This window comes from Polypterus senegalus, chromosome 10 (assembly GCF_016835505.1).
Source record: "Polypterus senegalus isolate Bchr_013 chromosome 10, ASM1683550v1, whole genome shotgun sequence".
Classification (NCBI taxonomy): domain Eukaryota; kingdom Metazoa; phylum Chordata; class Cladistia; order Polypteriformes; family Polypteridae; genus Polypterus; species Polypterus senegalus.
In genome coordinates this window covers 68536094-68779247 of record NC_053163.1, presented here as the reverse complement: position 1 = coordinate 68779247, position 243154 = coordinate 68536094, and the positions used below count along the sequence as shown (strand labels likewise).

The window sequence follows — 243154 nt, the reverse complement described above, 5'->3', positions numbered from 1 at the left end:
TTTCATGCAGAATAAAGAGAAAGAACTTTATGGCAGAGCTAAATCTAATAGTGGCCAGGGCTGTAAAAGGACAAACAATGTGAAAAATATCAGTGGAAAAAAGAAAACAAAAGTTACTAATGTTGCATAATCCACATGTCTATTATCCAGTTGCTTGCTTAAAACAGCTGTTCCCAAACTTTGGTACCAGTGGTACGCGGAGCCTTTTCAGGTGGTATGCATCACGATCCCTGAAATTAAATTTATCTGCTTCAGGTGGTATACATCGCGGTCCCTGAAATTTAATTTATCTGTGCAAAACCCTTTATGACAAGCCTGTTGTGAGCAAAAACCAATGAAACTGTTTAAATACAATAATACGTGGATTCCCAAATTTAGTGTGGTGTGAAATTTCGTCATCTTAATAAATAAAACCTATTATTCGAATCAGTATTTAGTTCGTTTAACGCTACCATAATTCTGTTTCGCGGAAGTCAACTTCTACTTCTTCACTGTTTGAGCTTTTGGTCACTAGATGAAAGCACAACGCCAACACTGTTTAGTCTTCGGTAACTCTGCCTCACAGAAACCGCTCGCGTTTGTTGTTATACATGCACTGCCGCTGTATCGCATCGTAGTCACTAGATCTAAGCACAAAGCCGATACCATTTCGTCTTCGGTAACTGCGTCGCATACAGGCCGAAGGCAGGATTTAGTTTCGGGGCGGAATTTATCAATTTATGTACATGCACAAATTTTTTCATGAATTTTATGCATAATGTCTTCCAATTCTTTAACTTTTATTCAGATTTTGGGGCGGTTTAGACCCGAACTCCCCCCTTACAGCTCTCCCTCCCTTTCAATAAAGTGCGGGTGGTACACAACGCAACTCACTTAACCTCAGGTGGTACTTGACGTCCAAAAGTTTGGGAACCCCTGGCTTAAAACATGCAAAGCAAAAGCTTTTTTGCTATTTCTTTTTAAATAGTTACTTCCAGAATTACCAGCATGCACATAAATGGAGAACCTAAGGACTTTCTGAACTGAAGAAGGACTTTTGATCAGCGAATAATGGGGGAGAGGTGGGTTTTGTGACACAAGTTACTGTATGTGAAGTTTTGTTTTTTTTTTACCATGGGTGTTTTTCTTTGTTTGTTTGAGGTTTACAGCACTGGCCACTATTGACTTTTCTTGTAACAAAAACTTCTTTCTCTCCATTCTGCATGAAAACATCATTACAAAGTTGATGGGGTAAGTGACCATTGGTCCCATACCTTCAATAAGCAGTGAGCCACTGGAGTGCATGCTGAATTAATGAGACGGTTTTTGAAAATGATTTCCTTTCCATGGCTAACCAAGCAATAGTGGTTTTGTGGAGTTCTGCCAGTTTCCTGCATTAGTTAGGTGTTTGAAAGCCACCTTCATCTTTAGATCGCTGTAGTGTTTGGATTTTCATACATGGTTGTTTTGAATTTCAGATAAATGAGGTTACAATTTTCAAAGAAGGATTTTTAATCAGGGTTGCTCTGAAAAAAAAAACATTAACCTTTGAAGACGTCCATTTCTTCTCGTTTAAATAAGGTTGACAGAGGACCATCTAGTAACAGCTCTTTTTGGACTGATTGCCATACTGAATTTGTTTATATTACACTTTAGGTGATATTAAATTTACAATAAAACTTGCCTGTTTTTGAGAAAAAATATTGATATACTTGATATTAAGAAAGCAGTAGAGTGTTCTGTAATGCATTGTATATACTGTATTTGAATTAAATCTCTCATACTATAATAAGCATGTTTTTCTAATTTAAAAATGAACATCAAATCATAAAATATTTATTCGCCTCTGCTAAAGTTGAAAAAAATAAGAGCCATTTTATAGAACAAAATCGGTGAAAGAACAATTCATATCATTCACGGATTCCATATGTCACTGATCTTTAAGTCAATATTTACTGAGTTTGCCTTGGAACCATAATATGCTATTAGTACAGTGTTGAATTATTATGTGCCTGTCTACTTATTCTCTCAACATTTTTATATGTACAACCAAAAAAAAAATAAAAACAAAGCATCCGATGTGTGCACTTTTATATTGTAGCAAGTAATGTGTGTTTTTGTGTTCTGCAAGAAAATAATTTTCTTTATATCCAGGCCACAGAATTTAATTTAAATTAGATTAACTGACACCTCTGAAGGGGTCCTGTAGATATGTCCCTAAGTGGCATCTTTGAAAAACTGGGAGTCCATTCTACTGCTGGGAAGTCCTGTAGCCCCCCACCACTGTAAAATTTGACATAAAATGGATCAAGGGAAACTGCTGATTTATGTGATTGAATTTTTATCATCATTAAGATATCAAGTGAAAAATTTAGATGAGCTACAATTACCAATTACAAGGTGTAAAACCTAACGAAGATAAGAACACCAACCCAATGGATTCCAATTCTTCTCAACCCGGCCCAATAAGCAAACAGAAAAATTTGGAGATTATCTAAACAACCCATAGAAAGGGAAGCCACACATGTAGAGCCTGCTTAGGAGAGAAATAAAGCAATAAGTAAAGAGAGCATCAAGTACCTACCTTCTGAGCCTAGACTCTCCTCCATCCTTAGATACTGACGTCAGATGACCGCTTGGTCTGTGCTACAGAAAGTGAAGAGGAAAAAATTTAAAAATATTTCCATAAAGTACAAGAACAAGAGGCTGGGAATTTACAGCCAAAAACTAGTGCAGATTTTGCAGCACATACTGTAAGTTCCACTGGATAACACTTAAGAAGGAGACGAGAAAGGTCTAAGAGAAGGAATGTTTGATGCCCTAGACTTATATTAGAAAGCATAGAGGATGTAGTAAATGTAGAGACAGCAAACCCATCAACATAAGCCTTTGCAAAAATGTTCCTGGAGCATTCATCTTACACAGATGGTAGTTGGAATCCATTGCCAGGCCCATGACATAACTTTTATGGGGACTAAGTTATAGACACTATGGAAACTGCCATGTTGATAGCATGTTGATGTTGCTCTTATGGAAAAATGTAATATCGTTAAAAAATGCCTTCGCTGAATTTGAGTTGAACTCCCAGAAGATTGTAAGACATCCTATTCAACATTCTCACTCTGGCAGCTCAGAGTTGCATACAGAACTGACACTGGCTTCAAATTACAGGGAATGAGAACAAAAGAAGATGAGAAGGTAGAAGGTAGTGGTACACAATTCACATAAAGAGCAGACGCAACTTTTAAGTTGAGGGGGAGAATTGTAACTGGATCTTAATGACTGAAAAGACTGGGAGCTCAGAATCATCCTAAACATCCTTGAGAATCAGGAAACCCTGACATATCTGAGGTGGGAATGAAGTGGGCTTGCCACTTATACTTAAGTCAAGTTGTGAAAACTGAACAAGGAGCTTCTCAGGTCCCACAGTGTATGAAATATTGGGTAAAAATTTCAATTTTGACTTTAGTTTATGGACAGAGAAAAGAGGAACAGAAAGGGATCTAAAGCTGCTATATTAGATTCAAAGGAAAGCCAAGGATAAGGATTGACAGGAGGGTATAAGTCAGAGCTACACTGGTCAAAGTATAAATGTCCAATGCTACAGATCCTAATCCTATGCTTAATGGATTGTCTTTTATAATTCTATAGGAAAACTGAATATTAAAGATCTAACCCTCAGTCCAGTATCTGGTGGGTGGGTAAAGATGCAACATTGAACTGAAAAAAGAGAGAAAAGCATTCATTGCAATCACTACTACTCTGTAGTAAAATGGAAAAGGGAGAGAGGACCAGGAGACAAGCAATCTATAATTTGTGATCATGAATCTGTGTAGTAAGGGATCAATGTCAATACTGTCCTGCTAAGAACACCAGACAGGTAATTTATTTACTGAGCTGCACTGGGAGAACGGCATAAAAATGAAACCAAAACAAATAACAATAAACCTAGCTAACAAGTCTTAACAAAAGACAAGATTTCTAAGTAGAAAAAACAGTCATAGACTCACATAATTAATTTTACTATGAGTGTGAAAGGTTTTTTTTTGTTAAGAAATTGATTGATATGAAATTGGAGTTAGCTGTTCATCTGTTGGCTCACATTGCTTCCCTAATTTTGAAACAGTTACGGGCTCTGAATCTTAACATGCAAGTCTGTTACAATGAAGGCAAAATCCCTCTGATGAGTTAGCAGCAGTAATTGGTTACTGATAAACAAAACAGATGGACTGAAAAACACTCCAGTTTTACACATGCAGAAAAATGCCAGGGTCAAAACCAGAAGCTCAGATCTTTAAACAGCTTGTCTTCCTTTTCAACCAACTTGAACTTTTAAAGTAACTCATATGAAACGAATTAATAAAATTTGTCAACTACACTCACAAATATCTTGGAAGCAACTGTAAAAAGAGAACTGTGTCACCTCAAGTTTGCACACAGCAAGCAATACAACCAGCATACCAACAGTTAAACTGCTGTGTGTCTGATGACATTTTGAACTCCGGCTAGATAGCCCAGAATCCAAATGTTTAATTTGCCCTGGAGGAGCTGACGGGACTTTATTTTTGGTCTGTATATTTATCAATACACCCTCTCTTGTACTTATTTCCTTCTGTGTTGTTTTTTTAAGTTGTTAAAACGCTAATTTAGTAGCCCTTTGATCAACTTGACCTTCATTCTGGGTTTTGGGATGGCCTGAGGGTGCCCTCTTCTGGCCATATTCTTCATTTCTGGTTTACAGCTGATAAGGATGAATGCATTAATGGTGGTCATGACATTCTCCCAAGAAGCCTTTACTATTTGACCTTGTGCAGTCAGCAAATAATTTACAAATGATGATAAGCACAGAAAAATGGCAAACAAATTGCCAACATGGTGACACATCTAACAACACAAATGATAATCAACATGAATAAAACTAATTGAAATTCGTACAAAACAGCAGATTGCTGATTTTAATAAATTTAGGACATTTTATATAAATCTATATTATATTAATTTTTATATAAATCTATGCATGGGAGATGGTTTACAGGCTCAAACAGTGTTATTCCAAGGGTTGGCAATTCCTTTCTCCTCTTGTCCCTGTGTAAACCAGCGAAAGACTGTGCCTCTCAGTGACATCACCACTGGTCCATCCACTGATGACGTCGCTTCCAGCACCCTTTGATGATGTCACTTCTGATACCCAGAACCCATCTACCTGCCGCATCAGTTCCTGTTCCAGCCACCCTGACCACCTCCTCCTTTAATCCGCCATATTTATGCACCAGTTAGTCATCCTGCTAGTCAGTTCTGTCTTGAACTTGCATCTGTGAAGACACTTTTTTTTTGCCTGGCTTTTTTTAAGTAAACAGGGTGGCCTTCCCCAAACCTTTTTCTATTTGCTGCCTATTTTACTATCCTTGTGTATTCTTTTAAATTGTTTTCTTAGTGTCAATAATTTAATATCCACCAAGTCATCTATTTTAGGTGTCTCCCTTTTCTAGGCCAACATGTCGGAGGCTAACTCAGTAAGCAAAGCACTTAGCAGACCAAAATTCACAGTCATCAGTCAACATTGCTCCTTAAAGTTCCATTAATAAAAAAAAAACTGGATTTCTTTAAAGATAAATATATAGATATAGACAAAATCAATTGAAAAAAAATTCAAAAAGCCAACACCCCAGCGCAGATCTAAACTGACATTCCTGTCATGGTTCAACCAGTATAGTTTATTCTTTTTTTTTTTTGCTTAACAGTTTGTTCTTTCCAAATATTATATAGTTGATGTTGATATTCTGTTTTTGGTTTGGTCTAGTCTTTTTTTTAATTAATGTCATTATATCATTTTTGGTTATATTGTGCAGTTTAAACATTATTGTATGTTTACATACCTTTTAAACACCCTTTGTTTTATACCTTGGGTTCTTCGGGAGTAGCTTTAGGAAGCATCGCCTCTCCACATGCTAAACTCACTACTGAAGGACCACCCACAACCTATTGCGGTAGATAGGGGGCGCTCTCGCTCCCTTGAACCCCTGTCCACGACTCCTGACACCAGGTAAAAGTCCAATTGTTGGTTTTATTTTGTTGCCACAGTGCACAAAGCACACTCTTATCCACAATACTCATATACTACACAATAATCACTAACAAACCAATCCTCCAGCTCCCAGACGCGTTGCCACCCTTCCACCCAGCTCAGCTCACCGTCTGGGAGCTCCCACAGTCCTTTTATAATCCCTGACCCGGAAGTGTTCCCAATCCTCAGTCCATGTGATCCTTATTCCTTCCGGGTCAGGGCAAGCAGTCTTTTTCTTCAACCCGGGAGCACGTCGTTCCTTCCCGTCACGTGACTGTGACACAAAAGAGCCCATAAGCCCCCCCACAGTGACTCCTGTTGGCCCCCAAGGTATCCAGCAGGGCTGTGTATAAATACTACAAAGTCCATGAGGCCCTGCTGGACCTCGGGGCACTATCCTGCTGTCGGGAGGGCTCCTCCTGGCGGCCTGGGGGTGAGGACCGGCATGAAAAGCCGGCAGTCCTCCACACTATATATTCTGGTTAAGGGTCAAAGTCCTTTAGAGTGACATTGTGTAGTTCAGATTATCATGAATTGAGTTTAAAAGTTTCTTTTTAAGTCCAGAACTAATTTAAATTAGTCAGTCCTCAACAGTTGAGATTTGTGTTTTTGTAATCTCTTTTTTACTTTCACACTAGCAACCTCACACTTTCACAGGGGTTCATGGGTATGCACAGTAAAGTGGCTAGTATCCTACTAGATCCTGTACTGGTTATGTTTACCCTACCGTGTTAAAGATCTCCTCATGCATTTGTTATATATTTTCATTGTTTTGCTAAGAATGTCATGTTTTGCATTGCAATTAAGTGCCCAAAGATGGTGCAAGTCCTTCAGATATTATCCCAAGCGTGCAAAGTCATTATGTGGTGTGATATAAGCACAGACCAGACATCATAAAAAGATTTGGGGCAGCCACCCGTATAATATCCCTAGCAGCAAAAGGTTTGTAGAATTTGAGTTCTGAGTCCAAAACAGAACTGATTACATGGTGGTAAAATGGCGGCTTTAAAGGCCTATACCAGAAGTGATGTCATCAAAGGGGTGGACTCGGAAGTGACGTCATCGACGAGGCGGGACCCGGAAATGACATCGCCTGTACCTGAAAGTGACATCATCGAGGAGGCGGGGCCCGGAAGTGACATCTTCTAAGGTACCGGAACCTGGTAGGACTTCTTGGGAAAGGTCTCAAGGGAACTGAGAAAGACAGTCAGTACACCCCGCCCTCCCCTGGTCGGATGTGGTATTAACATTACTTAAGCCTTTCAGCTGTCTCCTACTCGCATGTGTGTGACAGTGGCTTAGTAGGAAAGTAAAGGTGTAAGATAAACTTCATGTTGGAATGACGGCTGCGAGTTTGATGTTAAAAATTATAATTCTTTACATTTATATAGTACTTTTCTCACTACTCAAATTACTTTATATCATGAGTGGGGAGCCACTTCAACCATTGCTAATATGCAGCATCCATCTGGATGATGCAATGACAGTCATTTTGTGCCAATATGCTCACCACACATTAGCTGTTAGGTGCTGACAGGTTGAGAGAGAGTTAGCCATCTAAAGATAGGGAATGACTAAGGGTCTGAATGACTAGGCTGAGGTGAGCATTTCAGCCAGGACTTTAGGGTACACCCTACTCTTTATAAAGGTTGCCCAGGGATATTTTATGACCACTGACAGTCAGGACCTCGGTTTTACACCCTTTTTACAGCACAGTGTCCCCATCACTACACTGAGGCAGTGGGATCCACATTCAGATCACAGGATAAGTGTTCCCTGCTGGCCTCACCAATACATCTTCCAGCAGCAACACAAGCTTTTCCTGGTTGATCTACCATCCAGGTACTAGCTGGACCCGAATATGCTTAGCTTTAGGTGGATGACCTGTTGTGACGTTCATGTGGTGTGACTGCTGGCTTAATGGATCAACCAGCTGGCTAGAGACTTTGTGGCTGCCATTTCCATTATCGATCGCAGCCTCAAGATGTTTAACCTCGCCTCTACTATGGCCAAGATCTTTAAGGATTTCTAGAAACATCGTTGATAGATTTTTGAGCCGTTGAGTTCTTCACAATCTCCAACACCAGTTGTGAAGGACAGAGTTTTGGAAGTGATGTTGAGACCTTGCCATTCTCTGTGTCTTCTGACAGCAGTTTGTTTTTTTTTAAATCAAGACGTTAGTATAAAAAGTCACAGAATTCTAGTGAGTGTGACGATGTGGGATCTGGCTCCACGCTCCCTTCACTGTTTGGAAGCCCTTGAATCCAACACCGTCGATAATGTTACCGAGTGAGCTAGTCAGTGAAGGCAACAACATAGCAACATAGCAAGGGGATTGTATAAAAAGGTGCATAATGCTTTTATTTAAAATCAAATCAACAAAAACAAAGTGTTCAATAAATAGTGCAGTTCAAAATTCTTCAATAAATAAATAATCCATTCAAACACGTGGAGGTTAAAAATAGCAAACAAAAAAAAAACAATCCTTTAAAAAAACCGAGGTTAAAACGTTCCTTAGGAAGCAGTTTTTGAAAACAACAATAATGCCAAGCTCATTGCTTCTTTTAACTGGTGACTCCCCTGCTTCTCCCTGTCCAGGCTTCGTAACAGGGGAGCCACTCTCTCTGCAGCGGCCCTTCTCTCCACTATCGATCTGGAGTCATCCCGATCCCTGGCTTCGGTTCCACTCCCTCCTGACCACGACTTGGGAATTCCTCACACGGCCAAGGCTCTCACGTGGAGGACACCACATCCCAAAACCTGACTCCCGCTGCCATCCGCGGCCCCATGCGGAGTCACCCGTCTCCTTCTTCGGTCACTCCCGCTACATGCTTGCTCAGTGGGAGCGACAACAACTACTACGCCCTGGGTGTCGGCGTAACACCCAGGCCCTCGCAGCTGCCCACGAGCGCTCGTTCGTTCGCTCGCTCACCCATACACTCTTTGTGGCTCTCTCTCTTTTGCTCCGACCTGCTTCCCAATAACCTCCGTCTCCTTCTCTTTTCTTTTTCTGATCTCCCTCCCAACCGACTTGCGCTTTTTAAACAGCGAGGGGCCATTGCAGCTGCAGCACATTAGCCACGGGAACAATCACAGATGTGGGTAGTTCCTCACCTGTGCACTTGGTGAGAAACGCCCACACAGCAGATTGCCCCGCGGCTTGCTACAACCTCTACGCCCCCTCACGAAACCGCAAGCGCGGTGATCATTTATTTAAAACTGAAATGTTCTTTGTTAAATGAGCTGTGGACCCATAACACCACAGCGAGTAATTAGTGAGAAAAATGTGTTTTTCATGTTACCTGTTGTATTTTGTGTATTCCATTGTTTGGATTTTATGTGTACTCTGTTATGAGAAGTGTATATTATCAAAAATAGTGTTTTATGTTAAACAATTAAATCCAGAAAAGTGTATTTTGACTTATCTCTAGCAGAAGATTACATTTTTGGAGGTCACAGAAACCTATTTCCCTGTTTCCCATACTTCAATATATTAACTTTCACATTTTCGACTTTTGTGTCATTTCCTAGGAATGTAATCCCCACCAAAGTTCAAGATTGACTGTATGTTCATAATAAACAAATAAAATAAATAAATCCATCCAACCCCAAGCAACTCTCTTGTACTTTGCCTATGCTTAATACAAAGCCGAACATTTTGTACAACTTCACTTATGGATTACTTTACTGTTTCAAATTTAACTTGCAAAATTAACTTAACTTTTATATGTCAGATAGTCACTTCTGCCAAGAAAAAGACCCTCAGCAGTCAGTCCAATCTATTAAAATAGCTACAGAGTTGTGTGCCCATGCTTGCAGTTTATGATTGAGCATGCCAAACAGTGGTGATGCATTCAGAGCAAAACTCTATCGTGCCATACACACCACCATGACAAAATATTTCTTAAACAAGAAACCTCCCTTTGATAAAGTAAATAAAAAATTTAAAAAATGCCCCAATTATCAAAAAAGTTAAAACAACCCCAAATGTTATGCCATTTGCATATTTTCTAACCTGTTTATAAAATAAAAAGTAGTTATTTTTCACAATTACAAAAACTATGCACACAATGTAATTTTTGGCCATTTAAAAATCATAAGCAGTACTTTCTCAGAATTTCAAAGTTTTAAACTTGTTAGCGTGAGATTTAGTTTATATTATAACTTTATATTACAAACAACCTATGATATTTGAGTCCTCAGCTGCTGCCATTGTTTTTTTCCACCATTAGATCTGCTTCCAGCATTGCTAGGGGTGTGGCCTCTGAGGTGCGTAATCGATAGGATGAGATAAAAGGACGGCTGTGAGTTCAAATCTATACCTGATCTGCGGATACTGAATCTCTAAAGAATTCAAAGTTTATCATTGTTCTCTTTTCTTACATGTAGTTTCGGTTTGACCTCCTGTTCTCTCGATTATGATTATTGTTTCGTATTAGGCTTCAGTTTCCTTTTGCTTTCTACCTTTTTTGTTTTATTTTCCTTTTCACATGCATATCTTGGTTTTTGCTCAAAAAGTTAACCTTCCAATATTTGATTTGGGATTTTGATATAAATATGCAGCAGTATGGCCGTGACTCTAAAAAATAATAAATTAAATAATAAATTATTTACTGTGATGAGCTGGTTTGTTTCCTGACTTGCGCCCTGTGTTGGCTGGGATTGGCTCCAGTAGGTCCCCGTGACCCTGTAGTTAGGATATAGCGAGTTGGATAATGGATCGATAATAAATTATTTAATTATATATATATATATATGTGTGTGTGTGTGTGTGTATTTTAATTTTGTTCATCTGAACTCCCTGGGCCTAACTGTCAAAATATGCCCTTGCAGAGCATCTTTGAGTGTACTGCTTGGATTTTTTCTGTTTTGGTGTATTTGTCAGGTTTTTGCTTGTTAATGTTTAGTAGCCAAATAGTCACAAGCTTACTAACTTCATATGGGGATGCTTGAGTTGCTCATTTTATTAGTATCTTTCTCAGTAAAGATCACATTAAAGTACACTATGAACACTACAACACACTGTTTAAAAAGGCCCTAACAATAATTACAAAAGAGGGTTGAAAGATATACAAATGAGGACAATATAATATGAAAACATCTAAACTCTTGTGGGGCTGGATAACAAGAGATATTTGGAATCCCAGTTATGCCATTTACTAATTTTAGATTTATTTATTTTTCCTTCTTAAATTAGGAATTCTCAACTAAAGGCCATAACTGGTTCTCATTTTTAGTCAAGCAATAAACTGTACCTCCACAATTCTCATTTCAATTCTGAGGCATTATTGCTTGAGTTGGTCCATAAAGAAAGACAAGACAGCACTTGAAGGTGTGCAGAGGGGAGCAAATAAGTGCATCCCAGGATTTAAGGACCTTGTTTTACTCTGAGTCTCGAGCAAAGGATACTGTGTGGGGGCTTAATCCAGGTATTTAAAATCCTAAAAGACATTGACCCAACAGAAGGCTTTTAACTAAACACATGCACTTGGGGACAATAGTGGAAATTAAGGGGAAACAGGTTTAGTGGTGAAATGAGGAAACACATCAAAAAGTTGTGGAGCTCTGGAAAAAACTATCAAGGCATGCTGTTGAAGTAGAAACCTTGACAAACTTTAAGAAGTATCTGGATGAGATATTGGGACAGCTTAGCTATTAGCTAAACAAACAGGCTCAATGAACTGAATGGTTTCCTCTTGTTTGTCAAATTTAAGTTGTTATATTTATATGCATGTCATCTCTCCCTTCCTGGATGCTATGAAGCTCCATGGACATCCAGTGTCCCCACAAAGGCATGCCCTGATATTTAGATGTCTGGTTCTTTTTTAAGGAGAGAGTAGGACAGGCTCTGAGCCATGAGAAGTTCTCAGCCCCATGCCCATCACCAGTGGCTCCACTGTTTCTGAGATTTTAGCAACAATAGATGGACCCTACTGTAATAGCACTTACAAAAACCTCTTGTAAGATTAGGCTTAGATGCAGTAAAGTAAGTACGTAACTGTTAACACTCCTTTAGAATCATATTTGTTTGACTTAGAATTTTTGGTACAAAATCATTTCAATAGGTAATTTATTTTTATTGTCATTTTAACAATATCAATGCATTGCCATTTTGTGCCATTGTTTTTTCAATAGGCCCTACAATTTAATGTGGCTGTTTTTATGGGTGACATGGTTTTATATTTCTGGAGAGTGACATTCTATTGCAGAGCATGCTTACTCGTCCACCCATTCTCAGCAATACCAAGTCATTTATGGATGTCTAATAACATTGTTGAATAAACAAGTGAAAACAGATGATATGTGGTAGACATTCTAGTTTTGTTATTGATATTTTTGTCAACAAACACATTATCAACAGCAGCATTAATCACAGTGCAAGATCCAAAAGCCATTTTCTAACAGAATGAAAGTATGCTTAATGTGCTATGAACACTTGCACTGCTGCACGTCTACAGCCTTGTAAGCTTCATTAACAAAGGACACAACGTCCGACATGTTTTGAGAAATTGCTGTTTTGCAATAACATAAATTGCTGCCTTGCTTTTACTCGTTTACTCTCTGATGTTTCTATTTGGACATTCTGCATCAATGAAAAGTTGCTGTTTTCTTATGCATGTTAAAAATGTTTGAAGTAGATCAGAGTACTGCCATTTCTCAGTTTTCAGTAGTTGCATACCAGCAGTGAATTCAAGTGTATCAGCATGCTTCGTGCAAATTCAAGCTACTCAATAACCCCCTGAGCGATGATGTACTGTTAGTGTATCGCAGTGCATAAAACTCCACGGGAGACATCTGGTCACCAACCTGTCGAGTACTCACACTAAGTTGCCTTCAAGCACTGCCTGTTAGCACTGATACCTGATTCATTATAGAAGTTCAACTAACCCATGGAGAAGAGACAATGGCGTAAATCAGACATATTGATCTGGAGTTGCAAGGTTAAATGATGGTAAGTATTTTCTTTTGTGCACCGTGCAGTTTCATGAGCTGCACTGTAGTCAAAATATAGTTTTCTAAGCAAGTCAAATTTACTTGCAATTACCTTAATTATGAGATAAACAGAAATGCCCCCAAAAAATATTTCTTATAGAAGATAAAACCCTGAAGAATTTATTTGGATTTATTTATGTAACTGTGGCAAAAATGTAGAATACTTGATTATATGTCCAGTTGACTTCAAAAATCTAAAAGTGGGAGTTTTCTCTTTTTGATGTGAAGTGTTGTGAAGTGTCATGTTATTATGTTATGAAATACTAGCTGTATAAGTCTGTGCTGTAAAAAGCCGGGGGGTCCTAGAAACTATTGAAATCATCAGAAAATAAAATTGAAATGTAGAGATGTAAGGTAATTGAAAGGAACTACTCTGGGTGTCTCTCTCCTAGGAGGATTTGTTTTGTTGATGTGCTCGTCTCGCTTCTGTATTAGCGGCTAAGCAAGTGACTCTTTCTTCGGAGGTTTTGTTTTGCCGACGTGCTGGCCTTGCTTGTATATCCTTGGAGGTGGAGCCCTTACCCTGACTCCACCTCTCACTTCTGGGCCGGATAGACACACACACTTCCATGCATAGACGATTATATATAAGATTCCCAGAGCTACAACAATATTATCAGGATGAGACTCTCTTAATGTATTACTATATGACTCAATACACATCATGTAAAGGAATTAGTAACAAAGAGCATAATTAAAGCATAATTTAGGCATTACAAACACAACAAAGGAAAATTAATCTTTACAAAAAATATTATTGTTGCTAGGTTGATTAACAAAGAAAATAACAGCAAAATAAAATACTGCTTCTACCACGTAATGTACTTACTCATTCACCTCTTACGTTAGTAAAATTGAAAACAAGATCACAAATATTGTTAATACTAACATACTAATAAAGTTAATTTGGTACACATTTATAGACAAATTATTTATTTGACTAAAGTTTCTGCAATGTGAATTTTTGCTTTGTAAATTGCCTCTTCAAGAAGTGTTTCACAAACCACACTTTAAATTAATAAACTAAAGATGTCTTATTGACTGATTGATTGATCTTATCATGAAGTTATGGCTGCACATGCTGTTCCCTGATAGATAGATAGATAGATAGATAGATAGATAGATAGATAGATAGATAGATAGATAGATAGATAGATAGATAGATAGATAGATAGATAGGGCACTATATCATAGACAGACATTTGTCTTTGGACAATATACCTTAACTTAATAAAGCATTAGCATATTGTTAGCTGACCCTTTAATTAACAAATCGACAAAATTAAGTTAAACAAGAAAAGACACAAATTCGTACAACAAAAAGGATTTATGTAAATGTTTGGACTAGAGTAGAACGTTGGACTGAACACTGGAGGTGTGAGAGAAAAAATTTCAGAAGTTACCAACTTTTTAATACACCTTGTAACAAAAATATCATAGTGAACGTATTTCTAAACTAATAAAGGATTTCAATTAATCCTCATTGTGTAACCATCAAGCAAGCAAGCAGACAGTGAATCTAAAAGGACCAGATCGAGGATGCAGTTTCAGATCCAGCTAAGTATCACTATACATATCTGAATTAAACAACTTGTGGTTTAACAGTATGTATCTGTATTATAATTTTTAAACACAGATGATTATGTTCTGGAAGAAAGGTATCATAAAATGAGAAATTACATAGTCTGAAATTAAAAAATCTATGAATTAGATTTAAAGATATAGTTTAATGTATAGGTTTTCTGGTTGGTACTGGTGCCTTTAGGGTAACTGTCTGTGTGGAGTGTATCTGCTCTTCCCAGGCCCAGTATCTGTGTGTATTTCTTCCGGGGATTCTGTTTTTCTTTCTACATCCCCAAGATGAGTAGGTTGGCCTGGGGTAAGTAGGTAGATGGGAATGCACCTTGTAAGATTATTTTGTATTATCCACAGTTGGTTCATTTCCCACAACTCTGTACAGGGAAAAATTGTCTTCATAAAATGAAGGTATGGAAAATTTAAATACAAAACTATATTAAACAGAAAAGGAAACCCTTTTAAATTTTACCTATCAGTAATAATTTTTTGATTAGATGAAGTCTTACTTGTCCTTTTTCATATGCACACATATTAACATTCATTCATCAAATTTAAACCTCACGTAAAGAGCCTTCTCAGGATAATAGCCACAAAGCAAGATCTGATATTGATGTGGACATTCAGAGGGCAGTTATTCAAATTTAAGCTAACAGACCTTCAAGTTGCTGTGACTGTTCAAGACTGTTCATGCACTTAAAAAAATTGAACCAAAGGAATAAGATGATATTTGCATGTGTTTTTACACCATCTAGTGGACATTGACAATAAAGCTCAAGAACAAGCCTGTTTTCTTGCAAACTTGATATTTTTTGGTATTTGGTACACTTTATTAATCCCCAAAGGGAAATGAAATATACCTGTCCATGTGGTTTTCTGATATATTGTAACAAGAAAACCTTTTATAGTGATTAAGAAAAATATTGTATCTATTTTATGAATCTACTGTTTCCATCCCAGGGTCATATAGAGCTTGGTTTTATCCAAGCACTGAAAGGCCAAAAGTAATGTCAGAGTTTCACCAGTCCATGACAGGATATATTCAGTGTTACTGAGCCAAAATAAAATGGTAACATCTTTGGGAACTGAAAGGAAACCTGGATACTGCAACTGGCTTATAAAAAAGGAAGGAGTCCAAATCCTAATCAAAAGGTGATGGAAATGATAATTGAAAATAAATTGAGTAATGCTCACAGTAATTAGTTGACAGCATTTGGGCTTCATGGTGCCCGCTGCCTGGCAACATTGACTTCTTACTGAAATTAGACTCCTGTTACAAGATCTTAGTCTTGACACTAGCAAACATTCTTAAATGTAAAGTTTGATCATCACCTCTCAACTGCAATCTAGATTTTCAACCACCTACAAGATTTTAAAAGTTCAACGCTATCAGTCTTTTAGCAACGCAAAAAAAAAACAAAAAACTCTGTTACCCCTTTTTATATCTTATAGCTTGAATGCTGCTATTTTTTCTTCAGTATTCATCTTAATTGAAAAACTGACAAATTACACTTGGTTCAAATTGCCCCACGAAGCCTTGTGCGGGATTCATTTAATTGTGATTGATGCTCATAACTGGATTGTGTTCATTTTTTTGCTTTGAATTGTGTTCCTGTAATGGTATGATACAGTGTGGTATTTTCTTTTCTGTTTTTTGCAGAATTTTGACATTGCCAAGAAAATGGAGTTCCAAGAGGAAATTCAAGCCAATACAGAGATGAACTTTCAAGATCCATACAAGCATACCAGTCAGGAATCGAACAAGGGCCCAAGTGTTTAGTGACAGACATGTTATCCACTGTGGCACCACACATCATTAACTGAGCTCATTTCAATAAAATTTAGGAACGGCAGTCAGGAGATCTTATTTGTTCTGTCTGCTGCATAATTGATGGTGAGACCACATTTACCTGATCTACTGTAGATGAACAAAGTGACATTCTTTCCTATGAAATAAAGTGCACTTTCATTATAGAACAATATATCAAGGTTATGCACATACTGTTTAGATGCATTAAATATTTCATACAATGAACACATTTTGAACAGTGAAAATGCAAAATATAACTATTTGGACCAAATGTTCCTAACCATATTGAAAAACAGCAAACTCATGCATGAAAACAATTACCAAACATAACGTTGAACTACAATATCAATAGGGGTATGTGTAGTGGCATCTATACAGTGGCACAGAAGCCTTATGAAATCTTAATTTTTATACCTGCAATGCCCATTATCTCCAAATATCTGTTAATCGAGTCTCCATTCTGCTTCATACTGTCTGATTATTGTTTGTCCTCTGTCAAGATGTGCCAAGAATGTTTCAAGTTAGTTGCTCCCAAGTTGATGAATACACTTTTGATGACCATCCAAACCATTCCCACTCTGGTGTTCAGGAGCTTCTTGTTCCCCTCCTGTATGTCTGCATGTTTACTAACCCAATCAACAGATAAGCACCCTCAGTTTGAGTTTTTCATTTGCCCATGGTAGTACCTCAGATATTATGCTTCTTGTGCTCTACTTCAAATGTGTTTTTTTTTGTTTTGTTTCAATCAAATACATTGTTTGCATCACAATTTGATTTCATAACATGCATTGGATAAACGTTTCTACTACATAATGAATAATTAGATGATGAATAGGGAAATATTAGAAATTTTATAGAATAATTCTCTTCATCCATAGATCATACCCACATAGTTCAGGTTACAATACTACACAGCTGCTTTACAGTCATCAATTAACATGTGTCAAGTAGAAGTGTACAGGGCAGTGATCCCCAACCTTTTTGACAACAAGGACCGCTTTACTAGAAGGAAATTTTTCCAGGGACCGGTGGGAGGTGGGGGGTGGGGGTGTTGAATGTTGGAGTTTGTGGGGTGATTATGAGTGGGTTCGTAGGTCAGTTTTATACACAATTTACATTGCATTTCTATTATCATTAAGTTATTAGTAATAGAAATTATACAGCTTACCATAATGCAGAATCTGTGAGAGCCCTGAGCTTGTTTTCCTGCATCCAAATGATCCAATCTGGGGACGATGAAAGACAGTGACACGTGAGGTGTGTTGCTTATGTTCAGTCTACTCCGTAATCTCGTTTTGGTTGCTGTCACTGCAGAAAACGCTGCCTCACAAAGATAGGATGTTGGAAATGGAAGCAGTTTCAATGGCTTCTTCCATGTTATTTTATTCTTGTCCTGCCTACAAGTTATGCTGTCCAAAATTGTTCTCAGCATTTCCTTGCGATAATACACTTTCAGGGTGCAAATGATGCCCAAATCCAATGACTGAAGCACTGGCGTGCAATTGGGTGGGAGGAATTCAACGCGAACATTATCTAAATGCGGAAGCATGTTATGGGCAGCACAGTTATCAATCAGAAGCCAAATCATCCTTTTCTTCTTCTTACCTTATATTGTGAGGTTTCTGAACTTTTTTGGGATCTCCCCCACCCAACGTGAATGACATGCTGAAGTGCATCCCGAAGCACTATTGCCACGCCTGTGTGAGATTATTTGCCCGGGTCCCAAGAGAGTTTAAAAACCTCATATTTTCTTGAATGAGTGCTGCATTAATAGGACTGTGTCTTGAACGAGCATCACTGAACCACATAAAAATGTCTTTTTTCAGCGTTTTCAAATGCAGTAGTTCACATATGTTTGCAACCTGAGATTTTTCTTCTTTTTTGAATATAACAAAGGCATATGCATTGCATTTGTCATTCCAACAGATTGCACATCACAAACATTAACACTGTTATTGTTTTTTCATGTCTGCCATTTCTATAGGAGGGTGGCAATAAGTTAAATTCCAATGAATGTTTTTCAAATGTTGACGAGCAATAAGCAAAAGGAATTACTGAAAACCACAGAAAACAAAAACAGCAAAAAAAAAACAATACAAGGAAAGTTTGAGGAAAGAACATTTTTTTTACAATGTTTCAGTTTGGGGATCGTTGTGCAAATGTTCACAACTGAGCTGCGACCACAGAACTAACTGCTCTGTGGATGATTCATTCAAACATTTCAAGGTCACTTCGTTGTAATGAAAGTATCTGCTGCTGAATGTACTTTGTAGTAACGAGATTTCTATAGATTCGTGTCATATGGGGAAACTGTCGGAAACATAAAAATACTTTGTTGTAATATTCTCTCACCTCGGTCTCTCTCATCTCTCGGCGCCACTGCAAAGCCCCACCCGCCTAATGTTCTGAAAAGTGTTCTCAGTGAAGGGGGCTGCCTTTTTGCTGTAGCCCTTCAGTGAGTGAGTCTCCGTTGCCGGCAGTTTTCTCGCAGCCCCGCTGTCAGACGGCCGCAGCCCACTACGGGTTGAGAACCCCTGGTATAGGGGACATCTTCTGGGCGCTCAACAAGTAATAGATACTGTGAAACCCAGGGCGCGTACAGCCGCCCTAACCCCAACACAGACAGGCAGGACACTGGTTTACCACACAACACATGGTTTATTGATCCAGATCATCTTCCACAGCAAACAAGACACAGAGCCCAACACAGTCTCTTTTTACTGCCAGTCCTTCCGTGTTCACTCCTCCTCAGACTTTATTCTCTTCCTCCAAATCTTCCATACCTTACTTTGGACCAGGTTGTCAAGACCGGTGCTCCACTGTGGCCACACACAAGCTGTTGTTTTATGGTCTCTTCACCACTTCCACGGTCACCAATGTCAAGGCTGTATCCTCTTACTAGTCACATGTTGCTTCTTTGCTCCAGCTTTACCAAAATTCTCCTTGCATCATCATCATAAATTGTGCTTCCCCTGTATGGTTTCTAATTATGTCCGTCTCTATGATTTGAACTAGCCCAAACAAGTTCACTCTGCCTCTGCAGCTGTCAGCTTTTCAGGTTCTCTGTCCTTCTTTAGATCTTCATCTCCTCCCATATCCGTCACAACCTAAACTTTTTGATGATTGTGCAGTGCCTACGTAGTCTGAGTTATAACTGTTTAAATCCCTCTGTTTCCTTATTTCCATTTTATACACAGACACAATACTCTTTCCATTTTCATTTAAAGATATTTGAGTTAGTGAACAAATAAAAAATAACCAAAGATACAAAAGTCCACCTCAATTATCTACAATTCCACCTTGAGCTACAAATACTCATTTTCTTTCCTGAATTAGGCTTTTATGATAGCACTAGCAAAATACCCACGCTTCGCAGCAGGGAAGTAGTGTGTTAAAGAAATAATGAAAAAGAAAAGTAAACATTTTAATAATAACGTAACATGATTGACAATGTAATTGTTTTGTCATTGTCATGAGTGTTGCTGGCATATATATATATATATATATATATACATATACAGATATACAGACACACATTTACATACACTTATATATATCTATCTATATATCTATCTATATCTATCTATATCTATCTATATATCTATCTATATCTATATATCCATATATCCATATATCTATATCTATATCTATATATATCTATATATATCTATATCTATAAATATATATATATTTATATATATATATCTATATCGATATATATATCATCCTCTTTAATAAAACCCTTGTGTGCGTCCAGGTGTCCGTGTGTGTCTTCTGGTGAAGTGCGCATGCGCGGGGCCACACAGCACGTGTTCAGTCTCTTCCTGTGCATTCCCTGTGCAGAGAGGAGACAGATACACACACAGGCGTGCGCGAGTCACGCACACACACACAGGCGCGCGCGAGACACACACACACACAAACGCACGTGCGCTCGCATCACACACACACACACAGGCGTGCGTGCGTCTCACACACACACTCACAGGCACGCGCGCGTTACACACACGAGTCACACACACACACACGCACACACGAGACACACACACACAGGCACACGCGACAGACAGACAGACACACACACACAGGCGAGGACAGACAGACACACACACAGACATAAAGGCGCACGCACTTAAGAGATACACACGCGAGAGACACACACGCAAGCCCGCGAGAGAGACACACACACACACAGGTGCGCGTGTGCATTGTTGCAATGTTACTTTTCTTGGCTGTTTATTAAATTACAGATTTTTCAAATGTTAATTTTTTCCCCTGTGCTTAAAACTCATTAAAAAAAGAGTTTTTAGCGAGCGGGTCATAAGGCTATAGTGCAAATTCTTGCAGTGTTAATTTTCTCTGTTGTTCAAGGTTTTCTTAGTGTTATGCAATGTTTTTACATTTAGTTTACTATTACGATGTGCTTTCTATGGTATAGTTAACTATATTTGTGCTTAAAATAATATATATTTACATACAATTCATATGGTCTGGAACGGATTAATTGTATTTACATACAATCCTATGGGGGAAATTACTTCGGTTCACGACCAAATCGGGTTACAACCAGAGTTTTGGAACGAATTATGGTCGTGAACCGAGGTTCCACTGTATTACTGTCAGACAAAATTACAGGCATTTTACGGAAATACAAACCAGTATTACTGAGAGAAAATTAAAGGCACACAATACAGTGACACATATTACAGCCACATACAAGGTCCCTTGCCATTTAATATAGACTGTTCATACAAATGTTTATGCACTACTGTTCTAGCAGCCGTTATTTTAACAACAACAACAACAACAACATTTATTTATATAGCACATTTTCATACAAACAGTAGCTCAAAGTGCTTTACATATTAAAGAATAGAATAATGAAAGACATAATTATAAAAAATAAATCAACATTAACATCGAATAAGAGTAAGGTTCAATGGCCAGGGGACAGAAAAACAAAAACTCCAGACGGCTGGAGAAAAATAAAATCTGTAGGGATTCCAGACCATGAGACCACCCAGTCCCTCTGGGCATTCTACCTAACATAAATGAAACAGTCCTCTTTGGATTTAGGATTCTCACGGAAGGGCTTGATGATGATGATGGTCACGTAGACTTCTTCCTTTTAATCCGTCCATCATTGTTGGAGCATCATGAAGCTTTGAGTAGGTGGAGGTGGCGCAGGCCACCACCACAAAGAAACCGGAAAAAGAAACAGAAAAGAGAGTAGGGGTCAGTACCGATTTTAGAGCCACCATGAATAGTTGTTATGATGAATTGAACATACAGAGTATCAGGATTAAGTTAAATTACGATTAAAATGAAGTTATAAAAAGGCCATGTTAAAGTAATGTGTTTTCAGCAGTGTTTTAAACTGCTCTACTGTATCAGCCTGGCGAATTCCTATTGGCAGGCTATTCCAGATTTTAGGTGCATAACAGCAGAAGGCCGCCTCACCACTTCTTTTAAGTTTTGTTCTTGGAATTCTAAGGAGACACTCATTTGAGGATCTGAGGTTACGATTTGGAATATAAGGTGTCAGACATTCCGATATATAAGATGGGGCGAGATTATTTAAGGCTTTATAAACCATAAGCAGAATTTTAAAGTCAATTCTGAATGACACAGGTAACCAGTGTAGTGACATCAAAACTGGAGTAATGTGTTCTGATTTTCTTTTCCTAGTTAGGATTCTAGCAGCTGCATTCTGCACTAGTTGCAAACGATTTATATCTTTTTTGGGTAGTCCTGAGAGGAGTGCGTTACAGTAATTTAGTCGACTGAAAACAAACGCGTGAACTAATTTCTCAGCATCTTTCAGTGATAAAAGAGGTCTAACTTTACTTATGTTTCTTAAGTGAAAAATGCTGTCCTAGTGATCTGATTAATATGTGATTTAAAATTCAGATTACAGTCAACAATCACCCCTAAGCTTTTTACCTCCGTCTTGACTTTTAATCCTAATGTATCCAGTTTATTTCTAATAGCCTCATTGTATCCATTATTGCTGATCACTAAAATTTCAGTTTTCTCTTTATTTAACTTGAGAAAATTACTATTCATCCATTCTGAGATACTAGTCAGACATTGTGTTAGTGAATCAATAGAATCGGGGTCATCAGGTGCTATTGATAAGTACAGCTGTGTGTCATCAGCATAGCTGTGGTAGCTCACGTTGTGCCCTGAGATAATCTGACCTAACGGAAGCATGTAGATTGAGAATAACAGCGGACCCAGGATAGAGCCTTGTGGAACACCATATTGGATATCATGTGTCTTCGAGTTGTAATTCCCACAACTAACAAAATATTTTCTCCCTGTCAGGTAGGATTCAAACCAATTTAAGACACTGCCAGAGAGGCCCACCCATTGACTAAGGCGGGCTTAATGTCTAGTATATATATATATATCTCCTTTGGGGTGCGAGCAGCTGTTGCTGGGGGTGCCAGAATCCATTGAGGAAGAAAAATTAAAAACATTATTTGTACAAAATCTTAATTTATCTATCCATTCCTAAATAATTAAATGGGCAGGCTATTTCGTATCAGTGCAATACACTGCTTGTTAAAACGGATGACTCCTAATCTTACGTGCACTTAGTGCTGCGTGGGTATTATGAACTATCGTATTTGTTCAAATTCTATTTAAATTTTAAATACTGCATAAGTCATTTTTATTTGGTCGACTGAAACATGTTTAGTAGGAATGAAAGTTAAATTTAATCATCACTGCATAAATTTTTCTTTACCATAGAAATTTAAAGACTAAATCCAACTGCCTGATGGGCTCATCAGGCAGTACACACTCACTGCACCCACTCTCGCGAATGGAACCTCAGACGTCAGCGCTAAAGGCGAAGCCTCTCATGTTGCGCTAGGGTGTGTGGTTCGTTTATTTAACAGTACTGTATGTAGATCGGGGTGTGTATATATTTATATATATATATAAATCAATGGCAACCTTTTGTAGGGTGTGTCTCTGAGACTTATTAATTGTCATCGCGAAGCAGAGCCTTACTGGAAATTTGAGGCATTTCAACTGAAATGGGAGATCAGGGGGTATAACGGTGATGCCAGGAATATATTCTGTGGCGCTCTGCTGTTTTTTTGTGTACCTGCCTTCACACAGCCTCTCCGCTGCTTTATAAACTAACGCCATATAAAGCCATCACCTTGTCAATTGTGTAATGCATTTTTTGAACAGGTTTGATGCATGGAAGTGATCACTTGTACTGTGTTCAGTAAGTTCACGTGAGCTGCTCTCTTGTGTGATGTTGCGATGTCCACGGCTTAATTTAATGTTAAGCAAGACTTAAAAGTTTTTGGCTGCACTCCGGTTGTAATATGACGAAGCTGCGCGAGGTCACTTTTGAGAATGCAAGTATAGTTGTCCAAGAGAAAAGCAATCTTGGCTGAAATCAATGGCATCGTTTTGTAGAGTCTTCTCCTGAGACTTATTACTTGTCATTGCGCAGCAGAGCCTTACTGGAAATTGGAGGCATCTGAATTGAAATGGGAGATCAGAGGGTATAAAAGGTACGCGAGGAATACATTGAGTGTGGAGAAACTCTAGAGACAGGGTTTGTATTAACTTGTGGATTTTACTGTGAGTATTTGGTGGCAGTGTGACGAAGTTGCTTCGGAAGACGGCATTAGCCATGGAGCTCAGCTCAGAGCGAAATGAGGTGAATAGGAGGGGAGATGATGACGTGACTCCCCCACCTGCCTTAACTGTCAATCCCCCACAAACACAGTCTCTCGGAATTTGCATAAGCACAGCCCTTCACCTGCAATTTTAACTTAGTTACAAAGTGATCGAAACTCTCGTTTATATCTTGCGTCCTCTCATTAAACTTGTATCCCGCATTACCCGTGGGCATGACAAACACCAGCGGCAGCCTGTCTATGAACTTAATTTAAACTTTAAGTTTACACCGTGCTTTGTTTCCGAAGTAGCAGCACTCATGAATATGGTTGTAAATGTCAGTCGCTCGCTTCTTATTGTTTCGCTGCCATCTCAATTATATAATGCGTTGATAGTCAGTTCACGTGATTACGTGGGAGGCGTGATGATGTCACACGAAACTCCGCCCCCCCCACGGCCATCCAGCTCAACTCCATTACAGTATATGGAGAAAAATAGCTTCCAGTTATGACCATTACACACAGAATTTTGAAATGAAACCTGCCCAACTTTTGTAAGGAAGCTGTAAGGAATGAGCCTGCCAAATTTCAGCCTTCTACCTACACGGGAAGTTGGAGAATTAGTGATGAGTCAGTGAGTCAGTCAGTGAGGGCTTTGCCTTTTATTAGTATAAATTCATTATAAGAATGTCCTTACTTGGTGATCTGGAGTCAGGTAGAAGCCCTGCCAAAGGTCTTACAATGAATCGGCTGGATAATTGGCAGTGGTAGCCAAGGTTTTGCTACAGTGGATGGAGTAAGCTTGTAAGATTGTGAATGCTTGTGTCGTTTAACATTAGTTGTAAGCATGCACCTTTCCTTTATCTCAATTAAGTAAGTCACTTGTATTTCAAGGAACTATAACTAAAACCTAGAACTTCAGTTTTGCTTGGGAATGTAAGATGTGTTGTATAACGATTGTCAATATTAAAAGAGTGTGAGTCTTCTTCACAAAATATGTAATTAATAAATCACCTGACTGAAAGGCACTGATCCATGATGTGTTTTATGGAAAGAAAATTATAATAAAACAATTTTTGGAGAATTGTTCTTTTAAAAGAAAAGAGAAGGCATGATCTAGGTGTTCAAAGTGCTCAAAAAGAACTGAGCAATTACAGCAAACCGTGTTCAGCTGAGCAATGAAAGATGCAATAAAAGATAACAATGGGGACTGAGAGGATGTACATTCAAAGAGGAAAGCAGGAAGTAATTCTTATTGCCAAAGGAAAAAGGAGTCCAAAATAAAACAGCCCAGTCATATTGTTAAAATAGATATATTGAGACACATGCTAACTGACATAATGAATTTGAGGACTGAATGATGTTGTTATTTCTGACCCTTTGTATTTTCTAAAATAAGTTATAAAATTAACACATAGAGTACATGTATATAAAGTAAAATTAAATTATGGACTATAAGGAAAGCACTGTATGTCTTAAATCTATATTCTCCTGTGATACAAGGATTTAAAAATTCAAATATATTAACTCTTTAAGCATGAACATTCCAGTTTTAGGTTTACGGGGGGAAAAATAAACCCTGATAGCAGTTGACACAAACCAGAAAACAACTCTAGATAGGGCTGCTTTACATTAAACTGGCAACCTTGACATCTGAGAAGAAAACCAGAGTACCCAGGAACAAACCCACCCAGGCAACTGGACAATGTGCCCAAGATTTGAAGCCAGTATCCTGGATCTGTGATTCAAAAATCCTCACCAATATGTCTATTGCCACCATGAACTAAATGTAAAACAATATCTATGGCTAGTGATTGTCAGTGTGATTTTCTATGCTGTGTGTCAGCATGCAAGTCCAGTAACATCACTTCAAGAGAGGCCCACCAAATGAACAAACTGATTAAGAAGGAAGGCTCAGTTATTGGATTCACTGTACTTGTGCTGGAAGTAGCAGAGAAGAAGAGATGAAGACAAAACCGATGCCCTTTATGAGCAATGGTTCACATCCTCTCTATGACACACTATCACTGACAACTTTGAGCCAATGAATTATTCAACAAAAATGTGTCAAGAAATGCTATTAAACTCCTTTATACCGACAGCAATAAGCTTTTATACTGCCTCACTGTGACTCTTCATTAACCAAATCAAATATTCTTTTCTGTTTTGTAATTTCTGTGTTTACTTGAGGGGTGTTGTGTTTGCTGTTATTTATTATAATATTTCTTGAAGTTCTGTAGTAGGCTAAATGTCCCTGTTGGGACAAATAAAGTACTATCTATCTATCTATCTATCTATCTATCTATCTATCTATCTATCTATCTATCTAATGTAAAATTCCACTCTTATGATAAGAAAGTAATATGGCTTTACAAAGAATTAGACATTATTCATACTAACTAGATGAACTGGTTATCTATTCTCTAACCTTTCCCAGTATCTCAATTACTCAGCTTTTGATGACAGGGTAACCAACTTAGGTGATGCATGACTGAATAGGAAAACTGTCTCAGTAAAAATGTCCTCTCCAACAGCCCTATTTGCATTAAAAGCTGAATTGCCTTTTGTGACTTGTACATTTCCTTTTTGTCATTGTAAGATTCTGTTGGTAACATGATTTCCGTCCAACAGTTTAAAGACATGGCGTTAGGCAAACTGGAAATTATAACATGGGGAGGTGTGCATGAGCAAACCGATGTATGTTTGAGCATGCCCTCTGCTGAGCTGGCATTGTGAACAGAGCTGTTTTTTTGACTCTGGCCTGTGATACACAGGAAAGTTCCCTAGGTTCCATGATTTGGGTAAAGATAACTCTGAAAAAATAGGAATGATTTGCATGAATTGTCTTCTAAAATGAGCTGGAGAGCCAAATAAGTAGAAAAATCAGTAGGCATGAAGATATATTAATGTTAAATGCATTTAACTAGCACACTAATACAATAAAAACTATTGTCAGCAATGGGCCTGTGTTAAAAATTGTTAGGGAAATGGAAACATGATATTTACAGACTTCAGCCTTAGTGTGTTCAGAAATGTTAGGTTTTGAACAGAATAAAACCGAATTATTCCATTTGTCAAAAAACAGGTTGATGCTACTTTTGCCTTACTTTCAAAAAGACACTATTCAAAGTCAAAGAGTTATTATGCAGAAATACATCATGAACTTGTTATATTTAAATTGATATCTTTCAGTTTCTTGGCATTTGTTCAGAAAAAATATTTCTAAATCAGATTTTCTTACAAGTGTTACTCATATTGCTCAGTTACAAGAAACACTGAAGGCATTATAAAACTAAATAAGAATCAAATGGAGATGTCCTTGTCTGTTTTAATAAGATAGATAGATAGATAGATAGATAGATAGATAGATAGATAGATAGATAGATAGATAGATAGATAGATAGATAGATAGATAGATAGATAGACATCCAAGACGGCCCACAGAGGGCAGTATCTAACCATTGTTCGCACTTGTCGAAAATTTGACTTCTGCAAAATACTTGCAGGCAAACCTTAAACAAAAGTATTCATATACTCGCTACTTCTTTATTATGCACTACTATAGTGAATAAATTATATTCATTTAAATACTACTTTACTAAAACAAATTCTTTCTCACATTTTTTACGAAACGTTTTGTTTTAATGTGTTTAGACGTGTTTCGATTCCTTTAGCCAGAGTTTTAATAAATGCTTCAAAATAAAAGAAAATACTGATACTAAACCGTTATTGAATTGATCGTAATGTGCTATATTTTAATACTTTAAAATGTTAATCTAAACTTTAAAGTAATGATTATTCTCATACCCGATATTTTCTGCTAATGTCTTCGGTGTAGACGGCGTGGGATAAATAAGTCAGTCCCCTGGGAAGGAGCGTACAAATTTCTGTTTAATTATAGTACTTGATCCATGCATCCTTAATAGACCAGTGTCGTAGTTTTAACGGCCGGAACACTGGGAGCAGCTCTGAAGGAGGTTTCAGTCCATTGCAGGACACGTTCATGCACACTCCAGGTGTAAGTCGCAAATAACCTATGTGCATCTGTATAGATGGACCATTCTACAATGTGAATTTAATATTGAAGTTATCGTTTAATAAGCGATAATGCTAACTTCCTTCAGTCAGAGACGAACTTCTGTGCCGTTTCAGCAGCTGGATGTTAAACACATTTCTAAACTCGCCTATTCCTTTACAAGGCTTTAAAAAACGCTAGGAAATAGAGAGGCATTGAACATATTGATCCGTCTGTTCAACGTACAGACACACAATGACCCATTACCGCACTGATTCAATACTATACTATGCAATACAATACTATATACTGTATATAATACAGCACTATAGAATGTATAATAGTATAAACTTCTATACCTGTATATACTATGTGTTTGTTAAAGATTTATAATTTTATGCAGTTAACTAAATCTTCCAATAGTTGACAGAAGTAAAACAAACCATATGAAACTGTATAAATTTTAAAGTTCAGAAAATGTTTTCCAAACATTAAACCATGACGCTAGTTGAAATATATATTTTTCAATGTAAATAGACCAGTGGCGGTTTACAGAACAGCTTTTAATTATTTACCCTGACCGTGTTCTGAACTCCAATTACCACCGATTTATACGCAAATAAATCATTGCTGTGAGAAAAAGGTGTGAAGAATGCGCACCGCTGTCCACAGCCCAGCTTAGAAGAGCACAGCACACGAGACACCCATAGGTCCACAGGTAGAACATAGCCGTGCGCACCCAGCCGGCCAACCCACAGCAACCAGGAGCTCCTGGCCTCTAGCGCTCTCGCGACACGGCGCATGCCCAGCCCCCTCATTCCGTTATGGCGGCGTGGTCTGGTTGGAGCGGAGCTGCCTGACATTCATTGCAGACAAGGCAGCGGGTGATGACCGAAGGGGGAAAGAGAACGGACAAAAGGACATTGGGAGCTGTTTTCAGTTCAAACTAAAAAAAAAAATCAAAACAAACGCACAATAAATAAAAGCAAAGAGGAAAGCGAGAGTCGTACACGAAGGCAAGCACGAAATCACATGAAAGTTGCTTTTGGCAGAAGTTCGGTCATCTCTTCTAGCACTCCGGCGTAAAACATTGCGGTAATTTGGCTTTGATTTTTTTTTGTTTCGGATGGGATGAATGATTGGGCGGGGGATATGGGGGTGAAAATATTTGTCGGGCGTTTCTTTTCCAGGAATCTGGTTGGAACTGATTGTTCTCTGTTACCTTATCGGGTTTAATGTGCAGACATTTAAAAATGTGTATATTTTAACAGTTTGCATGTTGCAGCCTACTTGATGATCAGTGAATAGGCATTGCATTTTTTAGTATTTCATGTTTGTTGTGCTTGATGTTGGTTGTGCCTTTTCTTATCTTCGGAGGCATCGTTGCCTGAATATACTGTTGGGATAGTGGCTAACAGGATGGTACTTCTCTCTTACGTCCCCCACACATTAAACTTTTGTTATTATTTATTTATATTTGACTAAAAAGTATTTTGTCAAGAATTGTTGATTTAATTTCATGCAGGGTATTGGTTGAAAAGAAAGTGGATCTAAATGTAGTATTTTGTTTTTCTTATTTATATTCAATACATATATTTATTGTGTTTTCGTGTTTTAACGTATACTTGATGTGTGCTTGTGTACATGATATACTATTTGGTATTTGAAGACTATTTGGTATTATACGTCACCATTTAACTAGATCAGCCTGTTGTCTAAACATTGTAGCCGACTAGTTAATGCCACGTAAGCTTAACATGTGGAAATAAATTTCTTCTGTTCGGGGCTAGAAGAAAACAGCAAGTCAATATAGTAAATAGACAAAAGTAAGTACAGTAATTGTTTCTGTGAAATTTGTGTGTGAGACCATAAAGTAAAAAATAATTATCTTCAGATCCTGCGGTGGTTATTATGCTTGTACATCAGTGACGTCACTCTGTATATTACATCATCAGGAAAGTTGGGAAGTCGGCAAATCTTTGATGTGACTGTAGGCGCCCCTTCCCTCTAACCACAACACAGTTTTATTGTTTTAATGGATGTAATTACTATGTATTTATCTGCATAGTTGCAATGCCGGACACTTTGTATCAGAAGGGGAAAAAAAATCTCTGGAACAGTAAATACAGATGCGGTACAGTGAGTTCTTTGTGAACTGCAGTGATCTGCAGCATACCCATGAGGCATACGGGCATGCAGATATACTGGGTTAAAAGTTTTTTTTTCCTCCAAGTTTCACTATATTTTGATTATTTCTATTTTTCATTTTTCTCAGTCCCCGTAGCAAAGGACATCAAGGTCTGTGTAAGACATCAATTCATTGCATGGCAAATTTGTGCTGTGTAGTAATTCACGCCGGACTAATCTAGCATTGCGGATAAGAAGACTTTCATACCTGAGAGAAAAGTAGGGTCACTGGAAGAATCCTGAACGTGCTGTACATGGAAGAAAATGCACATGTCACACTGTAGGCTGCAGGGAGCTGAGCTGTGGTACCAGTAAACCAACCAGTCTGTCGAGTATGGATTTGTTAGAAATAAAACCTCAAATTATTTAGAGAGAGAGACATAAAATTTTAAAGTAATAGACCACTGATTTCCAAACCTTGTGCAATTTTTGGTAATTGTTTTTATTCTAGTGCCTTCTTAATCAGTGCTGCATGCGTTTTAGTTAGTTTATTTTTAACAAATGTCTCAGCAGTTTGAGTTACTTTTATAAGACATTTGGTTGATTTTTAAGGAATACCTTGCAATTTAGAACATTTTTTCCATAATTTTTTAGGGCAGTGGACATGATGGATGCGAAAACAGCAAATTACAATGACATTTGACATTTAAATTAATAAATGCCTAATAAGGAGACTACTTTCACAGAATATACTACATTTATAATCTAACCTGCTTCATAAAAAATATTTTAGTGTTTTTAATGCAGTGTACAAAATAATAATGCCTTTTGCTGAATACTTTGAAAGATTACACCACACTGTCTGATTTAATATGTAATCTGCCGATTATATGCAGAAATAATATTTTCTATATATTTGTTTTCTTCTGTCACAGGAAAATTGTAATTAAGGTAAAACATTTAATATTAAATTAAAAAAAAAAAAAGTTACTCTTCACTTAAATTTCAAATAATCCGATTAAGATTTAAATGAATCCGGAGCTGGTGGATTCCTTAGTACTGGAGATGAAAGTTAATTAGAATATTGGATTTTTTTTGTATCATGAGTAAAATCGGAATGCCATTCTGAGGCAACTTGTCGAGGTCCCCAATCACAACAAGGGCCATACCCTCGATTTAGTCATTACTGACTCAGTCCTCATCTCTGACCTCCAAGTATTTGATCTGGGTGTTTCTGATCACAAAATTGTCTCAATTGATTTACCCACATATTCACTATACTCTAAACCACAGCACTGTATCCACTTCAGGAACTTGGAAAAAAATGAATTTGACTAATTTAAATGCTGGCATTAAGAGAGGGAAGTCTAGGCTTCTCTGCCTAAGCTGCTGCCCCCGCGACCCGACCTCGGATAAGCGGAAGAGGATGGATGGATGGACATTAAGAACTTTTCTATTGCTCCACACCTTTCTTACGTCAATGAATTAGTCAATTATTACAACAATGGGCCCCAGAACATCCTTGAGACCCATATGCCAGTTAAATAACAAGTGGTCTCTTTTGTAAAATCTGCCCCGTGGTTTACAAGTGAGCTTCGACAGATGAAAGCAGCTGGGCGAGCCCTTGAGTGGCGTTTTGTTGCAACCTGTTTAAAGGTCCACAAATGAACTTATCAGGAACACCAAAAAAACTACTCCAGAGCACTGACCACCACCAGATCTCAATACTACTCAAATTTAATCAACAACAGCCCTGGAAATTCCAAACAACTTTTTTCGGTGATAAATCATTTACTCAATCCTTGTACCTATGCCTGTAATTTCACAAATGAGCAGTGCAATAATTTTATTGAATATTTCACCTCTAAGGTAGACATCATCCGCTCCTCATTGTCTGTCTCCAGCCCTCCATCGCTGGATGTTTCTACATCAAAGCCAATGGGCTGCCTTTCCCAGTTCCTCTGTACCACAGTTAAAGAAGGTGAGGACATTATACGGAGGATTAGGGCTTTGTGTTCATTGGACCCTTTTCCTACTGGATTATTGTAAGGCACTCCTTCAGGGTCCTCAGCAAGAGCGTTCAAAAGCTCCAACAAATACGAAATAGTGCTGCAAGAAACCTGATGAGGGGGCAAAAATACGAACATATTTCACCAATCCTTCGGTCACTTCATTGGCTCCCTATCCACCTCTGTATCAAATACAAACTCTGTTTGTTTACTCACCAGTTCATCCATGGAAATGCTCCACAATACCTGAAGGAACTCCTTAAACTACAAACCACTGCAAGAAACCACTGTTTTGCAAATACCTACCGCCTTCGGTCCCCTATGACCAAACTTCATACATTGGGTGACCGAGCCTTTGCAGCCCCTGCTCCACGGCTCTGGAATGCCCTACCAGAAAGCATAAGAACACAGCAGGCTGTGGGCTGTTTTAAAAAAACAGCTAAAAGACTTTTCTATTTAGGAAAAGCTTATTAACAAAAATGCTATAATTGTTGTTTTATCTCTATTTTTATCTTGCTTTGCTTTTGTTTAAACTTTTTTGAGATTTACTGAAAGTGCCCTATAAATAAAATTCATTATTATTATTTTTGCATTTTATGTCAGTTTTGCAGTTTGCTTTAATTTTATGCCTGAAATGTTGTACAAAAAATGGTGAACTTGCTTGTTCTTATGCAGTAATAATCAGATATGCATGTGTAATTTTGTATGATTGGTTGTGACAGATAGGACTCCTGAGCAGACTCCAAACTCAGAATAATATTTATATCTCAAAATCTAGTAAAAGGGGGTTTACTGAAGGCAAAAAAAAAAGATTTAAAAAAAAGTGCAAAGCCATACACACAAGGAAAACGGCAAACACTAAGTCATTCAGAGACCTTAATATACACTATAAGTCTGCATCTACATACCTTTTTCCCTCCTGCTTCTCCTCTCATCTATAACACCGGCATATCCTCCTCCATTTTCCTGCTGAGTGAGCCCTTGCATCTTCTCTGCTTTCAACTTCTAGCATGTTTAGAAATGTGACATCTTCTTGGTTTGTGTAGTACAGGATACCACCAATCTGTAACTTTTACACATGATCTATACAACACATTAAATTTATTTAGAGTAATGAACTAAAGAACTAACTGTCAAGTTAGCTAAATTATTAACACTGTGTGTGCATAATATATTTGCATGTTTTATGTACATTTTAGCTATATTTTGTGTGTCTGTGCTTAAATTGTCTCATTCATAAATCTAATGCACACCTGTGCTTTTCTTCTTTTAACATGTTAAAGATAGTGTGGCAGTAGGGGGCGCTAGTGCTCCCTTGAACCCTCAGGTACAACTCCAGACACCAGGTAAAAGTCCAAGGCTTTTTATTTTCTTTTTCCACACTATTCATTAATTATAAACCAATATAGCACACTATTCACTCCTCCTCGCCCAGACACTTTGCTCCTCTCCCTCCCAGCACAGCTCAGTGTCTGGACTGGCCCATAGTCCTTTTATAGCCCCTGACCCGGTGGCGTTCATGTCCAATCAGACCACAGATCCTTATTCCTTCCGGGTCAGGGCAAACAGTCCTGTTCTTCACCCCGGGAGCACGTCGTTCCTTTCCGTCACGTGACCGAGACGTACTCCCGGGTTATAGGGCACACAAGAGCACATGAGCCCCCCTACAGCGACTCCCGGTGGTCCCCAAGATATCCAGAAGGGCTGTGTAAAAACACTACATAGTCCATGAGGCCCTGCTGGAACTCGGGGCACGATCCTGCTGTCGGGAGAGCTCCTCCTGGCGGCCTGGGGGTGAGGGCCGGAGCACAAAGCCGGCAGTCCTCCACAATAGACAAAAAGCTGTTGTAAGTTTACAAGCTTATGTAATAAGATATTGTTGTCTTTAGTGCTTCATTAGTGATTGTTGTGAAAGTGACCCAAAGCTTCGCTGTCTTAATATGCCATACATATTTAGAGCACTATTTAGTACATTTGATGTAATAGTGATTATTCTTTTAATACATTCTTTTATATGCAGTTAAGATGTTTTCCATCACAATTTTGTGTTAATTCATTTAATTAAAAATGGTGTATTAGTTTAAGGATAAATTTTTGCTTCTTTTGTATTATGAAGCACTAACATTTACATGAGTGACTGTCATGAATCTCATTGAAGAGCATGTATGTCTAATTCAGGCACAAGTTCCCTGTATAAAAAGCTTTTTTTTACTTTTCCCTTTTGAACAAAATATTTTTGACAGGGTCATCTGCACTCACATAACAGGAAGTGGTGAAGTTTACCAAATTTTCGCTCCATGAAGCCATCTGTGAGGCAGTATGTTCAGATTGTTGCAAATTTATGCTCTAATACAATGAAAAGAGAGACATCCAAATTATCCTTCTTAGAGTGGATTAGTTGAGCATTCTTTTCTGAAATCCTGAAAGATTAATTTACCTCTCTCACACTGTAAAGTGCTATGTTACACGTTTAAAGTTTTATGACCACAGTCTATAAAAATGTTTGTCATTTTTTGAAGATCAGCACTTGGTAGCACTGATATACAGGACCTAGAGTATTTTAGCACATTTTTCTTGACAAGATAGGTAATATGATCACCTGTAGCTATCGGGAGTGTTGTTTACTTTGTAAAAACCCCATAAATCTCCCTTCTTCCCGTGTGTAAGTACAGTAATCTGATATTGATGTTTAAAACAAACGTGACTCACAACCTCCAGTTTCATGGTACAAATGAAGGCTGTAGTCCCAACATCACTGGTCTTGCTCAAATCAATGACTCTTCTAAACCTTTTCTTTTCATTGTAATACAAATACCTTGACTCATTTAATAATATTACCCACTGAAAATGTTTACAATTTATTTAGGGAGTTATATGTCAGTTAAGAGTATATTCTCTTCTTTGTTGAGCAATAGTAGTGTATGATACAAGTCTTTTTGTGGGAGCAGGTTTGATTGCTTTTGTAGTATATCATTCTGTCACTCTGGGAATCATGCTCATCTGCAAAGACACATATCAGAGCACATATTCTTTATGTTTATGGCCCTTTAAGCTTTTGTTGTTACTTTAAAACGGTGTTTTTCAACCACTGGGTTGCCGCTGGTGGGTCGTAGTGTGCCGTCATCAATTCACGAATGGGTTACATTTGTTCATCTTGATGATTGACAGTGGAGTGTGACAGGTTTCTTAATTTCTAAGTGAGCTTGTTTTAACCCAGTCTCCCAGTTGTGCTTGTTTCACCAAGGGGGACCAACATCCCCCCCGATGCTTGTTTCAACAAGCTGCAAGTGGGTCTTCAAAGAATTTAAAAAAGCAAAACTAGGTTAAGAAACATATTTTCTTAAGTTTTTAATTAATTTGCAAATATCTTTTATAAATTTAATTCAGGTCAGTTTTTATAGTTATATTTAACATTTTCAGTTTAAAATAAATTTTATTTATATTTCATATTTTCTTTTTTTAACAATATTTGCTTAAAAAGCCAATTGTAAATATGACAATTAAATTGGTAACCTTAACACTGAAGCCAGACTGGCTCACTGAAGTGTATTCTGTGGCCATTGAGGAACATGTTTGCCTACTCCTAATATAAAGTGACCTACATACAGTACATAGTGGCTCTATAGATGCAGTGCATATTATATACAGCTGCTCTTCATTTATTTACCATTGTTCTTCAACATGTTGCTGTTTAGATTGCACTTTTGTAAACAGTGTACAGGTATTTTTTATTTCATGTCTTTTGACATCTGGCTTATTTGAAAAAGTGAAGATGACTAATACATTGCAAATAATATCCTCTATTTAGGGACTCCTTAATTATTGTTTTATTGTAATAGGTGAAGATGTATGTGTACCATCTCATAATGTTTTTACAATGTTAATAGTATTAATGTTCTGTAGCGATGTTTTTGTTTGCTGCTTTAATTTCTAGTGCCTGTCTCAGGAGCATGGAGTGCATAACCTTAGATGAAAGCATTAAAAGTGCGTTTCACTCTGTATCCCTATGTGTATATGTAATAATACAATCTAAATTTCTAAAACAAATCAATCAGAGGGCCCAGTCATGTGCAAATCCTTACTCACACTAAGCCAACTTGGTTGCTTAAAATAAAATCGCAGGACTAAAACAGCTGTTAAATGGTGAAGACTATCTTATTTAATTAACTGAACAGCTCCAGATTCCATACCGTTTTTGTAGTTTAACTCTCAGTGATCCAAAGGGGTGTTCTTCTTTTCCCCTTAGATATAACTGAACTAAAGCTCTAAATACCAAGGGATGGTCACCCAGTTACACATAAAAAATATGTAATGTGTAGTTTCAATCTAAATTCCTTCAATATGATATACTGGGCTTTATTTATACTTTCTGTTGTATTATATTTATGAAAAGCTGTGGTCTTTGACTTTGTATTTTTCCATTATCTATTTGAGAAGTATCTGTAGTGTTGCGTTGGATGCGTCTCGGTCATCCTCTGCATGGTTACAGTCTGCATACATTTTTCTATAAATATTTCTTACTCTTTCTAAAAAATCTTCCTTGCTCTTAAAGAAAAAAATGGCTTGCACATCTCCAAGGGAGGGTACCTTGGTCACAGTTATTTGGGCGTGTGTGTGACAGAAAGCTGACTTGCTGTCTCTGATGCTTTTTAAAAATGAGAGGCTCAAATAGTTCTTATTTGTGAATCAAAGCATTTTTCACTAGCAATTCAAGTGCTGCTATTAATCTAGTTTGAAGGAAGCTGGACACACTACGAGGTACACTTAATTCAGTTGAAAGCTGGCTAGAAAGAACACTATGCAAAAATTATTCTTTTTATACCTTACTTACTCCATATAATTTGTCATGATAGCGAGGAAAAGTTTTTAATCTAATGAAATGGACATAAGGTTTTTGATTGAACTGATCTGTATTCATTAAGAGAAGAGGCACTTCACCTGCCTTATTTGAACAGGAACAATGCAGAATGTTTTCCACAGCAGTGGCACTTTCTGAAGCCTTAGGGACAGACTGAACAGGTGACAGAGGTCAGCACAGGCCTTAAGAACTCAAAGGCTTACTCTTTCTGGTCCTGCAGTTTTTCCTGTGTGTAGCTTACTCAGTTGTCTCCTCATTTGGTCTTCAGTTATGGATAGTCTACACTGATGGTCAGAGATAGACTTGTAACTGGCCATTACAATAGACATGGTAGGAGTTATCAATGTAATAGGGATGATGTGGGGACTCTGGTCATTGGAAGAAGGTGGCAGTGAGAGGGAAAATCTATTAAAAAATTTGTTCAGGATGTAAATTTTGTACATATCCCCTTATAGCACCTAAACTCTGGACTGCTTGAGTCCAGTAATTATGCCCAGTCCATTCCAGACATCCTTTATGGCAGGGGTTGCCAACTCCAGTCCTGGAGGACCACCGTGGCTGCAGGTTTTCATTCTAAACCTTCTCTTAATCAGTGACCTGCTTTTGCTGCTAATTAACTAATTTTAATTGATTTGCTCTTGAAGACTCAGACCCCTTAATTTTCTTTTTCCTTAATTAGCAGCCAAACAATAATGAGATACAAAATGAGCTAAAACAACTGGTATCCATCATACAATATCTGAAAACAAAGAACAATGAAGTTCTCAGGAATGTTGGTCTGCTCAGGCCCCCAAAACATTTTAACAGTTGCTCTTAGAAAGAGAAAATTGACAATTTCAGAAATGTCTGCTAATGCACCACAAGAGCAGCAACAAACCACGGAATTTAAGAACGGGTTTAATTAATGACAAGAATTGGCACCTCATTAAGCAGCTGGTTGGAATGAAACTGGTTGGAGTTTGAGGCCCTGACTTAGGTGGCCTTTTGTTAGCTCCCTCACTTCACCTTTCATTTCTGTTTGGGTGCCATTTAAGGAAAGAAATGAAGCAATTCAGACGAACAAGTCTTAAGAAAGTAATTCAATTAAAGTTAATTCACAAGAAGTTTATTAGCAGCTTTAACAGGGCACTCATTAAAAAAAGGGTTAGAATGAAAACCTGCAGACATGGTGGTCCTCCAGGACCGGAGTTGGCGACCCCTGCTTTGTTATTCTGAGGGAGTTTGTTTTCTCTTTTGGCTTTGCAAGTTTCCTTTCCTTCACTCATCTTATTCTTTATCACACGCTGTACATCCGTCCTTTAGAGCCTCTTTGTCACTGAATTTGAATATTCCTTTTCTCATTAAAGAGACCTTTTAGCTCCTTACTAATCCAGGGCTTCTTGTACTGTCTTTGTGGGTACTACTGTGTCGAGACAGAAGCTAATACAGTCTGTAATGCAGTGACAGAGTCCCTCGATATTGTCCGCATGTGACTCACACATGTTTGTCCAATCTATCATTTGGAAGCAGTCATTTCAGCCTCCAGGCTCCACTTCCTCACTGTTCTGGTGGTAACAGGTTTCTGTCTAATAACAGGCTTATAGCTGGGAATATGGTGAATCAGGTTGTGATCAGATTTGTCTAACAGAGGCCAGTAGATTTCACTTAAAGGCATCTTTAACATATGAATACAGCAGGTCCAGATTGATATTTCCTTGAGTGGAACCAGTCACAACCTGATAGAAATTTGTCATCTCTTGTTTCAAAGTCACATGGTTGAAGTCTCCACATATTATAACTGTAGGGTTGCTGCTGTCAGAATGAATCATTTTTGTTGCTGAGTCCCAATTTGCGGAGGAATGAATATAAACATTGATAAGAAGGTGTTATTTATCTTCATGGGCAAATAATATTTACAAATTCTGAAAGTTAGAATTACAAACTGCATTTTTAACTGTAATATGCTCCTTTTTACACTGTTCCTCATTCACATAGATGACCTGTCCCCCTCCTATCTTTTTTTTCTATACCGCACTGGGTCTCTGTTGGCTTGAATAAGAAAAAATTCTTCTAGCATCAATAGAGTGTCAAGTATATCAGGTTTAATCCAGCTCTCCGTAAAGAACAAAATAGCACTGTACATGTGTGCTCCATGGCCCATTGTAAGCACAGGCAGTTTATCCATCTTTGATCAAACATTGCACATTACAGTAGATGGCAGACCAGTTCATTGTTTTTCAGTTTGATTTAGTTCAGGCCTGCATGCTGCCCTGTCTGTTTGTTTGTCCAACAGCTCCTGTGCTAAAGTGCAACTGAGCTTTTTCGGTGATCGTAGTGCAACTGGTTTATTTCGGGAGTATTTAATACACTTTGCTTTCATTTTCTCAGTATCTCTTACAATTGCAGGTGTTGCAAACATAAGGTAGCCTTCGGGTTCTCTTCAAGACTCCATCCAAGTTTGCATGCCCATTTGAAGTGCAGTCATGACAAGCTGGCACCTGGATTTGCGTGCCTTGCAGTTTTTAGGTAAATTTAAAATCCATTTATCTGATTTCTGGTAGCTACTATCAGTGACAAGCTAGATCAGTTTTAATTTTAAATAAGACTACTAACTAGTAAATAAGTTAAAAAAAAAAATGGCTGTGAGAAATACAGAGCTTCTGCAAAATGGCTGCTGCTTGCACAGCACTCTGAAGTAATATGACTATACATTAAGAGTAAGTTACTTATGTTAACCTGTTAAAAACTCAAACATTCAAAGCTATCAGAAAATTGAAGCTACTGGGCAATGTTCCTCAGCATGTTCTTTTTTTGATGACCTGATCATGATATTTCTCAGAAGGAATTTCATAAAGTTGAAGTTTTTTTTTTTCTTTCTAAAACTCTCCAGTCTATCCCCCCTGCTGTGTATCCACAAACATTTCTCAGCTATGTTTGCTAATACATACACACTGAGTCACTTCCTAACATGTAGAGTTGATTCGTTGGACCTCTCACACCTGACGAACTCTAACTCACGTTTCCTGAATTTTGTTTTTGATGTGTCAAAATCCACAAAGCAACTTGGATGATGCTGCAACATATATCATATAATGCCAAGTAGCAATGTTGCTGTCTTGATTGACTTTCACCTGATTATGTGCTGATATGAAAAACTATATGGAAGCTCGTACTTAAAGCTAAAATTGCATGGTTTGTACACTGGTCCATGCTCATGAAGATTATATATTTATAATCACTACCTAAAATATTACAGCATAAATGTTGTTTCACCTCATCTTGAAATCATCCAGTGTTGTTGTCCTCTAAGAGCACAAAATATGGTTACAGCCACAGATATTATTTAAAAGAAATATACATTCATACTGTATGTCTTAAAAACTGAAATATGTTGCCTTTGCAATTTTTCTTTTAGTTCTAGGGAGTGAAAAAAGTTTGTCTGTTACTGTCTTTGAATTACGCATTTAAGGTTTCTTCCTTGAATAAAGGTTAATATGATGCAGACAGTAATTGTCAGGTGGGTGTGGTGGCAGACAAGCAAAAATTTACATTTCTTTTAACATTCTTTTAACAATGGCAGAGCCAACATCAGTTAGTGTTGTTTCAAATCGTCACTTATTCTGTTCAAGATCTTGCCTAAGGCAAATTTCTCCACAATACATAAAGTTGTGTCATCCCACAACCAACTCTGTATAAGATTCAAACGATCTTTTGTCTTAAAGGACACTGGTAAACAATCTGCCACCCTCAGCCAAAAAAATTATGAGCCAGAATCAGCTACTTAAAAAAATCATATTGGTCTGTTTTATTGAAAGGGAAATAACATTCAGCATGCTGTGTTTCTCCAGTCAACAATGTAATTAGGATGGCAGCCCAATCACTTCACTTCCAGTGCATCATTCTGGTAGTGCTGTCAAAGGTAAAGTAAGAAACTCCAAGATTCATATGTAGGGTTAATTTTCTGTAGCATGTTTCTAGAATGAATTTAATACCTTGGCATCTATGATTTTTTGTGATGATGGATGGCAACAGCTTTTCATGCATATTATTGTTGCTGCTGATGCTGTGTTTGTGCATCCCTCATTACTTTTATAAGAAAACGATAATTTTTGACAGTGTATGTGGCTTAATAGAAGCGATACTTTCACTGTTGCCAGCTTTATGGCTGCTCTTGAGCAGACCTCGAACCCTCTAACTGCAAAAATCAGCAACAGACTCTGGGAAAAATTTTTCAGCGAAATACGTAGCACAGGATTACACAGTAAAGGGAAAACAACAAACTCTCCGTGACTCAGGACTGACTATGTAACATACAATAATGTGGAATCTACCTACCTTCTCCTTCAAATTCCTGCCTACAAGATTTGCAAATCCATCTACAACTCTTTGTCAGGGAAGCCTATGCCTCCATTGGACTTCCAACTGCAAACTCCCCCATCTAAAAGATCAGTGGTCATTTTAACGTTAGACATTATATGAGTTCCAGACTGTTTGATGGCTGCCATAACTTTGAGGTACTGTGGCTCCAACTACTGCGAAGAACGGCCCTATGGCTTAGTAACTTCCTTTTGCAGCTTTCAACATTCTCACCAGGCTGTTGGCCCCTCCAACAGGTAATTGGCTTGCGTCCCAGGGGAGGTAGTGCCTTGCAGATGCTCTCTCCCCTGGTCCTTGCATTCATGTGGCGTCCTGGCTGGTTAATGGCCGAGTCTGCCTGTCATAATGTATCGCTGTGTGTGGCACATATTCAGATGTAGCAGTTCTTGAAGAACAATAAATGTATCATGCTGTTTATGTAGCATTCATATGATGTTCTAAAACTTAATTTAAACTTTTTGCATTCCTTTTAATGCTTGTGCCTCCCAGCATTGCTTGTATCCTTTAGCACTTTATGAATCTTTTGAAAGAAAAAGCTGGAATAAGTAAGAGAAAGAAATGCCTAAGGCTTTCTTACCTCCTGCCATGCTTTCTTGCTCCATGAAATGGTCTGATGAGTTTAAATAAATAGCCTGCTTGGATGCCTGCTGTACTCTAGTCATATAAGAGGAACACATCCTTAATCTTGTTGGATCTGTAAAATGAGGTGTACAGCTCAAGGTTACAAATAAGAGTAAATTGCAAATCACTGTTATGATATTTATCCCTTTGATTACTTACCGTTATACCTTCAAAATTTAAAAAGATTTTAATGTAGCTATAGTGAAATTTTTAAATACATCTAATAAAAGTTCTCTTTTATGTTGTTCTACTAAAGCTAGAAATAATTGAACTGTCTGCAGAATAGTAAGAATATATATCTTTTCAGAATTAGATTGATGAAATTCCCATTTGTCTTATATCTGATTGTGTCACATTGAGTAAGACTAGTGATAGATGATACAGCCAAGTTTTATTTTACATAGAGGTTTGTGAAATTGACACATTTGTTTTGTGTACAATTTATTTTTTTTTGGGTGAAAAGCAAGGATTACTACTCCCTCAGGCCTTGTTAGCTGCCTAATGCAGGTTAATCTGCAGTACACAAGTAAAATCAATTATATTCTAGCTCTTGTTCGCGTCTGTGTAGAGAAGCCCAGTTGGTGTGCTTTTTTTTTTTTTTTTCTTCGATAATATTTTGTACACTGGAATCCCACCCCTTAATGCTACTTAGCAACCATCCTTTCCTGTATCTGGATTCCTGCAGATGCGGCTGTGGCTATACAAGCTATCGGCATAGTAAAGGAATGTGTGGAGTGTTATTTTTGTCTCTCATGCATCTTTAGGATTGCGATCATCAAGATTTTTTTAAAAATATAAAAGGTTGGACACTTTACTATGGGAACAACCAAAACACACTTTTCACAGCTCAATTAATCTTAGTTGCTAGGAGTCCAGTACTTTTTTTAACAAAGAAACAAACATGTGGAGTTAGTCCATGAAAATGTTAGGAACTAAATACCTTTATTCCTGTGTCACGCTGAATTACACTGGTTGTGAGACAAAGGTTATACTGCAGATTCATTTTTCACCAATTACTACCTCATCGATAAACCAATAAATGCCCCATTTTTGATTGTCCAAGAATGTCATTGTTGTTTAGCTAGACTGTTTTTTTTCTTGAGAGAAATTTAGCCTTGGTTTCTTATCTGCCACGTATGGTATTAGGGAAACACATTTAGAAGTACTATCAGTTCCAAAAAAAAGTTAAATACTGCTTAAAATAATTTTGGGTGAAGTGCTGCAGTGGTTTTTTTTTTGCTGCTGCATAATGAAAAAGCTGTTGTCTTTCAAGTTTCCTTTCACATCCCAAGGATCTACAGGTCAAGTCAACTGTTGACTTTAAACTGGGCCTTTGTCAGGGAGCATACCATGTGATGCACTGTATACCCTGTTCAGGTTTCATTCCTGCCTTGGGCTTGATCGTACTGCCATAGAATTTTTCCCCATGTGAGCTTGTATTACAATTTGATGATTGAAAAAATGAGTCATATCATTAGATGCTGTATATGGATAAACCTCGTATCTTGCCATATAATAAATCCTGGAAAGCATTTTTTCACGTGCCTGTTCAAATGCTTTCCAGGCATAATGAGATTGGCTGCACTCTTTGCCCCTTTTCTTTATTCTTTTTTCATTTATGTTGTGGACAGACATAAATGAAACATCAGACAGATAAGCCTCTCATCTGTTTAAACGGTCCAAAACATCTGTGTTCGTTGTTCATTTTGGCTGCATTCTGTATTGTAGTTTTTTTGGACTGATGGACTGAAAGCCAGAAGTCTACATGACCATCATCATCAAGTCCTTCCATGAGAACCCTAAATACAAAGAGGACTGTTTCATTTATGTTAGGTAGATTGCCCAGAGGTGACTGGGCAGTCTAATGGTCTGGAATCCCTGCAGATTTTGTTTTTTTTTTGTTTTTTGTTTTTTCTGTCCACCCTGGCCATCAGACCTTACTTATTCTTTGTTAATTATGTTGACTTATTTTTATTTTTTTATTGTGTCTATTTTTCTATTCTTCATTTTGTAAAGCACTTTGAGCTACATTTTGTTGTATGAAAATGTGCTATATAAATAAATGTTGTTGTTGTAGTTTGGGTGAACACTCATTGGTTATCGGCTCGCTCTCTTTCTCTCTCTCATATATATATATATATATATATATATATATATATATATATATATATATATACACACACACACACACACACACACACACACACACACACACACACACACACACTCACTCAAATATAATTGAAAATTACTGAAAAAATTATATAGTATGATGGATAGCAGTAACAGTGAAATTTCACAATATTTGATACCTAGTTGATACCCTTCAAAAACAGAAATCCCTTGAACAGATTTTTATTTAAACTACCTTAAATTTTTTATTTTGAATAATATTGTGCCTTTTTAGTAATAGACTATTAAATGTATAAATACCTGCGTTGCACCCTGTGTTGGCTCGGATTGGCTCTAGCAAACCCCCGTGACCCTGTGTTAGGATATAGCAGGTTGGACAATGACCGATTGACTGACTAATATTAACAGTATCTTTAAAATAGTAGTATATCCATCAAGTAGTTACCCATTTAACATTTAATTAATCTATGATTGGCATTCATAAATTTCAAAATACAATGCAGGGCTTGAATTTTAATGTTTGAAGGACATAGGGATTTCCACATTGTAACAATTTTATAATTTTTGGGAGATTTCAGCATAGGATTTATATCATCATGGGCTTCCTGATTTATCTTACCATGTACACTTTTCCAAATTTATTCTCTACACGTTCTCTCCAGCAATTTAAAAATGCTGCCTGAGATCAATAATAAAAATAAGAATCAAACATTATGTCTACACTGTTGATTAGTGGGGAATTCTACTAATTAGAAATTTAAATGATAATTGAATTTTTTTAGCTTTTTTGTAACAATATTCTTAAAAAGTCTATTTTGTTAGATTTGTAGCATTTGCTGTTTAAAGTGCATATTTGCATCATTAGCTAATTAAAAAAACTTACTAAAAAAGTAATATTTAATGATGAGTCAAATTTGAGGTTTTTTTTTTTCTATACCTTTGTCTCAGTCTTTAAGGCTTCTTGTGTGAAATCAAATTTAACAGTTTTTCATGAATCCACTGTTTCAGAACTCCTGTAAAACACTTTCTTGGGCTATTTTCTGACTTTTAAGACTTTATTACTGCTTAGCCTGTGTACTGATCCTGAATTTGAATATTAACTGGATTAATGTCACCTGTACTGTATCTGGTAGACTTCATTACATTTGCCAGTGTACCTTTCATTATATGACATATGTGCTTTCGCTGCTTTCGGCACATTTTAGATGTTACACCAATGACCGTTATTTGGGCTTCAAAAAACAAATGAATGATACAAATTTACCATTTGCATATTCATATTTAGTATACTGTTTTGCCCATCCTGCATAATCACATTGCTCTGAACCACTACATAAATTTTATTTTGGTATTCGCAAACAGGGCAGCTTATTTAATTCACTTTGTTGTGCAAGTGTGCAGTATTCTCTGACATTCCACAGTCCTTTATGAGTAACAGTGAAAGAATGGTCCCCTCCCCCCACAGCCCTGAAATGTTTAAACCAGTTAGAAAATGGATGGATGTTTGTACAGACATCGGTAGACACGTTTGATGCAGTCGGAGAATGAATGTGAAGCCTCCTTCACATTTTAGGGACTGTGTAGGGCACAGCATTAAAAAGAAAATAATCTTATGATAATTTCATTTCCTCTTACAAGTTTGTAGCACAAGTTAAATGTGATCCATGATATAAGCATATGCAAATGTATTTCTGAACTAACTCCATAATGGAATAAAAGTGACAATCACAAAAGCCAGCGTCTGTGATTTGCCATTTTTTCTTTTTAAATAATAATGAGGATGATTCCTGCAATTATGCGCTGACATTTTTTTGTCTTGAACACAACGCATTTCCAGACATGTTTTCTGCTGTTTTTCCTTTTGTCATGTTAATAAGATGCTGTGTTATCACCACTGTTTTTCCACTTGCATATTATTGTGCTTTTCAAAGTAATCTGTTTACTTTTAGTAACACATGAGTTATATTTTTGGAATTTTGGTATTGACTTGGTACTGAAGTGTTGTTCTTATGATATGCTTATATTGTATGCATAAATCAACATATGGTACATCCTGATAATCAAGTACCACCTCAGTATTTTACTTAAACATTTCATGCATACTTAAAATCAAACCATTTCCCCAACTTTTGTCATAAAATGTTCTGCTGAGCTGCTGGATCCAATTCAGGCAATTAGTTTAAGTCGTTCAATAAGATGCAAGTTCATCATAGTTCAATGACTGGCACACATGCATATGCTGGAACTATCTGGAAAGAACAATCCAAATAACCATGCTTTTAGATCAAACCTACCAGGCAAGTGCTTTGTCTTGTCTTGTAATGAGTAGCTAATTAATTGATAATTTAATCAGAGAGAGAACAGTTCGAATAGTGACAATCCAGTTTCAAGTTTTCAAGGAAAATTTTGCAGTTACAGACATGGAATTTGTAATTGACCTTCTCAACATGCTGTTACTGTTGCTGCTGTGGTTACCATCACTAGGAAGTTTGTGTTCATGAAACTAGATGGATAATATTTTTGGAGCATGTTTTTGATACAAACCTACACTGTGGTCCTGTCCACACTAGTACATTTTTATTTTAAAATGCACACTTTTCTCTGTTTTTGCTTTTCATGCACAGTACCCCAGTGCTTTCAACCAACAAATTTTTCTGAAAATGCTATCCAGAGCTGGAGACTTTTGAAAACACTGGTACCCTGTTTCGTTGTGGAGAGGTGAAGATGGAGATTTCTGAAAATATAGACTCTGTCATGCTGTGGCTCTTTCATTCTTATTGTGACTAATCCCTGATTGGACCTTGCTCATTACCACGTCCAATTCCATGACTGGTCACCTTTCACAGAAAAAAATGTCTTCTAACCTAGCTGGCATAGAAGAGTTGCTTTCCATGGTGCTTGCTGTGTTGCTTACCTGTATGCATCTGCAGTCAGGCCCATAAGTATTGATAGGACTACCTCCCAGAGAATGATCTTGGTTTGGCCAAATGTTGTGAAGCTGTTCATGTTCATCAAGTACAGAAGTCTGCAATCATCCAGAACAGTTGTCTTATGAGGGTTTCCAGGCCTTTTGGTGTGTTCCTTCTTTTTAGAATGTACCAAATTGTTCATATATGACCACTCCTTATGTTTCTGCTCTCTTTATAAATGGTTTGTTTTGTTTTCTTAGACTAACTTGCATGGGCATTTCATTGGACCTCATATTGAGAGTTCACAGTGACAGCTTCCAAATTCAAATTCCACACTTGGAATCAATTCCAGACCTTTTATACCTACCTACTTAATAGTTGTGGGAACTGCTACCACCTGGCCACGGAGCAGCCTTTTGGTCAAATGGGGGGCTATGCAGAAAAATGTCTGTCTTTTCTAAACAGCTCATATAATATTTTTGTTAAACCCCTTGAATTAAAGTTGAAAGTCTATACTTCAGTTACACCTTGATTGCTTTGTTTCAAATCCATTGTGGTTGTGTACAGAGACAAGATTATGAAAATTGTGTTACTGTACAAATGCTTATGGACCAGACTGTAAATTGTGTTTTGTATGATTTTTAAAAATTGTGGTGAAGGATCTACTCACATGTACGATAGAGTCACCAGTTGTATTTGTGCTGAAACTGCACAAGCATGAAGTTTTAATTTAATTGTGCAACAGCATGGTCACAAGAGGCAATTGGCCTTCTTAACCACTCTCATACTGCACATGAAATGACTGATGAAGAAGCTGAAATTTGGGTTGTCTTTGAAAACCAGGTATCAATTTCAAAACTGGTTTTAAATAACAGTATATGTTTGTTTTAAGACATTAGTGCTGTGCACATGCCCACTGTAGTCAGATGAATATGTCATGTGCAGTTTTGGTCATTTTAGTATGGATGAAAATACTTTTGTAAATGATGTGAAAATGCTAGTATGGATAGAGATTGTTTTCATTTAAAAATTTAGTAGTGTGTATGTAGCCTTAGGGGCGGCACGGTGGCGCAGTGGTAGCGCTGCTGCCTCGCAGTTAGGGGACCAGGGTTCGCTTCCCGGGTCCTCCCTGCGTGGAGTTTGCATGTTCTCCCCGTGTCTGCGTGGGTTTCCTCCGGGTGCTCCGGTTTCCTCCCACGATCCAAAGACATGCAGGTTAGGTGGATTGGCGATTCTAAATTGGCCCTAGTGTATGCTTGGTGTGTGGGTGTGTTTGTGTGTGTCCTGCGGTGGGTTGGCACCCTGCCCAGGATTGGTTCCTGCCTTGTGCCCTGTGTTGGCTGGGATTGGCTCCAGCAGACCCCCGTGACCCTGTATTCGGATTCAGCGGGTTAGAAAATGGATGGATGGATGGATGTAGCCTTAGTTTGTGTTATGTACGTAGAGAATGGCAATATTTCCTCAACAATTAAATTTAGGTGTTGATTTGCCCAGTAATCCACAGACTGTGTGGGAGTGGGAGTTTAAAGAATTTACGGCATTCAATATTTTAGCAAATTGTATTGATTTATTAGAACACTGTGAATGTTTTGAAGTGGGTACAATGCAGCCAAGTTGTCTGAGGTGTTTGCTTACTTTTGCGTACTTTTCCTTTTCTTATTCCAGCATTCTTTACGTCGACTGGCTGTCAGAATGACATTCGCTTTGCACTGCCTGTATGGCACAGTACTTGATTTGGGATCAGTGAGAAAACTCGGAAACATCCATGTAATTAGTTATATACTGCAGTTCGCTTAAGGTGACAAATTCATTTGACTGAGGAGTGGTGAGATTTGAGCAGAATTCTCATCCCTTTCAAAAATGTAAAATAATTCAAGGCAAACAAAGCTTTTCTCACCCTGTTCTTATTATATCAGGTTAGAAAATGTGATTTAATGTAAGATTTGTGGGTATGCTTTTTTCCAGCCCAATGAAAAATGTATTTATTTTAATACAATATTATTTGTATTATTTATTTATTGCTACTATTACTTATTTATTTATCATTGCCATTTACTTACCCCCAGTTAGTTTAACAAACAAATCCACACATTAATATGAAATTTCTAGGGGAAACACTGCATAAGTGTATGTTGTCAGTCACTTCAGTAATTGAAGTGTCATAAAGTCTAATGAATCTTTGCAGTTTGACTGTTGATTAAAAGCGATTATGATAGAAAGTCTTATTTAATACAGTGCAATAACTGAGAAACAAATATAAAAGAAGTATTCTGTTATTAAGATAGTCTGTGCCAGACAAGTACTGTATTTTACCCTTTTTACCCCTAGAATTATGTCTGATTAATGCAGATGTGGAAAAACTACCAAGCCGTTTACCTATTTATAAAGTTGCCAGATGTTTTTCATGAAAACACTGCTTCTATTTGGATCTAACATGTTAAAGAATTGTAACTAGCTTCTGACTTTCAAAACGGTGTTCTCTACATATTATGCCACTATGCAGTTTATTAAATCACATTACATTGTTTTCTTTATGTGCAAATATTTTTTGCAAACACTTAAAATGTAATCCTTTATCATTAACAAATTACTAAGGGTTTTGGTTTTTTTCCTGTATGCTTACAGTACACATACTCAGTTTTATTTATAGGATACAAGAATTTAATCTGATATAATACTTAATAGTTTTAGTGTAATGTGCTGGAACAGAAGTGTCCAATACTTTCCCCCTCTTCCTGTACTTGGCATAAGTTCATGCTTTATTCAAGCTGTGTCTAAAAATGCAGTAAATCTGAATATAACCTATTCTGAGACTGATTTTATTGTTTGAACTCCTGTGTTCACAACAGTTCCATTAGTTAAATTAACTGTTTTTGACAAGATTATAAGTAAAAGTTTTAATTACATGTTTTAATTTTGCCTGCTGTAATTGTACACAATTCAATATACCTGGTTTCTATAGAAGTTAGTTTCCTAAATTTCTGTTGTACTTCTGCCAATATGTCACTTCAGAATTTCTTGGCTTACTGTATCAGTTAAGTTAGCTAAATTATCATTTGCAGAAGGGACTTCAAAAATTAAATGCTATACGTACTCTAAGAGTTTTTTTTTTTTAAATCACTGGTTAATTAGAACTTCAGTTGGTTTCTGTACCCAAAATTAAACACATTATGATAAAACTGAAATTATGTACTGTATGTCTGGGTATTGCACTCTGTTGAAAGAAACTGAATGATAATTTTGAATAACTATGGAAAATAAAGGAAAATTCAACACAAGGAAAAAAGGATGGTTGCATTATGTTCAGCTTTTCATGTGGAGAATATATTTTTAACAGTTGTCATTTATTGAAAACCACTAGTTTTCCAGGTTTTTTTGTGGTATTTACTGTCTGAGATGAAGGAAATTCATTGAAAGATAATCAATCAGGAGCACTATCTTTTGAGCTAGAACATTTTAAGTGGTGTTAATAAGTGTTTTACTTTCGCATTTGGATATCAAGTTCTGAGAAAGTAACACATATTGGTCAAATAGCATAGCCCATGTCCAAATAATACATCCCAAACTAATTAATGTTAATGTTTGACACCATGATGTAGCATCACAAAATATCTTCTGCATCATAATTATTTTTTAATGAAATATATAGTAGTAATAAATGCATACTGTATATAATATTGCTAAACATGGTAATCGACATTAGAATTTTTTAGAACCACTGGTGTAGAAAGATAGTTGATTAAGAATCTTATGACCTGTTGAAATCATATTATGCAAAAACACGGCACATCTTGCTGTCCAGCTTGTTAAAATGTCTACTTTGGTTTTATAATAAATGGCACTGACCGTTTCTCATGTACGAATTATTCTATATACTTTAGTGCCTCCCAACATGACACTGTACACCAGGGGTCCTCAATCACAGTCCTGGAGGGCCGCAGTGGCTGCAGGTTTTTGTTCAAACCCAGTTGCTTAATTAGAAAGCAATTCTTGCCAATAATTTAATTTTATTGCTTGTTACTGCTTCAACTCTGCCATGTCAGGTCATGCTCATATCCTCGATTTTCTTCCCCTTTCTATGGATATCATCCAAATGATTTAAAGGCTAAAATGGATGAGCAATTCTCAGTCCTTCACTTTCCTTCCAAGTATTTAATTAAACCCAATAGTGCATGATAAATACACACAGGTGTAAATGGTAACAAGCTAAGTGGAGAAATGCTGGTCTCTTTTGTCATTTGCATGTTATTGCTAATTAGGAGCAATTAAAAACCAAGAATGCAGCTGTTTAAAAATAAAATCCACAATAACGGTTCAAAATCTTAATGAGCGATACAACTGAAGTAAAGCTGAAGTGTTACCTGAGCAATAAGAGTTTCTTATTAAGCAACTGGGTTGGAGCAAAAACCCTGCAGCCACTGCGGCCCTCCAGGACCGTGATTGAGGACCCCTGCTGTACACCATTGACAGCATTATCTGAATGTGTTATTACTCATATTCATTCATATTTAATCAGCATTGCACATGTAAGCCTTAGGATTTGTCAGCTTTTATGAAGTGCTGTTTAGAATACTGAAACTCTTACATTATATAGTGAAAAACATGCACTACATACTGAGAATTTGTCTCGTTTTGCTGCAGTATATGCATACATTTAATATTGAGGTTTATTTAATTAATTATAAAAAAAAGTCTTTTTCTTTATTAATTTATTTTAGGTATTAACAATTAAGAAACTGCTTAAAAATTAAGGAAGGTGTGCATTTGTATGTATCCTGCTATAAATTTTTGCAGAGCAATATCTGCCTTTATAGAGTGTCCGGTCTGCACTGTGAATATTCATTTATGCTATGAACATCAGCTCATGAGCTTATTCTGATCTTCTCGTGGAACTGTTTGATGCTGTGTTTTGTGACCTTCTTTGCTGTTTGTTTCTAAAGGTATTTTTGCTCTTACTTGTGACTTTTGCTTTGCTTTGTGATTGGCTTACATTTTGTTTTGAATCATATCCTTCATAGTCTTTTTAATAATGTACTTTAGTTTGTTTTATCTTATTTAATTTATTTTAATGTTCTTTATATTAATTTTAAATGTATAATCTGTGTTCATTGCTTATGTGGATATGTAGAATTTTACCCAAAAAACGTACACACCATTTTTTACATTTTTACTTATAAACAAATAACATTTATTGATTAATTTTGAATGTTTAAAAACATTAGAGATTTATAAGATTCCTAAATCTAATGACTAAATTCATTATTCTTTATTGCATTTGATCTAACAAAAAATGAAAATTTCTCCTTTTTCTTCATAAAATAGTGTGTTTGTATACTGTATGTATAAATTAGTGGTGCACAGTTACCGATAGAAATTTTCATTTATCATTTTTAACATGATGCAACTCATCATGAAGTTTCCTTTCTTACTAGTTGCAAAAGTGACCATGTGTGGTCCTCCCCCTCATCCATTTTCCTCAAACACGCTTTACAGTCAGGTCTTCGGACTTCGAAGAGGAGCCCCAAAGTCCCCTTTCACTCTCCAAAATTATTTTTAAATTTGATTGCATCTTCAGACTTTGAAGAGATCCACTTCTTCACCCCCTTCTTAGTTGATGAAGCTGATAGAACAGAGTACAGTTGTTTGTTCCACTTCAAACAGTGATGGTAATGATAATAAAATAGACCTAGATTAACCATTAAGCAAAATAAGAACATATTTGGGGCACAAAGGGAAACGGAGAGCTTTAAAAAAAGAAAAAAAAAAAGTACTACAAAACTTCAAATATAAATAAAATTTAAGCAGGCAAAAATAATCATTATTTTGTTACTTCTTTTGATCCTTTTATGTTAAAATGCTGTATATCTTTAAAGTTAGAAAGCAATAAAATGGGAGATGTTTTATTTCATACAAATAATTTTTTGCATTTATTACCGCTTTTCTCACAACTCAAAGTGCTTTACATAAAGTGTTGGGAGCCACGTCAAACACCACTAATGTACAGTAACCATCTGGATGATGTGACAGCATTTGGTACCGGTATGGTCGCCACATATTAGCTGTTAGGTGGTGAAGGGATGAGACTTGGTTAGCCAATTAGAGACAGGGGATAATTAGAGGCCAGTATGCCTAGGCCGTGGTGGGCAATTTAGCCAGGACATCGGGATACATCCTACTCTTTTGAAAGATGCCTAGGAATTTTTTATGACCACAGAGAGTCAGATCCTTGGTTTTACATCTCATCCAAAGGACAATGCCATTTTTGCAGCACTGTGTCCATGTCGCTACACTGGGGCATTGGGATCCACATTCAGACCTCAGGGTAAGCACCACCTGTTGACCTTGCCAACACCTCTTTCAGCAGTAATAATTATATTTCTTCATTAATATCTTAAAATATTTTTTAAAAATTGTCCATCAACATCAATTTCTATACAAAAAGGATTTTAAAAATCTGTTGTGTTATAAGTGAGAGTCTTTAGTAGGCTGTATTGTAGGACTTAAATTGATAGCCAATGCTGTGGCAATATTCAGTCAATGGAGACTTTTTTCATCATGCTCCTAAATATGTTCTTAAGGGCAATATTAAAGTCTAGTTAGACTTGCTCGGTTTTGTTCAATTGGGAAGATAGCTCATTCATATACAGGTAGTCCCCAGGTTACGGACATCCGGCCTATGACATACAAATGGGGCCGCAGCTGCGACACATTCACCTCAGTAACTGCTGCTCCATCATCTTTGGCCTGGGGACGCTGCAAGCAGTGGCGGGGGTCCGGGTCGGGGGGTGAGTTAGCTGCCCACGCAGAGTAGTGTCCCTCGGGCGGCTCCCAGTGGAAATCGGTTTCACTGCCCGACCACCACACACGGCTGTCCTGTTCGTTCTCGGTGGGCTGTCGGTAATGCTGCAAGTGAAGTCTGGACGGAGGCTGGAGTGGGGGGCGATTTCGCTGCTGGTGCAGTGTAGTGTCCATCGGGCGGCTCCCGGCGGCAAGCGGTTTCACTGCCTGCCCACCACACACGGCTACACCCATTTGTTCTCGGTGGGCATCTGGTAATGCTGCAAGCAGTGGCTGGAGGGGGGCGATTTCGCTGCTTGCGCAGTGCAGTGTCCCTTGGTGGCTCCCAGCGGCAAGCGGTTTCACTGCCTGCCCACCACACCACTTTCTCGTTGGGTAGCTGGTAATGCTGCAATCGGTGACCCAGTTGTGGCTAAACAGAGGCCATTGAGGGTGAACGGGGCAGCGGGGGGTAGCATTGTAGTGTGCATCGGATGGCTGCCTATTGAATGTGGGTAATTCACTACCCGCCTGTTTGTTCACGGTGGGCGGACGCTGCAGGCAGCCTACTGTAATGGAGGTGACTGTGAGCTGGGCTGGTGATGAACCGCCCGTCGATGCCCCCATTCATTCTCAATAGTAAGCCTGCTTGTACTGTTACGCACATAGCAGGAAGTTTTCTGTTGTCAGTGCATCAGACGTGTTGACGACGGGTGCCTTCCTGCTGTGATAGCTGTACAGTGCTGTGCAGAAGAGCTCATCTTAATCTTTTATCTTCACCCTTCAACAATGTCTCTGAAACACAAATCTGATGCAAGTGCTGGTGATACAGTAAAGAAGAGAAAAACCATCACCATTGAAAATAAAGTAGACATAATAAAAAGGTGAGAAAGAGGTGACACTCCATCATTCATTAGCAGAGCACTTGGTTACAGTCAGTCAACGATAGCATTTATTAAATTCATGTACCTGTTCCAACTTACATAAAAATTCAACTTAAGTACAAACCTACAGTCCCTATCTCATACGTAACCCGGGGACTGCCTGTATGTTATAAAAACATCTCTTATCTTTGAACTACTAAATACTTAAATACACCAGTAGGCTTCCAGAGGGTTGTGCAGCCTATTGAACAAATTATTCATGGTGACGTTCCTAGCCAACAAAATATATAAATATACAGTAGTGTTTAAGGAGAGCCAGGAAAACCAATGACCCCAGTCATCTGAGTCATGAACTGGTCATATTATTACTATCTGGTACAATATAATGTAGCATCAGGTCCTGGGCTAGCAGGCTCCAAAGCAGCAGCTTCTATCAAGTTTTTAAATTGCAGAACACTGCATAGTGACTGGTACTAACCCTTAAAACACCTACTTTCCTCCCCTTCATTCCTGCTGCTGTTCCTTCATCCCTCCATACCTTTGCATCAGAACTATTTTTTTTATTGGTATGCATTACATAGCATATGAATTGTCTGTAAGTCTGTGTATATTTAGGTGATGAGTATATTTTGCATAATATGTGGCTGTTGAGTTCATATTTAAACATAGTTATGTGTATACTCTATTGTGAAAATCTGCACTCCATTTAATATGGTTCTACTGCTACAAAACTTGCGCAGACTTTTTCACTCACCTCTACATTCATGTGAAGTGATGTGACAATAAAGTGACTTTCCTTGACATTTAAATTAATATTCCTGTATTTTGTGAGAGAATGATGAAGTTAGAAGCTATCACAGTGATGGTGCAAATCGAGACACACAAGGAGCAGCTGCCGAATGTTTGTTTGATTTTTTTTGTCACGTGAACTGTACATTATCTTGCACATCTTACTATTCAATAGCAAAATAATATTAACATTAATATTAATGATATTAGTTAAATTAGTTAAGTGTTAACGTTAGATATGTCTGCAAACATGTCATTTAAGTTCATAAAGAATAATGATGGGGTAGATCTCCGAAAGATGCAGAACACTGACTAAAATAAGAAATTAAGCTATTGGAAAGACAAAAAAAAAAATACCACACAATACTGTACTTACAGTACTTATGTAAATTCATATTAGATAAATTGCAAAATCCATTCTATACTTAAAATTCTCTTTGGCAGAGAAAGCAAATAAATCCTGGACAAAACAGATAGAAAAATACTACCTTAAAGACCTCTATACTTAAAAAATAAGGGCAAGCTGCAATAGAATTTAAGACAAGTTTTCATTTTACTTTTAACTAATGGCATTTTTTAGAGATACAGTAGGTAGGCACTATTCATACTTCATATGCTCTAGTTTCACCACAAAAAAGCTGCTTCTCAGAGATGTTTGCTTACATGAGTTTTTTTTTTTTTTTTTTGGGTGGATTTCCTGTGTGGATCAAGTTTCCACATTAAGTAAAGATGACTCTCCAGGATACAGGATGTTTGTCATAATAACAGAAAAATCCAGTCAATGACTAACTTGTAACACTGATGTTATTTTCCTTTAAGCAGTTTGCAACAAACAGTTAACAAGCTTGTTTCAATTAAAAATATTAAACCACCTCTAGAAAACAAAATATCAAGTGCTGAATTAATCACTAAATACAGTATTTCAAATAACATTAAGCCACTGCCTGAAGTTACCCTGGGTGAACCTTGAAAGTTTAATAGTGCCTTGTTGGCAATACTGTAATTCGGTTTAAAAATTATAAAATATTTTACATAGCCATTCCAGATCTGTCACAGTAGACTTGATTTATTCAGGGCAAGCTATTCAGACTTTAAAATCCCACATACTGGTAAATTTCTTCTGCCTTGCACAGAGCGAGAACCATTATTTCTTTATTATTAATATTTCAGAAAACAAGTAGAGTTTAATCTCAAATACCGAACTCCTATTTTACCTCTAAAATGTCTGAGAACTTTGTGCTCAGTATAAATGTGAGTTTTCCTTAATACAATTTTTAAAACAAAAATGAGGAAACAGTGTGTGTATTGACTTCTTTTAGAAGCTGTACACTCTGAAAATTCTATTCCTTTAAATGATAAAAGATGGTTATGCTGATGTTTTAGCTATACTTAAAAGCATAAAGGTGAATTTTAAACTTTTAAAATAAGTTATACCTATTAAAATTACACTACCATTTTTAAAAAGTAGTCATGTATAAGACTTGTTTTATTTTGTATGAGCATATTCAAATTCACTGTTACACACAACTAAATATTCCTATTTCTTGACACAGTAGTCATGATTAAATCCTATATTACAGGGACATACAATATGTAGTAGGTTAATTGGCAATTCTGAATTGTCTGGGTAAGTATAAGTATAGATGCCTGTATGGTTCCGGCTCAGAGTTAATATAGAAAATAACTTCACAGTTCAAATAATTCAGTAAAACCAATAAAAAGTCTCAGCTTGCTTTTATGTGGACAGATGTACTGTAATAGCTAAAAAATCAGTTACTGGGTATCAATACAAAACTTGGTCCATTATTTTCTAGACATACTGAAATGAAATTTTGTACTGCACACATTTACTTATTTTATCAAATGTTATGAAAGAAAAAGCTGCTTCAGGAGTTCTCAGCCAAGTAGTATAACTACTATCTAACCAAGAAGTTCATTTTTTGCAACATAACATTCAGAATAATGTTACTTAATAACAGCAATTAAATATTCAGTATTGTGCGGAAAATAATGATTAGAAATTAATTTGCTTGTCCCTGGATCCCTGTATTCAAAATCAAATTTGGTCGCTGTCTCTGAGGTGTTCCTGTGATGCATACAGGCATGCATATGGTAATTTTAGACTTGCCTTGTGACAACTAGAGCTTAATTTACAGATGATAGATGTGAGATATTAGGTTATTCTCACTAAACAAGGTACATATGTACCTGAATGTAAAAAGTAAAGAGTAAAAATAGTCAATATTTTTCTGCTAAATAAAGAAAAGCCGCCAAAAACAACTAAAAAAAAAAAAAACAAAACATTGTGGTCAAAGAGGCTGACACATGCAGGCGAACACAGGCAGATTCCTCTGTTTAAAATGCAATTAATGACTAAAGTGATTGACTTATAAGCAAAGGCTTATATGTAAAATGTTCTTTTACTTGGAACTGTGAAAGAAGTCACTGCAGATCTTCTACCAAAGGAAGCTTTGAGTCACCTTTTAAATTTTGAGAATGAAAATCACTAATATCACTATATTAAATATCATAAAACCCTAATGAAAAAGGCAAAAAAGGCAGAAATGTTTGCATAAGTGTTCACACCAGCAGCTTGCAATCTTGAGAAGCTTGTTGATTTTCTGATTCTGAAACTCCTCCGATTTTCTTTTTTGTAAAAATAATTCAAAAAAGTTGCATGGGTAGCTCAGCAACATCTATGAGCAATACTGTTAGTGTCAGCCTTATACGAGTACCATTTAAAGGCAAGAAGTATCATTAGATTTAATAAGATGCTACCTGTTAATGTTTTTTATTAGCATTTGAATGGCATAATGTTGTTACTTTTTGGAGTCACCAAACATTTAACATCCATCTTTCCACGGTTTAATGATTTAAATTGAGGCTAACTTAATGATAGCATAGGCTCTGCCTTGCAATCCAAACAATGTGTTACATTATTTGCATTAAGCTTCTGTGTAATATAAAATGATGCTCACTTTCTCTTCCATTGTCATGTCATGCAATTTTCCAACCCACTTAATCCAGACCAGGAACATGTGGATGCTGGAGCCTATCCCAGCTAGCACAGGGTGCAAGGCAGAAACAAATCTTGGACAGGGCGCCAGTCCATCATAAGGCAAACGCACAATACAGCCAATTTAGCATCGCCAATTTGCCTAGCATGTATGTTTCCCATTGTCTATTCTATTAACAAAGTTCTGTGATTCAATTATTAACATTGAAAATTGACACAAAATAAATATCTACAACACCTCTTTCTTCTCTTTATCATTGGTGTTTGGCTTCTCATATAGTTGATATGACAAGCAGATTACCAATTCGATTTCCCTAAAAAAAAGATTTCTAGCATTAGGTGTTTGATTTAAAATAAACTTTTATTGTATGTTGTTTTGATTTGTACATGGAAATACATGCTGCTTCTAGATATTTCATATGCTGTCATTTTGCTGTGTATTTGAATTTCAATGAGGCACTGAAAATGCATCTACTTTAAAGAGTAAAGATTTGCCACTTAAAATGTTTTATCTAATCAAATTAAACAATACGGTGGAGGATTTCTGGAAGGTTGTTATCTTTCACTTTGTACACATACATTACTGAGATATATTATCTACTTCTACCATAAATAGGAGCTTTCATAATAAAAAATGTAATTTTCTGCTTCACCTGAAAGGACATTTTATGAATGACTTCATTTAAATTATTAGAAATGATATTTAGAATATATATATAGATTTTTTTTAAATAAAAACACACTACATAGCACTATAAAGTGAGCAGAGTCCTAACTCTATTTTTTTTAATCTAATGGATGCATGCATGTCAAGCTGTTCATTCATCTTCTAGGACGTTTTTCCAGTTTGGGGTCATACGGTGTCATTTCCTATTCCATTTACACTGGGTATGAGGTGAGAACTAACTCTAGACAGGTAACCATAGCTTGCATGCCTATATAAAATGTGAGGGGTAAACTGGAATACTTTGTGGGGAAAACCTATACAACTATAGCAATTAAAGAAAATCAAGACAAGTTACAGACCACACAGTTATCTCCGTGCATGAGGCAAGTTTAAAATGAGGACTTCATGATCCACTCGGTATTTTCATTCAGATATTTGAAACTATTATATATGCTACAGAATCAGATGCGTTTAGTCTGAATAGATTTTATATGCTTCAGAATAAAATGTATTTAGTCAATGTTAAGAAACCTCCTTATTGGCCAGACATCTGTGTGAGTCAGTTAATAATAAAAGTTAAAGGTACTTCTTTGCAGCTACTTACATAGATGGCTCCTTACTTGCAGCTATTACTCATGCACAGCAAGCTACTTATTGTCCTAGCTTGAGAGAGCCAGTTTCTTTTACATGTTAGCAGGAAAATACAACATTTTAAAAAGTAAACAATTATTTGAGTCATTAAATGTAATCAATAATGTAAAAAACAAATATTATACATTTTTTGACTTTGTGTGGTTTCATTAAAAAGGTAATGTGGGTCTGGGGCCTATTCCAGCAGCAACTTGCACAAGGCAGCACACAGTCCTAGACAGAGTGCCAATACTGTACATCACAGGACACATTAACATACACAATTTGGGATTACTAATTAATTTGCATATGTTTGAGAATGTGGGAGGAAAATCCGTGCAGATGTAGGAAAAAACACGGAACAATGACCAAGCAAGAAGTGGAGTTCAGGATTCTGGATCTGTGAGAGCAGTACTAACCACTACACAAATATGCTGCCTCATCAATAGAGGAGATTAAAACTGTTTCTAACACTGTGGCATTAAAAAAACTCACAGGGATTGAAAATTAATTGGAATCATGGCAGATGTGCTAATGCAACTAGATGGCTTTGTTACATCAGAACCTATGAAGTTTTATCAGAAAAATATTTCTTTTAATTTTTTTTCTCTATAACCAATAAATACTTTTATTTTGACATTGTAACTCAACAAATCTGTTTGCAGAGAAGATTAAATTAAGATTATTGAAGAATATTTTTATTTTAATTGAACTTGGACACACCTCAATTTATTTATAAAACTACCAATGAAGCATACAGTTTGCATCTGATTAAAATACTACACTTTCTATGTGTTGCAGTCTCCATTTGGTATGTACAGCCTTGCTCCTCTCACAGATGCGAAAGAGAGTCTTACAGGAAACGATTGTTAAGGCAATTTAGAGATGGTGAGAAAATCCCTAATTTGGATGGCCAAATTAGGACACTGAAGCCTTTAGTGCAAAATCAAAATCAGACTGACTAGATTGTTTATCCACTTGTGATTTAATGTCAGTCCTTCCAAACCACCTCTGTAACAGTGTGTGGCCAAACACATAAGCAGTACCAATTTGATCACATAGCCTACATGTTGTTGTCATCTGGGACCCTTTGACCTGAAAAATGAAATCAGTGAGATTCAGGTCATCAATTTAAACTCGGAATATGCTTCTGGCATTCAGCAAACTCATTGGTTAATACTGATAAACCCCATAAATTTGGTCATTTGATACAAAAACGTATCTGCTTTGTTTATCAGGAATTTCAACATTGAAAATAAATTGACTAAACTTGCTGATGATAAAGTTGCTACATTAATATTGGCACTAGACCGTTGTTTTCAGAAATCAGATGTGCTGATAAGGCAATTCACATCTACACTCTAAAAAGTTATTCTTGGGGTATGCTGTTATTACAAATCTAATGTAAAGGGTAAGTCTAGTTTTTTATGTTTAAAATTATTTATTCACACTTGTGGTATATCATAAAGTTGTGTTCTAAAGTGAAGCATTTTGATACTGCTAAATTTATTCTTGCAACTTACAATGAGACTGAAGAGTAAATGGGCCCATACCTGATAGAAAAAGCCTTAAGACTTACCAAATACATTTACTTTAAAACAGCAAAGGTTTCAATTTACGAAAACATGCCTTCTCTATTTATGAAGCAACTATGTGATAAAAGGAAACTAGAAATAATTATTTTAATCACAGATTCTTAGTATTATTTTTCTTGAGGTAAGAATATATTTCCTGTCCGCTCATCTGCTCCTATCTGCCACCGTCGTGGGTGGAGTTTAACATACATAAGACAGCTGAGCAGCATGAAAACAAACGTGTCTCAAGTGGTTTAGAGCAATTTTACCTTCCAAGAAAATGGTCTGAAAATGGGCATATCCAGGTTATAAACATACAATTAGAAAATAACTTGTTTACTGTTTCCTTTCCTTATGGCAATCACAATACCTTAAAGGTATGGTTGTAGCACTTAGTTTGGATGTGAAGATTCAAATGAAAGACCTACTAAAAGAGGTCATGCGAGTCTGTAGTGCTCAATTCTCTATGGACGACTACTAACAGCTGAAGAGGAAAGGAAAATATTTGCCCATTATTGAGGCCAAATGCTGTTCTAAACATATTTCAGGTAAGTAATTTCGCTGCAACTGAAATGGACTTAAAAGTACAGTCGTAGAATAATAACAATGGCAATGTCTTTCACTAGAAAAATTAATACTGTATAGATGAGTAGCTCTTGTGTAGAGTGGCAAGGTAGAACAATCCCAAGTAGTGCTGCTTCACGGAGCTAGCATCATTGGTGTGCATCGTGTGCCTGGTCACTAACAATAATCTCCATACGGTCACTTTGACTACTTATGCATCAACAAGAAGCAAGAATTTAACACTGTGAAAAATAAGATCAATATGCAAACTTACTCTAATGAAAGCTACCCATTTAGTGGTTCAGATTATGAACATTTCTTCTGGTTTAATTTTGGAAAGTGGAAAAACGTCCCCAAAACTGTGTGACTTATAACAGGCGAACATCTGTCATCATCAGTGACACTTAGCACAGCCTTACATAAAACATCTGTTTTAAGCAGCACATCCCACTCCCTGCAACAGAGCCACTCTTTCCTTGTGGCCATTTCTTCATATTTTCCACAATTGCCACTTGTTCCTTACATCGCAGTACTCTCCAATTGCAAAATCTTGCTCTTTTTGTCTCTCCGGTTCTGCTCTCCTGTCTGTTCTTTCCTCTTCTGGCTCATACAAATACAATTTAAAAAGTATGCTTCTTGATAGTTTCTAGTTCTTGATAGTTAGACATATTGCCAATTAAAAATGATAGTTTGTCTAAATCCAGAAAGGAAACGTTCCAGCAAGGAGTCAATTCTCAAAATGAAAATGGCGTGTCCAACTTTCACAAAACGGCTAGGGCAGGGGTCTCCAACCTTTTTTCTTCTGAGAGCTTCTTTTACAAAATGAAAATTGCCAAGAGCTACTCATGTTTCTAACATTTATTCTCATAGCTTATTTCAACCCAAACAAACTGCATAAATGGCCTGTATTTGATATAGCGCCTACTAGAGTTCAAGAACCCCCCTAGGCGCTTTACAACACAACAGTCATTCACCCATTCACACACACATTCATACGCTGGTGATGATAAGCTACTTTGTAGCCACAGCTGCCCTGGGGCACACTGACAGAGGGGAGGCTGCCGAACAGTGGCACCACCAGCAGGCAAGGTAGGTTAAGTGTCTTGCCCAAGGACACAACAGCTGCATTCTTATGCCGGGAGCCAGGATCGAACCTGCGACCCTCCGATTGCTGGACAACCCGCTCTACCGACTGATCTACTGCTGCCCTAGCTTGCATAAGCTTGTTTTGCCTGAACATTTACAAAATGTTGGTGTCCACAACTTACATTTTGCATTAAAATATAAAAAATATTTAGTTCATCAGCAAGTGCATTTTGCATGTCTTTATGCATTTTCTAGTGTATCTCACACTATTGAATTAAAACATGAATGCTGTCAAAACAAAACAATGCAATTACAAATACACAGATATTCCTTATTCATTTGTCATTTTGTTACATGTCACTGTTTCACTTCACAAGAGTATTCACATGTCCAGTTGCATGTGTGATGTGTTTTTTAGTCAGATAACTGGCACTGCATGGAGTCAACAAGAGAGGTGTATGGTGGAGTGTAGCCACTTAGGGTCACTCTTATGGAGTCATTTAAATGTTCATTTGTCAGTCTTGTTCTGAACTTAGATTTCATGACATTCATGTCAGAAAAGGTAGTCTCGCAGAGATATGTAGACCCAAACAAAGCAGACATTTTCAGTGCTGCTTGGTGAAGATTCTTACAGTTATCTGGCTGTGCTATGCTCCAGAAATTCTAAGAATGCTGTTGAGACGTTAACTGCACATTATTTTGAAGGTTTACTAATCTATACTAATAAAAGGCAAAGCCCTCACTGACTCACTCATCACTAATTCTCCTACTTCCCATGTAGGTAGAAGGCTGAAATTTGGCAGGCTCATTCCTTACAGGTTACTTACAAAAGTTAAGCAGGTTTCATTTCGAAATTTTACGCGTAACAGTCATAACTGAATCCTACTTACGTACATATATATGTCCATAGCCAGCAGCTCGGTCGCCGTGTGAGGCGGAGTTGCGCCCCCCATCCCCACGCCTCCCACGTAGTTGGCTGCCTGCCTATATTGCATCCCCCAACCCCACGACTCCCATGTAATTGGCTGCCTGCCCATATAAGGCCATCCATCGCCCTGTCTCTTCATTCCTTTCCTAGCTTCGCCACGGTATTCATGTCTCCTTGCTGATAACTGCAGCCTTCTTATTTAATCCACAGCTTCTCCGCTGTTTTATTGTTCGTTTATTATGCTTATAGTCATTGTGTAGGTATTTTAGACTTAGTTTACATTGTTCAGGTACCTATTTCTTTTACCGTTCCAACCGTACCCCCATTAACATGTCTTTGATCAATGTTGATCACCTCGATAGAACTGTCACTTACTTAGTGGTTTCCATGCCCGGAGATGCTGCCTGCCTTTTACATTCTCTGTGTTACATATTGCATGGCCATATCAGGCTCAATCTTGATATCCGGAGGAACATTGTGTCTTATGTATTGAATGACTGGGACAGGTTCAAGGTGTGGACTGATGACGGTACAGGATATAATTATACTACACAGGAGCACTATAAGAATGAAATGCTTAAGCCCTTCACCTATGCTTCTGCATGTGAGTTGATGGCTGCAGTTGAATTGTTTGGTTGTCGCTTTCAAGTGTACCGAAATGGCCAAATATTTTACACCTTTGGAGACCCCCAATGCCTCATAAACATCTTAGATTCACAAGTGATGATTTGAGTAGTGGACACTTTGATGTTTATGAATGTTTAAACTCTCAAAAGCTGGATGTGAAGTTATCAATGAAGCCGGTTGTATGCTTACAACGCTTGACAGATGCCAAATGTCACTTCAACACAAGTCCTGCAAATACTAACTTAATTGAAACAAACCATGAAACTCAAACTGATTATGACAGCAGCAATCCAAGCTGTGAGAAAACAGTAAAAAGGAGGCATGTCAGACGTCATGTTACATTTTCAAATGCAGCTCGCTGCCGCCAAATACTTGCAGAAAAATCCACAAGTTAATAGACACGCTGTCGCTAAATACTCGCAGGCAAATCCACAAGTTAATAGAGACGCTGCCGCCAAATACTTGCAGTTAATTCCACAAGTTCATAGACGCGCTGCCACTAAATATTCGCAAACAAATCCTTAGATTCACAAGTAGCGATTTGGGTAGTGAACACTTCGATGAATGAAACCTGTTGACAAACACAGAATGTAACTTGAACACAACACATCCTCCAAATACGAACCTGGTTGAAAGAAATAATGATAATCAAATCCTTGATGACAGCAACACTCATAACAGTGACAACACAATTACATTGACAATCATGTTACATTATTTTTAAAATGTTTCTTTTTCTTTTTCATAACTTCTTTAACACACTACTTCTCCGCTGCGAAGCGCGGGTATTTTGCTAGTATATTATATATAAAGTCCAATGTCTGTCTGCCTGTATGTCTGTCAGCTTTTTACGAGCGAACTACTTAATGGATTTAGATCGGGTTTCTTTCTATAATTTGCTTGAAAATTCCGGTTGATTTTGCGACTTCTCATTTCACTGTGTATCATAGTTCACTTGCAGTACCGATTTATATGCGCAAATCCGAAATCCATGCAACGAGCCAGGGGAAGGGGCCTTCCTCACTCACTCGCCAGCTTCGGGGCATGTTTCTTAACTCCGCTTAACTAGCGAACGAGAAAACAATTGAATTCAAATTTGTTTGATATTTAAAATAGTGTTACTTGGCTCTTGATGAGTTTGAGTCCAGATATTCTCTTAAGTGTATGCCACATTGAAAAGGTAGATTGCAATTCAGATTATGGATAGTGATTTTGAGTTAAGAGGATCGTGATATGATTTTTTGGAAAGATCGCCCAACCCTAATTTGACTAATCAAGTTTTCAAATTTATGTAGAATTCATTAACCTTTTGGTGAACTATTTAGAAAGGGGTTCCGAGCTACCGGTAGCTCGCGCGTGACGTGTTGGAGACCCCTGGGCTAGAGGAAGCCATTCTCCTAGTTAGTGAAAGATTGTCACAGAAGGCGAGACAAGATGAGGTGCAAAACCTATTTTCTTTTAAAATGGCCAAATCTCATAAATTATTTACTTATTAAAGCAACATGGATACAGTGGTCTACAATATTTGTGCAATCACTATGGAAAACCATTTGTGCTGAAGTGAAATAAAAGACGGCAATTATGAAATAAATGATCACATACAAAAGTACAGATTTTATATGTATAAAATATATATTATATATAAAAATGCCTAATTTGCATAAATGTAGTTAATTTGCACTTCTCAAACACATTTGAACATAACCTGTTTTATATGCCATTGTACAAAATATGAACAATATGAATTAAACAAAGCAAAGTGATCTTTCCCATAAATGTATAATACCCTGTACTCCTTACAAGCTACAGATATTTAATGTCTTCATCATATATGTTTTTGTTCTCTAATGCATTTCTTCTTAATCTTCTGAAATATTTAAAAGCTAATAATCACTATGAATTGATATTAATCCCCCTTCATTACTCTATCCACCTATACATTTTTTGAATCTGCATGCTTTATCAAGTTTAGGGATTAGAGGAGAAGGAGGTGTGTAGCTCATGAAAAGTGTTATTAATGGATGCAAAACATGCAGCATGCAAAAATATTAAACAATTACAGATGGACATGGTGTTGCCCACCCAAGTTATTCCACATCATTTATAAGCCTGGCTTTAGCCAAATCAACTTAAAACAAGCACTATACAAATTTGACTTTACAGATAAAATATATATAAGATATAATACAGCTTTGAGTGCTGTTATAGAAGAGGGGCTATTAGCACAATTTGTACAATTTTTTATCATATATTTATAAGAAATAATATAGTTTTCAAACCAAAAAAAGCAACTGAATTTGCACAAATATATTTATGTGCACATACGCACCTACACCATAGTATATAAAGCAATTCCATACATTCCACCCATATAATTTTTTTATCTTGTATAAGCTTTATAATTTTTTTCTCAGTCTTCACTTGGATAGAAACTGAAAAGTTGTAAATCTCCCTTATTCATTTGTCTAAAATCCGGTATTCAATTCAAATACACAGTTTTCTTTGAATTGCGTCGCTCCTCCTGATATTCAACACAGAGTTTTGAGGAAGTAATTGTTAAAATTAGCAGAAAATGCACACTTGTTGCAATTTAGGATCACCAATGCACCTAACCTGCATGTCTTTGGACTGTGGGAGGAAACCAGAGTTCGGGGAGGAAACCCTCGCAGACACGGGGAGAACATGCAAACTCCACGCCGGGTGGACCCGGGAAGTGAACCCGGGTCTCCTAACTGTGAGGCAGCAGTGCTACCCACTGTGCTGTCGTTCCGCCATGCTTAAACATACCTTAGCCAAAAATTCAAATTACATTCTGTCAATTTCAAGGGGCTGCTTTGACCATGCAGGGCAATCTGGACCAAATGTTTCAATTTCATCACCTACTATACTAACTTATGTACCAGCGTGCAAAGTCTGAGTCTGTTCGGTGTTTTAGTCCTTGTGTTATAGACTTGTGAAATTTTATGAAAAATGAGGCTGAATAAAATCAACACCCACCCCACCCCACCTCGGTAAACCGGCTGTATCTTGGAAACTACACCTGGTAATTTTTTTGAGATTTTTTTGAGTCCAAACTGCATGGGCCATTGATTGATTTTACATTGATTGGCCCTAAACTAAATGTATAAAAAGAAGAGCGTTTATTCTCCCTTTCTTATTATCACAGTAGCAGACCTTGTGCGCTTCGCTGCAGTTGCTGTAGTTGGAATAATTATGTATCTACATGCGACTTATAGAGATTCTTTGTATACAAAATATATAAATTTTCTCTGTGACTAATTCGTGAACATGCTACATATAAAATAGAAACGGGAAAAATGGCAACACCTCCGGGAACAACAGTGAAAAACAACAGTAAATGAGATAAAGTAAAAGTCTACTAAACACTAAAGTACAAAAACGAAGTAGAAAGTAACAGTAAACTGGAACACCGGCACACCGCGTCTACTAAACACTAAGAAACACTAAGTAGAAACACTAAAGGAAAAAATACTATTCAGTAAGTACTGCGTCTAGTAAACAGTAAATCGGTAAAGGAGAGAGGACTAAACACCAAGGAAAAAGAACGGCAAGACTGCGTCAGCTGCGGAGCTCAGCTCGGAGCGAAATGAGGTGAATAAAATGACGTGAATGGGAGGGGAGATGATCACGTGACTTCCCCACCCACCTTAACTCTCCATCCCTCCACAAACACAGTCTCTCGGATCCCAACTCTCCTTTATATATCTGCCTGTATATCCATCCATTTGTTTTTAAGCAACTTATCTAATTCAGTGTGGTGGGGAGCTTGTGCCCATTCCAAAGAATTGGGTGCAAGGCAGGAACCAATGCTGGAAAAGTCAATTACAGGATAAATGAACACCTTTAAAAACCCTCACTTGAACTAGAGTTTAGATTCACCAGTTAGCCTTATACACATGTCTTTGGACGCTCTTAAGAAAAACAGGGGTACCCAGAAGAACAAAGCAACCCTTCACAGACATAAGGGGGAACAAATAAACTCGCCAGAAGGAGAAGTGCTCAGTTCCACCATTTGAAACCAAGACTTTGGATTATTATTTCAGACGTGAGTGCACTACTGAGGGACTGGGACTTCGCTTTTCAAGCAGGTGATAAGGCAACCCTGAGAACAGGGAGGGCCAAACTATCCCGGGCTATCACAGTAGCAAAGTGCACCAATGCCCAGAGAATTCCCAAAGCCACTTCCAAGACACTGGTGATGCATGGCGCATGTGGCAGGGCATCCAGGTTATCACTAACTACAGTATAATACCACTGCCCTATGATGGTGCTGCCTCCCTTCCAGATGTGCTGAACAACTTCTATGCACAGTTTGAGGCACAGAAAATTCTGGTGGCGAGGAAAATCACCTGTTCTCCCAAAGATCAAGTACTTCACTTGACCATGGCTGACATGAGGAAAACTTTATGCAGAATCAGTTCAGCATTCAATACATTTATTCCTCAGCACCTGATTGGAAACCTAAGCATGCTGGGTCTGAACACATTCCTCTGTAATTGGATCCTAGACTTCCTGATTTAGAGACCTCAGTCAGTCAGGACTGGAAACAGCACCTCCAGCACCACCACACTGGGTATTGGTGTTCCACAGGGCTGTGTGCTTAGTCCATTGCTATTCACTTTACTGACTCACAACTGTGCAGCTATGCACTACAGCTGCAGCTACTGCATCATCAAGTTCACTGAAGACATAACTGTGGTGGGCATCATCAGCAAGAACAACGAGTCAGCATATGGAGAGGAGGTGCTGTGGTTAAGAGACTGGTGCAAAGCCAACAACCTGTCTCTGAACATAGACTAAACAAAGGAGATGGTTTTTGACTTCAGAAATTCTAGAAGCAACCACTCTCCGCTATTCGTCAAAAGCTCATGCTTGGAGATCGTCAACAGCATCAAATTTCTTGGTGCTCACCTTGTCCCTCAAAACCAGCTCCATAGCCGAGAAAGCCCAGCAGCGTCTTTACTTCCTGCGAAGGCCCAGGAAAGCCCATCTCCCATCACCCATGCTCACAACCTTCTACAGATGGACTATTGAGAACCTATAAATATCATAAATGTGTACTGGTCGGCACTGCGCTTTCTTCATTTGTACCACTGTATCTGCACTGTCCTGCAATGTTTGCACATGCTTGCACACATGCACTTTATGTTAAAATATGTAGTTTTTCTACAGTCCTATGTTCTATGTATCACCGTGGTCCTGAATAAATATTGTTTTGTTTCACTGTGTAGTGCACTAACTATATATGGTTGAAATGACAATAAAAGCTACTACTTCTATTACTATCTGTGAAGAAGCAGCACTAACCACTGTATCAGCCTGCAGCCATTATCCCATATACTAGATGTCACATCTCTTTAAAATTGCATTATTTTAGGTTGCATTTAAAATAAATAAATGGAGTTACAAAAGAATACCACCTTTCTATAACTAAACAGTATGCTAGTATGTGTAAGGTCATGTAGTTCATTAAATGATATTCCAGATATTCTTTTCATTACTGGCAATTGGTTTTAAGTACAAAAGATACGAATATTCTCTGAAAGCAGTAAATGTTTCAAATTTATTTCAGTTTGCTGAAATTACTTGTACCATTTTTGACATGGTTGTTATTACTAGTAGGATTTAAAATATTTAACCCAGAATAATAATGGTACACTGTGTTGTTTTTGAAGCTTCTTCTGTAAATATCTCTCAACATCTTGAACAAACAAAGCATATGTGCAAGGCTTCTATTTAAATCCGATGTTGTTTTAACACCACTTTAGTCTTGTTAACATAATTCTATGGAATGAAAGAGAATAAGCTAGCTGGAATCCCTCCAAACAAATACTGCTAATTTCTTAATGTAGACCTTTACTGACAGTCCATTCAAGTATGTACTTGTTTACAGACTTGATCAACTTGTGCACCCCTGAAATACAGTACAAATCTAGACACAACTGTCTGAATTGTGCCCTGCTAACAAAATCCAACGACTGAACAAAAGGCACCAGAAATGAAGCCTGCGGGTCTAAACATTAAAAATGATTTCAGCAGTGGCTAAGTCATTCATGACCCCCTATCAAGACTGTTGTGTCTGGTGATATGCAAAAAGAGAGGCTCATTAACATTAGAATTACCCGAGCCTACGAAAAAACTTGTAGATTCATCCCACCTTAAAACGCTTCACACCTCTCCGTCATGTCTTTTGTCTTCTAAATTTTTGGATAAGCAGCAAACAGCAAGCAGCCTATTATCACATCCCCCACCGGCGCACTGTTTTCTCAGCTCAAGTCTGTTTACCTGTGTGTCAGTTGCTTGGAGTGAGAAGTCAAGCAAAATGACACCTTTTATAAATACTATAACGTTATTTGGAACACTTGCATTTCATGTGTGTTCTGTGTCTACATAGATCTATGTACACACATCGTTAAAAAAGAAACGTTTTTCATGTTTTGGTCATAATTGACACAATGTAGACATGAAGTTTATAATGTGTGAAGCCTGGAGTCCAAATATCAAAGAAACAGTTTCACAAAAAGTACAAATATAATAGAACAAGTGTGCTTTTATTCAAAAATATAACTACAGAAAAACAACCTGCGTTAGAGTGCGATATTGACACACATTTGCAAAGAGCACTGTGGTGGCGCAATGGTATCAGCTCTTGACTGATAGTCTGAACTTCACAGGTTCGATTCCAGATGAGTCCACTTTGAAAAGTGAGCTGCACGTATTCTTACTATTTTAAAATAAAAACATACATTTGATTCCAGCCTGTAACACCCGGTGTAATTTATGATACCTGTAAAGGTTAGCATTTTTTTTTTTTTATTCTGTTATTCTCTCAGCCGCGTTCATGATCCAAACTCAAACACCCCCCACCCAGCATTTGACACTGCTGTTTTCTCAAACGTGCTATAACAGAGGCAGACTCAAATCATGATGACTGTTCTACATCGGATCAAGAATGCACTTTTGCCATTGCTGTACTTTGTATATGTACATGGGAAGCTCTGCACTCGTGACTTTACGCTTTACTTTAGGAAGTAAGTAAATAAATAATATCTATATAGTAATAACAGTAATTTCATTATTATATAGCAGCTTCCCTGTCTGCCTATCATATGGTGCCTTTTCTTCCTTCCTATCTATCTATCTATCTATATATATATATATATATATATATATATATATATATATATATATATATATATATATATATATATATATATATATATATATATATATATATATATATATATATATATATATATATCCCCTTAGCTGTTTTTATATATCTATTATACAGTGCCCTATGGGGTGCCAAACAGGCAATTACAATGATTTTCGGAATATATAAAGTCATTCCTGAATATATAAAGTCATCATCAGAATATATAAAGTCATTTCTGAATTTATAAAGTCAGAGTTAGAATATATAAAGTCACTCCCGAATATGTAAAGTTAAAGCCTGATTATATAAAGTCAGCGTCAGAATATATAAAATCATTACCAAATACATAAAGTCAGAGTCGGAATATATAACCTCATTCCTGAATATATAAATTTAAAGTCAGATTATATTGATATCGATTGAAACGACTCTGGCATATTTTAATAAACTCAATGAGTTCCTACTACAACGTAATGAACTAAGTTAACAAAAACATCTTCAGAAAAATATTAAAAAAAAAACACTGTTCAGTTAATTCATTCAAAATTATGTATGTGCCCAGCATTTAGATTCAGGAATGACTTTATATATTCCGAAAATCATTGTAATTGCTGGTTTGGCACCCCATAGGGCACTGTATAATAGATATATACAAAACAGCTAAGGGGGTAGATAGGAAGGAAAGGCACTATATCAGGGGTACCCGCACTTTTTTGGCTTGTGAGCTACTTTTAAAATGACCAGGTCATTTCGCGCTATTTTGTGCTCATCAGGTGTACACACTCACTGAACCCCTCATCGGGGATTGAATGTTGGACGTCAGACAAACGCACTTCGATTGTGACACTGTGAGAAAAAAAATCCTCTTCCAATTCCACATTCAGCCCATACCCTCCCCAGAATTTTTTTTTTAATCCCTTCTTTAGTCGATATAAATTGGATGGCTAACTAGATTACAGCCAGAGTTTTGCAGTAGCTCGCGCGTTTGATCATGCGTGCGGGATGACCAGTGTGTTTGAAGAAAGGAGAGCTCAGACTGGCCGCCCTGTATGTCAATCAAGTGGCAGATGCCATAGGGAGATTATATGATAGACTAACGTTTTAAAACAAAAAAAAATTTTTAATGCAATGCGATCTACCTGCACTACCTTTGCGATCTACCGGTCGATCGCGATCGACTCATTGATCACTCCTGCACTATATGATAGACAGACAGGGAAGCTGCTATATAATAATAAAATTACTGTTATTACTATATAGATAGACAGGGAGTTCAGGCAGGCAGAACGGCGAAAAAAATATATATAATATATACACACACACTCACACAGGCAGTCCCCGGGTTATGTACAAGATAGGGGCTGTAGGTTTGTACTTAATTAATAAATGCTATTGTTGACCGACTGTAACCAAATGCTCTGCCAATGAATGATGGAGTGTCACCTCTCTCTCACCTTTTTATTATTTCTACTTTATTTTCAATGGTGATGGTTTTTCTCTTCTTTACCGTATCACCAGCACTTGCATTAGATTAGTGTTTCAGAGACATTGTTGAAGGGTGAAGACAAAAGATTAAGATGAACTCTTCTGCACAGCACTGTACACGCTATCACAGCAGGAAGGCACCAGTCGTCAACACATCTGATGTACTGACAAGAGACAACTTCCTGCTATGTGCGTAACATTTCAAGCAAGCTTGATATTGAGAATGAATGGGAGCATCGACGGGCGGTTCATTACCAGCCCACCTCACAGTCATCTCCACTACAGTATGCTGCCTGCAGCGTCCGCCCACCGAGAACGAACACGGTGCAGCCAAAGGCGGGTAGTGAATCATTCAATAGGCAGCCATCTGATGCACACTACAATGCTACCCCCTGCCGCCCCGTTCACCCTCAATGGCCTCCGTTCAGCCACAACCGGGTCGCCGCTTGCAGCATTACCAGCTGCCCACCGAGAACGAACGGGGCAGCCGTTTGTGGTGGGCGGGCAGTGAAACCGCTTGCCTCCCGGAGCCTCCCCAGGGCACAACACTGCGTGAGCAGCGAAATCGGCCCCCTCCAGCCTCTGTCCCACCGCCGCTTGCAGAATTACCAGCCACCCACCGACAACGAACGGGACAGCCATGTGTGGTGGGCGGGCAGTGAAACCGCTTGCCGCCGGGAGTTGCCTAAAGGGACACTACACTGCGCGAGGAGCGAAATCACTTCCATCCAGCCACCACTTGCAGCGTCCCCAGGCCAAAGATGACGGAGCGGCAGTTACTGAGGCTCATTTGTGGCAGCTGTGGCCCTGTTCGTATGTCTTAGGTCGGATGTCCGTAACCTGGGGACTACCTGTACTTCAAAAAGAAGCACCTATTTATGCATGTTCTAGCTTTGCAGTTTAAATAATAAACGTTCAGTCACTCCCATCCATAATAAATCTCTCTTGTGCAGTGCTAGAGCAGATTGATCACTCCTGATTTTTCACCGCCCCTGTTGAAATGCACTCAGTCTCTTTGTTATGTTGCAATTTGCTGATTCTTGCTATGCATTTGTAGTTTATGAAACCGAGGGCAAAAGGGAAAAAATAACAGATTCTTTAAAAAAAAATGGTGATGCATTTTAACCTATTTTTTATTTATTATTTCTGTTTCTAGGTGTGGTGCTCTCAATGAATGAACATTCCAAACATGATGGCTGACCAGCTTCCTTCACTGGAAGCTACAACTTTGCTCAGTGAAGTACCAATTCTACCTCACATGCTTAATCCGGACAGCGCACAACAGGTATATCTCTTTTTTTTTTTTTTTTTTGTAATTTAATAATCTTAATATTATATCAACATATGCTTACATCCTTTTCATTCACTTTTCAGGAACATGGCATCTTTTTTTTTTCTTTTGGTTTACTATGTTAGCTTTTTGAAATCCTAGGCATTTATACATAAAGTGTCTCAGGATATATTTGTTTTCCAAATGTGACAACAATTGGGTCATATATTTAGGAATAAAAATAACTATGCTGAAAGCCTACTTACTTGAGTGTTAAGGAGCTTTAGCATTTCTTCTTACTAATTAGGAGTTGTGACCAACTCACTGAAATTACATCCCTGAGCAAGAAAGCATGCTAACAAAAAATCAGCATCACCAGATCCTGGGCTTCCTTTGGGGCAAGACCCATATTTTTCATGTCATTCGACACCATCTCACAACTACATCTTCTCCTGCCTCCTTCTGGGCTTCATCTCCTCCTCCTCCTCTATCTCGATGTGCTATCTTCACTCAGTAATCCTCTGCATTTCACTGAACATGCTCAAACCACCTTAGTTTTTTTCTTCACAGCACAATGCCTTTCACCTTCGCACCAATGCTTAATTCAGCGTTCACCTTTCTCCCACTCTGTGACACTTTACAGTTTCATCCACCTTACCATTTTTATATTTGATATTTTCAGGTTTGCTTCATCAAGGCCTTCATCAGCCTAGTTCTGCTCCCACAGAGCATACTAACCGTCAACACATTTTTTCCTAAACATTTCCCTTCAATGTCAGAAAGGCTAATTTAGAAGTCAGAATGGAGGACATATCCCAGAATTTCTTCAATACTGTATACCACTCGCCCTCACTATCACTATTGTGCCTGCATCTCTGCACTTAACATTATCAACTAAATAGCAGAACCTTCCTACTTTCTTCCAAAACAACTTCATTATCAATATCTATATTTACACTTACTTCTTCATCAGTATCCTGCATTTGCTAAGCATGATATACTTTATACAAACAAAGTTCATATTCTTTACCTGCAGATTACCATTCATCCCACTACAGTATGTAATTTATATGCTTCTGACAATGTGTGCATTGGATGAAAATTTTCCTAATGCCTTTAGCAAACAAAAAGCCGGGTAATACAGTAATCCCTCCTCGATCGCGGGGGGTTGCATTCCAGAACCACCCGCGATAGGTGAAAATCCGCGAGGTAGAAACCATATGGTTGTATGGTTATTTTTATATATTTTAAGCCCTTATAAACTCTCCCACATTGTTAACATTATTAGAGCCCTCTAGACATGAAATAACATCCTTTAGTCAAAAGTTTAAACTGTGCTCCATGACAAGACAGAGATGACAGTTCTTTCTCACAATTAAAAGAATGCAAACATATCTTCTCTTCAAATGAGCGCCGTCAGGAGCAGAGAATGTCAGAGAGAAAGCATGACAGAAAAGCAAACAATCAAAAAATCAATACGTTGGGCTTTTAAGTATGAGCACTGCGATAAAGCAGCCGCAAAGAAGGGAGCAATGTGAAGGTAGTCTTTCAGCATTTTTTAGAGTAGCCTCCATATCCTCTAGGCAAACAGCCTCTGTGCAAACAGCCCCTATGCTCACACCCCCTCCCTCAGGCGCAGAGAACGCCAGAGAAAGACCGAGAAAAGCAAACAATCCGCTCAAAAGCAAACAATCCGCTCGGGAAGCACATCGTATATCATTGAGGAGTTTTAGTTAATATGTAATACATGCTCTGATTGGGTAGCTTCTAAGCCATCCGCCAATAGTGTCCCTTGTATGAAATCAACTGGGCAAACAAACTGAGAAAGCATGTACTTTAAATTAAAAGACCCATTGTCCGCAGAAATCCGTGATATATATTTAGATATGCTTACATTTAAAATCCGCGATGGAGTGAAGCCACAAAAGTTGAAGCGCGATATAGCGAGGGATCACTGTACACACAACTCTTCAAAGGCTTCTGCTTCTCTACCTCCAAACATCACCTTGGTGTTTTCTACATTTACCTTAAGACCTTTTACTTCCAAATTAAATCTTATTTTACTACCTTCTCCTTAAATTCCAAGATTACAAGATTGTCGGCATTCAAGAACCCCCATCAATCCTTCATGCACTTCTCTGCTCACCACTTCAATTATTATCACAAAAAGCGACAGGCTCAAAACAGATCCCTTATGCATCCCCACCTTCACTGCAAAGCTTTCACTGTGACCCTTCTATTGTCATGATCATTGTTCATGCTTCTTCATACTTTGACATTAACCATTTGTCCAAACCTATCTTTTTTATTGACCATTTCTCACTGTACCCTGTCCAAAGCTACATCCAAATCAAAAAATGCATAATAAAGCTTACTCCCCTTTTCCTGCATTTTCTCAATATACTTGATGACAAGGATCACATCTGTTGTTCCTTTCCTAGGCATGTTCATTTTCAGCCAATCTCCAGTTCTTGTTTTTAACATTCTCTCAATCGTTTTCATTTACTCCTCCAAAAAAAAAAGCAAAAAAAAAGGCACAGAAAAAAATGGAAAAGACAACTAAAGCTTCATCCAACCCTAAACAGGCCTCAAGTTCAAGGTATGGCCTTCCAGAGACTGACCTGGACATTAAGCAAATGTCCTGTGACCTGACACTGCACCATCACCTCCAGCCAAGATCCGAAGTGGGAGTGATAGTGCAGGAGATCTCATTGATTTCAGAAGGTTCATCCATCCATTATCCAACCCACTATATCCTAACTACACGGTCATGGGGGTCTGCTGGAGCCAATCCTAGCCAACACAGTGCACAAGGCAGGAAACAAACCCCAGGCAGGGCACCAGCCCACCTCAGTCAGAAGGTTCATTGAAACTGAAAATGGCCTTACTTTCTGTGCTGTCAACTACCCACCGCGAATCTGCAGCACAGACTCTGACTGGGCTTGCTACTACACCCACGGAGCACAGAGAAGGCCGAAATGACCAGTCAGAGCAACAACTGTTGCACTCACATAAATTAGATAAAGAGTAATATAAAGAAGGTTGCAAAGAATATAAGGAAAGATATAAAGGACATAAACATGACAAATGAGAAGCTGCTTCAGGATATTAAAGATCTGGAGAAACGTTTAAGTAATTCCTTTGAGGCAACCTTTAAAGGCATGCTAGAAAAAATTGAGGAAAAAAATACAAGAAAATGTAAGTCTGAAAATAAATTTAGAACACTTGCTCTGCTTGAAGACATTACACAAATGTTCATGACTCGTATTAAAATAGTTGAACAATTGGCTTCCGCCGCTGAAGGAAAAGCAACAGCTACAAAATCAGAATGCAAAGTGCTTGGAGACAGATTAGCTGCACTTGAAGATGAATGTAGAATAAATAATATCAGAATTGAAGGTCTCCCTGAAAACCAAGAAAGCTCAGATCCAGTGAAATTCATGACTGAACTATTCTCTCAGGTAACTGGAGGGGACTTTAAATCAGGCACTGAGATATCAGCTTTTTACCACATACGTTGATCGAACGCCTCAAAACCAAAGAAGCCTTATTGTATGTTTCAACAAATTACAATTTAAAGTAACCCTGATGTCACTTCTCAGACTGAAATTAGATTATTTTTTAAAAATAACCGCATTCGCATTTTCCCTGATTTCTCACCTTCAACAGCTGGAAAACTTTAGGTCAGTCCTTCCATTTTATTACAATTATCTTATTCTTATTCATATTATGTTCTACCACTGCTTTTGTAGAATTATTATTGCTTTCTTTTAAATTACCAACTCAATTTCTGTCTCTTTTCTTCCATATTAACAGAAAGATGTAACAAAAATCAACAGCAGTAAATTGATTGGAAAATACAGAAAAAGCAAATTATTTTGTCTCTTGTCCAAATGTTATTTGTGGCTATATAGAACAGTGATCATTAGCAGAGACAAGTGATGCCATTATAGTCCTTGTATTAATTGTCCATCCATTTACTGAATGTACTTAATCTGGTCTAAGGGTCATAGAGGGCCAAAGACTGTTCGTGAGCAGATGGGAGAAACCAACCCTTCATATATTTTAACAATCATTCACACATATAATGCATAGTCTACAGGATATTTTTAAGTTGTTTGATATACGGCGATACAGACAAGAAACTAAGAAGCAGACTGTATACTTTAAAAGGCGTAATAAAATTTTATGGGAGTATAAACACTAATTCTGCATTAGTTAGTGTATAGTCAAGTACAGAGCATGTGTAGAGAGCAAGGTCTCTGGTGGCTAACTTTGTATATTTTATTTTGCAAACTTACTCATTCCTAATATATTTTATATGAATTATATTATGCCAAACTATTACTAAATTATAATACAAATCATGCACCTTGGTAAATATTAATAAATTATTCAAAATAGTTAATGTTTTCATGACTGACACAGGCTTTTGAGCCAGCAACCTCCAAATAAATCTGCTGTTAAATTTCAGGTAAAGTTAACAATTTAGATTTTATGGCATGTCTGGAAAAGTACTTGGAATATTTTATAAACCTATTTAATTTCAAACAGCATAGATCATACATATGATTGTACTGTAACAAAGCAAAGACAAATGTACATTTTTTTTGTGTTGTTACATCATGTAAGCTTATCCTCTGTAGTGTACTGCACTTATTATATATTCACAGATGTACTTTTGTTTGTTAAATTATATTTTACTAATACTATAGACCAACAATGAACCCAGCTCAATAATAATCTGTAATATTAATAAACTAAAATTGTCCAGCTACTGTTTAGTAAATCTTCACATATTGCAACCTGTACACATTGTTCTTTGTGTTTCTTAAATGTTGATTTTAATTCTAATTTTTTTTTTTTTTTTGCTACAAAATTCCCTTTTTTAATAAAAAGCCAGTTTTCTAGAAAAGAAATGTTTATACTCACAAATTCTATGAAGGGAATAGAAAAATAACTTTTATTAAATGGAATTTTTATATACTAAAGTAAATGAATTGCAAAGTTAATTTTCTCAATCATGTAAATATAACAAGAGAAATACCATTTCTTTATTTTGTGACGTTTATGTACCACTATATTGTTAAACTGAGTACTCCTTAAAAACTGGAAGAATACACCTTTAGATACTTTTTGTCATAAAAGGCCTAAATAGCCTGCAGTTGTCTCTACAAAATTAATTATAATTCTAAAGACTTGAATCACACATATATATGGTTCAGTGGTTGATTAATATTTTGTCAGTAGTGTACATTTGTGTCTAGACTAAGAGCAAAGTTACCAAAAGACGTACACTTGTTTTTGTCTCTGAAAGATTAATAATCAAATACATCAACTTACATGTAAAATTGAACCTGTTTTCAACAGGAAACAGTCTAGAAGTTCTTTAACTTTGCAGGAATGCATACTTGAGAGTGGCAGTTTGAAGCATCACCTGCAAGAAAAAGTACTGCTTTCCTATACAAATAAAGTAATAAACGTTTGGACTCAGTTTGACATTTTCATAATATTGAAATAAGAAAAGACTTACTTTTAGGTCTTTATACTGAGTTTTTCTGTTGTTGTTGTCTTGTATTGCAATCGCAGCATTTGTTCAGAAGCAATTTCTGAAGTTAACATGTATAGTAATATAATATGAGGCGATATAAGAACACAGCATTCATAAAGGAATATAGTATACTTATGATGGACTTGTGCATATGATTTAAAACATTGTGGTTTTCTTTCAACATCTGTGAAAAGAGAAAAAGAATAGCAGACTTTGTTCACAACTTATCACCTATACACTCATTTTACCTAGATAGAAGCTCTTCTATACCCATCTCTTAACCTAGTGGATTAGTCTTTGTATCAATAAACACAAAAGAATCATGAATTTTTACCTGATGTTCGCATTCTGTGCAGTTGTGTCATTTTCACAGAATACATACAGTATAATGAAAGCAGTTCCTTTAAGTAAAGAGTAACCGGGAAAGAACAAGTTTGCAAACCTTTAAAGTAAAGCAGCACATTTTGATTATTGCTGGCATGTCTTCAATATTAGGCCTTTAAGCTCAAAACTGCTTTATGTTGAGTCTCACTCATGACTGTGGCTAAATATGTAAAATGGAAAAGAATAAAAGATAAAAGGACAATTATTTTCAGGCAAAACATACACACATGGCTACTTAAGATATTTTTAATGGTTCATTCATGCAGTGTAGTGTCCTGTAATTTTTACGTTTTTTTCTCACTTTTTATGCCTCCCACACTTTCTGAATTATACCATTTAAATACCCTTTTTAAAGTGAGTAACAGAATTCAAAAAAATGTTGATAAACTGGCTTGTTCTTTTTGGTGCTGCAATTATCCTTTAAACTTATGGGCTTGATAAACTTCAGTAGAATGTCTGTAAAGCACCATTATCTTTTGAGTATTTTTGTCATTCACAGATGGTTTTACTAGGCAATAATGAATATGTGCTATGACATCAATAATTCATCCATCCTAAATTAGAAACTTTATATAATGATACAGAAAGTCAGTGTTTGTCTAGTAAGAGTCTGACAGAGATTTCACTTACTATTCCTACACTCCCCCACCCCTTTTCTTCAAGTGATCGCAGCATGACTGTGTATGGTACGAAAATATATCCCATCATTGTAGACAGATATTTGGCTTATTCAGTGACACACTCTTCTCAAAAATTGCCATGTGGTATCATTTAGCATCATGATTTTATACATAATAAGCAACAGATTGATGAGAAATGTGCTCAAAGTTGAGACTGAAATGTGCTTTGGAAGATTAAATATTTTTGAAAATCAAAATCCATGTATTGAAACGGGATTGCATTAAACATGGAAATCGGTTGAAATTGTAAAGTGGACATAGAAGTGAAAGTCCAGTCCTAATCAAGCCAGTGCCACATAACCTTTCAACTGCCAGGTCTCCATTAACAAAACAAAACACCTTTTTTTTTTTTTGTACTACTATTTTTAAGAAAGTGTTTTCTAAGACATATTTTGCAAGACAAAATAAAAAGATATATTTCGCTTTAGCCGTGAATATAAAGTCTGACTTAAACAGAACCAGATTTGTTTTATTACCTCTTTTCTGTATTTTTAAAGGTTTCACAAGGAATATAACTTATAGTAAGGTTATATAAAATAAAAGTAGAAAAGAAATAACATTATAATTGTGTGTTAAATTAAAGTGTGTAGTGCAACATTACTTAATTACTGTTTATTTTTAACATTCTGGAAAACTAAAATGTAGTTATAATAAATTACTTTTATTCTGCATGATTCCAGTCAATTAAATCAACAGTAACACTTAATGTACCTTATCTTTAAACATTCAAGACCAAACTGAGAAGTAGAAATAAAAACTATTTCAACTGCTGAAAAAATTGTGGTTTACTAAGGTAACCCTAATTCTTAAAAGTGAATAAATCTGGCCATTCCTTTTTTATTCCCCCTCCAGTTTATGCATCACTTTTATGATCCTGATACAATCACCCATACAGGACTAATTTATGGTTTACCAAATAACTAAACATGCACCTCTTAGCCATGTGTGAGGACACTAAAATATCTACAGGAGAAAAAAAGCTCACAGATCTAAGGAAATTGTGTGAATTTATTGCATAAAATGACTTTGAAAGCAAGACACTAGAGCTATTAAATAGGTTAAACACTGCTTCAATGTTTGCCTCAAATGGGTAAATAATAAAGAGAAATAAACTAAAGTGATAATATTGCACACAATGAACACAAATATATGCTTTTTTGATTTTATCTTGTATAAAGGAACAAGATCTTTGAATCCACTTGGTAAACAACTGCTGCCTCAGTTTGTTTAAACCTTCCATTTGGATAGTAGCTTAGACTGATTTGAAACTGCATTAACCAACCCAATCCCATAACACCATCCCCAATCTTGTACTGGTTCATTTCTTGTTTGTGTTCATTGTCTGCATTCCTGACAACTTTCCAGACTTCCAACCTTACAATACTTCCAGTTTAAAAAAAAAAATAGTGTTAAGCGCTGAGTGAGCATGTAAACTTCCGGAACAGGAAAAGAGAGCACTGGGGCACATTAACAGTTGAAATGACCTATTAAACTTGCTGGCCTTGCTCTTGGTACCACATTTCTGAGGAATGGTTAACAAGTCCCTGCCTGTGCTGCTGCTGCTGCCTGCACAATCAAAACACCCAGACACTCCTCTCTACCTCCCCCAAACCCCCACCCGTGATGTTTTCCCAGACCCTGTAAGCCAATTATACTTACTTTTAAACTGCCTTGAGGATAAGCCTTTTGAAATGCAGGAGAGGTTGTAAATAACTGACTTTAAACATTTAGAGCCCTAATTTAAAGAAATGAATACTTTCCTCTAAATAACAGTCCTTTTCAAAAGAATACACTGTTACATTGCAGGTTTCAATTGAGTAGGTCTCTCAGACCTTTTCCTATCCAATCTGGAAAGCACAGAATTTTTTTCCTTTCCTTTCTCGGTAGATGGCACAATGGTTTAGTGATTAACACTACCGTTTCAGGACCCCAGGGATCTAGGTCCACTTGCTAGTCTAGTCCCTAAATATTTTTTTTTGGTAAAATAAATTTTCATTTTGCTTTTAGAGTTCTTCAAGTAACAGGTTTACTTTTTTTAGTCCTTGAAAGGTTCTTGTCCTTTAAATTCATTTTATTTAACAGTCTTCATTTCTGATTCCTGAGTGAATCTTATAGATCGAGTGCTAAATGTAAATAGTGATCTTTCAGCTAGGTACTGGTGGGAATTTAAGGTTTTGTTTTAGGTAAGGGCCTGTTTCATTATTAACAGAAATAAAACATGTTATTGCCAGAATTACATTTTTAAAGGGATGAGACATTTAATTTTCTTGAGTAAAATCTTTGCCCAGATGACAAAAAGACAATTATGGTTTGAGCTTTCCTAAAACTCTATAAAGAATATTTTTTTTTACTTCTTGTAAAAGGCTGTGAAAATATTTATTATTCCACTCCACTGGAAGAGAAAACATCTGTAGTTGAGGAGCATTATTGAGCAACTGCTGATTGTTCAATAAAAAGCTACAGCAGCTGGTTCCAACTGTACTAAAAATGTTTGCTATTTTCTAACTTGTTCTTGAGACCAATGCAAAATGTGCCAAATTGGAAATAAAGAAAATATTCTTGTATGACAATTTGAGTGAAGGAAAAATGTTAACATTTTCTTAATTGTACGTTTCTATTGAGTATTATTTTGTAAATACCTACTCATACTTTTTGCCATTACTGATAGTAAAAGTTTTTGATTCCCCTTCCCCCTTTCACTCTGAAACACTTTCCATAGGAATTCAACACATTCCAGCATCCCTTGCCACACAAGATCTCAATGCCTTTTTTGCAAAAAAAACAGGGACCCCTTCAGTCAATCCTTGAATGGGCTTCTTATGCTTAAAAGGCTCATCTTGTGTAAAGACTGCCATCATTCCCAGTGGAAGTGGTTGATCTCACACGCATGGCATTTAACTCTTTACTGGAAAAGCTCAATTTTTATCGAGCTTGCCAAAGTGATTTAAAGGTTTTGATAGGGTTTTTGGAAAAAAACATTTCTCTTGTATTTTAACAAAATACAAAATGTCTTTGCTCATTTTTTTTTTCTGCCCACTTTAAGTGGAGTAATGGAGCACACCATAGACAATCTCTCTTTCTGCCACTGGTACCAATGTAATTCTTAAGGTATATTCTAATGATCAGTGATATCAACTTTTCTACTGAATAATTTAATTTTGCATAATTACATGCACAAAATGAAAAAATTTGGTTGTATAATCATTTTATGAATCACACATGATGTATCCTCTTTGCAGGTAAATACAATTAGCTATGAAATCTATTTATTTTCCTAAATGTTGATGATGCTTACTAATATATTTTATTAATAATCTCTGTCATCTCTAGATTTTTTAATCTCATTTACTGTTTCACTACATATGCATAATGTGTTGTTTTTTCCCCCCTATACTTAACTGTAATAATTGGTAATGTTTGAAATGCTTTGAAAAACTCCCTTTTAACATGTTCACTAGAGAAGAATCACTTAAGAAGTGATGTATGTTTATAGCCACTTAATTTAGTTTTTTGATTTATTGTAATTTATATTCTAATTGTATAATCCTACATCTGCCATCTTGCACACAAAATTAAACTTGTAGCTCCTGTATTTCTTCTCTCAGATTGGTTAGTCAGGTCACGATCTTGTGGTCACATGGTTTTGTGTGTTTGCTGTGTTTCCTGGGTGACAGTGCATATATGCAGACAAGGTACATGCCAATTAAATTAGATGGGAAGTGGTAAGCTGTAGTCCTACACAGAAACTTAAAAAAGTGAATTCTTTTAAGTATATTCCAGAACCACTTAACAGCCATTTTGAGACAACTACGAGCTTTGTTTTGTTCAGTTGCATGCAGTCCCATTTATTCATTTTTTTTAATATCAGTGGATTGGCGATTCTGAATTGGCCCTAGTGTGTGCTTGGTGTGTGGGTGTGTTTGTGTGTGTCCTGCGGTGGGTTGGCACCCTGCCCAGGATTGGTTCCTGCCTTGTGCCCTGTGTTGGCTGGGATTGGCTCCAGCAGACCCCCGTGACCCTGTATTCGGATTCAGCGGGCTAGGAAATGGATGGATGGATGGATGTTTTACACTGTCAGTTGTCAATATTTTAATTTACTATGAATGAAAGGAATACATATTCATGACTCACCTCTCATCATAATAAATATTTCTTGCATAACAAAGATTCATCATTTTGTACATTGACTAATGAAAAAAATAGCATAAAATCGAGCTTATTATTTTATTTCTTAAAATGTTTTTAGTAAGATGTGTGCTACAACTGAACTACATTTACTTACACTGTATTTACTTATTTTTTTCCTTCACTCTTATGTTAGTCAGATCATATTTTCTGTGAACTTTGCAAATTAACAGTCAACCTTATTTTGACTTTGAGCAGTACAATGTATTTTCTTGGAAAGAGAACAAAATTCAACAGTGGAAGCACAATGCCAGAGTTATCCAGTGGATTTGTATAATGAAAACTAAAAATGTGAATTGTACATCTTGTGGGAAAACCTTTTTACAATGATTGTCTGGTCTCTACTCACCATAAAACCTTTTCTCAAAACTTAGCTTGTTTACTTGCATGCTTTGTATTTAATGCCAGGTGGGTCTGATGATTGTTCTTATTGAGCAGTGGTTTCTTTATTGATACTTTCTCAATTAGGTAAGTGTTATACAGAACTTTTTGTATACTGCGGTTAACTGATGCACGTTTACTCCACATTCATCCACTCAACTCAATAGAGATCTCCAAGTATTTTTCTGTCCTCTCAGTGCTTTTCCTAACAAGCTTTCTTGTACAAATAGTGAGCTTTAACATATGACATCCCCTTTACTGAGCAGTGTCAGATGATGTCATATACTGTAGTCTTTTGATTATTGAGCCAACTGTGTTGCCAAAAGTGTTCAGGGAAAGATTTGAATCACTTCAATAATCTGTTATTTCAAAAAGCGGATGTAATGGGATCTCATATGCTATTTGAAAACTTGTAAATTTATAATAAGTCAATTACACCCTTCTTTTCCACATTATCACCATATTTCATTGGACCTTTGATCCACCATTATTATTATTATTAATAATATTGTAAACTGATTAAGAAGGGGTTACACTGTCATCCTGTTGAAGGTAGTAGTGCTGAATTAGAGTGAACACAAATCTGATGGCTATTATGAACAATGTGTTACTGAGGCTGCTGTCTTTTCTTTAGCCAAGTTAAACAATTTTCTTGTCTTGTCATTTTTCATGTGTATTTGAGGGGCTTGTTTTTATTGTTTGTTATAATATTTCTTAACCTTCTGTAAACAGTTTTCTCCTTGGAACAAATAAAGAACAGAGAGAGAAAGAGAGATTGTACACGTACATTATCTATAGTATCTGTCTATCTAAGCATCCATCTCTACCCAGAAGAAGTCTATGTCAAGGCTCTGCTAACAGAAATCTATGTACATCATTATTAGTTAAAATCATTTACCACCCAAGTTGTTTTTCAGAAGACTAAGTAGTATAAGTCACTTGTTGCAAGGTCTGAGGAGTGACACAGATAGTTGAGCCTCTTCTGTGCGACGTGTATAATGCTTTTTATTTAAACCAAATTAAAATTGTTTTGGTTTTTCTCTTAACTTGGGATTGGATTAGGTCATTCAAACCTCCTAATGCTAGTAATATTTTACCTATGTAACTGACAAATCTCATGTTGGTTTTTCATGTGTTTGGCTAAGACTAAAAGGAATTCACCACTTGTTTTGAATATAGTAACTTCTAGATGCTGTCATCCAAGGTGGACTTAAACATTTAGACCTCCCTGTAGGAAGACTTTGTTAACCTCTTGGTGACCTGTGCAAAGCAAACTCGCTTCCCCCTCTCCTCATTCACTCCATTTCTCAAGGATGTTTGTGGCTTTTAGTCCTGGATCTCACATTCCACACATTTCTCTCACCCTTTCCTAATTCCCCCTCTCTCTCTCTCTCTCTCTACATACCACACATACCACCATCTATCTTTCTCACAAACTTCAACTGAATGCAGCTTTGCATAGTCCCCCAGTTTCTCATTTACTGTGATTTTTAGAGGATTGTATGAAAATTATAGTAAGTAAAACTGCTTGTATTGTAGTCTTTTATTTAACTGATCCATCCATCTGCTTTGTTATAACTGTTTTTCTTGTGCAGCGTCCAGGCTGGCATTCTATAGTAATTCATCAAAGAAACAACAAATTAAATGTTTGAGGAGTTGCTTCATTTTGTTAACAAACACAATTATGCACAATTAGGGCTTTGTTCATTCATATTGCTGTAAATTTAATTTGCATTTGTTACAAAGGCTAAATATTTCATCCTGTTAAGTGTTTCAGTGTAGTAATTACATGTCATCATCAGAGACAATGTTTTCTTTTTGTTATAGCTTTTATTAAGGCAGATAAGATCATCATGACCAGCACAACAGCTATTTTCATTATTCCACTCGTAAAAGCACAGTGTGCTAGGCATAGATCTGCTGATATTTACAAATGAATAAACTGAAGATGACCATTAGATTAAACTAGCTACATTACTGGGCATTTTCACTATGCCTTGTAGTATTGCATTAAGATTTATCTTAATGCAATACTACAATGGACCCTTGGCATGGTTGTATTACATATACAATAATACAAGAAATCGTGTAATTGAGTTTGTTCAAGTAACTGGCAACTGAATAGAAATGCCAGAATAAACCCAAATTATACACTGTATGTACTAATTTTTGAATAAGTAGCAGTTCCATATGTTGGGTATCTAGAGATTTGATTTGATTTGATTTTAGTGATAAAATTTGTAGCTTTGACCTACTTGTAATTGGTTCAGAATCAAGTAGGTTTGCTTACATGTAAAATAAATCGATCTTTAATATCAGAATGGGAAAAGCAAAGCCTTCTTCAGAGCTAAAAGGTAGATGACATTTAAAGTAAAGCAAGGCAGAAAGGTTGATTTAATTTTTGATATTGCCCATAGTGGTTCACTAATGCAGCAATCAGAAAAAAAAATCAATTAAAGTATCTGTATTGCTGTATTGAAATTCCTGCAAACAATACCATAAACAATTTATCAGGGAAGCATTTGTTTTGTTCTTCAGAAATGAACATTTCATACATTTTAAAACAAACTAAGCAGTTTTCAATTCTAAAAGAGTTCAGTGTTGAACAATTGAAGAGTTCTAGTTGATCCAGGAATAGGTCAGGATTCTTTATTTGCTGCCCTTGTGATTAAAATAATTCTTTAAATTTATGTAGCTCTTTTCTCACTATTCAGAGCCCTTTTTCATAATGAGTGGGGAGTTTTTTCAATCATCACTAATGTGTAGCATTTATCTGGATGATGAAGTGGCAGCCATTTTTGCATCAGAATGCACAGTACACAAGAACTGTTAGGTGGTGAAGGGGTGAGAGAGTGAGATAATTGGAGACAGGGGATGATTAGCTGTCCAGAATAAGTAGGCCATGGAAGGCAATTTAGCCAGAACCTCAGGCTATACCCTACTCTTTATGAAGGATGCCCAGGGATTCTTTTTGACCACAGAGGGTCAGGACCTCAATTTTATATTTCATCTAAATGATGGCACCATTTTTATACCATGTTGTCCCCATTACACCACTTGGGCAATGGGATTAACATTCATTCTATAGGGTAAGCATGCCCTGCTGGCTTCACCAACACCCCTTCCAAACAGCAACCCAAGGTTTTCCTTGATGGTCTCCCATCCAAGTATTTGCCAGACCCAAACATGCTTAGCTTCAGGTGGAGGACCTCTTCTGAAGTGCATGTAGTATGTAGGATCCTATAATACAGCAAAGCCTTTTGATAATAATGATGTAGTTCAAGACCAGAGAGCTTAATTTCAAATGACCCACACTATACCGTAGCTGACATGTGTACTATAGGCTGCAGTCTATAAATACTATATAGTATACTTGTTTCTCTTTCAGTTTAGAGTACAGGCCTATGTAGATTATAGAATGATTTATATTCTAAATACACCATGGATTCTATCAGCTTTCTAGATTGTGTGCAGTTTGCTTTGCCTCTTTGCACATATCAGTCAACTATAATCCACCACAGAAAATGTTTCATTTGACATTTCTTACAAAGTGGAAAATGGTGAATGGCATCAGTTTTTTCATGGCTCTTTTTAAGGTGTATTTTACTGAATCCATGTTAAAAACAAATTCCAGATCATGGTGCTACTTTCAGATGTGTGTATTGTGATATAGCGGGTCTGCGGCTCAGAATAAAAGGCCAGTTTTAAATACTGTAAATAATCACCGCACTTCCGGCTTATAGAGTGGTTGTGGTAGTGTGGCCAGAGTGGTTCTTGGACGCGATGTAATGCGGGCATTTCCTCGCTTATGTGCACAGGTGAGGATGCATTGTCATTGTCTGCATCTGTAATTGATGCCGGGAGCTGCTAATCGCCATACCTGTGCCACGTCCCCAATATATATAGTAGGAGCACGAGTGCGGAGGTGAGATAAAAGATCAAGTGAATGAAGGTTAGATGAGAAAGAAGGTGAAGCTGGAAGCCAAGAGCCAATGTCAGTGTGAGCGAGTGAGCAGAAACAGCAGAGGAGAAGCAGGGGAGCATCCAGTAGAAGAAGGAACCGGGTTTTGTTTTTATAAAGACTGCTTCCCGCCAGTATTTTAACCTTGTTTTTATTGGAACTTTTCATTGGATTTTAACCCCCACTGTTTCACCCTGATTTTAATTTATTTATTTAATGACGTTTTGGAGCACTGCACTTTATTTGAACACTTTGTTTTGGTTTTGTTTTGCTTTGCTTTGGTGTCTTCATTGTCCAGCTTTTCTGGTTACATTACCGACGCTGTTGGGTTCAAGATATATTCACATACACAATGTATTTCCTACCATTTTCGCACAGCCATGACATTTAATACAAATGACCAATCATAGACAACTATTCATCGTAGTTGGTAAGGTGTGAATCTGAGCTATCCAATGATAATGTGGCTTGACGTAGGTAGAATCTTAGCATTAAAAGAGACATCCAGAAATGTGCCTTTCAGAAAAGTCCCATTGTTAAATAAAACAGTCTTTAAAAATAAGATAATTTTGAAAGAGAACCTACAATAATTAAATGTAAGGTAACTGCATTGTGAAACCAAAATAAATTGATACACTACTTGTCAAAAGTTTTGAAACACCTATGATTTTCCAGTGTTTCTTCAAATTTAATCAGTTGAAATGCAACAAATGGCCTAAAATTGTGAAAAGTTGAGTAGTAAACTACCAGAGGTTTAAATTTAAAGTTTAGGTTACCAAAACTGAAAAAAGGAAACATCAGAATATTTGAAATGGGCCTTTTTCAGGTAACAACTAATAGGTTAAAGCTTACAGGTATTCTGCAGCAATTAAAGTAAATTAAGCTTTGCAAGTTGAAGCAACCAATTTGCACGGGTTTCTCAACTTCTGTTGATTACTTAAAATACCTGTCTGTCTTAAACCAGAGTTGGAATAGACTGTGTTACTACACCCTCTGAAGTACTGTTTAGACAGTATTCCAGTAATAATGGCATGAAGGTGGCAATTAACAAATGAAATGAGAGAGAACATTATTACCATGTCACACACGTACGAGTAGGAGGCAGCTAAAGGGCCTGAGTAATTGTAATAAAACATCCAAGCAGGGGGCGGCAGAGTGCGCTGACTGTCTTTCTCAGTTCCCTACAGACCTTTCCCGGGAAATCCTGCAAGGTTCCGGCGCCGCAGACGTCACTTCCGAAGCTGCCCCTTTGATGACGTCACTTCTGGTTCCGACACCCTTTGCTGACATCAGTCCCTCTCCAGACCTTTAAAGCCTCCATCTTGGGCTACTATAGCCAGTTCTGTTTTGGACTCTGTGATATGCACATTGTGCTTTTGATTCAAAAAACCCTTTTGCAGCTGGGAAAAACAATATGCAGGTGGCTGCCCCAAACCTTTATAATGTCTTAGACTTGTAATTATGACAACCCTTAGATGTATATGCCTTATATTGAGAGAAATTGCAAAAAAATAAATAAATAAAACTGTCTGTGAGAAGGTGTCCTACACAATCCAAAGGCAATTGGAAACTGGAAGAAACTCTGATAGGAAGAGATTTGGCAGACCCAAAGTCACAACCTAATCTGAAGACCAGTTTTTGAGGGCTATTCCTTAAAAGATAAAATATGCCCTTGAAATACTGGCTGTGGACTAATGTAGACTGGAAGAAAGTCTTATGTTATGTAACCCAGGTGTTCTAAAACTTTTGACTGGTAATGTGTATATAAATAAAATAAATAATGCAAGTTTTCATGTGACTATTTTATAATTGCCATTTTTTATTTCATTTTGCTACACATGGTATTAGATGGATACTATGGAAAGGTATTTCACATGAATATATGCAACAATATTAATTTGATGATGAAATAAAATGGGTGCCTTTTTCAAACTTTAAGGATGTAAGCCTTTTTTCTTTTCCTCTCATGGTTTTTTTTTTTTTTTTTTTGATACATACAATTAAGTCAACTTAAGCTAAACAGTACAGGAGCACAGCACCTGCAGCAAAATGCGAAAGTGATTTTTGGAAGGTTTCTAACTTTTCTTGTTTGTGTGCAGTTATATTGGTTTGATTGATTTCTAAATTCCTTATGGTAACCTGCTAGCTGGAGAAAGTCCTAGTTCGTAATGTGGCTGAGTACTTGATTTTTATGATAATGCTTGCAAATTATGTTTAATTTTAAACTCTTTCCTCATTAAAACATTATTTACACCTAAATGGACCAAAATGCTCAGGTATTTGGTGTAGGAATCTATACATGCAGCAGACTGTGTTTTAGGATTGCAGAAGAAGTATATTGTATTTTATTTATTTACATTCCCACAGATAGTGTACCTCATATGTTAGCTTTCCTGCATAATATTACAAAACATGCATAAGAAAACTAAAATAATAAGTTAGCTTATCCTTAGTGTAATGTATCCTATCAAGAACAACCAGTATTATATTGTAATATGTTTTCTGTTAGCCATTATCCAAATTAAAAAAAAAAAAGGTAGAACACTTTTAAATTAAGAACTGATGTTTAACAAATTAAACTGATATAACTTTATTCATTGTTTTTTTCAGTTGGAGATAAAAAAAATGCTTTTTTATTTATTGCCTTTTGGAATAATCCCCATTTATGCTTCTCCATGAGAATAGCATGGATGCCGTAAGCTATTCTCACTTTGTTTAGCTATAGTCCTTAGTCATCCTTATAGCAAAGTTTAATGTAATTGGTAATTGCTTCCTTTTTAGTCTAAATGGAATGCTTGCTAGCAACTAGAGACAATGAACAGACCATGCCATATACCATATTATCAGTGGATTTAAAATTGGTTGAAATTTAAGTTGGAAAAATAAAGTAAATCAATATAAGGTGAACATATCCTCTTAGATGTTTTAGTGTATCTAACTCATTATAAATAAATATATATGTTATGGTAAATAAATATAATAAAGACTGGCCATTGACCTTAGATAAATTACATTACCTTACATCTGCTTAATTTTTCACTAAGATCTCACATACACTTAAATGCAGAAGCACTAAAATAAAGAAATATCTATTCAACACGCATCTCTTGGATTGTGTGTCTCTTGTATATGCTAGAATGTTTTTTCACAACAGATACTGTAGTTGTGGATGCAGCTGCAAGGCTGCAACTGCCACTGTGGGTGTTTGCTTTTTTTTCCAAGGCTAGTGTACATTTCACAGGAAGCAGGGGTGTTTACTGTGCCAAACTCCATACCATTGTTTATTTGAGGACGCTGTTGGCAGGGATGATGTATTCCCATCTGGCTTTTTCAGTCAGACAGGGCAGCGTTTGTGTTCAAGATGCTACTCCCACAAAAACAAATGTTTCAAAACTTCAGAAGAATGACATAATTTGTGGGAATGTATAACTGGAATGGGTGTAATATTAAAGTAATTTTAACAGATATCTCAATTTGTTTGTTCAGGTAATCCTGGTACAGGTGAATCCTGGTGAAACATTTACTATTCGAACAGATGATGGGCATATCCAGTGCATACCAGGTAATTTGCAAATGGTTTCCACAATCCTCCACTGCAGTTTTCTTTTCTAACTTTTGTATTTCCAGAATAAATAAATCCTCTATTAAATGCATGTCAAGAAATAGAAGAAAAAGAAACATGAGCCATCTTTGTTGTGTTTAATGTGACAATAAATGTATACATTTTAAAATGTTAAAATACAGCTCTTTGAAGGTGAAATTATTTGTGTTATTTTTAAAGTACAATGGTGAATGCAGCATTGCAAAGGATATAAGAGTACCATAATCACCTACAGTATATTATTAAAGAAATGATGTGTGTATGAGACATGGATCATAAATAAGTACAATATATTGTATCATTATGTAAAAATATTAAACATTTGACGCTTAAGCATTGCTATAGACTATATATAATGTTTTTCTGTCGCAGATGGCAGTGTGTCCTTAATTAAAAAATTCTTTTAATGGTATTTTTTTTTTTTCCTCACTATCTTTTTATATAAGCGAACACTCCATCACCATATGCATTTCTCTTGATTTGTCTCATTTGTTAATGCACTAATCATGGTAACTGCACTGGTAATCTCACAAATAAAATTTTCATATTGGAAAAATGTTTGTAATAGTGGTAGAGGTGTAGGATGCCTAAGCAAATTTGATTTTATCATTTTAGGTACATGTTTATGATACTAAGCAGGGACAGTTGAAGTCCTGCCCATTGTTAAATTGTAATCTAGCTGAAGATTAGTTTTTTTTTTGTTTTTTTTTTGGACACTATGTGGTACTCCTTCAGTGGATATAATTGAAAGAGCACTAATATGTATGGCAGTTCAGATAAAATGCAATTTAGCCCAAAGTTCACCAGTACTATCCAGCTTGTTTGTTCAGAATAACCTCAATTCAAGTACAGAAGGTAATCAAAGTACTGCTGTCTATCACACTACATTGTACATGGTAACATATTTCATGTGTCTGTGGTTCTCTGTGTAAAGAAACATTTTCAAACATTTACACAAAATTTACCTTTAACCATTTACATCTGTTTCTCATGTTTTTGTTAAAAGAACTTCTGAAGTGTGAACTTTTCTGGGGAAATAAGGAAGTTAGGCAGATTTTTTATAAACAAAGGTTCTGAGTGAATTCCATATTTACAACACAGGTGATCAAAAGGGGCAAATACATTGTCAATATAAAGGTTAAGATGCTTAATGATTTACATAAACTGAATACTGTATAATTAAAGGTGGTCTGGAGCTCAAAATTGTCTTTTGATGAAGCAGCAGAGAACAGTATTTCTGGGTAGTCACCTTTATTTTGATAAAATAGAACAAAATTACTAACTCCCATTGTTTAGGTGTGTCCCCACTCTACAGTGAATTTTGAAAAATACACAGCTAGGTTTATATGTGTACTCACAAAGCACTCTAGGATAAAAATTTTCTGGCCCTGGTGACTTGTTTGAATTCAGTCTTTTTTCTTTTGGAATCAGCTTGCTAATGCACTGTTGCATATGCTCAAAGCTGCCATTGATTTGGACTCTATGAACTTAATAATTAAAATGGCATTAAATACTCCTCTTCCCAAACAGGGTAAAGGTACCTCTGATTGCTCAAGTTACCATCCAGTCTGACTGACGAATTGAGAAGCTAATTTATTAGGAAAACTTAAAGAGCTCAGTTTGCAGAAGTTGATTCATAAAATAACTCACCTTTGATGCTGCTGCTTAGGGTACTTTTCTGTTTCTCTATTGTATCTTTTTATATTTCTTCAAACAAGTAAATTTTGTATTGTTTTTCATTTATCAGCAAAAATGACAATAATAGGAAAATTAGGTAAGAAAGAAAGTTAGATATAGATATACAGTAGACCCCCGCAAAGTCATGGTTCAGGGACTCAGTCGTTCACGGATTTTTTCTTAGAACCTAACTATTAATTCTTAATGGAAAGCGCAAATATCCTCCTCAATTTTTTATGGCTTTTTTCGTGGCAATACTGTGCTGTAGAGAGAACAGAAGGCAGCCGCTGAGGGAAACGTGGTTTGAGATGGTGAAAGTAGCCAATCCGAGAGCATTATTCATTTCTCTTTGCTGATGATTGACTTCTGCTTTGTGCCAAACACTATTCTATCCCTGACCATCTCATCTTCGTTTGCATAAGCCCAGTCCTTCACCAGCAATTTTAACTCCGTTACAAAGTGATCAAAAGTCTCGTTTATACCCTGCGTCTTCTCATTAAACTTGTATCTCGCGAGTATCGTATTCGTCGTAGGCATGACAAACGCCAGGGACAGTCAGTCCATGAACTTGATTTAAACTTAAGGTTTACACCGTGCTTTGTTTCCGCAGTAGCTGCACTTATGAATATGCTTGTATGTGTCACTCGCTTCATATTCTTTTGCTGCCTTCTCAATTGTGTAATGCGTTTTTTGTTCAGCGCTCTTTGGAGCTCTTCCTTATTCTCTGCGTACTGCGTTCACAGTCAGTTCACTTAAGCCGCTCAGAGTACATGCTTCGAAGGTTCTCAGCTGTGCTTGTGCTATCTCGTGCAATCTTGCCATGTCCACGGCTTTATTTAATGTTAGCTAAGACCCGGCACTTAAAAGTTTCTCTCGCACTTTCACTGAGTTTATGCCAAACACTAGTCTATCCCTAACTATCTCATCTTCATTTGCATAATCACAGTCCTTCACCCGCGAATATTTAGCGGCAGCGTGTCTATTGGATTGCTGCTGACGGTCGGCCTTATATGGGCAGGCACTCAATTACGTGGGAGGCATGACGATGAGGGACGCAACTCCGCCTCACGCGGCTACCAAGCTGCAGGCTATGGCCGTATATATATGTACATAAGTAGGTTCCAGTTATGACCGTTACACGTAGAATTTCGAAATGAAACCTGCCTAACTTTTGTAAGTAAGCTGTAAGGAATGAGCCTGCCAAATTTCAGCCTTCTACCTACATGGGAAGTTGGAGAATTAGTGATGAGTCAGTGAGTCAGGCTTTGCCTTTTATTAGTATAGATATATATGAAGAGAGAGATATAGCCTGACCACAGACAGACACGACACCAGATGTCCACAACACACTGTATATTTACAGTTTATAGTGCACAATCCAGTCCCCACTAATCCACACAACTACTCAGTCCTTTCCTCTATCGCAAGTTCCATCTTCCTCTTTCTGACTCCGGCTCCTTGATTTTTAAAGTTTGTCCTGTTTCAATACTACACTGGCAGAGCCGCAGGGGAGAGCTAGTATTAAATAAATAACATGTTAATAATAATTTTTTTCTTATATTCAATAGGAGTATTTTAGGTTACTACATAATTATCTTTTTCTGATTTTGGATGTACATTCAGACATTCACTGCACTAATTTGCTGCCATATTCAATTACTGTGTTAAAAAATTCTCATAAGCAAGTTATTTTTTTGAAAGTCCACTAACCAAAACTGTCACAGCACTTACCGTATTCATTGATTAAGACACACCTGATAAGTTTTTCATTCTTTTAAAGACTACAAGTCAAATAATTTAAGGACAAAAGCAAAATGTGATGGTGTTAAAGTGTAAGGGGTAGGGTGCAGGGGCTTTGAATTTCTATAACTTATTTCCTGCTATAGTTTTCATACAATGGAAAAAAGCAAAAAAAGTTAATCACATTGCTGCACACTGCTGAGATGCGCTGTAATTACCATTCTTCTTAAATTGGAGATCTAGAGCTGAAGGATGTGGGAGGAATGCATGCTTTCAAAGAGGAAAGACCTCTTTTATGAAGGGAAAGTCCACAACTTGCAAATGGCTTGCTTTTTTATAATAGCCCATTATTGTGGCCAAGAAAATTTTGAAGACCAGTGCTATTTTTGTTACAATGTAAGAATATTTATTCACTTTTCATAGTCAAGTTTGAAAGACTAAACTTTGTCTTTTCCATGGAAGAGTTTTTTTTTTTAAGGTTTCTAATTATGCTCACTTAGAAATGTGCTTCTATATATCAATTAATGTGGTCTGTTTGAATTAGTAATTTAACACATGGTGGATAAACCACATTCTGATTTTTAACTGGTTAAACCAGCATTTTATCAGGAAATCTGAGCTATTTTTATGTTTACCATATGCTGTTAGTGAAACAGAGAGCATCTAATGAAGAAGACAATTTTAAACAAACATTAAGCCTGCATTTTTTGAAGACTGAGGGGTAAATTGGCATTTAGATGCTTACATTGCATTTCTATAAAGAGTAAGTTTTATTAATTGATTGTCAAACTAACCCAAAGAAAAATGCCCTACTATATAGAGTGAAGGAAGTTTTGTCTAAATCATTGTTCTTGGCAAAGCAGCCGCATTTGTAATATACAACAAATATTTTTTTGTATTTATGTTGGAGAACTTTACTGATGGTGTCATTTTAGTATTTTAGGCTGTAGAAAACATTTTGGTAATCTTAAGCTGCTTTTGGGTATTTTATACTAGTTCAAGTAAACAAATTATCAGTTTCTTTCTTTTACTAAAGTCTGCCACTTACAGAAGAGACCATTTTCTCTGAGGTTGGGAGCCTGTACTGATAGCGTGTTGCCGCAACCACCACACAAGAAGATACAGGGAAAAATCGGAGTACAGCAATTTTTACTTCATAATCACAATTTTTCTCAATTTCAGATTATTTTGTCATAATTATGAAATGCTGTCTTATTGTTATAGCTTAGTATCTCATTTTGTTTTGCTGCTTCAACATTATGACTAACAGAATTCTGACTTAATGTATTATAATTATGAGAAACTATCTTATAATTTTGATTTACTTTCTTATAGTTTTGACTATTTACTATTACTGAATATTCATTGGATATTATAACCCAGTTCCATTCCTGTTTGGAAGAAAGTGTAAGGTGTTCTCAGTGGCAGGTTCTAGGGATTCATGCTGTGCCACTTACCTATGTGCCATCTGTGTGAGTACTCACAGCACTTGTTCATTGTCTGTGTCAGAACAAGTTATTTGAATGCATTAGCTGTCAGAATAGCTAATAGCCTGCTGTGTTTGGGAAAGTTGTTTTCACAAAAGCTGTCTCACACCAATGAAATAATAAAAATGTCTAAATTCTGTCAACATTGGAATGTTAACAGTTTCTAATCTGAAGTTTTTAGAGTTAGAATCACCTTTTTTTCTTTCTGTTTCTGTTGTGCTGACATCTTTATAAGAAGTGTAAAGAGAATGTTTAATAAACTACCAGGCAAATAAATGCCAAAACAAACGCTATTAATTAGATGAAGGATTAATACCCACCTTGCATCTAGTGTGGTGGGCACAGGTTCCAACTCTTGGGACAATGAAGTTGGTATGTAGAAATTTATTAGATAAGTAGTTAGAAAAATTGATTTGTATACTTCAACTAACATAACTTTGTATGTTAACTTGGTAAAAAATAAATCTTTAGAGAAAAGCAGTCCTAAAAATACATAAAAACCTAATATAATGTTACTACATAGTTGATAACATTGCTGGCCCATTACAGACCTCATACCTTTACTCTCATTGGGATACATAGTTTTGTTAACTTGACAGGTTGAAAAAAATGAAATAAATGTTTACAAACTAAATTAAGAACTTTGTATTTATGATACCACATCTGACACTCTTTAAAATGAATTTTTAACAATTTGTCAATCACAGAGCATTTCCTCTATTTCAAATCCTACTCTCTTTAGTATCTGTTCATATGGCCACAATTTAATGTATAATTATGGGAAATTTTCTTTAAAATGTTTAATTTTAGGAAACTTGCAATATGTATTAAACAAAATACGAGTTCTTAAAGACATGTTAGTAATTTGGGATGTCACAGTGGCAAAGTGGTGCTGCCTTGCAGTATGGAGTCTAGCATTCACAATCTAGCTGCACCCTGCATGATGTCTGCATTTTCTCCCTGTGTCCTTTGAGGTTTCCTCTGTTGGCTGGGGTTTCTTCCTACAGTCTAAAGACATGCATGTTAGGTTAATTTGTGTTGATAAATTGTTAAATCACTGTGTATATTTTTGTGGGTCCACCCTGTGATGGACTGACGCATTATCCAGGGTTTGTCCCTGCCTTGTATTTGATGGTAGCTATTAGGCTCCATCTGCCTTGCGACCGTTCAATGGTTTGGCGGGTATAGAATAGTGTTTAGCACAAACTCGGCAAAAGTGTGAGAGAAACTTTTAAGTGCCTGGTCTGAGCTAACATTAAATAATTGCCGGTGAAGGACTGTGCTCATGCAAACGAATAGAAAGCAACTGTTACGTTATTTTTAAAATGTTTCCTTTTCTTTTTAGGAAGAAATTAATTCTGAAAAATAGTGTCTCTCTTGTGTATTTTTTCTAAGGTCCTGCACATGTCCCTATGATGTCACCAAATGGTTCCATGCCACCAATTTTTGTTCCTCCAGGATACATGTCTCAGGTAGACTTTTTGTGTTTTTCTTATTAGCAATAAGCTCAAATATTTGGTATAACTTCAGTGGCAAGATTATACATGTAGATATGGTTGTTATACTCTTCATGGTGCCAGAGAGTAACAGAGTTTTCATTTCGATTAGTATATGCAAGTGAGAATTTTATTTTTCTCTGTTCCTGTGATAGTAAGGATCCTATAACCTATAAACCCTGTGTACTATATCAAGAGTTGGTGACTAGAACTAGAATTGTTTTGGTGATCACTTGCATCTAAGCAAACCATGCATTTACTTCAAAATAAAAGAGTTTAGCTTCTAAAGGTAATAGTTAAGAGCATGTAGAAGCACACTGTTAATATACAGAGTCTGTTCATACTGTTACACATATTGTGTCCCTACAATGGAGTAAAGTCCTGACTTGCTTGATGCTGCTATAAAGGGCTCTGTCACCCTGCAACCAGGAATTGGATTAAGCAAATTTGAGAATGTTATATAAATGTTACGTAATGAATGTTATATATAGTGTTTCCAAAGAAAGTTTTCTAAAAGAAATATCTTACTGAAACTGTTTTGTCCTTCCCAGGTTGTGGAAGAAAATGGTGTGCGCAAAGTAATAGTGTTACCCCACACGGCTGAGTTCCACCACTCTGTAACACCTGCGCCACCACATCTTACACACTATCTGCAGCCTCATCCCACCATGTTACACCATTATCATGTTTATCCTGCAATACCAGGCAATGGCGAACTGCCCTATCATTTTATGCACCAGCCTGCTTTGCAACATATCTACACAGAGCAAGGTAAGATATCTTTAATGCTAGTTCTAGAAATTGTCTCATTGGCATACATACTAAATATTATAAATACAGTGGATTCTGAACATATTCAGACCCCTTCATTTTCTGCACACTTTACAATAAATCTACAACACAATAAATGGAAAAACTTGCCATTTTTTCCCGTCAGTCTACACTCAATAACCCACAATGACAATGTGAAAATATTTTTTCTGAAATCTTTGCAAATGTATAAAAAATCAAAAAAAGAATTCCCTCGTGTACATATGTAAGTATTCCGACCAATTACTGAGCCACTCAATATTGTGGTCAGGGAGTGTCCTGTTTGCTTTAGTTGATTAGAAATTGATTAGAGTCCACCAGGGGCAAATTGAATTGATTGGACATAGTTTAGAATGGCACACAATGTATACAAGTAAAAAGTCCCTCAATTCACATTACATGCCAGGGATAAAGCCAAGCAATGAAGTACAAGGAACTCTCTCTAGACCTCTGTGATCAAATTTGTAAAGCTTTGGGAGTTCCCAGTAGCACAGTGGCCTCAATAATTGTGAAATGAAGAAAGTTCGGAACCACCGGCACCCTTCCTAGAGTTGGCTATCCAGTAAAAATGAGTAACCGGGGGCAATGAAGACGTTGGTCAGAGAGGTGACCAAGACCCCAATTACAGTTTCAGATTTCCTCTGTTGAGATGGGAGAACCTGTTGGAAGGGTGACTATCTCAGAAGCATTTAATCAAGCAGACATTCATAGTAGAGTGGCATACTCCTGCTTGGTGTTTGCCAAATGGCATTGTAAAGACTCTTGAGAGCATGAAGATAAAGCTTCTTTGGTCTGATGAGACAATAATTGAACTCTTTGTTTAGAACTCTAATTACTATGTCTTGCAACAGTGAGACATTGCTCATCATGTACCTAATACCATCCTTACAGTGAACCATGGTGTTGGTAGAATCGGGCAGTGGTGTTTTTAAGCAACATGGAGAGGGAGATTGGTCAGAATTGAGGGAAGGATGAGTGCAGCTAAATATAGAGAAGCCTTAGGAAGTACTTCTATACAAACGAAGTAAAAATGTTAGGTTTGAATACACAATGGGCGGTCAGAAAATCGAGAGTACACCTTATAAGAAGGATTTAGGAGTCATAGTGGACTCTAAGCTATCAACTTCCCAACAGTATTCAAAAGCCATTAAGAAGGCTAACAGAATGTTAGGATATATAGCACGATGTGTGGAGTACAAGTCCAAGGAGGTGCTCAACCTTTATAATGCACTGGTGAGGCCTCATCTTGTGTACTGTGTGCAGTTTTGGTCTCCAGGCTACAAAAAAGGACATAGCAGCATTAGAAAAGGTCCAGAGAAGAGCGACTAGGCTGATTCCAGGGCTACAGATGTTGAATTATGAGGAAAGATTAAAAGAGCTGAGCCTGTAAAGTTTAAGCAAAAGAAGATTAAGAAGTGACATGATTGAAGTTTTTAAAATTATGAAAGGAATTAGTACAGTGGATAGAAACTGTTATTTAAAAATGAGTTCATCAAGAACACGGGGACACAGTTGGAAACTTGTTAAGGGTAAATTTCGCAAAAACATTAGAAAGTTTTTCTTTAGACATAGAACGATAGACACTTGGAATAAGCTACCAAGTAGTGTGGTAGACAGTAAGACTTTAGGGACTTTCAAAACTCGACTTGATGTTTTCTTGGAAGAAATAAGTGGATAGGACTGGCGAGCTTTGTTGGGCTGAATGGCCTGTTCTCGTCTAGAGTGTTCTAATGTACTTAGGAGGTAACTTGCTCCAGATTGCACACAACTAGTGCAATGTTTTACGTTTCAGCACGACAGTGACCCGAAGCAGCCAAGATAGCCCTGGACTGCTTCAGAACAAGTCTGACTAATCTTGAGTCGCCCAGCCAAAGCCAAGGCTTAAGCCTATAGAACATCTGTGTAAAGACCTGAATATGGCAGCTTACAAAAGCTTCCGATTCAATTTAATGGAACTTGAGAGAATGTGCCAGGATGGTTGTTATAAGCTGCCCAATCCAGGACTTAACGAAGAAGAAAATTCAAAGCTGTAATTGCTGCTAAAGGGGCTCCTCCAAAGTACTGTATTAAGGGGCTATATGCTTATGTGAATGAAATTTCAGTTTGTCATTTGTAATAAATTTGTAACCCTTTTTAAAACATGTTTTCAATTTGTGTTTATGAATTATCAAGTGTAGTTTGATGGGCAAAAATTGCAAATATATCCATTTAAAATCTACAACACAAAGTGTGCAGAAAGAGAAGGATCTGAGTACTGAATTGGTTGACCACCAAAATTTCAAAAATATTTAAAGTGCCTTATTGTAGCATGTGGTATGGAATTTGAACAGTTTTCTGCATGTACATTTTTCTGAGCAGTGTATAATACATTAATCTACTGTATACTGCCTTTCTTTCCTTGGTCCATTTACTAAATGTGTAGATTTAAACACTTGTCACATTTAACACTGCATACATAACAAGCTCTTTCCTAAATAAATAGTTAACATGACAAAACATGACGTTAAGGGGATCAGGAATAGGAAGACATTAATGGCAGACAGGGGAAGTGCTAAGTACTTATGGAAGGATTACATAGGCTAGTTTATTTGTGATTTTTTTTCTCACTTCATACTTGCACATCTTGTTTCATGTCAAATTTCAGACCTTCCTCCTATTTTTTTCAATGAAGTACAAATTAAAGACAGCAAAAGAATAAAATGTAGCATACTGAATATAGCAGTAATAATGGGGACAGGCACCTACTATAATTGTTCTCTGTTAAAAAAAAAAAAAAGGGAAACCGTGAATCATTTCGTCTGTGTATTCAAGCAGTATTTTCAGATTTTCTCTGCACAGTATAATTTAATAAAGAAGCATAGCGAATGTATTAGCATTCTACAGCCAAAAATAATGAATATTAAATATGTGTTAAAATAGTAAAGCTTTAATATTAAAACAAAAAGTTAAACAAAAGTTTTCTTTCTTTCATACAATGCAAGAAATAAAGATTTCTTATACTTGCTGCAACTCATTACTGCAATTTACCATTCAAAGCTCTTTAAAGTTTCCATGAGTTGAAGGAAGATTAGTTGTAGAAAAAGTAGTCTTGGGAGTCATACATGTTGTGCTTTTATGAAAGTAAGCATGAAACAGTGTATTGAAGGATTACCTTGACTCGTAGATCTGATGCACAGAATATATACTTTAGAAAAGCATATCTATACTAATAAAAGGCAAAGCCCTCACTCACTCACTCACTCACTCATCACTAATTCTCCAACTTCCCGTGTGGGTGGAAGGCTGAAATTTGGCAGGTTCATTTCTTACAGCTTCCTTACAAAAGTTGGGCAGGTTTCATTTCGAAATTCTACGCGTAATGGTCATAACTGGAAGCTGTTTTTCTCCATTTACTGTAATGGAGATGAGCTTGAACGCCGTGGGGGCGGAGTTTCGTGTGACATCCTCACGCCCCCCACGTAATCACGCAGTACATAGAAAATCAGGAAGACCTCCAAAAAGCGCTGAAGAAAACATGCATTATATAATTGAGAAGGCAGCGAAACAATAAGAAGCGAGCGAGTGACATATACAACCATATTGATGAGTTCTGCTACTTGAAACAAAGCACATGTAAACCTACACTTTAAATTAAGTTCATAGACAGGCTGCCGCTGGCGTTTGTAATTTAGTGCCTGCCCATATAAGGCCGTCTGTCAGCGGCAATCCAATAGCAAACTCCCACTAAATATTCACGGGTTAAGGACTGTGCTTATGCAGAGGAAGATGAGATGGTCAGCGTGGTGTTTGGCACAAACTCAGCGAAACTGCGAGAGAAAGTTTTAAGTGCCAGGACTAAGGTAACATTAAATACAGCCATGGACATAGCACGAGATGGCACCAGCACAACTGGGGAACTTCGATGCATGTACACCGAGCGGCTCACGTGAACTGACGCAGTGCACAGATAAAAAGCAACAGTTCCAAAGAGCGCTGAACAAAACCAATTACACAATTGAAAAGGCAGCAAAAAATATGAAGCGTCTGATACATACAAGCATATTCATAAATGCAGCTACTGTGGAAACAAAGCACACGTTGGAAAAAGTCAATGTCCCGCTAAAGGAAGACAGTGTAAAAAAAAAACCCGTGCATGCAGCGTGTCAGGTCTCGGATAAAGAAGACGAGCTGTTTATTGATGCAGTAAGAAACGAATCGATGAATGAAACCTGTCATCTTTACAACGATTGACAAACACGGAATGTAACTTGAACACAACACATCCTACAAATACGAACCTGATTGAAAGAAATAATGATAATCAAATCATTGATGACAGCAACACTCAGTAACACTCACAAAACAAATACTGTATATTGACAGTCATGTTACGTTATTTTTAAAATGTTCCCTTTTCTTTTTCTAGCTTTTTAACACACTACTTCTCCGCTGCGATACGCGGGTATATATATATGTATATATATATCCCGATCTACATACTCGAATAATGGATACTTTATTCGCCATCAATGATTGTTTTGGTAAAGCCATACTCAGTGTATTCATTAGATGAACGGTAAAAAAGTAAGAGCGAGGGGAGGATGACTTATTGAGGCATGCAGGCTGTAGTGCGCGTCAAATCTATCTGAATTGCGCAATCACATTTGAAAAAATATATCTGTTGCCAAGTAATGTTAAACCAAGTCGTCACTACGGTGTTCCCAAATACGCAATTTGCTGATAAACCTAGCGCACTGAGTTTGCACGGCACTTTGGTGACTTTGAAGAACAAAAAAAGTCCGTCTACATGCGGCTCGAACCTTGTGCATGTTTGGTAGCACATATCTGTGTGAGAAGCTCTTCTCAGTGATAAAAAATAACAAAACAGCACACAGGAGTCGCCTCATTGATGAGCACCTGCAATCCATCCTGAGAATCTCCACAACACAGAACCTCACACCAAACATAAACGAACCTATTGCCAAAAATAGATGCCAGGCGTCCAGCTCTGAAATGACATATGAGCAAAGACAACTTAATGATTTGATTTGTTATTGCTGAAAGGAACACATTTTATTTATATTTCCAGGTTTTGTTATGCAGCATGTTCATATTTGAATTTGTATAATTTTGAAAGGATATATTTTTATGGAGAGCAAAATCTTTTGGGATATTTAAAATCTAAGTTTATTTTTTATATAAATTTACATAAGAGTAAAGAAATTTGAATGTTTGTTCTTTTAAGTTATTTAAGGTTTGAGTTGATTTATTCACGAATAATATTCCTGTCTGTTTTTACCATTCCTACCAAAGATATTTCTGTCGATGAAATAAAAATTCCTTCTATTTAAAATTTAAATAGAACTTGAACAAATACGATAGTTCATAATATCCACGCAGACTTGCACGTAAGAGCGGGAGTTATCCGTTTTAACAAGCAGCGTATTGCACTGATACGAAATAGCTGTGTGTGTATATATGTAGATATGTATGTATATGTATATATATGTTTATGTATGTATGTGTGTATATATATATATATATATATATATATATATATATATATATATATATATATATATATATATATATATATATATATATATATATATATATATATATATTTATTTATATATATATATATATATATATATTTATATATATATATATATATTTATATATTTATATATATATATATATATATATATTTATATATTTATATATATTTATATATATATATATATATATATATATATATATATTTATATATATATATATATGACAGCAACACTCATCACTCACAACAGTGACAAAACAATTACATTGACAATCATGTTACGTTATTTTCAAAATGTTTCCTTTTCTTTTTCATTGCTTCTTCAACACACTACTTCTCCGCTGCGAAGCTCGGGTATTTTGCTAGTTAGACATAAATTAATAAAGCCTGATCATGTTGTCCATAGCCTATGAATCAGTAGCTGTCATTTAATAAATCTTTAAGGGCATAAATGACTCCTCATAACTGATAAGTTTGAATGGCATACTTTCCGTAGACCAGATACCTACTAACAAGGTCTGAGTTTTTCAAAAATGGTGCATCTTCGTGCATAGTGCAGAAACTGACTTAAAAGTAGGTAAAGTACTTGCTACTTTTGTGACTGTTTCCCAAAAGTTTTTATTATCTAATCTATACTAATAAAAGGTAAAGCCCTTACTGACCGACTGACTCACTGACTGACTGACTCATCACTAATTCTCCAACTTCCCGTGTAGGTAGAAGGCTGAAATTTGGCAGGCTCTTTCCATACAGCTTGCTTACAAAAGTTGGGCAGGTTTCATTTCAAAATTCTACACGCAACAGTCATAACTGTCATACGGAACCTTCTTTCGTACATATATACGGCCATAGCCTGCAGCTTAGTCGCCGTGTGAGGCGGAGTTGTGTCCCACATCATCACGCCTCCCACGTAATTGAGTGCCTGCCCATATAAGGCCGACCGTCGGCAGCAATCCAATAGACATGCTGCTGCTAAATATTCGCAGGTGAAGGACTGTACTTATGCAAACAAAGATGAGATAGTCATGGATGGACTAGTGTTTAGCACAAACTCAGCGAAAGTGCGAGAGAAACTTTTAAGTGCCGGGTCTTAGCTAACATTAAATAAAGCCGTGGACATGGCAAGGTTGCACGAGATAGCACAAGCACAGCTGAGAACCTTCGATGCATGTACTCTGAGCGGCTCACGTGAACTGACTGTGAACGCAGTACTCAGAGAACAAGGAAGAGCTCCAAAGAGCGCTGAACAAAAAACGCATTACACAATTGAGAAGGCAGCAAAAGAATATGAAGCGAGTGACGCATACAATCATATTCATAAGTGCAGCTACTGCGGAAACAAAGCATGGTGTAAACCATAAGCTTAAATTAAGTTTATAGACACGCTGCCACTGGCGTTTGTCATGCCTACGACGAATACGATATTCGCGAGATATAAGTTTAATGAGAAGATGCAGGGTATAAACAAGACTTTTGATCACTTTGTAACTGAGTTAAAATTGCTGGTGAAGGACTGTGCTTATGCAAACGAAGATGAGATGGTCAGAGAGAGAATATTGTTTGGCACAAACTCAGCAAAAGTGCGAGAGAAACTTTTGTGCCTGGTCTGAGCTAACATTAAATAATTGCTGGTGAAGGACTGTGCTTATGCAAACGAATAGAAAGCAAATGTTACTTTATTTTTAAAATGTTTCCTTTTTCTTTTTCATAACTTCTTTAACACACTTCTTCTCCGCTTCGAAGCGGGGGTATTTTGCTAGTGTATACTAATAAAAGGCAAAGCTATCACTGACTCAGTGACTGACTCACTCACTCACTCACTCATCACTAATTCTCCAACTTACCGTATAGGTAGAAGGCTGAAATTTGGCAAGCTCATTCCTTACAGGTTACTTACAAAAGTTAAGCAGGTTTCATTTTGAAATTCTACGCGTAATGGTCATAACGGTCGACAACGTCCGCCATGTTAAACTTTCTTATTTATGGCCCCATCTTCACGTAATTTGGTAGGCGGCTTACCTGCATTAACCGAAACCGATGTACGTACTTATTTCAGTGGTATGACGCCAATGTCGGCCGCCATATTGAACTTTCCAACGTCACTAATTGTCCAACTTCCCATGTAGGTAGAAGGCTGAAATTTGGCAGGCTCATTCCTTACAGCTTACTTACAAAAGTTAAGCAGGTTTCATTTAGAAATTCTACACATAAATGGTCATAACGGTGGACAACGTCCGCCATGTTAAATTTTATTTATGGCCCCATCTTCACGAAATTTGGTAGGCAGCTTCCCTGTGCTAACCGAAACCGATGTGCGTACTTATTTTGGTGATTTGACACCACTGTCAGCCGCCATATTGAACTTTCCAACGGTCTTTCTTACCTATGGGCCCATCTTCAAGAAATTTGGTACGCAAGTTCCCAACGCTAACTGAATCCTACTTACTTACATATATACGTCCATAGCCTGCAGCTCAGTTGCCGTGTGAAGGGGCGTTGGGTCCCCCATCCCCACGACTCCCACGTTGTTGGCAGCCTTCCTATATAAGGCCGTCCGTCGCTCCGGTCTCTTCATTCCCTTCCTTGCTTCGCCACGGTATTCTCGTCTCCCTGCTGATAACTGCAACCTTTTTATTTAATCCACGGCTTCTGCGCTGTTTTATTGTTCGTTTATTACGATTATAGTTATTGTATAGGTATTTTAGACTTAGTTTACATTGTTCAGGTACCCATTTCCTTTATCGTTCCAACCGTACCCCCATTAACATGTCTGTCGAGCTGATCACCATCGATCAAAGAACTGTCACTTACCGAGTGGTTTTCATGCCTGTCGATGGCGCCTGCCTTTTCCATTCTTTGTGTTACATATTGCACGGCCATATCAGGCTCACTCTTGATATCCGGAGGAACATTGTGTCTTATGTATTGAAAGACTGGGACAGGTTCAAGGTGTGGACTGATGATGGTACGGAGATAATTATACTACAAAGGAGCACTATTAGAGTGAAATGCTTAAGCCCTTCACCTATGCTTCTGCATGTGAGTTGATGGCTGCTTCTGAATTGTCCGGTTGTCGCTTTCAAGTGTACTGAAATGGCCAAATATTTTACACCTTTGGACAACCGCCAATGCCTCTTAAACTTCTTAGATTCACAGGTGACGATTTGAGTAGTGGACACTTTGATGTTTATGAATGTTTAAACTCTCGAAAGCTGAATGTGAAGTTATCGATGAAACCGGTTGTATGCTTACAACGCTTGACAGATGTCGAATGTCACTTCAACACAACAAGTCCTGCAAATACTAACGTAATGGAACAAACCATGAAACTCAAACCGATTATGACAGCAGCAATCCAAGCTGTGAGATTTGAGGCAAGATTGCTGTAACTGTACTTTGCATGCTCAAGAGTAAGCTCAGCGCATAGCTTGGTCATATTACAAACGGAGGGCCAAACTGACAACGTGGCATACGAAGAGATCCTTAACAAATAATTATTGGTATATTTTCCCTAATTTTAAAAAGGTTTACTTTTCTTCTTAATAAAAATCTTAAGGCAGTACTTTGCCACTGCGAAGCGCAGGTATTTTGCAAGTATATAATAAAGCAGTATAAAGTGCTTTTTCTTTTGACTCCCTCCCTGATTGCATCACTATTGGCAAAGTATCATCAGTCAAAAACTGAATGATTCATCAAATTTATTTGTAACTAGCTGATTACCCAGTGGTTTCGCTCACTGAGTGCAAGGGAAAAAAATAAAGTGTAGTATATAAATTACTAGCAGAATACCCGCGCTTCGCAGCGGACAAGTAGTGTGTTAAAGAAGGTACGAAAAAGAAAAGGAAACATTTTAAAAATAATATAACATGATTGTCAAAGTAATTGTTTTGTGTATTTGGCAGCGCCACAGTTTTTCGTCTAGCTGCATCAGAAAATGTACCACGACGTCTGACACGCCTCCTTTTTACTGTTTTCTCACAGCTTGGATTGCTGCTGTCATATATATATACGCACACACACACATATACATATATATATATATATATATATATATATATATATATATATATATATATATATATATATATATATATATATATATATATATATATATATATATACACACACACACACACACATATATACACACACATATCTTCATATCTATATACATATCTACATATACACGCATATATATATAAATATATATATATATATATACATACCTATCTACATCATATATACACACATACATACATACACACACACAAATTATATATATGTGTGTATGTATGTATGTATGTATGTAGCATGTGTGTGTGTGTGTGTGTATATATATATATATATATATATATATATATATATATATATATATATATATATATATATATATACACATACATATACTTGTGTGTATAGCTTTTATATATGTGTGTGTATAGCTTTGGTCACTGAGTGCAAGGGAGAAATAATAAAATATAGTCTATAAGTTATTAAACAGTAAAACATTAACGCTTTTAAGAAGTACAGGTACATTGAGCACTACTGGAGTGGTTTGGGTAAACTACATTTTAAAGACTGTGTAACACAACAGGTAAGTAACTAACAGCAGCTAAAATGTATATGGATCATCTCTCGGTAGTAGATCCCTTTTGAAAGGCGCTACACGACGGCTGTGGTATAGAAATTACATTTTCTATGTGAACGCTCAAATTTGTGCCTCTGGTAATGTGCCTTACCGCATTTAAAGAAAATTAGTTTTGTGTCCTCTGCAGTGTTAAGAGAAAGGCTTTGGTTTGGGATAAAAGGAAAAAGGTGTAAAGAAAGGAAAGTTGCCTTTTTCTTTTATATAGTATAGAGAGATGTGTTCGCTGACGCTATGATCGCCTTTTGGGACAGTCGCGTGGGTCTTGTGTAGACTGGTGAGACGCCCTCGCCATTAATCGGCTGTGATGGCACTGTCAGTCCTCCACTCGTGCGTGTCTTCATAATCCGGTGAGAACCTCATAATCGTATACGTGCAAAAGAAAGTGTGAATCGCCTTAATATTATTTTGCCGTGGTGTAGAAAAGGGGTCCCGTGTTTGCACTTGTGTGGGCTATAGCGCAGGGGGAGGATGAAAAAAATTAAAAGTGCTCACTTTGACTTAAGGCAGAAGCGCAGTCAGCGTCTCAAAGGCCGGCACAGCTATGCACGCGCTGGCTGCTCGACTTTTGCTGGGCAGGAGACCACAGTTTTTGCAGACAGGGTCATGATATCAAAAGTCTCAGCGCTCTTTGGAGGTCATTCATATATATATATATATATATATATATATATATCAAAATACCCCCTACGCAGTGGAGAAGTAGTGTGTTAAAGAAGTAATGAAAAAGAAAAGGAAACATTTTAATAATAACGTAACATGATTGACATTGTCATGAGTGTTGCTGTCATATATATGCCTGCCTAAATAAGTCACCCTCGCTTTGCTCTTACTTTTTTACCGTTCATTTAATCATGGCTAGTGGCGGAAAAATTATAAAATGGAAGGAGGATGGCTTTACCAAAACAATTATTGATGGCTTAATCGATTATTCATAAAGCTTGAATTGGTGATCTGTTTTTCTGTGTTAACCTCATATTTTTTCATACTTCTTCTCAAACTAAGGTGGTGCGAGGGTAAAATGAATCGGGATGCGCTGATCAATGTAATCCGTGTACCAGGAAATCATGCATTGAAAAGCTCCCTTTGCTTGTAATGCAAAGTGTGATTAAATGCATTATTTTTAACGCGTTATGGAGCACATGCATCGAAGCTTCTCAGCTGTGCTTGTGCTAAGAAAAGGAAAGATTTTAAAAATAACGTAACACGATTGTCAATGTAACCTTTTGTAAGTAGTGCCTGGAGGATTCAGTGTGGAGAAACTCTATAGAGACAGCGTGTGTATTAACTTGTGGATTTTTCTGTGAGTATTTGGTGGCAGTCTGACGTGTTGCTTCGGAAGACGGCGTTAGCTGCAGAGCTCAGCTCAGAGCCAAATGAGATGAATGGGAGGGGAGATGATGACGTGACTCCCCCACCCGCCTTTAACTGTCAATCCCCACAAACACAGTCTCGGAATTTGCATAAGCACACCCCTTCACCTACAATTTTAACTTAGTTACAAAGTGATCAAAACTCTCGCTTATATCCCGCGCCCTCTCATTAAACTTGTATCCCGCATTACCTGTGGGCATGTGAAACGCCAGCGGTAGCCTGTCTATGAACTTAATTTAAAGTTTAGGTTTACACCTTGCTTTCTTTCCGAGGTAGCAGCAGTCATGAATATGGTAGTATATGTCACTCGCTCGCTTCTTATTGTTTCGCTGCCTTCTCAATTATATAATGGATGTTTTCTTAAGCGCTTATTGGAGGTCTTCCTGGTTTTCTACGCACTGCTGACAGTCAGTTCACGGATTACGTGGAGGCGTGATGATGTCACACGAAACTCCGCCCCACGTCATTCCAGCTCAACTCCATTACAGTTAATGGAGGAAAATACCTTCCAGTTATGACCATTAGGCGTAGAATTTCGAAATGAAACCTGCCCAACTTTTGTAAGTAAGCTGTAAGGAATGAGCCTGCCAAATTTCAGCCTTCTACCTACATGGGAAGTTGGAGAATTAGTAGTGAGTGAGTGAGTGAGTGAGTGAGTGAGTGAGTGAGTGAGTGAGGGCTTTGCCTTTTATTAGTATAGATTAAACAGTAAAACGTTAACATGTAAGAAGTAAAGATACATTGAGCAGTACTGGAGTGCTTTCGGGTAAAGTACATTTTAAAGGCGCTATAACACAACAGGCAAGCAGCACTAACAGCTGCTTAAATGTATTTGGATCATCTCTCGGTAGCAGATTCCTTGTGAAAGACGCTACACGACCGCTGTGGTATAGAAATTACATTTTCTGTGTAATCCTGCAAATTTCTGCCTGACAACCATTATGTGCCTGTGATTTAAGAGAAAAATTATTCTGAGAATTGTGGACAGTGCCCTTCCGTGCTTAACGGGCAGAAGGTCCAAACAATTCCCAAGTCCAAAACTTAACATGAAGAGGTTGGTACATCTTCTTAGATGTAAACCCTCCATCTTCATCATTCTGAGTCATTTTTGCTAAATCGCTTGTAATTCGACCTCTCCAAATTAGAATCATTGCTGTTATTGAACTATCTGGAGTATAAAGACATGTTTGGTCTCTTTGTAAAGGTAACATTCTCTAGTTTCACCCTTAGTAGTCAGAATCACTGTAGGTGTGACTGATCAAAAGTTATGCACATTAGAACTCACAAAAAAAACGAATTTTTTTGTTCTCGCCTAAGTTTTTTTATGAAAATAAAGGAAAATAAAGCTGCAGTAGGTAGGTGGGGACAGAAACACACTATGTACCAACAGAATAACTTGTTGACTACTCAAATTTCAAATTTGAAAAGAATACCTGTAAAAATGACATTTTTACACCAGTTTTATGTGGGCATGCCCAGGGGCTTTTTAGAGGGACCATTATCCACATTTTGGAACATATGGAAAAGTGTAATAACTTTTGAATGCTTCAACCCACATATATCAATAAGGGCTCTACTGAAAGCTTACACCTAAAGGAATCTATATCTACACACAGTGTCACTCTATTAGTTATAGAAATTCATGTTCCATAATAAAAACAATAAAAAATACACATTTCTATGTAAAAATAGTCAATATAAGTTATGGGCCAAAAATATATTTATATTTTTATTTTTTACTTTTTTTTTTTATAAAATGCACACAAACTATATATATTTCTTTTACAAACTGTTACAACACAGCTCAGCGTTTTCCATGTGCCACTTGATGGCAGCAATCACTAGCAAGCAGAAAGCACAAGGGCGTGGCACGTCGCTCTCTGCCATTAGACGTTTCCTGGGCAGGTTGAATACTTTCAACGCTGCATATGCATCTATTATTTAATCGAGCGTTTATTTACGTTTAAACTTCTACTTTTATTCATTTTTAAAATGCGAAAAAACTTGGAGAAATCACAATAAACAACCACGCACCAACTCTGCAGACTGGCACAAATGCCACCTTCACGCAGCTCCGATCGTTTTGTTTACAAGTTAGTATGGCAAGTTACATATCCAAATATTCGGCTGCTAATTGGCTGTAAGTTTTGAGTGTCAGTCACAGTGTCCAATCAAACTGGTAGATTCTACCAGAGTTTGAAGCAGACGTCATCATCTAAGCTTTCTGTGACACTGGTTGGCTATACGAGGTGCCAGTCAACCCCAGACCCGTCGTAATTGGCCAACTTAGGTGTCTTTCGAAAGCTAACACTTCCGTGTTTCATGCGGTAGCATGGTTATCGCCGACAGAAACAAATTACGTCTAATATGAGCAATATAAATGAAACAAAATTACGTAGGTGGTCTCAAGTTATGAAACGTTTTCTGGAGTTTTTGTCCCTTTGAGAATATATTGTGTGTTTTGGACCTAAATCGTTTTACTGGATTATATTCGCTGGAGCCTTACGGACAGAATGGGATCAATACTGCTCGGAAATATTGATGTTTGACTTGCAGGGGGTCTTCAAAGGTAGGGACAGTCAACTCTTAAAAGTATGTACTTCTCTGTAAAAAAGGCTTTAGTGTCAGTGCTGTGGTTGTTGTGTGTCAAAATGGTTTATATCATCGGAAAGACGAGACTTTGAAGTTTCATTTGATGGGTAGGGTGTCAAGATGCATGGCAGATGGGCATGCACACATGGCTGTAACGTTTTTGAACCGCTGTTATGTCCCGGGACCGGAACGTGTGCGCGTTAAGAGGTTAAAAGAATTTATCACAAAAGCAACCTTGAATGTTGCAGGGTTTTAATGACCTGAACTCACCTTAAGGGACAGTAAGTAGTTGTGAAGTGCAATTTACAAAGAGAGTTTTGCTTCAATGGCGCAGATCACACTCATTCGCAATGATTTCCACTCTCCCAGGAGCCGACGGGGCACTCGAAATGTCACAAACAGTGTAAGAAGAGAGGACGGTGCCCGAAACTGCGAAGCTCTCGACCCGGCAGAGCAGCCTAATATTCCGCGCCTCTGAGCTTTCACTTTGTTCTCACGGCCCCTCGCTGCTGAAGGCGGTGTCATCTTCACATTGTTTACAGCTCGGCACAGTTAAAAAGTAGAAAGACGCAAAGCTGTTTTCCTCATCTCTTCTACTATCAAGTACTGCCAAAAAAGTTATAATGTGTCAGTTTCTGCGACAGTAACGTAGAAGAATAAATAAAATTTCTCTTTCAGAACGCGCTGAACAGCTCAGCACTGGAGTCCAGAGAGGAGGGCTGGGAGAGGGCGACACGGGGCACACTTCTATGGGATAGATCGACGTGTTTATGTTTACTTCTTTTCAATATCAGTAAAGTAACTCTCACACAAATAACAATAATTCATAAAGACGATATAAAAATGTCGTCCACAAACAAAGTGATTAGTTCCTGTATTATAATATGTTCTGTGGTCATACGTAATTTCCGTTTCGCGTGGTCATATGTAATTTCTGTTTCAAACGCGAAAAGAATTTTATATATATATAGATTATTATTACCAAAAATACAATACATAAATGTTTAAAGTAGGTATTAAAACAGTAACACAGTTTGAATTTAATGAAAACACAATAACAGGAAGAAAAGTGTACAGTTTATTGATACGATGATTAAAACAGAACAAACACTTCCAGTAACAAAAAGTATGCAAATATTAAAACCATAAATTGTAGCAGGTGAAAACATTTGTGGCAGTGTTTGTTTGTGCATCTAAATCCACATGATGAAGTTCTTGTCTCAGTTGCAAAGAATTATTCCTGTCTCCTCCTCATCATCTTTCCCTTCATCATGGGGAAGGGATATTACAGCTTGCTCTGCAGTGTTGTATGGTATAGCACGCACATGTGGTATGTACTCTGTACACTCTTTATTGCCAGATTTCATGTAGTGGATGGGGATGGCAGTTTGCATTTCCATATTCAAGGTACAGTTCTCCGAAAATAACAGTTTCTTATATATAGCATGTCACCACATGTCCAGATTCAGGTAATGCTACAGTAGTAAATCGTCTTTATGTATGTGTATTTCTAATATCTCTATACTTTATTAGATGTAGTTAGTGCAAATTTTCGCCAGTATTTTTTTTAAATCTGACCATTTTTTGTTTAGATAAAGAGCTTTTGGGTCCAAAAATACTTTTAATATCTCATTACTTTCTTTGGAAATGTTATAGAAGCGATGGCGCTTGGAAGGAGCAGTCTCATTCCAAGAGATGAGCGTACCCTAAAAATGCAGGAGCATTTACGAAAAAGGCTAAAAGACAAGCAACTGGGCTTTTCCAACAGCAACAAGCTGAGCAGTCCACCATTATCTCCATATAAGATGCACCATGAAGGACAGAATGGCTATGGCAAGGGACATTTGATGACAGCTATGCCTCCCAGACCAATGAAACCCAAATATATTGGCAGAACAAGAAGCACCTCACCAGCTGAAGATGAAAGTTCAGGTGAGGATGGTGACTAAAGATTTATCTTGAGGGACAAATTAGTTAAGGTTTTGACTGTCATATATGTTTGATTGTTTATAGATTCCTATAATATCTGAGCTGTAGATAGATAGAATGAACAAATTAACTTTTTGTCCCCTGGGGAAATTTGTCTTTTTACAGACGCTCTTTAAATAAATAAATACATAAAGAGATAGATAGATAGATAAATAAATGTATATACACCCACACTATGGACACCAGAATAACTAATAAGCAAAAACATTAAAAAGAAAACTTGGCAGAAGAGGCATTGTACAGGTGTATTACTGTTGGTATACAGGAGCCCAAAACATCACAGAGTTGTAAAAGATGTGAAGGATATCATTACCCACATTAAAGGCATGCAGTCTCCTATGGAAAAATAGCCTGCTCTGCCCTTTCTTATAAATGTTCCTCTGTGTTCTGAGACCAATATAACCTGTCATTAATGTGGACCCCCAAGTACTTGCACATTTTGTACAGGAACATTTTGCAACTATTTAGGTTTATTGGCAACAGGTCAGTAGCATGAGTATAAAAAGAGCATCTTAGAGAAGCAGAGTCTCTCAAAAGTAAAAATAAACAGATGTTCAACAATCTGCAAAAAAACTGCATCTACAATACAAACTGTGAAGACTTTGAATATACTGTATCATCATCTTAAGTACATAATATCAAAAGATTCTGAGAATCTGGAGAAATCTCTGTGTGTAAGGGGCAGGGCCAAAAATCAGTATTGGATGCCGGTGATCTTCGGGCTCTCAGGTGGCACTGCGTTAAAAACAGGCATGATTCTGTCATGGGTAAACATGATCTAGAAACACTGCCATCTTCACTGGGCCAAAGCTCATTTAAAATGAACTGCGGCAAAATGGAAAACTGTTCTGTGGTCAGACAAATCGAAATTTAAAATTCATTTTAGAAAACATGTACAGCGTGTCCTCCGAACTAAAGAAGAGAGGAACCATCCAGCTTGTTATCAATGCTCAGTTCAGAAGCCTGCACCTCTGATGGCATGAGGGTGCATTAGTGCCTATGGAATTGGCAGCTTGCACATCTGGAAAGGCACTATCAATACTGAAAGCTGTCTACAGGTTTTAGAGCATATGCTCCCATCCAGACATCATCTTTTTCAGGGAAGGCCTGGCATATTTCTGCAAGACAATGCTAAACCTTATACTGCATCTATTATAACAGCATAGCTTTATAGAATAGGAGTCCGGCTAATGTACTGCAGTCAAGACCTTTCGCCAATTGAAAACTTTTAGTGCATGATAAAATGAAAAATATGAAATATACTAATTCTGCGTGAGCAGGAACACTCAATAAAACAGAATTAAAAAAATAAAGGATGGTAAGATACAAAGAAGGCAGATTCACCAGTGTTTGTGTGTCAGCTTTTATCCCTCCAGATCAGAGAATGTCCAGTTCCATTGCCTCAAAACACCACTCACATCTACAGTTATTCCTAGTTTAAAATAAAAAGTAACAACGTCAGATCCCTGGGTGGAGGGGTGGTAGTATGTATCGTGATTGTGAGTGAGAGAATAAAAGTGGGAAAAAAAAGGTAACTTTTACAAGTACAATACTATAAATGTACATGGTCTGTTACAGACGCAAACCAAATGTATGTGTGTACTGTATTAATATTAACAGTAAGAGCAGCTCACTACTGAAAATGGCAAAAATAGGAGGCAGTGGGGATTGAACCGGTGGCCTCTTGATTGCAAGTCAGCAAATCTTACCGCTATGCCATGGAAGCTGTTGTATCATCTTTGAACCTTTTGTGAAAGTGTTTATTTGACCTTAGGACTTTAGGCTTCACACATTCTATAGTTTATGCCTATAATTTGTAACATTTATTACTAAAATATAAAAAAGTTTCTGTTTTAACAATGTTGTTTACACAGAATACTGTAGAAACGGAACACACATGAAATGCATGTGTTCCAAATAACGATCTATTATTTCCACTCTAAAATTCCTGCAGTTCACTCCCAGATAATCAAACAAGGCATGAGCTGGTAGAAGTTCTAAGTCACTTTGGGGATGGAATAGCAGGCTGCTTGCTGCTTGTCTTAATCAGCACATTTATAGGACAAAAGACGCTGAGGTAGAGGTGCGAACGGATTTAAGGTGGGCCGGATTTACGTGTTTTCTCGTAGGCTCTGGTAATTTTAGTGTTAAGGAAACTACACCCTTCGTATGTAACTAAAATTGTTTTAATTTTCTGCATCATTCATGATTTGTTATATCTCTTTGTAGTCTTATTTAATTGATTATAATGTTTCATTTTGCTTAACCATTTATGCACTGTATTACTGGTTTAGTTAGTATTAACATTTTTTTTGTTTCTTAAGTTATGTTACATTTCGATACGTGGGCACTTATTGCCCTCTTGTGGCCAAAATGCAAAATTGCAAATTTACAAATGGGAGAAGAAAAAAAAATGTAGTTGTAAAGCAGTAGTTCACCATCTAGTGGATCAATGAGCCTCCTCACTAGCCCCTTAAATGTTAAATAGGTCTCTGGGATACTGTGAACAGGAGAAGGTATGCAAAGTGAGCTTGTGAGGCCCATAGACAGTGTAGTCAGCTTCAGTAAATATTAACTCACTGAGGTTCTCACAGTACAGCTGTGCAGAAAGAGAAATCAGTTCAAGTTCAAGCAAGGGAAAAACACACAAGCCTGTTATCAAGGTGCATTAATTAATTTGTTAAACACTTGTGTATACAATCTAAAAATTAAAATGTAGTTGTGCAATTATGAACTCCTAATTTTTAAAGAAATTTTATTGTAACTAACACTTAAGTTATTTCTTTTTAAAATTAATTAAAAAGGAGTTTTTTTTTAATCCAAATATTAGATTTTAGTATTTAATTTAGGAACAGTATTAAAATGTTTAACAAAAGATACATTCCACATGTTGTTTCTTGACATGTAGTTTTACATTGTTCACCAGTGTCATTCTAAAGTTTGGCATGGATATATTTTTCCTAGGTTTTGGGAACAGTTTTAGTGTTAAGTATTAGAACTTTTTAGTGATTTTTTTTTTTTTGGTATGTTAACTAGAGAAAGACTAATATAATATTGTATCTTTGTTGAAAATGTCAGTATTCTATCTACATTTTAAGTTGTTTTCCAAGTACTTTACCCCCAGCTTTTTTCAGTCTCCTTTTATAAAATATTTTAACTTTGTTTGCATTTAATTAAAGCTCTTATCAATTACCTAAACCTATGATATATTTTATATTATCATAGTTGTAAGCTACAGTATATAGTAGGTTTTGACAAATGGCAATGGCTACTTAGGGCATGTAGTGCAAAATTTTTAGATTTGTTGTGGAAACTGATTTTTTGTATTTATTTATTTATGTAGAATCTGAGGTGGAAGTGAAAAGAGTAGAAGATCATCTTGTCAACATAAGTAAACCCACAGTAAGTAAAGTTTAGTATAGAGTATTAACTTGAACCACTAATCCTGATCTCTGTGTGGTGTTTGCATAGGTTTTCTGTCTGCATCACAGAAACCTGACAGCTCTAAATTGGGTTATTTGTAAATGTGGGTGAGTGCATAATTGTTCCCTCTGGTGAAATGGCACCATGTGCAGGATTATTTCCTGCTTTGTACCTAGCATTGCTAAGGTAGGTTCTGACCGTCACATTCTTGAATTTTAATAAATTGGTTTGAGATTGTGTTGTCTATATGAATATTTTTTTTTCTAACCTACTCTTTTGATTGTCTGTAAGTGTTCAATTAGTCACAGCTCTTTTCCAGACTGATGAATCTGCTTGTAGCCACAAATTGTGTAGTTTATCTTATAATAGTAATCCTTAACCTATCTTTATGAATCTAATTGCTATTCATGTTATTGTTTTGAGAAATATAAATCTAACATCAGCAAGGCTAAGATTAAATTTCTCAAAATGTTGTCAGTATGTAGAAGTGAATTAGTGGCACAGATTTTACAACAACAACGACATTTATTTATATAGCACATTTTCATACAAAAAGTAGCTCAAAGTGCTTTACATAATGAAGAATGGGAAAAATAAAAGACACAGTAAGAAAATAAAATAAGTCAACATTAATTAACATAGAATAAGAGTAAGGTCCAATGGCCAGGGTTGACAGAAAAAACAAAAAAAACTCTAGACGGATGGAGAAAAAAATAAAATCTGTAGGGATTCCAGACCATGAGACCGCCCAGTCCCCTCTGGGCATTCTACCTGTCTTATGAAACAGTCCTCTTTGGATTTAGGGTTCTCATGGAAGGACTTGATGATGATGGTCACGTAGACTTCTGTCTTTTAATCCATCCATCATTGTTGGAGCATCATGATGCTTTGAGTAGGTGGTGGTGGCGGCGCAGGTTTGATACATTTATTTATTAAACGTTTCCTGTAACCTGCACTTATTGAATGAAAACTTTAGGAGTAAGTTTGTTTTTCATTTGGTTCACCTGACAGTGAGAATGCCTTCTTTACCATGTGAGGTGCTGCTAAGTGATAAAACAGTAGATTGCTCATTATGATTTTTTCATACAATTGCTACTTAATTTAGCATGACCCCATTATTTTATGTCCCGCACAACTCTATTAGACAGATTTCCATCATAAATTAAGACAGTATTGTATTGCTTGAGTAAAGTTTGGTACCTTGACTATATTAATGTTAAAAGAGTAAAATGCAAAAGAAAAACTAATACAGTTTTCAACTATCTGATCCTACTTTTAATATAAAAATGGTTATGGCTAACTGGCAACAAATAGACAAAAAAATTACAATTCTAGTAAAAAGTTGCTAGCAGTTTCATGCTCTTTGCATTTTGTTGTTTTCACTTATGTAAAAAATTGTTTGGTAGATTTCAGATATTCAGTCTCGAACAGCAGTCTTGTCCTGGCATTCTCCTGTTAATATACAGAATGGAGAGTTAAATGGCACACCTGCTGCTCCCTCCATCACCTTTGATGTTATGCTCTCCAACAGTGGCAGAGATGGAAGTTATAAATCTATATACACGTGAGTCTTCTACAAGTTTTGCTTTACAACTAGAAGATGTATTTTAAGTACAGTAAATATATTTAATGTCTGTCTGTTTTCTACAGAGGAAAAGAACTGACTTTCACACTACGAGATCTGCAGCCTGCAACTGAATATCATGTCAGGTGAAAACTTTTTCTTTTAATTCTGTTATGCACTGTAAGCGTAAAGCATTAATATCAGAGTATGTAATAAATCCCCCTACCACCTGAGTAATTCCATTGAGAGATGTAGCATAGAAAGAGGTAACTTCCTAGCAGTTTCTTGGCCTTGAGTATGTGTGATAAACATGAATAAATTCATTGTAGATGATTTTTTTAAACAAATAATCTCTCTTGTAATCTCATATCGGCACCATAAACAAATATTCACAGGAATCTGAGACCCTAATAATACTTGCACATGCACAAATGGATATTTGAGAGAATTTGCACTGTTTTCAGCATAATATTTTTGAAGACTTTCTTCAGCAGTTAAGTGAATGTCATTAAGCCCAGTGCAATCTCATAAAGTCTTATCTGGTTTTCTTGATTACCATTCTTTAAAGTAGGTGGCTGTTGTTAAAACCATAGTTCTGTCAGTCTCAGTTGCTGTGCAACCTTAATTCATACTCAAAGTGCTGTTTGCCTGTGCATGTACTAGGTGCACAATATTTACTTGTAATGTGAAAGATTCATCTTCATCTAATTGAGTGGATCACAACAATAAATATTAGATGCTATGGTATACATATTGCCTCTTTACACCTTACCAGCGATCATTTTTCTAATAACCAGAATATTTTAGTTACACTAATACAAGTCTTTCTCCACTTCTGAATGTGACTTTTTAAATTACTTTTTCTAAAACTTTTTAAATGGAATATGTATTATAGTCCAACATCTTTGTAGCCATAGATGAGATGCAACATAGCATAAAAGTTATGACATGCTGGGCTGTAGGGTGACAAACCTATTACAGAGATACAGTAACAACTCAAAATCAGGGCTTTTGTAACTGAACCTCTTTTTCTTGAATTTAATTTCCACAATAAAATTGAAAACAAAATATACAGTACAACTGAATGAAAAACTGATTTTATTTGTAACTGTTTCCCATTTTTATCATTTTGGCCACTACAGGCATCATATTTCAGTGATGTTCTTTTTCCTTGTCTTTTTTCAGGCTTTTGGCATCTTGTGGTTCAGCAAGAAGTCCTCTTTCAGATGTTGCCAGTTTTAAAACTGAGTGCTGTGAGCCAGATGTCCCTGCTGTACCTAAACTCTTTAACAGGACCAAGAATTCACTTTTCCTGCAATGGAAGGTAGATAAAGAAATGTTTAAACTACTATTACTCTGCACCATCATTTCTCATTTATTGTAGGTGAATGGCAACACTATGTCTTTGGATTCAGTGTCCTATCAGTCAACATACTGGTCACGTTTGTTTATTTTTTTTGAATATATACTTTTGACTCTATCAATCTTTATCTGTGCTTTCCTGTTCCAGGCTCCTACAGATAACGGCTTGAAATTAACCGGGTATGTTTTGGAGTTTGATGAGGTAAGATGAACTAGAACTCCTTTTTATCAATCAGACTGATTATAGATGATAAATTACATTGGAAAAGAACAGTCAATGTGTATATTATGGATTTAAGGAAAAAATGTGTAGCTCCTTTATTTTATTATTCCATTTGTATAGAGATGCTTTCTTTGTCATCTTAAGTTTAGTTTTATAATGCGACCAGACTGATTTTCGTCTCCTTTAGATGTCATAACATATTCTGCCAGCCTAATTTGCCTGAGTACTAACATTTTGGTTGTTTGACCATGCTCGATAAGAGTCCGTCACTGTATCAGTTTACGATTGTTTTATAAACATTTTCTCAGGCACTGATCTCACCATATTTTTTCTTTGCTTGCAATAAAATAAAAGTCAAAATTTGTTGGTTAAATTGAGTTTTTTTTTTTTTTGTTTGTTTGTTTTGTTTTTTTTTAACTCCCCAACAGGGCAAAGGAAGTCCCTTTAAGATGTGTTATTCTGGGCCCTTGAAGCAGTATAAACTCAGCAAATTATCTCCTTTAACAAGATACTCTTTCAGACTAGCTGCTAAAAATGATGCTGGGATGAGGTAAAGATTTTTGATTTTGTTCTCTTTAATTTTTGCAAAGTTAGTGTATTACATAGTTTTAAGTTTCTCCATATAAAATATAAATTGAATAGTGATTTTGTGTTGTTTAAATGGTTAAAAAAATTACCTTCTGCCATAGAGGCCCTTTGAAGCTTTTTCATAAAATAACTCACAGAAGTTTTGGAAGAAATTAAGTCTTGTATTCTACTTGAAGGCATGTGGATATGCTGTTAGTTGGCCCTTAAGGACATTTGTATTTGTCTTCTTTTAGCAATTTCAGCAAAGTGGTTACTTACAGTACTGCTGGCAGTGTTCCACCAGCTCCAGGTCCTCCACAACTATCACGAGCCGGAGTAACTTGGTTGTCACTTGAATGGAGTGCTCCAACTGGGTCCTGTGGAGATGAAGCACTAACGTATATTCTAGAGATGGAAGAAGAGGCTACGGTAGGCATTTTATAACTGCTTGGAAAGGTTTCCTAAAGAAAACAGTTTATAAACAATATTGGATGAACTTCTATTTTCTGTGTCATTTGTGACAGGAGATGATGTTCTTTTTTTAGTGACCAAAGTGATCGAAGCCAAGGATGGTGCTAGGTAGAGCAAAATATACAAAATTATGCATTTATTTACTAAGAGAAGAACAACATACAGTCATGTAATAAAGTATGTACACACACAAGGAAATGATTTCCTCTTTTTCAACAGTATCTTTACATAAAGGTAATTGGGGGAAAAAGCAATGAAAGTTTGACTTTGCAATAATTTATTCAATGGAAAAATACATAGATGTACAATTTCCATCTAAGGAAAAAGTAAATCCAATCTTATCTGTAGTAGCTGTTATTGCCCCATTAAGTCAGTATTTCCTATAATTGTCTAGCAGTTGACTGGCAGAAAATTTTCCCACTTCTCCATGAAGCTTAACGATATTTGTGGAGTCTCTTGCATGCATAACCTGTTTCAACCCCTCCTATGGCACCTTGATGGGATTCAGGTCCTGGTTGTTATCTATTCCAGAAGCCTCCATTTCATTTCAACCATTCATAAATGGATTTTCTGGCATGTGTAAGGTCCACATTCAGTAGAGATTTAATCTTCTGGCCACGCATTATCTTCAAGCCCTCTCTGGTACAATGAAGAACTAATAGTGGCTTCTATAATAGTGAGCTGCCCAGGCCTTGATGCACTAAAGCAACCCCAAACAAGAACATTTTCACCACTGTGCTTTATAGTTGCTCTCAAGTTCTTCTGGTCAAATGCCATCTTTGTTTTTCACCAAACATGTATTTTGGTACTGTGGCCAAATATCTATCCATCAGTACCAGAAGTCCTGTTTTTTTTTCCTTTTCCTAGAAGTTCATTGGTATATTTCTGTCTTGCTTTGATGTTTTTTTCTGTTTGCACCTAGTACACATCCCAAGTTGATCTAATTTTTTCAGCCTCTATTTTAATGCTAGGTTCTTGGACATTGTCAACATTGGCAAGAGCCACTTGGAGGTCCCATGATAAAACTCTGGGCTTCTTAGACACTTCTATCAGCATTCTGCTCTTGGGCTGGGGTGGCCTAGCCTGAACAAGTTGGCAGTTGTGTGAAATCTTCACTATTTGTAGATGATCTTCTGCACAATGGAATGGTTGATTTCCAGTTGTTTGGAGATCATTTTAACACTAGAATTACCAGAGCCTACAAGAAAACTCGTAAATCTTTTCTCACCTCTCCATCAGCATCTTTTGTCCTGTAAATGTGTCGATACGCATCAAGCAGCCTGGTATCCCATCTCCCCACCCACCGCTGCAGTTCAATTCGCAAAGAAGTGCTGGAGATTTATAGGGTAAAAAAAAAAAATCGTCATTTGGAATACATACATTTCATGTGTGTTCCGTGTCAACAACAATCTATTTAAAAACGATGTTAACACAGAAACGTTTTTCATGTTTTAGTAATAACTAGCAAAATACCCGCGCTTCGCAGTGGAGAAGTAGTGTGTTAAAGAAGTTATGAAAAAGAAACGGAAACATTTTAAAAATAACATAACCAGCGGTAAAGCAAGGAAGACTCCATAATAAGGACAGTTAGGTGCAAGTAGAAGGGGTGCCTGCTAACCTAAAAGGGATATTCGGAGCTCACGGCTGTCCTTGTCTGTTGTGGAGTGGGCGTCGGCCATGGGTGAATGCTAACAGCGAGTCACCTAGGTGAGACGGACTTCATTCTTCAATAAAGGAAGTGTTGCCGAGCCGGTGCGACTGCTTCTTTACATGTAAATTAAGTAAACGTGTCCACGGTGCACATCAGGATTAGTCGCTGGATTCACTGCAGACTTCCCAGGCCTTGTGATTATAAACTTTTAAAAGAAAGTTCAGATAAAGGACTGGGTAACGTGTGGGGATTGTGTGTGTCTGGGTGTCTAATTTATATGTGTATATAGTTTTAATATAGGTTAAGTACATGTGAATATATTTGCGCCGTTTATAAATAAGATATTCTTTCCATTTCTTTATCTAGCTTTCTTTCTTTCTTTCTTTCTTTCTTTCTTTCTTTCCTGCTTTCTTGCATTTTTTTCTTTTTCAGCAGCGTCACTATGAAGTTGTGGATTTTCCTGCGAGTATTTAGTGACAGCGTGTCTATTAACTTGTGGATTTTTCTGCGAGTATTTAGCGACAGCGTCACAAAGTTGTTTCCATCTAGCTGCATCTGAAAATGTACCACGACGTCTGACACGCCTCCTTTTTACTGTTTCCTCACAGCTTGGATTGCTGCTGACAGATGGCCTTATATGGGCACACAGTCAATTACATGGGAGGCATGGGGATGGAGCTTCCCACACACACACCCAATGACCGTCCTTCCTACATTTACAACATCTGTATAAGATGTGAAGCCTGAAGTCCAAATATCAAATAAGCACTTTCACAAAAGGTACAAGTATAACAAAACAAGTGCACTTTTATTCAAGAATATAACCGAAGAAAAAGAAAGCAGGTTACAGTAGGCACTTGATACGACAGCTTGCGTGGTGCGATGCTAAGAACTGCTCCCAATCAAGAGCTTCTGGGTTCAATGCTGGCAGCTTTTCAAGTTTACCATTTTGAGTAGAGAGCTGCTGTTATTGTTAATATTATAAAATAAAAACATACATTTCATTTGCATCTGTAACAGGCGCTGTAAATTTATAGTACTTGTCAAAGTTAGGTTTTTTTTTCTTTCAGTTTTATTCTCTCACTCACGTTCAAGCTTCCACAACACCCCCCTGCCCATCCCCCCACGCCCCAAATCTGACTCTGTTTTCAGATAAAGATGTGTGCTTGACTGGGAGTAATTGTGATCTTTTTTTATAGCACAGAACCAACCTCTCTGTACTATTCTGTCCTCTGCATCTTCTGGAGTTTGTTTGTTATACCACGTCTTTATCAGCTGCAAATTTATGGTATTTCTAAAAGTTAGCTTTTTTTTTCAGTTTTATGCTCTGTCACATTCATGCCGTAACCCCCTTCTGATCTGACTCTAACTGCAGCAGTATAAATTCACACTCGATCTGACGCTGTTCATTTTCGAATAATATTGCATTTTCAACGATGTTTTCTGATCGGTACTATTCAGGTCATAAAATGATTTTTTCAAAATGTAACATGTATTTGTCTCTTTATTTTTTGCCCGTTGCTGCGTTGACATCATGCACCAGAAGGCATAAGCTTATTCAGTACGAAAAGTAGCACACAGGTGGCCGGATGCTGTGTGCTAAAACACGCTTGAGTTGGCGGTGATCATCACACATATATTGTGCGAGTCATGCATGGGGGCCACTGAGAAAAGAAGAGAGTTCATGGCTCACCTTGCAGAGGAGCTTCGTAGTCGCTTCTTACAGGAAAAGGCAATGGATAAAGCAGAAGAGGAAGCAACATCGACAAGCTTCTGTTCCAAGACCACCGCTTCCCCAGCCCCTTCAGTGTAATAGTAACACACCACAGAGAGAAGTGTGTACAATGCACCAGGTACAGACATGTCGTAAATGTAGAAAGGACGGTCCATAGGTGTCTACATTTTGTCATTTATTACTAAAACATGAAAAACGTTTCTGTTTTAACAATGTGTTTACATAGATTGTTGTAGACACAAAACACACATCAAATTATTTCCCCTTACAATTCTGGGTAGCTCACACCCAGATAATCAGTCAAGGCAGGAACTGAGAGAAATTCTTGCCTATTCTGAGGTGGTGGGGGGATGGTATAGCAGGCTGCTTGCTGCTTGGGCTTATTGACACATTTAGAAGACAAAAGAGGCTGACGGAGAGGTGTGAAGGAATTTAAAGTGGGCCGGATCTACGAGTTTTTTCGTTGGCTCTAGTAATTCTAGTGTTAAATCTCTTCACAGACTCAGGCATCTAGAACCTTCTTTTTAAATGCCGCAAACAGCTGTTTCAGTCTTGGCATGGTGATAACACACACTTAAAAAACAAACTAAATGTTTGAGGTTTAAATGAGACAGGTTCAAGCAAGATCCACCTTAGTGATTTTCTAATCATTTGCATCTGGTTATAATTTAATATTTATTGAGTTACTGGTAAACAAAGTGGTCTATTTACTTTTTCCACATGCGAAGTTTGCATCTGTATTTATTTATATTGCACAATAAACTACAAAATGCAAATGTGTCATGATGTTTGTTATATTATGTCACCTTTATCTAGTGATAATGTTTATATGAAGATATAATCATGATATGTCTGCATATGTTAAGAAAAACATTTTATGGGGTGTACTTGCTTTTTCACATGACTATAAATTGCAAGTATAAAAATAAAAAATATTCCCTGTGGTGTTTTAGTGCCTTTCATTAAGGATTGTGAACCCTGTTTATTATAGATGCCAACACAACAACCACTCCCAAAACTTTTTTTTTTCTCTCACCTTCTCTGTCCTTCCACTCTTGCTGATGTGTATGAGTTCTTGACTCAATCATTTTGTGATTCTATGCTGCCAGGGCCACTGCCCTGAGCTATAATTGAGCCCCCTCATGCCTCACTGTTGGGATGGATGTACAGGGTGGTCCAGATATAATTATACAGATCCAGATCATCTGTGTGACTTTGATTTATGCGGGGACGATTTCAGTTCAGCGCGAAGACAATTTTTCATGTTGTCAGTTTGCACACTTCTCGATGGTCCAGGATTTTTTGGGTGATTTTCTATGTAATAATAAACTTGATAAGTTATAGCGTGATGAAAATACTTTAGAGCACGCACAATGCAAGATTTCACAGTCCCAGACCCAAGCAACTGCTGCACTTTCTTATGCCTTTCTTTTTTGCCTTGGAGTAGAGGACTGATTGTTTTTAAACCTGTGCCCACTCTCGCATACACTTGGCCTTATTTGTCTCGCTCCGGCCCACAGAAACAATTTGCTTCCATTAAGGAAAAAAAGTAATTTTATATTTGATAAGCCTATTTAATATGATCTTGTACAATGAGGTGGCTGAAGGTTCCCCTTTTTGGCCCAGCTGTCATTTTCACTTTTTTTGGAACGATTCTTCTTCAGTATTTAATACAGATGACATGCTGGGACTTAAATAATAATTTCTGAGCACAAGTTTACACATCTTTTTCACAAAAAGGATAAAAAAGAGCAGTGTATGCAACATGTCTTGTTATAGTTTTTTTGTAATGGCAACTATTTACTATTCTGTATTGAAATAAAGTAAAATCTTTGTTAATAATTGCTATTCACTCCACAAAAATGTGGAACAGACATGGAAGGTAGGTGCCTTTTACATACAAGTCACACATATAACTTTAAGCTTAAAGCATATGCTTTTCTAGTCATTATATTACTGGTAGCTTAACAAATACTCCCCGCTTTCTCACAGTACTTTTTACATATCAATACAAGCACACTGTAACCAAGCAAAGCAGTGTGAACGCACAGGCATCTCCTTGTCTGCTTGCAATCTCTGAGATGAAAGAGGAAGTTACTAACAGCTGACCAGTGAACTTCACTACACTCTTTGATATAGTACAATTACAATATAATACAATACAATTTATCACATTATTTCAAATCTGTTCTTGTTCCTGCACCTCTATGATCCTCTTAAATAAGAGAAACAAACAAAATATTTGGGCTCAGAAATGTTGCTTCTTTGTAGAGCATCTGGAAAATGAGTTGGTGGTGAACAGTTTGTTGACAAGTTCTTTCAGTAATATTTGATTGTAAATCGGGTCATGGCATCTTTGAACAGTTTCAGAAAAGAGACCACAGTTATATCCTTTTTTGATGCGGCCAGTCGTCAAATTGGTGAAACACTGAATTCAGCACTATTTCATGTCTCCATAGATTTGTTTGAGTGACCATGTAAGCTTGCATTGTTGTGCTGCATATTCAGGTGGTTTCTCATTCACTGCTGGTGTAAAAGCACTTCAGAGAATTGTGTTAAGAATGCGAGCACTACAGTTTAATCTGGTGTAGCTGCACAAGGCAGCGATTGTGTTTGCTCTTCGGTCAGTAACAGTCAATTCTGAAAGCTGTTAAGTTTTTCAAACAGTAAAGCATGAATGTTTTCTCCCATTGTAATCGTGCTTGCTTCCAACTGGTTCGTAAAAACCACCAAAGACACAACATTGTAGCTCTCATTAATATAATGGTTGGTAGCAGATACGAAAGAGGTTTTCTTAATAGTTTTCAGTTCAAATTTCAGTTATGGCAGCACACCCATAATTATTAACGGTCTCTAGCATGTAATGAACAATATCCTTTCTGTTTTTGCCTTTTTCTACCACTTGCTTTGATACAGTTGTCGAATGGGGCTATATTTAAACTTCAGACTTTCCAGTTTTGGCTATCTTATCAATCGGGTACTGCTCAAGTTGAATATATCCCTTACCAGACACTATGTTGTAAAGCTCTGTATCCCTGCAAACAAAATCTGCACATTTATCCAGTGCTTCACTTTTAGCGATAGTTGTTACCTTTGACAGGTTTGGCGAGAATGTCAGTTTAGTTTGACCCTTCACTACTGCACATACATAGTGCTTTAAACCTGAGGTGCCTGACTTGTATCTACTGTATTTTAGCACATTTATCTCAGTAAGCAAATAGAAATGGATTGCCATTGCTATCAATAACAATTGCACATGACTGCCAAATGTCAGACTTTACTGAATTTTGCAGTCTTATACTCTCCTTTTTTAATACTGCCCACTGAATACTGAAAATCAATCCTGCGTCGCTAGCAATTGCATTAGGTCCCTCAAGTCCGACAGTGCAGACTTCTGCCTTGTAACATAAGATGACCACAATTGAGTAAATATGTTAGTTTTCTTTGTTTTCCTTTGTTTACTTTATTTGAAAGCTGCTTGAATTGGTACTGACAATGTTTTTTTTTTTTTCCTATTTTTTGCTATTTCCTGTGTTTCCACGAAAATAAGACTGGGTCTTATATTAATTTTTGATCTAAAAGATGCACTGGGCTTATTTTCAGGGGATATCTTATATTTATTCATGTACAACAGTATACATTTATCCAAATACAGTCATGTCATCTTCTTCTAGAATATCGTCATAACTCTCCACATTCAAACCCTGAATTCCAACCTGAATTTCTTGCTACTCCAGCCGCTTTTAGGATTCTCAATCGATGTGCGTTCCTCGATGTTTGATGAATGGTTCAATGTGGTGAAGCAAAATGCCGTAAAAATGTATTCATGTTGCTTTGATATTCAAGCGTCACATGTTCCCCAAAGTAATGACACAGTATATTTTAAAAGTCTCACATACCATCTTCTGTGCCTTTTTTTTTTTTGCACCTTCACAATACCATCAGAATGTACGGCAGCGTATTTGAGCCACAGAGGAAAAAAAATAAGGACATAATGAAAATGTCTATTTTGTGATTAAAGTGGAAATTTCGGCTTTAGACTCTAAATGACCACTTTAACCTTGTAATTTACTTTATCATTAAAGCAGACCATCTTAAATGTCATCTTATAACCCGACCCAGTTGTTAAATCCCTATGCACTTCTGGGGCTTCCTCCTGACCTGACAGCAGCAGCATGCAGCATCGCCAAACAGAACACATTAAATTTATAATATTCCAGCTCTCCGCACATTTAGAATCCTTAGATTTATATTTGATATCACTTTCATGATGAAATGCATTAAAATATGTATGTTACATTTTACAGATAAATTGTTAACTTTGTTTAAATAATGAATACTGTTAATAGATACACATATGGGGTGGCATGGTGGCAGAGCAGTAACGCGCTGCCTCGAATGGAGTCCCTTCCCTTGTGATTCCTGCCTGAAGTTTGCATGTTTTCCTGGTGAGTTTCCACAGTGTGCTCAGTTTTCCATCCAAAGACATGAAGGTCTGGGGATTTGGTGAAGCTACATTGACGTTAGTGTATATGTGTGCTTGTGTTCACCTTGCGATGAGCTGATGCCTCGTCCAGAGATTTTGTTTCTGTCTTGCGCCGATGCTGCTGGAATGGGTGCATCCCTGAATTGATGGATGTAATCATTAAACATCCTTTTCAAAGATATTGTGGCAAGGTGTCCTCAGAATTTAATGGATGTTTCGGGCACACGCTTTGCATCGTGTGAAGTAAAAACCTGGCCTTAGGCACCTTACTTTTCAGGTGACGATCTTGACTAGGGCTTATTTTTGGGGTAGGGCTTATATTACAGAGCAGCCTGAAAATCATGCTAGGGCTTATTTTTGGAGTAGGTCTTATTTTCGGGGAAACACGGTATTTGTGGATTTGTTTCCCAACCATTTAAAACAGTTTGAATCTATACAAAGGAAAGGATGCAGTATAGAGGCAGTTTTTTGAGAATTAATTTTGTCTTAATACGCACTTTATTTGTAACTGACCAAAGAATATACTTTGTGTTCTCCTGTAACACTTGAAAGCTAGTTAAAGAGTTAAGATTTTATAATATGCCTACTTTATTTATTTGATATACAGTTGTATAAAATTCTACAACACATTTGTCATCTGTTTGAAAATAAATAATATTTAAACCAAAATTAACCTTATGATATCTTCCCATCTCACTTAAGAGGTAAAAGGAACCTTTAAGCTTAACAGAAACAGTAATTTGATTTATATTGTGATATACAGTATATATCGATTTTGACTGATGTGAAAAACACTGTTGTGATAAGATTTTTTTCCATATTGCCCAGCCCTAAGCTGAGGCAAAATTGTAGTTTCTTGTTAGTCATGGAGTTTCTGCCTTTTTGCTACATCATTACCAGAATGTATTTTTCTATGGTATTAGTCTTTACTATGCTGAAGTATTACACCTGCCGCTTAATGCATTCATTTCCAATTACTAAATCAAAGTTATGTGCAGTATCACAAGTGATGAAAAAAGCAGCAAACTGTTGGAACATAGTTACACAGGCCACATTATATGCTTATTTCTTGGTATCAAACTTGCCACTTTTGTTTCTGTAGGGCTATGGGTTCAAACCCAAACACAATGGAGAAGGTCTGTCTTTCATAGTGAGAGGTCTGAGAAGAAGCACTTCTTACAAGTTTAGGGTGAGTGGCTGATCCCATACTTTTGTCTCTTGTTAAATATTTTAATAGAACAAAACAGCTACTGCTTCTCAAAGAGTCTGTTATGCTAGAAGCAAAACGGGAAAACTTAAACAAAATACTCTCTCTCAAGTCTATAGAGCCTAACACATGTTTCAAAATAGTCTTTTTCCAAAAAAAATTGGCTTACTTATTAAATCTACTTTTTTATATCTTTGTTGTTCTAAATGTGTATTAGAAATAATTTTAACACTTCAAAGTACAGCTTAAATCAGTTCTACCAACTGTTTCTTAAACTGCTCAAATGTTGCAAATTATTGTTTATGAAGCTATTGCGTGCCATTTTACTGCTGTAGTACTGTATCCTTCTTTTCCTCCTGGTAAATAGACTGGTTTTAGCCTGCTTTATTTGAAGCTTTCTTACTCCTTAGATATATTCTACCGGAAAAAAGAAAACATTTATTGAAAGTTTGGTTTGAGACTCTTTTCAACTACACTTTTTGGCACTCAAACAGCCAAAATAAATACACAGTTTGCAAATAGCTGGGTATTAGATTGTAAAAGAAGAAGACAATAATGCATACAGGAGGTGAATGTATTATAAGATTAATTTATTACAAAATTACAGATGAATAATATTTATATTGACATTTTTGATTCTGGTAATTAAACGGATATTTTTATTCCAAGTTAATTTCTTGTTTTTATGCTCAGTGGCACCTCATTTTATGTTTATTAATAAAAACATCCCTCCATAATAGAGGAATATATTCAAGCGGGTTGATTTTTTTTGTTAATTTTTTTGTTCACATTTTACAACATTGCCCGGGTGATTTGTTAATTCTTAGTTTAATGGCAGAGTGCACAGTTGACCACAAAAAATTGATTTGGATTAAATGTTCAGCCTCTAAATTGCATGGTTGTAGGAACACTGATAATAGCTCAAAGAGTATCTTTAATTTGGTTGGTTTTAAAAAGTAAAATATATTAACCAAGTGTTCAAATATGAGTATGAGATTCCTCAGAGTAAGAGTATTTTGTATGTTGAGTGGTGTTGTAGTTTAACTTTACATACATTTTGACAAAAATGTTGTACTTCAATGGGTTTCAATGAGAAAAGACTCTACTTGGAAATTGTTTCAGCATTTAGTATGAATACACATATACCATAATTAATGTTGAGACTTTATATATATATATATATATATATATATATATATATATATATATACTGCTCAAAAATTAAAGGAACACTTTGAAAACACATCAGATCTCAATGGGAAAAAGAAATCCTCCTGGATATCTATACTGATATAGACTGGGTAATGTGTTAGGAACGAAAGGATGTCACATCATTGATGGAAATGAAAATGATCAACCTACAGAGCCCTGAATTCAGACGCCCCAAAAATCAGAGTGAAAAAATTATGTAACAGGCTAGTCCATTTTGCCAAAATTTAATTGCAGCAACTCAAAATTGTATGCAGCACTTTGTATGGCCCCTGTGTTCTTTTATACATGCCTGACAACATCGGTGCATGCTTCTAATGAGATGACAGATGGTGTTGTGGGGGATCTCCTCCCAGATCTGGACCAGGGCATCACTGAGCTCCTGGACAGTCTGAGGTGCAACCTGGTGGCATTGGATGGACCAAAACATAATGTCCCAGAGGTGTTCTATTGGATTTAGGTCAGGAAAGTGTGGTGGCCAGTCAATGGTATCAATTCCTTTATCCTCCAGGAACTGCCTGCATACTCTCACCACATGAGGCCAGGAATTGTCGTGCACCAGGAGCCACTGTACCAGCATAGGGTCTGACAATTTCATCCTGATACCTAATGGCAGCCAAGGTGCCTTTGTCAAGCCTGTAGCGGTCTGTGTGACCCTCCATGGGTATGCCTCCCCAGACAATCATTAACCCACCACCAAACTGCTCATGCTGAATGATGTTACAGGCAGCATAATGTTCTCCATGGCTTCTCCAGACCCTTTCACTTCTGTCACGTGCTCAGGGTGAATCTGCTCTCATCTGTAAAAAGCACAGGGCACCAGTGGTGCATCTGCCAATTCTGGTATCCTATGGCGAATGCCAATCGAGCTGCATGCTGCTGGGCAGTGAGCTCAGGGCCCATTAGAGGACATGGGGCCTTGGGTCACCCTCATGAAGTCTTTCTGGTTGTTTGGTCAGAGACATTCACACCAGTGGCCTGCTGGAGGTCATTTTGTAGGGCTCTGGCAGTGCTCATCCTGTTCCTCCTTGCCCAAAGGAGCAGATACTGGTCCTGCTGATGGGTTATGGACCTTCTATGGCCCTCTCCAGCTCTCCTAGAGTAACTGCTTGTCTCCTAGAATCTCCTCCATGCCCTTGAGACTGTGCAGGGAGACACAGCAAACCTTCTGGCAATGACACGTATTGATGTGCCATCCTGGAGAAGTTGGACTACCTGTGCAACCTCTTTTGGGGCCAGGTATAGCCTCATGCTACCAGTAGTAGCCAAATGCAAAACTAGTGAAGAAACAGTCAGAAAAGATGAGGAGGGAAAATGTCAGTGGCCTCCACCTGTTAAACCATTCCTGTTTTGGGGGTCATCTCATTGTTGCCCCTCTAGTGCATCTGTTGTTAATTTCATTAACACCACAGCAGCTGAAACTGATTAACACCCCCTCTGCTACTTAACTGACCAGATTAATATCCCATAAGTTTCATTGACTTTATGCTATACTCTGATTAAAAAGTGTTCCTTTAATTCTTTTGAGCAGTATATATATATATATATATATATATATATATATATACAGTATATATATATATATATACATATATACATATATATATATATATACATATACATACATATATATACATATATATATATATACATATACATATACATATATATATATATATATACATGTATATGTATGTGTATATGTATATATATGTATATGTATATATGTATATATGTATATGTATATGTATGTATATATATATATATGTATATATATATATATATATATATATATATATATATATATATATATATATATATATGTGTGTGTGTGTATTTAATATAATATTGGCTTTAGAGTACTAGGATGTTGTATTGTGTTAGTCATTATGGATGTGGTGAGAAGTCAGGCAAAATTACACCTTTTATTGGCTAACTAAAAAGATTGCAATATGCAAGCTTTTGAGGCAACTTAGGCCTCTTCTTCAGGCTAGATGATATGATTAAAAAAATGTTCTTATTTATAAATCATTCCAAGGTCTTCACCATTGCTATCCATTCATTTAAAATGCATAGGTGTTGGCATGCAACAGTGAGGGCAAGAGCCATTCCAGTGAGGTGGTGGAATACAGTACTATTCCTGACAAGCCAGATGCCCCCAGTCGGCCAAGCACAAAAGGAAGGATCCATGCCCGCTGCCTAAAAATTGTCTGGGGTAGGTTTCTTGGAATAAGGATCTGCAGATCTATCTGCACTAAATATCAAGTGATTTAATGCCCAATTATAAACAAAATGATGTTTCAGGTATTAATTTTCTCTTTGTCACAACAGTAAAATATACCTGTGTTTAAACTATTATGTTCTTCTTTTGTAATGCAGTGTATGAGCTGAATAATATTTTATTAAACTATCAGACTATACATTGTCAAGAAGATGTTTTAGTCCACAGTTTCACACAATTAAAACCCAAAAATGTTTTCCTCTAAATTTTTGAGGGTTATATTTCTAAAGTGAATAAAGTGAGATTTTTTTTTCAGTTTTTGCAAAACAAAACAAAGGTGTCCTGATGCCGGATACAGTATTTAACTATTAAAAATGTAAAAAGTGATTAAGGTAAATCATTCACAGATTAGGCCTGTATATGATTTTAAGTAGAGCTTTAAAACTTCACACCTAGACCTAACATATTTTCAGCACTGTAATGCAGTATTAATGAATAAACAATAAATTGTCCATGTCTACTATCTTTGTTAGTCAGTTCTAGTTTGTCATTTTCACCAAATGAAGAAGAAACACTTTTACTAGATCTGAAGTGTTAAAATTTACAGCAAAACTACCTGTAAAAGTATAGTACTTAACCACATGTGCTTTTTTAAAGCAGCCTATTCAAAAAGTGGCACACAAGACACAGCCACTAAAAAGGCAATCCAGCATAAAATTCAAGGGAAAGAAGTACATTTTTGCTTCCCTCGGGAACAGGACATAAATGTTAACAAAATGTTGGAGTTGGAATGGTCCAAGTTAAACTTCTAAAAGCACTTTAATGTGCAGCCCTAACCCAAGTTTTCTCCAAAGTGTAAACTTGAGTATACTTATAACACAAAGAGAGGAAACACACCCACAAAGCTGAGTGGCAGGGAGCAAACCTAAGCTAAAACAAAAGCTTATTTTAATTGAATTTATGAAGGTTTAGATGTGTATTGTTATCTTAATGTTTAGGACATGGACTTCCCAACACTAGTTTACTTTAAACCTAAACCTTGTGCTTTAACTCCATATGTGCATATCATTCTTTTAAAAAATGCTGAAGTTAGTAGTTATTTTATAAATATATCAGAAATATTTATTAGATTGTAAAAATTATCTTTTTAATAATAGTATTGTTGTCAAGTATATGAAATATGTAAAATAAACAATGTTTTAGCTATTGAAGAATTATTGCATCTTGATTTTGTAAATTGCTCCAGATTTCAGACATGTGTTGTAGCATAAAATAAATATATTTATCATTAGTTATAATTTACTGGCATTAAGCTATATTGCATAAAACCTTTATCATTCATCAAATGTTATTTTGTATTGTGTTATATCTGCCTAAATGTCCCTTTTAAACCAGATCCACCTAACGATGATGGAGGAGCAGTTGTTAACAAATATGTTTTGGAGATGTCAGGAGGTTTAAATGGTAAGCAGATTTTTTTATTGCTTTATTTCCATACAGAAAGAGAGCTTATCCCTGATTTTATACAGAACAGTGTTTTTGTATCAGATTAAAAGTAGTGTGTAACAAATTAATTAAAAATCTGCTGTCAAAATATATTTGTTTGCATCTGCAGAAATGAAAACTAACATTATGCTAATTGTTTTAGTTCTATAAAAAAGAGGCCAGTTCATTGTCTTTTAACACCTTCTGCACTTAAACGTGGAATCCTTTTCATATATTAATTTTAGTTTTGTTTATTTTTATTTTTTATTTTTGTTACTTCCAGGCAACAAATGGGACACCGTTTACAACGGTAGTCTTAGGGAACATCTCTGTGATCATCTGACTCCTGGAACCTGGTATAGATTCAGGGTATATTGTATGAGCAGTGGTGGACAAAGTCAGGTAAAGGTTTTGTTAGTGTATTTTAAATTTGTTCAATATTTGATAATTATATCTTCTCTTTCTGGTAAACCTTTTTATGATGTATTTTTAAATCCAGCTCGAAACAAGATAATAGCTGTAAATTTAATAATTGAAGCTGCAATTATGTTCACTTGATTAATCAATGCATACATTTGTATTTATAAAAATATGCATAAATATTCTGCATCATGCAAATATAAAATATTCATTCATATTTGTTAATTCACAAAAAGAAGGGGGTCAATACAATACAATACACAGAACAGAATAAATCCTCAATACAGTATAAAAATAAAAATTTTAGAAGTACGGAGCAGAATTTAACAGTACTGTGGATGATATCACATAATATGATTTGAATCTTTGTATTTTTTGCTTGTTTCATCAGAGAAATTTTAGAAATAATAAAACTATTTAAGCTAAGAAGGGTAAATTTGTTATTAAGATTATTTGGACAAAAACGATTTTAAAAATCTGAAGTTTATTAAAAGCAGTGTATGCTAGCATTATAAATAAGTTTGATATAAACAGGGCAAGGTGGAACTTACTAAATATTTTTATTTTCTGTCTAGCTTAATTTTTCAATGCTTCGTTGAAGTTTAATTGATAGTATAGTTTAAGTTTGTTACTAGTAAGTTTAGTGCGTGAAGAACTTAAGGACTAAGTCATGAATAACTCTAAAAGAAGAGAATAAATTAACATGACGTTTTATTGAGAATAGGTTTAAAATTTCCTGTTTAACAAATCCCTCCACTTCCACCTTGTATTGACTATTTCTTCGATTTTTCCATGAATTGTAGTTGATGACTTTTTTTAGGATGGCAGTTAATTATGTGGTATGTGAGTCGGTGGTGAAGTCAAGCTGATTATTTCCTTCAGAAAAAATAATCAATCAAAGTATTTATTTACAATTATTTGTTTACCAGAGATTGTAGCAACAGCATCTGTAGCTCAATAACTGGAAAGTCAAGTGGATGCAGTCCATCTAATTTGTTAAATAAAAAGACTTTTTGTTGGGAATGGAAAATGTTATTTAACTCAATACCAACCTCCAGCTTCTGTTTAAGACTCCGTAATTATTAGTGGTCCCCTTTTTACTTCAGCAAAATTCTGAAAACTTCATATGGCAATTACTTTCTAGCATGTTTACTTAATTTTACTTTGCTGTCTTCCCTCATTGCTCCGACAGCTGGTAATTAACAATAAAATGTATAAGTGGAAGTTTTTACTTTGCCCATGATATATGCATTTAGGAACTATTCTTTTAATTAAAAAAATGACTACTGGTTTTGAAAATCCCAGAACAGCATGTCTTGAGCATTTTTAAAACAGGCATGTATGTGTTTGTTGTCAATGTTAAAAAATTTGTGGACAACTTGGACTTATTAGTCTTTAGAGGTGATTAGGTATTTGGTGAATTTCAGCTGTTCAGCTGTTGGCCTTTTTAGTTACATGGAAGTGCATTTCAGATTAACCACTTTAATACACAAAAAGGATTAAGATATATTAACGCTTTGTACTACAGCACTGCTAAGACTACATAACTCAATAGTTTACATCTATGATTCCCATTTTACAAACAAGTTTTCCTTAAAGCCGATCAAGGAGACACAATAAAGATTAGTTAAAATTTCCATGTAGTTTATAGCAGAATAAAAGTGGTGTACCACATATAAACCATCAGCCCAGTCACCAAAAAGCTAACCACATTGTGAGGAAAAAAAAGAAAAGCAGTGGGCTTGCTCTCCCTCCACCCTTTTACCTGGCTTATTTTTCCCCTTTCACATGAGAATTGTTTAAACTTTTTGCAGTTTAGCACTGCATGTTAAAGTGATATCCTACATTTTTCTTGCTCCCAGTCTTGCTTATGCCAGAAAAAGTAATGGATGTAGGCAAGTATTTAATTTAGATTTACATCTAAATTAATTGTACTGTATCTTTCTGCAAATAAATTTTATATCAAATTTAGGCTGCCATTTTTAATTATTTGCCTTGGAAATTATCCTTTTTTCACTTTTGGTGATAACAAGATTGTATTGATTTATATCTTTACATAAAGGAAAACTGAAATATGAACAAGGAGGTGTAGACTTCTGTTATCCATCTTAACTGAGCGTAGTGTTGAATTTGGTATATTGTTTTTTTTTAATCAGACTTACTGTGCATACAGAAGCTGAAAATGTAATGATATAATTTGTAGACTGTAGTCTGTTGATAGGTACATTTGATATAGTATGAATAGCCTGCTTACTGTTCTCCTGTATCTGTCTTTTCAATAGTTGTGAAGGATTAAATTAATTTAGAATTGCAGGTAAATTTAGATTTTTTTTTTTGAATGGAAGTTTTCATGTGTAAAGTTGTAAAAATATATTCTATTCTATATGTAAAAACATGTAATTGATAGATATGTAACTTTTCTTTATACCTATTCTATTGTACTTATGTCAGTTGTTCAAATGCAATTGGCGAAGTGTATCCACTGTGACTTTTCATTTGCCGCCCCTGTTCTTTGGAATCTCCTTCATTCAGGTATCTGAAGTTTTTGTTGTTCAGACAGCTGCAGCTCCACCTGGCCAGTGTCAGCCTCTGTGTCTAGTAGGGAGAACACAGCCTAGGGAATTACCACTGCAGTGGGGTAAGAAGATTAATTTGGCTCAGAAATAAAGTATATTATGAGAATATAGAGATATGTAAAGATCAGGGTTTTTTTTCTTTACTGTCTTTTAGATCAAATATCCTTTTTAGCTTGTAATCTGGACTGCAGCACCTGCAGACATTGTTGTATTGGCAGAATCAAAATTTGTATTATTTGATCAACCCACATTCCGCAGTTACTCATTCTATATAGTACAAAAGAAGACTAAAAGTTCTTAAAGTAACTTTCTTTTTACTGTTTGTCTCATTAGTTGCTCCATCTTCAAATGGAGGTTCTGCAATCACAGAATATACAGTAGAAATATGTGAAAAAGAAAATGGTAAGAGAGTCCAGATCTATCAGGGCCCTGAGACTGAGTTCACTGCTAACAACTTGTTACCTGGGCAAACATACTGCTTCTGGGTGAAAGCATCAAATCAAGCAGGGGTATGTTGTAATGCTAATATACTAAGTGGTCATTTCTGAATAAAATGTCTAGTTACAAATTGTTGACACTTTCAATGCATATTTTATGTATTTTAAATTGGTTCTATAGATTTGTTAAAACTGGCTGTATAATCTATGCATTCTATTTAAGTAATGTACACTATTGCAGATGCATATAGACAAGCAAATACTCACATGAAATCATATTTACAGCAGATCCTTTCCTGTTTAATTTTTCAATTTTTTTAACATATTAGGTTGATGTAATAATCTTTGTTTTTATGATTCTTATTTACATTAGGGGTCATTTTAACTTAAATCTCATCCTAATATATGATCTAGCTCAAAAGAACCTGATAAGTTCTTCGTTGTTTATTATTTGTAAACATTTTAATTTTGGTAAAATACAATTAAAGTAATATTGATGATTAAAGAGAAGATTTATATTTTGCTTTTTGCTTAAATTGTTTACATTTACTAATAGAAAACATTTTTCTGGGTTTGAAAAAGGCTATGACATCATCAGAAGAGACATTTTAAACCCTCAGTATCTTGCAATGAATTTTTTTTCCTAATGTGTTTTAACTAATTTAATACAAAAGTTGTCAGTGCAAAATTAATGAAATGTGATAGCCATTAAATATTTATATAGTTTTTAAAAATGCATTAAGTGTTGTTTACAATATAGTTTTTCCATAGACTATTTTGAAGGAGCTTATTGTTGGCTGGATATATCCCCACATTATTATTATTATTTGAACTAGTAGTATAGTATTTTAATTTTTATTATTGTAGTTTATTAGAAGTAGTAGTATAGAATTTTTAAGCATTATAGTTTGTTTACACCTATCCTTCCTGGGATAAGCATATAAAGTTAAAGGTTTGTTTTTAGTGCATTGCACATTCTGCAATTAGTAATATCCTGTTTCAAGAGAACAGTATGTATAATGCTTCAAGCTTAAACAAATATTTGTTTTTAAGAGTTGTTGCTTGATAGGAATAATATTTTATTCTGTTTTTCTTTGGATTTACACCCTTATTTTTTCATCTTTTTTTTATTTTTTTTTTTTAGTCTGGACCCTTCTCTGATGTATCTCAAATTTCAACTGCTCCTGAGCCGCCTGATCAATGTTTGCCCCCTTATTTAAGTGTAAGAACAGCTACTTGTGTGGTAGCAAGTTGGGAGGTAAGAAGTTGTACTATGTAATTTTTTTCTGTCAGTGCTATGACATGTTACCTCCAGAAGGTTATTTCTGAACTTGTTTCTTTTTCATTATTTTAAGTGTATTGAATTTGAGAATTTTGTTTCAGAATTTCATAACCTATGAGAATTTTTTTACAGCTCTAGTGCACTGGTTACAGACAGTAATGAAAAAATAAACCTGATATTTTCTGTATTATCAGATTGATATTATTTATCATATTACTTTTGTACATTTTCTTTATGTCGAATTTTTAAAAATACTTTTCCTTATCTACAAATTTTCAGCAAAGCCCAAGGCAATCAGCTCTGTACTGACAGGGTAACTAACAGATGTATGTGCTGCTGTTGTTTTTTTTGAAGCAGTAAATCAAAAAATGGAGTAACATTGTGAGGTGTTTGTACCAGTGTGCCCTGCAGACTGGTGGTTCATCCAGGAATGACTCCTTCCTTGTACCCAATGTTATAAGTATAAGCATTGACTCTCCATCTTCCAGAAAATACTATGTGCAATAACAAATGGATGGCTTAAGGTCGTTACATTTTAATTCAGTGAATGGCTTTTGCATCACCAGTTTTGATTTCGATAAAACTTGGTATATTAATTACACTATTTCCTAAGCTCAGAAGTATTTTTTATTTATTAAAAAAAAAATCCCTTTGACATATAGGTACTTTTCCTCAGCACAGACAGTGAAATGATCATTTAGAGTGTTTCCTAATGAGATATAACTTCTTTTCTGTCAAAGCTACAATGGCTCAGCTATAGCTCATTGAAAAACTCAGAAACATGTACTTTATAATGGTATGGTAAGAGCATTACTACATTAAAAGAACTGGCATTTCCTTGGACATTTTGGTTCCAGAACAGGAAAATATAGCACATAAACCAGTTGTTGAACCAACAAAGATATTTTTGACTCTCTTAAAATGAAACATATCTGACATATTATCAGTGATGAGCATTTCAAATGTCTACTGACATTTGGGGCTGAAGGAAATCTTACGTAAAGCTTTTAAGGATGTTGTTGAGAATTTCCTTGGCAACTACAGTGCCCCAAATTTTCGTCCAGCTAGATGACAGCATGCTTCAAGCATACAAAACCAAGAATTGCAATGTGTCGCTAAAATTTTGTCTGCACTCACAACTGGACCTGTATCCCACCAATCTTGGCATAGCCAGTGCCAAACATGGTGAAAGGTTTCACCAGGACATTACAACAGTGATAAAGCTGTTCAGTTGGACACTGAAACAAGAAATATCAAATTCTGAGTATAAATGAAAATCCACAGAAAAATATATTTAACTTAATTGAACTAATATGTGTTTGTGTGCGTGTTCTCACTCTGCGATGGACTGGTGTCCTATCAAGGGTTTGTTCTTGCCTGGCACCCTATGCTGGATGGGGATTGGCTCCAGCACCCCTGTTCAGCACTAAGCAGTGAACTAATGCAATATTTCAGCATCATTAAGCAGTTAAAAAATGCTAAATTCATTAAAAGCTAATTTCATATTTTTCCCAATTTAAAATGAAAATAAATAAACACTTGAAATATATCACTCTGTGTGGAAGGAATCTATATGAGTTTCACTTTTTGAATTGAATTACTAAAATAAATTAAATTTTTGATGATATTCTAATTTATTGAGATGCATTTGTATATTTGTGTTCATCTTGTTTCCAAGTATTCTGCATAATCACCAACATTTTCTCAGGAAGCGAAATTTACAAATGTATGTGTTATACTGGGTTGTTAGATCAAATTTATCCTTAATGATACATTCCTGTATTTGAGTACAACCAATAAATGAGTTTGTATCCCATACAGAGCAGATCATTCTGTGTACAAGTTGATACTGGTGTAAACTCCAAGTCTCTGTGCCATTGACCAGTATAAGCATGTAATAAAAAATAGATGCCCAGCCATTTTATTTTTTGTTTGTTTTTAGGCTCCAGCATGCAATGGTGCAGAGGTCAGAGAGTACAGATTAGAGTGGGGTATAGCCGAGGGCTGTATGCAAGTGATTTACACTGGATCATCTTTGTCTTTTGAAGTAAAGGGACTCATTCCTGCAACAGCCTATTTCTGTCGGGTTCAGGTTAGAGTATTTTACTTTACTTTTTCTTATTTTATGAGAATAAAAACATGTTATTTCTTAAAAGTGACAGAAATGTATTTATTTTGAAGGCACACATTTTGATGTCTAGATTAGTCTCTACTAGAGAAATGCTTCTGAGTATTATTTATAGACTACAGACTTTTTTTTTTATTCAGAATTGTACAAAACATTTTTAAATGTTCCCTGGGCTGGCAAAAATTAAAAAGTGTTTTAAGAGTAGGTATTTAAAAATAACATTTCAATACACTAAACCACTACATTTCATTTTACATTCAAATCATCTCATCCATAAATGCAATAGCTTCTTCTCAGTGAATTGGCTGAAATTGCTACATTTTCATCGCAAAAGAACCAGGAAAGATTGATGTAATAGTCTATCATTTGTTGTTTTTAGAATTATATTTTCTTTTTTTCTGACTTGTGAAATCTGCAGTTTATGATCTGTATGGTAATATATAATTTTTATAGAGGTTTTATGAAAGTTGTATTAGTTTGAATAATTTTATTACATTTTAACATTACCACTAAACCTAATCATATTACTAATCATTACCACTTTTGTAAAGGATAACATAGGCAAAAATGGTACCAGAGCTGCACAAAACAAATTACTGATCTCTTAAGAGTTATGAAGGGAGAAGAATAAACCCTTATTGCCACTCTGTTGTACTTTAAATACCAATGGCAGCAAAGATAATCCTCATAGGACAAGCTAGATCTGTTGTCCAAAACAGAGTCTCCAAGTTCAGTTGTAGGCAGGCCAATATGAACATACTTGCCTTATGTCAGAGTCCATCCAATTTTCAATTGTCTTTGAAGAGTCACTTGAAGAGTCACTACCACAAGTGTGGTAGAAAACTTATGCAATTATTTTTCATCTCCCGAATCTTATTGTATCAGCTGGTCTTAACTTGTAGATGTCTGAAGATTGTGTGTGCTTGATGTAACAATTTTAAAACCTAATCCAAGTTAGGAAAGTATGAAAGCTAACCCTTGCCAATGTATTGTTACATTTGTTATTTTGATATTTTGTATACTGTCCTTGTTCATTAATATGTTGTGTTTTTGTTTGAAATAGAACACAATTTAGGTATTTTTTGCCTTAATCCAGGTTAGAGTTAAAACTAGATGACTTTCCCTTTACAATATTTAAAAAAATTATTAATTCATTTTTTGCAGATCCTTATTGGTATTTGTCATTACTATCTGTTTCAGGCAATAAATGTTGCTGGTGCAGGCCTGTTTGGAAAGGTTGCTACAGTGACAACAATGGCATCTGTTCCTGGGGTAATTTCCATATTTGAGAACCTAGATGAAGAGCACTTACCCAGTCCTCTCCCCTGTCCATTTACTTGCTTAGCTGTTCAATGGCAAGAGCCTTGCTGTAATGGCTGTGACATCACTGGCTACAACATTGAATTTGGCGAGCAACAGCTTATATCTATTGAGAGAGTCACCACCTGTGTCCTGGAAAATCTGCAACCTGACACCATGTACAGGTACAATGCTAAAAAATAATTTTGTACAATGAGTAAAATGTGAATCTCATCTTTCATAAGAGTATTCATACCAAATCAATATTTTACAAAATATAATTAGAAAATATAATTTTTTTACTGCCATGAAGGTATTATTGTATTGATTTTGAAATCTGTGTCATGTATTTTGCAAAGTGTATTGCTTCCTTAGTACAGCAGCATTGTTTTTGAAAAGTACTTTTTCATAATACTATGAAATTTCACTTCATGAAAAATAGTTTAATACTGGATGTCTGGGGAAAAGCAATTTTTAACAGATACATATTATCATCTCAAAAGAGAACGCATTGTTAACAAATTTTAATCACAGGAGCAAAATGGTGTGTAAAATATTATTTAAAGTACTAATGTACACAGTTTGCCTTTACATTCCCTTTGTTTAGTGCACTGGATGGGGAAGGCACCCATCACCCTAAGCCTGCTGCTCTCCTTGGTTCTTGGAGGGTGGCTTTCCACAAGGATCTTAACAACTTTTGTCACAAGTTTGGGAATTTAAAGTTGTGAACTTTCCTCCAAGTGCTGAAAACTGATATTAGAAAAAAGCTTGAAATTTTACTATCATAATATACAGCATAAAATAAACATACTTATTCAACCAGCAGTACCATAATATATTGCCAGTCAAACAATAAAATAAATGTTTTGGGCAATGCGCAATATTGTATAATAATTGGTTCTCTAAGTTTGACATAGTTAATTAGAGTTTCTTGTTTATTAACTCATTCAAAACTTGAGAAACCATAGCTGAATTTTGTCTCTGACTAGGTATCCTAAGTATACAAGTTAATAATAAAGTAGTCCATTTGTTGACACCAAACAGAGCCACGGCGGTCTTGGAGAATTCTGCCAAGGATTTGGTATTACTTTTTAAAAGAGAAATAGCTCAAATAAATTAATTCTGATATATTTGTTTTTTCTCCCCCTTCCTATGAACCTCAGTATCTTACCAGTTTCTTTAATTTGTCTTCCTTAAGGATTAGGGTTCAAGCAGTTAACAGCATTGGTGCAGGTCCTTTCAGTCAAGTTTTGAAAACCAAAACCAAAGCACTACCTCCAGATCCCCCACATCTTGAATGTGCCGCCTTTGGACACCAGAGCCTTAAGCTGAGGTGGGGAGAAGGACCCAGCAAACCTCTGCTCACCAGCTCCACACAGTACTGCTTACAGATGGAGGACAGATATGGCAGGTGAGATTTTTGAAATAAGTTGCTTTTTGTTTATTTCTTCAAAATAAATGTCATTTATAGCTTTTAATACTCAAAAGAAGAAAAACAAAATTAAGGGTATAATTAAAATTGGTTAAACATTTTATTACATAGAACTGTTTTCTTTTCAATTCTCCAAGTGACAGTCCTTTGAAAGCAAATTATTTTTTTTCTTTTAATATCAAATCTACCCATCAGGCAAGATGTTTAACATAGTAAGAAATTCGGTTTATTTCATTCGTCCTTACCTATTATGTATGTTGTGAAACTCTATATTGTATTTTTGCTGTCAGTTCCTTAACACGTGGCTATAATTTCACAATTTATAATTATCCAAAAATATTGTTTATATAGCATTCATTGTACATACAGTAATTACTAATACATCATTTGTAAATTAAAGAAAGAAAAAAAAATAAGCAAAATGTTAAAAATGCACCCAAGAAAGATGGCCTTTGGGCTAATATTTGGTTACACAGTTTCTAATATATTCAGAAACAAAACTTTGCATGACCATGTAAGCTAATAAAAGATCCTTCAAATATATTCTAAAACTAATAGGATGTCAATGCAGTTTCTCATAAACAGGAGTGATGTATATCTTTTATTTGCCCTCTTCAACAATTTCAGTCATTAATACATATTATGCAAAATATTGGACTGGCCAATGTAAAGAACACTGCATTGGCCAATCCTAATAATAAAAGGATGCACCAGCCATTCTTCATTTGTACATGGTGTTAAAGCTTTCACGTTAGCTGTGTTATATACAGTAAATGAAAATGCAGTTTTAATAATAATGTTGAAATAATCTTTAAAGTTCAGGTCAAGATCAAAATAACTCCAGAATTTTTCACTTGAGAGGCCAACTGCAGGCCTAATGAAGCTAAGTAACCTTTAATCTAATCTAGTCTTTAGGCCAATGAATGATTATTTTAGACTTACCATTACATATAGAAAAATTTCTTATCAGCCATCATCTAGTTCCAGAGATACAATATCTTAATACTGAACCATTTATCAGTAGGCTTTATATTAATATAAAGTTGTATATCATTAAAATAAATATAAGACGTATTGTGCCTCTTATTTCCTCACTCAAAATGACAAATAAATAGAAAATAGAAGAGGTGCCATAAGTGAACCTGATTAGCAACACATCTAATTGTAGTAGAAAAGAGCATGTCCTACCAAGAGAAACTGAATGTAGTCTTTCATGAAGGAAAGATATAAACCAGGACAGTGCTGTCCCATGGATACCAACCAAGTCAGAAATGTGAACAATGAATTAAGTTCCAGAAGAATAAAAATACAGAATTTATTTAAATCAGTCATGTGAATGTTGTTTGTTACACTTAACATTGCCATTTTTTATGATTTGGACCACAAGAGCTAGCCCAGTACCTTTTTAAATAACTGATTTAAAATCATAAATGTATGATACAACTTTGTCTAAAATATTGGACATAAAAGGAAGTTAAGAGATTGGGCAAAACTTGTTCACATAATAAGGGTCTAAATTTTGGATATCCCATAACAATTTCAAAATGAGAGGGAAGTAACCCAGTTAATAGTGAACTATTAATGATATAAATGACGTTAGATTAAATATTGTCAATGACTTCTTTTACGAGATGTGTCAGCAATATACAGTATGTTAACTAGATGAAGTGGAATTTATAGAAGTAATCTGAACAAGGTGTTCCACTGAGAGTAAGACAAAATATTTCAAGACATCAGTGCAAGCAAAGAAGGCATAACCTGGTTGTGAAATGGAGGCAATCTGATTTCCAATATCAACAATCTCATTCCTAAACAAAAGTTAAAATGTGTTACACTTACCAGGGATACAATCCATAAATGCATTGTTAACTAGATTTCATATCCTTTCTTTGGTATTAAACAGAAACATTGAATTATGGGAAATGCAGATATGAAAACAGAACAATTTGCTTTAGGAGTTGTCATAGCAGCATTAAATAATTTGTAACTCCATCATACAATCAGAATGCACCCTTAGACTTTACTGATCACCATCTTCATTCTTCATGTATACCCTCCCTCTAAACACGATCATTTCACCAAAAGGTGTACTTGAAACAATAAGAATGAGTTTCTCTAATAGAGACTACAATATCAAGGTAAGATTCACATAGATTAGCAAATATTTTGAGCTAAGTCTTCAATCTTAGTTGCTAACCCATTAACTGTTCTTAAAGCTGGTTAATCGACAGAAGATTTCCCTACCATTATAGACTTTTATATGCATAAGTATGAGATGTGCACCTAAAACTTAAACTAAATCAAGAGTTATGGCCAAGTCAGTGTGTAGATCCATTAGCATGTGGCGGAAAGTTGTTTTTTTTTTTTTTTTCAATAATATTTATAGAGCCCACTGCCAGTGTCTCCATAGGATCTTGAATGTATTTATGGGGTGGGCAAAAGTTGGTTTACAGTTGTTAGTATGGTAAAAGACATGCAGATCATGATGATTGCAATAACTTTATTAACTTCATTAACTCAAAAGATGGTCACAGTGGCACAGTTCACTTAGGTACAAACTCGTAAGTGCTCAAATTACCTAAAAGATATATGTCTTTCGCATACTCACAACTATAAATCTACTTTTGCCCACCCCTGTATATGTAAATCACCAGTAATTAAGATTCTGTCATAATGTAGGCTTTCTATTATACTTAAGGAAACCTCAGGTTTTGGAGGGCGATAAACTATAGCATATATTACTAGCAGAGCACAGAGGAGATTTAACATTAACATGAGTGTATTATCAACAAGATTATTGTATACAACTAAAATGCATATACGTATCTCTAATTTTTCACAAATACTGAAATGGCTCCTCAAGCATTTGGAACATTTTTTAATTTTTCTTCATCACAACAGGATTAATACAAAACAGTTGTTGCTGGAGTCATTAAAAATTGTGTGCTTATGAAAATATGGTTATTTTCTAATCAGAAACAGGGGATTGCCATTGGAATCCATAAATTACTAAAGGCTTGCCGTATCACATATTAGGTGTCCAATTTAAAAACATACAAATACAGGTATAATTTAGAAAAGTAATTAAAGGTATAAATCGGGGGTCCTCAATCACGGTCCTGGAGAGCCGCAGTGGCTGCAGGGTTTTTGCTCCAACCCAGTTGCTTAATAAAAAGCACTTATTGCTAAAGTAACACTTCTGCTTCACTTTAGTGATTTTGAGCCCTTATTGCTTAATTTTGTCTTAAACAGCTATTTTAATTGCTCCTTATTATCAATAACATGCAAATGACAAGAGAGAGCAGCATTTCTCCATTTATCTTATTTACATTTACACCTGTGTGTATTTATCTGCACTATTGAGTTTAATTAAATACTTGGAAGAAAAATGAAGAGAAAAAAGTGAAGGACTGAGAATTACTCGTCCATTTTAGCCTTCAAATCATTTGCATGATAGAAAGGGAAAGAAAATCTAGGATATGAGAATGACCTGACATAGCAGAGTTAATTTAATTTCATAGCTTGTTAGTGCTTTATTGGCAAGAATTGCTTTCTAATTAAGCAACCAGGTCAGAACAAAAACCTGCAGCCACTGTGGCTCTCCAGGACTGGGATTGAGGACCCCTGGTATAAATCAATCCATAAATCAATCACTTTTGAAGCAGATTGCAAACACGCTAATGATGCACACAGGTTGTAGAAAGGCATACATATATTTATGAATCACTGCCTTAAGACTAATCAGTTTACATCCACATCTTCTCTCCAAGATGAACTTATGCTTTTTACTCCTGCTTTTATGGCAACAATAGTATTCCTCCCATTCAATGTGCTGCAGTTGTGCATGCCTTTCATCTTTTCAGTTTCTCCGGGTGAGTGTGAGGAAACCTTTCAATTTACTGAACATTACTATGGCAGCTTGTCCACAAAAAATATGACAAAAATATTTTTTGTTTTCTATCGTAAAAAAAATGGTGTGAACTATTTATCTTTTTTTTATTTTTATTTTAAATATTTGTTTTTTGTTCCACTGAGAGAACATATGATTCCTACATACTTTAAACCATCAATTGCCCTGCTGCCAAAAAAATTAAAAGTGTACAATTTAAATAACTAATGACCACAGTGGCACTCATTCTCATTTTGACACAGTTTACAAAGCCGTTGCTTGTACAGTACAGTTTAGTTACTTGCTGTGACTTCATACCACTCTAGCCAATATTCTTTATCATTGTTACAGATTAAAGTTTTTCAAAATATTTTACATTAAGCCTTAGTCTTCTAAGTTAGATAGCACTCCACTCTTGTGTTTCAAAATGTTACTGTTATAAAGCTACATCTTTAAAAATGCTGAAGAATGATCTTAATAGTACCTCTGTTTTTCAAATAGAAGCCTGTTTCTCATGTATTATGATAACAATGATTCACTAGACACAGTTTTGGTATTATGCACAAGATGCATTTTTTAAGTACTGTTTTCCTTCGCATATACGAGGAATGAATAAATGTTTCAATAACATGTTAGTCCGTTGCCAACTTCAAATGGATAAGTTAAAGAGAGACATGTGAAAACAACTTTACAGTTAATGTGAAGATTTACACAAGATTGGTTTTGCAAATATCTACTAAACTGAGAGTCTAAGTCCCCTGTGTTATTAGTGTGTGGGCATCAGTTTTCCCATTCTTAATACTAGGTTTCCTCTTTATAGAAGATGATATTGTGAAATGGAAAAGAATGTTTTGAATATCTCCGTGTTTGTCTGTAACTCAGATTTGCTTTTTCCTTTAGGTTTGTCTGTATCTACAGTGGCCCTTGTCATACCTACAAGGTTCAACGGTTAAGTGAATCAACTGCCTATCACTTTAGAATACAAGCACAGAGTGCTTCAGGAGAGGGTCTGTTCTCACATGTTTACACCTTTTCTACTACTAAGTCGCCTCCACCACAGCTAAAAGGTAAAAGCAGCAATATCAATAGGAGATTAATTCTCTGTTTCTAGGGACTTTTACTTAATAGATAATATCTCATGGCCATGTTTTGTTTTTAGAAAAAGCAACATTTTTCTTTCTAAATTCATGTTGGATATGTTTGATATTCATTTTCACTTCTATTTCTCCCTAAATGAAAATATTAAACAGGTGAATTTCACTTAAAGTAAATGTACTGTATATTTGACATTTTCAGTAATTATTGTTTATATAGAAGCTTTCCCTGTATAGAATATCTGTAATATGCTTTGGTGCATTCATCCAATCAAGTCTCCATTGTACACTGTGTGTTTTTATCTCAAAAGTATATACCTCAACAAGCCATTGTATAATATACAGTAAATATGGAGATACTTAATTATTCTTTTACTACAGTACAACTTCACCAAAGATTTTTTTTTTCTATACAACATTAAATTTGGCATAAAGGGAAAACATTTGTGTTGAGAGTTATATTGCTTAATCCTAACTGCTGCAAGTAACTGCATTAAATTGTGCCTAGATCATTTTTTCGTCCCTCTTCCCTATACCAAAGAGATATGCATTAATTCAGCTAATGAATCTTAATTGATCCTGAATGATGTGAGTGTTTCCTACCATGACATCCTGATGCTACCTGGAACGGTTATAGATCCCCATAATCCTGTAAAGGATGTACTAGGCTCAAAAAATAGATACATGGATGGAGTTCAAGCATGTTCTAACAATGACTTAAATTTTAGAAAATATTCCCCTTACCCTGATTTTCTGTATTAACAATGCAGTTCAGAATCTTTATAAAAAAAAAAAAAAATTTAAAAAGTTATATGATATTATAAGTGGTGACCAATAATAGTTCTGGTTTCTTGTCTCATATCACACACCATAGTGTTTTTGCTGTCTTCATTGAAAATAAGACATTTCTTTTTGCTAATTGTTCTATGTCCCTTGTGCCCATTATGCCTATACTGTGCTCAAAAGTGTGACTTTGCATAGGAGCATGTTGTTCAATTGTCAATAACTATTTTGTTTGAGTTACATATGTGAGAATCCTTTACAAAGCTGTGGAATAGTGGGTCTGTAGCTAAGCAGTAGAGGTCCGTTTTTAATGAATAAATAGCCTGTTCGAACTTCATGGCTGTGTGTGCTCACGTGGTTACAACTCATCTTTCTTTTTGGAACCATACTGCTGAGAAGTGTGAATTGCGTACAGAAATGGCAAATGGCACCACATGATATTAACTGTTTTTTCATAGATTTTTCTAATCCAAAATAGCATGTTTAATAGTATGAATATTTTGAGAATGTATTTTTGTTAAGGTAATTTTAGTTGCCCCACCTCACACAGAGGCACACTAACAAGATCCACATGTCTTTTAAATCACTGCATGCCTGCTCATCTCAAGCACTGAGAATAAAAGTTAAAAACTGCATGCTTAGGAATTTTTATTTGTATAAAGTTTATAAAAAGTAGAGCATTTGTTATATATTGTGCACTTGTACCCAACTTAATAATAATAATTTATGTTAATGTGTTTATGTAGTGAAGGTAGCCTATCCGCAATATATTTTTAAGATATGGTTTAACAGATAAAATTCTTATGCATTAATTCTCTTCCCAGTAAGTTGAAAAGCATGTGACCTGATAAATTTAAATATTTAAGGGTAAATTAATATTTAGTATTTTTTAGAATTTAGAATACTTCATCTGGCCATCCATCCTCAGCCTAGAATTAGGTGAAAGACAAGGTTCATTACCTGTCCAACGCATGGTTCACCAGGACAATTCAGAGTTACCATTTAAACTAAAATTGGGTTTTAAATTTTACAGTAACCAAAATATCCAGTGAAAAGAACATAGTCATTGGTGAAGTGTACACAGAGTTGCAGACTATGATTCAAACATAAAACTCTAGACCTGTCAACTAGCACAGCTTAAAAACTACCCCTCAGTGAAACTGTGGTTTAAATGTGTTTTAAAATACTACCTGCTAAAGTGAAATACAGTAAATAACATTGATATATATGTTAATTATCTTTAGACATTTTTGTTAAAAAAAATATCACTCTGACGTGCATCAGTGTTCATGTGAAATTCATCAGTTTCAATAATATTTAAGTCAGTATAGACAGATCTGTTCTATAATTATTTTCAAATCTAGTTAGATTACTTTGTAAATATTGGGTTTACACACACTGTAGACTTCTTCCATGCCCATTTGCATCATTCTGAAAATGAATGGATTGATTTTTATATTAATTTCTTGCATCGTCATATTTATATATATATATATATATATATATATATATATATATATATATATATATATATATATATATATATATATATATATATATATATATATATATATATATATATATATATAATTTGTTTATATACAGAATAGGTGTTTGAATGTATATGATTAATAAAATGATGTTTGTTTCACAATTTCAGTGTCTTTGATAACATCAGCTTTAAGGAGTAGGAAAAAATGTAGAAATACTCCAGCCATGAGCTTAATTTTTTTTATTTAAATGTTACACTTTAATTTATCATTGTTATGATAAAAGGTATACTCTTGGGGTCAAATTGGTATTTGGACTTGGGTGGGGGGGAATTGGAGAAAGAAATAGAAATCCAGTAAAATAAGTGATGGCTGCTCAATTTCTATATTACATAGAAAGGCCACAATTGTGCAGTGGTTGTTTTTGCTATGTAGTGGGCTGTTTCAGATTACCTTCCATTGCAGTAAGAGACTCTTTAGCAAAAATTTAACACACCATGGATTTTACTGTTGTTGAAGATGATAGAGAGAATTATTCAATCAAATCTCTCTCAACCTAGACATCTGTAGTAAGCAGTTCTCAAACTTTAGCTTCAATCAAACATTAGTTAACCTTCCTATTGAAAATTGTTCCTTGCTTAGTGTTTTATATATGTTTCAATGGATTCATATTTTTTGATATATTCTCTCACGTTTAAAGCCCCCAAAGTACAGAAATCAGAAGAAAATGTTTTTGAAGTTACATGGGAACCACTGCAGCCAATGAGAGGAGATGTTATTGTCTATGCTCTTCAGCTTCTTACTGGCCGTGGTACTGAGCAGGTAAGCCTAATACCATTCTTCTGAAATATCTCATGTTAGTGAACATTTTCATATTTTCAAATGATGTCTGTTTTAACATGCTCATATATTTTAATAGTAATTCTTTATCATGAGTGTATAAGAGGAAATCCCAGCAGTATAGAATCTTCATTTCAGGAACTTGTTCCTAATGATCATTTTTCAGTCTCACTAGTACTTCAATCCACATTCTTTAATAAGGCCTCAAGGAGCTTGACTTTCCTGGACAGAGGCAGCTACTTTGTACTTACCAGCATAGAGTAACTCACTCTTTCCAGAACAAGGACCATGATTGAACTTGAAATGCTAATTCAAATCCTAAGGGCATTATTCTCAAATTTAGACTACTGCAACATATGCTACAAGTCACCATGTGATTAGGCCAAGTCCTTCGGAATCTCAGGTGCATGGGATTCACATAAATGCATATCATAGGGCTAAAGGTGTGTTTTGTACCTTTTTATTTGGAAAATATTTGTCTTTTGGAACGTAATAACATGACAGGGCCTTTTTTTTTTGTTGATGTGATTGTTTAGATTTTGATACCTTTTGAATTTGTTTGAAAATGCATATAGAGTGACATCTTTCATTAATATATTTCTCTTATTAATTTTCCACACAGGTGTATAAAGGTCCAGAAACATCATTTGCTTTCCGTGGATTTCCACTAAGCTCTGAGCTCCGTTTCAGAGTGGGTGCTGGTCGTCAATATAAAGAAAATGGCATCACACAGGAATTATGGGGTCAGTACAGTCCCATCAGTACCATCTTTACACAACAGCAGAGCACCTTGCCCAAAGAGACTATGCCAACAGCATGTGAAGAGCATTCGCTGTTCCGGGGAACCCCCATAAGTGATGAACAGTGTGCGTTGCTTCTCTTACTTGGCTTTGCATTAATTGCTGTGCTATTTGCAGTTGTCATCCAGTATTTTGTGATCAAGTGAGCCAAGACAAGTAGACAAGAAATGTATTCAGTATGAGAAAAACAGCTGACAAAAATACAGAAATGGGACATTGCTTAGATATTTTTACTCTTATGAATAGGAAGTGGTTATGTTTGTATAGTGCAACGATTTCTTTTATTGCTGCTGTTTGATGAGGAAAAAAGGGTTCTTAAATATTTGATATATTTTTATATTGTTACTGTTGGAACGTTTTCATGTCTCTTTTTGTTTGTTGTATTGTATTATTTAATTGTAAGGGTACTTTTGACCTGACAGAAATTTAAAATTACTTTTTAGATTTCGTTGGGAGAGTAAAAAACAGCCTTAAAATCACATACAAGCACAGAGCTAAAATATTTTGCTTCAGAACCAGCCTGAAAACATACAGCCCAAAACATCTAATTCCTGCAAAATAATGCATAGATACGTGTTAACTGTAGAGACTCGGTTTGCTGGTTGAATCTACTCAAGGAGTGTTCAACAGAAATCCTTTTCCAAATACAGCTGCTCCTATGTAATGGTTATATACTGTCTATTAATTTATTAACAATGAATCAAGGACATGGTGCCAAAGTTTTAGTATCTCTTCAAATTATACCAGTCCTGTCTGTAAGAACTTATTCCAGATATTTTCTGCCATTGTTAGTTTTTCAATATGCAAAGAATAACATTTAGACTTGTATGTGAAGTGAAATAATTTATTACACATATATTTTAAAGGCAGGCTCTTGTTAATAAGCATAAAGTTCTCTCCATTGTTATCAATTAATCATAAATGAAAAAAAAATACTGACTGTGTTGTGCACAAAGACAAAGTCTGCAATGTTTTATATAAAAGACTTGTTGTGTTTGTTTCCAAATATCTAAATATACAGTACAGGCCAAAAGTGTGGACACACCTCCTCATTCAATGTGTTTTCTTTATTTTCCTGACCATTTACATTGGTAGATTCTCACTGAAGGCATCAAAACTATGAATGAACACATGTGGAGTTATGTACTTAACAAAAAAAGGTGAAATAACTGAAAACCTGTTTTATATTCTAGTTTCTTCAAAATAGCCACCCTTTGCTCTGATTACTGCTTTGCACACTCTTGGCATTCTCTCGATGAGCTTCAACAGGTAGTCACCTGAAATGGTTTTCACTTCACAGGTGTGCCTTATCAGGGTTATTTAGTGGAATTTCTTGCTTTATCAATGGGGTTGGGACCAGCAGTTGTGTTGTGCAGAAGTCAGGTTAGTTGGACGATCATTTATTTTTCAACAGGACAATGACCCCAAACACACCTCCAGGCTGTGTAAGGGCTATTTGGCCAAGAAGGAGAGTGATGGAGTGCTGTAAATGGTCATGAAAATAAAGAAACCACATTGAATGAGGAGGTGTGTCCAAACCTTTGGCCTGTACTGTGTATATACTGTGTATGTGTATGTATGTGTGTATATGAATACACGCGCACATACAAACACAGGTGTATGTGTGTATATATATATATATATATATATATATATATATATAGTGTGTATACAACTGTCTTTAGGAGAAAATGCGTAGCACATTATTAAACTTTGTGCTTACTTTGTAAGATGCACAGTGTATTTTAAAATACATTTGTATAAATGTTTGAATATTTGGCTCAAAATGAGCAACCTACTTTTTTGATATTTTTTAAATGTTTTTTAATCATTCTAATGGATTTTTTCATTATTTTTAATATGCTTACATAGATTATTAATTGTATCCTAAAAAGTTAGCATGTAACATTACAGTTCCAGTTTTCACATTTTTACTGTTAGGCCAAGTATTTTTCTAATTTGTTCTTCTGTGTGTGTGTATTTCCATATGCATTCTGAAATGGTTTGTATATGTATACCATATACAGTATATAAAGACACACACATGCACAAATATAAAAATGTCACATTTTTTTCAAGGTTTCATCACAGTTTTTGGTCTTAATGACTTGGAGCAGTTAGTTGCTAATGCACTAGTTAAGATAGGTCATAGAAATAAATATATTACGTACATATTATTTTTTTTTCCTTTTGATTGTTGTCCAAGCCTGATGTATATCAGCAAAGAACACTTTATTTGCTAAATGTAATTTTTGCATTGATAATCCATTTATTTAGCAAATGCAGCTTAGTTATTGAAACATCCAGTACTTGTTTCTTTTTAAAAATGTGTTTAAACGTTTTATAACATTTTGCTTACTTATCTTTCTAATGCTTGGGATGTGCCTGTTTAATATTATTTATTACCAGTGACGATTCTTTTCTCTCAACAGTGGTTGTGAATCTCAGTTGCATTTAAATTATTATTTTTTCCATCTGTTTATGGTTTTGTTTCCGGTTATATTTTTTCTTACTCTTCATTGCCATCACTTCAAATGCAGCTAATTTATTAATAGTTTATACATGTATATTAATCGTTTATACTTATATGCATCCTTTCACCTTCAAGTCTACCTTATGTGCTGTCTACTTACAATATACTGTACATAATTTATATTAAACTATGGAAGAGTTTTTAATAAGAAAATTAAAGTGATAATTTAGATTTTACTTGAAAATATACACTAGAGCAGTTTATAATAAATACATTATATTCCTTTAGTGGTGAGCAATGTATGAGTTTTTTTTTGTTTTGGCTGACAAATTCAGGAAATAATATAAAGAGGAATATCTTAAAGCTTATGGCTAATGACTCTTTGAAGGTATTCATTCCTGACTCCTGAAATGTTGCCTGCCTGCTTGATGGTTTGCCAGGTTATATGGTACTTTTAGACTGTTGTAGTTATTCCCAGCATAAAGCCCATTTGTGTATGTGTGATAAGGGGCAGAGTGGTGGCTCTGAGGCTAAGGATCTGCACTGGTATCCCAAAGGTTACTGGTTCAAATCCCCATCGCTGCCAGAGGAGATCCTACTCTGCTGGGCCCTTGAGCAAGGCCCTTAACCTTCAGTTGCTCCAGGAGTGCTGTACAATGGCTGACTCTGCGCTCTGACTCCAAGGGGTATGCGAAAACCCAAGTGATTTCCTTCGAGATTAATCAAGTATAATAAAATTAAAAAAAAAAAAGATTGCCCAGAAATTCCCTTTTTAATCTAAATTACTTCTAGTTTTCTCAACAGAATGTTTTTACTACAGTTTGACCACTGCATATGTCAAGATGAGCGGTCCTGTTTATTCTTAATCTAATGATGATTATTCTTAACACATTTGGTGCTTTGTAAAATGGATGTTGGGAACTTCAGACTTCTTTCAGCAGTCTTTATGTCTAAATATTTTTGGATAGCTGCAATATTTCTTTTTCCCCCCCCAGTTAGTTTCAGTAACTGTAAAACAGTGCTGCAACTTTTGTCAGTCTTGAGACACACTAATATGTAGGGGCATCTGTTGTATTTCATAATGACATCCAAATTGAATGAAGTGCTTTACTTCATAACTTTTACAATGTTTTAACTCTCTTGCCTTTTGAATATAGTTATTTATGCATATTTTATTTTCAGAATGCTTGATGAACATAACTGTGCCAGATTATAACTGTAGAACACAACAAAGTTGATTACCTCCATATTGGAAGTTTAGAAAAGGAACTAGTCATTTGAAGGTCACTTTTAACGTCACCAGCAGACTAGTGGTTTTTTGTTTTGTTTTTTCTCTCACTATAGTTTGTTCTTGAATTAATCTATTTAATATAATGCAATAAATGTGTGCTTGTTTGGATTAAGTAAAACAACAATACAGCAAACAGATATAATATATATTCTGTTTTAATAGATTTTCCCAGAATTGTTCATATTATGTAGATTTTAAACCTTTTCAGATTATTAATCAATCAATCTATGACTTTAATCCAACCAAGGTCAGAAGTGCAATGGGTCAATGCATTTTATGTTTTTATTGTCATTTTTATTTTAATAGACAACAGCTTATCCTTGTAGGATGAGATGTAGCTGGGGAATGGTAAGTTTAGGTTAAGGGTGTTAATTTGTTGTCTAAAGATTCAACACTAAAAATTATTAAGAATAACGTTAAGATTGTCTTGTATTTTAACAAATTGATTTTTCTGTGGGTTCAAATTTCATGTTAACTTGCAATATGAGAAATATCAGGTCACCGCAATATTGGCTAAACACCTTTCATTAAAGAGCAAAATGTATGTGCATTAGTGAAAGCCCCTTTTAGCAGCCATAACTGTTTCATTTAAAATGTCTTTGCAATTTATTATTAAATAGCCTAGCTACATTCCATACTCCGTGTACTTTAGTGGTATTATTGAAAAAGTTCTGTTTTTTCTTTTTATCTCAGAAACTCAAGTTAAACACTGCCTTGAATTATGTATTACTAAATTGTTGCTATCAAATAGATAATATATTGAAAATGGGAAATAAATTACAGTCATTATCCAGAAAGTTTTTGAGTTTGCTTTTGTTATTTCCTATAAATGCACCTTTGTATGGCGGTTGTTCTATGGTCATATACTTTTGAATTGTTTGCTGTCTTTTATTACCTTGAATGTCAGTCCAGCTTTGCTTCATACTGTTTTTGGTTCTTTTCATGATCATCATAACACTTGAAAATTTAAAAGGCTTTCAGTGAGATGCGAGTGTTTATACTTTGTCCAGCTTGACTGCCAAGGTATCTTTTGGACATACTGTATACTTGACGTGAAGATGCAGAAAACTTTCATACTGTGCTTGCATTTATTTGTCATTGTCTCCTCCAAGTTTATAACCAATTCCAGTTCACCGTAATATTCATTCATTTTCTACCCCACTTGGTCCTTTAACAGGGTTGGGTTTTGGAAGTGCCAGAGCCTATTCCAAACAATCCCTGGACAGGATGCCAGTCCATCACAGGGCAAATGCATGCACACAACATACACACTCACCCCAACCATGCATTAGGGCCAATAATGGCTACCCAATGGCTGCCAGTAATGGCTACTCACCTAACCTGTAGGTCTTTGGACTGTGGCAGGAAACCCACACAGACACAGAGAAAACTCTACGCAGGGAGGACCTGGGATATGAAGGCAGCACCGCCCATTATATTCATTCATTTTCTAATACAAAGTTGCATGTGGAGTTTAGAACACAAATCATCCTGGCATCACCAGACATAAGCAAGAGTCAAAAACGGGCATGACAAACTCACGGCCAGCCTGCATATCTTTACTTTAAACCTGTTAACATTCATCCCCTTAATTATTAAACATAAAAATGGTATGAAGGGTAAACTCATTTAAAGAAACAATGGGAGGACCAAAAGAAGAATAATTTATAACATTTTTAATGGAATTAAGTATGTAACTGTTTAGGATCCTGTGTTGCCAGCTGTAATGCAAATTTTGCCACATTTCTGTTTAACAGTTGACACTCGTAGCAATTATATATTATGCATATGTATATGAAAAAAATAATAAATATGGCAAAATGTCTACACTTTAGTTGGTTATTAGTTTCTGTTTGATGAGGCCACATCATCTTGTGCAACGTTATACAAATCTTTTCTCAGTACCCATACTTAATAATCATTTTAATTATGTTACCAACATTTTTCAGAATTGCATATGTGAAAGTAGATGAGATGTTTAGGCACAGAATACAGCTCTTGTACAGTTATTTGATGTTCCCATTGCTCTCTGTGGCACTCCAATCCCTTTTACTGCTCACACGCACGTGCTGATCTCTGTATTTATGGGTGTGTTGGTTTGGCTCCGGCGACTTGACCACCCTGTCCCCAGAGGCACCCTGTGTATTCCCAGAAGTCGACATACAGCACAGCGATAGCGTCCAGACATGAGGTTGTAGAGGACAGGATTGATGGAGGCGCTCAGGTAGAACAGAACCATCGAGACGAGGTTAAAATATTGTGCTGTGTGGTAGAGAGCTTTTGCATCTGTCCCATTCCATGCTGCATTGGAGAACAGAATCCGTCCCACGTGGAAAGGCAACCAGCACAGAGCAAAGGCCAGTACTACTAGAACTGGGAAGAAATAACAACAAAGGAGAAAAGAAAAAAAATATATAAATATTATTTTTTGGTTTATTTTGTAATGCTGGCCCTTATCTCCACTGTAGCAAAAAGTCCTAACTTTGCTTTGACTGCCGTAATAAACTGAGATTTGATTTACAAATAAGCAGATTTGATGTAAATATTGACTTGACTAATTACTAGTTTTCCTAGTTCTAATAAAAAAAAACAGCAGAGACCATAAATATTGGAATAAATGTGGAATCTCTTATGGTAAAATAGTAGTTTGTCGTTATTAATTTATCTTTGGCTTCCTAATTCAAATAGCTAATGGCGCTGTGGTAATTTAAGGTTTATTAGCCTTTAAATGGTTTTTAAACTTGTACTGTTATTGGTGTTCTCAGGGCTATTACATGAAAAAACAAGATCACTATTCAAGGCATGCAACACGGCTTGTGTGCCGACTGAATGAAATGGCAGCAGCAAGAAAAAAGGGATGCAATCAGAAGATAGAAAATAGCAATATAACCTAGCCAACGTCAAAAACTAGGGGATCGATAATCTAGAAAATAAGCTCAGTATGCAGAAAACAAAATCGTAGCTGGTGGAGCAAAGCAAAAGAATGAAAAAGCAAGAAGCTTATGTAAACTGAGCCAAAACACATGTGGAAGGACTTAGTCAAAAAGACAGAAAATGGGTCGTAGCCACAGATTAAAATAATGGACTGAAAATAACACAGCAGATTTTTTGAATTGTATCCACAAACATGGACAAAACAGTACATGCACAATGCTAATATTTTATAACATTAAATCAATGACAACACCAGTTTGTCCAGCCTATCTACAGTTGAGTTGGATAATATTTCTAAAAATTGCTGCTTTATACCATCCACATTTTTCAAAATTTAATATCGGACATGGACAAAACTGTCAAAGATTCCTTCACAGTACTTGCAAGAACTAGAGCAAGGAAGAAACCCACATCTTTCAAAGCACTTTCTACTAACGGCATTGTAATTTTTGTCACAATAGAATCATTTGATTTAATCAATAATTAAATTTTATATGCATCAAATATTTTCCATGCACGTCAATGATACATTAGTGCCCTCAATCCAAATTAGGACAAACACAATACAGTGCTGTAATGCCCTGGGTGTCCGCAGCCTTGGTGTCTTCTGTTTCACAGGACATCGATAGTCATGTGCCGAGGATGGACACAAACAACATTAGTGCAAAGTGTGTAGCGCTGTTTAGTCCAAACAATCACAGACTCCAGTTTTGCAGTTCAATAAATACATTCTTTCATAAATAAATAAAATAACCCAAAAAACATGTCTTCTGTTTGGAGTTAAAACCAATAAAAGAACAGATCCAAAACAATATTTTAAAATCAAGATTAAAAACAAGAGTTAAGATCAGCTTCTCTCTCCCTCTCTCTGAACACCCCCATGCATCTCTCTCCCATCATCACTGTTCACCCCCTTGGATTTGCTCAGCAGAGCCGAGATCCTGGCAAATGCGGTCATCCATCTTTCAGTTTTCATCCCACCCGGTAACCCACTGGGGCTCCCAAAGCCCGCTCCGTGATCCCTCCACCACCGCTCTTCATCCATGAGAAGACCCTTGATGCTCAGTAGGAGTGACCAACCCCTTGAGTTCCCCTCCGATGGCCTTGCCCACTGCACCTACTTAATCTTCCATATATATATTTTTTTTAATCTTCTTAATTTTCTCCCTTTTCTTTCTTATTTTCTTTCTCCCCCATCTGTCCTACTCAGGTTCCTTTTATACTTTATGGGTGTAGGTTCCTTCCTTAAAGGGCCTGTGGAGTGTCAGAGAAGAATGACTGGGCTGATCATCCTTGCATATGAACCAGGAATCACTCAATTTCCCCTTTGAAACCACCACGGCTGTACAAAGCTCCACCGGTGCACACCCACACCCTCAAATCCTGAGACTCACTGTTTTTGTATTAAAATAAAAAAAAATCGCACAGCACCACAAAACGCTGATGAGCTTTAATACAAGTGTTTACCACTTTGGACATTTGGATTTATTCAGCGTTGATTTTTTGACACCAATCAACAGAAAAAGACTCTCTTATGTGAAATTATACACAGATGTCCATAACAGACTTATCACATGTAGGTATTCATTTTATAATGAATTGTATAACGACGGGCACTAAGCAAACTCCTGTCAATCATGAATAATCCACTGCATCCACGGAACAGTGTCATCTCCAGGGAGAGGAGTAGCTTCAGTGACAGACTTTTGTCACTGTCCTGCTCCACTGACAGACTGAGGAGATCGTTCCTCCCCCACGCTATGCGACTCTTCAATTCCACCCAGGGAGTAAATGCTAACATTAATTTTATTTTAATTTTTTTCATTTTTATTACTATTTAATTTAATATTGTTTCTTTGTATCAGTATACTGCTGCTGGATTATGTGAATTTCCCCTTGGGATTAATAAAGTATCTATCTAATCTATCTATCTATCACATTTTCCACTGTGCTAAGTCGATTAGACCTACTCAGGAGGTAGCTTAAGCTAATAATTAACTTAGTTGCTCTTTGTCAACTTCATGACGCACGCTGCAAACACAGTTAGACTTGGTACTCAGCAACAGTGCCAAACTCCTCAAATAGTTTTATTACCATAAACAAGTACAGAAAAACAAGATCACCTCGGGATGAGCACACACTGACAGTACCATGCAGATCACCGATGGTGATGGGTCACACTGTTGATGGACAGTACCAGAAATATGAAGCGCCCATCAGGCTGACATGCCACTCTCGAACAGACGTCTCTTAGTCAGTGCAATCTGAAGGACTGCAGGGTGAAGGGATTTCCCACAAAATGCAATTAGTAATCCTGTCTACTCTTACTGGAAAACAGATGAACACCAGTCAGTGAAAGATTTTGGGAATAAGCAGGTTCAGATGAAGGATTGAATAAACTGCACACCTCATGTGAGGCAAGGAGAGCGGTCCAAAGAAAAGGCTTCGAACTACTAATTACTAACTCACTTTGTTCTTTAAGAATAAAATAAAAATTTCAATTTGCCAGATAATAGGAAAAAAAAGTTGAAGTGTTTGCCCCCAATCAAAAATAAATGATTTAGTCATTATGTAGGACTCCCTGTAAGAAAATAAAGGGTAAAAGCTGATAACTGTGCTCATATACTGACTGATCAAATTATTAGGACAGCCTATGCATCTGCTGATCCATGCAATTATCTAATCAGCCAATCAGGTGGCAGCAGAACAATGCATAAAATAATACAGAACTTCAGTTGACATTCACACCACACAACCGAGTGGGGAAAAAATGTGATCTCAATTATTTTAATTATGGCACAATTCTTGGCAGCAGACAAGATGGTTTTAAATATTTCCTGTAACTGAGGATCTCCTCGGACGTTCGAACACAACAGTCTCTAGAGTCTACCCAAAATGGCTATATATATATATATATATATATATATATATGGTTTATATATATATATATATATATATATATATACACAAACAATTCAAAAAGTTGGGACACTAAACAAATTGTGAATAAAAACTGAATGCAATGATGTGGAGATGGCAAATGTCAATATTTTATTTGTAATAGAGCGTAGATGACAGATCAAACGTTTAATCCGAGTAAATGTATCATTTTAAAGGAAAAATATGTTGATTCAAAATTTCACGGTGTCAACAAATCCCAAAAAGTTGGGACAAGTAGCAATAAGAGGCTGGAAAAAGTAAATTTGAGCATAACGAAGAGCTGGAAGACCAATAAACACTAATTAGGTCAATTGGCAACATGATTGGGTATAAAAGAGCTTCTCAGAGTGGCAGTGTCTCTCAGAAGCCAAGATGGGTAGAGGATCACCAATTCCCACAATGTTGCAGAAAGATAGTGGAGCAATATCAGAAAGGTGTTACCCAGCGAAAAATTGCAAAGACTTTGCATCTATCATCATCAACTGTGCATAACATCATCCGAAGATTCAGAGAATCTGGAACAATCTCTGTGTGTAAGGGTCAAGGCTGTAAAACCATACTGGATGCCCGTGATCTCCGGGCCCTTAAGCGACACTGCACCACAAACAGGAATGCTACTGTAAAGGAAATCACAGAATGGGCTCAGGAATACTTCCAGAAACCATTGTCAGTGAACACAATCCACCGTGCCATCCGCGTTGCCAGCTGAAACTCTACAGTGCAAAGAAGAAGCCATTTCTAAGCAAGATCCACAAGCTCAGGCGTTGTCACTGGGCCAGGGATCATTTAACATGGAGTGTGGCAAAATGGAAGACTGTTCTGTGGTCAGACAGTCCGATTCAAGTTCTTTTTGGAAATCTGGGGCGCCATGTCATCCGGACCAAAGAGGACAAGGACAACCCAAGTTGTTATCAGCGCTCCGTTCAGAAGCCTGCATCTCTGATGGTATGGGGTTGCATGAGTGCGTGTGGCATGGGCAGCTTGCATGTCTGGAAAGGCACCATCAATGCAGAAAAATATATTCAGGTTCTAGAACAACATATGCTCCCATCCAGGCGTCATCTCTTTCAGGGAAGACCCTGCATTTTCAACAAGATAATGCCAGACCACATTCTGCATCAATCACAACATCATGGCTGCGTGGAGAAGGATCCGGGTACTGAAATGGCCAGTCTGCAGTCCAGATCTTTCACCTATAGAGAACATTTGGCGCATCATAAAGAGGAAGGTCGACAAAGAAGGCCCAAGACGATTGAACAGTTAGAGGCCTGTATTAGACAAGAATGGGAGAGCATTCCTATTTCTAAACTTGAGAAACTGGTCTCCTCGGTCCCCAGGCGTCTGTTGAGTGTTGTAAGAAGAAGGGAGATGCCACACAGTGGTGAAAATGGCCTTGTCCCAACTTTTTGGGATTTGTTGACACCATGAAATTCTGAATCAACATATTTTTCCCTTAAAATGATACATTTTCTCAGTTTAAACTTTTGTTCCGTGATTTATGTTCTATTCTGAATAAAATATTAGAAGTTGGCACCTCCACATCATTGCATTTAGTTTTTATTCACGATTTGTATAGTGTCCCAACTTTTTTGGAATCCGGTTTGTATATGGTTTATATATATATATATATATATATATATATATATATATATATATATATATATATATATATATATATATATATATATATGTATATATATATATATATATATATATATATATATATATATGTATATATATATATATATATATATATATATATATATATATATATATATATATATATATATATATATATGTATATATATATATATATATATATATATATATATATGTATATATATATATATATATATATATATATATATATATATATATATATATATATATATATATATATATGTATATATGTATATATATATATATATATATATATATATATGTATGTATATATATATATATATATATATATGTATATATATGTATATATATATATATATATATATATATATATATATATATATATATATATATATATATATATATATATGTATGTATATATATATATATATATATATATATATATGTATGTGTATATATATATATATATATATATATGTATGTATATATATATATATATATATATATATGTATGTGTATATATATATATATATATATATATGTATATATGTGTATATGTATGTATGTATATATATATATATATATATGTATGTATGTATATGTATATATGTATATGTATATATGTATATGTATATATATATATATATATATATATATATATATATATATGTATGTATATATATATATATGTATGTATATATATTATATGTGTGTGTGTATGTATGTATGTATGTCCAGCAAGTGAAAATTCTCTGTTAATTTCTCAGAGATGTCAGAGGAGACTGGCCTAACAGGTTCAACCTGACAGAAAGTCAAGGAAACTCAGACAACCACTCTGTAAAATTGTGATGAGCAGAATGCATAACAGCCCAGAATTCATAGCACGTCAAACCTTGAGGCAGATAGGCTACAACAGCAGAAGGCCACATTATGTTCCACTTCTGTCAGCCAAGAACAGAAAGCTAAGGCTGCACTGGTCACAGGCTCACCAGGACTGGAAATAATGTAACAATGGTCTCATGATTCTCAATTTCTTCTGAGGCACACAAATGGTAGGGTCAGAATGTGGCACCAACAACATGAATCCATGCACCCAACTTGCCTTGTGTCAACACTCCAGGCTGGTGTTGGTGTAATGGCATGGAAAATGTTTTCTTGGCACATTTTGGGTTCATTAATACCAATCAGTAATTGCTTGAATGCTACAGTCAATCGGGAGTATTGTTGATAATTATGTGTGTCCTTTCATGGCCATAGTCTTTTAATGGCTACTCCCAGCATGATAATGCACCATGTCACAGAGTAAAAGTCACCTCAGACTGGTTTCATGAACATGAAAATGAGTTCAGTGACTTTTCATTATATAAGGCACATTATATGGATGGCTGCCCCAAACCTTTATGATGTCTATTTGTCGTTCTTGTGACAGTATATGATTCTGGTAAGATCACCAAATTAATTAACATCAGTTATTCTACTGTGAGGAAAATCATCTACAGGTAGCTTAGATTTCAAGCAAATGCTAATTTGTTCAGGTCTGTTGGCCAGGTCATGACTAGGATGAGCTTGATAGATGGGGACAAATACACATTAAGCAAGAGGATGGTTAAAAAGTGTTTTATTACAAAACCTCATTTTAACGGATTATTTATTGGATTGCTGTTAGCCTCCACATGAACACTTTTTTGTTTAGTATATTTATTTATTATGGAAGGAGCCCTGCACTTGATTTGGTTTGTGGTTTGTAATAAAAGCGGTGAATACTTTTTCACCATCCCCTTGCTTTGTGTGTTTGTCCTTATCTGCCAAGCTCATCCTGGTCATGTCTCTCGACGGTGTCGGGTTCAAGTGGCTCCTGAATGTAACAGGAAGCATGGAGCCCAACCCACACCGTCACAGTCTTTTGATATTTTTGCTAAATAAATAATAAACAAGTTTTTGTTCAGGTATATCACCTTTATCTGAAGACACTGTGCATGAAGATCTGCAACAGATCATTCATTTTTACCATTCGTCTATTGATGCCGTCGAATGCCAATGTATAAACTGATGCTACAGAAAGAAAGGCTTTTCACTCGCATCAAGTCATTTTATGTTATTTTTTAAAACATTCAATGTGCTCCGTGCACACATGCCATGCATTTATATGTCCAATAGGGTTTTTTTAGGAGGCTTTTTGACTGTAGATGTTTCATCATAATCAGAAACTTACCATCTGTTGGACCAGGTTAACGAGAGCACCCCGGCTCTTTGCAGCTTAAAATCACCATCCTACTTTGAGTGCCTCCGTCATGTGGCATTGGATTGGTTTAGAAATGTGACACTTGATGAGAAGTCTGATTGTTTCCACCCACACTTAAGTAAAATTCACTCATGGTTGTCTTCAGACATATTACACAGTGCATCTGGAAAGTATTCACAGCGCATCACTTTTTCCACATTTTGTTATGTTACAGCCTTATTCCAAAATGGATTAAATTCATTTTTTTCCTCAGAGTTCTACACACAACACCCCATAATGAAAACATGAAAAAAGTTTACTTGAGATTTTTGCAAATGTATTAAAAATAAAAAAGAGAAAGCACAAGTACATAAGTATTCACAGCCTTTGCCATGAAGCTCAAAATTGAGCTCAGGTGCATCCTGTTTCCCCTGATCATCCTTGAGATGTTTCTGCAGCTTAATTGGAGTCCACCTGTGGTAAATTCAGTTGATTGGACATGATTTGGAAAGGCACACACCTGTCTATATAAGGTCCCACAGTTGACAGTTCTTGTCAGAGCACAAACCAAGCATGAAGTCAAAGGAATTGTGAATTGTCTGTAGACCTCCGAGACAGGATTGTCTCGAGGCACAAATCTGGGGAAGGTTACAGAAAAATTTCTGCTGCTTTGAAGGTCCCAATGAGCACAGTGGCCTCCATCATCCGTAAGTGGAAGAAGTTCAAAACCACCTGGACTCTTTCTAGAGCTGGCCGGCCATCTAAACTGAGCGATCGGGGGAGAAGGGCCTTAGTCAGGGAGATGACCAAGAACCCGATGGTCACTCTGTCAGAGCTCCAGAGGTCCTCTGTGGAGAGAGGAGAACCTTCCAGAAGGACAACCATCTCTGCAGCAATCCACCAATCAGGCCTGTATGGTAGAGTGGCCAGGCGGAAGCCACTCCTTAGTAAAAGGCACATGGCAGCCCACCTGGAGTTTGCCAAAAGACACCTGAAGGACTCTAAGACCATGAGAAACAAAATTCTCTGATCTGATGAGACAAAGATTGAACTCTTTGGTGTGAATGCCAGGCGTAACGTTTGGAGGAAACCTGGCACCGCTCATCACCAGGCCAATACCATCCCTACAGTGAAGCATGGTGGTGGCATGTGGGGATGTTTTTCAGCGGCAGGAACTGGGAGACTAGTCAGGATTAAGGGAAAGATGACTGCAGCAATGTACAGAGACATCCTGGATGAAAACTTGCTCCAGAGCGCTCTTGACCTCAGACTGGGGTGACGGTTCATCTTTCAGCAGGACAACGACCCTAAGCACACAGCCAAGATATCAAAGGAGTGGCTTCAGGACAACTCTGTGAATGTCTTTGAGTGGCCCAGCCAGAGCCCAGACTTGAATCCGATTGAACATCTCTGGAGAGATCTTAAAATGGCTGTGCACTGACGCTTCCCATCCAACCTGATGGAGCTTGAGAGGTGCTGCAAAGAGGAATGGGCGAAACTGGCCAAGGATAGGTGTGCCAAGCTTGTGGCATCATATTCAAAAAGACTTGAGGCTGTAATTGCTGCCAAAGGTGCATCGGCAAAGTACTGAGCAAAGGATGTGTATACTTATGTACATGTGATTTCTCAGTTTTTTTATTTTTAATAAATTTGCAAAAACCACAAGTAAACTTTTTTCACATTGTCATTATGGGGTGTTGTATGTAGAATTCTGAGGGAAAAAATGAATTGAATCCATTTTTTAATAAGGCTGTAACATAATAAAATGTGGAAAAAGTGATGCACTGTGAATACTTTCTGGATGCACTGTACGTATGGCTTCAGCGAGACTAGCTCCAGCCCTACAAAAGCATTTACTCACTTAGTCAAATTCACAGATATTATGTAACATTTTGGTAGTCACAAAGCCAAGGCTAATAGTCTTTTTTGACATTTTGCTCCTTTGTATTAATTTATCATAATTAGCTCTTCCTTTTTACAAACGCTCATCAGAGAACTTCTTCATTTTCCCATGTAAGGGTGCCTCATCCACCTTAAAGGCACTGTCTGTGGCATCTTAGTATGTCAACACCCAAAACTAAATGTTGGTGGTAGCTAACACCTAAACTGCAGACGGTCCATTCTGAAAAACTTCTGAGACTCACTAGCTTCACTAAAGTGTAATACCAGATTCTTTGGTGCCTCTTCGTTGAGGGCATAATGGTTTTGCTTAGCTTTCAGTGGGGAAAAAAGTCCTAGCTGTAAACTAGCAGATGCTCTGCTGTTGTTAATGAAATATTTCAGGGGGCACCTAGGGCACTATAAGCTAGACAACATAACCCCCAAACTATAAAGTTTATTTCTTTAGGGACATGCCAGCTTCAAATGAAGTGGGAAGAATGGCAAAAGCCAGTCCAGCCCAATCCCAGCTCAGCTTCATTCTTTAATCTATGCCTACACTGGTATCTTTCTCCAGTTAATGGTGCGGATAAAGGTGCACTAATGTCAGCTTTTGTAGGTCTTGCTTCAAAGTTTAAAGGCTAGTGTCCAAATTGGCACAATTTCGGGGCCTTAGTGCACATTTCATGTCAGCCCAATAGCTTAAATCATCATAAACTTGAACATTTATTACTAGTTATAGCTTTTTAAGATGCACAGTGAGCAGTACAGCAGCACAATGCCTTACAGCTCCAGCATACTGGATTTAAATCCCTTATATTTACATGCCATCTCTATGTGGCATGTGGGCTCTCTCTCTGAGTACTCCAATTTCTTGCCACATCCAGAAAGGTGCACTTTTTTTATTTTTTAATGGTCACCCTGAGCTGGCACTCACCTGAAACTGGTGATCTTATAGTACAAAACATTGCTTTAGAAAATGGCATATTCACTTGCACAGGGCCAGTGAAGTGTCTTCAGTTAACTTAACCAGAGTACCATATTGAAACAGAAAGAGTAGGCAAATGCCAGATAAACACAGTGACTAGGGACTTGACCCCAAGTACCTGGAGCTCTGAGGCAGAAGCACTAACCGACCAGAAGGTCTTACCCAGCATCTTGATGGTCTGCCTGTGATATCGCGCTCTGTTCCTAGCATTGGGTTCCTGGATCTCTTGCCTGCTTTTCCACAGTTTCCTGCTGATGAGTCCATACAGAAGAGTTAGACAAGTCAAGGGTAGGAAGAAGTACACAGTGGACACCCAAATCATAGTTTGCAGAAGTCCAGAGTGGACGGCTTGGTCTGTATGTTTGCATTCCTGCTGGTCCACTTTGAAAAGGAAAAAAATGGGTCCAGCTGTCATTAAGGAAATGAGCCAGAGAGCTACGATGACCAGCTTCACTCTCTGCTTGGTCACCAGCCTCTTAGCTCGTAATGGAAAGCAAATAGCCAGGTAGCGCTCCATGCTGAGAGTGGTGATGTGCAGAATCGTGGCGTATGTGCAAGTCTCGCTCAAGTAAAACTGGAAACGGCAAAGGAAGTCCCCAAACACGAAGGGCCGATACCTCCAGAGGCGGTAGAGGTCGAAAGGCAGTCCAGCAAAGATCAAGATATCTGATAAAGCCATGCTGGACAGGTATAAATTGGTCGTGGTCCTCATCTCCTTGCAGTACTGGAAAACAAAAATAGTTGTGAGGTTCCCCAGGACCCCTAGCAGGAACAACACAAGACAGATTGCAGTAATGGGCACTAAGACCCTGAACTCAAAGAGGGACTGGGGCTGCATGTCTGTGCCGTTACCAGCCAAGCTTAGATTTATTGTAACTTCCATTGAAAGTTGAAGGCAGCTTAAAATTGGTCCACCTGTCACTGTTTTTACATCACCCTTTGTTTAATTAAAATCTTCGTCCCTCCTGGATTACAGAAGTCCTGAATCCAAAAATTCTTAGTTTCTCAATGGAGATACTCTGTATTTCTTCTGAAATATTATGATGACAGTTTGCTGCTTTCACTTCTTTTGACGTTAATGGTTATATACACAGAGTTAAGTTTTCATGATGATTGTATTCTGGGGAGGCATTCTGCTCTAGCTGTTAAAGAAGTCCATCATGGTTCTCTTTTTCTGGAAACGTAACACGACTTCCGTGTACTTTGGATCTCATCTGATAAATGTGCAGAGATCGGTCAAAAAATGATTATGAGCAGAGCTGGAGGAAGTCTGTGTGGACAACATAGTGGTGACCATCCAAGGTTGGAAGCAGAAAGATGTCCTCAAGAAATTGACCACTTTACCTGGACAGTTGTGTTTCCAAAGTACATACCACTGCCACATGCTGTCCTTATATTTCAGATTTTCTCAGCTAGTGGAGAAGACAAAGATGTCTGCTTGACACTGAGTGAAGTATCTCCGAAGATGTTGCCAGTCAGCAATGGAAGGGTGGATCAGGATACACTGTTTTGCTAACTTTTCATAGAAAAAGGAGGAGCAAACCAGGCAAGATAAAGGAAGCTCAAAATGCTGTGGTGCTGATGTTCTCTTCAGCTGCTAAATGCCACACTAATACCTGAAGAAATTAAAAAAAAATGCTTGTGCTTAAGAAGTCGTATAGCCATGTTGAGTGGCCTCCTCAGAAATAAGAGGGCTGCCTCTTCACCGGGCATTAAATGGAAGTGTACACTTACCAAACAAGTTCCTGCGATAGGAGGTAATAAACGTTGGAAGAGATCACGATGGCAGCTGAGTGTGCTGGAGGGGGTTGGTAGTGAACGTGCCTTTTTAGCTTGGAGAAGACAAACAAAAAGGAAGAGAATGAGCAAGTCAACTGGAATAAAATGTTCTGTCGGGCTGTCTTCATTTGTCTTTTGATGGCTCTCCAGCATGGCTTCTGCTGCTGTGGATAAATACAGATTGCGTCCGGCTCTTTTCTTTGTGGTATGTATTTTTATTAAACAGGACGGAACTCCAGTGGTGCATTAGGAATGGGTGAAATATATGGTGCCTACAGGAGGTAACATTTTCACAATATGTGTATTTGAACCCCAGTTCACTTCCAGAATGGGATGTCATCAATAATGATCCTGTCTGGTTGTAGTTGTTTTTAGACTGACAGTAAAAAAACAAAAAAAGTGTCTGGTTGGTTTGGGACTCTGAATTGCCCCAGTGTGAGTGCATATCCTGCAGTGGTCTCATTCTAGTCTTATACCTCCCACTGCTGGGCTGTAGGAAATGTGTATGGCATGAGAAGATGACTGGTTGATGTTAATCAATGAGTTCACTAATTATCAGTGTTGTCTTTGGCAAAGAGAGCAATTAATTATAAAAAAAAACAAAAAATCAACTATACACCCATACAGGGACGTCAAAATGAGGATTTTAACCTTCACCCACAGATCTCTGTTTCACTTTTCAGCCAGGATAACATAAATATGAAGAGATCTCTACAACAGGATTGCATGTTTACATCATTTTACTCAACAGTTATCACACCCTTACAGAAGAGTGGAGTTCAAGAAGGGTTACTGCAGACTGGAGACATTGTGGGCGGATTTAGGAGGTGGGATAACTGTCTATCAAATTTGAATTCAACTCTACTTGGTGGAGCTTTGGAAGTTAGAAGCTAGTAGACTTGCTATGGTTTGACTTGCTCACAACGTTAACCAAACTGAGGATTCATTTTTGGGACACCCTTCAGCAGAAGTGCTGTCTGCTGAGCTTCCCTTGTGTATATGCCACTTGACCAGTTTCCAATGTGTTTCTTAAAATTGCCAAGGATTTTTCGCTGTGAGCATCTGCACACCATGATCTTTTTTTTTTAATATGTTGAATTTCAATGCATCTTTGAATGTTGTGCTCGCATATTTATGCATCCAAGAGTTCTAATTTTCTAATGTGACCTTCACTTCCAAAATCTTTTAATCAGGATCATTTTATGGAAATCTTTTCCAGGTTTCAAAAATGTTGTGTCACAAAAAAAAAACACAGATGGCAACCAGAGAGAGCTGATCAATCCATTAGGTGATGTCACCAAAGGGATGTAATTTATATAACAAGTGGTGCTTGCTCTGGAAAGTTCACGTTATACAAGAGGGGTGCCACTTTGGTAACTAAATGGGAGTGTTCACCGGACACCAAAGGGAAACTCAGACCCTCGAGACAGTAAAGTCTAATAATACTGAATGCGCTATGAACATCAAGGGGTGCCATTTATGTAACTAAAGCAATTTACTTGATAGTGTAAAACAATAAGTCTCAACACACTGGAAAGGTTTGGAGCAGCCACCTGGATATTTTCCCTAGCTGCAAAAAGGGCCCCTAAATTGGCACAAATGTGCATATGTTAAGTTCTAGACTGAATTAATGGTTAATGGAAAAGATGGCAGCTTTATAAGCTGAAACCTGAAATGATGTCATCTGGGGCTGGAACTGGAAGTGATGTCAGTGTGCGCACCGGAACCGGAAGTGACGTCTGCCTGTACGCAGGAACCAGACATGATGTCATTAATGTTGAGACAGGCAGGATTTCCTATATTTGGTCTGCAGAGATAACAGAGGGAAGTTTAGTGCACCCCGCCACCCCTGGCCTGGTGGGTAATTACTTTTACTTGGTCCACTTAGCTCCCTCCTAGTCACACGTGTGTGACAACAGAACAAGTTGGAACTTCTCAATGCCATTGTTACTGACAAGAGGAAAATAGGTTGCCCTCAAGTTTTGTATTCCATGGTTAGTTTTGTCAGTCATACAAGCTGAATGACCGCGCTGTGTTCTAATTCCATTATAATGAAATCCCTGTGATAATGAATTGTTTTTTCAATCCCAAACACTTTGTTCTAAAAGAATCTGACATGTATATAGATAGATAGAGAGATTACAATAACAAACAACAAAAAACATAAACTTATCATAGCTTAGTTTAACTTTTTCTCTCCTATAGAAAAAGGTACATAACTTATGAATTCTAATCTTTCAATTCATGTAGTCATGATGGATAAGTTCTTCAGCTGGTTATTAATCATCTGGCATGTACACCATGACATTAATTTGCTCACAGCTAGTGTACACTGACTTACTCACACAAATAAAATATTTTTTTGTTTATGTGTGATGGTACCCTGAACTTTCCTACTGGATTTAGGAAGAAACTTTTTACAGGTAAAGATTTATCACAAGGTAACCTTTCAGTTACAGAGATACTATTACCATAATACATTAGCTGGCTTATTAAGTTGACATTAATAGTTCTCAGCATCAAAGCAGGCGTACTTTTAGTTTGGTGCAGGCTATGCTTTGTTCCTCTCCTGGTTGGATTTCTCCACACACGTGGCAGGATCATCAGGGTGCTTTTCTTTGTTTGTTCAGTAGTTCTTCTCATTCGTCACCTTGATTACACCTTCTGTTTGCAGGCAGTACAACAGTTTTCTCTTTGGGATTTATATACACAGTGTGCTGTTTTGGCTAGCACAAAGTTTACATTTGCTGGGTAGTTGGTGACCAGTCAACTCTCATCCATTTTCAAGACAAGTGTGTGGCTTTTAAATACATCTCTCTCTTACTTGTGCTCTTGATATTCCTTAGCAAGCTTCAGACTAATGGCACCCTCATTTAACTCCAATGCAGACAAGTGTTCAACTTTTTCAGTCCAGCACTAGGTTGCCCTTCAAAGGAAAAGGGATCATTTCAGCCTTTGTTATGGTCACACTCTACAGGAAATGGGGTCCCTGCTATAGGAAGCAGACGTTATAGCCAGATTGAGAGCAGTGAGAGAGAGAGTGCAGATTTCGGGTGTACAAGGGTTTTTAAAGGAAGAAATAGATGTCTTGCTATTGGTTTCATAGGTGTACATAAGCCCATCCTTTTTGATTAACTATCAGTGCAAAGTTTTGTACGTCAAGGTCAACAGCAGTTTTGTCTGTTACCACGAGACGACATCTCTGGTTTGTCGTTTGGTGATTGATTATTTTATTGGGTAAGGCCCAGAGGCTGCATTCCAAAGAAGTCCCATGGTGAGAAAACAGACAATGTTGTTGGAATTAAGAGTGTCTAGTGGTTTGCGTTTTAGTTCTTGGGTACTAAACCATAGTAAAACTGGCAAAGTAAGTCGGTCCTACAGGGCCAGGGATAATCTGATTGAGGGCCCAGACTGCAAATAAAAATGCAAAATTACCTCAGATTTCACTGCACTTGTAAGTCTATTTGAACACTCCTCTTTAAAACTACATTTGATATTTTGCATTAAAAGCAGTGACAGGTTAATGTCCTGTCCTGGGTGGGTTCCTTCTGCCACACACATCCCCTTGGTGAGCTTCTCATGGGGGCTGAGTTTATGTTACACAATCACTGAACCATTTTCCACTTGCACCGTAAAATTAGAGGAGAATGTGCCATGAAGACATCCGATGATTTCTCTAGTGCTCCGCCTCCAGCCCCACCTCCTCCTGCTGACTTTTAAACAACAGACAAACAAGAGGTCAGAGTCCTTTGATAGACCAAAGCACTGGAAGATGCTCTGGTGGTACTGACCACAATTATTTATTTATTTATTTATTTTTAAAGATTTTTTTCATAATCTTGTAGGGGTGCCATGTCAGTATTGTCTTTAGTGTTGTCATCTCCCCTCATTGTTTATTTCATCATTTGATTGTGTTTACTTGGCCATAGTGGAGTTGAGAGGACATGCATGGAGGACTAGCCAATACAAGATTAGGAAGTAGCTTAAACATAACAGGAAATTCTGAGCAGATGAAGAGGACCTCTGCAATTGTGTGGGAGAAGAAATACTAACAACCAGCTCAGAGGCATGTTCTGCACCATCCAGAGGTGCATAGTTTACCCATAGGGAGAGATGAACTAGGAAGGATTATCCTAGAGGAGTGGGCAGCTTTTAGGCTTTTAAAAGGAAATAAGCAAAGTTCCCTAATTTTGCAAAGTGCTTTTAACTAGGCTTCACTTTGGTAGGGGTTAAATGTTCATATCATTGGAATCAATATTTTTTGCACTGATAACTTTATTTTGTTGGCTATGTTACATTGTGCTCATCTTCTGTCTGTGTATTTTTCACCCATCTTGTATTTTGAGCTATGGTTTCAATATAGTCACCATTGTTATTTGCCTAATATAAATGTGGTGCTCCGTTATGGTTGGAGAAGGGGATCATGTATACCAATTATTATAAGAAACAGTAGCAGCAGACCTGATCTAACTGATTTCACAGAATAGTAGGGCGTCAGCATAGTCTTTTACCCAACAGCAACTAAATAGTTTTTGTTTACTTGATGATCTCAGCTCTCCTTCTGCCTTTACTGTTTACACTCCCCTGTGCAACTATGCTACTGAAATAAACTCCAGCCCCCTGAACTTCTAAATTGGATTAAACAGGTTTGAGAATGTTATGTTGTAATAACTAAGTGTCAACCATCCAGAGGATATTCAACCTTACATTTGGATTAATCAGGTCTGAAACTGGATGCTTGGCTAACAGCAGTGTCTCTCTTAACAGCACGAGACATTTGAATTTAAACTCTGCCTCTGGCAAATGTCTTCATGATTTTTGCAGCATTTCTCTATGTATTGATAAACACATTTGTACATGTGTTTAAATTTCTTTTATAGTTTTTTTGACATGTAGATTCAATTTTTAAGGTTTATTTTTCATTTAGGCTTATTCTGTAAATTATCGTTTCAGTTTTCTTTGCTTATGCAGTGTCAGCGAGATGCATCGCATGACCTCATCTGTTGCATTTCTTATGTCATGAAAGTCACCCTATACATACATGATGGCTTTACTGTGCATTATGCCTTAGTGGATACACAATGTGTTGTTTCTCTTATTGGAAATAAGATGTGTGTGTGTGTATACAGTATATATACTAGTTGTCCCCTGCAGCTCCGTCCACATAGTAGTGAAACAGGACAAACTTTACAAATCAATAATAAAAAAAATGTCATTCTGGCCAAGAAGAAGGTTGGTATGCTCCATGTTAAATGTTGCACTGTATCTGATTGTGTTCAGTTCTGACGGGAGAGCGGGGGGCATGGGGAGAAAAGCACATGGCTATGATATCTCCGGCAATCAGTAGCTACCCTCTAAAGCACACGTAGCTCTGATCGCTCTCTTAAAAACATGAAATGTTATTCCTTAACAATCTGTAGATGATAACATCTGTTGAACAAACAGGTATAGCTAGCTAAGTGGAGGCAAGGTACGCTCCAATATGTTGTCGAGAGGTAGACAGACTCGAGTGGATACTGGTGTGTGACCACCTTCCCCTTGGTCTGCAGCCTTTCTGATTTACACAAATCAGTACAATAGCCAAACTATGATACTTGATGAGATATATCACAAACCAGTATGTTCAAGCAAATTATAGAAAAAAACCTGATCTAAAGTAGTTCTCCCGTGAAGACCAGACATTCATACAGACGTTGGATTTATATATATATATATAGTCACACATGTGCGATTAGGAGGCAGTCAAAGAGCCTAAAGGTGAGTGAAACATCGCGAGATAGAGGGTTGTCACGTGGTACTTACCTAAATCTCTTTTGCCCGACAGAAAACTGGAAGAAAAATAACTCCTCCACTTCCGGATTCCAAAATGGCCGCGACAACGTCACTTCCGGTTCCACCATGATGACGTCACTTCCGGCTCCATCAATTCACATCACCTCCGTCCCATCCTGATGACGTCACTTCCGGTTCCTGTTTCAAGACGTCACTTACTGCCAACCATTTCCTGTCCCATAATCCTTCCCTCTATAAAGTCGCCATTTTTCTCAAGAAGATTGTTCATTGTTTTATTTTAAGACTTTGAATCGTGTTTTCTTTGATTGTCTGGACGACAATATATGGGGACGGTCCCCAAAACTTTTTCTTTGTTGAAGTATTATTCTTTTCAAAAGAAACCTTATCACATTGGCGTAGTCGACAAGGATTGTTCTTCGTCAAGTTTAAAAGATGTCGGAAGAACAGGACCTTAATTCTATTTTGAGCACCATCATGACAGATCTGCAAACCCTGAAGCTACAGATGGGTGAAACAAGGACCCAACGTAGCTGAAGCCAAGCTCGTGCTGCTGCTGCTACTGCAAGTGCACGGATGGAGGTCGCTCGGCCACCACCTGTTGCTATTGCAACACTAACTGAGTCAGATGACATTGAGACATACTTTTGATTTTCGAGCGTATCGCTAAGCGAACGCATGGCCGAGGTCGGAATGGGCGTACATACTGGCTCCCTACCTGAAGGGAACGGCGCAGAGAGCTTATTACGATCTAACTGAGGAGCAGGCTGCTGATTATGACGCTTTAAAAAAGGAGGTCTTCAAACGCTACGGCGTATCTCGGAACAGCAGGCGAGAGAATGGAGGGAGTGGCAGTTTGATCCCGACAGACCATAAGAACCCAGGGCTTTGAAGCCTGGGGAAAAGTATGTCGCTGGCTACGCCCGATATTAATAATTCCCATAAAATGGCTGAACTGCTCGCTTGCGAGACTTTTGTGCATGCCCTCCCTGACCATATCGCCCAGCAAGTCCGGAAACATAATTTTGAGGACATGGACTCCTTGATCCAGATCACGGAGCGTCATTGGGCGGCTTGCAAATCAGGGAAATCAGAACGGTTCTCTCGTCAAACCCAACAGGCACGTGGGGCAACTCCTGAGCCCACCCGACAAGCTCCCGAGCCTGCCGTCCGTAAGCGGGACAGAGGTGCTAGTCTTCCCGCTGTTTCAAGTGTGGGGAGATTGGACATCTGTCCCCAACTGTACCATCGAGCCATGGATTGCTCATTAGTTAAGGGAGAAAGGTATTGTGCCACTGTGACTAATCCTTTATCTCTTCCATATACAGGTGCAGTTATTATAAATGGCAGGAAGGTAAGAGCAATGTTTGATTCCGGGAGTAACATTTCCATTGTTGCCACCCGTTTCGTTTTACCGCAACAGTGGACTAGGATAAAAACTAGTCTAAAATGTATTCATGGGGATATCAGGTATTATAAAACGGCCAGATGTGTAATATCGTGAATCATCACCTAACAAGTATGGCCATGGCTGTATTACCGGATCCCCCTTTTCCAGTTATATTGGGTAGAGACTGGAATAATATTACCAGCGGTAATAACGTAACTGTACCTCCGAAACATTTGGGCTTAGTAATGGAGAATACTGCTCCGACTGCCTCCACGCCATGTCCCACAGTAGCACGGACCCATACGGGTACCCAATGTGAAGAAATTGATGTCCCATCGACCTCTGCGGGAACCAGTGCAGTTAACGCAGAAGACGTGGAGACAGAAACCACGCCCCTTAAGGTCGCACAAGACCCTATACAAGATTTAACTGCTCAATTTCTATTAACACCATCATCTTTTAAAAGGGAACAATGGATCAATGATTCCTTAAAAAATATTAGGAATGCAGTAGTATCTACCGAGGGTTATACAACCCTGGATCCCATGCCACCGATGCCGTTCTTTGTATTAAAAAACGAATTATTATATAGAGTGGCAGATCACGAGGGAGAAGTGCGAACGTTGTTGTTAATTCCACGCACTTTTCGGCGAAAGGTGTGTGAATTAGCACACGCTCACCTTCTAGGAGCCCATTTAGGCTCCGAAAAAACGTTAGAGAGAATAAAGCTCCGATTCTATTGGCCGGGAATTAACGAGGAGGTCCGGCGATTTTGCGCTTCCTGTCCGGAGTGTCAACTTCGCCAGATTCCTAGAAGGACGCGCTCCTCTCGTTCCCCTTCCCTTATTGATATCCCTTTGAACGAGTCGGTATCGATCTCGTGGACCATTGGAACCCTCGTTAAAAGGTTTTAAATATATTTTGGTGCTAGTAGATTATGCCACTCGCTTTCCGAAGCTGTTCCTTGCGCTCAGCTAATACAAAAACATCGCACGGGAATTAGTAGGGATATTCGCCGTGTTGGGATCCCCAAAGAGGTTTTAACGGACCAAGGGACTCCTTTCACTTCGGAGACGTTCAGGGAAGTAGCCAAATTACTCAGAATAAAACATCTGAAAACGTCTGTCTATCATCCCCAAACTGACGGATTGGTAGAACGTTTTAATCAAACTTTGAAACAGATGTTACGCAAGGTAGTTAACGAGGATGGAAGAAACTGGGATCAGTTGCTTCCTCTCGTTTGTTTGCTATCGGAAGTCCTCAGACCTCTACTGGTTTCTCTCCCTTTGAATTATTATATGGAAGACAACCCAGAGGACTTTTGGATATGCTAAAAGAAGGATGGGAAGAGGAGGTCCTCCCAACTTCAAATATTCTTGAATATATCGTGCAATTACGCGATAGACTAGAGAAAATCAGACCTATTCTAAAAGAAAATTTGGAAAAGGCACAAGCAGCGCAGTCCGTTATTATAACCAAACACCACCATTCGAGTTTGTCCCGGTGATCGTGTGATGGTATTCGTCCCAACTTCTCATTCAAAGTTGTTAGCACATTGGCAAGGCCCTTATGAAATTAAAGAAAGAAAAGGTCTCGTTGATTATTTGGTTAAACAACCTAATCGGCGACCTACTGAACGAGTATATCATATTAATTTGCTGAAACCATGGAAGGACAGGGAACCTGATCCCTCGTCCAATCAGCCTCGTTCTCTTTTATGTCATGTGCCCATCTCAATTTTGGCCCGATTTGACATCCAAACAACGACAAGATCTCGAGGCGGCTATCTTGTCTGTCCCTAAAGTTGTGGACGAGATACCAGGACGTACTGCGTTGATTGTTCATGATATTATTACTAACCCTGGAGTGATTGTCAGAGAGAGACCTTATAGGCTCCGGAGGCAAAGAAAGCGGAAGTAGAGTTGGAAATTAGGCGAATGCTAGAATTAGGGGTTATTGAGGAAAGCCATAGCCCTTGGTCTAGTCCAATTGTCTTAGTTTCTAAACCTGATGGGTCGTGGAGGTTTTGTAATGACTTTCGTCGACTTAATCAGGTCTCTAAATTTGATGCATATCCCATGCCGCGGATAGATGATTTACTTGATCGGTGGGAACGCTCAATTCCTAACTACTCTTGACATGACGAAAGGGTATTGGCAAATTCCCTTAGCGGACTCCGCCAAAGAAAAAAACGCTTTTAGTACCCCAGTGGACATTGGCAGTACAGGGTCCTTCCTTTTGGCTTGCACGGGCACCAGCTACTTTCCAACGTCTGGTAGACACACTGCTAAGGCCCCACAATTCATATAGCTCTGCCTACCTAGATGATGTGGTCATTTATTCCAGCACGTGGAAGGATCATGTCTGCCAGGTTAAGACAATACTCTCCACGCTAGCGAATGCTGGTCTTCGAATTAATCCAAAGAAATGTTTTTTTGGATTAAAGAAGCCAAATATTTGGGCTACCTAGTAGGAGGGGTGTTGTTAAACCACAATGTTCCAAAATTGATGCCATTCTTAATTGGCCCCGTCCGATGAATAAGCGGCAGGTACAAGCATTTTTGGGATTGGCAGGTTACTATCGTCGTTTTGTACCTCATTTTCAGAAATTGCTGCGCCCTTATCTAATTTGACAAGGAAACGAGCACCTTTAAAAGTGGTATGGGATGTTTCGGTTGAGAAGGCATTCGGTGACTTAAAGTTGGCCCTTACTTCAGCACCTGTTTTACGATCTCCTGATTTTTCTATTCCTTTTCTCCTCCAGACCGACGCGCCGCCACAGGCTTGGGTGCCGTGCTGAGCCAATGCGTTGATGGTGCTGAACACCCTGTTATGTACCTGAGCCGGAAACTGCTGGACCGAGAGACCAAGTATGCTGCGGTGGAGCGAGAAGCCTTGGCGATTAAGTGGGCTGTTACGTCTTTGAGGTACTACCTACTGGGGCGGGAGTTTACTCTGGTGACAGATCATGCCGCTTTACAGTGGATGTCCCTTCATCGGGAGTCTAACCCTCGCGTCACTAGGTGGTTTTTGAATCTTCAACCTTATCGTTTCAATGTCATTTATCGTAAAGGTTCCTTGCAGGCCAACGCAGATGCTCTCTCGTGTCCACGACCTCTTGGTGCAGGTCGCCCGACCCGAGGGGTCTGGGCTGAGGGGGCGTCATGTCACACATGTGCGATTAGGAGGCAGTCAAAGAGCCTAAAGGTGAGTGAAACATCGTGAGATAGAGGGTTGTCACGTGGTACTTACCTAAATCTCTTTTGCCCGACAGAAAACTGGAAGAAAAATAACTCCTCCACTTCCAGATTCCAAAATGGCCACGACAACGTCACCTCCGGTTCCACCATGATGACGTCACTTCCGGCTCCATCAATTCACATCACCTCCGTCCCATCCTGATGACGTCACTTCCGGTTCCACCATGATGACGTCACTTCCGGCTCCATCAATTCACATCACCTCCGTCCCATCCTGATGACGTCACTTCCGGTTCCTGTTTCAAGACGTCACTTACTGCCAACCATTTCCTGTCCCATAATCCTTCCCTCTATAAAGTTGCCATTTTTCTCAAGAAGATTGTTCATTGTTTTATTTTAAGACTTTGAATCGTGTTTTCTTTGATTGTCTGGACGACAATATATGAGGACGGTCCCCAAAACTTTTTTCTTTGTTGAAGTATTATTCTTTTCAAAAGAAACCTTATCACAATATATATATATATATATATATATATATAATTTACCAGTATATATAATAAATGCACAGCAGCATAAACAGGAACTGCAGATTGAAATGAAAGGTTTCACTCTTGACTAAGCACAAAGATATAGGCAAGAAATGAAGCTGAATGGAGACCAATCAAATGTCCTTTAGACAACTTAGCACATTCAGAGATTAATATCCTTGGGCTTGATGCAGCAGCAATACCAGAAAAAAACGTAATACTTTGAGGTGCCAACCCTGAATTATCCCTGTGGAATAGAAATTAAAACATCAAAACAAATTTGATAAGACCAGACCATTGATTCTAATAAAGCTCATTGATCCTTCTTCTTTTTCTTCTTCATCTTTGCCCACTTCTTTACAGGGTTGATGTGCTTGATCAACCTTCTCCAAACAGCTCTGTCTTGCAAGTGGTTCCCAGTGAAGCCCTTTTCCTTCAGGTGTTCTTTTACTTTTTCCATCACCTACACTTTGGCTTCCCTCACTTTCCACTCCCTTCACTCTTTTCCCCACATATTCATTGTCTCTCTTCATCACATGTCCATACCACTTCAGTCTACTTTCCTGTACTTTCTTAGATATTTCTCCCACTTTTGTTGTACCTCTGATTATCTAATTTCCTGTTCCGTTCTTTTTTGTAAATCCACACACCGTCTCAACATTCTCATTTCTGTCACATCTAATTCTTCTCCTGCACTTCCTTTAATGTCCATGTCTCAGCTCCATACATCATTGCTAATCTTACCACTGTTTTAAAAATCTTACCTTTAATCTTCGCCTTAAATCTTTGATCACACAATACTCTACTCCTAATTCCTTCTTCAGGTTGTTCCATCCACACTGAACTCTATGGATTATCTCTGCAAATAATTTTTCATCTCGGACCACCACTGATCCTAGATATTTAAATTTAATAGCTCTTTCAGCAGGCTAACTTCTCAATCCTGATATATTCTGTGTTCTCCCTATTTATCTTCAATCCTCCATCTTCTAAAACCCTTCTCCATTCTTCCAACTTCCCTTTCACATCCTTTTTTCTGGTGCTGCACAACAATATGTCATCTGCAAAAACATGCATCAAGAGAATTGGTCTTTTATTCCATGACTCAACACATCCATAACCAGATCAAAGAGGTAAGAACTTACACTTAATTTCCAGATTTCTTTTTTAAGTGACATTAGTTCATAAAAAATATATCTTGCCTACATACCCTACTCTTTTAATCCTTTGTTTCCTTTGTAAATTAGGCAGCTTTTTTATTATTGTAGAAAATAAGCAGTTGATCTCTTTAATACAACATGACAGGTTTATCACTTCCAGATAACTTAAAGTCACACACTGGAATAGGAATAACTTTGTATAACAGGTAATATCTTCATTTAGAAGCACTGAAGTATAATTTATAAGAAAAATTGTGCCAACCTCAATTTACAAGGACGTGTGTAAGAGCGGGTGGGAGCAACAAGTATGTAACATGAGTGTTGACATTGAATTTCGATGTGGAGCACCATGGTAGCTGCAGCTTGCGTAGCTGTGAAGTGGATGTTACAATGGTTTAGTGTATCAGCACAGGCTATAGTGGGTGTTATATGAATCCCATACACCAAGAAGATGGAATTTCCTTTTGGAAAGACATGGAAAACAAGCTTCATTCTTGCAACTAAAGGGCAAGACTTCATTTTTCATCAGTCAGCCACATGCTGTATCAATAGTGAACACCTCATGCTGGAAATATTTTTACATTAACAGAATTCCTATTTTGTGCTCTCCAGTGAAGAGCACTGCTGAAAAAGGTATTATATGTCTTGTATCAGTTGGCACTCAGCTGTCAATTTCAAAAAGGTATAGATTGAAAATAAAGCAAATTCCATGAAAGGTACACCACCCACAGCAACAGGGGATGTAAACTCTGAATCAAATTATCTGAGTCTTGGCCTACAAGAACAAAACACGTAAGGTGCCATCAAGATGACCTCACCTCTATGCATCTAAAAGTAACACTTTTTGACAAAAGGTACACACAATTGATCAAGAAAATTAAAGGATAATGAGGACATTTTCCTGCCAGTGCTTTTTTATCTTAAGCACATTAAGAATTTTCTTCTTATTCTGCCCATCCAGTTACATGTTACATTTCATTAGTCATATTTCACAGTCTACTAACTAAAAATATTATAATTGTAAGTGCAGGCTACTTCCGTAGTAAAACTGCCTTCAAATGAATAAGTAATTTGGAATTATGGAACCTCATTAAACTATTTAAACACATTTAATGTAGGATTTTAGTAAATCTTAAAGTACTACAGAAGATACTAATGCAATCAACAGATTTCTTTCAGTGTTTAGCTGGCAAGTTTCTGGAATAGGATGGGTGCTCAAGGATACCTTTTCAGCTTTTATGACTTTCCTACTATTATTAACATAATTTATTTTAGGTTGTGAAGGACGGCCGGCAGTTCAACCCGGCCGAAACCCCCAGGAAACTAGATGGCGACTGCCATGCAGCTTAGCTGTGCCCCGGATTCCCACAGGGCGCTATGGGAAATGGAGTTCAGCTTCATAGCCCTGCTGGGTACCGTGGGTGCCACCTGGGAATGCTGCAGGGAGACACAGGGACTTCTGTTTTCAATATAGACCAGAAGTACTCCCATGTCATGGGACGGAAGGACAGAAGTACTTCCGGGCTGAAGAAAATAAGTCTCCATATGACCCAGAAGTTCTGGTGAATTGCATGGACAGAAGCACTTCCAGATCGAGGAATATAAAAAGGACTAGTGGAGACCCAGCAAGTGAGCCAGAGTTGGGAGGGAGTGTGATGGAGCTGCTGGGAGGAGAGAAATGTAGTGTTATTATTTATTGTTTATTGTGGTGGTTGTGGTGCTTTGGGGCACAATATTAAGAGAAGAAGAAGTTAAATCAACTTCTGAGTGATTTGACCCCGTGTTCTGCGTCTATTGGGGAAAAAGGTGGGCAATAGTGCCACCAAGCGTCCACTTACTTACAAGGTGCATGTTAATAAAGGTGGCAAAGTGGTGTCTCGTACTGTTTGTCTTCTTTGCAGCATGCGCCTGTTCATATCAAAGTCCAGAACCTAATGACATACGATTAGGCTGATTTGCCAGAACGAGGGAGGTCAGTGTACCCTGGCATTGAATGCAATCCCATGTGGTTCTGTTTTTTTTGTTTTGTGTCGATAAACCCATTTCACACTTTGTAGTTTTCCCTCTGCTAGGTACTGTTGACAAGTAAATGCTTTTCTGGAAGAACTTTCTGGTCAGATTCTAAACAAAAAACATCGTTTACCTGAGTTTCCACAGTCTTCCCACTGATGAAACACAGAGAAGTAAAAGGATCTAAGCTATCAAAAGAGATAATGGATCAGAGTTTGTTATATGCCATGTAAGCACATGTTTGAAGCCAGCAATTTACAGTCATTCTGTGCTGAGCTGGAACAGCTTTGATGTCCTAGTAACATACTCTGAAAAAGGAAAATGCTAATCTCAAAATAATGCGTGAGATTCTGCCCTGATGGGAAACAGAACACCAGGTCCCCTTTCAATGGAACACAACTATACACCGGCAGCTGCTCCTGGTTAATATACAGTATGTAGCTACAATGTGATTTTCTAACTAACAATAGCATATGAATTATTGTAACCCCCTAAGGAACTATAAATCCCTGAGGCCTCAGATTCACATTGCCTACCCACCTACAGTGATTATGACTTATTTATTTTGTGCAGGATAGGAAAGCTAATATCAACCCCAAGACAAAACTTTCCAGCTTCTATATGGCCAGACAGTAAACCACTATACATATAAGATGAGCACTGGTGAAATAAATGTGCACAAAAACCAACCACGTAGCCAGTAAAATTTGTCATGACCGCCAATTACTTCTCACTATGCATACCCAAAAAATACAACAAATACTGTATGTATTACAGAAGGAATCTGAAAAAAAAACCATAAAAAGTGAAATATTTGCAATCTGGGTTGCATCTGTTTAATGGAGAAAAAGGTAGGGTAAAAACATACTCATTTTTTAATTAGAGCAGATGAGCATCCCAGCAAATCCCAAAAAATGGAACTATTTAGTCCTACTAGTAATTCTGATTGTGGCGTATGGAATAAAAGTTACATAGTTTTTAGATTTATTATCTCGGAGTAAGCTTCAGAGGCATATCTCTCCCAGGGTGAAACAGTTGGTGGATGGCAGCATCACTTCAGTTTGGACTTCCACAATGTCCAATGGGAAATATAATCGTAGCAGGCAGCCCTGCCAGGAACCTCGAGGGTTGTTGGAGGGAGCTCTTGTGGTGTGCCTTCTCTGCTCTCCTCACTCTGAGTAAGAAGTGCTTCTGATGTACCAGCAGTACTCCTGGGTCCAACTTCTCTTCTTTAGTCAAGTGGGCTTAAAAGCATGGCAAAAGTAAGGACAAAGGTTCACCTGAGATAGAAGAAGTAGAGGAAGATGTATGGGGCAAGATGATCCAGTGCCATTACACAGCATATGAAACAACAAAGTCTATAGCTTATCAGGGTGTGTTTTACAAGGCAGAGATATTCATTCTGTAGACAGCTGGGGAGATCTTTAGTATATTTATAATATTTTTTTTTTTTTTTATTTATTTATTTATTAATTTTATTACAATCAATACATAGCAATCAAGTTTTTACAAAAAAAAAAATTATGCGTTAAGAACAGATCGATCCCCACCCTTGAGAGAGAGAGCAAGCCAAACGGTGTAAAATTTAAGGCTTTTAAAAATACCTAAATCAACAAATTCTATGTGCTTTATGAAATCATTTCAAAATATTACTGATTAGATCCTGCCATGTTTTGAAAAAAGTCTGCACAGATCCTCTAACTGAGTATTTGATTTTTCCAATTTTAAATAATATAACACATCAGTTTCCCACTGACTTAAAAGAGGAGAGTTTGGGTTCTTCCAGTTTATCAGAATAAGTCTGCGTGCCAACAGTGTAGTGAATGCAATCACAGTTTGTTTGTCTTTCTCCACTTTAAGACCCTCTGGAAGAACCCCAAACACAGCTGTTAATGGGTTAGGAGGGATTGTGAGTCCAAGACTGTCTGAGAGGTAATTAAAAATTTTGTCCAGAATAATGTTAATTTGGAGCAGGCCCAGAACATGTGACCTAGTGAGGCTGGGGCTTGGTTGCAACGTTCGCAGGTTGGATCATGTCCTGGAAACATTTTGGAGAGTTTTAGTCGAGACAGATGTGCTCGATATATAATTTTGAGTTGTATAATTGTATGCTTTGCGCATATGGAGCTTGAGTGAATTCTCTGCATTGCTACTTTATATAATATAGTATAATAGTATATTTATAATAAAGGACAACTGGCTTATTACTAGCATGATCTGAAATATACAATTTCATACTGAAACATTGATCAGATTGTTGTAAACTTGATCTCACATAAAAACCACACATCTGAGAGAATGTCAAGGGTCGTTTTGGAAACTTTGCTATTTTGTGATAACCTTTGGCCTTTCTTCTGTTATGTTATATATGTATTTTTTCCTTGCATATGTCTTTGCTCAACCATACAACCACCATGGATATAACCAGCTTGATTAAAGCCTCTATTTACTAATTGGAATTCTCACTAAATATTAATTGGTGCTGGTTGTCTATATGTTTCTTGGCGCATAAGCAAATGCCTGTTCAAGTGCTCATAATTTGGTAAAACAATGGAAAGAGATAATAATGTTTCTATAATTGTCCATTGTTGACAGGAAGATGGAAGTTCCATGAGGTTAAGCTAATAAAATCTTGCTCTCTTCTAAACATAATCTGTGAACTGGCACGATTTTCAGATTTGCTCATGTTTATGATACATTAGCCATGTTAGGCTTCATTGGAGCACAGAAGAGAATTCCATTTTTTCTTTAGCTTAATTAAAAGCAGATTACATTAGCTGCAACCATTTGTCACCTGGTGTTGACAGTGCCATTTGTTTTTCCATTCTGTACTTGAGAGTCTTCAGAGACGCCTGATCGCTCACATCAAGCGCCATACTGTGCACAGTAGAGGACACGTGAAACTAGAGTCATGCTTTCTTGAATAGGAGGACTATTACTTGTGGGAGGTATCTTCTAATTAAAGCCGACCAAAAATTTATGGTTATTTTACTTTAAAGAATTAGTTAATGTACAGAATTATCAATTACAGTAGCCTGAATATTTAGAAAGGGCAGCACAGTGGTTAGTGCTGTCATTCCACAGCTCTGAAGATCTGTGCATTTATTTATCAAACATCTCAGAATTACTCCTAGGAATTGCATTAAAACCTGACTAGGATAAAAATTAGAAATTTGTCCTGAACATGAGAAGTAGTTATGAAACATTGTACCCCTACTAACAGCAAAGAGTAGGAATTCATGTTTGAAAATGAAAGATGTCACAATTTTATGCTACCCCTAGCTGCAATTTGGCATTAATAATGACATTTAGTAGTTTTCTGATGCTAATGCTAAGGCTTCACCACAATAATAATAATAATAATAATAATAATAATAATAATAATAAATTAAAGTAGAAGGAGAATAACAAGAAGATGAAGGAAACATAATAAACTAGGATATTGAGCTAAGGTGCATGGAATTGTGACCACTTCACAACAATGTAAAAAATAATACTGTAATAAGCACCAAGATGGAAAGACTGAAACACACACTCTAAAAGACAGTAAATCCAGATAAAGGGTGCCTATATTTAATAATGAATGGTTCACAGCCGTACTTTCAGAGGAATCACCGTTCCACTGTAATGGCTGTGGGAAACACCACATAAAATAAGAGATACTAAAGCTAGCCAAGTATATGTGTACTGTTTCTGAAGCTGCATTTACTCTTCCAAAGTCATGTGCCGTGTCTCTCTTCATGATCCCCCCACATTTTCTATGAAACTCTTTATAAAGGCAGCATTCAAATTCAGCAATATAGAAGCTCTGAAGGACACCCAGCAAGTGCCAGAGAAAAAGCTGAGTGAAGGAAAGGAACCTTACAAAGCTAAAATAGAAAACAAACTCAATCAGAATAACATGAAAGATCACTGGAATGAAATGGACATAATTACCGGACTCGAGCAATCCAGGTCTTAGGTGATAGAATGGGATGTTTAATAGATTTTCCTTCCCACTGCCACTTTCTTCCAATGATCAGACCCTCTTACACCATTCCTACTACATCAAAAACTCCTACTACGTCAACTGGAATATTCAGTGATGAGTCCATTTCTTACCATAAGTGTGGGCTGTCCATAACTGAAGACAAGTAAAGATACAACCGAGGAAGCTATGCATGGGAAAAGTTGCAGGACCAGATGGAGTCAGTCTTTAAGTTCTTAAGGCCTATTCTAAAAAACAAGTGTCCTCTGTCACCTGTTCAGTTTGTCTCTAAGGCTTCAAAAAGTTCCACTACTGCAGAAAACATCCTGCATTGTTCCTGTTCCAAAGAAGGCAGGCGCCTATTCACCCGATGACTGCAGACCATTGGCACTTACATCTAACTTTATGATGACCTTTGAGAGACTGGTCCTGGACTATATGAGTCCTCTTGTGCTAAACCACCTGGACTCACTGCAACTTGCCTATCAGACAAGGATAGGAGTGGAGGGTGTACTTATCTATCTGCTCCACAAGGCTTATTCTTATGTGGAAAAAACTGGAAGCACTATTAGGAGTATGTTTTTTGATTTCTCTATTGCCTTCAATACCATACAGCCATCCCTGTTAAGGGTCAACTCAGAAATAAGCAGGTGGATGAGCCTGTGGTGTCCTAGATAATGAAGTATCTGTTGGGCAGATCACAGTTTGTGAGACTCATAGACTGTGTTTCTGATATGGATGTGAGCGACACTTGAGCACCACAAGGAATAATCTTGTCTCCTTTCCTCTTCACTCCTTGCACCTCAAACTATAAATATAACACCATCAGGTCATGTGACTTTCAAAATTCACAGATGGTTCTGCACTAATGTGGTTACTTGATATGGGGGATGAAGTAGAGTATAGTGGTCAGATGGAAGTATTTGTTTTTTTTTGTTTTTAGAAAGAATTATCTGCAACTTAACATCTGCAAAATCCAAGGAACTGGTCATTGACCTTTGCCATAACAAAGAGGTTCTACACCTGGTCATTATTGAGGAAGTGGAAGTGGTTATGGCACATTGTTAATTGTCCTGTACTACTACTTCTGCTTGAACGGTTCTTAATTAAGCACACCTTCTTCCATTCCCTCTACTCTCTCACAATCTTTTATTCCTGTCCAGCACTGCAATTCACTACTTGTGACTTTCTATCAAGACACTCTCCCTCTTGGCAATCTCTTGTTTACACTCCTGTCCAGGTGACCAAATATCACTTAATGCCACCTGTGGACATTATTAGCACAGTTCTGAATCAGATCCTTTACAATATTGTTTGAGAATATTAAAAAATGCAGTCTGCTCCATTCACCAATCAGAAAGACAGAAACATTAGGCTGGAAACTGGATCTGAAATCCAATTCATGTGATAGACACAGATGGATTAGGATCAGGACCTGGGTTATCCACTACTGTCCAGCTCTTACAAAAACTAACATTAACCACTATCAGATCATGCTCCCCAACCTCTCATTTGTGGAACACACCAAATCTAAATGTTCTTACTGACCTAAGCATGTGTATGGATGGCATGTATCTAAAGTAAATCTATTTCAGTCCACTTATGAAAATTCATGGCACACACACCATTGTGGTGGTACCCGTTTTACCCATCTGTCAGTCTTCTCACCTAATGTATTTTAAAAATTCAGCAGACCGACAAAATGACAGTTCATCTTCTGTTGGTAGGGCCATTCATTGTAGAGAACTTAATTTACTAGTTACACACAGTATAAAACAATTAGTCATTGTTATGATTAGGAGTCCCATCCATCCATCCATCCATCCATTTCCTAACCCGCTGAATCTGAATACAGGGTCACGGGGGTCTGCTGGAGCCAATCCCAGCCAACACAGGGCACAAGGCAGGAACCAATCCTGGGCAGGGTGCCAACCCACCGCAGGATTAGGAGTCCTATACCATGTAAGTCCCAAATACTTCCAATAATGCCCACTAGAGGGGGAAACCCCATCAAAACCCCTGGGTAGTTGTATCCAGCAAGGAGTGTTAGCTCCCTTGTTGGAATGAGTTCTTTTGTAATTGCGGGGTGTTATATAACTCGAATCTATATAGATATGATATTAAAAGGCGATACCCCTCACTTAGTGATACGGCGGTAGGAAATCACATAGGAGAAATAATGTAGCTTTCTTTAATGACGGCTTACACTGCATAACTGATGAAGGAAGCCAATGGCAAGAACCCAGTTCAGGAGTGGAGCCCCGATGTGTAGAGTCTGCCATTTTCACCGCTGCATTAGAACGATTTTCAGGCTCAGATAATATTATCTCCCATCCATCCGTCGGCTTCAAAGGTGTGCCGGGCAATGCTCCAAGGCTTTATACTCTTTTTTCAGGTGCGGGCCCCCACTTAGGTGAATAATACAATTCCAAACAAGGAAAAGAGGATACGATTCTCATGCTGACTCTACAGATGAAAAATAGTACACGTTTCCCTAGCTGTCTTTATCTGTCTTGTCTTTGCCTAGCAGTTCTAAATGATGAGACTCTGTGCTAAATCTATATCAACTGTGCAGGTGAGTAGAAAGAAAAGTAGATTTATAAAATATATTTGTACAGAGGACAGTGACATATTAAACTTATGTTGTGATTACAGTAGTCACAAAGGGACTTTTAATAAATAACAAAAATAAATAACAAAAGCAAGTGCTGTGGAGCACAAAAAGCAAAGAGGAGTTGCTTGAAACACAAGGCAAACCAAACAAAAAAAATCCCAATACAGAGTCCAGAACCAATATAAAAATGCATAAAGTCAAAAAATCCAATAATCTGAAAGCATAACAAATCATAAGGCACAAGTGACTCGCCACTCCCAAGCACATCCAGATGAACCGCCAGAAACTGTGAGAGGCCCGTTCCTGGTGGTGATTGATAGGTGACCCCACCTCTAGTGGGACCACCCACGTAACACATGGAACATAACAAAGGCAAAGATAATATAGAAGATAATTAACAAAAGTAACATTAGAATAAATAAATGGGTCATCCAAGAATAAAAAGGACATACAACATGGATTTGAACACCAGCCAGGGGAGGAACCCTAGCCGAAATATAACACCCATACAGTACAGTCCTGGATGCTCTCAGATTTATGAAGAACGAAGCTCCTTTTTGCCTAACATAAAAAGACAGACATAAGTTTGCGGTAAACTTCATTATATTGTGGGGGCATTGGAAAAATGATGACAAAGTGAAACAGTTGCTAAATTGGCATCTCTTCATTTACTAGACAGCAAGTTTTGTGTTCATAAGAATTGCATATAGAGGGTTTGAAATCATTTTTATTTTTTTGGTCTGGCACCTCTTGGCTCACCGGCACAAGGAAATCCCCATATATGATGTACTTTTTGACTTGTCATGGTGTCTAGTTATGCAAGACATTGAGATTTTTGGGGGTTCCCCTTGTATTAGGCCTACATATGATATACCATTTGACTCGCCTAGATGTCTAGTTATGCAAGCTTTTGGAATACCCCCCTATTTTTGGTGCTCTAGACCTTAAGAAGAAGTTACTGCTTCTTTTCACAAAACTTCACAACACTTCAAAAAGATAGGGATTTGTAATACAGGCATGTGAAATGTCATTTTATGCTATTCCAAGGTTGCTACAAACGAATATGAAAATATTCCTGATATTTGATTCTTCACTGGTGGTCCAAGCCAAGTCTAAGAGCTATTCTCAGGAAGTAAAAATGACAAATTTTAAACTTAAGCATGTGGGAGAATTGTTTTAGACTATTTTAGGGTCACTGATCTTAATGAAGGTGGCATGGTGGCGCAGTGGTAGTGCTGCTGCCTCGCAGTTAGAAGACCCGGGTTCACTTCCCAGGTCCTCCCTGTGTGGAGTTTGCATGTTCTCCCTGTGTCTGCGTGGGTTTCCTCCCACAGTCCAAAGACATGCTGGTTACGTGGACTGGCAATTCTAAATTGGCCCTAGTGTGCGCTGGGTGTGTTTGTGTGTGTCCTGTGGTGGGTTGGCGCCCTGCCCAGGATTGGCTCCAGCAGACCCCTGTGTTCGGATTCAGCGGGTTGGGAAATTGATGGATAGATGATCTTAACGAATTTGATGTTATTTGTGATTCTTTACTAGGTATCTATCCATCTATAGATCTCTTTCAGAGGGTGAAAAATGAATAAAAGTACAATACAAACAAGATTATATAGACTTTAAACATTTAAGCATACATTTTACTATTTCAAATATCTGACGCAACTATTCTAGTTTATTATGCACTTCTACTTTATGAAATAAATCATTACATTTCTTAAGAACGCACCGAATTGGGGCATTGTATGCTAATTCAAACATTTCAAATTTTATATGTAAAAAAGAAAAGGACCCAGCAAACAGCTATAAAGGTTTAGTTAGTCAATTAAGTATACTGTACTTGCTTTCAAATTTAAGATCGCGGAATGGCCCCTGTGCTAATTAATGTGCTTAATAAATGTCACTACAACTCCCGTCGTTCAATTCGAAAAAGCGGAAATGAGTAGCTCTTTGGTCACACGTGACATTTGGAGAAGTTGCTTGTATCACATGAGCGGGTCAAGTTGTAAGTGCTGTGTGTTTCTGGGCCTTCTAAGCAATTTAGGTTATAAATAAAAGAAATGAAACACGTAAGGAAGTAAAGAAACGGTGAGTGGCCAGGCAATCGGTATACATAATAGCATTGTAATTTCTTGTAAGTGGTTAGTAGCCTGACGAGTACACGGGGCACTTTAAATCTAACCGATTCCTCGAGCAATAATTCTGGAAAGTAAAGGGTATGTTTAGTACGTTGGTTTATGCTGGGGTAGGCTTCAGCTTTTTCGCGATCTTGCCCTGAATACACGGGTTAAGAAAGTGGATCTATAGTTGTGTTTCTTTAAATTGTAAACTGTCGTTCAAACCTGTATGAAGAGACACTTTGGCCTTTCATGATTTTAAATGTGTATAAAATCCAGAATATCAATCTGTTGTATGAAGATGAGGAGTGCGAGTGCATTGGGGTGCAGACAACAGGGTTCAGGGCTGTGCCAGTTCACTGCCTGGGCGCAGTTTGCCCGTTTTTCTCGTGTCATTATTTGTTTACCCTGGGCATTCCAAAAAAAAAAAAGATCTGTCTGTTAGAGTAACTTGGAAGTCAAATTTGGCTCTTTGTCAAACAGGAAAGTTGTACGGGAATATGTCCAGAGGTGCATTGTCTAGGGCTGGTTTCTGCTTTGCTGCCGATGAAGTGGTGGCAGCCACTCCTTCAAAGACAAATTGGAATTGAACAGTTTTGAAGTCGTTAGTTGGGAGGAGGGTTACTTAATTTTTTTATAGTGCCCAGGCAAATTGTCCTTGTTAAAACTGAGTAGTTCAAACGACAAACTGCAATTATGGGTTGGTCATCGTTATTGTCAGGACTGGGAAGATGTAAGCAGTAGGTCAGTTTTGTGTGTTTGTACCAGTTTGTGTGTGTGTGTTTTTTTTTTCATTACCACCACGCGTTTTTATTTGCAAAAGTCGTGTTGTTGTCTTTTATATCCCCCAATCGGACGGGTTTTAACTTTGTGTTGGTGGTTCTTAGCAGCCACTGTTTTTCAGATCTGTGTAGTTATTTGTACTAGGTATCACTCTCTTTTTTTAGGTATTAAAAACAAGATTTTACTGTGCCTCCTTTTGTGTTTAGAAAAGTGAAGTGAAAATTACTGTTTTTGTACACAGGCAATTAATTGACTTTTGAATTGAAGAGGTTAAAATTAAGCTACTTTTGTCACATTTTATTTTTCAGTATTTAAGATAGGTATGGTGTCAAATTTAAAATTAAACATGGTATAAAAGTTAGTATTTATTTGCACATGTTAACAGCAGTAAGCCTGTGACTTGATTGTAATAAGTTATCTGATTGATGTAGCAGAATGATGCCAGGCCAACTGAGTCTTGTCAAGAGACTAAAAAATTTTAAGTCCTCTGTGCAGCAGTCATGGCCACGTCACACTTTTTAGGTTAAGGACTGGCAAGAAGCTGTTGTTTTCCTTCCTTCCTAGTAGGACACAGAAAATGATCCCTGATTGACGGAGAGACATTGGCCAAAACCTGTTTGAGGGACCCGACCCTTTCAATGCTTATCAAGTCTCTTAGGCAGTTGTACCAAGGGCCACAAGGGAATGTTTCTGTACCCAAAGCACAGCAGATAATGCAAGGAAGTAGTTTAAATCCTCTTCAGACATGTGGGTCATGGGGTTTAAATCTGGAGGAGAGCTGTTTGCAAGAAACTAAGACTGTGATATGTGGAAACAGGTGTTGACAAATCAGGGATGGTTTGGTGCTACATAAGACGTGGGCAGATGGGAGAGCTACACCATAAGAAATTGAGAACCGAGCAGCTGTGATACAGCTTTTATTTTGTCTATCCTTTTGTGCATTTTTTTTATTTCTCAAGGTTCTTCTTTGAGGGGAGTGGATGGGAGTTCCTGTTTAAGGCAAATATCACCTTTTATATCTGTATTGGGAAACCCCCCAAAAAATAAAAACATACAGAGTTGCATGTTAAAAGACATTTTGTCAAACATCCAAAATATCCTGTGTGTCCTGTCTGACGGGGTCCCCAACCCTCGGTCTGTGGCCCACTACAGCAAAAAGGGAGCCCCCTTCACTGAGGACACTTTTCAGAACGAAGGAGAGAGACCGAGGTGAGAGAGTATTACAACAAAGTATTTTTGTTTCTGACAGTTTCCCCATATGACACGAGTCTATAGAAATCTCGTTACTACGAAGTACATTCAGCAGCAGATACTTTCATTACAACGAAGTGACCTTGAAATGCTTGAATGAATCATCCACAGAGCAGTTAGTTCTGTGGTCGCAGCTCAGTTGTGCACATTTGCACAACGATCTCCAAACAGAAACATTGTAAAAAAAAAAAAAAATGTTCTTTCTTCATACTTTTTTTTTTTTGCTGTTTTTGTTTTCTGTGGTTTTCAGTGATTCCTTTTGCTTATTGCTTGTCAACATTTGAAAAACATCCATCACAATTTAACTTATTGTCACCCTCCTATAGAAACAGCAGATACGAAGAAACGATAATAGTGTTAATGTTTGTGATGTGCAATCTGTTGGAATGACAAATGCAATACATATGTCTTTGTTATATGCGAAAAAGAAGACAAATCTCGGTTTACAAACGTATGCGAACTGCTGCATTTGAAGACGGCGAAAAAGGCGTTTTTATGTGGTTCAGTGATGTTCCTTCAAGAAATATTCCTGTTAATGCGGCACTCATTCCAGAAAATGTGTGGTTTTTAAACTCTCTTGGGACCTCTGTCAATGGGACAACACGCTGTGAGCCTGCTGTTTCCCCTGCCCCGGCAATGGACAAACAATCTTACACAGATGCTGCAATCGCACTTCGGGATGCACTTCATTGTGACATTCCCGTTGGGTGGGGGGATCCCAAAATAGTTCAGAAACCTCACAATATGAAGAAGAAGAGGATGATTTGGCTTCTGATTCATAACTGCTGCCCACAACATACTTCCACATTCAGGTAATGACTGCGTTGAATTCCTCCCACCCAATTGCACAGCAATGCTTCAGCCTTTGGGTTTGGGAATCATTGGCACCATGAAAGTGTATTATCGCAAGGAAATGCTGAGAAAAATTCTCGTCAGCATAACTTGTAGGCAGGAGGAGATTAAAATTAACACGAAAGAAACTATTGAAGCTGCTTCCATTTCCAACATCCTATCTTTGTGAGGCAGCGTTTTCTTCAGTGACAGCAACCAAAACGAGATTACGGAGTAGACTGAACATAAGCAACACACTTCGCGTGTCATTGTCTTCCATAGTCCCCAGATGGGATCTTCTGGTTGCAGGAAAACAAGTTCAGGGCTCACACTGATTCTGCATTATTGTAAGCTGTATAATTTCTATTACAATATTATAACTTAATAATAATAGAAATGTAATGTAAATTGTGTATAAAACTGCCCTATGAATCCTACCCCCCCCCCTTCCCCCACCGGTCCCTGGAAAAATTGGCTTCTAGTAAAGAGGTCCTTGGTGTCAAAAAGGTTGGGGACCACTGCTGTATGAGACAAAGTTTTGGGAATGTGTGGTTGTGCTCATGCAGGGTTTCCTACCATCAAGCAATCCGTATTTTGTTATATAGTGCATGATTAAATTGCAGACTCTCTAAAACTTTCTAGTCAAGTCATTTTTGGCAGATTATTTAAGAAGGAGTAGAAAAAAAAAAAATACTTTCCTGTTTTAGTTCTAGGGTCTACAGGAAGAAGAACAGAGGAGGCATTGAGGCACCAACAAGAGAGTTTGTAGTCTGGACCCAGAATCAGGGTAACTGAATTGCTGTTACAGTTAAGGAGTGCGATGTCGAGTACAGCCATGAAGAAAAAGGTAAGCCTTAAATTAATTTTATGAAAATTTCAAAAGTTAATTTCTATATAACATTTTTGTGAGTGTTACACAAGGTGAAGCTGAGTTGACTTTAATGGCAGCATACTTTTTAAAGAAGTGCTGTATTAAGTTTAGTGTGTCCATATAACATCTATCACTAGTTGCAAATGTTTTGTATTAAAAAAAAAATGGTAGTTTTAATGTTCTATTGCCGCTATGTTTACAGTTTAGTTTGAGTCGACTAGTTATCATGGAGAGAACATTTTATGCCTTACATTAGAGCAGTAAGTTTTAAACATCTCCATGGCTAAATTGCCGGTATTTTAATTTTCTGCCCTGCGCATAATATGTCATATTTGGTCTCAGGATCAAAATGAGTCCTAGAAGCAGAAATGGTTGTCTTGTTAGTCAGTTCTGATTAGCAGTATGATAAAGTTTGAAATAGTTGTTTTAAACACCAAATGCTATAAATAAATTTACAAAAAGGTGTTTTTAAATAGTCAGAAACAATATGTGCAGTATGGGAAAGCAAGAAAATTATTCTTAAAGGTTACCTGCATGTTTCAAGTCGAAGTTATTTCTTCACAATCGGGGTGTTTTAATTTGCCACATGAAATTGCATCCTAAAATGAAGCATATTTTATACATTTTGAAAGAGCATAACAAAGAATACTATTATGAAAAAGCCATTGAATAGGATTTCTTATTTTTTGCCTTGTTATTGAGTATCATGACTATTGAATACAATAATTCTGGTACCGGGTCTTCCCAGTGAAAGAGTAGAAACAGAAGAGATAAACACAGCATGCTTTTTTGTTATGCAGCACCCTAAATACAGGATGACTTGATGTGCTGCAAAAAGAAGCAAACTTTGAATCGGATTTTGGAGTTCATGTTGACAGAGGTTTTTCAGTCCTGAGGTCAATGTGCATAATAGGCTAAAAAGACACTTTAGGGTACTTTGTAAATACTGCTGAGTAATGGAACATTAACCTAAATTGAGTAAAGCTCTAGCAAGTGTTATAGTTGTTACATTGTTGCAGTGGTCATTACTGCTGCCTAATGAATCCATTGTCTTGGGTTTGAATCTCCAACCCAGACCTATACCGGTGTTGAAAAAGTAGAGAAAAACCCGAAATTACGGTATGTTACTAGCATTTTGAGATTTTCAGTACTGAATGTAAATGTCAACTTTCTCATCAAACCCCTCCCCCAACCCTCAGCGGGAAAAAATATGCTTAGAACTGCAGGCGACTTGACCAAACCGCATCGCTTCGACACGATTGACTCCTCACGTAGAATACCCACTATTATTGCATCAATGCACATTTTTTATGATTCAAGCCAGAAGTGGTGTGTAGTGTGGCTCAATGGCACAGCACAACACGAAGACTGCAGTAAGACGGTGCTTATGTAGTGGGTTTGTAGAATATGCTTTTGGGCAATTCTGGTACTGAGATCTGAGAGTTGCTATTGATAAAGAAGCCAAAATTTTAATACTAATCTGTAGTGGCGATTATCTACTCCCTGTCTCTGCTAACTGCATACACCGTGGTATTAGCCAACAGCCAGTGTAAAAGGTCAATAGGCTGATAGACTGGAGTTGGTTAGTAAATAAGCAAAGGGTTTTCTATGAGGGTGAATATTGTACAAAGTAGAATAGAAACATGGATAGGCAGAAAAGTTGATTCATCTTTAATATTACTTTCCACTACAGTCTAAGAACACATAAAATGGGGATGTCAGAGGCCATGTTGTTTTTAAACAATAAGCTCCTCCATAACTAGCCATGTAGAAGCCTTGTGTTCTGCATTAAAGTGTGATTTTTTTTTTTAGTTCAAATGTAGACAAAAGGAGTAACCGGTTTTATTTTTTATTAACTAAATGAAATTCTGTAGGCTTATTGTTCAGTGGCCATAAAAATAGCAAAAAATTCAAATTTGCTTAAAATATACGTAAACTATACAATCAAAAAGATTTTGTCTTGTTAAAGGAGATTCTTTTTATTCTTCCTAAAGACACGCCTCGCTTTTCTTCCACGCCAAGTTCATCTGGTCAGCATACACATATGTTGTTCTTCTCCATGCAAAAGGCTACTCCTCAGATTCCCTTTTCTCAATTTATTAACTCCATTTTCATGTCAACATTCCAATCATCCCGCTCTCCAAATCTGATGGTTTCTTCTCTGTTTACAGGAAGTTTTGGCAGCAAAATGGAATGTGCACCTCCTAAAGTACTGTACTAAGATTGCATAAAGGAGCACTATAACTAAATCACCATAAAGCTTAAAAAAAACAGATTCTAAAATGAGCTTTTTTTGAGATCGGCTAATTTAGTGATCACCAATTGAGTCATTTGGAGTGAAGATAAACAGATTTCGATCAGCAGCCAATTGAATGGAGTGTTGCAGACTTATCAGGCATTTGTCAAGGCTCACTAGCAAAGACACGACAATAGCTGCAAAACAATTCAAGGAATTTGCATCTGGTGCTGTTCTGGCTGTTATATACAGTGCATCTGGAAAGTATTCACAGCGCATCACTTTTTCCACATTTTTTTTATGTTACAGCCTTATTCCAAAATGGACTCAATTAATTTTTTTCCTCAGAATTCTACACACAACACCACATAATGACAATGTGAAACACATTTTTGCAAATTTATTAAAAATAAAAAATTTGAGAACGCACATGTACATAAGTATTCACAAAATTGAGCTCAGGTGCATCCTGTTTCCCCTGATCATCCTTGATATGTTTCTGCAGCTTAATTGGAGTCCACCTGTGGTAAACTCAGTTGATTGGACATGATTTGGAAAGGCACACACCTGTCTATATAAGGTCCCACAGTTGACAGTTCATGTCAGAGCACAAACCAAGCATGAAGTCAAAGGAATTGTCTGTAGACCTCTGAGACAGGATTGTCTCGAGGCACAAATCTGGGGAAGGTTACAGAAAAATCTTTGCTGCTTTGAAGGTCCCAATGAGCACAGTGGCCTCCATCATCCTTAAGTAGAAGAAGTTCGAAACCACCAGGACTCTTCCTAGAGCTGGCCGGCCATCTAAACTGAGCGATCGGGGGAGAAGGACCGTAGTCAGGGAGGTGATCAAGAACCTGATGGTCACTCTGTCAGAGCTACAGAGGTCCTCTGTGGAGAGAGGAGAACCTTCCAGGAGGACAACCATCTCTGCAGCAATCCACCAATCAGGCCTGTATAGTAGAGTGGCCAGACGGAAGCCACTTCTTAGTAAAAGGCACATGGCAGCCCGCCTGTAGTTTGCCAAAAGGCACCTGAAGGACTCTCAGACCATGAGAAACAAATTTCTCTGGTCTGATGAGCCAAAGATTGAACTCTTTGGTGTGAATGCCAGGCATCACGTTTGGAGGAAACCAGGCACCGCTCATCACCAGGCCAATACCATCCCTACAGTGAAGCATGGTGGTGGCATCATCATGCTGTGGGGATGTTTTTCAGCGGCAGGAACTGGGAGACTAGTCAGTATAAAGGGAAAGATGACTACAGCAATGTACAGAGACATCCTGGATGAAAACCTGCTCCAGAGCGCTCTTGACTTCAGACTAGGGTGATGGTTCATCTTTCAGCAGGACAATGACCCTAAGCACCCAGCCAGGATATCAAAGGAGTGGCTTCAGGACAACTCTGTGAATGTCCTTGAGTGGCCCAGCCACAGCCCAGACTTAAATCCAATTGAACATCTCTGGAGCAATCTTAAAATGGCTGTGCACCGACGCTTCCCATCCAACCTGATGGAGCTTGAGAGGTGCTGCAAAGAGGAATGGGCGAAACTGGCCAAGCTTGTGGCATCATATTCAAAAGAGTTGAGGCTGTAATTGCTGCCAAAGGTACATCGACAAAGTATTGAGCAAAGGCTATGAATACTTGCGTACATGTGATTTCTCAATTTTTTTATTTTTAATAAATTTGCAAAATCCTCAAGTAAACTTTTTTTCACATTGTCATTATTGGGTATTGTGTGTAGAATTCTGAGGGAAAAAAATTAATTTAATCCATTTTGGAATAAGGCTGTAACATAACAAAATGTGGAAAAAGTGATGCCCTGTGAATACTTTTCGGGTGCACTGTATTAGCATATTTTCCGTTCATGCAGAATAAGAGCTTCAAGCTTGTGTTGTTTCTAAAATGTTTTTCCTGGTCAATTTTCTAAATGTCAAACCTGAACAATATGTTTGTATTTATTAAGAACCCCTCAACAACCCCTCCCTAGCCTGTACACCTGCAAAAGTTTAGCTTGATCTGTTCATGTTCTCATGTTGTTTGTCTTGAGGAGGGTAACTACCAGAAAGGCTCACATAGCCGTTAATTTAAAGATGTTAGTGATCCAAGCAGAATGTTGTTTACTCAATGAGGAAAATGTTGATGGAAATGAACTTCACTGAAAGAACACTATGCCTTCAAACCGAAAAAAAATACCCAGATGGGGAGTTAACTATTGTTGAATGGCAATTCCACTTGATAGAATATTACTGTGTATAAGACTTCAACCAAACCTATTTTTACACAGGTGCTACTGATGGGAAAGAGTGGATCTGGGAAGACGAGTATGAGGTCTATTATTTTTGCTAATTATATTGCAAGGGACACACGACGTTTGGGAGCTACAAGTAAGCATTTTCTTTTAACATTTGGGCCTTCTGTTTTTGGATGGCTGTGAAGATGTATAAAATTATAAATATTACATTTTAAAAGAGTATGTTCTTTCCTAAATACAGTCGATGTAGAGCACTCCCATGTGAGGTTCTTGGGTAATCTAGTGCTGAACCTGTGGGACTGTGGAGGGTAAGTCAGAAATGGTTTCCTTTCATTTTTTCTTTAAAAGATCATTTTGATTATATCTGTAGATGTTTATATGCTAAAAGTATTGTTTTTCAAATAAGTAAGTTTATTTGTAAATACAGCTTTAATGGTCTCCGCTTTTACCATTGTCTACCTTATACTAATATGCCTCTTTTGTATCTGTTATAAGTTGGTTAATTCTTGGTGTTGCAAGACAGTTTCGCAAGATTATAATTCCATCATTTAAATGCCTGTAATTGTAATACTAAGTGGTTCTTTGGCAGAAGCCTGTAAGTACAAAATAAATAGAAAATTAAGCAACAATGTATTCTGTGGAAAGTGGCTTTCCATTGGTGTGTTTGTTTTTTGCAAAAGAAAGAAAAGGACCTGGCAGGTAGTCTGAGTTACTGTAGTTCCCTTTATGTAAGGGTTAAAATAATTTTTGAGATTACCTCTTTATTTGTGGTATTGATCCATACTAGAATATTGAAGGTACGTAAAGTGTGAATTTTTTGAAAAATAATGTGTTTTACAATGTACAAATATCGTCTTTATAATTAATAATGCATTTTCTGCAATTTGCACTTCTAACAATGTTTTTTGACTGAGGCATGTTTGGGAAAGAGGAAAATGTTAGTTTTTAAACTTTCTTTTTGACTGGGTAGAGTTGAATTAGACTACATGATAACTATTTTGGCTTTGATTATTCATGTCAGTGATTCTTAACATGAGGAATACACTTTGTTAGTATGTGGTTTACAGGTTATCAGATTGATAATTAAATGCTGCTGTTAGATATGGGCCCTCCTGTTTTCTGTCTAAAAAGCTTACAAAAAGTGAATCATTGGCCAGCTCCCTCTTCAGAAGTTTCAGTCACAAATATTGGGAATTATAAAAGTAAATTTCATATTTCATTAACTCACAAGGCAGAAGTGTGGACTTCTTTAATGCTCGACTGCATATAATCTGGCTTCTTTGAAAAAAGAGAAGAGTTTTCACCTTTGTGCCAAAATTATATGACTATATAGCACCTACAAAATAGATCAGAATTGTTCTGATAGAATGCTTTGTTTAGATACTCTCATTTGGTGGTTTGTTGTGAAAGCCATCTTGATAAAATATCCTTTTACCACTGTGGCTTGAATGTGAAATACACTTCTTGAGCAATGGAAAAATTTCTTTGCTTCCATTCGTCCATCAGTTTTTGTGTGAACACATTGTGCTCGTTCAGTTACTGTATATCTGGCCTTTTCTGAGTCAGCATCCAACGCAATTCCATTTTGCAAATAGTTTATTTGAGGCCATTTTTTTACTGACATAAGACATTTTGTACACAAAATGACTTTGGTATATATAGCATGCCAAATCAGAAAATACATTTCTTGTATGTGATAATGACAGCTATGGTAGTTCAGTAATGGAATCTGTTGAAGCGTAGTCTGTTTGTAATTTCAGTGTAGCTGTTTTTAAAATGTTCACACTGGCAAGTGAATTTAACTTGAGGGAAAAGATAATGACAATACTTGAAGGAGGTCTTTATTTACAGATTGGTAGAAAGAAAAAAATATTTTAGACTAATTAAATACATGTTAAGAATGTTGTTGATTCTTCATATCACTATTTTTCTAGGTATATTGCATTATATTTTGCTTTATTAAACATTTGGATTCCAATCTGGTATGCAAATATTGTGTATCAAAACTGCAGCATTTTAGTATAAACCAAAAGAGGAAACTAAACTTTGAGATGTGTATGATAATAACATTATTGTTTAGACCAAAACTGTTTTGGTAGTGTATTGATTGCAAGCAGGCTGGATTTTCTGTCCTTTGAACACTTCGTAATTAAGTTATATCCAGGCACCTTTACCAGTCATTTTTGCACTCTTTATTCCCAGTACTTCTCATTTTTATTATTATTGTTTTGTATGTATTTGGAAAAGAATTGAGAATATTTCCAAATGACTGTGTTAAATCCATGAATAAAAAGCATTTCTACATTTACTACATGAATGATAGGAGTATGTAAATGCTACCCCAAAACCCATAACCTGAAAAGCTAAGTTCAGAATAAATGCATAATTAATTGTTTTATCAGTTTAATGTTTGATAATTTCCATGTTCATTTTAAAGGCAGGACACTTTCATGGAAAACTATTTCACAAGTCAGCGGGATAACATTTTTAGAAATGTTGAGGTGCTAATCTATGTTTTTGATGTGGAGAGCCGTGAACTGGAGAAGGACATGCACTATTACCAGTCCTGTCTGGAAGCCATTCTGCAGAATTCGCCTGATGCAAAGGTTTTTTGCTTGGTGCACAAGATGGATCTAGTTCAAGAAGACCAAAGAGATTTGGTGAGAAGGATAGAAAACCATGATAGCTAGAAGACATGTAACTGCAGTAACTGAATACATTTTTATTGATTTGCTTCTTGTATGCACTTTACTGTTGAAAATGTGGTTTTCAATGAAATGTTCAGTTTTCCTTGAAAGAACCTGAATAGAAGTCTCAGAAAAGTATCTGTTTTTTTTTGTCTGTCTCCATTAGTGGAGGTATGGCTATGCTTTCCTACTAAGAGGGTAGACGGTTTAGATTTTTATATGATTCAGTATCGCCTTAAGTGTTTTAGTTTAAGCTACCTTTTTATTGTTTGAAGTAATTTTGTACACTGTGGAAATTCAACCGTATATGTGGTGAATTATTATCATCCTGGAAAAATACAGTTCTAGAATAAGTGTAAAAAAAGAAATGATTTATACTTTTCTGACATATTTCTTCACTTTCACATCTGCTGCAAGTCTAAAAATATCTTGGGCAGTTAACTAAGCAATATGCTTACAATTCCCTTCCATAATGGGTAGGACAAAGGCACATTTTTCTTTGATTTACCCCTCTGCTCCACAGTTTATAATTGCAAAACAAACAATATGATTAAAATGCACATTACAGAAATTAATTTAAGGGAATTTATATACAGTTGTGCTTGAAAGTTTGTGAACCCTTTAGAATTTTCTATATTTATGCATAAATATGACCTAAAACATCATCAGATTTTCACTCAAGTCCTAAAAGTAGATAAAGAGAAACCAGTTAAACATATGAGAAAAAAATATTATACTTGGTCATTTATTTATTGAGGAAAATGATCAAATCCTTCTATATAAAAGCGGTCGGGATTGTCCTTCCATTCCATGAGTGCTATGCAGGCGCGGAGTTTCACACACGGCCCGTCCATTTTGCAATGCACGAGGGGATTTGTAGTTTCGTTTTTCCAGGTAACAGATGATTTTCTACTTCAGACTGTGCGATATCTTCTTCTTCTTCTTTCTTACTATATAAAAGCGGTCGGGATTGTCCTTCCGTCCTGTGAGTGGAAAGCATAGCGGTATTCTGCTTATCACAGACTTACTACTTGCAGCTTGCGGTACGAATCGATATGATGTGAGCAGAGTTCTGGTGCTGCCATCGTTCCCTTGCTTTTGTGCACGATGCGCTGGAAAAATAGACAAAATGATGTCTCTGGAAATAATTAATGTTGATGGAGTACAAGTGCTGCACCGCGTAGTAAATATCAGGGGGGTTCAAAAGGACAACCTCAATATAGAAAAAAAGTTTAAATTTCATCACAAAAATACCAAACACTACAAGTATTAAAGTAATACTGCTCAAATGCAATATAACGAAATTAATGAGTTTGTATAAAATATCAAATTGATCTACATATTGAATTGCCTTAAGAAGTGGTCAACTTAAAAGTCGGTGACCTTAAAAGTCGGGTCAGCCTAGTATTACTTATTTGTGAGTGGCAATAGTATATGAACCTCTAGGATTAGCAGTTAGTTTGAGGGTGAAATTAGAGTCCGGTGTTTTCAATCAATGGCATGACAATTAAGTGTGAGTGGGCACCCTGTGTTATTTAAAGAGCAGGGATCTATCAAAGTCTGCTCTTCACAACACATGTTTGTGGAAGTGTATCATGGAATGAACAAAGGAGATTTCTGAGGACCTTAGAGAAAGAGTTGTTGATGCTCATCAGGATGGAAAAGGTTACAAAACCATCTCTAAAGAGTTTGGACTCCACCAATCCACAATCCGACAGATTGTGTACAAATGGAGGAAATTCAAGACCATTGTTACCCTCCCCAGGAGTGGTCTACCAACAAAGATCACTCCAAGCGCAAGGCGTGTAATAGTCAGTGAGGTCACAAAGGACCCCAGGGTAACTTCTAAGCAACTGAAGGCCTCTCTCATATTGGCTAATGTTCATGTTCATGAATCCACCATTAGGAGAACACTGAACAACAATGGTGTGCATGGCAGGGTTGCAAGGAGAAAGCCACCGCTCTCCAAAAAACATTGCTGCTTATCTGCATTTTGCTAAAGATAACGTGGAAAAACCAGAAGGCTATTGGAAGAATGTTTTGTGGACAGATAAGACCAAAATAGAACTTTTTGGTTTAAATGAAAAGCATTATGTTTGGAGAAAGGAAAACACTGCATTCCAGCATAAGAACCTTATCTCCATCTGTGAAACATGGTGGTGGTAATATCATGGTTTAGGCCTGTTTTGCTGCATCTGGGCCAGGATGGCTTGCCTTCATTGATGGAACAATGAATTCTGAATTATATCAGAGAATTCTAAAGGAAAATGCCAGGATATCTGTCCATGAACTGAATCTCAAGAGAAGGTGGGTCATACAGCAAGACAATGACCCTAAGCACACAAGTAGTTCTACTAAAGAATGGTTAAAGAAGAATAAAGTTAATGTTTTGGAATGGCCAAGTCAAAGTCCTGACCTCAATCCAATCAAAATGTTGTGGAAGGACCTGCAGCGAGCAGTTAATGTGAGGAAACCCACCAACATCCCAGAGTTGAAGCTGTTCTGTACGGAGGAATGGGCTAAAATTCCTCCAAGCTGGTGTACAGGAATGATCAAAAGTTACCGGAAACGTTTAGTTGCAGTTATTGCTGCAAAGGGGGGTCACACCAGATACTGAAAGCAAAGGTTCATATACTTTTGCCACTCACATATATGTAATATTCGATCATTTTCCTCAATAAATAAATGACCAAGTATAATATTTGTGTCTCATCTGTTTAACTGGTTTCTCTTTATCTATTTTTAGGACTTGAGTGAAAATCTGATGATGTTTTAGGTCATATTTATGCAGAAATATTGAAAATTCTAAAGGGATCACAAACTTTCAAACACAACTGTATTTCAGTTAAACCATGTAGAAAATAACAACACTCTTTTATAAATGTTACCCACATTTCAAGGCATCGTAATGTTTGGGACAATTGACGTCACAGGTGTTTGTGATTACTTAGGTGTGTTTCATTTCTTCATAAGTTGACTAGGCTTACTTCTACCCTTTAGAGTCTGTAGTTGCCATTGTTCAACATGAGGATGAGTGCTGTGTCAGTGGAAATCAAAGACATCGGTAAACCTTAGGATTACCTAAATCAACTCTCTGGAATATCATTGAGAAGAAAGAACACACTGGTGAGCTCAGTAATCGCAAAGGGACTGTTAGGACAAGGAAGACCTCCCCTGCTGATGACAGAAAAATCCACATTATGGCTAAGAAAAAGTCCCAAACACTCGTCCTAAAGCTCACAAGCAGTTTTCAGAAGGTGGCAGCTATGTACAGTCATATGAAAAAGTTTGGGAACTCCTCTCAGCTTACATAATAATTTACTCTACTTTCAACAAAAAGATAATAGTGGTATGTCTCTCATTTCCTAGGAACATCAGAGTACTGGGGTTTTTTCCGAACAAAGATTTTTAGTGAAGCTGTATTTATTTGTATGACATTTAATCAAATGTGAAAAACTGGCTATGCAAAAATTTGGGTACTTTTGTAATTTTGCTGATTTGAATGCATGTAACTGCTCAATACTGATTACTTGCAACACCACATTGGTTGGATTAGCTTGTTAAGCCTTGAACTTCATAGACAGGTGTGTCCAATCATGAGAAATGATATTTAAGGTTGTCAATTGCAAGTTGTGCTTCCCTTAGACTCTTCTCTGAACAGTGACAGCATGGGATCCTCAAAGCAACTCTCAAAAGATCTGAAAACAAAGATTGTTCAGTATCATGGTTTAGGGGAAGGCTACAAAAAGCTATCTCAGAGGTTTAAACTGTCAGTTTCAACTGTAAGGAATGGAATCAGGAAATGGAAGGCCACAGGCACAGTTGCTGTTAAACCCAGGTCTGGCAGGCTCAGAAAAATACAGGAGCGGCATATGTGCAGGAACTGTGAGAATGTGAGACAACCCACACATCACCTCCAAAGACCTGCAAGAACATCTTTCTGCAGATGGTGTATTTGTACGTCATTCTTCAATTCAGTGCAATTTGCACAAAGAACATCTGTATGGCAGGGTGATGAGAAAGAAGCCCTTTCTGCACTCACGCCACAAACAGAGTCAAATATTGTATGCAAATGCTCATTTAGACAAGGCAGATTCATTTTGGAACAAAGTGCTTTTTGGACTGACGAGACAAAAATTGAGTTATTTGGTCATACAAGAAGCACTTTGCAAGGCGGAAGAAGAATACCGCATTCCAAGAAAAACACCTGCTACCTACTGTCAAATTTGGTGGAGGTTCCTTTATGCTGTGGGGCTGTGTTGCTAGTTCAGGGACTGGGGCCCTTTGTTAAAGTCGAGGGTTGGATGAATTCAACCCAATATCAACAAATTCTTCAGGATAATGTTCAAGCATTGTTCACAAAGTTAAAGTTACGCAGGGATTGGATATTCCACCAAGACAATGCCCCAAAACACAGTTCGAAATGTTCTGCAATGGCCGTCGCAGTCCCCTGACTTGAATATCATCAAAAATCTATGGGATGATTTGAAGCAGGCTGTCTGTGCTCGGCAGCCATCAAATTTAACTGGAGAGATTTTGTATGGAAGAATGGTCAAAAATACCTCCATCCAGAATCCAGGCACTCATCAAAGGCTATAGGAGGTGGCTAGAGGCTGTTATATTTGCAAAAGGAGGCTCAACTAAGTATTGATATAATATCTCTGTTGTGGTGCACCTGTCTAATTTTGTTATGATGATTAATCCAATAAACAATGTTACTGCTGAAATACTACTTTTTCCATAAGGCATGTCATATATTAAAAAGAAGTTGCTACTTTGAAAGCGCAACCAATGATAAACAAAAATCCAAAGAATTAAGAGGGTTTCCAAACTTTTTAATATGATTGTATGTGTTTGAGACGACTATCCACAAAAGACTTAATGAACATTAATACAGAGGCCACACTGCAAGATGCAAACCACTAGTTAGCAACAAAAACAGGATGGCCAGATTACAGTTTGCGAAAAAGTACTTAAAACAGGTCTTGTGGACAGACAAGACAAAGATTAACCTGTATCAGTGTGATGGCAAGAGCAATGTGTGGAGACGAAATGGAATTGCCCAGAATCAAAAGCATACCATCTCATCTGTTAAACATGGTGTTGTATGGGCATGTATGGCTGCCACAGGTACTGGCACACTTATCTTCATTGATGAAATAACTGCTGACGGCAGTGGCAAAATGAATCCTGAGGTGTATAGGAACATCTGATCTGCTCAGGTTCCAATAAATGCCTCCGAAGTCATTGGACAATGCTTCATCCTACAGCAATATAATGATACCAAATGTACTGTTAAGGCAACACAAGTTTTTCAGTACAATTGAGCGTGCCTTCCATATGCTGAACAGGACACTTAAGGGAGTAGGAGGAAGGCATCTATAAAAAGTGTTGTAATTTCTTCATGTTATGACTGAAATGTATGCAAATACCCTTAAAGTCTACAATGTGCACTTTATTCACATCTGAATTATTTAATTTGTATTTTTAAGAGATTAGAGCAGAGCAGAGGGGTAAGTTGAATGTGTCTTTGTCCCAAACATTACGGAGGACAGTGTGTATGTGTATATCACAGTATGATAACATTATTCAGTTTAGATCTTTGTTTTCTTTATGGCAAACACTGTAAGCTTAGTAGTGAGAAAGAACTGTGGATTTCTTTTTTAAGTTAAATATAGTCAAACTATGTGTTTGAAATCTTGCACCTATTTTTGTCAACTAGCAGCTCATTCGTTATTACTTTAAATATCTGTTTATCTTGCATTTTATCTTGTTCTTCTATGGGTAGCTAACAGAGGAAACCTTTGTTTATCTTAACTTGATTTAAGGACAGTATATGAGCTGGTGTTTCTTTAAAACTAGCCAGCTTATCAACAGTTTCATTTTTATGTGTAATATTTTTCAAACTTACACTTAGTGTTACAAAATTTTGCTTAGTTCTACTCTGCAGAAATGTTTTTAACTACATATGTGTTCCTGTGAATTTTCTGTATATTTATATTTTTATGTATTCATATTTATAGATTTTTAAAGAGCGTGAAGAAGATTTAAAAAGACTGTCACGACCTCTGGAGTGTACTTGCTTTAGGACATCCATCTGGGATGAAACTTTATATAAGGTAAAATTAATGTAACTGTCCAGCTGTTTTTTTCTTTTCTTCATCCTTTCAAAACTCTGGTTATTGCTACTCAGAGCAACAAGACTAATCAATGGTGTATATGTTAAATGCCCTTGTTACTGTTGGTGAATGCAGTTTATTGTACATCTTCAATCTTTAAATACTTTCATGACAGGTTTCAGGAATTCCTGTAAAACCTGAAAACAGAATTTCAGTTTGACTTGTTTAATTTTTATGATGTTTAATTTTAGCTAGAGGTTTATTTTCATGTTGTTTTTGATCCAGTGGAGTACACTGCATTCATAACCACACTACTTGTCTAAAATGTATTTTATTGTATTTTTTTATTTGTACTACTAGTAAGCTTGAAAGACACTATACACTGACATGACAATAGTTCATCCATCCATCCATCCTCTTCCGCTTATCCGAGGTCGGGTCGCGGGGGTAGCAGCTTAAGCAGAGAGGCCCAGACTTCCCTCTCCCCGGCCACTTCTTCCAGCTCTTCCGGGAGAATCCCAAAGGCGTTCCCAGGCCAGCCGGGAGACATAGTCCCTCCAGCGTGTCCTGGGTCTTCCCCGGGGCCTCCTCCCGGTTGGACGTGCCCGGAACACCTCACCAGGGAGGCGTCCAGGAGGCATCCTGATCAGATGCCCGAGCCACCTCATCTGACTCCTCTCGATGCGGAGGAGCGGCGGCTCTACTCTGAGCCCCTCCCGGATGACTGAGCTTCTCACCCTATCTTTAAGGGAAAGCCCAGACACCCTGCGGAGGAAACTCATTTCAGCCGCTTGTATTCGATCTCGTTCTTTCGGTCACTACCCATAGCTCATGACCATAGGTGAGGGTAGGAGCGTAGATCGACTGGTAAATTGAGAGCTTTGCCTTACGGCTCAGCTCCTTTTTCACCACGACAGGCCGATGCAGAGCCCGCATCACTGCGGATGCCGCACCGATCCGCCTGTCGATCTCACGCTCCATTCTTCCCTCACTCGTGAACAAGACCCCGAGATACTTGAACTCCTCCACTTGGGGCAGGATCTCTCCCCAACCCTGAGAGGGCACTCCACCCTTTTCGGCTGAGGACCATGCTCGGATTTGAGGTGCTGATTCTCATCCCAGCCGCTTCACACTCAGCTGCGAACCGATCCAGAGAGCTGAAGATCACGGCCTTATGAAGCAAACAGGACAACATCATCTGCAAAAGCAGTGACCCAATCCTGAGTCCACCAAACCGGACCCCTTCAACACCCTGGCTGCGCCTAGAAATTCTGTCCATAAAAGTTATGAACAGAATCGGTGACAAAGGGCAGCCCTGGCGGAGTCCAACTCTCACTGGAAGCGGGCTCGACTTACTGCGGCAATGCGGACCAAGCTCTGACACCGTTGTACAGAGACCGAACAGCTCTTATCAGGGGTCCGGTACCCCATACTCCCGAGCACCCCCACAGGATTCCCGAGGGACACGGTCAATGCCTTTTCCAAGTCCACAAAACACATGTAGACCGGTCGGGCAAACTCCCATGCACCCTCAGGACTCTGCTAAGGGTGAAGAGCTGGTCCACTGTTCCGACCAGGGCGAAAACCACACTGTTCCTCCTGAATCCGAGGTTCACTATCCGGCGGACCCTCCTCTCCAGAACCCCGAATAGACTTTTCCAGGGAGGCTGAGGAGTGTGATTCCTCTATAGTTGGAACACACCCTCCGGTCCCCCTTTTTAAAGAGGGGGACCACCACCCCGGTCTGCCAATCCAGAGGCACTGTCCCGATGTCCATGCGATGTTGCAGAGGCGTGTCAACCAAGACAGTCCTACAACATCCAGAGCCTTAAGGAACTCGGTATCTCATCCACCCGGGGCCCTGCCACCAAGGAGTTTTTGACCACCTCGGTGACTTCAGTCCCAGAGATGGGAGAGCCCACCTCAGAGTCCCCAGGCTCTGCTTCCTCGTGGAAGGCATGTTAGTGGGATTGAGGAGGTCTTGAAGTACTCCTCCCACCGACCCTAGCGTCAGTGAGGTCAGCAGCGCACCATCCCCACCATATACGGTGTTGACACTGCACTGCTTCCCCTCCTGAGGCGCGGACGGTGGACCAGAATCTCCTCGAAGCCGTCCAAAGTCGTTCTCCATGGCCTCCAAACTCCTCCCATGCCCGAGTTTTGCCTCAGCAACAACGAAGCCGCGTTCGCTTGGCCTGCGGTACCTATCAGCTGCCTCCAGAGACCCACAGGACAAAAAGTCCTATAGGACTCCTTCTTCAGCTTGACGGCATCCCTCACGCGGTGTCCACCACCGGGTTTGGGGGTTGCCCGCCACGACAGGCACCGACCACCTTGCGGCCACAGCTCCGGTCAGCCGCCTCAACAATAGAGGCACGGAACATGGCCCATTCGACTCAATGTCCCCACCTCCCTCGGGGCGTGGTTGAAGTTCTGCGGAGGTGGGAGTTGAAGCTACTTCTGACAGGGGACTCTGCCAGCCGTTCCCAGCAGACCCTCACAACACGTTTGGGCCTACCAGGTCTGACCGGCATCTTCCCCACCATCGAAGCCAACTCACCACCAGGTGGTGATCAGTTGACAGCTCCGCCCCTCTCTTCACCCGAGTGTCCAAGACATATGGCGCAAGTCCGGCGACACGACCACAAAGTCGATCATCGACCTGTGGCCTGGTGCCAAGTGCACATATGAACACCCTTATGCTTGAACATGGTGTTCGTTATGGACAATCCATGACGAGCACAGAAGTCCAATAACAAAACACCCGGGTTCAGATCGGGGCCATTCCTCCCAATCACGCCCTTCCAGGTCTCACTGTCATTGCCCACGAGCATTGAAGTCTCCCAGCAAAACGAGGGAATCCCAGAAGGTATGCCCTCTAGCAACCCCTCCAGAGACTCCAAAAGGGTGGATACTCCAAACTGCTGTTCGGGCATACGCACAAACAACAGTCAGGACCCTTCCCCACCCGGCGGAGGGAGGCCACCCTCTCGTCCACGGGGTAAACCCCAATGCACAGGCTCCAGTGGGGGCAATAAGTATGCCCACACCTGCTCGGCGCTCACGGGGCAACTCCAGAGTGGTAGAGAGTCCAGCCCCTCTCAAGAGATTGGTTCCAGAGTCCAAGCTGTGCGCCGAGGTGAGTCCGACTATATCTAGCGGAACCTCTCGACCTCGCGCACTAGCTCAGGCTCCTTCCCTTCAGAGAGGTGACATTCCACGTCCCAAGAGCCAGTTTCTGTAGCCGAGGATCAGACCGCCAAGGTCCCCGCCTTCGGCCACCACCTAACTCACACTGCACCCAACCTCCTTGGCCCCGCCCATGGGGAGGAGGACCCACGTTACCTCTTCGGGCTGTGCCCTGCTGAGCCCCATGGGTGCAGGCCCGGCCACCAGGCGCTTGCCATCGAGCCCCACCTCCAGGCCTGGCTCCAGAGGGGCCCGGTGACCAGCGTCCGGCAAGGGAAAACGTCGTCCAAAGGTTTCGCTCATCATTGGAGGTTTGTTGAACCGCTCTTTGTCTCATCCCTCACCTAGGACCAGTTTGCCTTGGGTGGCCCTACCAGGGGCATAAAGCCCCGGACAACATAGCTCCTAGGATCATTGGGACACGCAAACCCTTCCACCACGATAAGGTGACGGTTCAAGGAGGAGATGACAATAGTTCACATTTCTTTAACTTTTCTTATTTCTATCATTTAATAAATACTTTATCGAAAATGTTAGGGATGGTGGGAATGGCTGTTTGGTTCAATATTTCCGTGCATAAACAAATGGGTTACTTAGCTCACACTGAATTTGCTAATTCCCCATAACTGAAAAGCATTAAGAATCCTGTAATCGGCATTACTTTTCTGAGTTTGCAGTTACAGTAATCCCTCCTCGATCGCGGGGGTTGCGTTCCAGAACCCCCCGCGATAGGTGAAAATCCGCGAAGTAGAAACCATGTGTTTGTATGGTTATTTTTATATATTTTAAGCCCTTATAAACTCTCCCACACTGTTTATAAATATTCCCCGCACAGTTATATAGCATAAACCCTTTGTATTCTCTTAGATATTAGGTAAGATTCATTGAAATTATGTATGTAAACACACTGTTTATATACACATATCTTTAAAATAATATTTGGGTTTTACTGTATAATCATAATTACTCACCAGCAATGACACGATGACTTGTCCGATAACAATGAGTTTAATTTTACTGCACAACAAAGGAGAGCGTTATAGCCCTTCTAAAGGAGCCTCTTCAGGCGACTGTGTAGCACCACCGTTGTTGTTCTTCCGGCAGTCTTCAATCCAAATCCCTAAAACAGATTCCATCTAGACTACTGCCTTATTACGTCCACTTACTACTCGTTTTGCACCCTTTTTAAAAGGATACTGCGGCCGTAGATCTTATATTCTTTTCCTCCTTTTTAAATAAAAAGAATTGTGGACTCATTGATGCCGTAATGGCATCCTACAGCAGTGCAGCTTTTCCCTTCCTTAAACATATCCAAAACTTTTACCTTTTCGGCAATCGTTAACATCTTCCGTTGGCTCTTGGGCACAGCCCCTGAAGCAGTAGCAGGAGCAGATCGTTTTGGAGCCATAACGAAGGGCTTGACTACACACAAAGATCAACACAAAAGAGCACAAAAGTTAACTCTTTACAGAGCGAAACACGTTGATGCTGAATGAGCGAGACGAGACTTCCTGGTTAACGCCGCAGAATCAAATTCGGCGCTCCGTCACTGAGCCAGTCAGCACACAGGAACTGAACTGCATGCTCTGATTGGTTAGCTTCTCAGCCATCTGCCAATAGCATCCCTTGTATGAAATCAACTGGGCAAACCAACTGAGGAAGCATATACCGGAAGTAAAAAGACCCATTGTCTGCAGAACCCGCAAAGCTGCGAAAAATCCGTGTTATATATTTAGATATGCTTACATATAAAATCCGTGATAGAGTGAAGCCGCGAAAGTCGAAGCGTGATATAGTGAGGGATTACTGTAGTCCAATAATAGTCTTCTGTATATAGTAAACAGCTGTTTTACCAGGACTTAATACAGTTCAGCCAATTCCCAGTTTTAATGATGCAGTTACCATTTGATGCCTAGAGATCTGCTATTGAAAAATGAACATAATTTTTCAATCAGTAACAAATACAAAAACAAATACTAATCTTTCTTTGTTTCTGTCACAGTATGCTTCATGATACACTGCAGTCCCCTTGTAAATGAAAACTGCAAGAAGTAATAAACTCTTGGATACATGTGTAGGTTCTTATTCTATCTGAAAACATATGTATATGGTATTAACCCCTGAAGGGAACTTCTCTTTTTCACATACCCTTACTTACTCAGAGTTTTGGGGGCAGAGCGCAGGGTCAGCTATTTGTAAAGTGCCCTAGGAGCAATTGTAGAGTAAGGGCCCAATGGAGTAGCATTCCTTCCGTCACTGCTGGGATTTGAGCCGGCAGCCTTACAGTTACCAGCCCAGATCCTTTAGCCAAAGAGCCATATCTTTATCTGCAGCCACCATCCTATAACTTTTAATAAAATATATTTGTTGGCATTCATGTTAATAAAAATCCAATTTTCTGTCATCTTGCAAAACATGCCAGTTTCTTTATTATAATAAAGTGTTTACATTTTTAATATCATTGGTGAAAGGAAAATGTAATGCTTTGTTTGTTGAGCAATAAAATCTTGCACATAGAAAAATCTCTAGCATGTTTTTAGAAAATACAGTGGAACCTATGTTGAATGACTCTCACCTCGAACAAATCGGTTTTTGAAAATATCATAACAAAAAACGCACTCTGTTCAGTGCAGAATTTGCAGTGCCTTTTTTTTCTTTTCTTTTCTTAAGGCTGATTATTTTTTCAAAAACTCAGTTTTATGAAAATTACACAAAATATTTTTCGTCACATAAACCAACATAAAACATCTGTTGCTCAGTGCAGTGTGGATTCCTGAATGTTAGCTGTCTAGAATGTTAGAGGGTTTATAGGGGCGCGCACACAAAGCAATGGTTTCACACATAAATCAACATAAGTCTGTTGCTTGTTCTGTGGCAGCTCTTGCTGTGTGTTCGCTGTTTCTGAGTACAGTAGTTGCGATTGTCCAGGGTTGGCGGAGGTCACAGTGCAACGCAATCTGGTTTGTACCTTTTCTCATTGTAAGTGCCATTCGTCCCAGGAGATTGTTGCAGTCGACACATCAGGCTCACAAACATGTTCGGCACCATGATCAGGTGATGTTGGGACCGATCATCTGATGCCAGTACCTCACTTTCTTTGTCAATTTTGATCTCCAGATCACTTACACCAAAATCGGAATCCAACAAGTCAGAATCCAGTTCAAAATAATAAGATATATGCAAAAGGTCCTCCACTGAGTATTTTACTTTGCGCATTCGTGTCACTCTCTGGCCATATGTCAGTGCCATTCATGCTGTTGTTTGCTTGTCGCTACTGACAAAGATGAATGGAATTAGACGTCAAGTGAATGAGTTTAACAGTCTTCCAAGCACAAGAGGGACTACCTTTACTGTATTGGCGCGTTTTTTTTGACATTTACAGCTGACGTCCTCCCGCAACCTATCATGTCGACAAAAGTTGACATTGTTCTATAAGCCACCATGGGGCAGAAGAACTCCTCCATAAAATTAAAGTGAATTTAAATTTTTGTCTGTATTTTATCTATGTATTGTGTTTTTTCTTTATGTGTAAGAATGTGTTCATTTTCATTGTTTTTGTATTGGATTTTATGCATGAAGTATGCTTATATATAAAGTATAATGGTTTAAATAAAAAAAATCGTCTGTGGTTTGGGAACAGATTAATCCATTTAACATTAATTCTTATGGGAAAATGGTTTCACTTTTCAAACAAATGTGTTTCTGAACAGACTTTAGGAATGAATTATGTTCGACAACCAAAGTTCCGCTGTATGAATTACTCCTGTTGGTATTCTGCAATAATTTGGCCAGTGCTTTAAACTAACATATCATATACATTTATTAGTGTTTGTATGTGCACATTCATAGTAATAATTATATTTTTGGGTACATATTTGAATTTGACAATATCTACTAGTGTAATCTGGTTATTAATTAAGGTTTGAACATGGTTTTCCTATAAGATTTTGATCTTTTTTTATTCACAGGCTTGGTCTAGCATTGTCTACCAGCTGATTCCTAATGTTCAGCAGCTTGAAACCAATTTACGTAATTTTGCTCAGATTATTGAGGCAGATGAAGTCTTGCTATTTGAGAGAGCTACTTTTTTGGTAAGAACTAAATGTTACAATTGTGGATATTTTTATTGATTTTAATTGTTTAGTTTAGCTTCAAAAAATTGATTGCTCCTATTACAAAATCTTTTTCAGATTCTTACTTTTTTTGAATAAATTGTTGATTATATCTTTGAAACAGGTTTCAAGTTAATTAAATCCTACCTTGCACCTTATGCTTACTATGATAGTCTCCAGATTCCTCATGACCCTACTCAGGATAAAGCAGTTTGAAAGATGGATGGATGAACTTAAATTGTTGCTTTATGTATCATATCTGATTTGTATGCTTTTGATGAACTATTTTATCTGTCTCTCAAACCCATTCAATGTCAAAATTTTAATCTGAAATGTAGTGTTCATAACAATCTATTTTTAAAAAATGTAACATTCTCAACCACCTGATTTTAATTTGGTCTCCCAGGGTATCCTAGGAGCATAAGGTACAATGTAGCAACCTTCCATTTTCAGGATGTCAGCCCAACACAGGGTACAAATGCAAACACCCACACTCACACCAGGCCAGTTTAGAACCCTGGTTAATTTAACACTCAATTCTCTGCAGATGGTGGAAAAAATATCTAGAGGTAGAGATATGCAGACTAGGCAAGGATAAAAATGTTGATTTTCCAATATTTTTTGTTATTTTTCATTTAAAGGGTTCAATGTCAATTCTTACATTTTCAAGACCGATCTAGTAGATCTGTATACTGCTCTATTACTATTTGCAGGTTTTTGCTTATCTTCATGTTTGGCATCCATTCCAGTAGATGTCACTAATTCACCTGTTAAGGCATTCTGTGGGAAAAGAGCTTTATTACTTGTACTTTGCAGAAAGAGGCATGTTCTCCTTGCCTGTAATCGGTGTCTTTGACACTAAATGAAGATAAGCAAAAATCTACATATAGGAGATTCGCACAAACTGGCACGTCCTCCTAAACTAAAATCAGTGTCTTCGACACTTAAATCACATGAATGGAGTTACTATGAATTCAAACAGTGCATCAGTAAAGCACAGCTGGATAAAAGCAAAGCCATATGTAAGATGTGCAATTTTGAGATAACACTTATCCCAAATTCACCCAGAAAACTTGTCTCAGTTGACATCCAAATGAGCAGAACCTAAACAATCTACACTGGTGTTTAACTTCAACCTTAATTTGTTTCTTGCCCAAAAAATAACAGAATCTATAGTAGTTCTTTTCTGCAAAGATATGGGACCCTACACTGTTGTTGACAACGAGGCTTTCAACACATGATGCTGGTTTTCGAACTGCAGTATGTTATACCAAACAGAAAGCAAATGAGTGAAGTTATTGTACCAAGGCTTTGTAAAAATCTTAAGCAAAGCGTTGCCATTCTCTAAGGTTAGTGGAGACATTAGCCCAAACTTGTGACAGCTGAACACCCAAGGTAGCTGATTCCTATGTCACTATCACATGTCATTACATTAAAAATGACTCTGCTCGCTGCATGCCAGTCACACCAAGAGCAACTTCGCTGCCTCTACAGTATGTAGTACTGCTGAGATGCTGGCCGTTGTTCCAAAAACCTTTCTAGTATGTCCAGTGCTCTGTTTCTTTGCGTTACAACATCAGACACAAGTCTCTGTTAGCAAGTTCAATAAACATTGCTTCTCTTTTAGCACATGCCTCATCCAGCTTTGCAATAAGGCAATTGTTGGAATTTGAAAATGAACTTGTGTGCAAAGCAGCCAATGTAAAGTAGCTCTATAAGCTGCACTGCACAGACTACTGGAGTTGTCACTCATGTTCCATTCAACCAGCACCACTGTCAACAAGCCTCAGCACTAGATCCCCGTTTTAAAATACTTCCTTTTTTTGTCTGATGATGAAGTGTGAGGACGCATTTTCAAGACTGATTAACACAGCAGTTACACGTGAGCAACTGTATGTGTAATTTGTAGAATTATAGAAAGTCATGAATCTTCCTGCTGTAACTTTAACTTCTACTAATTCAAGATTAGTTTAAAATGTCCAATAGGGGAATACATTTGTCTAATAGATTACTGAATAACATTTGAAAAATAAGAAGCAATATATAATTTAATTTAATGATATTGTTTGCTAGATAACATAGGTCATTTTATAAAGTAAATGTATTGTATTATAAGGAACCCCTCATAATGTGTATGGACTCTGATGTGGCAATAAATACAAGTGCAGTTCTGTGAAAAAGTACTGCATACATTATGACGTCACTATGTAGGCACCCTTCACAGAAAGTGTTACTAAAATTTGTCACTTACTATTAATGTTCTCAATGCATGGTTAAGTAATCTCTAAAAAAGCCAGCATGTCAAATACTACATACTAATTAAAATAGAGATAAAATTCATATCTAATCGAACATTGTGAATCGAAATCAAATTGGAACATCAGTTCTAATACACAGCCCTAATGTAGACACAGGGAAAAGGTATAAAGTCTGTACAGACACCGATTAGGTGTGGCATTTGGACCCAGGAACTGGAGACAGCAGCAGTAAGCGCTTCGTTCTTCTTAAATCCTATAGATTTGAAGTTTACACTATACATTTATTTAATTATTACTACAAGGTAACTTATAAGTTACATATGTATATTGCAAATGTATAGTTATTTCTGAAATTTCAGCATGCTTAATTTAAATGACTTGTTGTGGGCCACATTATATTTTTTTCATTAATAGCTTTTTTTCTTATCTTGTGTATCTTAGGTGATCTCACATTACCAGTGCAAGGAACAGCGTGATGCACATAGATTTGAGAAAATCAGTAACATTATCAAACAGTTTAAACTTAGCTGCAGGTAATATCAACTATGTTTGCTCTAGTTTTTAACATTCTTTAAATATACAGTTTAAATCATTTTTTTTTTTTTGTAATGTTTTTGTACAGCAAATTGGCAGCATCTTTCCAAAGTATGGAAGTAAGAAATTCCAATTTTGCTGCTTTTATTGATGTCTTCACGTCTAACACATATGTTATGGTTATCATGTCTGATCCCTCAATACGTAAGTTCTTGTTAATTTTTTATCTGATCATGTGATTTTTATCTAAATGACAGGATACGTTTATTATTACTATAGGATTTTACTGTTACAGTTGTGACACATCTATATAATTGTTTCTTTAAAAGCAGACATATTTTGTTGTTATTTTAAATTTATAACAATACAGTTTATTTTAACAGAGCTATTCTTGTTTCAAAATAAAATGGTCCATAATGCAGTTACTAATTTACTTTCACCACAGACGTCTTTTAAAGCATATTTATTTTAACACAAAGATTGTATGTTAGAAAAATATTCAACATTGTGAAATTCTGGTAAGCCGGAGAATGTGGTCTATTTTTGTAGTTTGCTCATGTTTGTTTTTCATTAAAATTAAATGCTGTCATATTATGAATAAATTGTGTGTATACAGCAGCTAGCAAAGTGGGAGCAGTTGAATGAAAGAAGGATCCAAAACCTATTTGAAATATCTGCATGACTGTGGTTGTGGACCCCAATTTAATTCAATATTTAAAATTTTTTTGACACATTTAGTATCACTTGTAAATATGCCAAGTAGGCTTTATTATCTGTAATAATGAATAAAAGATACAACCTCCATGTGATTTGAAAGAGAGATGTTTCTTTTTCACATTTTAAAGATTTGTTTGTAAAGACATTTCAGCTTATTTATACTTCACTAGGAAAACCATCTAAGGTCATTTTACCACAGAACCTATAAAAATGCCGCTATCTGCAAAAAAAAAGATGTGGATAATAAGAGGCACATACCACTTGGGAGTGATACAGTGGCTTGCAAAAGTATTCGGCCCCCTTGAACTTTTCCACATTTTGTCACATTACAGCCACAAACATGAATCAATTTTATTGAAATTCCACGTGAAAGACCAATACAAAGTGGTGTACACGTGAGAAGTGGAACGAAAATCATACATGATTCCAAACAACTTTTACAAATAAATAACTGAAAAGTGGGGTGTGCGTAATTATTCAGCCCCCTTTGGTCTGAGTGCAGTCAGCTGCCCATAGACATTGCCTGATGAGATCTAATGACTAAATAGAGTGCACCTGTGTGTAATCTAATGTCAGTACAAATACAGCTGCTCTGTGACGGCCTCAGAGGTTGTCTAAGAGAATATTGGGAGCAACAACACCATGAAGTCCAAAGAACACACCAGACAGGTCAGGGATAAAGTTATTGAGAAATTTAAAGCAGGCTTAGGCTACAAAAAGATTTCCAAAGCCTTGAACATCCCACGGAGCACTGTTCAAGCGATCATTCAGAAATGGAAGGAGTATGGCAGAACTGTAAACCTACCAAGACAAGGCCGTCCACCTAAACTCACAGGCCGAACAAGGAGAGCGCTGATCAGAAATGCAGCCAAGAGGCCCATGGTGACTCTGGACGAGCTGCAGAGATCTACAGCTCAGGTGGGGGAATCTGTCCATAGGACAACTATTAGTCGTGCACTGCACAAAGTTGGCCTTTATGGAAGAGTGGCAAGAAGAAAGCCATTGTTAACATAAAACCATAAGAAATCCCGTTTGCAGTTTGCCACAAGCCATGTGGGGGACACAGCAAACATGTGGAAGAAGGTGCTCTGGTCAGATTAAACCAAAATGGAACTTTTTGGCCAAAATGCAAAACGCTATGTGTGGCGGAAAACTAACACTGCACATCACTCTGAACACACCATCCCCACTGTCAAATTTGGTGGTGGCAGCATCATGCTCTGGGGGTGCTTCTCTTCATCAGGGACAGGGAAGCTGGTCAGAGTTGATGGGAAGATGGATGGAGCCAAATACAGGGCAATCTTGGAAGAAAACCTCTTGGAGTCTGCAAAAGACTTGAGACTGGGGCGGAGGTTCACCTTCCAGCAGGACAACGACCCTAAACATAAAGCAAGGGCAACAATGGAATGGTTTAAAACAAAACATATCCATGTGTTAGAATGGCCCAGTCAAAGTCCAGACCTAAATCCAATCGAGTATCTGTGGCAAGATCTGAAAACTGCTGTTCACAAACGCTGTCCATCTAATCTGACTGAGCTGGAGCTGTTTTGCAAAGAAGAATGGGCAAGGATTTCAGTCTCTAGATGTGCAAAGCTGGTAGAGACATGCCCTAAAAGACTGGCAGCTGTAATTGCAGCAAAAGGTGGTTCTACAAAGTATTGACTCAGGGGGCTGAATAATTACACACACCCCACTTTTCCGTTATTTATTTGTAAAAATTGTTTGGAATCATGTATGATTTTCGTTCCACTTCTCACGTGTACACCACTTTGTATTGGTCTTTCACGTGGAATTCCAATGAAATTGATTCATGTTTGTGGCTGTAATGTGACAAAATGTGGAAAAGTTCAAGGGGGCCGAATACTTTTGCAAGCCACTGTATCACTCTCAAGTGGTATGTGCCTCTTATTAGCCACATCTTTTTTGCAAGCCACTGTACTTGTACATTTTTATAAGGTGAAAGGCTTTAAATATGTACAACTATAATCCCGTTGTCAGTCTGTCATGAGCTCTACAGAGCAATATAACCAAGGTCGTATTCGCAGACCATAAGCCACTAATTAAACCTAGCAGTTTAATTTGTAAAGCAGGGTAAAAGGTGTAGCGACTGAACTTCTAAAGTATTAGTGATGCTGGTAGATACTATACTAAAGGATATGTAATACATCCACCTTTTCCATTGCTACACTCATCAATATATACATTTTCCCTTCTTCATCAAAGAACATGATGTTCAAAAAGTTTTTTCACAAAGAATTACTTTGAATGCAGTTAAACCTAACTCTACCACAGTATGTGTTGATGTGCTGAAGTGACCTAATGCTCATTTTTTCTGGTCTTGCTTCAGTAAACAGTTTGACATAATGTTAAGTCCTTACTGTAGGAAGTTCAATGGAATTAGCAAAGTTGGTTTTACGCTGTAACCTGAAAAGACTGAAGCATGAACATGCGTCTGTAGGCATTTTCTGTGTTTTATATACTTGCACCCTGCTTTAATGTTGTAGTCTACTTTGCATATGGTTTCCTCATGTTTTCTTTGCTTTTTCTTGAAAATGGAGGTGAAAGGGTAAGATTGCAATGCAAAACTTATCCATTCTAGAAGAAACATGTGGATATAAATAAGATGCTGCAACAGTTCCACAGCTTTCCTCAAGAGGTTGGACTATTGTTTGTCAACACAAATAAGATTTCTCTTTGATGTGGAACTGTGCAATGTTTAAACTACGGCGCTTCACTAATGTCTAGAAGCCATGTTATTGAGCTGTGGGACATGTGCTAAGTAACTTTAAAAATCAGTTCATGTCATTGTAAAATCTGTGCAAAAAGGCAAATTTAAAATTAATTTGCTACAAATAAAAACCTACACGACACAATGGTACATATGTAAAATTTAATTAGCAGAAAAGATATTGGTCGTTTAAAAAAATCACTTGCTTAGTTCACATATTTCTGTTCTTTTTTTTAAAAAAAAAAGTATTAGACAATCATTAATAAAGTACCAAATTTTGTTTGATTTTGGACTTCTTGGACACTTAACTTCCACAAGGCCTGCACATGTGACTGATGCAAATTTACCAAGCACCTTGATTTGGGGGTGCATAGCGTTGTTATAGAGAATTGGAGAAAGTCATAGAGGTAAAATCAGTACAGATTGAACTGATCAGAATTAAAGGTTAGGCAAATACGTTTCAGTTTAAGTTTAGAGAAACATTACTGCATTTAATTTCAGAATGGATCTGTCACTGTTCATATACAGTATATACAGTATACCAAAACTATTAAGAAATATAAGAATGTAAATTTAAAGAGGTGGTCAGGACAGGCAAGGCATTTTTCTTAACTGTTTCATTCACATGGTTTTAATCCCTCGTATGACAGTGGTGAAATTTGAGTTCAACAACAAAACCATTCCCATGGAAATTTTTCTTTTCCCTCATTTTAATGTAAATGTTGCAGAGCAAGTTACCACATATGGTGTGAAAATGGATTAATACATTTTAACGAATTTCCTTTTAAATGTCTTTGTATAGAGTTCTTGGGCGTAAACTAATGAATTATTATTACTATTTTACTGAATTTTATTTTCCATGTTTCTTTGTTAATACACTTCCAATGAAGATTTTATTTGTAATAGAAAGTATAGTGTGCATACCAAACCGACTGACATTCTAGCTAATAAAATGACATTTGATACCATTTTAACAAAATGTACTGTCTGCTGTCAATCAAAGAGCATTCCGGAAAAACAACAATGCAATATATTTGCAACCTTTAGACGCATGACATTGTTGTGCGAGGAAACAGTGGGCACGCAGCTGTGTACATGTTTATTGACAGGCAGGTTAGCATTTTGCACGGCGCATGCTTTAAATCAAAAGAGAAAGAGGCACGCAAAGATGCGGAACAGAAGGAGGTCCATGATGTACCTTACTTAGTACGCATGCGCCAAGTCAGAAGGAACAACTGAATTTCATAGGGCACAGATATCTTCATAACAGGGGACTTTACATAATGGACAGATGAATTTCAAATGTTTTGCACGTCTTCCTTTTGTTTTAATGACTGTTGCATTGTAATCAGCCCTTCCTTCATAATTCTGGTGCAAGCGTAACCAGTCTCTTCTTAAAATTCTGACATAATTTTTGCCTTTAGTGGAATGTGGTTCATGGATCTCCAAAAAGAAATCCACCCATCGGCCCCCACATACCAACATATACTGTATGATAATGGCACATCCACTCAACAATTAAAAACAAATATCCCTTTTGCATCTGTTATAGTATAAATAGTTTAAAGTTTCAATGATTTAATTTGCCACTGGTGCTCTAAGTAGAAATGATAATCACCAAAGTCTATTTTTGGTCACACGTGTGACCATTTTAGTTGTATTCTGGAGCCCTGGTGGCGTCTGCACTGGCCATTGAGTCTGATGAAAGAATCTTTCCATCAGATAATGCCAATGGTCCTTTTTCTGAAGTGCCTTTTGCATATGCAGGATAGCATGCTGGTAGCAAAGCAGTGGCATTAAGTACTACATCCAGATACCTACAGGGAGTGCAGAATTATTAGGCAAGTTGTATTTTTGAGGATTAATTTTAATATGGAACAAACACAGTGCTATCAGTCAATCCAAAATGTTAATAAACCTGAAACCTGAATGTTTCACAACGGAAATGTGAGTGTGAACATCATCAGGGGAATACATATGTGCGCACAATTATTAGGCAACTATTAGTGTGCAGATTTATTATGCAACTAAAGGAAAAATGAAAATTTTCCCATCTCACTTGTTTATTTTCATCTGTTATAGTGAGAATAATAAACAAACACCTCAAAATTTACAAATAAACATCTGTGATATTTCAAAAAAAATAAATCAATCAATCAATGACCAATATAGCCACCCTTCTTTCCAATAACAGTCATAAGCCTTTCCATTCATGGAGTCTGTCAGTTTCTTGATCTGTTGACGATCAGCTTTTGTGTAGCAGTGACTACAGCCTCCCAGACACTCTTCAGAGAGGTGTATTGTTTTTCTCCCCCGTAAATCTAGCGTTTAAGAAGTGCCCACAAGTTCTCGATAGGGTTTAGGTCAGATGAGGAAGGGGGGCCATGTCATTATTCCTTCATCTTTAAGGCCTTTACTGGCTGGCCACGCAGTGAGAACTTCGATGCAAGTGATGGAGCATTGGCCTGCATAAAAATCATGGTCTTTTCCTGTATCACTGTTTGAAGAAAGTGTCTTGAAAAACTGGCAGTAGGTTTGGGAGTTGATTTTGAGTTCATCTTCAATGCAAAAAGGTCCAACTAGCTCATCTTTAAAAATACCAGCTCATACGAGTACCCCACCTCCACGTTGGAGTGGAGCTCTGTGACCATTACTGATCCACAGGTCCATCCATCTGGTCCATGAAGAGTCACTCTCATCTCATCGGTCCATAAAACCTTCTACAGATATTTCTTGGCCCAGTTTTGACGTTTCAACTTGTGTTTCTTGTTCAGTGGTGGTTGGGTTTCAGCCCTCCTTACCTTGGCCATGTCTTTGAGCACTGAACACCTTGTACTTCTGGGCACTCCAGGTAGGTTGCAGCTCTGGAATATGAAAGTACTGGAGGATAATGGGTTCCTGGTAGCTTCACGTTTGATTCTTCTCAAATCTTTGGCAGCTAATTTGCGTCTTTTGTTCTCAACACGTTTCTTGCGACCCTGTTGACTATTTGCAACAAAATGTTTGATGGTTCTGTGATCACACACCAATATCTTAGCAATTCCAAAAGTGCTGCATCCCTCTAAAAGACTTTTTACAATTTTTGACTTTTCAGAGTCAGTTCAATCTCTTTTTTGGCCCATTTTGCCTGAGGAAAACTAGCTGCCTAATAATTCTGCACACCTTGATATAGGGTGTTGATCTCCTTAGGCCACACCCTCCCTCATTACACAAATACACATCACCTGACGTGCTTAAATCCAATAAGCATTCAAGTTAATACAGCTTGGAGTTGGAATAGACGCATTAAAAATTATGATATGGTCAAAATACTCACTTGCCTAATAATTGTGCACACAGTCTATAAGAGAAACCGAATAAAGGAGGGTTAATAGCGGTTTATACGTTTTGTGATATTTATTTTGTTGTGGAAAAAAACTTTCCTGTATATTCAAATAAATCATTCTTAAAGACCAGATGAAAATGCAGAACAATTCTTTATTTGCACAAATGTTTCAGTCCATGGAGTGAACAATCAATAAAACAATTAATTCCCTTTTATAATTCTCTATTACCATTACCTTATCTAATGCATCATGTCATCTGACTATTAATATGCAAAATTCTATCATTTTAGCTACTACAGCCACCAGTAACATTGTATACATGTTGATTCCTCCATTATTCTAATCCTAGCTTAGTTAATAGGGGTGTTCTATGGGTTTTCCAGTTGCTCTTACCACCGCTTCATAATAATGGTGTTTGGGCTATCTCAATAGTTTGTCCTCGCTTTTTAAGGGGGTGTTCATTACACATGTATTTTACTTTAACCTTAGCATCTATCTTGGTGGCTGCTCTAAAATGAGGCAAAAGCCTCACATGCCAAGTCTGTAAACCGTATTTAGTTAACCCTTTATTTACCTTCAGTCCATTCCCTTATGCTTTTAATAATCCCTTATTACGATGTCATTTAAGTACATGCTTGTATTAAATTGTAAAAATTATCATGTATTGATTAAAAAGTATTTGACCATAATTCTGTAATTTTTTTATACAAATGACTAACAAACAGAAATACAGAATGCATAGCTAATCAGCAGCCATAGTTAGTGAATACTAAACTAGAGTGGTCTTCAGCCTGGATTTAAAAGCTGAAACTAGATGTGCATCTCTTATATTAACAGGCAGACCATTCCACAGCTTTGTGCCCCTGTAACTAAAAGCTTTATCTCTTTCTGTTATTTTATTAATCCTTGGAATCTTAAATAGGCCGACATCTTGAGATCTCAATGTGAGCTCTGATTTGTAAGTAATGGTAAGCTCAAATAAGGCCATTTAAAGCTTTATAGGTTAAAAGGAAGATTTTGAAATCAGCCCTAAGCTTAACTAGGAGCCACTATAAGGACTTTAGAATTGGAGTTATGTGTTTTATATTTTCTGGTTCATATAATAGATTTACTTGAAACTGCATGCTTGTTTAACTAAGACATTCTTACATTCGTATTAGCACATTTTAGATTAGAAAATGGAAACATAATTTTGTGTTTTATTTTCTGACTAGCAGAATACCCGCGCTTCGCAGCGGAGAAGTAGTGTGTTAAAGAAGTTATGAAAAAGAAAAGCAAACATTTTAAAAATAACGTAAGATGATTGTTAATGTAATTGTTTTGTCATTGATATGAGTGTTGTTGTCATATCTATCTATTTATATATATATATATATATATATATATTATTTATATATATATATTATTTATATATATATATTATTTATATATATATATATATATATATTATTTATATATATTATTTATATATATATATATATATTATTTATATATATAATTTATATATATATATATATATATTATTTATATATATATATAGCAAAATAGCTGCATTGGCAGTGAGAAGTAAAAAGAAAAGGAAACATTTTAATAATAACGTAACATGATTGACAATGTAATTGTTTTGTAATTGTCATGAGTGTTGCTGGCATATATATATATATATATATATATATAAACATATATATACATATAAACATATATATATATATATATATACACATCTATACACATATATATACAGTTATATATATATATACATATACACACATACATATATATACATATACATATATATACACATACTGTATATATACACACACATATATACATACTGTATATACAACATATACATATCTACATATATACTGTATATACACATATATATACAAATCTACATATATATATCTACATATATATATTAGGTGGGACTCGATTAAAAAATTAATCCAATTAATTAGAGGCTGTGTAAGAATTAATCTTGATTAATCGTATGTAATCGCAACGTAAATTTGCCCCAAATCGCAAATGTTTTTTTTTTATTTAAAACGGTTTTAGTGGGCTTACAGAATCAAATAATAGACATGGACATGAATATTGTAAACTGAAGCTGTTTTAATTTCTGAAAAAAGCTTTTAAACTGCATTTGAATTCAAAACAGAAACAAAAATATCATCCCTGGTTAAAATTGGGCAGACTTAAAAATAAAGTGGTAGTTTAAGTACTTTAAGTACATTTTCAGAATAGTATTGTCTTTAAATAATAATAACCAAAATTTCACCATAAAGTGCAGTTTTTCTTCTTAAAAAATAAGTCAGAAACATAAAAGGTAATTTGACCAGCTTACTCTTTAAACTCTGAGTAACATTAGCCAAAATTATTTTGTACATTAGGCTAAAACAGTGTGATCATTGAACATTTTGTAATTAGATGTATTTAGAATTACTAACGGTCACGGAAGTCCAATGATCCCCAGTAAGAGCCACAAAGTCCGCTTTCTGTAATGCATCTAATTTTGCTTGCTTTTCAGTGTGCACAAAACCATGCTTTTATCAAGGCTTCGGGTAGTCGAAATGATCAGTCGTAGGAACGCTTTATTCCGACTCTAACATTTTTGTAGCTGTGATGTGTGCATCAGTGTAATGGATGTACCAGGAAATCATGCATTGACAAAAGTTCCCGCTTGCTTGGAATTGAAAGTGTGATTAAATGCGTTATTTTTAACGCGCTATGGAGTACATGCATCGAAGCTTCTCAGCTGTGCTTGTGCTAAGAAAGGGAAAATTTTAAAATAACGTAACATGATTCTGCGTTAACCTAATATTTTTCATACGTCCCAAACCAAGGAGATGGGAAGGTAAAATGAATCGGTAGCGCGTACATAGTCAGTACACCCCTCTCGAATCGAACCTCGAATGTCAGCGTTAGAGGCTTAAGACTCTACAATTGCGCCACCGCTTGTCTATGCTAAAGTATGTATTGTAGATCGGGCTATAGATATACATTTATATATATACCCGTGTATCAGTGGAGAAGTAGAAGTTATGAAAAAGAAAAGGGAACATTTTAAAAATAACGTAACATGATTGTCAATATACAGTAATTGTTTTGTGAGTGTTATTGAATGTTGCTGTCATCAAGGATTTGATTATCATTATTTCTTTCAATCAGGCTCGATTTGTACATGTGTTCAAGTTACATTCCGTGTTTGTCAATCGTTGTAAAGATAAGAGGTTTCATTCATCGATTAGTTCCTTACTGCATCAATAAACAGCTTGTCTTCCTTTTACTCTGTGCTGTGACAAACTGCATGCACGGGTTTTTTTTACGCTGTCTTCCTTTAGCGGACATTGACTTTTTCCACCGTGTGCTTTGTTTCCACAGTAGTTGGATTTATGAATATGCTTATCAGACGCTTCATATTTTTTGCTGCCTTTTCAATTGTGTAATTCGGTTTTGTTCAGCTCTTTGGAACTGTTGCTTTTTATCTGTGCACTGCGCCAGTTCACGTGAGCCACTTTCGTGTACATGCATCGAAGGTTCCCAGCTGTGCTGGTGCCATCTCGTGCTATGTCCATAGCTGTATTTAATGTTACCTTAGTCCTGGCACTTAAAACTTTCTCTGGCAGTTTCGCTGAGTTTGTGTCAAACACCACCCTGACCATCTCATCTTCCTCTCCATAAGCACAGTCCTTCACCCGTGAATATTTACCCGTGGCAGTTTGCTATTGGATTGCCGCTGACGGATGGCCTTATATGGGCAGGCACTAAATTACAAACGCCAGCGGCAGCCTGTCTATGAACTTAATTTAAAGTGTAGGTTTACATCGTACTTTGTTTCCGAAGTAGCAGAACTCGCTTCTTATTGTTTCGCTGCCTTCTCAATTATATAATGCATGTTTTCTTGAGCGCTTTTTTGAGGTCTTCCTGGTTTTCTATGTACTGCGTGATTACGTGGGAGGCGTGATGATGTCACACGAAACTCCGCCCCCACGGCGTTGAAGCTCATCTCCATTACAGTAAATGGAGAAAAACTGCTTCCAGTTATGACCATTACGCGTAGAATTTCGATATAAAACCTGTCCAACTTTTGTAAGGAAGCTGTAAGGAATCAACCTGCCAAATTTCAGCCTTCCACCCACACGGGAAGTTGGAGAATTAGTGATGAGTCAGTGAGTGAGTGAGTGAGTGAGGGCTTTGCCTTTTATTAGTATAGATAACCATTTACATATATAAGAAGTCTTATTTTTTAATTTTAGGGCTTTTAATATGTTTAACTAGCTTGCAACTTTACATAATACAGTGGTACCTCGATATACGTCCTTAATCCATTCCAGATCCTTGGACTTATACCAAACAGGACGTATACCAAGTGAATTTTTCCCATAAGAAATAAAGGGAAAATGATTAATCTGTTCCCATGAAAAAAAATCCTATTGTTATTGGCATATTATACATTGATGGGGTTGTATAAAATAATTTAAACACTGCTTAATACTAAAATACATAAATACAAAAGCAATTAGATGAAATAAATGAAAAGTTAACTTCACTTTTTAATAACGTCTTTGTTTTTCGCAATCGTAGATACCATCGTTCTCGGCATATGGTATACAGTAGCCAAGTCCTGAATACGCATGCCACCTTCATACTTTTCAACAATCAATTCAAATTTACGTGAAAAAACACAGAATCACATGAAAATTCACAGAGAGTTATAGCACGGGTTGTTCATTGAATGCTAGCAACTGGTGTACTGACGCTCGTTGGCAGTCGTGGCTTAGTCTCGAGAGAGGTAAACAAGGGTAGCACGCAGTGTTCTAGCACACGAGTCGTATTCCAAACAAAGGTCATATACCAGGCAAAATTTTTCACATCAAAACAGGACATATACCAAGTTGGACTTATTCCAAAGCGGACGTATACCGAGGTACCACTGTACTTAATTTAGAGGTGTGTTTCTGAAGTATACCAATTATCAAAAGTTTATTGGTGAAAATTAAAATATATTCAATTGTATTATGTAAATGAAACTAGATGAATGACAAACATACACTTTGCTCATAGGAATTCATTTAAAAAATATTACAGAATTGTATCACAGTAGTCAATTATTATTCATGAAGAATGCGTTTATCTGACCCATAGCTAATCCCTATAGTGTGTGCTGTCTCTTGCACTGATACTGTTCAATTCACTCCACGTTGGCAATGTTTTCTTGTGTTGTCAATATCAAAAGCTGGCCAGACATTGCGTCATCTTAAAAAACATGTTCTGACATAACAGAATTCTGTGACCTATCCATATGAATTTGAATGGATCTGCTAAAACATATTGTTCACTAGTATCAGAAGTCCAATAAGTGCACAATACTTTATTTTTTGATCCCCCCACCCTCACACATCCTTTCACCCAATTATGAAATAAAACATATGCAATAAAGCATAAATCCTGAAGTTTTTGTGCAGGCTCTTATGTTTTGATCAATCCTTGTTATGCTTGCATGTATATATATATTTTTTTTTTTTACACTCAAACCTTTGTTTATTTTCAAAGTTGCAACATTGTTCCTGTTGATCTTAACCCAGGGGTGGAGATTAGGTTCTTGGGTTGCAGAGTAACGATAAGAACGGATTCAGAGATAGGTTGGATTGAGTTGTCCTCCTTTTCTTTATTTGTGCTTGCTATAGTCATTAGAGTAATGGATAAATGTATAATTACATCTTGGAGTATACACTCCCTTAATTCCCTAGACCATCAGGATTGCCATTTTATTTGCTGCAGCTCTGAAAAGTCAACATCTCCCTCCTGAAGGAAGTACACTTCAAAAAACATGTTTTTGCAGGAGTTACTTACCTGTATTTTGTGTTGAAGTAACATCTCTGCTGATAAAATTGTTCTGATATTTGTATTTTCGTTGCAACGGTGTAGTAATAAAATTGTCTTGATATCTGCCTGTAGTTTATATCAACATTGCATTCAATCAGTCATTCTTTTTGCAACTTTTCAAACATTTTATTTCTGATGAATACACTATTTATGTAGGCATGGATGATATAGATGTGATGAATGTTGTCAAACCACACTCTTCAGCCTCCTTTCTTCCTTTAGACAGTTGTAAGTTGGGGGTATTTGTGGAAAGTGTTGCAGTGTGTGGACATTAGAGATCATTTTAAATAAAAATTGTATAGACACTGTATGCTGCTCTCTCAGTTATTATGTAAATACATTTAGCATTGTCAACAGCAAATTTACTCTTTATGGAGCCAACCACTGTGTTAAAGTTTCATGATACTTCCAAAGTACAGTGTATCCGGAAAGTATTCACAGCGCATCACTTTTTCCATATTTTATGTTACAGCCTTATTCCAGAATGGATTAAATTCATTTTTTTCCTCAGAATTCTACACACAACACCCCATAATGACAACGTGAAAAAGTTTACTTGATGTTTTTGCAAATTTATTAAAAATAAAAAAAACTGAGAAATCACATGTTACATAAGTATTCACAGTCTGCTCAATACTTTGTCGATGCACCTTTGGCAGCAATTACAGCCTCAAGTCTTTTTAAATATGATGCCACAAGCTTGACACACCTATCCTTAGTCAGTTTCACCCATTCCTCTTTGCAGCACCTCTCAAGCTCCATCAAGTTGGATGGGAAGCGTTGGTTCCCACACATTTTAAGATCTCACCAGAGATGTTCAATCGGATTCAAGTCTGAGCTCTGGCTGGGCCACTCAAGGACATTCACAGAGTTGTCCTGAAGCCACTCCTTTGATATCTTGATCGTGTGCTTAGGGTCGTTGTCCTGCTGAAAGATGAACCGTCGCCCCAGTCTGAGGTCAAGAGCGCTCTGGAGCAGGTTCTCATCCAGGATGTCTCTGTACATTGCTGCAGTCATCTTTCCCTTTATCCTGACTAGTCTCCCAGTTCCTGCCGCTGAAAAACATCCCCACAGCATGATGTTGCCACCACCATGCTTCACTGTAGGGATGGTACTGGCCTGTTGATGAGCGGTGCCTGGTTTCCTCCAACAACAAGAACAACATTTATTTATATAGCACATTTTCATACAAACAGTAGCTCAAAGTGCTTTACATAATAAAGAATAGAAAAATAAAAGACACAATAAGAAAACAAAATAAATCAACATTAATTAACATCGAATAAAAGTAAGGTTCAATGGCCAGGGGGGACAGAAAAAACAAAAAAATTCCAGACGGCTGGAATTTAATTCTCATTCTCATTAAGTCGGAGAATTCCTCAAAAAAAGACGCATTATATTTAGGAGGTCTATACACGGATAATACTAGAACTTGAGAATCTCCATGAACAACAACAGCGAGATACTCAAAGGACTTGAACTTACCAAAACTGACATCTTTACATTTTAATCGGCTTGAGTAAATGTTAGCCAATCCTCCTCCCTTTTTCCCCTGGCGGTCTGCACGAGTAAAACTGTAATCCAGAGGCGCAGATTCGATTAAAACAGCCGCGCCGTCTGAACTAAGCCACGTTCCACTTAGTGCAATAAAATCTATTTTTTTTATCACTAATAAGATCGTTGATAAAAAACGTTTTGTTAGTTAAAGCTCTAACATTCAAAAGTGCCATATTTAATGTTTCGGAGGTGCAGAGATGAATACTATGTGCGTTATTGATATTTGGAATAGGAACTAAATTTTTATTAGCGCCACTCTGTGTGTATTTTATTTTTATAGTTTTAATACATTGTTCCTCTAAAATAGTAATTTTAATTAGATTATTGGAGTTTATGCCGTATTTTCTAGATTTTCTACGTGCTTTGAGATTGCTTATTACAGTATTAATGTTGTGCACTTTAACGGAAGATTCTATTAAACACTTATCATGTCCTGGCACAACAGTATCATTTTGGAAGGGGTTAAGAGCAGAGATAGATAGTCAAGAAAAACGAATTACCTTCGATATGTTTTCGGAGAGGACTCGGGCGCCGAAACTGTTCAGATGCAGGCCATCACGCTTGAAGAGACGCGGCCTTTCCAAAAAGAGATTCCAATTGTTGATGAAACCGACATCCTTCTTCTTGCAGAAACACTGTAGCCAGTTGTTCAATCCTAGCAGACGACTGTAGTACTCGTTGGATCATCTGACGAGAGGTAGTGGACCTGAAACGAAGATCTTTGCCGATGGGGTCCTCTCCTTAGTGTCTTTAATCAAAGCTGCGAAGTCAGCCTTCAGGATTTCTGATTGTCGGTGCCTTATATCGTTTACGCCGGCATGCAAGACGATTGCTCCAACTGCCCTCTCCTTGTGTTTCTCGTAGACTGCTGGCGCACGTCTCATTACATCTCGGACACGAGCACCGGGAAAACAAGAAACAAACGATTTTGCATTAGGGCATGCGACATTAAGGTTTGTAACGATAGAATCACCTACCACTATTACATCACCAGGGGCTGAAAGCGAACTGGGGACGCGGAGAGGGTCAATCCGGTTCTGAGATGGGATGCTCTCCTGTGCCGATGGAGGTGCTCTGGCCTTGAACCCCCGCCTGCATAGCTGAAATCCACCGAGGTCATCAGCGGCGTCGCTCCTACGAGACGCGGGGGTTAGGTCGGCACAACTCGGGGTTGATGTTTCGCCGGTTCCATATGTCAAGGACTGTTTATCCAACAGCTGGGCCTTCAGATCTCTAAGGTATCTCCGTCGGGACAGGAGTTTCTGAATCTGTTCGAGTGGCTGGAGTTCTTCAACTACGATTTCAACACAAGTTACCCCACTGTCGGCCATTTTCTGCTTCGTGCCCTAGGAGAAATGAGAGAGAGAGCAAACGTGACTCCTGGCATTCACACCAAAGAGTTCAGTCTTTGTCTCATCAGACCAGAGAATTTTGTTTCTCATGGTCTGAGAGTCCTTCAGGTGCCTTTTGTTAAACTCCAGGAGGGCTGCCATGTGCCTTTTACTAAGGATTGGCTTCTGTCTGGCCACTCTACCATACAGGCCTGATTTGTGGATTGTTGCAGAGATGGTTGTTCTTCTGGAAGGTTCTCCTCTCTCCACAGAGGACCTCTGGAGCTCTGACAGAGTGACCATCGGGTTCTTGGTCACCTCCCTGACTAAGGCCCTTCTCTCCCGATTGCTCAGTGGCTGGCCAGCTCTAGGAAGAGTCCTGGTGGTTTCGAACTTCTTCCACTTACGGATGATGGAGGCCACTGTGCTCATTGGGACCTTCAAAGCAGCAGAAATTTTTCTGTAACCTTCCCCAGATTTATGCCTCGAGACAATCGTGTCTCAGAGGTCTACAGATAATTCCTTTGACTTCATGCTTGGTTTGTGCTCTGACATGAACTGTCAACCGTGGGACCTTCTATAGACAGGTGTGTGCCTTTCCAAATCATGTCCAATCAACTGAATTTACCACAGGTGGACTCCAATTAAGCTGCAGAAACATCTCAAGCATGATCAGGGGAAACGGGATGCACCTGAGCTCAATTTTGAGCTACATGGCAAAGGCTGTGAATACTTATGTACATGTGCTTTCTCAATTTTTTTATTTTTAATAAATTTGCAAAAATCTCAAGCAAACTTTGTTCATGTTGTCATTCTGGGGTGTTGTGTGTAGAATTCTGAGGAAAAAAATGAATTTAATCCATTTTGGAATAAGGCTGTAACGTAACAAAATGTGGAAAAAGTGATGCGCTGTGCATACTTTCCGGATGCACTGTATATTTGGAAATTTTACGATCTAAAATTATTTGGACTAAACCAGTACTTTTACTTCCTAATGCTTTGAAATGTGTTGGTATACTTGTTTGTCTGGATTTTTGCCCACTACTTTTTTTTTTCTATTTTTAATGAGTTGTGCTTTTGTTTCCATATATAAAAAAAAAAGCTTTCCCATGGTTCAGCAGGGTTTGTGTAATGTGGTTTTTATTAGGTAAATTCTTTAACATATTGCACACTTTTCCTAATCACTCAAAGTTTTCCAAATCATGTTACAATGTAGACTCAACTTTTCTAATGTGCTATCATTTTTTAAGTAATAATATTTTATATAAAAAACATGTAAAAATTGCCTGATGACTTTAGATTTATAATTCATAATGTAAGTTAGCTAGTGCCGGTTACTAACTCCATAAACTAATTTTGTAAAATAACTACATATTATAGAAAAAATATTATATAGGTAATTAATGTGCTATTAATTTGTACACATTTGTTTTTGTTTCTTATTCCCAGCATCTGCCGCCACACTGATTAACATCCGTAATGCTAGAAAGCATTTTGAAAAGCTGGAGCGTGTTGACGGACCCAGACACAGCCTGACAATGCGCATGCGTTAAAAATAAATTTGTGTGACTGCAAGCATATCATCCTGCGTTTTTGGCAGAAGTCCTCTACCAGTTTTCAACATGCACAGTGAAGTCCTCCTTTTCAATAGTCACTAATTCTTTTGCAAAAGTTTATGTAAAATTATTTTTTTTCTTTCTGTTTTAAATATGACACTTTATTTCTGTTCTTTTTTTTTAATTATATAACAACTTGTTTTGCTGGGAGTGCCTCATTTTTGCTTTTATTTATTCTTTTTTTTTTTTTTAAATGCAAAAACTTCACAGAGGGTGTGGGATAGATCTCTTAAAAATGCCTGGTACTGGCCTTCATTTGACTTTGTGCAATCGTGCTACTATTGATCTGCCAAATAAAAATGCAGATTAAAAAAAGTACTTTCCTTGATAATATTTGTCTTTAAAAATGGTTTGTTTTGGGTTTTGATATTATGTGTTTCACCTTGTGTTTTAACAGATTTTCCCTTTTCCACATTATACTGGTTAGCAGTTTGAAGGGGCAAGGATATTTTGCTTGGATAAACATTAATCTGTGTGAAGTGATTTATAATATTGTACACTTACGATATTCAGAAATGTCTTAAAGAATATGAGATCTACTTTGACATTTGTATAATATAGAAAAAGTAAAAAAAATAATGACAGTACGTTTCCTTGAAAAGCCTTGTATGGTGTAAAAAGATATGCTACAATGTTTACTAATACATACCGAAATTGTACTCCATGCCTTATACTTAGGCAGCTGGCATTTTTTATTTTCCAAAAAAAAAAAAGGCAGATTTAAAAATTCTATTCTTCATTTCCTGAAGTGTTCCAGATAAGATGTCAGCAGAAGTGTGATAAGCTAGTGTGTACTTGAACATCTTATCTCTAAATGTGTTTCACAGTTAAAGCTAGGCATTTTGGCTTTGCAGGTCAGCATTTAGCAGTCATGTTACTGGTAAGTGGATTTTTCTTACTATTGAAATTAATAATAATTTTAAAAAGAAATGTACTATATGGTGCATTTTTTTACATAATAGTGTAAGAACAATTGAAACAGGTTTGCAACTTGGAATTATTTTAGCAAATATTAGATTAATAGAAGTAATAACTGCTTGTTCATCCCTACAGAGTTAATTGAATCAACAGTTTAACCTATCATTCGCATCGGAAATGAAATTGTTTCATGTGTGGTGTCAAGTTTAATAAATCTTTAGTTTCTCTGGGAAGTCCCACAGTTAGTGTTTATAAGTGATCTTAACAATCTAAGATCATTTTGATGATACTGGCCATTAGG

At 37.1% G+C, this 243154-nt stretch overlaps 3 protein-coding genes across 3 annotated transcripts; 2 read left to right on the top strand and 1 right to left on the bottom strand.

Annotated features, from left to right (window-relative positions):
• Window positions 1-28851: 28851 nt before the first annotated feature.
• Window positions 28852-157030, top strand: LOC120537180 (fibronectin type-III domain-containing protein 3a-like). Its single transcript, XM_039765919.1, has 26 exons — window positions 28852-29177; window positions 74459-74587; window positions 93201-93276; window positions 99615-99691; window positions 100267-100486; window positions 116329-116604; window positions 120005-120063; window positions 121491-121648; window positions 121735-121794; window positions 122834-122972; window positions 123159-123212; window positions 123662-123783; window positions 124055-124229; window positions 133246-133332; window positions 136636-136774; window positions 138176-138244; window positions 138549-138667; window positions 141218-141323; window positions 141595-141770; window positions 142843-142956; window positions 144923-145072; window positions 146309-146592; window positions 147606-147818; window positions 152629-152795; window positions 155796-155917; window positions 156558-157030. Exons 2-26 carry the CDS (start codon window positions 74477-74479, stop codon window positions 156879-156881), a joined length of 3597 nt encoding a protein of 1198 aa, XP_039621853.1. The 5' UTR covers window positions 28852-29177; window positions 74459-74476; the 3' UTR covers window positions 156882-157030.
• Window positions 157031-162481: 5451 nt separating this feature from the next.
• LOC120538186 (growth hormone secretagogue receptor type 1-like) lies at window positions 162482-173984 on the bottom strand. The gene is made up of 2 exons (XM_039767636.1): window positions 173264-173984; window positions 162482-162872 (listed from the first exon to the last, which is right to left on the bottom strand). The coding sequence occupies exons 1-2, from the start codon at window positions 173982-173984 to the stop codon at window positions 162556-162558; spliced, it is 1038 nt and encodes a 345-aa protein (XP_039623570.1). The 3' UTR covers window positions 162482-162555.
• A 23507-nt stretch (window positions 173985-197491) lies between these two features.
• rraga (Ras-related GTP binding A) lies at window positions 197492-242599 on the top strand. The gene is made up of 10 exons (XM_039765918.1): window positions 197492-197620; window positions 201222-201361; window positions 205906-206005; window positions 206114-206180; window positions 208310-208532; window positions 214583-214678; window positions 221836-221958; window positions 224679-224770; window positions 224860-224975; window positions 241769-242599. Exons 2-10 carry the CDS (start codon window positions 201335-201337, stop codon window positions 241870-241872), a joined length of 948 nt encoding a protein of 315 aa, XP_039621852.1. The 5' UTR covers window positions 197492-197620; window positions 201222-201334; the 3' UTR covers window positions 241873-242599.
• Window positions 242600-243154: the final 555 nt, after the last annotated feature.

Excerpts from the sequence above, each read along its gene's own strand:
- LOC120537180 (XM_039765919.1), top strand. The coding sequence starts at position 74,477 with ATGAACATTCCAAACATGATGGCTGACCAGCTTCCTTCACTGGAAGCT. Across the intron at positions 74,588-93,200 it reads ATCCGGACAGCGCACAACAG|GTAATCCTGGTACAGGTGAA; the intron begins GTATATCTCTTT and ends TTGTTTGTTCAG. Across the intron at positions 152,796-155,795 it reads GCCTCCACCACAGCTAAAAG|CCCCCAAAGTACAGAAATCA; the intron begins GTAAAAGCAGCA and ends TCACGTTTAAAG.
- LOC120538186 (XM_039767636.1), bottom strand. The coding sequence starts at position 173,984 with ATGGAAGTTACAATAAATCTAAGCTTGGCTGGTAACGGCACAGACATG. Across the intron at positions 162,873-173,263 it reads GCAGACCATCAAGATGCTGG|TTCTAGTAGTACTGGCCTTT; the intron begins GTAAGACCTTCT and ends ATTTCTTCCCAG.
- rraga (XM_039765918.1), top strand. The coding sequence starts at position 201,335 with ATGTCGAGTACAGCCATGAAGAAAAAG. Across the intron at positions 206,181-208,309 it reads AACCTGTGGGACTGTGGAGG|GCAGGACACTTTCATGGAAA; the intron begins GTAAGTCAGAAA and ends TTCATTTTAAAG. Across the intron at positions 208,533-214,582 it reads AAGAAGACCAAAGAGATTTG|ATTTTTAAAGAGCGTGAAGA; the intron begins GTGAGAAGGATA and ends TCATATTTATAG.